This window comes from Dromiciops gliroides, chromosome 1 (assembly GCF_019393635.1).
Source record: "Dromiciops gliroides isolate mDroGli1 chromosome 1, mDroGli1.pri, whole genome shotgun sequence".
NCBI classification, from domain to species: Eukaryota; Metazoa; Chordata; class Mammalia; order Microbiotheria; family Microbiotheriidae; genus Dromiciops; species Dromiciops gliroides.
This window is the reverse complement of record NC_057861.1, coordinates 436,602,435-436,890,792: the sequence shown is the minus strand read 5'-3', so window position 1 is coordinate 436,890,792 and position 288,358 is coordinate 436,602,435. Positions and strand designations below refer to the sequence as shown.

Here is a 288,358-nt window from a genome sequence, read left to right as displayed (position 1 = left end):
TCACTTCCTGACGCCAAAGAGCCAGATGTCTTGCCCTCAGACACCTTCTCCTCATGGTGAAGCTTTGCTACAGTAAGTCTCCAGCAGGTGGTGTTATTCCAATCATTACACAGGGCAATGAGGATTAAGTGACTTGCCCAGGGTCACACAGCTAGTGTCAAGTGTCTGAGGTTGGATTTGAACTCAGGTTCTCCTGAATCCAGGGCCAGTGCTTTATCCACTGTGCCACCTAGTTGCCCACAAAAATTACAATTTTGATAAACAACATTAGAGACAAGTGGACAAAAATATAAACCTAACTCTTACTTTTAAAAATAAATGGATTGGGGGCAGCTAGGTGGTACAGTGGATAAAGCACTGGCCCTGGATTCAGGAGGATCTGAGTTCAAATCCGTCTTCAGACACTTGACACTTGCTAGCTGTGTGACCCTGGGCAAGTCACTTAACCCCCATTGCCCTGCAAAAAAAAAAACAAAAACAAAAAACAAAAACAAAAACCACAAACAAAAATAAATGGATTAGGGGCAGCTAGGTGGTGCAGTGGATGGAGCACCGACCCTGGAGTCAGGAGGACCTGAGTTCAAATCTGGCCTCAGACACTTGACACTTACTAGCTGTGTGACCCTGAGCAAGTCACTTAACTCCGATTGCCTCACCAAAAAAAAAAAAAAAAAGGATTAAACAATCTAATAAAACAAAAATGAGTGTGAGATTGGGCAAGAAAACAAAACACAACACTTGCTTAGAGCTGAGGTTCAAACACATGGCCAGCAGGCTGCACTATGAACAGCCATACTCCCCAGTGACCAGAACCAGGTTAAACTGTAATTGGGAAATAGTTACAAAATAAATAAAACTATAATAATGGATGTTAATATGTGGTTTTCTTTTCTTTTTTTTTTTTGGTGAGGTAATTGGGGTTAAGTGACTTGCCCAGGGTCACACAGCTAGTGTTAAGTATCTGAGGCCAGATTTGAACTCAGGTCCTCCTGACTCCAGGGCCGATGCTCTATCCACTGCGCCACCTAGCTGCCCCTATATGTGGTTTTCTAAGCCAATATAAGACCAGCAGAGATTCTTATGTTCAGTTTAGTGGCCTCAGTTTCTATTTGAGTTTGACACCCCTGGCTTACAGGAAACACACCTAAAGAGCAAAGACATGCACAAAGATAAACCGAAGGGCTAGAGCAAAATGCCTCACTTGAATCCAAAAAAGCAAGAGTTGTAATCATGCTGTCAAACAAAACAAAAACAAACATTCACAACATAAAAAGAAATAAATAATAAAACTACATTATACTGAAAGGAGCCATAAAAAGTAAATCAATATCCATGTTAAACAAGTATACTCCAAATGCTTTAGCATTTAAATTCATAGGGGAGGGGGCAGCTAGGTGGCGCAGTGGATAGAGCATCAGTTGTTAAGGGCTAAAATTCTAGCTAAACTGTCTAAAATATCTAGTGAGTGGTTGCCAATAAATTATAAGCTTTAGCAAGAGTTAGACTTTTAAGCATTTATTAAGGAGAATAAGAATTTGATAAAGAGAGAAGAAAGGCCTAGATTCCTATCTATTAAAGGGAGACCACATTTCTAGCTGCCTTCTCCACCAGCATCCCCAGGAAAGAGCGCCAGACAGAGCGCTAGTCTCTTCCTTCTTCCTCCCACTACCCAACATCACTTCCTGATGCCAAAGAAAAGACTCCTGGTCTTGCCCTCAAAGACCTTCACTTCATGGGTGGAACTCTTCTACAGTAAGTCTCCAGCAGGTGGCGTCATTCCAATCGTTACACAGTCCTGGAGTCAGGAGGACCTGAGTTCAAATCTGACCTCAGACACTTAACACTCACTAGCTGTGTGACCCTGGGCAAGTTGCTTAACCCCAATTGCCTCACCAAAAAACATACAAACAAACAAAAAAACCAAACAAAAACAAAAGAATGACTTTAAATTCATAGGGGAAAAATTAACTTAACTACACTAAGACACACAGCAAGGCAATACCTGGATACTTCAATATCCTTCTCTCAGTTTCAGACAAGTGTTATGAAAATGAAAAGTACAAACTAAACCTAAAACACTGTGTCTTCTAAATGGATTTGCTAAAGAATATATGAATTCCTCAAAATCACATGGAATTTTTACACAAGTTGAGTATGTATTATTATACAAAGGCATCTGCAAACATATACATTTACAAATGTAAAAAGGCATTAATAGTAATCATCCTTTACAGACCATGATGCAATAAAAAATAGTAACCAATTCAAGGAGCACAAACAAAAAACTAATCCAAATAGAAACTTAACCATGGAAACCTAAATAGTAAACAGGTCAAAGAACAAATAATAGAAGCAATGATCATGTAAAAGAGAATGATATTGGGGGCAGCTAGATGGCGCAGTGGATGGAGCACTGGCCCTGGAGTCAGGAGTACCTGAGTTCAAATCTGACCTCAGACACTTAACACTTACTAGCTGTGTGACCCTGGGCAAGTCACTTAACCCCCATTGCCTCACTTAAAAAAAAAAAAAGTAAATGGTACATTAGAAATATGCTGACTTGGATGACTCTGGTGTTAGTACTCTTCCTAAACAGATGGTGACTATGCCAGAGCCTGAGGCCTCCAGTCCAGACCTTAGAACCCTCCCTTCTCCTTTGGCCCAGTGTGCTCCCACGTTTCCTTATGGGATACCTGGCTTCTGAAGAACTCTGTTTTGTCTGGTTAACCAATGGTTTGATGGTTCTCTCAAAGACGAGAGGCATACACAGCTGGATTTCAACATCCACTCAACTGGTAACTAGAGCTATCCTAGGGAGTAGGGGGATTGGCAAGTCTTTCTAGTTGACTGAGCTCCAGGATATGTGGCTGGCATGTGAGAAGCCTTGGGCAATGGAACAAAGATGATCTTTATACTAGTTCCTGGACAGCAGCCATGTCTAGCTTATTGGTCTGGCTGATCTTGTCATTGTTGTACATCAGGTAGCTCTTTCCTTTGGAGTCAAGGCTAATGGAAGAATTTTGCCAATGCTTTGCATTCCATTTGACTGTGAGGCATGTCTTTAGAGACAAATCCTAAATAACCAAGTTAGAGCTGTTACAAGAACAGCAGAAACTGGGGAGGGGGTCAGGATCAATTTGGACGTTTGGATGGTGATACCAAGTTGTGCTGGGAACAGAACCACATGATGCCTCTCACTAATGAAAATGCAATTATTTCTAACCCAAGTGGTCCTTGGAAAAATGGAACTCTCCTATCTCAGGATAAGAAGATTGCCCCTGTTGATGAACAGTTGCATCATTATGCATCTGACTCTACGTCATATGTCTAACCTGCCAGAAGCCATATCTGTGACAAATTGATGCTTCCCTGAAAAGGGGAAGGGCTCTCTCATCTGGAAATTTCCTGGTTCTAGTCACCAGCAAGTCTTACTTGATAAGGACAATTTATAAAAACATAATTCTGCCTGATCCTCTCCAGGGCTTCACTATTCCTTCCTTATCATAGAAGGACCTTGACCTCAAGGTCCTTGCACCTCAGAGGGTTCCACATGCCCTGGAGAAATAGCTCAGGTCTCTTTCAATTGGTAGACTATTTTTCCTCTGCGATAATTCAAGGTACCCCTTCAGAGAAAGGGCTTGGGAGTTCAAGGGGTAATATTGTTGGAGGGCATTTTGCTTTTATTTTCTTTTTTTTCAAATTCAATTTTATTTTCTGTTCTAAATTCTGTCTCTCCCCCACCCACGGAAATGCATCCCCACAAAATACAAATCCATTACAAATATGTAGTCATGAAAAACAAATTTTCACATTAGCCATGTCCCCCCCCCACCTCCCATCCCTTGTGCTAAAAAAAAAAAAAAAAGGCAAAAAGCAGAAAAATGCTTCAATCCTCACTCTGAGTCATTAGTTCCCTGTGAGAAGATGGATAGCAATTTTCATCATAATTCTCTTGGAATTGTTGTGGATCATTGTATTGAGCTTAGTAGCTAAGTATCACATTTGATCATCATTACTGTGCTGCTGTTACTATGTAAACTGCTCTGGTTCTTCTCACTTCACTTTGTATCAGTTCATATTAGTGTTCTCAGGATTTTCTGAAACAACCCTCATTTATTATATAACACAATAGTGTTCTATAACATTCGTATATCATAACTTGTCCAACCTTTCTTCAATTGGTGTACACCCCCTCAGTTTCTAATTCTTTGCCACCTCAAAAAGATCTGGTATAAGTATTTATGTACATATGTCCTTTTCCTCTGTCTTAGATCTCTTTGGGATAGAGACCTGGTAGCAGTATCTTTGGGTCAAAGGGTATGTACAGTTTTATAGCTTTTGGGAATAGTTCCAAATTGCTTTCCAAAATGGTCTGACTAGTTCACAGATATACCAACAGGCATTAGTGTACCTATTTTTTCACATGCCCTTCAGCATTTGCCATAGTTAATCTGATGAGTGTGATATGTGTGGAAATTTTTAAAAACTGTCCAATCTGGGGGCAGCTAGGTGGTGTAGTGGATAAAGCACCAGCCCTGGATTCAGGTGGACCTGAGTTCAAATCCAGCCTCAGATACTTGATACTAACTGTGTGACCCTGGACAAGTCACTTATCCCTCATTGCCCTTCCCCCCAAAAAAAAAAACCTAATCTGCAAGGAAAAAAAAATCAAGGCAGAACTTTGAGCCAATGGCACTTTATTAAAGGATCCATGACTCCCTCTAATGAAGTGGACCGCAGATCTCCCTCTAGGGCCTTAGTTTTATAGTGCTTCACACCTGGATAATACTGGCGAAGCAAACCAAAAATATAGAATCTCATTGGTTGATAGACTGTGCCCTTGACTTTCTAGGAGGGTCTACACAAAATCCAGAATACCATTGGTTGACAAATGGGCTTGCAAGCAGACCTTAACAAATCTATCTTGATCTTCCAAGAGGTCCTACCAAAATTGAGGAGCAGACTCATGGGGTTGGGCTAATGAGTGGATATCAAAATATCTATATGAGGCAATGGGCCAGCAGAAGGGCAGGATATAGGGTACCACAATCAGGGTCACTCATTGGCTACCTGCTCATTGTCACCTCTCCATGTTGGGCAATAGAGGTATGACAAGGGAAAGAGGGGCAACAAAGATAGCTGGGGAACTTTCCATGTAATTAAGTCACCTCTGTCATGCTGGGCTTGGTTACCATAACGAGGAAAAACAAAGGTGGAGGTCTTCTAGTTAGCTTCCTATGATTAAGCAAGTGAATTTACAATCTGCATTTCACAGCTCTGTGGCCTACTATCAAAACTTAAAATCGCTACCCTTGTGGAATCATACCAAATTGACTAATATTGATTGGAATAAAATAGGGGTCCAATAACTCATCACATATGGTACCTCAGAGTTGTTTTAATTTGCCTTCTTTAATTATTAGTGATTTAAATTTTCACGTGAAAACTGCCTAATCATATCCTTTGATCATTTATCAATTGGGCAGTAGTTCTTATTCTTATAAATTTGGTTCAGTTCTTACATATTTCAGAAGTGAGACCTTTATCAGAGTAACAATGTAAAATTTTTTCATCCCAATGTCCTGCTTTTCTTCTAATTTTAGCTTCATTGATTTTATCTGTGCAAAAATTTGTAAATATTTTTAATCAAAATTATCCACTTTACCTCCTGTGAACATCTCTCTTTTATTTGGTTAGGAACTCTTCCCCTATCTATAAATACGGCAGGTAATTTCTTCCATGCTCCACTAATTTGCTTATTATATCACCTTTTATGTCTAAATCCCGTACCTATTTTGAGCTTATCTTGCTATATGGTATGAGATATTAGTCTATGTCTAAGTTTCTGCCAAACTACTTTCTAGTTTTCCCAAGTTTTTATCACAGTGGCTTCTTCTTCTGATACCTGAGATCACTGAGCTTATCAAACACTTGATTACTATATTTGCTTCTATGTATTATGTACCTAATTTATTTCATTGATCAACCACTTTTTCTGATCCAGTACCACAATGTTCTGATTACAACTTTGTAGTATAGTTTGAGAGCTGATATTACTAGGCCCCCTTCCTTCTTTCCTTTTTTTTGTTTCCCTTTGTCATGGGGTGCAGAGCACCCCAGAATTTCTCTGGGGCACATCAAGGAATCTTCTCCTTGAGAAACTAAACCAGAGGACAGATAATGCCTAGAGAGATAAGCTGAACAAAATTGGACTGAGCTAGCTTCGGATTCCCACCCTTCATTCTGGTCTCCCTTGGGTGTGGCTTTGGCCTTTGTGTCCTGAAGAGAGAGCCACCCCTCACCCAATTCCTCTAGTCATTACCAGTGGGGGATGGTCCTCCACTCCTCACCCAATTCCCCCAGCTACCCCCAGTGGGGGATGGTCCTCCCTCACTAAAGGAACTTTTCACAAGCAGATGGTCCACCCCCATCAGTCCTCTATAAAAGTACCTTCCAGTCTCCTGTTCGAGGAGATGGGTACCTCTGAGCCATGTGCTTTGTGCCTATCTCCCCATGAGAAGTCCAAGGATTTCTGTCATGGTTTCCCTCCCCCCACCCTTCCCTTTCCTTGCTCCTAAATAAACTACCACCTTATTCTAACTACTTTTTGTGTGCAAGAGGGTGTAATTCTTTAAAGAGGAATTCCTAGGGGCAGCTAGGTGGCGCAGTGGATAGAGCACTGACCCTGGATTCAGGAGTACCTGAGTTCAAATCTATTTGACACTTAACACTTACTAGCTGTGTGACCCTGGGCAAGTCACTTAACCCCAATTGCCTCACTTAAAAAAAAAAAAAAGAAGGGGGCAGCTCCTCCACAGAGACCTCTCTTCTTTCTGACTGTAGAGGGGACCACCATCCTGTTAGGCCCCCAGACTCATAACTTAGATGTTATCTTTGACTCACCATATCTCTTATTATTCTTTTTTTTTTTTTTTTGGTGAGGCAATTGGGGTTGTGACTTGCCCAAGATCACACAGCAAGTAAGTGTTGTGTCTGAGGCCGCATTTGAACTCAGGTCCTCCAGACTCCAGGGTCGGTACTCTATCCACTGCGCCACCTAGCTGCCCCTGACTTCCCATATCTCTTACCCCCACCAACTCCCCAAGTCCAATCTATTACAAAGGTCTGTCGATTTAATTTTTGCTACAACTCTGAAATATATTCACTTCTCTCCTCTTTCTCTCCTTTGATACTGTCCCCACCCTGGAGTAGGCCCCCTTACCACCTCACACCTGGACTGCAATAGCTTGCTGACACTGGCCTATTGGCTGTTCCTAGAATAAGACACTCCCATCTCTTGGCTCTGGCTGTCCCTCATGCCTAAAAGCTCTCCCTCCTCTGCTTTGACTACTGACCTCCCTGGCTTAGCAAAAATCCTACCTTCTACAGGAAGCCTTTCCCAGCCCTTCTTAATTCTAGTGCCTTCCCTCTATTAATTATTGCCTATTTTTGCTGTACATAGTTTTTATTGTTTGCTTGTTGTCTCTTCCACTAGACTGTGAGTTCTTTGAGATTAGAGGCTGTTCTTTGTCTTTCTTGTATCCTCAACACTTAGCACAGTAATACCTGGCACAGAGTAGGTGCTTAATCAATGCATATTAACTGACTGATAAAGAGGGCAAAGATTTGGTATCATTCTCCTAATGTAATTCTCATGGAGGGGGACATTTTGGCAAGGGAAAATTATAAGAAAAGCAATGATATTAGCTTAGATCCTGGGGCAGGTTACATGTGAGAGGTCAAGGTTTCTATCTTTCTTTTTTGTCCTTTCTTTTTTTTCCAGTTATATGTAGAGATAGTTTTCAACATTTGTTTTTCTAAGATTTCTAGTTTCAAATTTTTCTCCCTCCCTCCCATCCCTCCCCCCCTTTCCCAAGACAGCAAGCAATCTGATATAGATTATCCTTTTTTTTTGGTGATTGGGGTTAAGTGACTTGCCTAGGGTCACACAGCTAGTAAGTGTAAAGTGTCTGAGGCCGGATTTGAACTCAGGTACTCCTGAATCCAGGGCCAGTGCTCTATCCACTGTGCCACCCAGCTGCCCCCTGATATAGGTTATATATGTACAATAACATTAAACATATTTCTGCGTTAGTCATGTTATAAGAGAAGAATCAGAGCAAAAAGGAAAAGCCTCAAAAAAGAAAATCAACAGCACCAAAAACAAAAGAAATAATGGTTAAATCTGCATCCATATTCCACAGTTGTTTTTTTCTTTCTAGATTTGGAGAACATTTTCCATCATGAGTCCTTTGGAACTATCTTGGACCATTGTATTGCTGAGAAGAATCAAGTCTATCACCAGTTGATCAACACATAATGTTGATGATACTGTGTACAATCTTCTCCTGGTTCTGCTCGTTTCACTCATCATCAGTTCATGTAAGTCCTTCCAGGTTTCTCTGAAATCCACCTGCTCATCATTTCTTACAGCACAATAGAATTTCATTACATTCATATACCACAACTTGTTCAGCCATTCCCCAATTGATGGGCAGCCCTTCAATTTCCAATTCCTTGGCACCACAAAAAGAGCAGCTATAAATATTTTTTGTACGTGGGTCCTTTTCCCTTTTTTATGACCTCTTTGAGAAAAAGACCCAATAGTGGTATTGCTGGGTCAAAGGGTATGCAAAACTTTATAGCCCTTTGGGCATAATTCCAAATTGTTCTCCAGAATGGTTGGATCAGTTCACAGCTCCACCAACAATGCATTAGTGTTCCAATTTTTCCACAGCTTCTCCAACATTTATTATTTTCCATTTTTGTCATTTTAGCCAATCTGATAGGTGTCAGGTGGTACCTCAGAGTTGTTTTAATTTGCATTTCTCTAATCAATAGTGATTTAGAGCATTTTTTCATATGGCAATACATATCTTTGATTTCTTCATCAGAAAACTGCCTGTTCATAGCCTTTGACCATTTCTCAATTGGAGAATGACTTGGATTCTTATAAATTTGATTTAGTTCCCAATATATTTTAGAAATGAGGCCTTTATCAGAAGTACTGGCTATAAAAATTGTTTCCCAGCTTTCTGCCTCCCTTCTAATTTTGGATGCATTGTTTCTATTTGTACAAAACCTTTTTAATTTAATGTGATCAAAATCATCCATTTTGCATTTCATAATATTCTCTATCTCTTGTTTGGTCATAAACTGTTCTCCTTTCCAAAGATCTGAAAGGTAAACTATTTCTTTCTCTCTTTTAATTTACCTATGGTATCACCTTTTATGCCTAAATTATGTACCCATTTCGACCTTATTTTAGTATAAGGTGTAAGATGTTGGTCTATGCCTAATTTCTGCCATACTATCTTCCAGTTTTCCCAACAGTTTTTGTCAAATACTGAGTTCCTATCCCAGAAGCTGGAGTCTTTGGGTTTATCAAACAGTACATTACTAAAGTAATTTACTACTGTGTTTCCTGTGCCTAGCCTATTCCATTGATCCTCTGCTCTATTTCTTAGCCAGTACCAAATAGTTTTGATGACTGCTGCTTTATAGTAGAGCTTTAGATTTGGTGCAGCTAGAGGTCAGGGTTTTTTATCAATTTTACTGCAAATGTCTCTCATAGAGGATGAGGAACTGCCGTGTCAGAAGTGTCCATGCAGAGGTCCTGGCAGTCCGGGAGTTGCTACTGTTCATCATCACCACCTCATATCAGGAGAAGAAACCTGTTACTATTCTAAAAATGTCATCATCTGTGCTGTGGCTCTGATATTTTTAGAGCTGCTTTGGTTCATTTTCACCATTTTGCATAGGGAAACCCATTGTAAACTGTGAAGATGTCTCCTTCTGAAGGGAGAAAGAAAGGTTTAGGGCTTCTGTTTTTTGTGCTCCTCCATATTTTGGGGGGGTTGGTTTGTTTCTGTTCCTCTTTTACCTTTTTTTAGTACTGCCGGTGCTACAAGATCTGTCCCGTAAAAGACTTGAGGCTTAGTCTTTCCAAAAGAGGAAAAAAGACCTAGCATTATCTTTTGTTCTCCTCCACAATTTTGTTTTGTTTTGATTTTTTCTTCTTTCCCCCCTTTTCCATCCCTTAATACACTATCCTTGACAGGAGGACTGAATAGTAAAAATCCTGTAAGCACTTAAATGGTAGAAGGTCTTCTAGGACATCTTACCACCAAAAGGAGGCATGTGATAGGATCAGTGTTTCTGGAAGCAACTTCCTTCAGCCTTAGCTTCCCTGATGCAGCTGCTTGGTTAAGAAGCAAGACCTCATACTAGGTGGGTGTCTGAAACTACCTGAGTCACCATACCCTGATGATCTACTGACCAGATATGGTTCCAGATGGAGATGAGGGGGTACTACATCCAGAGAAGCTAAGGGCCACTGTGTCCTTGTTGCATATGCTTACTGTGATAAGGGCAAAGTGAATTTCCTCTTTTGTTAAATGTTCCTGTTAAAAGCATGTGCTTCATTTCATCTAACATTGAACCTGAACAAAGAGGATACAGTTATTAGTCATACCTTCAACAATAGCTAATAATACATATTAACAAAGTAGAAAAGGATAATATTAAAGAACTGAATGAACATTTTTTTTTGTTTTAAAAAATAGAAAGCCAACAAATAAATGCAAAATAAAAACAAAAGAGATACTAAAAACTATAAGAGAAATAATCTGGAAAGCAAAAAGACTACATAAATGATAAACAAAATTAAAAGCTGATATAACACAAAGTTAACCAAAAAAATTGAAGACCAAATGTACATCTTGTTATGGGGTTGGGGCATATCGAGGAATTTGGGACTATTAAAGTTTAAACTGGCTAGCTAAACTAAAGGACATGGGTCTGGGGTACTCTCCTTGAGAAGTTGAATTATCAGGACAGACACACCTAACAAGTAAGGGAGATAAACCCATTAGTGCTGCCTGATCAGGGACAGAGATAACTCCAGAAGTCAGGACCCCTCACTCAAGCTTTCCCCACCCACAAAGGGAACTTTCCTTTGTCAGGTGGTCACCCCATCTGTCCACCTCATCTACCATCTATAAAAGCTTTTGCCTTTCTTCTGTTTGAGGAGATAGGTATCCCAGAGAATCATGTCTCTGAACCATCTCCCCTTGAGAGAAGTCAAAGACTTCTCTCTTTTAAAAATTTATTTATTTAAAAATTTTTTATAATAAACATTTTTATTTAAAGTTTTGAGTTCCAAATTCTATCCCTCCTTCTCTTCCTCCCCTCCCTCCTCCTTCAAGACAGTAAGCAATCAGATATGAGTTACACATGTACAATTATGTAAAACACTACCATATTAGTCAATTTGTATAAGAAAATTTGAATATAAGACAAAATGAAAGAAAGTAAAAAATAGCATGCTTCAGTCTGTGTTTAATCAATATCATTTCTTTCTTTGGAGGCGGATAGTATGCTTTATCATTAGTCCTTTGGGATTGTCTTGGATCATTGTATTGCTGAGAATAGTCAAGTCATTCACAATTCTTCATTGTGCACAATGTTCTCTTGGTTCTGCTCACTTCACTATACATCAGTTCATATAAATATTTCTAGACCTTTCTGAAAGCGTCCTGCTTACCATTTCTTTTTGTTTGTTTGTTTGTTTTCACAGGATTTTTATTTCCAAATTTTTTTCTCCCATCCTCCCTTCCCTCCCTCCTCCCTAAGACGGAAAGCAGGTTTGATATAGGTTGTATATATATAATCACATTAAACATATTTCTACATTTGACTTCTTTCTTGGTTATTTTCTCTAGCATCTAAATAAAATTGGATTTGTGTGTGAGAGAGTGTAATTCTTTAAAGAGGAATATCTAAGGACCCCCACTACCAATTTCCCGTGACACATCTTAAATAATCTCATCTCAGAAATGTGATGTTTAAAATCTAAATGTGTGGTCACCTTAAATTAGAAGCTTTAGCACCAGTCTTCTGGACATTAAGCATTTATTTATTTGTTTGTTTACTTTTTGGTGGGGCAACGAGGGTTAAGTGACTTGCCCAGGGTCACACAGCTAGTAAGTGTCTGATGTCAGGTCCTCCTGAATCCAGGGCTGGTGCTTTATCCACTTTACCACCTAGCTGTCCTGACATTAAGCATGCATGTATGCATGCATTTATTTATTATTTATCTATCTATCTATCTATCTATTTATTTATTTGTTGGTGAGGCAATCTGGCTTAAGTGACTTGCCCAGGGTCACACAGCTAGTAAGTGTAAAATGTCTGAGGCTGGAACAAAGCATGTGGCTCTGAGGTACCAATCTCCTCGAGTAGGAGACTGGCAGGTACTTTTATAGGGGACTGATGGGGGTGTGACCATTTGCCTGTAGAAAGTTCCTTTAGTGAGAGAGGACCATCCCCCACTGGCGGTGGCTAGAGGAGTTGGGTGAGGGGTGACTGCAGATCTCTCAAGCCATCTTTCTCTTCAGGACACAAAGGCCGAAGCCACACCCAAATTTATCTTCCCTGGGGTAAGGGAGATCAGAATGAAGGGTGGAGTCCGAAGCTAGCTCAGTCCAATTTGGTTCTGCTTATCTCTCTAAGCATATCTGTCCTCAGGTTTAGTTTCTCAAGAAGATTCCTCAATGTGCCCCAGAGAACTTCTGGGGGACTTTGGACCCACAACAAAAGATATGAAAGAATTAAGAGCTTGGAACAAGAGGTACAAAGCCTTACCCAAGAAAATAAATGCCTGAAAATTAGAACTAACCAAATAGAAGCTAATGATTCCATGAGACATCAAAAATTATTTTTAAAAATCAAAAGGCTGGGGGGCTGCTAGATGGCACAGTGGATAGAGCACCAGTCCTGGATTCAGGAGTACCTGAGTTCAAATCTGGCCTCAGACACTTAACACTTACTAGCTGTGTGACCCTGGGCAAGTCACTTAACCCCAATTGCCTCACTAAAAAAAAAAAAAATCAAAAGGCCGGGGGCAGCTAGGTGGCACAGTGGATAGAGCACCGGCCCTGGAGTCAGGAAGACCGGAGTTCAAATAGGGCCTCAGACACTTGACACTTACTAGCTGTGTGACTTTAGGCAAGTCACTTAACCCCAACTGCCTCACCAAAAAAAAAAAAAAAATCAAAATCAAAAGGCAAAAAAAAAAAAGAGGAGAAAATGTGAGGTTTATCATAGCAAAAATAGAGCTGGAAAACATATTGAAGAGAGATAATTTAAGAATCATTAGACTAGGGGCAGCTAGGTGGTGCAGTGGATAGAGCACTGGCCTTGGATTCGGGAGGACCTGAGTTCGGATTTGGCGTCAGACACTTAACACTTACTAGCTGTGTGACCCTGGGCAGGTCACTTGGCCCCAGTTGCCTCACTAAAAAAAAAAAAAAAAAAAAGAATCATTAGACTACCTGAAAGGACTAAACACTATATGAAGAAATATAAAAGAAACTGCCCAGATCTCTTTGAACCAGAGAGAGGGCAAGGTGGAAATAGAAAAAATCCACCTACTAAATGAAAATTCCCAGGAACTTCCCAGCCAAAATCCAAAGCTTCCAAAATAAAGAAAAAAAAATACAGCAAGCATCCAGAAAGAAAGAATTCAAGTACTGAGAAAGAACAGTCAGGATCACATATGATTTAGCAGTCACCACTACAAAGTAGTGGAGAGCCAGAAATGTAATATTCCAGAAAGGTAAAAGATAGAGGCTTACAATCAAATAACTTACCCAGAAAAACTGAATACTACTACAGTAAAAGCCAAAAAACAAACCAATAAGTGGATCTTTAAAGAAATAGATTTCTAAGCATTCCTGATGAAAAGTTAAGAGTTATGTAGAAACCTTGAAATACAAACACAGGAGGAGGATACAAATAAAGGATGAAAAGACTTCACTACTCTGATCATGACAATGATCCAAGACAATTCCAAAGGACTCATAATGGTTTTTTTTTTTGTGAGGCAATTGGGGTTAAGTGACTTGCCCAGGGTCATACAGCTAGTAAGTGTTGCGCCATCTAGCTGCCCACAAAGGGTTCATAATGAAAAATGCCATCTACTTCCAGAGAGAACTGGTGAACTCTGAATGTAAATTGAAGCATACTCTTTTTACTTTACCAACTTTTCCTGTTTTCTTTTGCAAATGGCTAATATGGAAATGTGGTTTGCATGACTTTCTTTATATAATCAATATCAAACTGCTTGCCTTTTCTTTTTCTTTTTCTTTTTTAATTTAGTGAGGCAATTGGGGTTAAGTGACTTGCCCAGGGTCACACAGCTAGTAAATGTTAAGTGTCTGAGGTCGGATTTGAACTCCTGACTCCAGGGCGGGTGCTCTATCTACTGAGCCACCTAGCTGACCCCTGCTTGCCTTTTCAAGGAGGAGGGAGAATTGGAAGGGGAAGGAGAGAATTTGGAAGTCAAACTTTTTAAAAATGAATGCTAAAATACTTTAAAAATGTAATTTGGGGGGGGCAGCTAGATGGTGCAGTTGATAAGGCACCACCCCTGGATTCAGGAGTACCTGAGTTCAAATCCAGCCTCCAACACTTAACACTTACTAGTTGTGTGACCCTGGGCAAGTCACTTAACCCCAACTGCCTCACCAAAAAGAAAAAAAAAAAAGAAAAATGTAATTGGGAAATATCTAGTGAAATAAAAATAATATTAAAAAAAACCTTTAAAAAAGGTAAACATGAATGAGTAGTAATGGTTTAAACAAGGTTAAACTGTTTATATTTATAATGGAAGATGATACACAGTTCTCCTTTTTATATAAATTCACATTATGCAGATTCGACTTTATCTAAAGAATTCTGAAAGAAATCTGCATACCCAAAAAACCTACCTGTGTTAGTTAATTTTATTGTAGAGTACTGCTCTCTGTGGAAATGCTCCTGCTCCTCAGCTTGAGGTTCAAAGCCTCCCAACTCCCTATCAAACAACTACAGCACCACCACTAAAACACAGTTCTACAAGGAAAAGCAGAAGGATCTGGCAGCACAGTCTTCCTGGGGTGTGGCTTAAGACCTCTGGAGCTGAGGAAGAATTTTGCCCCAAACCTTTGCCCCGAAGGCAGGTCAACCCACTTGTCTGTCTTTTGTCCCTAGGCTTTCTAGGCCCTCAGTCTAATTAGATTTCCTCTAAAATTCCAGGTGAAAATAAAATTGAGGGGTTACATCTATCATCTTCCCATTTAAGAATGGAAACGGTTTAACCTTGTTTAGTCCCTTATGATTTCTCCCTCATGTTTACCTTTTTATGTTTTTCTTGAGTTCTGTGTTTTAATGCCAAATTTTCTATTCATCTCTGGTCTATTTATCAGAAATGTTCAAAAGTTTATTTCATTAAAGATCCAACCCTCCTCCCCTCCTCCCCCCCCAAGAAATATTATACTCAGTTTTCTTGGGTAGATTATTTTAGGTTGTAATCATAGATATTTTGCCATTTTAGAATATCATTTCAAGCCCTGTTACTGGTGGCAGCTAAATGCTGTTTGATCCTGACTTGTGGCTCTGAGGTTCTTGAATTCTTTCTTTCTGACTGCTTCAAGTATTTTCTCCTTGACCTAGAAACTCTGGATTTTGGATATAATGTTCCTGGGAGTTTTCATTTTGGGGTTTCTTTCAAGGAGGCAACTGTTGAAATTTTAAAATTTCTACTTTACCCTCTGGGTCTGATGTGGGAAGCAAAAAAGGGTTAATAGAGAAACCCAAGACCCAAGCTCTAATTCAGATATTAGCTCCAAAAGGGAGTTAGATCCCAGTTAATGGATAACTTACAAATCAAAATGCTAGGTTCTTGTACCCACAGTGATCAGTATCCATGGCGGGAAGAGAGGGGGAGAGGCCATGATGACCTTAGACAAAATGACAAGGCTATAGAAATTCTAAAGAAAAATGATTATATTTTGAAACTAGTCATGGGAATCAGAAAGAGACGTGCAGAAAAGGCCAAATTTGTCCCCAGATTCACCTTATGACGTGTAAACCCCCAAAACACATCTCCACTGAAAAGGGTACCCACCTCGGGGGTTGGCTTAGGACCCCAGGAACTCTAAATTAGGATAAGCTCTCCCCTTGTGGAAGTTTATTTTGATTTGGGGACCCTGCCTTTGGGCTGAGATTAAAAAACCTTAGGCCCTCAGGGTTTTTTTCTGTGTAAGAGGGGCTAGTGCCCCTCCCCCTCCACTTCAGCTGAGCCAAAAAGCCCTGTGGGCTTTACAGGATGCCAGGTCAGGGGGAAAAAAGCCCCAGCTTCCTATGCCCTGAGGGGAACTGCCCCGGAGATCCCAGGTTTGTCCTGCCAGGCCCTAACACAGCCTGTGCGGAGGTCCCAGGCATGCAGCAGGGGGCACAGCCCTTTGAGCGCCCCTGGCCGCAGCCCTAGTGCAGCTGGCGGATTAGCTTGGCGTGTGTGGGGACGCAGGGGGCCCAAGGTTTGAGGGGAGAGAAGGAACATGTATACAGGGGAGAAGACAGTGAAGGGGAGGCTGGAAGATTGAGAGAACAGAAGGGATGCTGGAGGATAGAGAAAGGGAGAGAAGGCAAGAGACACTGAGAGGTCCGTGAGAGAGAGAAAGCTAAAGAAGGTAGAGACAGATGCTGAGGGGGGTGGACAGACAGAGGAAGGAGCCTTACGGACTAAGAGGCTTTTCAGGGTTCAGTGGCGGCAGCAGAGAAACACGCTGGAAAGCACTCAGGTTGTACATTTTATTTCCCTGTATTTTTATGTTTAAATTGTATCTCTTAAATAAACTCTGCTTTGATTACTTAGTTAAGAGTCTTCTTAATTGTTTGCTTATCAATTTGGGAGGAGGAAGTGTGGAGAAAATTTTAAATGACCCATACTAAGTTAATAGCCAGTCAAAAGTCCCCAGATTAGTCCTCCAGATAGATTAGGCCCTGCAATTAGATTAGTCCCCCCAAATTAGGCCGGCTAGTTAGCTAAAATATTTTTACATTTGAATGGCGACCTCGGCAGGACTCACAGCCCAATTATAATTTTTCTAAAGTTATAATTTTTCATATACTTATAATTCTTATAAGCACAGTTATATAATTTTTCAGGTTAGACTAGATTATAGTTAATAATTTTTTTTATACCCTGAAACACCCCTAGGTGGAGAATATTATAATGAGGACAGGTCCTCCCCTGTACCTCCCCAAGGTGGAGATTATTATAATGAGACTGATAATCAATTTATCCATACTATAAATATGACTGTCTTTCCTTTCCTTATTTGAGAGATACCTTTCCAATATTCTGGTTTTCTCCTTGTGGTCACCCACAGTGTTGCAATAAAACTTGGGAAACTGAGTCACTAAGTCTTGTAATTCTTTTGGGACGACTAATAATCAATTTGACCCCAAATTTCAAATTTCCATCCCACATCATTTGGTGACCCCAACGTGATTTCAAGTCTCAGAGTCAGTGGGGTGAGATCTCATTAAGGTAAGTTTGGGATCTGCCTTTAACTCCTGCACCCAGGTTTTTGACTCATTTGGGAGTCTAGCTGGCTCATCAAAGCGAGTGGGGGTATTTCTCATTGGGCTGGGATCAAGTGATTTACCCTGAAGGGTTTCCTTTTTTTTTTCCTGAAAAGGGAAAGAGGGAATTGCCCTGTTGGTAGGACCCAACAGTCTGGGGGACACCCTGGATTGGGATCTTTGCTGTTTTAATGGACACCCACATGGACACAGGTGCAGTGTTGGTAACCTCTGGGAGGTTATGGATGGGCCAGGAAATTTTGATAAATTGGGAAAAGGGAGTGTAACGATTGGAATAACGCCACCTGCTGGAGACTTACTGTAGAAGAGTTCCGCCCATGAAGCGAAGGTCTTTGAGGGCAAGACCAGGAATCTTTTCTTTGGCGTCAGGAAGTGACGCGGGCTAGTGGGAGGAGGAAGGAAGACACTGGCTCTCGCTCTCAGGTTCTTTCCTCGGGACTCTGGTGGAGAAGGGAGCTAGAAATGTGCTCTCCCTTTAATAGATAGGAATCTAGGCCTTTCTCTCTCTCTTTACCAAATTCTTATTCTCCTTAATAAATGCTTAAAAGTCTAACTCTTGCTAAAGCTTATAATTTATTGGCGACCACTCATTAGATATTTTAGACAGACTAGCTAGAATTTTAGCCCTTAACAGGAGTAAGGAGAAAATTGGATGTAGCCAAAAAGAAACAAATGACTTTAAGAGAAGGGAGAATTCTGATAGCACTGACCTGGAAAAGAAAATGGGTGGTGTTTTGTTGCAATACTGTCTGGCCACAGCAACCCCCTCATTCGGCTCTTGGGTTCACAGGGATGGAGTATGCATTGTGTTTTTCCCCTCTGTGGCCTCAGAAACTTTGGTTACATTGTATGGGCCCCCAAGGTCTGAGGTAGGATTTTTCACAGGTGCGGTAATAGCCCAACCCATCTTAATGGGACAGGGAGAGAAAACATTCAGCATAACCCCTAAGGTGTATTCCTTACAAATTTGGAAAAAGGGAATTGGACATGGATGAAAAGAAACAAATGACTTATTTGAAGGAGAAAGATTTAAGGTATGGCTGTTTGTTTGCTTGTCTGTGTGAGGCTGCTAGTATGCTTGTTGTCTTGTGCATTTATGTCTGTCAAATGTAATTGTGTTGAACAATCTGTGGGGAATTTTTGGTTGTACCCCTGTAGCCTTTCAGAGTGATGGCCAAGCTTTGAAAATAGAAGGGAAGTCTCTGACTTCTGGATATTTTTACAGGTGTGTGTCTACTTAAGAGTTTTGAATTTGGAATTGGGATGTAACTTCTTTGCTAGGCATTAATAGCCTTAGATGAACATTGTAAAAACTGGTTTAAAAAAACGCTGCTACTTTGAAATCTTTTGCAGTGGAATGGTTAAAGATCAGGAACTATTTGTAACGTGTAAAAGTTTCAAGGCTAGTGAAGCATGACTGCGCTGCTGCAATCTTCCCTGCCCCCCCTACCCCGCCCCTTCTGGTGCTGGCTGGCTGCACAGCACCAGATTGGAGTGGTGGGTAAGAGGGAGAATGTTTAGAAAATCTTAAGAAACTGTCCAGAGTATTTTAAATTATTGGTAAAAAGCAAATAGAAAGAAAACGGTGCCATTTTATACGGACTGTTCAAAGAATTTGGAATCTTGGGGGGAAAAAAGGGGAGTATATTTAAGGTGCACTGCCACTTTAGGTGTTCACCTGCCATTTCAAGGTTTGTGAATTCTGGAAGAAACCAAAGAGTACTGTTAAAGTTTTAAAGTTTTTTTTTTTTCTTGGCGGGGCAATGGGGGTTAAGTGACTTGCCCAGGGTCACACAGCTAGTAAGTGTCAAATGTCTGAGGCTGGATTTAAACCCAGGTACTCCTGAATCCAGGGCCTGTTCTTTATCCACTGTGCCACCTAGTCGCCCCCTAAAGTTATTTTTAAATTGATGTGTATGTGTTAAAATTGTGTTAAATTTGTAATTGTGTTAAAATTGGAAAAGCAATTGATGGTTTTAACAAAAATAGGTATAGTTGTTGTGTCCTCTAAGACACAGAGGAAAGCATTGGAAGCTGGTAAGTCATTACACAGAAAAAGGCCTTCTAGACTTTTAAAAAATTTGTAAACTTGCTAGAAAAGAGCTTGTTAACAAGGAATGGTTTTGCTGAGGACTTATAAGGTTGCTTATTGTATAGAAGTAATTTCTAATGATTGATCTTTACACCAGGATAAAGTTTAAACCTGAGAAGGAAAAAAAAACAAACAAGCAACATGTGTGTGTGTCCTGGTAAATCTTTTTTGTTCATTGCAATTTCATGAGAGTAGAGGTTTGCTATTTAAGATAAAATATTTTGGGACAGTAATTTATATTGTTTTGAGTTTTGAATTCGGGTATAATTGTTTGGATGGTTAAGCCAGTAATCCAAGCACTGGAGAGAATGCCACAAATCAATGCCACAAGAGGGAACATGCTGCTTACAGGTGGAGATATTTGGGGAAAAGCCAAGGACAATTTTGGACTCAATCCGAGGTAGGCTCCTTTTGGCTCATTGTGTTCCTATTGAATAGGAAAGTTTTCCCACCTGGCTATCCCTGAATTTGGCTATTACTGTATGACTGGGGGGTCACTTGTAACTTTTACCTGAAATCAAACAGAGCTAAGCATGTTTTGTCCTGGCCTTATAATCATGTCCCTTCTTTTTCTTTTATCATAAATCTGCCCAGTCAGATCTCTGTTATGTACTGCCAAGGGCACCAAGCTACCAATCCATAGGGCAGGGGAATGATAGAGCAGACCTTGCTGCTGGATCAGCTGCTGGGTCCATTCACTGGTCCACCCCAGCTCTGGTCCCCTTGCCCCAAAGGTATTTCCCCTTCCTATAACAAGGAGATTATAAATCCTTAGTGTTAACTGCCAACTGCTTAAACCAATATATTATTTTGGGCTATTTGGATTATAGAATAAAAATGCTACTGCCTCTTCTCATATTAAAGTCAGAGGAGGAACCTGGGATAATTTTCTTTGGTGGGTCTGGAAAACTGCTGCCCTTATTATTACTTTTGTGGGGTAACTTGAACATGAAGCTATGCTTACAAATTTTAACACTGGTAATGGGATAAGTTTCTAATTCTACTGCCTTAGGGTTACAAGAATTGGAAGAGTGCTTTAACTTTCTGGCAAATGTGGTCCTGGACTGAGGCGGAGTCTATATGGTTCAGAACACCTCCTGAAATTTGAGCTGCTGTGCAGAGATTACCTGGATTGCTGAAACAATTGCTTGCTTCGTCCAGGTTTTCATGGAACTCTTAGATTTGTTCTGTATTAGGGTCCCTGTTGCTCCTTGGTCTGTTTGTAAATCATTTGTGTTTTGTGTTGTGGTTCCTGTATTTGTGACACTAGTTCCTACATCTCCCTCAATTCATGGACCCCCTGTGGGCCCCTACTTTGCCCCCACTCAGCAGGAAGCAGTAACAGAAGAGATGATGACTCGGGGTGTATGAAAAAGGGGGAATGATGTGGGAAGCAAAAAAGGGTTAATAGAGAAACCCAAGACCCAAGCTATAATTCAGATATTAGCTCCAAAAGGGAGTTAGATCCCAGTTAATGGATAACATACAAGTCAAAATGCTAGGTTCTTGTACCCACAGTGATCAGTATTGTGAGATTTAAAATTGGATACTAGAGCATTAATCTCCCTTTTAAACTTTTCCCTTATTTATCTCCCAGACTAGTAAATGGAAGAAGCCTCTGGTTTCTAGTTAGAGCTTTTATTGTTTGGAAATTACAGGGTGATGTTGATTAGACGGATAGGAAAGTAGAAATACAAAACAAATAGTCTTAAGTCTAAGTTTAGTCTATATTCTGTATAAAACTCACCAAAAGCCCAAGGCCACCTTTGGGGGGAGAGCCGCACGTCAAGCATGTGCTGTTATGGTGAGCCAGGCTGAGTCCAACCTCCGTCAGCATCTGTCTGTGCAGCGCAGCCAGCGAACAAGGAGAGCTGAAAAGAGATCTCACTTCTGTTCTCTCCTTGCCTTTTAAGCTCACACCCCAGAAGTGGAGTGCTTAGCAGCTGGACTGGCGTGTGTAGCCCATGCACGGGCCATCGGTCTCCTCCCCGAAAGGGTGGTCCTTTAAAAACTGGCATCTTTCCGTATTCACTAACGGACTGTTAAAAACTTTTTACCACAGTATCCATGGCGGGAAGAGAGGGAGAGAGGCCATGATGACCTTAGACAAAATGACAAGGCTATAGAAATTCTTTTTTTAAAGTTTTCAGCACTTGTTTATATAAGATTTTCATTTTCAAATTTTTCTCCCTCTCCCCTTCCCCTCCCCCTCCCCCCTCCTCCCTCCCTGCCTCTCCTAGACAGCAGGCAATCCAATATAGGTTATATATATGGCTATAGAAATTCTAAAGAAAAATGATTATATTTTGAAACTAGCCATGGGAATCAGAAAGAGACATGAACAGAAAAGGCCAAGTTTGTCCCCAGATTCACCTTATGACAAGTAAACCCCCAAAACACACCTCCACTGAAAAAGGTACCCGCCTCAGGGTTTGGCTTAGGACCCCAGGAACTCCAAATTAGGATAAGGGTTCCCCTGAAACATCCCTAGGTGGAGAATATTATAATGAGAAGGACAGGCCCTCCCCTGTACCTCCTCAAGGTAGAGATGATTATAATGAGACTGATAATCAATTTATCCATACTATAAATATAACTGTCATTCCTTTCCTTATTTGAGAGATACCTTTCCAATATTCTGGTTCTCTCCTTGTGGTCACCCACAGTGTTGCAATAAAACTTGGGAAACTGAGTCACTGAGTCTTGTAATTCTTTTGGGATGACTCACAATCAATTTGACCCCAAATTTCCATCCCACATCATGTCTAAGTTCTTTGGGTAGTTTTCTTTTTTGGGGAGGTGGGCTGAGCAATGACTTGCCCAAGGTCACACAGCTAGTACATGTCACATGTCTGAGGCTTGATTTGAACTCAGGTCCTCCTAAATCCAGGGCTGGTGCTTTATCCACTGTGCCACCTAGCCGCCCCCAGGGTAGTTTTCTTTATAAATTCTTGAAATATATCTAGGACTGTTTTTTTGGCTTATGGCTTTCAATTAGTCCAGTGAATCTCAAATTATTTCTCTTCAAGCTATTTTTCTGATCAGTTGTTTTTGCTAGAATATATTTCACATTTTCTTCTATTTTTTCAGAGTTTTTTTTTGTTATATCATTTTATTATTTTTTTATGTCTCATGGAGTCACAACTTCCATTTGGTGAATTCTAATTTTTAAGGAATTATTTACTTCAGTGATATTTTGTACCTCTTTCACCAAGCTATTAATTCTCTTTTCATAATTTTCTTGCATAGTTTTCAATTCTTTCCCCATTTACCCCTTAATGCTCTTATTTGTTTTTAAAAAACAATGATATTAAACATCATTGTTTAGCTCTATTAAATAATCTTTAACTCTTCTAGGGATTCTTGTTGGGCTTGTTCCCAACCAGTCTTTTTCTTTGAGTCTTTGCTTATAAATGTTTTCAAACCATTGCCTTCTGTGCTTGTGCCTTGGGCTGTCACCCTAGTAGCTCTTTATGGTCAGATTTTTTTGGGGGTGCAGGGGGTTCATTCTTTTAACCTATGTCTTACCTTTGAACTTTATGACAGTGTTGGGCTATGCTCACTTCTGGGTTGGGGGATTTCTAACCTGAACTTCTGTCCTTTTATGTCCTTCAGCTCTTTTCACAGCTTATTTTGGGAGCTTGCAAGTTTTTAGTGCTCCCAAAGTGGTGTGATCTGGGGAGAAGTCTGTTCACTGATTTTCTGGTTTGAGCTCTGAAAGTACAAGACCTAGGCTGAACTCTGTTGTCTTGTGTGGGGTTGAGTTTCAGTAGATTACTGTGGGACTCAGTCAGTGATAACCCATTGGGAGATTCTGCAGGTTCAGAGCAACTGAATTCCTGACTCCCCTTAGTCTTGGTCTCCTGCCCTGATTTTTCTACTACATGCTTATGTCTTGAGTTTAAAGGCCCAGTTCTGTTCCTGAGCTCAGAAGCACACAAATATGTTTCTGGAACTTGTTCATTGTTTAGTATCCAGCAAGGCCCCATGCTTGCTATTGACTGTTCCTCTCTTCCTCAGATCTGTGACCCCAAACTGGTTTATGGGCACCAGTGCTGCTATATGTCATTTGTTCGTGCTCTTACAGCTAGTTCAAAGTCCCCTAGGATGTTTTTCTACCTGTCTCAGCTCCCTTTCCATCCCTGGGCACTGGAATACTCCTTGTCCCTCCTGCCACTGCTCTCACCATGATGTACTCTATTTCAGTCTCTATTTCAGTGTCCAAAGACATCATATTTACAATTTTTAAATGGCACTTTATATTCCTTATAAGGAATATAAAGCCTTTTGTGAGACTACTGAACAGACATTTCATATTCTCCCTGGACCTTCACTGAGCAGTTCTGCACTGACCATGGAGAGTTGGGAAGGCAGAATTTCCTGTTGAGCCCAGGTATAACTTTAGTTCTCTAGCTATAGGATCTTAATGTTGGAGGGTTGTTTTTTCTCCTTCAAAAGCCTGCTCTTGAGGCAATTTTCTTCATTTGGGTAGCAGGTGCTTGCTTCACTTTGGAACTCAGGAACTCTTAACATTCACTAGGTAAAACCCATGGCTACAAACTTCCAGTTCTCAGGACATAAGTCAGTGATCTATGCTGATAAAAGGAAATATCGGATGAAGGACACCAAGAATAAGGAAGTTTAGGGACTTCAGTTTCAGGCTTGCTTGTGTGAGCACATCTCCCAGTGCTACCTGCAGATGATGCAAGATGCTATTATTGACTTGGGAGCAAAGAGGGAAGAAATCTCTCTACCTTTTGCTGGAACACTTGAAACTAGGGAGAAAGGTCCAAAGGAGGTGGAACCAGTTCCATAGCTGACTCTTATAGGCCACAGGGGGTCTCCAACAAGTTTTTTCCTTCCACAACACCTCCTTCTCAATCACCAATCACCTTCAGTGCAGTCTTACTCACTGAGGACCAACACAAAGTTCCCTGGTGTCATCCCATCAAGTTCTGTTGATCGTGCCTGCTATACAATGATAAAGTAAATACAAAATAATTTTGGAACATTGAGAAGAAAGTACTTTGCAGTCTATTTGAAGGGGTCCTGTTCTTGCTTTCATTGGCATAGGGAACTCCCAAATCTGGAAACCTTTCTCCATCAGTGCAATTTGTCATTGTTGCAATGGATAGAGTGCTGGGCCTGGAGTCAGAAGACTTAATTTCAAATCTAGCTCTTAGCCATTTATTAGCTGTGTGACCCCAGCAAGTCACTCTGTCTCCCTCAGTCTTCTAAACTGTAAAATGGTGACAATAATAGTACCTACTTCATAGGATCAAAAGAGATACTATTTTATAATATGCCGTAAGGGCCAAATTTAGTTTGGGGAGAGTTAATTGGGTGGCTCGCCGTAATATTGGAATAAGAAAGGAGATTAATAGCTTCTTTTAAAAAAAAACAAAACAGGTTTTATTAATGGGAACAAATTTAAAACACAAGTGAGGTTAATAGAGCTAGGGACAATGAGAAAGGGAATAGGGGAAAGAAAAAGTATGACCTGATTCCCAGATGATTAGAGTCTAAATCTCTGGGGTAAAAAGACCCCAGGCACCCCGAATCTGCCTCTAGCCCAGCTAGCTCCAAAGAGCTAACCTCGCCTCAACAACACAAACACACCACCACCCAGAATCCAATGAGAACCAGCGTTCCTGGCCAGGTCCAAAGGTCCACCACACCAGTATCTCTCTCCCTCCCTCCTCCCCGGCTTCTTCCCAAAAATCTTCATGAAACCAGAAAACAGGGCCGATCACACACACAGCCCCAAGCTAATTGGCTGGCAACTTTGATTGACAAAACTAACAGGCAGCTCTACAGCTGCAAGCCAGCCAGCTTCCGGATGCTAAAGTCACCTGGCTGCCCCCATTATAATTTGGCCAGGCCCATGTAGGTGTGCAGGTGTCTGGCATGAGGTCAGTGTGCACATGCCAGGATTTCTAATTTTAGCCAAAGATGGGGTCATAGAAGCCCCAAATCACAATTAATTCCTTACATAACACAGTGCTGAGTTGTGAAGATCAAATGAGATATATGTAAAGTGCTGAGAATGGTGCTTGGCAAATAGTAGGTGCTAAATGAATGCTTGTTCCTTTTCTCCTCTCTCCTTCTGTAACTTAATGTCTCTATGCACGGGGCATGTGAAGTAAAGCAGTTTGCTCACGGTGATACAATATGTGTCAGAGTCAAGACATAAACCCAGGTATTCCTGATTTTAAAGTAGTATTGATAGATCCAAGAGTATGCAGAGTTTAGTAATTTTGGGGGTTCCATATTGCTTTCCAGAAAGGTGGGCATAGCTCAACCAATAATATATCATTGTGCCTGTTTTCCCAAAGCCTCTCCAACATATCCTTTTCTCGATATGTCATCTTTACCAATCTAATGGGTGTGAGATGTAACGATTGGAATAACGCCACCTGCTGGATACTTACTGTAGAAGAGTTCTGCCCATGAAGGGAAGGTCTTTGAGGGCAAGACCAGGAGTCAGGAAGTGACGCAGACTAGTGGGAGGAGGAAGGAAGAGACTGGCGCTCAGTCTCGCGCTTTTTCCTGAGGACGCTGGTGGAGAAGGGAGCTAGAAATGTGCTCTCCCTTTAATAGATAGGAGTCTAGGCCTTTCTCTCTCTCTTTACCAAATTCTTATTCTCCTTAATAAATGCTTAAAAGTCTAACTCTTGCTAAAGCTTATAATTTATTGGCGACCACTCATTAAATAGTTTAGACAGTTTAGCTAGAATTTTAGCCCTTAACAGATGGCTGACCACGAAGAGGAAAGCTAACCCTCAGTCTTCTTCTGATCTTCTGGTTGGGTAAGAAATTTCCCCTCCCTCTCCCTTTAACTGCTAAGTACTGGCATACTGGCTGTGTTTTCCTTCAAATTTTTTCGAATGGACCTTTTAGACTCCCTAATTATCCTATTTTTGATTTTAGTCTGTTTAACCAGACAAATGGGAGATAAGATCATGTTAATGCTTTGTTTTTGTGGATTTTCTATTTTTCTTTTTATTTTTGTTAGAAGAGCCAGCAACATACTCACACAAGGAAATATCTCCCACTCTCCCAACCATGCTTTTTCAGAGAAACCTGAAGAGATTCCTGCAGCTTTTCCCAGTTCTAACACTAATTGTTGCTCTAATTTTGCATGCCTGGAGGCAATGACCCACCCTCTAGAAGCTTTTAATCCCCTAGCACCTGGAGGCAAAGTGGGGGAAGAGGAATCCAGGCCTGAGTTCAAAATCAAGTCTGATTCAAATTGCTCTGGTCCCTCCCCTCCTCTCCAGACCCCACCCTCTACTCCTCCTATGGCCAAGCCCATAGCTTCCCCTGCCTGGGAAGTCCAGAGATCTGATGCGCATGCTCACCTTTTTCTAACTACATTTGCAGCTTCAGGCTCAGCCCTTCCCCGGCCTGGCTGTGCTTCTGAGACAACCTTAGAAAACCCTTTAAATTCCAGATATACTCGTTTTGTTCATAATTTTGCTAACCTGCTTTTGTCTTTAATTAGTAATCTTATAAAGCATTTGTATGGTGAAAAGCCCGACAGACAATATAGAGGGGTTAAAGAAGAAAAACTTAAGCTGAATGAGAATGACAATCATCACCATAGTTCAAGACTCCGCTTCTTTTGCCATGGAAGTATATATATTTTACAGAAATGTAGAAGTAAACAGCAAGGTATTGATATGAGTATTGGGGATTTTAGATATCGGAATCAAAAGTGTTCTGAATTCACTCAGAGTAATAGTATCAGTTCAGAGGTTACATAGGATTTCTGTGCTATTATATATACATTTTGAAATTAATGATATGGGTTTATTTTCATAGAGATTTTCATGCTTTTGAGATTGTGTCTTATACTTAGTTTCTAAAACAAGGAGAATATTTGTAAAAGCTTTTTATAGTCATGTGATCAAGTTTATATTTTATAATACTCTTATTGATATTAAGTTCATATTCATTAGATTTCCTTAGTTTGAATTTCACTGTATTTTATTGTTCCATGTGTATTTTCTTCTATTCATTTGTCTACCTAATTTTGAAACATTGCAAGATGGTTTTGATTTTATTATACAATGTTAATTCTAGGAGTATTGTGCTCCCATATTCTGAGTTGTTTGTTTTTGTTATTTTTTCTCAACTGATTATTTGATCAAACTCTTTAAAGCATTTCCCTGGCAAATTGTTTGCCATGGCAAGTGTAAATTGATTCTAGAAGTATTATTTTTGATAAGCATATTCCAAAAAAAAAAAAAAAAGAGGGGAACATTTGTAAAAGTTTTCTTTTTTCAAAAAAAAAGTTTTCTTTGAGATTCTGTTATGCTTTAACTTGTATTTAAATATGTTCTGATTTTTCACAAAAGTAATTGTATACTAAGTAAAAAAAAAGGGTATTATTTGAAATTGTTGCATAATTATATATTATATTTTGAGTCAAGATGTATTCACATTTTTTGCAATCATTTATTATCCTCAATTTTAAATCCATATGAGACTTGGATTATGGGAACTTATCATTTAAGACATTAATTGCCTTTATTCTGAGTTATCAGATGCCAGTTGGCCAAGATGCCATCCAATCATAAGAGGAATACATGCAAGAGCAGACACTGAACTGTCACATGAGGGGAGACATGCATGAAGTCAAGGTATGGCTGAGGGAACGGCTTTTGACAAATGTTGAGGTTGGATTCTCTTGGTTTAATATTTTATTTTATTTTTTCCCCACAATATTGTACGGATGGCTGGAAGTATTGATCCCACCCATCTCACTTCTACACCTGGCTTCTATGCTCCCTCCTATATGCCTGATGCCATGGACATCTCAATCCCATGCATCTGATTAAGTCTGACTCAGTTTCCTCCAATATGTTCAGTGGCATGGACATATATTCCATCCACCTATTTTAAGCCTGACATACTGCATGGGCAGTACATATTGCTCAAGTGTGGGAATGCTCATATCCCATCATTTCTCTGTTCTTTTATGGTAACCCCCATAATTATCTCAGGTGTCATGATAAATACAGTGTTGAATTTGGCCTTGACACCTGTTACCAATTATATTAGATTTTTAAATTTCTCATAATGGCATGAGGATAATTAGGCAGATGATGCAAAAAATGATGAAACAAAGATAAAAATTATTTTAAAAAATTAATATCGCAGCAATTGTCTTCTCAATTACCCTCCATAAAGGGGGACTATAATAATAATAATATAATTTTAAAGAATGGTTCGATTTTTGTTTTATTATATGTTTCATGTGTAACAACTAAGATTATGAATTCCCTTAGACATGTTTTTGAGAACTTTCATTGTTTGATTTGATTATTGACAAAGCTATTTTAAAGTTGTGTTAAGCTCAATTTTGTAGGAAATTTCCTGGCTGATTACCAGCATCCACACATCAACCCCTGAAAAGACTTCCATTCCACGACTACACCTAGAGGACATCTGAGAAAAGACTTTCAGAGACTTTAAATGAACAGTTTTGATTTGTTGTTTTTGTTGTTTTTTTCTCTTTCTGTTATAATATACACCATCTGTAACATGTATTCTCTGCAGAGGCCCTCCCTTTGCAAGACTAATGTCAAAGCGTCGGTTCATGAGGACAAAAAAAAAATCGCCCCTCTGGACAAAACTTTCCTCTCTTCCTTTTCTATATTGTTGTTCACATATTATTAGTTAGCAATAGTTATTATATTCTTTTTACTGTTCTGTCAAGGAAACATTTTGTTTCTTGAGGAACAACAGGGGGGACTGTAACGATTGGAATAACGCCACCTGCTGGATACTTACTGTAGAAGAGTTCTGCCCATGAAGGGAAGGTCTTTGAGGGCAAGACCAGGAGTCAGGAAGTGATGCAGACTAGTGGGAGGAGGAAGGAAGAGACTGGCGCTCAGTCTCGCGCTTTTTCCTGAGGACGTTGGTGGAGAGCGGAGCTAGAAATGTGCTCTCCCTTTAATAGATAGGAGTCTAGGCCTTTCTCTCTCTCTTTACCAAATTCTTATTCTCCTTAATAAATGCTTAAAAGTCTAACTCTTGCTAAAGCTTATAATTTATTGGCGACCACTCATTAAATAGTTTAGACAGTTTAGCTAGAATTTTAGCCCTTAACAGAGATAATGCCTCAGATTTGCTTTGTTTACATTTCTTTAATTATTAGTGATCTGGAACATTTTTATATAACTATTGATAGCTTCTCTTAGTAATTGCTTGTTCATCTCCTTTGACTATTTGCCAACTGAGGAATGGCATTTATTCTTATAAAATGGAATCAATTTCTTTTACATTTCAGAAATGAGACTTAAAGAAATTTGCTGCAAAGATTTTTTTTTTGTTCACTGCTTCCCTTCTAATCCAATTTACAATGATTTGTTTGTGCAAAACCTTTTAAATTTTATATCATAAAAATTGCATGTTTTATCTTTTGTGATCCTATCCCCTATCCATGGATCTGAAAGTAAATTTCTTCCTTGTTCCTGTGGTAAAAAATGAAAGTTTTTAACTAAAATTTAAGAGTTGGCTAACAATAACTGAAGGACAGCCAGTTTTTGAAGGACTGCCCTTTCGGGGAGGAGACCGTGAAGAACAGCCGTGTGCCTGCTGATGCTCGGGAGAGAGTGACCAAGCACTCCACTTCGGGGTACGAGCTTAAAAATGAGGATAGAAGGGAAGTGGTCTCTCTTGCTCTCGACACACACACACACTGGCTCAGGTTTTATGGCGTGTTCAGGTGATCAGCCCTGGTCCTCGGTGGCAGCATGTGCTTGACGCTGTTCTCAGCCTGAGAGGTAGCTTTGGGATTCAGTGTTTTATAAAAGAATATAGACTTAGACCTAAGACTATTTATTTGTGTTTCAACTTTCCTATTTCTCTAGTCAGTATCACCTGTTTGTTGGCTAATTAATTCCCAAACAATAAAAGCTAAGTAATCTACCTCTAATTAAAGCTCAGAGGTTTCTTTCTCTTACTGGCCTGGGAGATATATAAGGGAAAGGTTAAAGGGGAGTTTAATGCTCTTATATCCAATTTTAAATCTCACATTCCTCTAATTCATCAATAATGGGAACTTTTATACCTGTCACATTTCAATTTGGAGCTAATCTTGGTATATGATGTGATATTAAAGCTTTAAACCTAATTTTTGCCAAACTGCTTTCCAGTTTTCCTGGTGGCTTTTGTTGAATCACCAAGTCCTTACTGTAGCAGCTGGGGTTCTGGAGTTTATCAAACATCAGGCTTTGAAGCTGGTTTATTTCTATATATTGTGTACCTAATCTGTTTACCTCAGTGCATATCGGGTATGGGGGGATCCTTCTGATTGGAGGACAAAGGGGAAATCTCCTTTCAGAAGCTCCATTTAAAGAGAGGATGCATGTCAGCCATCTCTTCATCTCCCACCCTGCTTTTCAGCTTCCTTTGTGTACTGTCTCCCCCATTAGATTTTAAGCTCCTTGAGGACAATGACTATCTTTCTTTTCCTCTTTGTATCTCTGGTCATTAGCACAGTATCTGGCATATAACAGGCATTTTTTTTAAAATTTGTTTATTTATTTATTTTTTTTGCTGGGCAATGGGGGTTAAGTGACTTGCCCAGGGTCACACAGCTAGTAAGTCAAGTGTCTGAGGCTGGATTTGAACTCAGGTACTCCTGAATCCAAGGCCAGTGCTTTATCCACTGCGCCACCTAGCCACCCCGATATAACAGGCATTTAATAAATATTTAATGAAGGGCAGCTAGGTGGTACAGTGGATAAAGCACTGGTCCTGGATTCAGGAGGACCTGAGTTCAAATTTGGCTTCAGACACTTGACAGTTACTAGCTGTGTGACCCTGGGCAAGTCACTTAATCCTAATTGCTTCAGACATGCGGTGCCATCTCTAGTCCTCCTGAAGTATATCTTGTCACTGGACCCAAATGGCTCTGCAGGAGAAAGTGAGGGTGGTGACTTTGCACAGCCCTCCCTTACTTAAATCCAATTCCCTCAGCCTGAAGTCATGGTCCTTTTTGAGAACAAAGGACAAACAACAAAAGGAAGAAATGTTTATTGACAGACTGTTCCTGTAATCAACTTTTCTAATTTTTAACCAGTACCGAATCATATTGACTTCTTTCTAGTGTAGTTTAAATCCTGGAACTCAAAGGCCTCATTCATTCTCATTTTCTAATGATACTCTCCTTGATCTGTTTTCCTGGTCAGTTGTTTTTGATATTCTATTTTTTCAGTCTTTGGATTTTATTTTTTAAAGTATTTCATGATGTCTCATGGAGTTATTAAATTCTATACAGTCCATTTAATTTTCAAGAACTCTGTTATTTGGATGAGGTTTTATACCTTTTTAATAAGCTGTTAATTCTCCTTTCAATCTTTCTTCCAAAGTTCATGATTCTTTTCCAACTTTTCTCTCTAGTGTTCTCATTTCACTAATAATATCATTTAAAAAAACCTTTTTCTTGATTCTTGTTTTTGCTCCCTGCAAGGTATATAGAATCAGGCCTAGTCCCTCTTAGATCTATGACCACTGCTTGTCCTAGAAAACAGCCCCAGGTTGGCCCATATCTTGCTACAAGTGCCCTGTATCTATAGCTCAGCTTTGAGGTCAAAAAGACTTAGAAGTTGGCTGGCTCGTATTCCTGCTCTCTAGGCTAGAAAAGTGACTGATTTTTTTGTTGTATTTTCTGATTAATATTTGGTCTAATGTTCTTCTTAGATCTCTGTTGGGTAGTTTTGGGGGAGTGCTGGGATGTATTGATTCCTCCTACTCCATCTTGGTTGGTTCTCTGCATGTGGTATCATCCTAGCAGAAGGTAAGTTGTTTCATTTTTTTTTTGAAGGGCTTTGTGACATGCCCAGGGTCACACAGCTAGTAAGTATCTGAGGCCATATTTGAATTCAGGTCCTCCTGACTGCAGAGCTGGTGCTCTATCCACTGTGCCACCTAGATGCACCTCCCCACCCCATGTAAGTTTTTGATGGCATTTGTATCCCTGGAACTTAACACAATGCCTTGCATATAATAGTTGCTAATAAATGATAAATAAATTTAAAAAGCTTTTTAAATCAATAAAAAAGGTTATAAATGAGTATTCATTCTTTCATGAAAAGTCATACAGTTAAATCAACTAAGGGAGCCTTGGAGTCAGGAAGAATGCAGTTCATACCTTGCATTTGACTCGTACTAGGTATGTGAGCATGGGAAGTCACTCAACTTCTGAGTGTCCTAGGCAACTCTCTAAAAAGAATAAGTTATAGGTGGGGAGAGTTTCCACACAGGAAATTCATTACTAGATGAAATCAAATGTCTGGAGCAAAAATAAAAGCTTTCATTGAGGTTTGCTTAGAAACAAAACCAATGCTTTTATGTCAGAAAGTTTGTTGTTCTAGGAATGTTACTAAAGTGGGGAAGGCCCTAACCAGTCTGTATGGCTATACATATAATGTATGCATACACATGTACGGATGAACTAATGCTTTTTTTTTTTTTGGTGGGGCAATGGGGGTTTAAGTGACTTGCCCAGGGTCACACAGCTAGTAAGTGTCAAGTATCTGAGGCCGGATTTGAACTCAGGTGCTCCTGAATCCAGGGCTGGTGCTTTATCCACTAAGCCACCTAGCCACCCCCTGGACTAATGCATTTTTTTTTTTTTGTGAGGCAATTGGGGTTAAGTGACTTGCCCAGAGTCACACAGCTAGTAAGTGTCAAGGGTCTGAGGCCGGATTTGAACTCAGGTACTCCTGATTCCAGGGCTGGTGCTCTACCCACTACGCCACCTAGCTGCCCCGACTAATGCATTTTTAAAAATAAATATGGAACTTTGTGGAAAAGCTGAGAGTGAGGTGACAGAAATTTAGACTGATTAGAATGGATTACTGATGAATGGAAAGGCAGGAGTGGTAGGACCAAGAGATGAAAGTAAGAAAGGAAGTTCCTAATTTGTAGTTTCAACCCAATTTGAAGAACTTTGAAGAAAGAAATAGTCAAAATCCTATTGAGTAAATCATCAATGCTGACATTGAAATGTGAAGGAAGCAACATCAGAGAAAAGAAGTTAATGTTATTATTACAAAAGAAAATTGGCAGGCAGAATGGTTCAGGATCCTGGATGGATAGAAGCATGCATGCCAAGATAAAGGTTGTGACAGAGAATAAAGAGAGGGGATAGAGAAAGATAAATATAGAAGTGAGATATTAGAGAGGGAAGTAGAAGGGTTTGGCAACTTTTTGAAGAGGAAGTTATAGTTGATAGTTCTGAATAAAGGAAGGAAGTAGCCTTTGCTGATAAATGGGAAGTAGGAAGAGAAAAATAGCATGCAATTTCTGGATCTAGTTGAAAGCAAGAACTCAGCAGAACTACTCTGCCCCTGAAGTTATGCAGTTAAGAAGTATCTCAAGGCAGAGGTATTCCAGTGGCATTTCAGAGAAAGGAACACAAAAGGTTGTTTTGTGATCATTTGCTCAGAGGAGTACTATTTTGTACAATTAACAGCGACACACATACTTTGCTTTAGCCAAAGTGGGTAGACAACTGACAGTCTATTCACTTCCCCTGCACTACTGTTTGGCCTATTGAACCCTACTTCATCCCCTTAGTCAATAAAGATCCTTATGCTCTTCACCCCCAACCTCTGGACCACAAATGGCACTTGGTTTGCACCACTTATGCACTTAGCTCTTAGTATTACATAATTTTTTTGGTGTTTGTGTCATATTCCCTTCATGAAGACTGGGACACTCTTATTTAATCATTGTATTGCTTGTTTTTAACTTCCCTTTTTTCTGAGGGCATCACCACCTCCCAGTGTGATAAAATAATGGGGATTTAGCAGATACTCAAAGACCTACCTAGAGATTAATCTAAACTGATTGAATCAAGTGAGAGTGATTGACTGCTGATTGGCCTACTTCAAAGTTAACTAGATTGTAATCACACCTGGCTAGCCCTTAATGGATTTGGAGGATACCAACCAATCAGCTTGAAACAGTGTGTAAGGACACCCCCCCCCCCACACACACACACACCTTCCAAACCTATAAAAAGCTTCCACAATCAGTTTGCTAGAGAGTTTGTGATTGAAGCAGGCTCATGGCAGAGGACTTGAGGAAGAACCCAACCAGGCTGGAACTCAAGGCTAGACAGGCCTTTTCTTAACTTTCTGAATTTCATGTGAACACCTGTATGCTTTAATAAATGTTTAATGCCCAAAGACTGGTATAAAGCTTCTAATTTAAGTCAACCACAATTTAGATTTTAAACATCACAGTTTGGTGACCATGAGGGGACTGCTGAACCCTTCAACCTTCCGATCTTCACATTGGGTAAGAAATTTTATGTTTGTAAGAATGTTAATGCTTCATTTTGTGGATTTTCTATTTTGATTTATCTTTATCTGCTTTTGCCTTTAACTAATAACTTTATAAAGTATTGGTCTTATGAAAGGACCAACAGAGAAAATAAAGGGGTTGAAGAAAAACAAGAGAAACTTTATCATCATCATATTTCAAGAATCTGCTTCTATTGTCATAAACTGGGACATAATTTTGCCGAAATGCAGAAGGAGACAGCAAGATATTAATATGCAATGTGGAGATTTTAGATATCGAAATAAAAAATTCTCTAAATTCACTCAGAGAAATAATGTCAGTTCAAATGTTACATAAATGTTTCCTTTTTATGCCATTGTATCTACATTTTGAAATTAATAGTATAAATTTGTTTTCATAGAGATTTTCATTCTCTTAAGATTGTGTTTTGTTTTTCCAACTGATTATTTGATCAAATTATATAAAGTATTTCCTTGGTAAATTGATTACTATGACAAGTGTAAATTAATTCTAGAAATACTATTTTTACAAAAAATATTATTTGGAATTATTGTACATTGTAACTTATATTCTGAGTCAAAGCAAATTCACATCTTTTGCAATCGTTATTATCCTCAAATTTTAAAATCCATATGAGACTTGGATTATGGGAATTTACCATTTAAGACATTAATTGCCTTCACTCATGAGAGGAATACATACAAGAACAGGCACTGAACTCTCACAGAAGGGGAGACACGTATGAAGTCCAGGTACTGCACTGACTTGGGAAAGACTGAAAGAATGGCTATTGGCAAGAGCTGAGGTTGGTTTCTTTTGGCTCCATTTCCCCACAATATTGTACCTAGGGACCTACAGGTTCCTGGGGGTGTCTCAGATGAGACAATGTAGAAAGCTTAGAAGTTTTCATCCCACCCATCTCATTCTACACCTGGCTTCTATTCTCCTTCCAATATGCCTGATGCCACGGAAGTCTCAATCCCATGCATCTGATTAAGCCTGACTCAGTTTCCTCCAATATGTTCGGTGGCATGGACATATATCCCATCCACATATTTTAAGCCTGGCATACTACATGGGCTGTATATATTGCTCAAGTGTGGGAATGCTCACATCCCATCAATTCTCTATTCTTTTGTGGTAATCCCATAATTATCTCAGATGTCATGATAAATACAATGTTGGATTTGGCCTTGACATCTGTTACCCATTACATTAGATTTAAAAATTTCTCATAATGGCATGAGGATAATTAGGCAGATGATACAAAAAGTAATGAAATCTTGTCTTCTCAATTCATGTTTTTAAGAACTTTCATTGTTTGATTTGATTACTGGCAAAGCTGTTTAAAGTTGTGTTAAGCTCAATTTTGTAGGAAACTTTTCCTAGATGATTACCAGCATCTACACATTTGAAACACCTGAAAAGACTTCCATTCCACGACTATATCATCTGAGAAGACTTTCAAAGACTTAATTATTTTTTTACTGATTCATCAAGGAACATCTATTCCTAGGAAAAACAAAAGGGGAATGTGATAAAATAATGGGGATTTAGCAAATACTCAAAGACCCACCTGGAGATTAATTTTAACTGATTGAATCAAGTGAGAGTGATGTAACGATTGGAATAACGCCACCTGCTGGATACTTACTGTAGAAGAGTTCTGCCTGTGGTAAAATATGAAAGTTTTTAACAGTCGGTTAGGATAACTGAAAGACGCCAGTTTTTCAAGGACCACCCTTTTGGGGAGGAGATGAACAGTCCGCCTGCTGCGCATGTCAGACTGCCTGCCGGGTACAGTCCGCCTGCTGCACATGTCAGACTGCCTGCCGGGTACAGTCCGCCTGCTGCGCATGTCAGACTGCCTGCCGGGGTTTTTTTGACTTCCGGGGTGGAGAGAAGGGGAGTAGCCTTTTTTGCCGGCTTGGCGGGACTCCTGGCGGCGCGGGACAGACGGTCTGACTCACTCCAAAGGTGGCCTAAATCGGTTTGGTGAGTTTTTATAAGGAATATAGACTAAGCCTAGATTTAAGACGATTTGTACTGTATTTCTATTTTCCTATCCTTCTAATCAACAACACCTTATATACAATAAAGGCTCTATCTAGAAAACCAGAAGCTTCTTCCATTTACTAGTCTGGGAGATAAATTAAGGGAAGGGTTAAGTAGGGGAGATTTATGATCTAATATCCAATTTTAAATCTCACAGTTTGGCGACCACGAAGGGACCTTAAGGACCCTCCCACCCTCCCTAGTTTGGCCATAAGCCGGCTAATTCGGTGGATTTTCCAAATACCCCCCCCCCCACCCGCGGACTTTCCCTTTGTCTAATCTCCCTTAAAGACTTTAAGCCTCTAAAAGTCTCGCTTTAAACAGAAAAGCCAGCCCAGTTTAAAGGGCAAGATGCTTGAATATTCTACCATCCCTTTGATTTTTCTCATCGGAATGTATTGGGACAGCATAACATCCCGACTTAGAGGAATAGTTTACTCAATGGTCCTTCATAACATTATTGGTTTTTTCCTCATTCAGGCAGCAAAAAGTTTTTTGTATAATAGTATACGTGAGAATCTTTGGGAAAATACGTTTAATATAAGTAGAAATTTTATGCCTGCAATTGAAATACCTTTTAATACCACATCCATAGTTCATACGACTAAGGATTTTATTTTTTTTTGTTGTTTTTTTTTTGTTTTTGTTATTATCATTGTTTTTGTTATTATCATTGTTATGATGTGGGGGAAACTCTCACATATGGAGAGAGACCTCAAAATGGCTGTTTCTACTAGAGATGATCCAAGTTCAGAATCAGATCAGCAGAAACTACTCCCTCTGCAGGAAGCTATAGAACATAGTAAGAAGGGAGTGCCAATTCAAGTCAGAAAATATAGCCCCTTTAGACCAAGTGACTTGAGCGCATGGAAATCAATCAGTCCTAGTTTTGAGAAAAATCCAAACACTGTAATTTCACAGTTAAGGACTATATTTAATGCATATCAACCCAGTTGGGCTGATGTTACTTGCCTTTTGGAAACTTTACTGTCCCCAACTGAGATTACAGATATTATCTCAGCAGGAAATGCCCTTGTTGCGAAAGGTAAGGCCGATGTGGAATGGCCTCTAAAGGATCCAGAGTGGAATTATAATGATGATAGGGATTTCCAAAGATTAAAAGATGCTAGAGAAACACTTCTGAAGGGAATGGAATCTTGCTCTAGAAAACCGGAAAACTGGCAGAAATTTTTAAGCCTACCTCAGGAGGCTAATGAAAGACCAAACAGATTTTATGATAGACTTTGTGAGGCCGCTAGACAGTACACCAGATTGGATCCAGTAGATTTAAGAGATTCCTGTATCATTCTCAACACATTTGTTTATAATTCACTGCCAGAAATACGCAGATACTTTCTGAAACAATGTCCAGACTGGAGAAATCTCTCAGTAGATAGAATTAAGGAACTTGCAAATTATGTCTTTGACTCACGTGAGGAAGATCCAGATCACCCTAAACAGAGCATTCTGGCACCAGCGATTCCTAGTCAGCCATGTGGACACTGGAACAAGGACACTAAGGTGTGTTGTTACTGTCGTAAGGAGGGGCATGAATTGAGAGAATGTAGGACTTGGAGAAGAAATTCTAATTCTAATTACAGGCGAAATCAAAATAGAAATAGATCTTTTTGGAGGAATACAGAAAGGCAGTACCAGAATAATGGTAACCAAGACCCCCCTCAGAAGAGGACACAGGAATGATGGTGTCTTGGGGAGGAATGGAACATAGATAATGAAAGCCATATATTCCCAGATCCGGATTTTTTGAATGCACTTGTGCCAGTCCATTCACCTCCCCAGAGTAATGAACCACATGTCACCTTAAAAGTGGGGGAGACTTATTATGATTGTCTGCTAGACACAGGAGCCTCTAAATCAGTATTAGTAAGCAAACCAGATGCTGGGTGTAGACCTGTAGGATTTTTGAATGTAGTGGGAGTCTCAGGAAAGAGCCAGAGAGTGGCAAAATTGAATCCTCGCATGGTATCTATGGGGCCCTTAACAGTGGAACATTCATTTTTACTCATGCCTGATGCCCCTGTAAATTTATTAGGTCGTGATCTCCTTTGCAAGCTTAGAGCAACCATATCTTGTGCTCCAGATGGGGCTGTCTCCTTACAACTGCCAGAGGATACTGTTCATTTATTACCAATTTTACTTACAGAAGCTCAAGGAACAGCAGGGGAGGTATCCAAAATCCCCTCTGACATTCCTGAGTCTTTATGGGCCTCATCCCCTAATGAGGTGGGGCTCCTTAAGTCTGCCATGCCTGTTACCTTTAAAGTTAAGGGGGGACCACCCCCCTCCATTCCACAGTATCCATTGTCTAGGGAAGCAATAGAAGGGATCACCCCTATAATTGAGGCTTTGAAAAGCCAGGGTATTATTATTCCATGTCATCACTCTCCATGCAATACTCCCATTTTGCCAGTTAAAAAACCCAAGCCTGGGCCAGATGGTAAACCTGTTTATCGTTTTGTGCAAGATCTTAGAGCGATTAATAATTATGTTATTCCTAGACATTCCATAGTTCCAAACCCGGCTACGATAATTTCCTCGATTCCCTATGAATCTACATGTTTCACAGTGGTAGACCTTTGCTCTGCCTTTTTCTCCATACCAGTACATGAGGACTTCCAATATTTATTTGCTTTTACCTGGAAAAATAGACAGTGGACCTGGACTAGACTCCCACAGGGATTTGTAGACAGTCCCACATTATTTTCCCAAATTTTACAGCAGGATCTGGCCTCTATTACCTTTAAGGGCTCCATACTAGTACAATATGTAGATGACTTACTTTTGGCCTCTCCTAATGCTGAAATTTGTCAGGAAGATAGCCGTCACTTACTGCTGGAGCTGCACAAGAGAGGACACAAGGTTTCCAAGACAAAGGTACAATGGTGTTTGCCCCAGGTAGAATATTTAGGATTTATTTGGGCTGCTGGAACTCGCTCTGTCTCTTCTAAGAGAGTCCAGGCCATTCAACAACTCTCTGCCCCCACTACTAAGAGGCAGTTGAGAGCCATTCTGGGAGCAGCTGGGTACTGTAGACAATGGATACCCTCTTTTGGTGAAATTACTAAACCCCTCATAGCTCTTACAAAAAGTTCTGTTCCAGACAGTTTACAGTTGGATCCCCAGCATCTCTCAGCCATAAAAGAATTAAAATGGGCCTTGTTATCAGCACCTGCCCTAGGACTGCCAGATTATAGTAAGCCTTTCACTCTCTTTGTGCATGAACAAAGGGGGGTGGCTTCTGGAGTCCTGACTCAGTCACTGGGGCCTAACCAACGTCCTATAGCCTACTATTCAATTCAGCTGGACCCTGTAGCGGCTGGAGCGCCACCTTGCCTTAGAGCAGTGGCGGCCACAGCGCTTTTGGTAGAAAAAGCCTCTGATTTGGTCCTAGGTAACCCTCTAACTGTGCAATGCCCTCACGAAGTGGAGGCTCTCTTACTACGTCACAGGACACAAGCCTTTTCAGATCAAAGGCTGGCTAAGTATGAAATAACCCTGTTAGGTAATGAGAATATCACTTTAAAACGCTGCACAGTTCTTAATCCAGCAACACTACTCCCTAACTTACCATTCTCAGGGGAACCGTTGCATGACTGTGCTTCTTTAGTTGATATGGCTGAAAAACCCCGTGACGATCTTTTTGATACACCTTTAGAAAATCCTGATCTTGTCCTCTATACAGATGGTTCCTCATTTATGAGAGAGGGAACCCGTTTTACTGGAGCTGCTGTAGTTTCTGATTATGACACCCTCTGGGCAGCTTCTCTGCCTTCCCATTTTAGTGCACAGGCTGCTGAACTTGTGGCTCTTACACAGGCCTGTAATATAGCTAAAGATAAGAGTGCCACCATTTTTACTGACTCGAAATATGGCTTTGGCATATGCCACTTTATTGGTATGATTTGGCGTCAACGAGGCTTTCTAACATCCTCGGGCAAGGCTATTGCCAATGGGGACCTTATCAAGGACCTCTTAGATGCCCTAAAACTGCCTTCTTCCCTAGCCGTTGTACATTGCCCTGCCCACACAGGGAATAGTGATCCTGTTTCAAAGGGAAATGCACGAGCCGATTCTGCAGCCAAGCTTGCTGCATTAGAAGCTCCTGAACATGTATTTAACCTTTCACCTTCTGAGGATATTCCTTCCAACCTAACCTATGACGATTCTGAAGTAGAAAAGTGGAAAAAGAAATTTAAGGCGAAACAGATCAATGGCATCTGGGTGTCTCCGGAAGGTAAGCCATTTCTTCCCCGGAAATTCTACCACCAGGTATGCCTCTCTGTTCACAGAAAAGGCCATTTTGGTACACAAGGCATTGTAGACTCTATTAAGAGAACCTGGATAGCACCAGGTGTGACTAATACAGCATCTCGAATCTGCTCGGGCTGCTCCACATGTCAGTCTTATAATCAGTATGCTTTTAAGGCCAAAGCTTATGGAGGGCGTCCTCTAGCATATACACCTTTTGAGCACTTACAAATTGATTATATTACTATGCCAAAAGCAGGACATTATAAATTTTGCCTTGTTATAGTTGATCAGCTCACTCGGTGGGTGGAGGCCTTTCCCAGCCCCCGAGCCACAGCTGCCTTTGTTGCCAAAATTCTTCTTAAAGAGATAGTACCTCGTTTTGGCCCACCAGCCCGCATCGATTCTGACAAAGGCACACATTTCACTGATTCGATTTTATCCCAAATCTACTCTTTCTTGGGAGTGACTCCAAAATTCCACACGCCCTACCATCCACAAAGTTCAGGCCAAGTCGAACGTATGAATAAAGAGCTTAAGAGTATGATTGGCAAATTATGTACTGAAACCCATTTGAAATGGCCTGATGTTCTACCATTGGCATTATTCTATCTACGAAGTAGACCAAGAGGAGAACTTCATATATCTCCTTATGAAATGCTTTTTGGTCACCCTCCTATCCAAGCTAAAACTTTTTCCCCAGTTTATACATCACTGGTGGGAGGTGATACTTCTGTTGCTTCCTATATACAGGAATTACAGACCAGGCTACGTGAACTCCATGAGGCAGGAGCTGTGGTCCAGGCAGGACCATTAGACTTTTCATTGCATAAGTTCAACCCAGGAGATAAAATATATGTAAAGAATTTTCAGAAAACCAGTGGAACTCAACCTGCCTGGGAAGGACCTTTTCAGGTATTATTGACAACTCCTACTGCCATTAAAATTGGTGAAAAAGACTCATGGATTCATTGCTCTCATATAAAGCCTGCACCATTCATAGGTGAAGAGATTTCAGATAGACCTGAGGTAGACGCTAAAGAGGTAAAAACCCTAAAGATAGCAACTGTTAAAGAGCAAAGAGAGTTCAGAGGAAAAAGGCAGTTCCCATTTAATAATCCCACTGATCAGTTAAATGCTTTGGGACTCAGTCTTCGTAAAGTATCAGGAGACGGAAATTGCCTTTTTAGGGCTTTAGCAGACCAGCTAGAAGGTCACTGTAGAAATCATCTCAGACACAGACAAGAAGCTGCTTCTTATATGATTAACCATAGACAAGAGTTTGAGTCTTTTATAGTAAATGACTCCCCTTTTGAAGAATATGTTGATGAATTAAAGAAATTTGGAAAGTGGGGAGGAAATGATACAATTGTAGCATTTGCTAAGCAGCATCAGCTGAATGTTGTGGTTCATCAATTAAATCAGCCTTTATTGAAAATCAGTGGCACAGACAAAACTGATGCTAGAGAACTCCACATTTTCTACCATAAAGAACATTATGACAGCATTAGAAAGATCAATGACAATTCAGAAACCCCTGCCACTTTGGCATGCAGAGAATTGGGGAACCAGTTAAAACAATGTGGCATACCCCAAACTCTAGCAGCTTAAATACCTTAAAATTTAACAAGCATTTCCTTCCACAGGCAAAAGCACTGAAGCACATGGCCTAGTTTTCTGGCCCACCTCAATTTCTCCCACCCTTTTCCCTACCCTATACCTATTTTTTTTTTTTAATCCTTTTTGCTTTTTGTTTTGTTTTGACTTTTGAAAGGCACTGAAAAGACCTGGAATTCACCACACCTTTAAATTCTTTAAGAGCACAAAAGGGTGCTTAGCGAATCTTTTGCCTTTTATTTTTGGTTTTTGGTTTTGCTTTGTTTTTTTTTTTTTTTACTTTTGTTTCTTTTGCTTTTCTTTAAAAACCCGATTTTGTGAACTAAGTGACTTTTCAAAGGCATTTTAAGTATATGCTATTGAATATTGAATCTTGCTTATTGAAGTCTTATTTCTTTTTGATGAATTAATCACCACTTTAAGTATCTGCTACTGTTATACTAGAGAATTCATGTATAAGATGATGTGGTCTACTTGCTAAAAGAAGATTATGTAATAATGTCTAAAAGAAGATTATGTAACAATGTCTAATATAATCAGCTATTTACATTCGTTTATTATTTATATGTCATTATACTCTGGGTATGGTTTGGAATTATTGTATATATCACTAATATATTCTCAGTTATGCAGCATAGCACACATTTTTACCATCATATTGTCTTTGGTGAAATTAATGAGATTTCAGAAATATGGAAACTTATCATTTCAGAGACTAACTTGCTGTAAACTCTGATGCAGGCCCTGGAGAGAATATATGTGCAACAAAAGGAGAGACAGGTATACATAAGTCCATGGTTTGCTTATGATGGTGACTATGTAGAGCACAATTACTAGGCACAGTCCAGTATTCATCCTCTCTCCCTCCTAATTTAACCTAATTTAACTGAACTTACTTATCTTTTTATCTCACTCAGTTGAATTCACCTGTGGCCTAGCACAATCACTGGCTGTCTCGGAACCATGAGATATGGTATGATAACCTTTCCATAACATTTTCAGGTGTCATGAACACATACTAAATTTGACTTTGATCCAGACACATGGTGGTAAAAAGTGTTACTGATTGCAAAATGCTACGCTAAGGTTTAGTAAAAAAAAAAAAAATACAGCAATTCAAACAGTTAAAGAAGAAATCCAGCTTTCCAGACCAGAGTCCAGAGTCCAGAATCCAGTTTTCCAGACCAGAATCCAGTTTCCTCCTGATGACATCTTACCACTTCAAGAAGACAAGAGAACTCAGAGACTTTATATGAACTGTTTTGCTTTATTAGCTTTTACTATCTCCTTTCTGTTATATACTATCTGTAACATGTACTCTCTGCAGAGGCTCTCCCTTTGCAAGACTAATGTCAAAGCGTTGGTTCATGAGGAAAGAAAAAAAATCGCCCCTCTGGACAAAACTTTCCTCTCTTCCTTTTCTGTATTGTTGTTCGCATATTATTAGTCAGCAGAAGTTATTATATTCTTTTTACTGTTCCATCAAGGAAACATTCCATTTCTTGAGGAAGCAAAGGGGGGAAATGTGGTAAAATATGAAAGTTTTTAACAGTCGGTTAGGATAACTGAAAGACGCCAGTTTTTCAAGGACCACCCTTTTGGGGAGGAGATGAACAGTCCGCCTGCTGCGCATGTCAGACTGCCTGCCGGGTACAGTCCGCCTGCTGCGCATGTCAGACTGCCTGCCGGGTACAGTCCGCCTGCTGCGCATGTCAGACTGCCTGCCGGGGTTTTTTTGACTTCCGGGGTGGAGAGAAGGGGAGTAGCCTTTTTTGCCGGCTTGGCGGGACTCCTGGCGGCGCGGGACAGACGGTCTGACTCACTCCAAAGGTGGCCTAAATCGGTTTGGTGAGTTTTTATAAGGAATATAGACTAAGCCTAGATTTAAGACGATTTGTACTGTATTTCTATTTTCCTATCCTTCTAATCAACAACACCTTATATACAATAAAGGCTCTATCTAGAAAACCAGAAGCTTCTTCCATTTACTAGTCTGGGAGATAAATTAAGGGAAGGGTTAAGTAGGGGAGATTTATGATCTAATATCCAATTTTAAATCTCACATGCCCATGAAGGGAAGGTCTTTGAGGGCAAGACCAGGAGTCAGGAAGTGACGCGGGCTAGTGGGAGGAGGAAGGAAGAGACTGGCGCTCAGTCTCGCGCCTCTTTCCTTTGGACTCTGGCGGAGAGCGGAGCTAGAAATGTGCTCTCCCTTTAATAGATAGGAATCTAGGCCTTTTCTTCTCTCTTTATCAAATTCTTATTCTCCTTAATAAACGCTTAAAAGTCTAACTCTTGCTAAAGCTTATAATTTATTGGCGACCACTCATTAAATATTTTAGACAGACTAGCTAGAATTTTAGCCCTTAACAGTGATTAACTGCTGATTAGCCTACTTCAAATTAACTGGATTGTAATCACACCTGGCTATCCCTTAAAGGATTTGGAGGATGCCAACCAATCAGCTTGAAGCAGTGTGTAAGGACTGCCTCTATTCCAGACCTATAAAAAGCTTCCACAATCAGTTTGCTAGAGAGTTTGTGATTGAAGCAGGCTTATGGCAGGACTTGAGGAAGAACCCAACCAGGCTGGAACTCGAGGCTAGACAGGCCTTTTCTTAACTTTCTGAATTTCATGTGAATACCTGTATGCTTTAATAAATGTTTAATGCCCAAAGACAGGTGCTAAAGCTTCTAATTTAAGTCGACCACAATTTAGATTTTAAACATCACACTAGCCATACAAGTTCAGAGTCACCCTCCGTTCTTTCTTTTTCAAACCTCTCTCTAATCACTTGACAAATTTTATTAATTCTTCTATTGATCTCTTATAACCATCCTATTCTCTCTATTCCTTTAAGCCCCCACCCTAACTGAAGCACTCATCACCTCTTGCCTGAACTACTGCAACAGTCTCCTAATTAGCCTTTCTGCCTACAGGCACTCCCTTCTCCAATCCATCCTCCATATAGGTGCCAGTGATATTCCTATAAGAATCTCTTAATTCCTAACCCCTTTACTAGCTTGTTCCCAAAGCTCCCCTGGTTTCCCATTGCCACTAGGATAAAATACAAAGCTCTGAGACATGCAAAGCCCTTCACAATCTAACTCAAGTCTACATTTCCATGTATAGTATTATACATTGTTTTTTATAATGTCTAATTTCCAGCCCAAATCACCTACTTGCTGTTCTTCACACATTACATTCAATCACTCATATTCCTGCTTCTACACAGGCTGAACCCCATGCCTGAAAGGAACTCCCTCCTCAACCCCATCTTTCAAAATTCCTAGATCCCTTCAAAGCTCTGCCTAAGTGCTGTCTCCTACAAGAACCCTTTCCTGACTCACCTTTCCAGCAAACAGCAACCGTTTCTAAATTGCTTTGTGTCTACTGTGCATATATTTTGTGTTGGAGAGAGAGTGTGGTTGGAAGGCTGCTCTCAGAACCAGGAAGACCTTGGCACAAATCCTGTCTCTGACTTGTGGCTATGTGACCCTGGGCAAGTTATCTCATCTCTTGGTGCCCTAGACCCTAGCTTCTTTTTTTTTTGGTGAGGCAATTGGGGTTAAGCGACTTGTCCAGGGTCACACAGCCAGTAAGTGTCAAGTGTCTGAGGCCAGATCTGAACTCAGGTCTTTCTGACTCCAGGGCTGGTGCTCTATCCACTGTGCCACCTAGCTGCCTCTAGACCCTAGCTTCTTAAACTGGGGGTCGAAACCCCAAATGGGGTTTCATACCTGAATGTGGGGGGGAGTCGCAAAAGTCTGGCAACAGTAAAAGGTCATGTATATCTATTTTATATACCTACGTTCTGGGGCTGTATGAAAATTCTCTCGTGATCTCTAGTGGAAAAAGTTTAAGAAGCCCTGCCCTAGACAACCCTTTAAGGCTATACTTTTTAGAAAAAGTAACAACCTGCATTGGAAGAGGGTGTGTCTTCACCTATGAGTTCCTTGTATCAATGAAATCACTGGTCCAGTTCCTATTCCTATGTTTTGTAATTACTTTTATGTATATATGTTGTTTCTCCAGATAAAATGTAAACATGTTCAGGGTGAAGAGTTTTCCTTTTGTCTTCCTATCTCCACTGCCAGGCACACAATAGGCTCTTAAAAATTCTTGCCCCTGGTGCTTTGTAGAGCACTCTGTATATACAATAGTGCTCTGGACACTGCTGCTTAATGAATGTTCAGTAAAGTAAAATAGTTAATAAAGAACACAGTTACTTGTTCCCTTAAGTGTATACCTGCAGCTTTAAGAACATTATAGTTGAGAACATTATAATAACACAAGCTAACTCTGTCTACTTTGCTTCTCAGTATAAATAGACATTTGTCTTTAGCTAAGTGACCAAATGTATTATTCTGTGGGACAGCTCTGCTTTTTGATTCTTAAGACAGCCTTTTGGGGCAGCTAGGTGGCACAGTGGATAAAATACTGGCCCTGGATTCAGGAGGACTTGAGTTCAAATCTAGCCTCAAACCCTTGACACTTACTAGCTGTGTGACCATGGGCAAGTCACTTAACCCTAATTGCTTCACCAAAAAAAAAAAAAAAGACAGCCTTTTAAAAATAGACCTATAAAAGGGGCCATTTCACAATACTTGGGATGCTTAATCATTTTAAGGGCTCTTCCTTATCTACTGTATTTCTTCCTTCCAAATACTAAGGCAAATTATTAAATTGTTTCTTCTATCAATACTACTTTCAATTCTTCATTTTCTTTTCTAATGGTTGGAAGAGTTGCCTCTTTCCATCCTAAGTCCTAGACATCAAGGTATACCTATCAACAATATGGTGAGTAGGGATTTATTTCCTAGGGATGAAATAAGGATGAGAAAGTTTTAAGACTCTACAAGCAATTCAGCAGAAAGCTACACCCCATGCTAAAGAGAAACTTGATGAGTATCTGAAGAAAAAAAAGACAATCTTCTTACTAATTCATACCAATTATTAATAATCACTACACTAGTAGGGGCCCATAAGCTACACATTAGAAAACCATCCCTAATACTTCAGGGTTACCCCTAGAATGGTGAGGGGATATGGGAGACCAACATGCCAATGTGAATGAGGATTGGCAGGGTGGGTACAGCCCATGTACTACAGTGAGACAAAGGAAATCTCAGAGAAATCTAAGATCTACCACCTCTTATTACGAGGGTACAAGGTGTAACGATTGGAATAACGCCACCTGCTGGATACTTACTGTAGAAGAGTTCTGCCCATGAAAGGAAGGTCTTTGAGGGCCAGACCAGGAGTCTTTTCTTCAGGAGTCAGGAAGTGACGCGGACTAGTGGGAGGAGGAAGGAAGAGACTGGCGCTCAGTCTCGCTCTCTTTCCTCTGGACTCTGGTGGAGAGCGGAGCTAGAAATGTGCTCTCCCTTTAATAGATAGGAATCTAGGCCTTTTTCTCTCTCTTTACCAAATTCTTATTCTCCTTAATAAATGCTTAAAAGTCTAACTCTTGCTAAAGTTTATAATTTATTGGCGACCACTCATTAGATATTTTAGACAGACAAGCTAGAATTTTAGCCCTTAACAGATGGCTGACCAGGAAGAGGAAAGCTAACCCTTAGTCTTCTTCTGATCTTCTGGTTGGGTAAGAAATTTCCCCTCCCTCTCCCTTTAACTGCTAAGTACTGGTGTACTGGCTGTGTTTTCCTTTAAATTTTTTCAAATGGACCTTTTAAACTCCCTAATTATCCTATTTTTGATTTTAGTCTGTTTAACCAGACAAATGGGAGATAAGATCATGTTAATGCTTTGTTTTTGTGGATTTTCTATTTTTCTTTTTATTTTTGTTAAAAGAGCCAGCAACTTACTCACACAAGGAAATATCTCTCCCTCTCCCAACCATGCTTTTTCAGAGAAACCTGAAGAGATTCCCGCAGCTTTTCCCAGTTCTAACAGTAATTGTTGCTTTAATTTTGCATGCCTGGAGGCAATGACCCACCCTCTAGAAGCTTTTAATCCCCTAGCACCTGGAGGCAAAGTGGGGGAAGAGGAATCCAGGCCTGAGTTCAAAATCAAGTCGGATTCAAATTGTGCTGGTCCCTCCCCTCCTCCCCAGACCCCACCCTCTACTCCTCCCATGGCCAAGCCCATTGCTTCCCTGGCCTGGGAAGTCCAGAGAACTGATGCGCATGCTCAACTTTCTCTAACTACATTTGCAGCTTCAGGCTCAGCCCTTTCCCAGCCTGGCTGTGCTTCTGAGACAACCTTAGAAAGCCCTTTAAATTCCAGATATGCTTGTTTTGTTCATAATTTTGCTAACCTGCTTTTGTCTTTAATTAGTAATCTTATAAAGCATTTGTATGGTGAAAACACTGACAGACAATATAGAGGGGTTAAAGAAGAAAACCTTAAGCTGAATGAGAATGACAATCATCACCATAGTTCAAGACTCCGCTTCTTTTGCCATGGAAGTATATATATTTTACGGAAATGTAGAAGTAAACAGCAAGGTATTGATATGAGTATTGGGGATTTTAGATATCGGAATCAAAAGTGTTCTGAATTCACTCAGAGTAATAGTATCAGTTCAGAGGTTACATAGGATTTCTGTGCTATTATATATACATTTTGAAATTAATGGTATGGGTTTATTTTCATAGAGATTTTCATGCTTTTGAGATTGTGTCATACTTAGTTTTTAAAACAAGGAGAATATTTGTAAAAGCTTTTTATAGTCATGTGATCAAGTTTATATTTTATAATACTCTTATTAATATTAAATTCATGCTCATTTAGATTTCCTTAGTTTGAATTTCACTGTTTTTTTATTGTTCCATGTGTATTTTCTTCTATTCATTTATCTAATTAAAAAAAAATTGAGAGATGGTTTTGATTTCATAATACAATGTTAATTCTAGGAGTATTGTGCTCCCATATTCTGAGTTGTTTGTTTTTGTTATTTTTTCTCAACTGATTATTTGATCAAACTCTTTAAAGCATTTCCCTAGCAAATTGTTTGCCATGGCAAGTGTAAATTGATTCTAGAAGTATTATTTTTGATAAGCATATTCCAAAAAAAAAAAAAAAAAGAGGGGAACATTTGTAAAAGTTGTCTTTGAGATTGTGTTGTGCTTTAACTTGTATTTAAATATGTTCAGATTTTTCACAAAAGTAATTGTATACTAAGTAAAAAAAAGGGTATTATTTGAAATTGTTGCATAATTATATATTATATTTTGAGTCAAGATGTATTCACATTTTTTGCAATCATTTATTATCCTCAATTTTAAATCCATATGAGACTTGGATTATGGGAACTTATCATTCAAGACATTAATTGCCTTTATTCTGAGTTATCAGATGCCAGTTGGCCAAGGTGCCATCCAATCACAAGAGGAATACATGCAAGAGCAGACACTGAACTGTCACATGAGGGGAGACATGCATGAAGTCAAGGTATAGCTGAGAGAACGGCTTTTGACAAATGTTGAGGTTGGATTCTCTTGGTTTAATATTTTATTTTATTTTTCCCCACAATATTGTACAGATGGCTGGAAGTATTCATCCCACCCATCTCACTTCTACACCTGGCTTCTATGCTCCCTCCTATATGCCTGATGCCATGGACATCTTAATCCCATGGATCTGATTAAGTCTGACTCAGTTTCTTCCAATATGTTCGGTGGCATGGACATATATTCCATCCACCTATTTTAAGCCTGGCATACTGTATGGGCAGTACATATTGCTCAAGTGTGGGAATGCTCATATCCCATCATTTCTCTGTTCTTTTATGGTAACCCCCATAATTATCTCAGGTGTCATGATAAATACAGTGTTGAATTTGGCCTTGACACCTGTTACCAATTATATTAGATTTTTAAAATTTCTCATAATGGCATGAGGATGATTAGGCAGATGATGCAAAAAGTGATAAAACAAAGATAAAAATTATTTTTATTAATTAATATTGCAGCAATTGTCTTCTCAATTACCCTCCATAAGGGGGGGACTATAGTAATATTATAATTTTAAAGAATTTTTCAATTTTTGTTTTATTATATGTTTCATGTGTAACAACTAAGATTCTGAATTCCCTTAGACATGTTTTTGAGAACTTTCATTGTTTGATTTGATTATTGACAAAGCTATTTTAAAGGTGTGTTAAGCTCAATTTTGTAGGAAATTTTCCTGGCTGATTACCAGCATCCACACATCAACCCCTGAAAAGACTTCCATTCCACGACTACACCTAGAGGACATCTGAGAAAAGACTTTCAGAGACTTTAAATGAACAGTTTTGATTTGTTGTTTTTGTTGTTTTTTTTTCTCTTTCTGTTATAATATACACCATCTGTAACATGTATTCTCTGCAGAGGCTCTCCCTTTGCAAGACTAATGTCAAAGCGTCGGTTCATGAGGACAAAAAAAAAAAAATCGCCCCTCTGAACAAAACTTTCCTCTCTTCCTTTTCTATATTGTTGTTCACATATTATTAGTTAGCAATAGTTATTATATTGTTTTTACTGTTCCGTCAAGGAAACATTTTGTTTCTTGAGGAACAACAGGGGGGACTGTAACGATTGGAATAACGCCACCTGCTGGATACTTACTGTAGAAGAGTTCTGCCCATGAAAGGAAGGTCTTTGAGGGCAAGACCAGGAGTCTTTTCTTCAGGAGTCAGGAAGTGACGCGGACTAGTGGGAGGAGGAAGGAAGAGACTGGCGCTCAGTCTCGCTCTCTTTCCTCTGGACTCTGGTGGAGAGCGGAGCTAGAAATGTGCTCTCCCTTTAATAGATAGGAATCTAGGCCTTTTTCTCTCTCTTTACCAAATTCTTATTCTCCTTAATAAATGCTTAAAAGTCTAACTCTTGCTAAAGTTTATAATTTATTGGCGACCACTCATTAGATATTTTAGACAGACAAGCTAGAATTTTAGCCCTTAACAAAGGAAAAAATAGAGAAGAAATTGGGGCCTCTTTGTGTTTGATCTTTAGGTTCCCATTCAGTTTTTTTTTTTAATTAATTAATTTATTTATTGAGGGTCAAGGAGGGTTAAGTGACTTGCCCAGGGTCACACAGCTAGTGTCAAGTGTCTGAAGCCGGATTTGAATTCAGGTCCTCCTGACTCCAGGGCTGGTGCTCTATCCATTGCACCACCTAGCTACCCTGAGTTCCCTCTTCTAACTAATTTCTATATTATTGCCTTAATAGATCTTACCTCATCATCCATTTCACTCTTCTTTCTTTCTTAGACTTTAAGTTCCTTGGGAGCAGGGAATTCATTTTATTTTTTTTTGCCTTTCTTGGCATCCCTAGTGTTCAGCACAGTTTCTAGCACACAATAGGCACTTAATTAATGCTTGATGACTTGACTTGCTGGTTTTCTACTGTGCCTTACAGTTAAAGGAGTATCAATAGATTAGGGAAGCAATGTTGGACAGAAATTGTCACGTAGTAAAAATTACTCTGTGTCCTAAATTGTATGGCTCAGCCTTACCCTCATCCATGACATGACCAATTTCCTTCCTAAAGGTCATGGCATTTCATCTCTGGAGCAATGTCATTCCCCTTCCCACCTTCCACCCCCATTCTGGGTACCAGCCTCCCCTTAGGAGCTTTACACATCCCTGCTCCTGGACCAGGATGCCACTCACAGAGGTACAATGCCTTCTCAGAAAAGGTGGTCTCCCAATGCACTCAATTTTCCTCAGACTAAATCTATTACTAGGTATCTAGTTCACGTTGCAGGCATATAGCTACTCTCCTCCCCCATGGTAATGCTCTTCAAGGGATCTCTTATAAGTTGGGGTGATATACCTACTTAAAAAAAAAAACATAATCTTACTCATTTTTTGTTTTTATGTTGTCCAGATTTTCCCCTGTATCTCTCTCCTTACAGAGTGCTCTTTTATTTATTTATTTATTCTTAAAATTTTCTTATTTTTTTGCAGAGCAATGAGGGTTAAGTGACTTGCCCAGGGTCACACAGCTAGTAAGTGTCAAGTGGCTGAGGCAGAATTTGAACTCAGGTCCTCCTGAACGCCGGGCCAGTGCTTTACCCACTGTGCCATCTAGCTGCCCCTTCCCCCAATTTAGTTCTAATATTTTTCTAAGCCCAGGCTTCTTTGTAATTGTTCAAATAAACGTGAAGCACGTGCATGTGTGTGTATGTTATACATATGTGTGTGCATATATACAGGTAATTTTTTTTGGAGGGGGAAGAGGCACGAGTTGGCATCAGTTTCTTATTATAGCTCTTCATATACAAGTGGTGCTGCTTCAATGTCCTGACCAATCTACTAGTGTTTGTTAACCATTTGTCTTACATACCGATGACCCAATATTCTTTTTTGAAATTTGGTGACTTTAATTATTTAAACAGTAGCACGACATTATTTGGACCCTGGTTGCTTTTCCAACTAATCTATAGAATGAATGGAATAACCTCTTCTCAGCGCTGAGAATTTAAGGCCAAGGGGAACTGCAGGGTGGTCCATTTGACTTCCTTATTTTAGCCAGGCTGTTAGATTATGGTGTGCCTGGAGGCCATCTCTAAGTTTGACTGTACCTGGAATTAGGTGTGGCCTTTTCAGTCTGTTAATATTTTACTATTTAGAAATGTTTTCAGAAGCATGTAGGCAATTAGGACACTTGTTAAAAAAAAAAAGGCGGGTGGAGGGGTGGGGAGCTTTTCCTCCAAAGATTAAAAAGTAGAATTCCACAACCCTACATTAGAGGCTGCGTGAACAACACTAGGGACGGGAAGTGGCCTTTAACCGTGACTCAAGCTCGGGAACTGTGAATTTTGAACACTGACTGGGTTTCCACTTCCTTTTCCTGCTGGAAATGTTGGGGTAGATGGGGAATTTGGGGACCCCGTCCTAAAGCGGTGCACATAGAAATTCATTTTGCCTTTGGAACACAAGGGGGGGGGCGGATTTCTTTACCCTCTTGGGCCAAGGCACATTCAAACTTGCTGTTTTCTCCACGGCTTCGCAAGCTGCCCGGGGTGGGGAGATCAAGCCGGCAACCTGGGCCGGGACTGAGTTGAGAGGACCACGGTTCCGGGGGCCGGGCCACGCTGAGCCCCGGCGTTGGCCCGAGCCGGCCGCGGTGGTCTGTTCCGCTCCCGCCGCTTCCTCTTCGTTAGGGCGGAGCCGGGGAAGCAGGAAGGCCACTGAGGGAGGGGGGCGGGGGTGGAGCGCAGGGTGGACTATGGCGCGAGGCCGGGCCGAGAGGCACCTCCACCCCCCCCCCCTTACCCCCGTGCGCAGGGAGCTAGAAACTCCTTCCCCCTCACGCCCTCTACCTCTCTCCCTTCCTCACTTAGATCCCTAGAGCGAAGGCCGTGGGCGAGCGCGTTCCCCAAGGAAGGGAAGGGGGGAACGCGGGAGGAGGACACAACCAAGACTATCACGCGCGCCAGGAGAAAGAGGCGAGAGCGGCCGCTAGCAGTCGGAGAACTGGACTGCGCGGGGGGAGGGGTGGCGCGTGCGCGGAGCCGAGTAGGCGGGGTGAGCTGCCTTGCAGAGGCCGCGATGGCCGCTAGGTGGCGCATGCGCCTTGAAGGCGTCCGGGCAGGCCTCGGGAACAGAGGCGGCGGCAGCGGCGGCGGCTGAAAAGGAGGAGGGTGGGGGGTGCCGCTGGGGGCCGGGCCCGTGTTTACACAGCGGAGGCGAGCGGGGGTGGCCGGGAAGGGACACTGAAGCCCGAGTGGCGGCGGCGGCAGCAGCGGCACGATGGTTATGGCGCATTTCGTCGAGAGTTTCTGGGTAGGAGAAGGAGCTGGCGGCGTCCGGGGAGGGAAGGAGGGGAGAGGAGCCGGTCGGTCGGGTTCGGCGTCGACGTTTCGAGGCGGGAGCCGCGGCGATGGGAAGCGCCCGGAGCCCGGGCTCGGCGGGGAGCGGGAGCCCGGCTCGGGCAACGCCGGCGGAGGGAGGAAGGAACCTCGGGCTCTCCAGTCCTTTCCGGCCCGGGAGGGCCGGCGGCTGTCACCCGGCAAGGCTGCGCCCCGGGCTGGGGGGGACAAAGCGCCGGAGGGCGGGCGGGGGGTGGGGGGTGGGGAGGCGCCCCCCCTCCCAGGCACAGACTGACCCCTAGGGAGCAGCACCGAGGGCGCGTGCCCATCACCCACCGCCCCCCACCCAAGGAGAGAAGGAGATTCCCCCCCCCCCGACCACCTCCAGGCCAGCCCCCTGCTTACACCTCCCCCCATCCCTGCCCACTACGCTCTCTTCTCAGCTCGGTCCACTATGTTGACCACTACGTTGCCCTCTGGGCCTATTCACCCCCCCCCCCCAAGCTTCTAAAAACTTGGAACGTTAATATCTCAGCTTCAGTGCAACGAGACCCCCCCCCCTTTTCTTCACCCAGATCTCATTTTGTCTTCTTCATTCCTGTCGTGCCCCTCCTCCGAGCCCTTAGTATTAGACAGAGAGATTGTTCTTTGAAAAAAAAAATCACTTCTCTGTCTCCAGTTTCTGAGTCCCTGTGTGTGTTTTCCTGCAGTTATTGTTTGCAGGATTGGGAAGTACAGTTCAGCCATATACAGGAAAGCAGCATGTTTACCAAAGTAACTGAGATGGATCTCACTTTTTACATCCCTCTGCCAGCTATGGATAGAAATTCCATTTTCATTAAAACTTTGAAGTACTGCAAATATTGAATAAACTATACATAGCAGAAAAGGTAGTGCTGTGGTTCGGTTGCTAAGCTCAAAATCTTCATTCTTTAGTGTTTCTTTAACTTGGACTGTACCTTTCAGAATGCGATTAGTTTCTAGAACTTTGAACAACTGTTGCTGTTCTTAAATTTTTCTTCCCCCCAAAGTATTGTAAAACCTAGCTGTTAGGTTGTGAAAAGGCAATTTATAAGCTATTATTCTCTTCCCAAAAGACCAAATCTTAGGTGAAAATTTAAGTTGTTATAAACATATTATCTAGGTATTCTTGAAATTTTCTGAATTTTTCAAAGAAAAGTGCTAACTTTTAGCAGTCATTGATTATGGTAATGGAGGAACAAGAATATTTTGGATAGTTCGAATCCACAGAATTCCCAAGTTTCATTTTATAAAAAAGCTTCGGACTTCTTTTCCACCCATGGTTTTTTCTAATAGACCCCAAAGTGGTTCTGATAGCAAAATGAAATTGATTAATTTTTACTTCCTTCCCAGGTGTCTGCACAGACATCACTGAAAATATTATTGCCTGTGATCTAATGGATAGAAGTCTAAGCCCTGTCCACTCAACAATACCCAAGTCCAAGTCCCACATTTAATACATAGTGGTTGTGTGATCTTGGACTCTCAGTGTCCCAGTAAACTCTATAAGCCTATAACTTTCTGAGCAGTTGCTGATTTGCATTGGTAGAATCTTTCATTGGGAATTCTTTATATCATTGAAATCAGAGGTCTTCCATTCCACACATTCCCTTCCCCCAAGAAAGAATTAAAACTCTATAGGATTGAAGTTTGAGAGTTGGCATAGCTGGGCCAAACCCCTCATTTGAATGTGGAAGTTTAGGCCTAGTGAGATAAAATAATTGGACCAAGGTCATTCAGGAGATAGTAGGGATTTGAACTCGGGTTCTCTGACTTTAATTTCAGCATATTTTCCACTGTTAACAAGTTACCTCCCATTTAACCATTTAAATCTTACATAGTGTATTAGTATAGAATCTTGTTCATGCTTGAAAGGATAATTTTGAAATGAAATAAATTTGTTGAGGTGAGAATGCAACAAAACTTTAGGCCTAAACAATACTATTAGTTTTGTTTCCTTTTTAACATGTATATGAATTGGATATGTCTTTTTACTGTAGCATTTTTGGACATTTGTAAGAGGAAACACATCATTCTTGGTTTTAAAGAAGTCTTTTTCTTTTAAAGTATCATTCTTGACCAAAATGATATAGTAAAATGATTAATACCTTCATTTAGCATTCTATTCTGAAGTGAACATGTATTTCAAAACTTCCTTTAGAACAGGTGTTTTATTGCTGATAAGTAAGTTTTTGCTACATAGTATGGTAACATTGATATTCAAACTGAAACTGTTTTTCCTTTCAACCAAATTAGTCAGCTAAAATCACTTTGAAAGCAAGAATCTTTGTCTTCCATGTAGGAAAACATTTGTTAAAAAAAACAGTAAACAGTAGAGTAGGGTATTTTTAAAAGAGATTTTTATTTGTATTAAAAAAATTTTTTTGAGGATGTCTGCTTGTAGAAGTCTAAGGTGAATGTATATTGCGTGAACTGCTTTCTTTGGTTATAGTTTCTGCACATGTATATTTGGAATAGGGTGAGGTAGTAAGTAGAAAGTACACTAGACTTGGAGTCAGAAAACCTGGGTTGGGGGGTCTCTGCTGTAACTCTCATTAGCTATATGTATGACCTTGGTAAGTCATTTAAATTCTTAAGATTTTTTTTTAACCTTGTCTATGAAATGGGAATAATACTTATGCTACCTAATTCATGGGGTGGTTCTAAGGAAAACTCTGTAAATTGGAAAGTGCTTAAATGAATGTGCCTATCCCTATTTAAATTTATGCTATACTTGAGGTTATCTATAAGCAGTATTACAAGCTACCCCATATTGAATTCTATTATTATGTCTGTACAGATAATTCTCAAAGCTGTCTATCTAGCCTTGGCTTCTTTCCTGACATCCAGTCTTCCTTTCCCACCTGTCTATTGGGCATCATGAACTGGATGTTCTATAGGCATCTTAAACTTAACATGCCCCAAACTGAACTCATTATCCCCTCAAACCTGCCCTTCTCCCTAACTTCCCTATTACATTTGGATGGCATCACTATCCTCCCAGTCACCCAAACTGGGAAATTAGGTGATACTGACCTTCTTACTGACTTGAACAAGACACTTCATCCCTCCTGACTTTGTGTGTTTTCACTGGCTGTCCTCCAGGTCTGGAATTCTCTCTCTCCTCATCTCCACCTCCTAGCTTGCCTAACTTCCTTTATGTCTCAGCTAAAATCCCACCTTCTGCAAAGAAGTCTTTCTGGTCCTTAATGCTAGTGCCCTTTCTCTGATATCTCTAATTTATTCTGCCTGACTCTTGTCTACACATAGTCATTTCTTCCCTTTTTTACCCTGAAGTTTTCTCTTTCCTATTTATTCATTACCTATAGAGAGGTTCAAATTGCTATTGTTTGTTTTTTTTAGTGACTCCAACTACATGCAGGTAATTCTTTTTAGAAGATATAATTGTTTTATACACACATATATAAATCAGAAAATTTTGTAGTATCATAGGACAGATGGGGCATTTTAAGACCATCAAGAAATTCTTGAATTACTAATAGTAATAGAAAGCAGGGAATCACAGAATTTCAGATGTGGGACCTCAGAGGCCATACAGTCCACTTCATATATCTTCAGGAAACTCCTACAATATCTAGCCTTTGTTTGGAAACCTCTAATGAGGAGAAACCTATTTCCCAAGGCAACACATTATACTTTTGGGTAGCTCTAACTGTCCTGCAAGATTTTCCTCATATCAGAATCTAATTCTGCTTCTAACACTTATCCATTTCTCTTAAATTCGACAGAACTTCTGGAGACAAGCAAAACAAGTAAAATCCCTTGTCTACATGACAATCCTTCACATACTTGAAGGCACAGCTATCATGTGTGTCCTCCCCACTCACTCCCCTTCTCTTTTTCCAGCTACATGTACATCTCTAGGACCACACTACTTTATGGTGCTCAGAACCAAATGAGATCACTAGGGCAGAATGTAGCAGGACTCTTAACACTCCTTGTTTTGGGTGCTTCTCTTAATTCATTCAGTATAAAATTGCATTAGCTTTTTTGACTGCTGGGTTATATTGTTGATTGACATTAAGCTTGCAGAACACTAAAACCTTTAGAAATATTATTATTATTATTATTATTATTTGAGGGGGAGCAGGGCAATGAAGGTTAGGTGAGTTGCCCAGGGGCACCCAGCTAGTAAATGCCAAGTGTATGAGTTCATATTTGAACTCAGGTCCTTGTGAATCCAGGGCTTTATCCACTGTGCCACCTGGCTGCCCCCTAGAATTATTTTTGTGTGATTTTTTTTTTTTTTTGGTGAGGCAATTGGGGTTAAGTGACTTGCCCAGGGTCACACAGCTATGAAGTGTCAAGTGTCTGAGGTCAGATTTGAACTCGGGTCCTCCTGAACAATCCAGGGCTGGTGCTCTATCCACTGCGCCACTTAGCTGCCCTATTTTTGTGTGATTTTAATGAAGTGGCAAATATATTTACTTAAGTAGGTAAAGACAAAGGGAACTAGGTATACTTTATATGATATTGTGAACATAATTTATCATTGATATAGTTGGATGTCTGCTGAAAATGTCCTTTGTGAATTAAAAGAAGCAGCCTAATTAAGTCAGAATTTATTAAGAATCCTAATGTATGCAGAATAATAAATACTATGAGGATATACAAAGTCAAGGATATAGCATCTATATGAAAAAATCTGTTATACAAAAAGAAAATCTGTTGGAGGAGGGAGGGAATTTTTAGAATTTTAAAGCTAGTCAAAATTTATTTAATGCCTACTCTATGTTAGACACTGAGCTAAGTGCTGGGAATACAAAGTTAAAAGACACCCCCTGTGACTGAGGTGCTCACAATCCAATGGAGGAAGGTAGAAGGAAGGTTTAAAAGCATTTTTATATATAGTAACTACTATGTGCTGACACTTTATAAATATTCTCATTTGGTTCTAAAATAACCGTGCAAGGTAGGTGATGTTATTATCCCCATTTTACAGTTGAGGAAACTGAGGCAGACAGGTTAAATGACTTGCCCAGGGTAGTATAGTTAGCATCTGGGCTGAATTTGAACTTAGGTTCTGATCCCTGGCCCAGCACTCTATCCACTGTGCCACCTAGCTGCCTTCGTGGGGAAAGCAATATGCAAACAACTATGTACAAACAAGCTATTAACATAAATTAGATATCATCACTCTCTAGAGGAAAGGCTCTAGAATTAAGAGAGATCGGGAAAGGATTCCTGTAGGAGGTAGAATGTTAGTTGGGACTTAAAGGAAGCCAGGGTAATTGAGGGGCAGAAAAGAGGAGGGAGAACATTCCAGGCATGTAAAAATTCCTGGAGTTTGGAGATGGAGCTAACAGGGATCAGAGGGAGTATCTGGTTTATTTCCCACTTTTATAGGGAGCTGAGGCCTTGTGGGGTCAGGAGCTAAACATTTTTATAACCAGTTTCAATATTTAACTGGTTTGTAACTGGTTTTTACTTGTTCTGTTTTGGGAAATGTTGCTGATGTATTCAGAGCTAATTGAGATTAATCTGGAATTTATTCAAGAAAGTAATTCTTGAACAGTATTTTGAAGGAGGGGAAAAATAATTTGGAACGATAGCAGAAAATTACTCATGGAGGAGGATGTGCATAAAAGTCATGGAAGGGAAGGCATGTATGTTTACTTAGCTTGAAAGGTTAGTGAGGAAGATAAGGCAAGGTGAGTGCTAATTGTTGAATATCTTTGAAGATCAGATTAAGAGTTTTAAGTTTATTGAAGGTCGTGAAAAGGCTGTGGAAGTCTTTGAGAAGAGGGGAAAGGCAGTTATAGGAACAAAATGACAATTGAGGAACTATAGCTCTATCAGTTTTGTGTACAGGATAGATTGAAAGGAGGAAGCTGTAGTTGACAAGTACTTATTAAATATATATTATCTATCATGTCTTGATTAATCAGGAATGTTTCATGTAGTTTACCTATTTAAGGGAGATGCATAAGGCTGTGGAAGAGACAGTAGGTAGGCTTAAAGAGAGGAGACATTTACTTGGAGAGTAGAAGAGGTTGACTTAAATAGGACATAAAATATATGATATTTAGCTAGTGGTTTATTTCTTAAATGATATACAATATTAGGTAGTATGTACACATTGTGGAGGAGAAATGATGTGTTCTACACCCTTTTTTATTTGGTAAGTTTTGTTTTTTTCAGAGTGTACACACAACAAACCACCAACAATCTTTTTTTCTATGAGAAGCACCACTGTTAACTATATTTTAAATGTCACACTTTTGTAATTTATGCTTTGTTAAAAGAAAGACTCTATGCCTTAAGTTTCCTTTATCCCTTCTCCCAGTTTATATTGATTTTTTTTGTTTTGTTTTGTTTTGTTGGTGGGGCAATGAGAGTTAAGTGACTTGTTTAGGGTCACACAGCTGGTAAGTATCAAGTGTCCGAGGCTGGATTTGAACTCGGGTCCTCCTGAATCCAGGGCCAGTGCTCCATCCACTGTGCTACCTAGCTGCTCCCAGTTTATATTGATTATTAAGAGAAAGGAATAATGTGCTCTTTAACTTTGAGAATATCATACTGCTGTATTTAACCAGAGTAATTTTTGTCTCTTAATGGTGACTTTATTTACGTTGTTGGAGTCATCATACCTATTGTTCTTTTGCCAATATATTTAATCTGTCACTTAACATGAGTCTTCCCAGGACCATGTTTCTCTGAATTCATTTTATTATATTCCATCCTATTAATATACTATAGTTGTTCAGCCTTTCCTTAGTTGTTAGCCACATATTTTATTTTCAGTCATTACAGTTAATCCTGCTGTGATTTTGGTACATATTGGTCTTTTCTTACTGTCAGTAATCTCCTTAGACTATAGGACCAGTAGTAAAATCTCTGGGTCAGAGAATTGAAACAGTTTAGTAACTTTTCTGGCATAGTTTCACATTTTCCAGAGTTGTTGAGTCACTCAGTTAATTGCATTTGTGTTTTATTTTTTAATTGTTAAAATATAACCTTTTGTTTTTACATTAATCCAAATATCTCCCTCACCAACCCCAGGAGCCTCCCTTCATAACAAAGATGAAAAAAGAAAAGGGAAAATACCTGATTGTATATATAGTATTTCCTATCCCTCATCTCTGAGCTCTGCAGTGAAGGGAGGGAGCTGATTCCCAGCTATAAATATCTTATAAACTAGTTTTTCCTAAGTTCTAGTCCCATGTTACCAACTGTACATTGGGTACTTTGAACTGGACATTCCATAGTTATCTCAAAATCAAGTTCTCGAGAATAGAACTCTTCTTTACCCCTAAATTGAACCTTTTTCCAATATTCCCTGTAGTCACCCAGGAATATAGCTTTGGAGTTGTCCTTGATTTCTCAGTCTTCTCCATCCCATCACAGAGTTATAGATTTGGAGCTGGGAGCAACTTTAGAGGCCATATAGTCCACTCCTCACTTTACAGTTGAGGAAATGGAGACCTAGAGAAGTTAAATGAAGTTATACATCTAAGTGACAGACTTGGGTTTTGAACCCAGGTCCTCTGACTTAAAATCCAGCATATTTTCTACTCTACCATGATGCCATACAGTTACCAAATCTTGTTGATTCCAGCTCCCTCACATGGTTTGCATCCTACTCTCAGGCCTCATCATATCTTGCTAGGGCTATTTCAGTAATCTAATAGAATTGGTCGTTTTTGTCTTCCAATTCTCCTCTCTCCATATCATTCTGTCATTGCCAAAGTGATAATCTTAAAGAACAGGTCTGTCCATGTATCACTTTCCTGTTCAATAAACTTCAGTTACTCTGTGTTATTTGTAGGATAAGATACAGTTTCCTATGTTATTTAAAGCCCTCACCTTGGTTCCAACCCACATTTCTACCCATATACATTATTCACCTTCACATACAATTTTAACCAAATTGTTGTTCTTGCTGTTCCTCAAACAAGACACCCCTTCCTGTCTCCTGTTTCTGTGCCTTGCAACAGCCTGTTCCCCAAGTCTGGAATTTATTTCCTTTTTAACACTACCCTTTAAAATCTTTAGTTTTCTTGGCTAAAATGTAAACCCCTGCATTAAACCTTTCTTGATTCTCTCAGCTCTTAGTACTTCCCCACCCTGCAGATTTTCTTTTTCATTTCTTTTGTATATGTTTTTAACATCCTTATATTTTTCCGTGTCAACTCTCCCATAGCATGTCATCTTCTTGAGGACAGGGACTTTCATTTTGTCTTTGTATCCCCAGTGCTTAGACTATTTCTTGGGACATAGATGTTTAATTAATGCTTATTGATTATTTAAGGTACATTTCTTAACTCCTGGACCCTTATATTTATCAGCGTATTCTTTTATCTTTCCATTTTTCAACATGTATTTTGTTATTCTGGTTCTGCTTGTTTCAGTCAATAAAGCCTTCTGTTGTGTCTCTGAATTCTTCGTATTCATCGTATCCTGTTACATTTAAAAAAAAATCTCCCTAGTTGTTCCCCAGTTTATGGACACCTATTTCACATATAATACTTTGCTACCACAAAAAGTATTCTGAGCTTTAACTTTGAACAAGTTATTGTGATCATTGTCCATTGTATTTGACCTGAGTTTTGTTGTCTTTTAATGTGATTTTATATATATATATAATTCTTTGCCTTATATATATACATATACATACATATACATACATACATATACATACATATACATACACACACACACACACACACATATATATATATATATATATATATATATAATTCTTTGCCTCTTTCTTTATTCTGCATCACGTTTTCTCCTATTTCTTTTGTCTTTATAATTTGTTGAATATTATGGTACCACGCCATTCCATAAAAATCATATACCACAATTTGTAGTCATTCCCCAATTGCTGGGCTCATAGTTTGTCTTAGTTGTTATAAACAGTGGTGCTATAAATGTGTTTTGTTTTGTTTTTTTTGGTGGGGCAATGAAGGTTAAGTGACTTGCCCAGGGTCACACAGCTAGTAAGTGTGTCAAGTGTCTGAAACTGGATTTGCACTCAGGTCCTCCTGAATCCAGGGCCAGTGCTCTATCCACTGAACCACCTAGCTTCCCCACTATAAATGTTTTTGTTGTCCTTGTCTATAACTTCATGTTATAAACCTAGCCCTGGAGTCACTGGGTCAGAGTGCTCATCTATAAAAAGATGGACACCATAGTCTATTCTAGGAACACTTTACAATTGACTTGTTAGTAGAGTTTTAGTATTAATAGGATCATTTATTTGGGGGCAGAAAGGGACCTTAGAGGCCATGTAGTTCAACTCCTTCATTTTACACACGAGGAAACTGAGGCACAGAGAGGTTCAGTGACTTGATTAAAGTTACATAGGTAGTATTAATCTAAAAATATCAAATGTACAGATAGCTGATGAGAGAGTGATTCTAACTTCTGCAAGTTGTAGATGAAAGGTTTTGTTTGGTTTTGGGTTTTTTGGGGTTTTTTTTAAATAGCTTTAACAGTTGTAATTGAATTCAATAGTTTTGTATGGTATTTCTTGCTAGTTTAGGAAAAGGTTTTTGCCAAGTGGTTCTACACTTTCTAGCAGACTCCAAAACCAAAAATGGCAGCAGGGGTCCATCATTATCAAATTTATATTCAATGCTAGTAAATATTATAATACTTCTGAAGTTAATCAAAGAAAAACTTTTCCTTTTATGGAATTGCTATTTAAAACAGACACAAAATTTTATGCGTTTTATGAGCACTGTTGGAGGAGGTAAGGTAAGAAGATGGATAGATATAAAAGAATACAAAGATAGTAAAGAAAATAATGGAAAATATGGAGATAGAAGGAAAGAACCAGTGGGTCCTTTTGGAGCCATTGGGAATAAAGTTAGGGGTTGATGAGAGAGACATCTCCCTTATTTTTAGAGGAAGGAAAAGATGAAGGAACAAAGTACAATCAATTCTTAGTTATTTATCAGTTGCTTATACTATTTGTATCCACGAATCTCCCTGTTTCTTGCATTTTGGACATTTACCAGTCATTTGATTTTGTTTTTTTTGTTTGTTTTTGTTTTTTAATGGCAGGGCAATGAGGGTTAAGTGACTTGCCCAAGGTCACACAGCTAGTATCAAGTGTCTGAAGCTGGATTTGAACTCAGGTCCTCCTGAATCCAGGGCCAGTGCTTTATCCACTGCGCCACCTAGCTGCCCCCTACCAGTCATTTAAGATGATCAGTTGATCTTGTTATTTTGTTGAAACCTTTGAAAGTTTTAGTGCATGTAGAGGGCAGAATACTTTGCTAAATAAAGTTTGTGGGTAGCATTTTGTCTTTGCTCTCCTATCCTATGATCCTTGATACTAGCAGTAGGCAACTCTGTCATAGATGAAATATGCATTCATCATCATTGTTACTCTTGTATAGGTATATTTTTTCCTCTCAAAACAGAAATACAGTAGTGCTTGTTTAATGGTTATGTTTGAATTTACAATTATACTTAAAATTTTTGAGAAAATATCTTTGAGTTTCCAAAGTCATCCGTAATAATGGAATTAAGATGCATTCCATTAGAAACTTCAAAAGATTCCAGTTTATTCAATTTCTTTCTGGATAAGATAAAAATTGTGAGAGTCTGTGGCTTTGAGGTTTAATTTCTTAGTTAAATTTCAACTAAGTTAAGTTTTTTAAAAATTGGTGTTAAAATTTTGTTTTTTCATATATTTTGGAAAATAAAATTTTATTCAGAATTTAAAAAATATAATGATAAAAAATAAAAAGAAAGGTAAAAAAAAAAAGAAACAAATTTCAACTAAGTTGACAGAGTGACAATTTGAATAGAATAGTGGTTATCTACCACCCCCCCAATCAAATATGATAGTATAGTTTGTAACCATAAAGAATTAATATACATGCTAATTATTCATTATTATTGTTGCTAGAGAAGGCAACAGATGCTGGAAGGCTTGTGTTCTCTTAAGGAACTTTGTGACTCCAGACCAGTCACATGGAGTCTCTTAAAGGAGGGATAAGACTTTGTAATGATTTGTAATATATATATAAGTTATGTGAAAAATTTTAACTCTCTAATTATAGTAAAATATAGAGAAGGATTTAATATATACCATCACATATTAAATATGTGTGGGATTTAATAATAGTTAACATTTATATAGTGCCTACTATGTGCCAGGCACTGTGCTAAGCATTTTACAAAGATTATCTCATTTGAGCTACACAACAACCCTGGGAGATAGGTGCTATTATTATCCCCACTTTACAGTTGAACCTGAGGCTAGCAGAGGGTAAGTGACTTGTCCAAGGTCAGATAGCTAGTAAATGGATCTGGATTTCCTGACTTCCTGATTCTAGTCCTGGTACTCTAACTATTGGAAAATCCAAGATTTTGTGAAGTACGTTAGCATACATGTTATCTAGTGTCAGTACACACCAAAATTATTGTCCTCCTGTATTGTTGTCTATTTACTAGTAGTAGTATTTTTTTGGGGGGTGGGGGGATGACTTGTCCAGGACCACAAGAGCTAGTAAGTGTCAAGTGTCTGAGGCCGGGTTTGAACTCAGGTCCTCCTGAATCCAGAGCTGCCCACCTAGCTGCCCCTACTAGTAGTATTTTAATACATGTTTTTGTTAGTTAAGGAAAATTTCATTAAAAGAATAGGTCCAGGAGAATATGCTGTTCTTTTCTAACCATAACTGCTTCAGGCAACAAAAGCTTGTTAAACACTTAATGCAGAAACCCTGGAGGGTAAGTGCACAAAAATGTTATTTGCCTGGCTCTTAAGTATCAATTAAACTAATGAATAATCCAGCTGTAAATAAACTTGCCACCACTGAGTAAGAATGTCATTTAATTCCAGACTTAAAAACTTCCAACTTGTGAGCAGGGTTTTATGTTGACAATTATAGCATACCAAAAGCATTTAAAAAATACTTATGATTATAGCTATTTTCAAGGTGATGCATAGTAATATAAATAGCTTCCCTCCCTGAGGGAAAAATACTTTTCTGAGAGAAACAACTCTTCTACTTTTTACCTTGGTAAATTTCCATTACAAAAATGTGATATAGATTCATGAGTAGGAAGGGTTTCTAAATTCACTATTAAAAAAATAATTTTTTGCCATATAAATATTTTATTATTTCCAGTTGCATTTAGAAGGTGGCTTTCAACATTTGTTTTTATAAGATTTCTAGTTTCAATTTTTTCTCCCTCCCCCCTCCCCAAGACAGCAGGCAATCTGATATAGGTTATATATGTACAATCACATTAAACATATTTCTGCATTAGTCGTGTTATGAGAGAAGAATCTGAACAAAAAGGAAAAACCTCAAAAAAGAAAAACAACAGAAACAATAGGAATAATATGGTTCAATTTGCATCCAGATTCAACAGTTCTTCTCCCCCCCCCCCCCATTTGTAGAGCATTTTCCATCATGAGTCCTTTGGACCTATCTTGGACCATTGTATTGCTGAGAAGAATCAAGTTTATCACAGTTGATCAACACATAATATTCTTGTGCTATCCTGACTGGGGCTCCACAGTACTTGAATTCTTTCTTTTTGCCAGTTTGCAATATTTTCTCCTTGACCTGAGAGCTCTGGAATTTGGCTATAATATTCCTAGGAGTTTTCCTTTTGGGATCTCTTTCTGGAGGTGATCGGTAGATTCTTTCAATTTCTATTTTAGCTGCTGCTTCTAGAATTTCAGGGCAATTTTCCCTGAGAATATCTTGGAAGATGATGTCTAAACGCTTTCCTTGATCATGGTTTTCAGGTAGACCAATAATTTTCAAATGATCTCTCCTGGACCTATTTTCCAGGTCAGCAGTTTTTCCCAGAAGATATTTCACATTGCCCTCTATTTTTTTTATTCATTTGGATTTGCTTTATTGTGTCTTGGTTTCTCATAAAGTCACTGGCTTCCATTTGTTCAATCCTCATTCTTAGGCAATTATTTTCATCAGAGAGCTTTTGTACCTCCTTTTCCATTTGGCCAATTTGACTTTTCAAGCTGTTGACTTTTTTCTCATGTCTTCCCTGCATCCCCCTCATTTCTCTTTCCATTTTTTCCTCTACCTCTCTAACTTTATCTTCGAAGTCCTTTTTGAGCACCTCTATGGCCTGAGACCAATTCGTATTTTTCTTGGAAGCTTTAGATATAGGGGCCCTGATGTTGACATCTTCTTCTGAGGGTGTACCTCGATCTTCCTTGTTACTGAAGAAACTTTCTCTGTCTGCTCATCTTGCCTTTCTTGCCTTTTAGCTCCTTAAAGAGGGGCACTGTTTCCAGGCTGCAGTATCCCAAGCTTAAGAAGTCCCAGGTGGTATGTATGATTTAAGGAAGATTAGGTTTTTCACTTGCCTGGCCTGTTCCCTTGTCCGTAGATGACCCTCAGACCAACTTGCTCATCTCACTCATCATCAGTTCATACAAGTCCTTCCAGGTTTCCTCTGAAATCCTCCTGCTCATTGTTTCTTATAGCACAATAGTATTCCATTCCATTCATATACTACAACTTGTTCAGCCATTCCCCAGTTGATGGGCAAAGCCTTAATTTCCAATTCCTTGCCACCACAAAAAGAGCAGCTATAAATATTTTTGTACATGTGGGTCCTTTTCCCTTTTTTCTGATCTCTTTGGGGAAAAGCCCTAATAGTGGTATTGCTGGGTCAAAGGGTATGCAAAGCTTTATAGCCCTTTGGGCATAGTTCTAAACTGCTCTCCAGAGTGGTTGGATCAGTTCATAGCTCCACCAACAATGCATTAGTGTTCCAATTTTTTTTTTTTTTTAGTGAGGCAGTTGGGGTTAAGTCACTTGCCCCAGGGTCACACAGCTAGTAAGTATTAAGTGTCTGAGGTCGGATTTGAACTCAGGTACTCCTGATTTCAGGGCCGGTGCTCTATCCACTGCGCCACCTAGCTGCCCTAGTGTTCCAATTTTTCCACAGCTTCTCCAACATTTATTATTTTCCTTTTTTTTTGTCATATTAGCCAATCTGATAGGTGTCAGGTGGTACCTCAGAGTTGTTTTAATTTGCATCTCTCTAATCAATAGTGATTTAGAGCATTTTTTCATATGGCAATACATAACTTTGATTTCTTCATCAGAAAACTGCCTCTTCATATACTTTGACCATAAATTCAGTATTCTTGCAGAAACAGTTTAGGTGTCCCAGTGGATAGAGCACTGGGCCTGGAGTGAGAAAGACATGTATTCAGATCTAGTCTCAGACACATGCTAGCAGTGTGATCCTAGTAAATTATTTAACCTTTTGCCACAGTTTCCCCAATTGTAAAATGGGAATAATAATAAGAGCACCTACTTCACAAGGTTATTTTGAGACTCAGATAGGATAAATCTTTGTAAAAATGCTTAGCACATATTAGGCACTTAATACATGCTTATTTCCTACCTGTCTTCCAAGAATATCTGACAATTTTAGTTAAAACAAGCTATGTACTGGAATCAGGAGGACCTGAGTTCAAATCTGGCCTCAGACACTTAACACTAGCTGTGTGACCCTGGGCAAGTCACTTAACCCCAATTGCCTCACTAAAAAAAAACAAACAAAAAACCAAAAACAAGCTATGTAAAGGATAAATTGGAAATAATTAACATAGAGAAGGCACTGGAATTAAGAGGGTTTGGGGAAGGTTTCTGTAGATGGTGGGATTTTAGTTGGGACTTAAAGACTTCAGTAGTCAGAGCAGAAGAAGGAGAGTGTTCCAGACATAAGAGAACAGTCAGAGAACTACCCAGCTGAGAGGTGGAATGTCTTGTTCATGGAACAGCCACAAGGCTGACTATAACAGAAATATAGTTTCTCAAGACCTATTTTGTTAGACATTAATATGGAGTTAGTATCTTTCAAAGCTTTTTCTATTTGTCTTTGTAACAAGTGCTTCTTCTTTTTTTTTTTTAAGTGAGGCAATTGGGGTTAAGTGACTTACTTGCTCAGGGTCACACAACTAGTAAGTGTTAAGTGTCTGAGGCGGGATTTGAACTCTGGTACTCCTGATTCCAGGGCTGGTGCTCTATCCACTGTGCCACCTAGCTGCCCCTGTAACAAGTGCTTCTTAAAGGTTAGGTGTAATTTAAAAATAAGATTAAAAAACAAAATGCTTAAAAATAAAGTTACAGAACCCCAGTGAGGGGATGGTGGTGGCTTCAGATAAGACAAAAAAGTTGTTGAAAAACAGTTGATAAATCCAGGAATTGTGGCAAAACCACAGATATATCAACAGGGCTCAGAAATAGGCTTTTTGGGGGCAGCTAGGTGTCGCGGTGGATAAGGCACCGGCCCTGAATTCAGGAGGACCTGAGTTCAAATCTGGCCTCAGACACTTGACATTTACTAGCTGTGTGACCTTGGACAAGTCACTTAACCCTCATTGCCTGACAAAAAGAAAAAAGATGTTAATGTCAATCTTTCAACTCAAAGAAACCATAAGAATTCTCTAATTGAACCCCTTACTTTCCAGATGATGAAACTGGGCCCCGAAAGTTTTAGGGACTTAGCCCAATGTTAGCTGGAGACCTAGGACTTTGAGAGTTGGAAGGGACCTTTCTACAGGTATCAGGTTGAGAGATTGTACCTTTCCTGAGCAGCTGCTGTGCCAAGGTGCCAGATTCTAGGTACTGAAGATACAAGAATTAAAGTGAAAACAGTTGCTTCCCTCAAGGATCTTACAGAGGAGACAATATGTGTGTGTAAGGTATATACAGAATAAATAGAACTTGATTGTGGTGAGAAGAATTAGCCACTACAGGTTGGGGGGAAGTGGAGATCAGGAAAGTGGTGCTTTTGCCCAGCCTTGAAGGAAACTCATGATTCTGAGAAGTGGAGGGGAGGAAGAAGTAGATTGCAGTCATGGAGGACAGCCAGTGCAAAGACATGGAGATGGAAGCTATGGTGTAGGATAATGAGTAAGGTCAGTTTGACTGGACCACAGGGTTTGTGGATGGAGGTAGTATGCTCTAAATCTGGAAAGGTGGGTTAGGGCTCAGTTGTGTGAAAGGGCTTTCAGTGCTGAAGAGAGATGTTTATGTTTGATCCTGAGGGTCATAGGGAGTTACTAAAATTTACTGCATCAGGGAGAACACGATCTGATTTGCATTTTAGGAAAATCAGTTTGGTAATTGTGTGAAGGATCAATAAAGGGGATATTTGAGGTATGGAGACCAATTAGGAAGATGTTGGAATAGTTCAGATGAGAGGTGCTACTGGCCTGAACTAGGTTGATAACTATGTGAGGAGAGGGAAGGAGATAGATGTGGAGATGTGGAGGACATATACATATTAAGTAGAAGAGTGGGGATTTAATCCCCATTTAACTCCAGATTTAGTGCCTGCCCCACACCACATACTGTCTTCTGTGTCTTCTGACTGGGTGTGCTAGTCTATTTTGTATTTGAGCTCTTAGTACTGACTTTTGAGTTTTTGATTAATTTCTTATTTTTAGTGTTTATTTTGATAGGTTGGACTCCATAACACTGTCCAATTCTGAGATTCTGTGATATAGAAAAATGGGCGTTTCTTTTTTAAACTTAAGTTAAACTCGGGCTTCTCTTAATTATAACTCTAATCAACTACTATGCCAATTAAGTGTAATATATGTCATTTAGCTCTAAACTCCTGCTGTAGGACCTGGCTTCTTCACTTCTATCTACCACCTGTCCCTTCCCTTCACCTTCTCTCTTTTTCCTTGGAAACTGTAATCAAATCAGCATACCCATTGCTTTTGGAGTGTGTCACTTAACTGTCCTTTGGTTTCGCTTTGTATCCCTGTGACTTCCCAGACCAAAAAACTTCCCTGTCTACCCCATATATGTTGTTTTCACCTATTAACATGTAAGCTTCTTGAAAGGAGGGAGTATTTCACATCTGTGTGTGTGTGTGTGTGTGTGTGTGTGTGTGTGTGTGTGTGTGTGTGTGTATATCCTTAGGATTTAGCTTAGTCCCTGGCACATAATCTACACTTATTAAATACTTTTTCATTCATTCATCCAACTTTCATTTGACAAACATTTATTATATCCATGTGCAGAACATAGTTTATAATCTAATGGGATAGGGAGAGGATGAGGTGTACTTCGGTGTATTCATGAACTCATTAATGTGAGTACTCCCTCCATTGGTATGAATCCTATCCTCCACACTTTCTTTTTTTTGTTTTGTTTTTGTTTTTGTTTTTGCAAGCAACGGGGGTTACATAACTTGCCCAGGGTCACACAGCTAGTAAGTGTCAAGTGTCTGAGGCTGGATTTGAACTCAGGTCCTCCTGAATCCAGGACCGGTGCTTTATCCACTGCGCCACCTAGCTGCCCCGAAATAGTTTCTTTTCTTTTCTCTCTTTTTTTTTTTGGTGGGGCAATTGGGGTTAAGTGACTTTCCCAGGGTCACACAGCTTATAAGTGTCAAGTGTCTGAGGCAGGATTTGAACTCAGAACCTCCTGAAATCTAGGGCCAGTTCTCTATCCACTGCACCACCTAGCTGCCCCCACACTTTTTTGTCTTAAGTTCCTATCTATGTCTTCCCATAAATCCTTCATAGGACATCTGGAACTCTTCCTCTAGATCTTTTGGCATTCTGTGGGTACCAAAGCCACATCAGGATTGTAAGTCTATTGCTTATTACTATTCTGTTTACATGAAGACCCATCTCTTTTTCTAATTGGATATTTACTGGATATCTCAGTTATCTTTTTTGTGTGTGTGTGAGGCAGTTGAGGTTAAGTGACTTGCCTAGGGTCACACACCTAGTAAGTTTCAAGTGTCTAAAATCATATTTGAACTCAGGTCCTCCTGAATCCAGGGTCGGTGCTTTATCCACTCTGCCACCTAGTGGCCCCAGTTATCTTTGATATCATACTATAGTCTGTTGATATCTTCTATACATATTTCTTTTGCTTCCCCATCACTCTCATTTGTCTCCAGATTGCGTTCCAGATTTTCTCCATTATGAGAAACCTCTTCATCCTAGAAAATCACATTGGAAGTACCATCCAATCCCTGCAGCCTCTCCCTCTGATTGGATGATTCCTCCTAGAACTTCCATTTAAGGAGGACACCCAGGGTAGCCATGTCTCATTCCTGTCCAGGCTGCACTCTGAACTTTTTCTGTCATGTTCTAGCCCCTCCAAACCCATTCCCTTTTCAGTTTCCTTTTATGTATTGTCTTCCCCCATTAGAATGCAAAGTTCTTGAGGGCAGACACTGTGTTTCTGCTTCTTTTTGTATTCACAGCACTGGGCACATAGTAAGCCCTTATTAAAATGCTTGTTGGCAGACTGACCTGTAGTTCTGCTTCTTCAATTGAGTTTCACCCATATAGCATCACTGGGGAAACATTGGTGTTAAGAATAAGTAAATGAGTTTTTGTTTCTGTGAGCAACTTGGGATCACTGAAATTACCACACAGTTTCTGAAATGCAAGTCAGATTTGTTCCCTTCTTTTTATTGAATTCTAACCTCTCAGCTCATTGTCCTTTTGCTATTTGTTAAAAATATAGATTCATGTTCAGTTGCATGTCTAATCCATAGATTCTTAACCTTTTTTGAGTCATGGATCCTCTTTGACAGTCTGGTGAAACCTATGGACCCCTTCTCAGAATAGCGGCTTTAAATAATTGAAAGAATTGCTAAATTTTAGTTCGAGGTAAGTGAAAAAGAAAGGTGTAATTCATTGTTGCCATCCAAGGTCACAGTCTCCTAGTCTGTGCACCCCAAGTTAAGAACTCTTGGTATAAACAGGATTTTCTTCATCTATTAGTTTTTTTTCTCTTGTGGATTGTTAGAAATATTTTTTGAGTAGCTGTGAATCTTTTTTGTAGGGCTATATGATCCACAAGATGAACAGGCAGCCCTAACTCTTCTCCTCTCCCTCTGGAAAGTCATTTTAATTTGAAAGAAAGCTTGGTTATATTGAATTGTCTTGTATCAACATATTTCAAAAGAGCAGATTGTGTAGGGACTTTACCATGTATCTCTGGTCATTATTCATTAAATATTCAAATACAGTCACATCTTATTTATCCAGAAGTGTTGGGGAATTCATTCAGCCAACATTTATTAAGTGCTTACTATTTATAGGGGACCTTATTAGAATACTAGGGATGCAGAGACAAGAATGAAACAGTTCCTGCCTTTGAGTAGCTTTGCTGGAGATCAAATAAATGTACATAGGTAAGTAATATACAGTAATTTGACAAGAGAGAGGCTAACACTTTCAGGCACCAGGAAAAGCTTTGTCAAAGAAGTAGCACTTCTTTCTGAGCCTTGAAGAAAGCTAAGGATTCTGAAAGGCAGGGGAGGAGGAGAGTATTCTCAGTATATGCAAAGGCGTATAGATGGGAGACAGAGTTCTGAGTTTGGGGAATAGCTAGTTAGCCAATTTTCCTGAGACTTAAGAGTTCATGAAGGGAGAGTAAAATGAACTGTCTGAAAAGGAAAGAAAGGAAACTGCTGTCGGGTCACTAATGGCAACCTAACAAAGTAATCCCGTAGTCTTTGTTCGGTCTTCATCCTTCTTGACCTTTCTGCAGCTTTTGGCAATGTTAATCACCCCCTTCTTAGGATACTTTTTCCTTATATACACCAGAGTCTTCTGGTTTTCCTTCTGCATCTTCAATCACTCCTTTTTGGATTCCTTTCCTGGTTCCTGCATTTTCTCCTTGCCCCTCTAATGTAGGTATTCCAAGAATCTGGTAGACTTAGTCACCCCCAAAGTTTTAACACAATGCAGATATCGAGTATGTATTTGGGCGACTCTTTTGAGCTCTAGAGCCACATCTTCAGCTCTCTATAAGATAACTGTAACTGAAACTTACTGATAAAAGTGGAAATAAAAAGTTGGGATTTGAAGTAGGAAGACTTGTTCAAATTCTGGCTCTGCCATTCAGTTAGCTCTCTGAGTTTGGGGGAATCATGCATATCGCTGATCCTCAGTTTCCTTATCAGTAAAATGGAGGCAATAACTTATTTATCTACTTCATTGGGTTGTTGTAAGTTTTGAGTGAGATAATGTTTATAAAACTACTTTGTAAACTATAAAACACCATGTAAATGTAATCTATTATGATGTCTCAAGAGTTCATGTTTTCCCTTCTACCTGCTTTGTGACCTTACTGACCCCACTATTTCTGGTTATGGTAACATCAACATTTCCCCATTTCCCCATTTCCCCATTTCCCCATGGTCATAACTTTGGGGATTATCTTTGACTTTGACTTTCCTATTTGTGTTACATTTTCTACCAGCCATCTAGTTTTGTCACCATCTCACCAACCACATCCAATTGATTGCCAAATTTTGTCCATTCCATCTCTTCACATTTTTCAGATCAGTTCCCCTCTTTTTACTCATGCTTAAATCACCCGCGTTAAAGTCTTCATTACCTCCTGACTGGGACTTTGCAATAGTCTCCTAATTATCCTTCCTGGATCCAGTCTCTCTGATCTCTTGTCTGTCTTCCACACAGCTAAAACTCAGGTTGGACCACATCACTTCCCTCCTTAAGATTCTTCAGTGCCTATCCATTGCCTTCAGGATCCTCTGTTATTATTATTATTATTATTTTTAGTGAGGCAATTGGGGTTAAGTAACTTGCCCAGGGTCACACAGCTAGTAAGTGTTAAGTGTCTGAGGCCAGATTTGAACTCAGGTACTCCTGACTCCAGGGTCGGTGCTCTATCCACTGCGCCACCTAGCTGCCCCAATCCTCTGTTATTTTAATCCTTTCATAACTTGGCTCCAGCCCATCTTTCTGAGTCCATTTGCAAATTATTTTCATTCATGCCTTCTACATGCTAGCCAAACTTGTTGTTCCTGCACATGTTTGTGTTCCAGTCTGTCTGCTGCCTTTTGCACAGGCTCTCTGCTGTGCTTTACTTCTGCTTCTGGGAACTCGTGGCTTCCTTCAGGGCTCAGCTTGAGTCAGCTGCTAGAAACCTTTCCTGGTTGGCTCCAACAGGGCAGTACCCTCCACCCTTATCTCCTGTTACTGCATAGTTTATGCATATACTGTATTTTCTCATTTGAATGGTGGTTGTGTCTCTCTAGGAGGGTCATACGCTCTTTGAGGGTAGAGACTTTCTCACTTTTTGTACCTGTGTTTTTATGTGCTGCCCTCGTTTGGTGCCTGGCAATTAGGCACTTAAATACTTATTAATTCCCTCCTCCATCTCTCTGAATCCTGTTGATTCTCTCTCCATAACTTTCCTCTCATATATTCCCATTAACTCCTACTGTAGTATAAGTCCTTCATTAAAACCCACCTGGACTATTAGGATAACCTCCTTTCAGGTCTTCCTCTTGCTGCTCTTTCACCTTCCAGTTCTTCATTCTGCTGCTGTCTGTTCAAAAAATCTTAGGTAGCTCACTATCTGTGAAGCAGAATTCGAACTCTCTTGTCATTCAAAGCCTTCCACAATTTGGGTACCAGCTTCCCTTATTGCCTATTCCTCCCTTCCCTGTGGTATTGGTATATGGTATAGTACTAGACTAGCTCTGCCCCTTCAGCATCCCCCACATTCTCCTGTCAGGTCTCTCTCCCTGTCTTTTGTCATTCCTACTCATCCTCTAAACCCAAACTCAAATGTTATCTCCTGCTGGATGCCTCCTAATCCCACTTTAGTGACAGCCTTGTTTTATAGCTGCTAATGAATGCTTTGATGAAATATCTTATGTTTTCAGTATTTATGTTGTCTTACTTTCTATTACATATAATAAATTACATGAAGTCAAAGTCCCTGTTTTATCTAAATTTTCTAACTTCCCCAGGGCTGAGCAGAGAACTTTGATAGTAGACACTTGAGAAATGGTAGTGGTAGGTCCTAAAACACCTTTTGTTTTTCACGTATTTATCAATATCGAGTATATAATGATTCTAATTTTTGCCTTCTTCACAATATTTTGTATTTCTTTACACATATTTTTTCATTATTATGATGTAGTCTGCCAGTTTGTCCAATCTTTCCTCAATTGCTGGGCATGTAGATTATTTTTTGTTATAGATAAAACTCTCAAGAATTTTTATATACCCTATTTTCTATTGTTTCCTCCTCAAAAGTCTATATTTGGGAGAATTAGAAAGTAAGACAAAATATAGAATTGGGAACTACAATTAGTTTATGAGAAGGGAAGCAAGTGGGCCATGAACTCATGATTCTCATGAGTTGCAAAGTCTCTAAATCCACAGTTGCTTCTAATTCCTTTTCTGGCTTCAACTGTCTTATCATTTCTACCATGCTACTCACATTCTTATTGACTCAGATGTGTAAGTATGGCCTTAAAACTTAAAAGCATGCACTTTTTGGATGTCAGTATGGTGGAAAGAGCACAGGACTTGCCATCAGGAAGACTGGAGTTTGAATTGTGTGTTAGACACTTAATACCTGTATGACCTGGGAAAGTCACTTAGCCTCCCTCAGCCTCAGTTTCCTCATCTGTAAAATGGAGGTAGTAGAACTGTGAGGATCAAAAGACATATCTGTGAAGTACTTTTCAACCTTTATTAACTAGCTATTCCTCCCTTCTCATTTGGTGCTTTTAATATATTGGGGATTTGGAGACCAGATACATGTTTGACAAGTGTAAAATCAGAATAAATGGGCTCTGAATGAGGAACCAAAATGGTTCTGATATGAACAAAATGTACCAACTTTAGGTGCCTCTCAACTTTTGTGGCATCTGTTTTGGCAGCATAGCTGCCTATGGGGGATATTTGAGAGGAGCCCTCAAAATGAGGAAAACTTGGCTCTGAGTCCTTTCTCTGCCACCTACTGATAGTGTAAGCCTAGACTAGTTAATCATTTAACCTCTTAGGCCCTTTGGCAACTCTGTGTTGCAGGCCTGTCAACACACATATTGAGTGCCTACCTATTAAGTGCCAAGCATTGTGCTAAGGACAGCAAAGGTACCTCTGAACTATGTAGAGGCGGCCAGGTGGTACAGTGGATGTAGGACTGTACCAGGAGTCAGGAAGACCCGAGTTCAAATGCAGACTTAGACACCTAATAGCTGTGTGAACCTGGGGAAGATGTTGAACTGTCTGCCACTGTTTCTTCATCTATAAGATGGAGATAACAATAGCACCTTCCTCCCAGGGTTAATTATGAGGACCAAATGAAATAATATTTGTAAAGTGCTTTGCAAACCTTAAAGCTATATCAGTGATAGTTGTTATCAGAATAATTATTATATTGGCCTTGTTATTACTTTTAAAGCTCGTTGTACCAATGAAATCACAAGTTTGGTTAAAAAAATGGGCTCCTAAGATCTATTTGCTATTGTTTTGGATTCTTGGCAGTGTTTGGAATGGCTGGATTTTGAATAGATGTGGTGTCACGGGCTGTATGTGAGTAATAGAATCAGAAGGGATCCAAAGACTCTTGGCTGCTTACTGTGATCCATGAGTTTATACAACCTATCTTGACCTAAACTGCTGGTAGTCATTTTACCTTAGGTTATGTTCATCTATTGGGGAAAAAATGATCTTTTGAGAAGGGATAGTGACAGAATCTTCTGATATTATTAGTATTAGCAGCTCTTGGTGAGAAACTTCTCTCAATGCAGGTCACATTGTCTCTCTATAGATTTACAGCTTCCTAGAGCTCTCAGAGATTAAGTGACTGGCCCACGGTCACAGAGCTAGTAGGTGTTAGAAACTGGACTGGAGCCCAGGTCTTCCTGACTGCCAACACTATCTACTATGCCAGGCTGCCTCTATATTGTTTGGATGACACAGGCTAATTCAGAAGGCAAAAGCTAGTTACTAAATAGGTTTATATCTTTTAATTTGGAAATTAAAAATCCAGACACTTTCTAAATTGAAATATTTGTTCAGAAAAGACCTTAGACTAAAAAAAAGACATTTGGAGAGGAATGCTTAAAATTCTAGAGAATATTTTTAGTGCTGAAGCATAAATATAAGATTGTAATTTGCTATATGTGTAGTAGAATGTATACTCTCCATACCATTTGTTGAGGTTATTATAGACCACTTCAGCATAACTGGAAGTTCCTGTAATCTGTTTCCTGTTTTCTATGAGTTGTGGAAAAAGCTGGGTTTCAGATTGCATAACATTTGCTTATAGGATTGCTTTCATTTATAACAAATGTACTTCAGCATTAGTTTTTTTTTCACTGTTACAGGGAAACCAAACTGAACAGCCTAACTTGCATATTTGATGGAAAGGAATTGTCAAGTCTAAGTTAAAATCTTAAGATACTCAGTATTCAAGAACTATTTAGATTTTGCCGTTTCCTTGCATTGAACTTTAATATTAAGAAATAAAGTTAATGATTTAAAAACAAAACATTGCTGTTTAAATGAATTCTGGTAACCATGTGCACTTGTTAAGTTTGTTATGAGCCATCTGTGTGTTTTGTTTATAAAATGGACATTTAAAGTAATTTCTTTTCACCTTGAATTACCGGTGTTTTGTTTTTTAAATTTTAAGCAACTTTGTTACTTGTAGGGTGTTAAGCACTAAACTTTTTAAAGATGGTATAGTATGCCCAGAAACATTAATTGCCCTTCCTGGTGATTAAGCTAAGATTTCTAATCAAGACCAATTCTAAACAAATAAGATATTACTTTCTTATTGAAACCTGTTATTCCCACGTTTCTTCCCTCACAAATTCACCGAAAGATAAAACTAGACCACAGGTTAGTTTAAAAAGTATTACGATAACCATTTAAAAAAAAACATCCTGAGTTAAAGATAGTGAGAACCATTTAACATCTGTTAAAAGAATCAGCCTTGGGGCAGCTAGGCGGCGCAGTGGATGGAGCACCGGCCCTGGATTCAGGAGTACCTGAGTTCAAATCCGGCCTCAGACACTTAACACTTACTAGCTGTGTGACCCTGGGCAAGTCACTTAATCCCAATTGCCTTACTAAAAAAAAAAAGAAAGAATCAGCCTTTCTGAGATCTAGTAATATTTTTTAAAAATGAAAAGGACTTCACAGTTATTTTAAAACTAATATATTTTGAATTTCTTCCTTTCTTAACTGAAAGCTAGATTGATCTTTTAAAAGCTATAAGGTAATCACAATGATTTCATCTGGAATGAGGAGTTTAAAACTTGAAATGTTATGAAAACAATTTAAAACAACATTTTGAATAGAATTATTAATAGGTAGTGGGAAGGCAAGTGAACTAATCATCACTTTGAGTAAGTGTTAATGTTTATTACAGTGTCCTAAAGATATGGTGATCTATTTTTTTGTTTGTTTGTTTGTTTAACTAAAAATCTTTGTAACCTTTAGGGGGAAAGAAATAGTGGCTTTGATGTACTCTACCATAACATGAAACATGGACAGATATCAACAAAAGAACTTGCAGATTTTGTAAGAGAAAGGTATGCGTTTTTTATATAATATTTCATTTTAACTTTTTAAGAGGAAATTGTTAAAGTGACTGTCATTTTTTGTTATGTTTGTATAGAAGTAACCAGGTATACTTTGAAACTATACAATAATTATAAAGTGTCAGCCCTGTATTTTTCTTTTTTAAAAAAATAAAAGTATTTTATTATTTTCAAGTTACATGTAGAAATAGTTTTCAACATTTGTTTATATAAGATTTCCAATGTCAATTTTTTCTCCTTCTCTCTCCCATCTTTCCCCTCCCCTAGACAGCAGGTAATCTGATATAAGTTATATGTACATAATAACATTAAACATATTTCTGCATTAGTCATGTTATAAGAGAAGAATCAGAGCAAAGAGGAAAAACCTCCAAACAGAAAACCAACAGCACCAAAAACAAAAGACATAGCATGGTCCAATCAGCATCCATATTCCACAGTTCCTTTTTTTCCCCCTGGATTTGGAGAGCCTTTTCCATCATGATAGCCCTGTATTTTTCAATGTATATGATAGTAAGATGATACAATAAAAATTTTATATGAATTTTTTTGTAGATCACAAGTTAAGAAATGCTATTTCTTTGCCAAAAAGAATTGCTGTTTCTATAATAGGAACAAGCTAAATTATCTGAACTTATATAAGTCACTAAATATTTAACTGATAGATTTTACTTTACAATTCCATCTCGATGTATTAACAGGAACTATAGGGCCTCTTTTAGAATGTCACTGCTAATTTTAGGGCTATTCAAATCAATAAATTTTGGTTATTAATGGAATTCTGCTTTTGTTGTACTGTTTACAAGTCAATTTGTGACTATAAACGCCTAACAGCGGTCTTATTAATTTGAGCTCTTCCCCATTCTTCCCCCCCAATTCTTTTTTTGTTTGTTTTTATTTTTTTGGCGGGGCAATGAGGGTTAAGTGACTTGCCCAGGGTCACACAGGTAGTTAGTGTCATGTGTCTGAGGCAGAATTTGAACTCAGGTCCTCCTCAATCCAGGACCCATGCTTTATCCACTGCAACACCTAGCTGGCCCTGGATACTTTAATCAGATTGGTATTTAGCTGAGAAATGAAGTAAGAAAGAAAAAAGAAGTGAAATAGGATGGATTGTCCCTCACAAGACCCTCCATTCTTTGGGTCACTTCTTCTGTCTTTATTTTTTATGATTGCCACTCATAAATTTCCCTGTTTTCAAGGCGGGGTTCTTAACCTTATTTTTTCATGAAGACCCCTTTGGCAGCTTGGTGAAGCCAATAGACCCATTTTCAGAATAATGTTTTTAAATTCATAAAATTCATAGGATTATGAAGGAAACAAATTATATCTAAATATACTTACTAGGATATTTTAAAAACAAGTTCATGGACCCCAGGTAAAGATTCCACCCCCCCAGACTTTACCTTCTCTAGGAATGTTATGGACTTCTTATACATGAACCTTGCCATGGGAAAACAACAACAATAATAATGATGAACAACAATAACAACTCACATTTATATCCTGCTTTTTTTATGATTTACAAAGTGCTTTCCTCAAGACAATGCTCTGGGGTAGGTAGTGTGATTATTTTTTTTTTAACAGTGTATTTTACGTATGAGAAAACTGAAGTCTAGAGATTTACTTGCCTGTGATCACGCAGTTATAGTGGTATAGTTGGGGCTTGAATTCAGATTTCCCAACTGTAGGTTTAACAGTCTTTCCACTATACTATGCCACTTTCTCTTAACATCCAAATTGGGAAGCTAAGAATATCTCACATCAAATACAGGACCTTAGGTACCCAAATATTTGATGTAGACAAATGTTGAGGGGCACGAAAGAGGTTAAAAAATATGTTGGCTGAATGTTGGCTTAATGGAAGAAATGGGACTTGAGCTAATCTAGGAATGATGGATAGAAATGGAAAGCATGGAGAGAATGTAGCCCAGTTATACCAGAGCAGTATACATAAATTCAGGGAAAAGTGATGGGGATGAGTAATTTTAGGGAATGGTGAAACATCTGGCTAGAGTTGATGATTCTTATATAGGGGCAGCTAGGTGGTAAAGTGGTTAGAGCATTGAGCCTTGATTCAGGAAGATCTGAGTTCAAATGTGACCTCAGACACTTAGTAGCTATGTGACACTGGGCAAGCCACATAACCCTCTGTTTGCTTTCCTTATTTGTAATAAAAGCACATGCCTCCCAGGGTTGTTGTGAGGGTAGAATGAGATAATAATTGTAAACTGCCTAGCACAGTGCCTGGCACATGGTGCTATATAAGTGTTATGATGAAATATGATGAAAGAATTCTTATCCTTTTTTTGTGTAATGGAGTCATTTGGGGAGTCTGAAGCCTATGGACTCATTCTCAGAATAATGTTTTTACTTTTTGGGGTGGGGGGCAGGGCAATGAGGGTTAAGTGACTTACCCAGGGTCACACAGCTATTAAGTGTGAAGTGTCTGAGTTCAGATTTGAACTCCAGTCCTCCTGAATCCAGGGCCAGTGCTTTATCCACTGCTCCACCTAGTTTCCCAGAATAATAATGCATAAAACAAAACACCTAGAATTACAAACCAATTATATTGAAATACAGTTTTCAGAATATTTTTTTAAAAACCACCTTTCTCTACATTAGGACTTTTTAAACTTTCCATTCATGACTCCTTTTCACCCAAGAAATTTTTACACAATCCTGGGTATATAGGTTTATAAAATAAGTATACAAATCAAGCATTTACTGCCAAGTTTTTTGCGTCCCCTGCATTCAGTTACACAACCCCATATGGGGTCATGACCCACAGTTTAGGAAGCTTTGCTCTATATGAGAATAAAGGAAAAAGTCTGGACTTGTGATATCATTAATGTAGGCAAGAATTCCAGGTGATGAAGCTCCCTCCACCAGTGCATATTAGCAACTGTTTTGCAATTTAAAATTTAGAGAGTTCCCTGGAACACTGAGAGATTTAAGTGACTTTCCCAGAGTCATATAACTAGTATGTGTCAGAAGTATCAAAGATGAGATTTGGCTGGCTCTCTCTTTCCAAGTATCTTTCTATTACCCTCACTCTTGATGCACATAGATAAATAGTAGGGGATAAAAGGAAGGAAAGACACATTTATTAAGAGCATACTGTGTGCCTGGCACCATCCTTTACAAATATTTAATCTTTACAACTTTGTGAAGTAGGTGCTATTACTATCCCCATTTTACAGTTGAGGAAACTGTGGCAAAGATTAAACCATTTAACCCAGGTTTTTCTGACTCCAGGTGCAGAGCTTTATCTTTCTTCACTGTGCTACCTAACTGAAAAAATAGTAGGAAATCAGATCATACAGGGCAGGAGTTCTTAATCTGGGGCTCCAGGACCCTTGAAATATGAACAGGAAAGAAAAATTATATCTTTATTTTAACTAACTTCTAACTGAAATTTAGCATTTTCTTTAATTATTTAAAAACATTAGTCCTGGGGCAGCTAGGTGGCGCAGTGGATAAAGCCCCGGCCCTGGATTCAGGAGTACCTGAGTTCAAATACGGCCTCAGACACTTGACACTTACTAGCTGTGTGACCCTGGGCAAGTCACTTACCCCCCATTGCCCCACAAAACCAAAACCAAAACCAAAACCAAAACCAAAAAATAAAAACATTAGTTCTAGAGGGGATCTGTAGACTCCACCAGACTACCAAAGGTGCCTATGACACAAAAAAAGGTTAAGAATCCCTAATACAGGCCATGGAATGTCAATCAACAAATACTCCTTGAAGAGTAAGGATTGTTATATTCTTTGTATTGGTTATCTCTAGCCCCTAGCACAATGCCTGACCCATGGTATGCACTTAATAAATGTTTGTTGATTGACTACCACTATCTTACCTGAGAATTTTGCCTCTTTACTGAATATATATAAAGATTACTCTTTACCCCAAGTAGATATGGGAAGTAGTTATTTCTTCAAGATATACCCTTAAGGTAGTACTTTGAAATATTACTTTGAAAGCCTTTGAAGGTGATGACTTCACTGCTGATTTGCTAAATACCAGTAAAACTGCTTTATACATAGGGCTAGGCTGGGAGCTGTCCCCTTATTTGCATCTCTATTCCCAGCCATCAGCTCACCTGGGCACATAGGTAGTCAGTTACTGATTCAACCGTACTATTAAAAACCATGGGCCCTAAAATTCCCAGGTGGGCTTTCTGAATGAGAAAAGATGTGTGAGCCACATTTAAATCTGATTTAGTATCTCACAAAATTACATACTCAGCCACTTCTTCAAGCATTAATTAGTTTTTTCTATATTGGGGAAAACTTCACATGGTATGACTCAAGACTTTTCCCAAAAGAGCAAATGAGGCCAAATAATTTAAATGTAAATGTAAAAGATTCAACATTTTGTTTTTATTATGAAAAAAAGATGTAGCTTAGACCTGTATCATTTGGTATTTTCTTGTCTTCTTCCAGTTCATTGTGCTCTTACATCTTCTCTTAATGGCCAGCCTTCTCTGAGACCCACAGACATGCCTCAGTACAGTCCTCTTTGTGGTCTCAGCTTTCGTGGAAAATTGGCTTTGTTTGACCGTCACCTGCCTGTGGTCATAGCCCCTGTTCCCATGAGTGTAGAGACTCTGCCCTTTTTTTTTTTTTTTTTTTGCTGGGTACTTGGGGTTAAGTGACTTGCCCAGGGTCATACAGCTAGTAAGTGTTAAGTGTCTGAAGACAGATTTGAACTCAGGTCCTCCTGAATCCAGGGCCAGTGCTCTATCCACTGTGCCACCTAGCTGCCCTGAGACTCTGCCCTTCTTGTGCTATGTCACTTTGTTAGATGTCTTTGCTGACCTTGAAATGAGTTCTGTAGATTTGAGAAATGTTCAACATATCAGCAGCAGTATTGTTAGCTTTAAGAGAGCTCTGCCCCATTCTTAAAATTTTTTTTTAAAATTACTGAACCCTACCATTCCCTTCAAGGTATCATCCTATAGCTCTCCTCCCTTTATAGCTAAACTCCTTGATAAAATTGTCCACTCTTGCTACCTCTACTTCTTTGCTTTCTGTTTCCTCAACTCCTTTCAGTTTGGCTTCTAACCTTATTACTTGATTAAAATTGCCCTTTCCAAAATTACCAGTGATCTCCGTTTAAAAATCTGCCCAGCTTCATTTTATTTATGTGACTTTTATTTCATTTTTCTTTTTTTTTCTGTTTAAAATTTTATTTTCCAAGATATATGTAAAAACAAATTTTGATATCAATTTTTAAAAACTTTGTGTTCCAGGGCAGCTAGGTAACCCAGTGGATAGAGCTCTGGCCTGGAGTCAGGAGGACCTGAATTCAAATCCGTCCTCAGACACTTGACACTTACTAGCTGTGTGATCCTGGGCAAGTCACTTATCCCCAGTTGCTTCTCTCTCACACACACACACACACACACACACAAACCTTTGTGTTCCAACTTTTCTTCCTCCCTCCCTTCCCACTCCCCACTCCCTAGAACTCAAGCAATTCAATATAAGTTATACACGAGTAGTCATGGAAAACATCCCCATATTAGCTAGGTTGTGAGAGAAAACAGGTAAAAAACAAAATTTCAGATTAAGGAATTGTCAAAAAAAAAATGTGTTTCAATCTGTTTTCAGATACCATCAGTTCTTTCTCTGTAGATGAATTGCAATTTTCATAAGTCCTTCAGGGTTATATTGGATCATTGCCTTGCTGAAAATAACCACGTGCTTCCCAGCAGATCATTTTACACTATTGCTGTTATTTTGTATACAGTACATTTCTCTCTGCTTCAGTTCCTGTAGGTCTTTCCAGGTTTTTCTGATAGTATCCTGTTCATCATAACTTTTATTTGTTTTGGGGGATTTTTTTGCTTTTTTTGTGTGTGTGTGTGAGGCAATTGGGGTTAAGTGACTTGCCCAGGGTCACACAGCTAGTAAGTGTCAAGTGTCTGAGGCTGGATTTGAACTCAGGTCCTCCTGACTCCACGGCTGGTGCTCTATCCACTGTACCACCTAGCTGCCCCATAACTTTTATATAGTACCTTAAACTTGACAAAGACTTTTCTTCACAATAGCCCAGCAAAGTAGGTACCATACATTTTGCCATTATAGTCAATCATCATTCCCTCCATCCTATTCCCTTCCCATGATATTTACTCTATTTTCTATCTTCTTTTATGCTATTCCTCCTCAAAAATGTTTTACTTCTGACTGCCCCCTCCCCTGCTTTGCCCTCCCTTCTTTCACTCTTCCTTCCTTACCCTCTTCCCCTCCTACTTTCCTGTAGGGTTAGATTACTCCTCCCAATTGGGTGTGAATGTTATTCCTTCCTTGAGATTTTACCTATTTTTAATGGAGAAGTATTTGTTTTCTTTTCCCTTGTCTCTGCCCCTAGTAACAAATATGAACAGACAGACAAAAGATTCCTGCATTGGCCACATCCAAAAATGTATATGATGTGTTTTCCATTACCTCTCCTTTAAGAGTGGGTAGTATGATTCATCATTTGTCCTATGGAATTGACCACTGATTTGTTCATTGCTAAATCTGATGGCTTTTTCTCAGTCCTAAACCCTCTAAACCCCTTTGACACCGTTGACCAGCTTTTCCTCCTGGTTATTCTTTTTTCCTTAAGTTTTCATGGCATTACTCTCTCCTGGGTCACCACCTCTTTAATTGCTTTTATTGGCTCATCATCCTCATGGCCCCTAAACTGTGGGTCTTCTCCAAGGTTCTTTCCTGGGCTTTCTTCCCTTCTGCTAAGACTTTCTCTTTCTTTTGGAACTTCATCATATCCCAGGGATTTAACTGTCATCTTTGAAGATGACTTTCAGAATTAAATAAATGTGTGTATGAATATATACATACATATATACATATGCATGTATATCTATATATATCTGTATCTCCAGCTTAGTCTGTCCTCTGAGCTTCAGTTCTGTATCACCAGTTGCCTTTTGCACATTTCAAACTCGATGTCCCAGAGATACCTTAAACTCAGTATTTCTGAAACCAAAATCATTCTTTCCTCCTAAATTTTCTCCTCTTCCAGACTTCCCTATTTCTTTTAAAGTCATCCCTGCCTTTTCAGTTCTCAAATGTGTAATCATATGATCTTCGAAGATGGTTAGAAGAATGGATGGATTTGCTTTCCAAGAGGGAGTATAAAGAAAAGGAAAACGGGGCCTAGGATTTGATCTTTTTAGAACATCTTTCTATACTTTGGAGTCAGGGAGAGGGAGATCCAGAAAAAAGATTTAAAGGAAATACTGGGATGGTGTAGTGCCACAGAAGCCAAGGCAGTAGAAGATATTTGGAAGTAAGTTGTAGTCTAGGTGTCTTTAGAAAATTACATTCTAATTTTAGTTGGATCAATTCTTTGAAGGTATAGATGATAAAATTTCCCTTCTTTTCACTCTTTTGATCTTTGGGTTATCTCTCTACTTTAAGTTTTTTTATTATGACTAATAACTTTTGTCATTGTAGTTTTAGGAAGTTATGCCTACTTTGTTGTAGTTTAGAAGCGTAAGCTTTAAAAGGGAATTAATCATTTAAATAATATTCAATATTTATTTATTTAAAGTTTTGAGTTCCAAATTCTATCCCTCTCTCATTCCTTCCCTCCCTACCCTCCCCCTCCCCATGGTTGCAAGCAATCAGTATAGCTTATACACGTGCAATTATGTAAAACATTACCATAATTTTGGGGGGGGTGGGGCTAAGTGACTTGTAAAGGATCACATAGCTAATAAGTGTCAAGTATCTGAAGTTGAATTTGAACTCAGGTCCTCCTGCATCTACTTCACCACCTAGCTGTCCCATATCATTTAAAATAAAGCATGTAAATAGATGGAAGGTTCCTAAGTGTTGATAGGGGGCAAATGTTTTTTCTAGCTCATTTTCAGAAATGTATATGTTATAGCCTTTAACTTTGTGGAAAAGACCAGTTTGCCCTGTATCTCTCCTTGATTCTCTTTTTTCATCCTGCAGCAACCCAGAGACTTGAACTTAATAATAAATGTATAAACCACAATTTTCTAGGGCAATAAATTTTGATTTATGAAACTAATAAATAGGCTTCAAAGTAATTAAAATTCAGGAGCTAATGATTCATTATTTAACTTAGGGCAGATCACTGGGCCTTAGTTTCCTGATCTATATAAAATGAATGTAATAATGACCTATGTTGGAGTTGTGAGGACTAATAAAAGTATGTAAAGCATGTTGCAGAATTAAGTGTTATAGCAAGTGATTTAACATGATGAATCAGTAGTAGAGAATGTAAGTATCACTCCTCAGTTTCCTGTTGTAATCACTGAGTACTACTAAATAATAGAGGGAAGACATAACTATATTGTGTTTAATTATAGGTTCCATGAATCCCTTTAGAATAGGTATAAATATTAATTAGCTCCTTATACTCTGATCTGCTTGTAAAAGCATTTTAATCTAGAAAAGAAAATAATGATAAAAATAGTCTTATTTTTAATATAGTAATTTGAAGTATTATCTGGTACTAATATAGATCTTGCTCCTAGCTTAATAGTTTTGAGGCACTAAACTGTAGGTATTGTTATGGGAACTTTGTTTCTTTTTAAACAGGGCTACAATAGAAGAGGCATATTCACGGTCAATGACAAAACTAGCAAAATCAGCAAGCAATTATACACAGCTTGGGTAAGTTAATTATAGTTCCTCTTTTTGCATGATTTTATGTGTGTATATAAAGTTTATCATTTTATGTCTTTATATCAGTAACCCTGCATATAGGCCATATTTCTGAGCTCTCATTAAGGGAAAAAATAGGTATACAATGAAAAATGATTATGGTAAAAACACAGTCCATTTAGGAGAAGCATGTAATTTTTCATTTCTAAAAGCAAATAAGCTTCTGTCCCACAAAAATTTTGTGTAATAGCAAGTTATAAAGGATCTAAGAAAGTGGGAAAATTTTGAATAGCAAACAAACATGAGAAATTGGATATTCCTGGCCAAGGAGAAGGCTAATACAAATGGATTATTCCACAACTTCTTATTCTACACCCAGGGGAGTACCTGAATCATTTGCAGAGCTTGGAAATCCTAATAATCTGCAGAATCTGTTATCCCTTTCTTCCTCCTTTATTACTTTTGTTTGTTTTTTTAGTGAAGCAATTGGGGTTAAGTGACTTGCCCAGGGTCACACAGCTAGTAAATGTTAAGTGTCTGAGGCCGGATTTGAACCCAAGTACTCCCGACTCCAGGGCCTGTGCTCTATCCACTGTGCCACCTAGCTGCCCCCTCCTTTATTACTTTTTCAGTGATAAAGAATTCTATACAGTCTCCTCTGCAAACAGAGGCTAAGCCACAGGACAAAGTGCCTTTTAGGGATACTAACTCCTAAGTGTTCCCTCTCAATAACTCACACGTAGTAGTTCTTTTTTGTCCAGGGCAATAGGAGAAAGAGGTGAGTTGATGAGTTTTTCTGTGAGATTTCTATCTCTAAAGCAGATGTTCTTAATTTGTCTTCCATGAACGTGTTTTGTTTGTTTGTTTGTTTTGTTTTGTTTTTTTGCAGGGCAATGAGGGTTAAGTGACTTGCCCAGGGTCACAGAGCTAGTTAAGTGTCAAGTGTCTGAGGTCAGATTTGAACTCAGGTACTCCTGAATCCAGGGCCGGAGCTCTATCCACTACGCCACCTAGCTGCCCCCCATGAACGTGTTTTTAAAAAATATTTTTTTGACCTTATTTCAATATAAATGATTTTCTTTGCAATCTGCATTTTATTTTATGAATTTAAAAGTATTATTCTGAGAATGGTCCATAGGCTTTTGCAGACTGCCAAAGTGGTATCTATCACAGAAAAGTTAAGAACCTTTGTTTTAAGGGAATGGGAGGAAGGATTCAGGTCATCACTGGGAATGTACAGTGCAAGGGCATCTGCTTCTTTTACCTTATAGCATCAATATCAGGTGTCTGGCATTGAATCCTTTAGCATGTTGCAGCAAGCTGTTGCTGATGTTTTTGCTGCTGTGGGGGAGACCTTTTTCTTCAGCATTTACTTATCATCCTAAATATTTAATTATAGGCTGCCCACAGGTTTTATACAAGCCAGACTGAGGGATGGGTTGGGGAGGGAAGTTTGTATTCTGATCAATAGGCTGGCTATCTATGTCCTAAGGTTTTTATTTTTGAGAGATTGTACAGTTTAAGTAGAAAACTCATTTAAAACCATCTAATAAATTTGAAATGAACAAGACACTTGATATTTCCTACTTTTATTAAACAATTTGTACACATAATTTTTTAGCAATATGTTTTTATGGGTATATGGAATGATCTTTAGGTTTCCCTAAATAGACTTAAATTGTTCTCCCATAATTAAAAAAAAATTGGTTAAAACTTTCTCTTTAGTTTGACTAAAATGCAATATTATTTTTTATTTTAACAGTATATATCTAATAGTTCTTTAAAAAAAATAATAAATATTTTTATTTAAAGTTTTAAGTTCCAAATTCTATCCCTCCTTTCTTCCTTCCCCTTCCCTTCCCCCTCCCTGAAGTGGTAAGCAATCAGATATAGGTTATACAAGTACACTTATGTAAAACATTACATATTAGTCACTTTGTACAAGAAAACTTGAATAAAAGAAAAAAAAATGAAAGAAAGTGAAAAACAGCATGCTTCAGTCTCTGTTCAATCAATATCAGTTCTTTCTTTGGAGGTGGATAGTATCCTTAGTCCTTTAGGATTGTCTTGTATCATTGTATACAATATTCTTTTTAAGAAAATTATTTTTATTTTCATTTCTAATTTCACTCCCCCTCTCCTCTACCCCGCCCATTGAGAAGGCAAGACATTCCAATTTTACATGTATTCTTTCTATTGTACCCTGCTGTCCCTTTAAAAATAGGCCATCTAGAACAAATTACTGGAGATGCCATTTAGTTAGGTAGAGTACATGTATCTCCTTTCTTGCTCTGGACACCTTTTCTGTTTCTCTTAATATAATCTAAAAGGGCATTAGCTTTTTTTGCTGCTACAGACATCACTTGACTAATTGCCTTTTTATTCCCTAGAAGCTCTAATTTTTTTCCCATTAAATGTATTTTGGTCAAGTATTACTACATCCTATATATATATATATATTTTTTTTTTTTAGTGAGGCAACTGGGGTTAAGTGACTTGCCCAGGGTCACACAGCTAGTAAGTGTTAAGTGTCTGAGGCCGGATTTGAACTCAGGTACTCCTGACTCCAGGGTTGGTGCTCTATCCACTGTGCCACCTAGCTGCCCCCATCCTATATTTTTATAATTGGTTTTTTTCTAAACCTAAGTGCAAGGATTTTACACTTATGTGTATTTAACTTCTTTCATTTCCTCAAATTGGTCTACAATTTGACATGCACTCTCACTACAAAACCACTTTTTTTCCTTCTTTGGTTTTCACTCAGATGTTTTCTATAATGCTTCTCTTCTCAGGTTCATGATTTTCTACACAGGTGAATTTTTATGTTGCTACTCTGTTTCTCCTATTTAATTTTTTTTTCCACAAAATTTTCTGCCTTCCATTCCTGTGGACTATCATGAATCATCGGGTCATAGCTTTAGAGTTGGCAAGAACATTAGAGGTCCCTCTCATTTTAAAGATGAGAAAACTCAAGCTTAGGGAGGTTAAGGCACTTGCTCATGGTCAAGAGCTACTAAGTAGTAGCTGACTTCAAATCCAGTGCTTTTTCCAGCGTACCATCAGATTTTCCAGCACTTCTCAGAGATACCTATGAGGCCTCAAGTAGCTTCTCTTTTGGAGCTCTCTAGCTTGATTTGTTTGTGATATGGACATGAGGATCATTTGAGGAGGGGTGGTGGAAGAGAGAATGGAGAGACAGGAGCAGAACTGGGAGAGAAATGAGCGCGAGCACTTGTTCACATCTAGATTGTGGGCAGGAGGAACTTACCATTTGGTGTACACAGCTATGAGGATGGAAGCATCTCCAGGGTGAGAAGGCAGGTGGGATAGAGATGGAGAAGTTCAGAGTCAGGAGTGGATCTGGGAGAGAAGAAAATAATTAATGATCAGGTAACTTGGATTAGTCTTTAGAATGTCTTCATGCTTATTTTGAATTAATAGTTGCTAAAATTGAGAAAAAATAGCAGTATAAAATTAAGATATAAGTTTAGACCTAACTATGTCAGTGATTACTTATGGGTTTTCTTCCCCAGAACATTTGCACCTGTGTGGGATGTATTTAAGTCATCAACAGAAAAATTAGCAAGCTGCCACTTGGAGCTTGTTAGAAAGTTACAAGAACTAATAAAGGAAGTACAGAAGTATGGAGAAGAGCAAGTAAAATCTCACAAAAAGGTATCTCTTTTTTCTTGCCAAAGAATATATTGTTAAATATTGTTTTCTTATTGTTATATCATTTTAATGAAATGCTTGTTGTTTAACAGACTAAGGAAGAAGTTGCAGGAACTCTAGAAGCCGTACAAAATATTCAGAGTATAACTCAGGCCCTCCAAAAATCCAAGGAAAATTACAATGCCAAGTGTCTAGAACAAGAACGTTTGAAAAAAGAAGGAGCTACACAGAGAGAAATAGAAAAGGTAATTAAAATAAGCAGGTTTCAAATTTTGTTGATTCTTTGGTACTTCAAGGGATTTGTGATCTCATCATTGTGGCTCACAACCTCTCCCATTCCTGTTCTATGTGATTCTTATACACATCTCTTTTATATTTTTATTATGAACTTAACCAAATTCAACATTTCAGCAAACAATATAGAAGATTGTATCTGAAATTTTGAACTTTTTTATGTATCATTTAAAAAGTATATGTTAAATATAAGTTTAAAAATATGAACCTGACCATCATCAATAAATATGAATATTTCCATATGTAATTAAGAATGGGATTGTACAGGATACTGAATCTCTTTTATGTATGACTTTTTAAAAGTATATATTACATTTATTATGGTAGTTCCATTTCTGCCCTGTTTTCTGTCCCTTTTTGAACTCTCCTTTCTGTGATTTTTTTGGGGGGGTTTCACTATCACTTAAAGGCTTGTTTTTTTTGGTGGTTGTTGTTTTACAGTTAACATCCCTTAATTCCTCCTCATAAGTCCCCCCCCCCCAAAAAAAAGCTCTCACAACAAATGAGAATAATCAAGCATTGACCATGTCTGAAAATTTAGACCTCTTTCTTTACCTCTCTGCCAGGAAGCACAATTCATCATTAGACCTCTGCAGTTGTTTTTGGTCATTGTATCTATCATAGTTCTCAATTCTCCCTCAGTTTTTTTCATTTATGGCATATTCATAATATAAATTGTTCTCTTGCTTCTGATAACCTTACTCCCCATTAATTCATATGAGTACTCCCAGGTTTCTTTGAGTCTTTGTCCCTGTTTTTTACGGCACAATATGTTATTCTATCACATTTTCATAGGCCACAATTTGTTCAGTCATACCTCAATTGATAGGCACTCATTTTTGTTTCTAGCTCTTTGCTACAACAACAAATTCTAATTTATTCTTTTCAATTAAATTACATTTTTTTCAATAAGCAAAAGTGTACCTTTTCTCCCCCTGCTCCCCAAGAATGAATGGGAAACAAAATCCCTCTTATAAACATAAACATTAAAAGTCTGGAGAGACAGGAACAGAGCTGGGAGAGAAATGAACATGAGCACTTACTCCTATGTAAATGGTAGATTGGAACCTGCCATTGGGAGGATAGAGCTACAGGAATGGAAGCATCTTTAGGGTGAGAAGGCATGTAGGGTAGAAGTGGAGAAATCCAGAGGAAAGAATGGATTTGAAAGAGAAGAAAAAAATATTCAAGCAAAACAACTTTCCACATTGGCCATTTCCAAACAAACACACACAGTGCATGCATGCATGCATATATGTGTATGTATCTTGCTTAGGATTCTGAATCTTTCACCTAAGTCAAAACTTTTTCTTTAAAATATTTTTGTCATTTTATAAATTATTCTGCTGTTCACTTCACAAGTCTTCCCAGGAAGCCATCCTCTTCAATTTTTTTTTATAGCATAGTTGTATTCCTTCACAATTATATGCCATAACTTGTTCAGCCATTTCCCCGTTGATGGACATCTAGTCACTCCCATAATCTACGCTTCTTCCCCTTCTCCCCATTTTTTCTCTATTTCCCACTTGAGTGAAATGGACCTAATTCGTGTGTGTGTGTGTGTGTGTGTGTGTGTGTGTGTGTGTGTGTGTGTATGCTCATGCGCATGTGGAATGAGAGTGAGGCACCCATCCCTTCCTCCTTGTTTGTATAGACTTCTACTTACTTTTTTTCTTAGTATTTTATTTTTTTCCAGTTACATGTAAAGATAGTTTTCAACATTTGTTTTTATAAGATTTTAAGCTATAAAGTCCCCCCCCCCCCCCCGCCTTTCCCTTCCCTCTTCCCAAGCACCAAGCAATCTGATACAGGCTATATATGTACAGTCACATTAAACATATTTCTACATTAATCATGTTATGAAAGAAGAATCAGAACAAAAGGGAAAAACCTCAAGAAAGAAAAAAACAAAACAAAAAAGGTAAAATAAGTATTGTTCAATTAGCATTCAGATTCCACAGTTCTTTTTCTGGATGTGGAGAACATTTTCCATCATGAGTCCTTTGGAATTTAGACTTCTACTTATGAACCTGGACTATGTGAAGTAAATTTTTCATCCTTGCCCTTCCCTGACATTGCTTTCTTTTACCTTCCCTTTCTGTTCATCTCTTAAGATCATTATGGCATTGTTATGCCATACTATACCTAGGCCTTCTGTGTAATTAAATTGCCTCTGTGATCCTTGAGAAGGGAACATATGTATCCTCTCTCCATATTAGAATGTACACCGTTTATCCTTGTTTAGTCCCTAATAATTTTTCTTTTGTATTTGTTTGCTTTTTAATTTTTGTTTTAACTCTTGTGTTTGCGCTTGAGAATTTCTTTCAGCTCTGGTCTTTTGATCAGGAATGTTTGAAAGTCCTCTATTTAATAATGTTTCTGATGATAATATCTAGCATTTTTATACTTGCTATATGCCAAACACTGTGCTAAGCACTTTGCAACTGTTATCTCATTTGATCCTCACAATGACTCTGGGAGGTAAGTGCTATTATTATCTCTATTTTACACATGAGGAAACTAAGGCAAACAGATTAGGTGACTTGTTCAGGATTATACAACTAGTAAATATCTTAGACCAAATTTGAACTCAAGCCTTCCTGACTCCATGCCTGTAACTCTATCTGCCCAGTGCCACCTAGCTGCCAGTTTCACTTTAAAAGTTTATTTCCCTCTTTAAGATTATACTCAGTTTTGCTGGTTTTAAGTTTTAATCATATGCTTTCTTGGAATTCGAAACTCTCTTCTCCTTTATAGTGGCCGCTTAATCATGTGTAATCCTGACTGTAGTTAAATCATTTGTAGTTCAATTCTTTCTTTCTGGCTGCTTGCAGTGTTTTTTCTTTGATGTGGAAGCTCTGAAATTTGACAGTAGGAGTTTTTTTGGGGGGGAGGGGTTTCAGGAGATGATGGGTAGATTCTTTCTATTTCCACTTTGCCCTCTGGTTCTAAGAGTTGTGGACAGTTTGATTTCTTATTATATGATATTTATTTTTATTTTTGTTTGTGTTTTTTTTTTGGAAGGCTTTCATGTAGTTCAGTGATTGTTATTTTTTTTCTTGTCAGTCTGATTTTTCTTCGTTCTATTCTGATTTTCAGGAATTTTGTTGTGTGGGCAAAGATTTGTGCCTCTTGTTGTTCCATGTTCTTTTCTTAATTTCTTTGTTCCTTAGCTTTCATGATCCAAAGACAATTCCAAAAGACTCATGATGCAAAATGCTATCCACCTGCAGAGAGAACTGATGAACTCTGAATGCAGATTGAAGCATTACTTTTCTAGTTTGTTCCTCCAGCCCTCTCATTTCCTTTATAAAAACATTATTTTTTAAACTTTTGCTTCATTTCTTCCAGGAATTCTAGTTGAATTTTTGCGTAAACTTGAGTTTTTCTTTGAGGCTTTTCTTGTAGAGGATTCATGTCTTTTTTATTGTTGGGTGTTTTTTTTTTTTGCTGGGCAATGGGGGTTAAGTGACTTGCCCAGGGTCACACAGCTAGTAAGTGTCAAGTGTCTGAGGCCAGATTTGAACTCAGGTACTCCTGACTCCAGAGCCGGTACATTATCCACTGCGCCACCTAGCTGCCCCCTCATGTCTTTTAAAAAAATTCTTTTCATTTATTTTGTTAAATATTTCCAAATTACATGTAATTTTTAAAAACAATCATTTAAAATTTTTTTTGAGTTCCAAATTCATTCTTTCCATCTCCCCTGCTCCTCTCCCCTTCTTGAGAATGTAAGAAATTTTATTTTGGTTATTCATGTGAGGTTATGCAAAACATTTTCAAATTATTCGTGTTGCAAAAGAAAAGAAAACAAAATTAAAGTTTAAAAATTATGCTTCAATCTGCATTCAGAGTTCATCAGTTCTCTCTCTGGAGGTGGACAGCATTTTTGGCGGGGAGGGTGGGGCAACAAGGGTTAAGTGACTTGCCCAGGGTCACACAGCTAGTAAGTGTCAAGTGTCTAAGGCTGGATTTGAACTCAGGTCCTCCTGAATCCAAGGCCAGTGCTTTATCCATTGTGACATCTAGCTGCCTGGTGGATAGCATTTTGCATCATGAGTCCTTTGGAATTGTCTTTGGATCATTGTCTTGATCAGAGTAGCTAAGTCTTTCTTAGGATCATTAAAATGTTGCTGCTGTTTGTATACAATGTTCTCCTGGTTCTGCTCACTTCACTTCCCAGGTTTTTCTGAGAGTATCCTGCTTGTCATTTCTTACAGTACAAACATTTACCACAACTTGTTCAGCCATTCTCTGGTTGATGGGCATCCCCTCAATTTTCAGCTCTTTGCCACTACAAAAAGAACTGCTATAAATATTTTTGTACAATTAGGTCCTTTTCCCTTTTCTTTTATCTTTTCGAAATACAGACCTAGTAGTGGTATTGCTGGACCAAAGGGTATGCACAGTTTTGTAGCCCTTTGGACATAGTTCCAAATTGTTTTCTAGAATGGTTGGACTAGTTCACAACTCTAACAGTGCATTTGTGTCCCAGTTTTTCTATATTCTCTCTAGCATTTTTCTTTTTCCTTTTCTGTCATGTTAACCAATTTTATGGGTGTGAGTAGTATTTCAGAGTTGTTCTAATTTGCATTTCTCTAATCAGCAGTGATTTAGAGGATTTTGGCATGTGATTATGGATAGCTTTGATTTCTTCTGAAAACTGCATGGTCATATCTAGGTTTGTGTGCCTTGAGTTTACCTGTCACTGTAACCGCTTTTTATGGTGGAGTTATTTTTTGTTTGTTCATTCTTCCAGCCTGCTTCCTGACTTTAGACTTTGTGTTAGGGCTTGGTTTTGCTTACTTCTGGAGGGAATACATGGACTGAACCTTTTGCTACTTTCTTTGGCTCTTGAGTATTATGTTATTCAGAGGCCTCTCAGGCAGTACAGGTTGGGGACCTGCAAACCTTCAGGGCTTTTAAAGTTGTCTGACCTAGGGATACAGTCTATCACACCCTGGTCTAAGCTTTGTAAGTTTCTGACCTGGGTTTGAGTCTCAGCAACACTCAGTGCTTATGAACTCAACCACTGTCAGTCAGCTGGAAAGCTCTGCTATTTCAGAGTGACAGAATTGTAGGCTTGCCTGCCCTAGTAATAAATATCTGTGCTTCAAACTGGGATAGAGAATGGAAAAATACCTCACTCTGCTCCTGGGATCTGAGTCACATAGCTGCTTTTGAACTTGCTCTCTGCTCAGTAGATAACCTAGAGCCCATGACCACTTCTCACCAGGACTGCCCCTGCCAGATGCAGGTCCCCTCCTCATTCTGTCCTAGATGTGTGACCCAGAACTGAGGGAGTGAATTAACAACCAGTTGACATCAGTCTGTGTACCCTTCACAAGATCAGGTCCCTCTCTGCTGGATTTAGAACCTCTTTTTGCCCTAGTGTATAGCCTCCACCTGCACATGAATGCCCTATATCAAGTCATTCTTGGCTAGACCCCATCCCTGATGTCCACAGACCTCTGTTGCCTTCCTATGCCAATCTTTGCTAGAAAGATGTCTTACCGTGATTAATTAGGTCTGGGAATTTTTACATTTGTTCGGAGGAGTTTCGAGGGGTAACTCAATCTAGTTCTTACTGCTACTCCACCTCCCCACAAGTGCTTAAAGATTTTTGTTCATATGGGTACTTTCCCTCTTTGAGGTTTAAGTCAATAGTAGAGGTATCATTGGGTCAAAGATATGTCAAGTTTAGTGACATTTTGGACATGGTTCCAAATTGCTTTCCATAGAGGTTTAGTCAATTCATAGCCCTGCCAGCAATGTATTAATGTGCCTGTTCTCCCACAGAGTCTTTCCAACAATTGTTAGTTTTCTTTGTTCTTTTTGTCATTTTTACTAGTCTGGTTGGTGGGAAGTAGAACTTCAGAATTGTTTTAATTTGAATTCCTCTTGTATGATTTGAAATTTCTTTTTTTGCATGGTTGCTGATTGTTAGTATTTTTTCTTTTGAGAACTTCCTTTTTCTACCCTTTGACCTGGTACTTATTGGGGAATGGCTCTTGTCCTTGTATATTTGAATCAATTGCTTATAGATCATAGATATCAGCTCTTTATCAGAGAAATTTGCTGCAAAGGTTTTTTCAGTTTAATAGATTTCCTTTTAATTCTATTTTATTTGTGGAGAAGTTTTTCAGTTTTATATAATTAAAATTATGTTATGATTCTCTCATATACCTTTTAAACTTTTGACTAAGAACTCATTTATCTATAAATGTAAATAGTATCTCCTTCCCTGATTCCCCAATGTGTTTATGAAGCAGCTAGGTTGTGTAGTGGATAGAGTGCTGGGTCTGGAGTCAGGAAGACCTAAGTTTAAATTTGGTCTCAGAACTTCCCTAGCTGCGTGACCTTGGGCAAGTCATTTAATCTCTGTTTCAGTTTTCTGAATTGTAAAATGCATGTAATAACAGCACCTACCTCACTGGGTGGTTGTGAAGAGTAAATAATATAATATTTGTCCTTAGCACAGTGCTTGGCACATAGTAGGCACTATAGAAATGCTTATTCCCTCCTTTCCTCCTACTTAAGTCATGGTTTTCAGGATATCGGATGATTTTTAAACTTTTTGTTTTCCAGATCAGCTTTTTTTTTTTTTTTTTTGGCAGGCCAATGGGGGTTAAGTGACTTGCCCAGGGTCACACAGCTGGTAAGTGTCAAGTGTCTGAGGCCGAATTTGAACTCAGGTCCTCCTGAATCCAGGGCCAGTGCTTTATCCACTGCGCCACCTAGCTGCCCCCCAGATCAGCTTTTCATAGTAGATACCTTTACCTTTGTTATTCTTTTTTCCCCAGTGAAATGACTTGTCATTTGAATTCAACTTTAGTCAAATGACTTTAGTCATTTGAATATTTCTTGTTGTCTCATCATTGAGATCTGATTTTTCCATACCGATTACTTGGGCAACAATTTCTATCTTTTGTTCTAAATCATTTATTCTCCAATATTTTTCTTCAGAGTTTTTATTTCAATTTTGATATTTTGTATTTTTTTTTTATTTCTTTGAGTTGTTCTTATGGTTCTTTTGGTTAAGCTTTTTTCCTCCTATGGTTCTACTACTATTTGTTGTGGATTTACTCTTTGTTTGGATTCACCTGTTGAGTTTCCCCTTAATCCACAATATTTATTCATTGTTCCAAATTCTATCCATCCCTCCCTAAGACCAATCAGATGTTATCCATATGCAATTATGTAAAACATTTCCATCTTAGCCATTTTGTACAAGTAGATTCAGTATTCCATTTTTTAAATGTTTATCCATCTTTTCCCCAATGCAGCCCCAAGCCTGCAGCCTTCAGTCCCTTTACTGAAATTTGGGTTGGCTTCCTGGTGCAACCTTTCTCCTAGGCACTGCTTGCTTCATGCTGATTTTTTTCTGGAGTGAATGCATGCTATTCTGGTTTTTGGGTTTTTTGAGGAGGGCTGGTGGGGAATGCTTTATTGTTTTTCATTTGAGATCCCCTTCAGATTTTTGCTCGGGTGTGCCATTGGGCTATATCTGTTCACATTGTCAAATTAATAAGAGTCATACAATCAATTCTGTCTGTATCACACAAAGCAGCTTTTGAAAAATAAAAGCCAGGGTGTTGGGCTGTAAACTGTTTTTCTGGGTCGAGGGGAATGTGTGTGTGGGGGACAGATGTGAAAAAAGAAGAGAGAATGTTGGATCTTGCTTCTCTGGCCATTGGGGTGGGGAAATGGTGCACAGCCCTAGCCTCCTGTGGCTCCTAAAGATCTCTATTAAATCTTTTTTTTTTTTTTTTTGGTGAGGCAGTTGGGGTTAAGTGACTTGCCCAGGGTCACACAGCTAGTAAGTGTTAAGTGTCTGAGCCCAGAATTGAACTCAGGTACTCCTGAATCCAGGGCTAGTGCTTTATCCACTGTGCCATCTAGCTGCCCCCTTTATTAAATCTTTTTAAAAATAGTATTAAAATTTTTTTCCCCTTTGTTTAGAATTTTATTTTCTAAATTACATGTAAAAACAAATGTTGACATCAGTTTTTTAAAAAACTTTGTGTTCCAACTTCTCTCCCCCCCCCCCCAAGAACTCAAGTAATTCATTATAAGTTATACATGAATAGTCATGGAAAACATCTCCACATTAGCTAGGTTGTGAGAGAAAACAGAAAAAACCAAAACTTCAGATTAAGGAATTGTCAAAAAAAATGTGTTTCAATCTGTTATTTTGTATATAGTACATTTCACTCTGCTTCAGTTCATGTAGGTCTTTCTAGGTTTTTCTGATAGCATCCTATTCATCATAACTTTTATATGGTACCTTAAACTTGATGAAGAATTTTCTTCACAATAGCCCAGAAAAGTAGGTACCATACGTTTTGCCATTGTAGTCAATCATCATAACTATTTCCCTTCATCCTATTCCCTTCCCATGATATTTATTCTGTTTTCTGTCTTCTTTTACCCTATTCCTCCTCAAAAGTATTTTACTTCTGACTGTCCCCTCCCCTGCTCTGCCCTCCCTTCTTTCACCCTTCCCTCCTCAACTTCTTCCCCTCCTACTTTCTTGAATGGTTAAATAGATTATTCCTCCCAATTGGGTGCGTATGTTATTCCCGCCTTGAGCCCACTCTGATGAGGTCTTTGAGCTAATTCTGTGTTCTAAATTTTTCTTCCTCCCTTCTCAACTCTTCCTATGAAATCAAGCAATTCAATATAAGTCATACATGTGCAGTTATGCAGAACATTTTCACCTTCCTCAAAAGTGTTTTGCTTATTACCGCTCCCTCCCCCAATCTGCCCTTCCTTCCTTCCCCTCTTGTCCACACCTTCCCCATCTCCTTCCCCTCTCACTTTCCTCAGGGCAAAAATATATTACTATAACCACTTGAGTATGCATGTTATTCCCTCTTTGAGCCAATTCTGTTGATAGTAAGGTTCACTCAATCCCCCACTCCTTCCCCCTCTTCCCCTTCCCTCCCCTCCATGAGCTTTTTTTTTTGTTTTCTTCATGTGAGCTACCTTTCCGTAGTCCACCTCTCCCCTTCCTCTTCCCCCTCCCCCAGTGCATTCCTCCTACCCCTCAACTCTATTTTAAAGATATCATCATGGGTTAGCCAGGTGGCTCAGTGGACAAAGCACCAGCCCTGGACCCAGGAGGTCCCAAGCCCAAATCCTGCCCCAGACATAAGCTACTCCACCCTGCCTGCCCCACAAAGAACAAGGATAAACAAAAAGTAAATGCTTTACAGATAACATCCCTCATATTCAGTTCAGACCTGTGTCCTCTAAGTGTATTCCTTTCAACTACCCTGATACTGAGATAGTTCTTATGAGTTAGAAGTCTTATCTTCCCATGTAGGAATGTAAACAGTTTAATCTTTTAATATCCTTAATGATTTATTTTTCCCATTTACCTTTTTATGCTTTTCTAGGGTCTTATATTTGAAAGTCAGATTTTCCATTTAGTTCAGGACTTTTCATCACAAAGGCCTGAAAGTCCTCTTTTTTTATTGAAGTCCCATTTTTTTCCCCTGAAAGATTATATTCAGTTTTTCTGGGTATGTGATTTTAGGTTGTAGTCCCAGTTATTTTGCCCTCTGGAATATCATATTCCATGTCCTGTGGTCCTTTAATGTAGAAGCTGCTAGATCTTGTGTTATCCTGACTGTGGCTTCATAGTATTTGAATTCCTTTTTTCTATCTGCTTGCAATATTTTCTCCTTGATCTGGGATCCCTGGAATTTGGCTATAATATTCCTGGAAGTTTTCCTTTTGGGTTGTCTTTCAGGAGGTGATTGGTAGATTCTTTCAATGTCTATTTTACCTTCTGCTTCTAGAATATCAGGGCAATTTTCCTTGACAATCTCTTGGAAGATGGTGTCTAAGCTCTTATGTTGGTCATGGTTTTAACATAGTCCAATGATTTTCAAATTATCTGTCCAGGATCTATTTTCCAGGTCAGCTGTTTTTCCAAGGAGATATTTTATATTGCCTTCTTTTTTTATTCATTTGGGTTTGCTTTACTGTGTCTTGGTTTCTCATAAAGCTAGTGCTTCCATTTGTTCATTCCTAACTCTTAGGCAATTATTTCCTTCAGAGAGCTTTTGTATCTCCTTTTCCATTTGGCTTTTCAAACTGTTGACTTTTTTCTCATGACTCTCCTGCATTGCTCTTATTTCTCTTTCCATTCTTTCCTCCGCCTCTCTAAATCTTTCTTCTGTCTTTGGGGACCAGTTTTTAATTGGGGAGTGTTAGCTAAGCGGCTTGCTGCAATATTGGGGCAAGGAAGGAGACCGGCAGCCTCTCTCAAAACAGAACAGGATTTATTTTAACAAGAATGAACTTAAAAAAAAAACAAAAACACAAACAGGATCAGTAGGATCAAGGGAAAGGAAATAAAATGGGGAAAGGGAAATTATACAACCTGAAAAATACCACTGCTCAGGAATCAGCAGAGCTCCTGTTGCCTTCCAGCTTCCAGCTAGAATGGCAAATTCTCCTCACCAATCCCAGAAAACCCCACACAGCCCTCAGCCAATTGGATGGCCACTCTGACAGTCACATGACTGCCCTCACTAGGCTTCCAGTCATTATAATTTTGCTAGGCCCATGTGGTGAGTGGTGATGACGTGAGGTGCCAGCACCATGGCAATGGCTACAACCAGTGGGTGGAGGGAGCACTGTGCAGTTTGTGGAGCCCCAGCCAGTGCACGCCGAGGCATAAAAACCTCAAATAACAATTAATTCTTTACATTCCCCCCTTTGTTTCGTCAAGAAACATGGGGTGTTTCCTTGATGGAACAATAAATAAACAATAAACAATAAATAAGTTTTAAAAAATAACAGAATATCATAACCGATGTTAACAAACAATATACTAATAACAATATAGGAAAGGGAAAATACATATTACAGATGATGTATATAGTAACAGAAGGAAAAACAAAAATGTCCCTTTAAAGTCCTTAAAATCTTGTCTTCAGAGGAGGGTTGAGATGTCATCAGGGGAACTGGACTCTGGTCTGGATTCTGGCTGTCTCTGGAACTGCTGGATTTTCATTAATCTTTAGCATAGCATTGTCCAAAAATGTCCAAATTAAACAATGAAAGTTCTTCAAAATATACAAAACAAGTTTAAACTTGATATATATACAGCATATTGGAGTCCCCCCGTTGGAGGATACTCATATCCATATGCAATACAACATTGAGACAGTTATGACATTTACTAACACTTTTTACCACTATATGTCTGGATCAAGGCCAAATTTAGTTATGTGTCCATGCTGACACCTGAAAATGTTATGGAAAGGTTACCATACCACTTCTTGTGGTACATAGACATCTAATAATTGTGCTAGGCCTCAGGTGGATGGATTCTGACCATGTCACCAGATAGAGTGAAGAAGCCAAGTCAAGTTAAACCAGCTGCATGCATTAGGGCTAACATGACACCGGAACATTTTTGGAGTGAGAGAAGAAGAAACTGGACTATGTCCAGCAATTGTACTCTACATATATCCTACTTTCTCTTCAAAGTCCCTTTTGAGTGCTTCCATGGCCTGAGACCAATTCATATTTTTCTTGGAAGCTTTGGATGTAGGGGCCCTGAGGTTGTTATCCTCTTCTGAGGGTGCACCTTAATCTCCCTTGTCCCTAAAGAAACTTTCTATAATTCTCAACTTTCTTTGCTTGTTCATCTTGCCATCTTTTACTTGACTTTTAACTCCCTCTTACAATGGGGCCCTACTTCCACGCTACACTGTCCCAAGCTTCAGAGGGTCCTAGGTGTTTTAGTTTGAGGGAGGGCAGGTTTTTCTCTTGCCTGGCCTGTTCTCTAGTCTGAAGATAACCTCAAGCCAACTTGCTAGTTAACCAGCCAGCAGAACTTTGTGTGCTGTGGTTCTTAGCTTCGACGAGCCTGTACCACTTCCCCCTCTGTGCCTCCCACTGCTTATGATTTCTTCCTGGTTCCCTGCTGGGGTGGGATAGCCGAATTCCTCCCTAGGTCCCTCAGACACCCCTTCACTTCCCTCCCACCCCATGTCAGCAGTTCAGCCCTCTCACCTGACCATAAGCTCAGTTCCAGAAGATGCAGTTCCAGTGCTGCAGCTGATTGGGAGGCTCAGGGGTAAGATCCTCTGGCACAGTGTGCCTGGGGTCTGTTGGCATTATCGTGGGGTTGGACTCTGCTCTCAGCCCAGCACAGCCCCCTCTAATCTGTCTTTGGCTGGATAATAATCTCAGCCCGTCTTTTTGTGGGGTTTTCTGCTCCAGGGGTTGTTTTATTGCTGTTGGTGGGGTAATTTGATCTCTCTTAAATCTAACATGACAGTAAAAACTACCTTTGTAATGTCCTTTTTATATCCTCTTTTGAACTGACTTCTCAGTGTATTCTAAAGAATGTTACATTAATGCTCTCATCTTCTTTTTTGCATCAGTACTTCTCCCTCCCTACCAATTATATCTCCCACCATTCCCTTCTCTGAATAGAAGCCTTCTTTTGTAACAAATAAATATAATCAAGCAAAATAAATCAGCGTGTTGGCTGAGATTGAAGAAGTGTCTTGTTCTGCATTTCTGATCCATCACTTCTCTGTCAACGGTTGGGAAGCATTCTTTACCATTAGTCTTTGTCCATATCTTTTCATACTGTTTTCCCATAGAGGATTTACCCAATGTTTGGAGATCTTCCTCTGCTGCTTGAAATATTTTTATTGGTGTCAATGTAGCACTCAGGCTTTCCATCTATTAACTTACTCTATCTTCTTGATCAATCCATTTCCCTCTTTCAGTCAGACCTAATGTCTTTTACAATGCCTTTTGTGTATGAGCTTACAGTTTGAGATATATTTATAATCTACAATTCACTTATTCTATTTTAAAATATTGATAGCTTTTGTTTTTATGTCACCTTTATTTTCAAATATATTCCTCTCACCCAAAGAGTCATCCCTTATAACAGAGAATAAAAAAGGAGGAAAAAATATTCATCAGAACTAACCAACTATAACATTCTCTTCAGTGTTTCAAACCGATACATGCCCTTAACTGCAAAGGGGAGGAGGCCCACTCACTCTTATTTTTCTTTGTGGCCAACCCTGGTCATTATAATTACACAATGTTCAGTTTCTTTGTGTTGTTATTGTTGTTTATTGCATTTATATTGATTATTGTGGTCCTTTTGAACACAGACATTTTAAAAATAATGTTTCTTTTACTAATCAAAAATGTTTGTTGGGCTTTCTTCAGTAAAACAGTTGAGCTGGGCACTGTTTGGTTCGAGGTATAGGAATGGGCTGTTTTTGTTTTCTTTTAAAGCAAAGCTGTGGGTATATTCGAAAGCACTTCTATTTGAAAATAAGCACTAATGATTGCTTGAGTGCTGCTTTTATTTGCTATTTATGCACTATGGTTTTGTGGTAAACCACAAGCTCCCCCAAATTTCAATTGGAAAAAGAGTTTTAAAGAAAGGTTTACCCAACTCTTCACTTGTTTGATGTTGTACACTTCATTTAGAAAGTAAGCCACATAGTACTATTAATAGAAACTGTAACCGCAATTCAGTAAGCAGCTGAGTGCAGGTTTCCGGATCACTTATGCAAATATCGTATTTCCATAGACCATCTGAACTAACTGAATAATTTTGTTAACCAAAGGAAGCTATTGGTTTGTTGCTATCTTTTCTTCTTTACATCGTTATGTAGTGCCATGAACACAGATCCTTAATTATTAACTGGTTACTTGTGAGAATTTAAATTTAAAGAAATTAATATTATTATTTTTAAGAAAATATAAATGTTATGTTTTTATTTTGTGGTAATAAGAGATTTTCTTGAAGTTCCCCATTTGATGTATTCTAATCTTGTTCCCTGTGGATAATTTATATTTGCTTTTTAAAAATGTTTTTATTGATCCTTTTTTTACATCACCATAATTTCTCCCAATATTCTTCCCCCTTCCAGAGAACTATTTCATATAACATGTATTATTTTTTTAAGAGACAAAAAAGGGGCAGCTAGGTGGCGCAGTGGATAAAGCACTGGCCCTGGATTCAGGAGGACCTGAGTTCAAATCCAGCCTCAGACACTTGACACTTACTGGCTGTGTGACCCTGGACAAGTCACTTAACCCTCATTGTTCCTCCCCTCCAAAAAAAGAGATAAAAAAAAAATTAAAAAGAAGAGGAAAAAAATCAGTATAATTAATCAGTATATCAGAAATGTCTGAAAATAAGTGCAATGAACAGCACTTGGCTTCCACCATCTGCAAAGGGATGAGGTGGGGAATGTCTTCTTTTTTCTTTTCTCTAGCCTTGCTTGTTCTTTGTAATTTTGCTACATTTACTTTTGATTTGTGTGTGTGCATCTGTGTTTCTTTCTATTTACATTGTTGTAGTCGTATACATTTTTAAGAGTTTATATTAAAATATGTTTTTTATAGCTTTGGGTTTTTTTACATGTTAATTTTCCTCAATATCCCTCCCTTTCCCAGATAACCATCTTATGTAACAAATAGTATTTCTTTTTTTTTCTTTTCTTTTTTTTTTTTTTGCAGGGCAATGAGGGTTAAGTGACTTGCCCAGGGTCACACAGCTAGTTAAGTGTCAAGTGTCTGAGGCCGGATTTGAACTCAGGGAGTCCTAAATCCAGGGCCGGTGCTTTATCCACTGCGCCACCTAGCTGCCCCTTATTATTTCTTTTTGTGGGGCTGGGGCAATGAGGGTTAAGTGACTTGCCCAGGGTCACACAGCTGGTAAGTGTCAAGTGTCTGAGGCCAGATTTGAACTCAGGTCCTCCTGAATCCAGAACTGGTGCTTTATCCATTGCACCACCTAGCTGCCCCTAGTATTTTTTTAAGGACAAAAAAGAGGAAAAATTTATCATAATTGTTTCATACTTCAATAAAAGGCCTGAAAATATATGCAGTATAAAATATTTCTAGTATATCTGCCTGGAAGTGGGATAGGAGAGTCTTCTCATTCCTTCTTTTGAGCTATGATTGTATGATTTTGCAATATTTACTCATGAATTTTGTTCTTTCCACTTACATTGTTGTAATCATTGTATACAGTATATTTTCTTGACTCTGCTTACTTTTCTCTGCACCAATTCATGTAGATCTTTCCATGATTCTCTGTATTCATCACATAAATCACTTTTTTACAGCACAGTAATATTTCATTTTATTCACATACTACAACAGTTTGTTTAGCCATCCCTGATCAACAGACGCATACTTTGTTTCCAATTTTTTAGTTTCACAAAAAGTACTGCTATAAATATTTTGATGTTTATGGGAACTGTTTTCTTATCAGTGGCCTCTTTGGGATATAAACCTAGTAACAGAATCTCTGAAAAGGTATGAACATCTTAGTTACTTTATTTTTATAATTTCAAATTGGTTATGCTGATTCATAGATCCACAGACATTGCACTTGTCTGCTTATCTTCCACAACCTTGCCAACATGGTTTTTTTTTTTTGGTTTGTTTGTATTTTTGGTTATCTTTATCAATTTTGTGGGCGTGCAGTGATAGATATTGTATATAACTTAGATACCAAAACTTTATCAGAGAAATTTTGTTCAAAACCTTTTTTTTCATTTGACCACTTCCCATCTAATCCTAGGTACATTAATTTTGTTTGTGCAGAAGCTTTTCAGTTTCATATGATCAAATTTATCTATTTTATCTCCTCCCTTATTTGGTTAAGAAGGTATTTCCTGTCCATAACTGAAAGGTATAATATGATCAGCTTCTCCTAATTTTTAAAATATTATGATCTTTATTATTAATATCACAGATCCATATAGATGAGACAATTAGGTAGACAGAATGCTGGGCAGGGAGTCAGGAAAATTTATCTTCCTGAATTCAAATATAGCCATAGACAATTACTAGCTGAGTAATACTGGGCAAGCCACTTAACCCTGTTTGTCTCAGTTTCCTCATCTGGAAAATGAGTTTGAGAAGGAAATCGCAAAACATTTCAATATCTGTCAAGAAAACCTCAAATGGGGTCATGAAAACATGACTGAAATGACTGAACAACAACAGTAACAATCCATATAGAATGTATTGTGGACTATGGGGTAAGGTACTGATCTAAACCCAATTTCTGCCAGATTGTTTAGTACTTTTTAATAATATAGGGAATTCTTTCCTAAGCTATTTATGTTTATTGAACATGGTGTCATTGAATTCTGTTTTTCAGATTCTCCATTGTTTAGTCTCTTTCATTGATCTGCTTCTCTGTTTTTTAAATCAATACCAGATGGTTTTGATAACTGCTGCTTTATAATATAGTTTAAGGTCTGTTTGTGCTATACTCTTCATCTCTACCTCTTTTCATTATTTTCTTCCATAGTCTGGATCTTTTCTTTTTTTGAAATGAAGTTTTTTCCTATTTTATCTGGTCTTGTAAAGTATCCCTTAGATCGTTTAATTGGTATAGCATCAAAACTGTGAATTAAAATTGGTAATATTGTCATTTTTATTAAATTAGCATGGTCTAATGGTGAGCAGTGAATATTCCTCTAGCAATTTAAGTTGCTCTTTATATGCTTAGGGAGTGCCTTGTAATTAAATTTATGCAGGTATTTTGTTTGCTTTGGTGAATTGATCCTCAGATATTTTATGCATTTTATGATTGTTTGGAAGGATTTCTCTTTCTATTATTGTATCTATCATTTGGCAACTTCTTTAGTTCTAGGCCAGTTCTTCATCAATACATGGAGTTGATCCTGGGTTTTGCCCAGGTTTTGCCTGGAGTACAAACCCTGGCAGGTTTTAACAAGCAGGTCTCAGGATAGACTGAATTTGTTCTCTGAGGACCAATCTAGTTAAGTATAGAGAGACCTTTCATGGCCCTCAGTCTCATGTGAACCCTCTTTCTGCTTTCACAATGACAGTGGCAGAAAAGGGGACTGAAGTGTTAATCCCTGTTTTTAGACCATCTGTAAACATTGGTACTAGGCATGATGACATATACTTGTAATCTCTGTTACAATTTGGGTTTTGCAGGGGAAGAAGCTGAGGTTCATGGGTTGCTTGAGCTTGGGTATTTTGAATTCCAGCCAATCAGGTGTCTGTGCTATGTCCAGAACCAATATGGTGAATCACCTACCCCAGCAGAGAGCCACCAGGCTGCCCACAGAAGGGTGAGCTGGCCAGGTCGTAGTGGGAAGGGGCCCATTATAGGCTTTATACTTCCTGCCTGGCTAAGATAGGGAAACTCACCATGAGAAAAAACCAAAACCAAACCAAACCAAAAAACAACATTAATATTTTTGTTCTAACCAACTTTAGTGTAACTCTTGTATTGGTGAGAGTTTAAAAGATTATCATGTTTTGCTGTAACTAAAACCAAAAGGGCTAAGGACTTTAGAACCAAAAGGAGAGATGGTTCATAGGCCCTCTTTGTAGCAAATAAAGCAAGTAGTGGATTTGGTCTCATTGTATGCCCAAAACAATAAGAAAAATCAGCAATGAGACAGTTGATCATCATGGGTATAAACAAAAAGGCCGCCATGAAGATGATTTTGGGTTAACACAGCATCTCTTGCAGAGGGGGTAGAGAAATGTTCTGAAGAATTTGACAGGGCCTTCCTGAACAACTCAAGGGCTATTGACGTGTATATGTCCTCAACTCACTGACTTCATTGTGAAACTAGAGACATAGGGGAAGATGGTAAAAGAGTTTCTATTAGAAAATTTAGTTCTGTATTAAGAAATGTGAGAGTCCAAAGACTTTGTAGACTATTCAGAAACCTTACATATAGTACGAATAACTTTTTTTTATTTTGAGAAAAGATCACTACATCCATCCATTTATTTATCTATTTATTTATTTGTTTATTTATTTATTAGATCACTATATTTAAAAGTTTTATTCCTTTTTACTTCATAGCTTTCCTTACTATTTAATACTTTTCTTAAGAATAGAGTTGGAAGACAAGAGATAGGAAAAGTCTGATTCCTAGTGTGGGAGTCAGCTATGTGAATTCAGACCTTTGACTAACTAATTAGTTACAACAAAGGTCAAAATTGAGAGTGCTGGTTTGGGAGTCAGAGAACCTGCTGTGATATAATCCCTTGCTTTAGATACCTAGTATGTTAGTTGTTTAATGCCTTCCCAATCATATCACCTTAAGTATATGTCTACATTCTGAACTTAAGACACCCCCAAAATGTACATTTCCATAAACAAAACAACACAAAACAAGGTTTTATATGAAACTATTAATCTCCATTTTTTGCTGCTTTTTAAAAAAGCTTGCGGTAAAGTTCAAATATTATTTTTACAACTCTTGTATGCTTTGTCCAATTTCACGGCTTTTCATAACTTTGTTCTCTTTAGTGCCCCTTTTGAGAACATCTGGAACTGTGATGTTTGGATACCAGTATTATAGGCACACTTTCTTTGATAGAGAAAATGGTCTGTCAAAATGTTTTTTTACAAATTTTCCCCATTTTTCTTCTGTGTGTAGTCTTTTCATTTTTATTTTTGAATTTCCTTGTAATAACTTTGATTAGTTGGATATCTTTCTAGACTTTCTTTAAACTAATTTTAACTTCCATTACTTTTCTCCATCCTATGAAACAGTATTACTCATAATCATCAACTTTATTTGTAAAATTTTACAAATTATATTATATTCTAACCCGGTGAGGACAGCTCTCTTTCTCCATTTGACTAGTAAGTCAGGTGTTTGTTTGACTAGAATGCCTTTTTGGACTCTTGGTTCTGTTATTGCGGTATTTAATTCATATTGATTAAACTTCTTGATAAACTTGTTATAGAATTTGTTGATGTCATTTGTATTGTCCATTTCCTATTTTTGACTCTCAATTACTTGTTCTAATTTTTTAGGGTTAATTTGTTTCAATTGTATGCTATATTTTTTATTAATTATTGTATTTTTTTTTGTCTTTTATTAATTCTGATCTTAGCTTTGACAATTTGGTCTGACTGTGGTCTGAAAACTGACTTGGAAAGAAGCCTTAGTCTAATAACATCTTTTCTTATCTTTTAAAATACAATCTCTTATATTCTTTTTGGTGTTTGTTTGTTATTTGGAGCTTTCCCTGCCATACATCTATCTCCTTGCCCCCTCTTAAATTTTTTTGAGGGATTTTTCCACCCCTCATCTTCTCACCCCCCCCACCCCCCCCAGCTTATGTGGCCTATCCATTGGAGGATAATGAAATGGAATAAATTAAGTGAGAAATAAAGGATTCCATGAAGCAGTGAGGGCCTGGTTGAAATTAAATGCCTTCACTTTATTATAGACCTATTTAAGCATGTTTGTATTGTTTGTTTTTAAAAACTTAGTAGTAGATTTTTTAGGGGTGGGGCAGGGCAGTGAGGTCACACAGCTAGTGTGAGTGTCTAGTCAAGTGTCTGAGGCTGGATTTGAACTCAGGTCCTCTTGAATCCAGGGCCATTGCTTTATCCACTGCACCACCTAGCTGCCCCCCCCCCATCATAGATTCTTGTTTTTGTTTTGTTTTTTTTTTTTGCGGGGCAATGGGGGTTAAGTGACTTGCCCAGGGTCACACAGCTAGTAAGTGTCAAGTGTCTGAGGTCGGATTTGAACTCAGGTACTCCTGAATCCAGGGCCGGTGCTTTTATCCACTATATCACCTAGCTAGGTGATGACCCCCCCCCCCCCCCCCCCATCATAGATTCTTAAAGATGTGATTGGTCATTGTTTTGGTCAGCGTTCTTAAGACTTTAAAAGTTGTGTTTCTTTATAGTACTGTCGTCCTTACATAAATTGTTCTCCCAGTTCTTCTCATTTTATTTCTGTGTCAGTTTATATCTCCCAGGGTTTTTGCAATCACCTCTTTAATAATTTCTTGTAACATAGTAATATTCCATAATATTCATATACCATGATTTATTCATCCATTCCACAATTGATGAGGGTGTCTTCTTAGATTCTAGTATGTTTCCTGCCCTGCACTTCAGAATAAGAAATTTTTGTTTTTATTTTGACCTTTTTTTCCTCTGGTATTATCCTCCCTCTTAATTCAACTCCCCACTCTGTCCCAGTTTGTTTCTCTGTTGTGTTTGGTATATTTCCTCACATACAAAATGTATGTTGTACGTGTTCATTTTTATGCAGGTCAGAAAAAAACAAGGTTTGTCTGTTGCTTGAATCCCCCCACCATTCCATTTGTATATATTCTTCATCTTACCCCAGTTATGAGAAATAGCAAGTTTTCTCCTCTTCTTCCTAGAAAAGAATAGGCTTTTGCTTCCTTTCTTTTGATTTTTTCCCCCCTTCTAAACCCTAAGAACAGGTCTAAATCCTCCCATATCCTCTGTTTTTCTAAGTAAACTCCTTTAATATGTTGTGAAGATGCTGAGGTTCTGAAGTTACATAGGTTTCCTCTTCCCATTAGAACATTAACATTATTTCATCATACAGCCTCTTCTATTTGCTCAGATAATTCTAGGTTTCTCTTCCCTCTTGTTTGTATTTCAGTATGCCTACTAACTTCTGGTCTTCTCACCAGCAGTGGTGAAAAGTGCTCTCTTCCATTAAAAATTTATTTACCCTGTAGTAGAATTACACTCAGTTCTGATAGGTAAGTAATTCTTGATTGTAAACCTGTATTTTTGCCTTTTGAAATATCTCATTACAATATCTCCCCTCATTTATAGTAGAAGTGGACTGATTTGTCTGATCTTGACTACTGTTCCTTGGTATCGAACTGCTTCTTTATGGAGGGGCAGTTAGGTGGTACAGTGGATAGACTACTGGCCCAGAAGTTGGGAGGGTCTGAGTTCAAATGTGACCTCAGATACTTATTAGCTGTGTGCCTCTGGGCAAGTCACTTAGCCCCAATTGCCTTAAACATCCAGGGCCATCTCCAGTTGTCCTAATCTCTGTCTTGCCACTGGACCCAGATGGCTGTGGAGCACAGCCCTCCCTCACTTAAAATCCAATTCACTGCAAGTCATGACATTACCCTGATGTCATGGTCCTCTTTAAGAATGAAGGACAAACAGCAGCAGCTATTTATGGATGCTTATAGCATTTTTATTTTGATACGGGACTTTTGGCTTTTGAGTACTACTTTCCTGGTATTCTTCCTCCCTTCCCTCCCTGAACCAAGAGGTGATTGGTAGGTTATTATTATCTTTTTTTTGTCCTCTTGTACAGATTATTAGTCTGGATGTGTGTGTGTGTTTTGTTGTGTTGACATGTCTTTTTTTTGTGTGTGTGTGAAGCAATTGGGGTTAAGTGACTTGTCCAGGGTCACACAGCCAGTAAGTGTCAAGTGTCTGAGGCTGAATTTGAACTCAGGTCCTCCTGAATCCAGAGCTGGTGCTTTATCCACTGTGCTGATTTCTTGAAATACAGTGTCCAAGCTTTTTAAAAGTTTTCTTTGACTTGTAAATTATCTTTATTTGCCCTGGTTTTTTTAATCATAAAAATGTTTTATTCTTTTCTAGTTACGTGTAAAGTTAGTTTTCAACATATTTTTCATAAGGTTTTTCATTCCAAATTTTTCTCCCTCTCTCCCTTCCCTCCCTCCTCCTCCCCAAGACAGAAAGCAATCTGATAGAAGTTATATGTGTACAATCACATTAAACATATTTATGCATTTGTCATGTTGTGAAAGAAGAATCAGAACACAAGGAAAAAACGTCAAAAAAGAAATTAAAAAAACAACAAAAAAGTAGAAACAATATGGTTCAATCTGCATTCAGAATCTACAGTTTTTTTTTCTGGATATGGAGAACAGTTTCTATCATGAGTTCTTTCGAATTGTACTGGATCATTGGACTGCTGAGAAGAGCCAAGTCTATTACAATTGAACATCACACAATGTTGCTATTAGGGTATACAATGTTTTCCTGGTTCTGCTCACTTCACTCAGCATCAGTCCGCTTAAGTCTTTCTAGGTTTTTCTGAAATCTGCCTGCTCATCATTTCTTTCTTTTTTTTTTCTTTTGGCAACAAACATTTATTTTATTTTTTCCAGTTACATGTAAGGGTAGTTTTCAACATTCATTTTCATAAGATTTAGAGTTCCAAATTTTTCTCCCTCCCTCCCTTTCCTCCCCCCTCCACAAGATCACAACCAGGTTATATATGTATAATCCACAAGTGTTCTTTTTATCAGTTCTTTCTATGGGAGTGCATAGTAAGTTTCCTCATTAGTTCCTTGGGATTGTCTTAGATCATTGCCTTGCTGAGAGTAGTTAAGTCATTCACAATTGCTCATTGAACAATACTGCTGTCACTGTACCTTCCAGCTCTGCTCACTTCACTATACATGGATGGTCACTAGTCTTTCCAGGTTTTTCGGGGATCATCCTCTTTGTCATTTCCTGTAGCACAAGACCATCCCACTACAATCATATAGCACATCTTCTTGCATCATTCCTCAATTGGTGGACATTCCCTTGATTCTCAATTCTTAGCCTCCACCAAGAGTTGCTATAAATATTTTTTGTATAATTTTCCCCCCTTTTCTCTTTTTCATGATTATTATTGTTAACTTCCATCCTATTCCCTTCCCCATGATATTTATTCTATTATCCATCTTCTTTCATCCTATCACTCTTCAAAAGGGATTTGCTTCTGTCTGTCCCCTCTCCCACTCTGCCCTTCCTTCTTTTGCCCCTCTCTCTTTATCCCCTTCCCCATCTATTTTCCTGCAGGGTTAGAGAGATTACTCCACCCAATTGAGTGTGTACATTATTCCCTCCTTGAGCCAATTCTAATGAGATTGAGGTCTTTGAGCTAATTCGGATGAGTGTTAGACTCATTTACTGCCCAGATTAAATAGATTACTCCACCCAGTTGGGTGTGTGTATTAGTCCCTCCTTGAGGTAGCTCTGATGAGTTTAAGGTCTTTGAGCCTTTTCTGATGAGTGTAAAATTCATTTACTACCCTGTTCTCCCATCTCTTCCCCTACTCGATAAGCCTTTTCCTGTTTCTTTCATGTAGAATTTTACCTCTGCCCTTCCCCCTCCCCCAGTGCATTCCCTTCATTCCTCAATTTAATCCTAAAGATGTCATCACCTAGCTAGGTGATAGATAAAGCATCACCCCTGGACCCAGGGGGATCCTAGCCAAAACCCGGCCTCAGACACAAGACAGTCACCCACTGTACGACCCCAGGCATGTCCCCCAGCTCCAATTTTTTATGGTTCTCTAGGGTCTTGTATTTGGAAGTCAAATTTGCCATTCAGTTCAGGTCTTTTCATCACAAGTATCTGAAAGTCTTCTTTTTCATTAAAGTCCCATTTTTTCCTCTGAAAGATTATGCTGAGTTTTGCCTCGCAGGTGATTCTTGGTTGTAATACCAATTCCTTTGCCCTCTGGAATATCATATTCCATGCCCTCCAGTCCTTTAATGTAGAAGCTGCTAGCTCTTGTGACTGGGGCTCCACAGTACTTGAATTCTTTCTTTTTGCCAGCTTGCAATATTTTCTCCTTGACCTGAGAGCTCTGGAATTTGGCTATAATATTCCTAGGAGTTTTCCTTTTGGGATCTCTTTCTGGAGGTGATCAGTGGATTCTTTCAATTTCTATTTTAGCTGCTGCTTCTAGAATTTCAGGGCAATTTTCCCTGAGAATATCTTGGAAGATGATGTCTAAGCTCTTTCCTTGATCATGGTTTTCAGGTAGACCAATAATTTTCAAATGATCTCTCCTGGACCTATTTTCCAGGTAAGCAGTTTTTCCCAGAAGATATTTCACATTGCCCTCTATTTTTTTTATTCATTTGGATTTGCTTTATTGTGTCTTGGTTTCTCATAAAGTCACTGGCTTCCATTTGTTCAATCCTCATTCTTTCTTTTTTTTTTTGGTGGGGCAGTGGGGGTTAAGTGACTTGCCCAGGGTCACACAGCTAGTAAGTGTCAAGTGTCTGAGCCTGGATTTGAACTCAGGTAGTCCTGAATCCAGGGCCCATGCTTTATCCACGGTGCCACCTAGCCGCCCCCTCAATCCTCATTCTTAGGCAATTATTTTCATCAGAGAGCTTTTGTACCTCCTTTTCCATTTGGCCAATTTGACTTTTCAAGCTGTTGCCTTTTTTTCATGTCTTTCCTGCATCCCCCTCATTTTTCTTTCCATTTTTTCCTCTACCTCTCTAACTTTATCTTCAAAGTCCTTTTTGAGCACCTCTATGGCCTGAAACCAATTCATATTTTTCTTGGAAGCTTTAGATATAGGGGCCCTGATATTGACATCTTCCTCTGAGGGTGCACCTCGATCTTCCTTGTTACTGAAGAAACTTTCTATGGTCCTCACCTTTCTGCGTCTGCTCATCTTGCCTTTCTTTTACTTGACTTTTAGCTCCTTAAGGAGGGGCACTGTTTCCAGGCTGCAGTATCCCAAGCTTAAGAAGTCCCAGGTGGGGGCAGCTAGGTGACGCAGTGGATAGAGCACCAGCCCTGGAGTCAGGAGTACCTGAGTTCAAATCCAGCCTCAGACACTTAACACTTACTAGCTGTTTGACCCTGGGCAAGTCACTTAACCCAATTGCCTGGGGGGTGCACGCGGGGAAGAAGTGCCAGGTGGTACGATTTAAGGAGAATCAGGTTCTTCACTGGCCTGGTCTGTTCCCTGATCCTTAGATGATCCCCAGACTAACTTGCTAATCAACCAGCTTTGTGCGTTGTGGTTATTAGCTCTGATATGCCTGTGCCCTTCCCCCTACCTGGGAGGTACTACTCAAGCCTACCTCCTGGTTTTCTCAGCAGGGGTGTAAAATCCAAGTTCTGCCTCAGTACCAGCACAGACCCCTGTAGTCTCCCCCCTTCCCAGGGCTCAGCCCTCTCACCAGACTGTGAGCTTAGTTCCAGATGACACTGGCGCTTCAGCTGATTCAGAGGCTCTGGGGGTCTATTTTTCTGGTGAGGCCTTCCTGGGACTGGATCTGTGTCAGGGTGACTGGGGTTGGGCTCGACTCCTGTATCAGCACAGCAGCTCCCTACTTCTGACCTTCCAAGCCCTTCTTGGTTAGAAGATGATTTCAGTACATTCTTCTGTGAGGTTTGCTGCTCTGGGAATTTTCCTATGGCATTATTTGGATGTTTTTTGGAGCGATTGTGTCATGGGTTTGAGATCTCACTGCCTTTCCCCTGCCATCTTGGCTCTACCCTGGAAGTCCCGGAATGGCTCATCATTTCTTACAGCACAATAGCATTCCATTACATTAATATACAACAACTTGTTCAGCCATTCCCCAATTGATGGGTATTCCCTCGACTTCTAATTCTTTGCCACCACAAAGATAACTGCTATAAATATTTTTTTACATGTGGGTCCTTTTCCCTTTTATATGATCTCTTTGGGATTGTGGAAATTTATTTTGATTTGGGGACCCTACCTGTGGGTTAAGATTAGAAAACCTTAGGCCCTCAGGGTCTCTTCTGTGTGGGAGGTGCTGGTGCCCCTCCCCCTCTGCTTCAGCTGAGCCAAAAAGCCCCATGGGCTGTACAAGATGCCAGGTCAGACAGCTGGGGGAAAAAGCCCCCAGCTCCCTCCACCCTGAGTGGAGGTATCTGAGAGATGCTGGGCTCTGGCGTAGCCTGTGCTGAAGCACGTGATGCTTGAGCGTGCCCGAAGCCCCAGCTACAGCCCTGGCTAGCGGATTAGCTTGGTGTGTGGGTGCAAGAAGCCCCAAAATTTGAGTGGAGAGAAGAAAAAGTATATATAGACCTGGGGGTTAGACTGGGGGCGGGGCGCAGAGAAGAGGTCAAGAGGCGGCTGATGAGACAGCAAAGGGGCTACAAGGACAGAGGAGAAGGCTAAAGAATTAGGCAGACAGGAGGACTGGAGTGGCAGACTAGAGATGGGGCTACAAGGACACAGGAGAAGGATAAAGGAGCAGAGAAAAGAGAGGCCAAAGGGCCAACTGATGGAGCAGACAGACAGAAGGTCGGTGAGAGAGAAACACAGGGGTTCAGTGATGGCAGTAAGGAGAGGAAAGTTAGAAGCTGGGGGATTTACAAAGTGAAAGGGGCTGGGAGTTAGAATAAAGGATCTGAGTGCCCTAAGGCAAGAGGTGGCTAAGGCCCTTATTGTATTCAAGAAGGTCCAGGCACAGCAGGTGGGAAAGAGACACACCGCAGTGCAGTCAGGTTGTACATTGTATTTCCCTGTTTTCTTAATTTTAAATAGTATCTCATAAATAAACTCTGCTTGGATTATTTAGTTAAGAGTCTTTTTAATCTTTTGCTTATCAATTTGGGAGTGGAGCAGTGTGATGGAACTTTATAAACGGCCCACGTTAAATTAACAGCAGTCAAATAGCCAAACAGTCAAAAGTCCCCAGATTAAGTACCCCAGTCAGATTAGCCCCCAAATTAGGCCTAGTTAATAAAATATTTTTACAGGATACAGACCTAGTAGTGGTATTTCTGGGTCAAAGGGTATGCACGATGTTTGACCTATTTTCTAGGTTCATTGTTTTGATAGTAGATATCTTACATTTTCTTCTTCTGTTTACTTTTTTCCCTAATACCTCTGTCTCATTGAGTCAATGATTTATGTTTGGTCTCTTCTATTTGTCAAGTACTCTGTTATTTGGGTAAGGTTTATTACAACCTCTGTTTTAAGCTAGTCTCAAAATTTAAAAATAAGGTTTTTTAAAAAATCTCACCTTATTTCTTCTAGGTAGTCATGTAGTCCTTGTGGAAAGCCCATTTTTTCCTTTCATTTCTGCTCGTAGGTGTTATTTTCTCCTTTAAGGGGACTTTTAGATCAATAATAATTTTTTCATACTGGTCAGTATTTTAAGTTTATTCCTGAATTGGTGCTTTGTGCTAGGGCTAGGCTTGATCCCCTCCTCTCTTTTGGGGTAGAATGGTTAGCCCTGCTCTGTATCTTCCTGAGTCCCCTGATTTTCTGTGCTGGACCTCTACCCTCCTGAGTCAGGCTTCCCTGAGTCTTTGATGTTCAGGGTTCTGGCTCTTTAAACAGTGTGAGGGGAGTTCTTGTTTGTGGGGTGTCATGGTTTGGTAAGTACTGCACTGGGCTGGTTACTGCATCTTCACAAGGCTTCCGAGGACTTCACCCTCAGCCTTTGTGACCACCCTGGTCAACTTTCTTAGAGGAGCTGACTTTTACTAGTCCCAGTCAGAGAGCCACAAGCCATACTTGTCTCTGCTCATGTTGGGAAGCTATGAGGCTTGTTTGCCTGTACCTGTACTGGGTTTGCTGTGAGCCCTCTTTCCTTTTGCTTATTGTCAGATTTTGGCTGAGGTCATTTTAGTCTGGTGGGAGTTTTGAATTTTTGCTAAAGTAGGTATGTAGCAGCTGGGCAATTGGCCTGGCCTGCTGCCTTCAGGCAGCCAACCACTGGAAGTTGGACCCATTCAGTTCTGCCAATAGTGTTGTACTATGCCTTGCTTTCTGTATCTTCCTCCAACCTTTACAGCTTTTTTCTTTTGTTATCTTTGCCTACCTGATGGGTATGAGGTAAAACCTGAAAATTTAGATTTGCAGTTCTATTAATTATTTTGAGTATTCTTTCTAATGGTGATTTGTAATTCATGTTCCTTCTTTTGAAAATTGCCTGCCACATATTTTGATCCATTTTTCTGCTGATTATTGAGAGCTCACTATAGATAGTTGTATCTAGCCACCTCACCTCCTTTTTATCATGGTTCTCGGGCCTACTACTTATGCCAGTACATCCTCCCACCCGAACCTCTAGGGATCATACTAATTCATGAGAGCTTGCTACATGTGTCTAGTCTCAGATACCTGCCCTCAAGTGCTTCATGTCATGTTATGGCTCATATTCCACCACTCTCCCCTTCATATTCTGGGAGTAGCAATAAAATTGATTGTTATCTTTGCTTCTTGAAATGGAAAGTCATATGATTGCCTTGTGGATCCACTCACAATACCTATAAATTCGCCCTTCCCTGGATATCATTTTCCCCTTGTGTATTGTACCCCTATTAGACTTTAAGCTCTTTGAGGGCAAGCATTGTCTCACTTTTGTTGTTGCATCACTGCTCAGCACAGTGCTTTTGTCATATAATAAGTGCTTTTTCATTCATTCATTCATTCATTCATTCATTCATTCATTCACTCTTTAGAAACTTCTTGTTCTCAGATGTTTGTATCATTCCTCTCATAGCTATCATCTGGGGAAGTGGTTCCTGTGAAGAAGGGTCCATTTCTACCAACTTCCAACAGGCAGGCAAGCCAGCCTAGCTGAAGTAGTAAAGCCCCTTAAGAGAGAGACAAGAGGCAGCATAAGCCAGCAAGTCAAATCACCCACACTTTCATCACTATCTTTCCTGACAGAAATAGTCCAGGACCCTGAGCCCAAGAGTCTTGGGAACCTAAACCACCAGAACTATTTCCAGCCCAGCCATCATTATGGGCAGAACTCATCGTGGAGAAGGGCACCTTCCTGGTCATCAACAGCTAACCAGTTGTCCCCACAGTCAGATAAACACAGGAGCCCTGGAAGCAGCAGAACCCACCAGCCCATTGTTCCTGCTCATAGACCAGTCCTCACTGCCATCATGTGGAGAAGGGGTCAGCTATATCAAACTCTTGTGTCTCAAACCAGCTTAGGTGAAGTGGCAAAGCTCCTGGGGAGCGAGTCAGGAGGTAGTATGTGCCAGAAAGGTCAGATCTCTCCCACTCCACTGCCTTGGCCACCATCTCCCTGTAGACCCAGATGGAGACAGCCCAGGACCCTAAACCCAAGAAAATGCCTTGGGAGTGACAGTACCCTAGCCATCATCCTGAGAAGGTGCATCATCCCTGTGGAGATGCCCCCTGGAGACTGTTCTTGCAGGCCCTGTAGCCATGGCTCCTGAAGACCCAGGAAAGAAAGTTCTTATCACCAAAGTCTTTGGCACTGGCACATGACTCAACATCAGAAACTGACATGATTTTGTCAGTGGATAGGACATTAATGAAGAGGTATTAACTTCTCTTCTGCTGGTGCACTCAAAGTATCATGGGACCTTTACATCTGACATGTAGCCAAAAGCTTCACATCTATTATCTTCCTCTGGTAGAACGTGAGCTCCTTGAAGACAGGGGCTATTTTGCTTTTCTCTTTGTGTCCCAGAGTATAGCACAGTGCTTGGCCCATTGTAAGCACTTAATAAATGCTTCATTCATTCATTCATTTATTCATCAATTCCTTATATATTTTGTACATCAGACTTTTAATAGAGATACTTGCAGTGAAGATACTTATTTCCAATAAATACTCTCGTTATTCTATTGATTTTGCTTATGCAAAGTTTTTAAGTTTTGTGAATAGAACTGTAGAATTGTCTGTTTTATCTTTGATGATCACCTTTATGAGGGCCACTTCACAGGAGAGCAAAGGAGAATAGAGATGACATAGAGGGTTTTTCAGATGTGGATAATACAAAAGTGTTATTTCTTACTAATGGTTTCAGTTTTCTTAGAGTTCTCAATCTTTTGCCAGGATGGAGATTTCTAGTTAATGATATAAAATAAACACCATGGAAATATAAAGTAGTGGAATTTTTTGATTATGTGAATTTAGGAAGAGAACACATAATCAGATATTTCTTTTTTTAAAAAAAAATTAAGGGGCAGCTAGATGGCGCAGTGGATAAAGCACCGGCCCTGGATTCAGGAATACCTGAGTTCAAATCCGGCCTCAGACACTTGACACTTACTAGCTGTGTGACCCTGGGCAAGTCACTTAAACCCCATTGCCCCGCAAAAAAAACCCCAAAAATTAAAATTTAAAAAAAATTTTCTTTTTTCTTTTTTTTTCAGATATTTCTTTAGTGCTTTCATAAAGGCTCATGATATTGCAAAAATTACTATAGAAGTAGGTCATAACCGACTGAATATAGTGGAAGGCAGAAAAGAAAAAATTGATAGTTCAGTATTATTATTTTTTTTATTATTTTTATTTTTTTAGTGAGGCAATTGGGGTTAAATGACTTGCCCAAGGTCACACAGCTAGTAAGTGTTAAGTGTCTGAGGCCGGACTTGAACTCACGTACTCCTGACTCCAGGGCCAGTGCTCTATTCACTGCACCACCTAGCTGCCCCAAATGAGATAATGCCTTTAATTTTTTGTTTATTTTTGCTGGGCAGTGAGGGTTAAGTGACTTACCTAGGGTCACACAGCTAGTAAGTGTCAAGTGTCTGAGGTCAAATTTGAACTCAGGTCCTCCTGAATCCAGGGACGGTGCTTTATCCACTGCACCATCTAGCTGCCCCAGTATTGTTTTTTTCTTATTGTTTGCAGAATTTCTTTCCATCTCTGGTTTCCTACTGTAACTCTGTTTGGAGTATAGAGGGAGAATGATTTTGGAATTAGTTCAGCAAACATTAAGTACCTATTACTGTAGCAAAAGCTGTGGAGATTAAAAGTAATGTGGAATAGCATCTGCCTTCAAGAAGCTTACCAGCTCCAAAAGGAAAAGGAAAACTTTCTGGCATTTAGGAAGTAGAAAATAGAGGAAGATAAAGTGATGTTGGAGGGAGTTTTCTTGAAGTATGTGAAATGAATAGATACATTAACAATTGAGATGGTCAAAATGATTATTTCAGGCCTTCAGACTTTTTGGCTTTGAGTTCATGTTTTAAATATAAATTATCCAAGTGTGTGTGTGTGTGTGGGGGGGTCTTGACTTTTTAGTGATTTCCTTAAGTGTATGGAATGCTAGTAGAGAATTTAAATAACCTGCAGTGCACTCCCATATTCTTGGACAGCAAAGCTTATTTTATTATCATAAAATGATGCCATTAGTTACTCAGAAAAATTAAATAATACTATATTTAACTTTCAAAGTATTTTCCATTCTTTAAAGTAGACTCGACTAATTAAAAGAGAATGCTTTAACTTTAGATTAAATGACATTCACAAAAAGGAAGAAAATATACATTTTAAAGCAGTTTTGATAAAGCATTGCTACAGGGGCAGCTAGGTGACGAAGTGGATAGAGCACCGGCCCTGGAGTCAGGAGTACCTGAGTTCAAATCCAGCCTCAGACACTTAACACGTACTAGCTGTGTGACCCTGGGCAAGTCACTTAACCCCAATTGCCTCACTTAAAAAAAAAAAAAGATAAAGCATTGCTTACAGTATTTAAATTTAGCATATATGACAATCATTACTATAGTACACTCTCACCTCTTCAAAAATCTTGCATTTATCAATGGTACAGAAGAGTCCCAGGGAACTCATGATAGAAGAGGATCTCCAAATCCAAGGGAAAAAAAAAAAGGACTGTGGAGTATAGATGCTGAATGAACCATACTATTTCTTTTATTTTTGGTGCTGTTGTTTTTTTTTTTTCTATTTTGAGGTTTTTCATCATTGCTCTGATTTTTTCTCTTATAACAGGACTAATGCAGAAATAGGATTAATGTAATTATGTGTATAGATATATATATGTATATAGATATATAGATATAACCTATATCAGATTACCTGCTGTCTAGGGGAGGGGGGAGGGAGGGGAGAGAGGGAGAAAAATCTGAAATTGTAAAGCTTGTATAAACAAAAGTTGAGAACTATCTTTACATGTAACGGGAAAAATAAAATACCTTATATGTAAAATTTTTAAAAAGAGAAAAAAAATCTTGCATTTATTTTATTTTATAGGAATACATATAAAAACAATAAATGGTGATTTTGTGTGTATGTTTTTGTTGTTGTTGTTACAGGCAGCTATTAAATCTAAGAAAGCTACAGATACCTATAAGCTGTATGTGGAAAAGTATGCAACTGCCAAATCTGATTTTGAACAGAAAATGACAGAAACGGCACAGGTTGGTGATTATGAAATAAGGACATATTTTACTTACAAAAACAACAACCCCCAGAATCTTCTTTAAGCAGAGAGAGGGGAGCTTTGTTAGCTTATTGAAAACCTGACTTAGGGCCAGTTTTTCTAAACATAAAACTGATAGGAAAAGAATTTGAGTCTTCAGACTATGACGTTGAAATTATGTTTTCATAGTTGAACTTAGGGTCACACTAGTTCTTGCTAGAAAAAAAATCCCTAAGTATAAAAATTCTTTTGTTCAACATCAGTTTCTCAGCCTCAGATTTAATTGGTTTAGTGAGCTCTCAATGAAGAAATTTCCTCTGCCAGTGTAAATTAAATTGTCCCCTGATTTCTAACTTAAAGTCTTAAAAAGGTTCTGGAGGAGGGAGGAAGGAAGGAAGGAAAAAAGCATTTATTAAGTGCCTGTGTTTGTCAGGCACATATTTAATTGGTATTCAGAGAACTCCCAGTGAAGAAACTACCTCTACCAGTACAAATGAGCAACGACTTTGTAACTTAACAGCATTTGAGAGGTCCCTGGAAGTAAACATTTTTAAAGCACCTATATAGTGTGTCAGGCACTGTGCTAACATTTTACCAGTATTATCCTATTTGGTGTTCACAACTACCCTGGGAGGTAGGTGCTATTATTAACCCTATTTTACAGTTGAGGAGACTGAGGCAAACAGAGGTTGTGAGTTGCCAAAGGTCACATAGCAACAACTGCTCACCAACTGCTGTCAAGTCAGACAAACACAGGAGCCCTCCGGGAGGCAGAACCACCAGACCATTGTTGCTGATTCTAAACCAGTCCTCACTGCCGTCCAGAGAAAGAAATGTCAGAAGTCGAATTTGAGCTCAGGTCTTCCTGACTAGCGGCCCAGTACTCCATTCACTGTGCTGCCCAGCTGCTGCTAGAACAGCTGCCTCGTGGGATAATGAGAGGTTGAGTAACTTGTCCAGTCACCAAGCCAGTATATGTCAGAGGAAGACCTAGAACCCAGGACTTCTGATTCTGAGGCCAGCTCTTTATCCTTTATACCACAAAGATAAAAATATCACATCCTCCTTTATCATTCTGAATGTTTTATACAAGCATCTGTAGTACTGTGTAGTAAATTGAGTTTTTACTGTTGAAGTCTTTTGAAAGCCATTCTTTTAAAAGAATAGAAATATTTCAAAGTGGATTTAGGGAAAATGTTTGTCCTCTTAGCATCTGACATGATAGATAATAGACAAGGTGAAAAGTATTATTTGCAAATATATTTGAACTTAGCTTAAACAAAGAAATGAACAACTGCTTCCTCTTGAATTTCATGCAGTCAGTGGTGGAGACACTATTAGAATCGGTGCTCTACGTGACCCTATACTAGCCTATGTTTTTGCCTCCTTGACTAGTTCAGCTAGTTTAAACATTGCTAATCTCCAAGTAACTCAGGGAAATTCTTATAAGTGTATTAAAAAGCTTATATATCTCTAGCAAGTTAACACAGATCTTTTTCATATGAATTTTTATTAAGTTTGTATTTGTGCATTTAATTAAAAAAATTTGTTGTTGTTGTTTTTTGGGGGTTTTTTGAGAGGCAATGGGGGTTAAGTGACTTGCCCAGGGTCACACAGCTAGTTAAGTGTTAAGTGGCTGAGGCCAGCTTTGAACTCGAGTCCTCCTGAATCCAGGACTGGTGCTTTATCCACTGCGCCACCTAGCTGCCCCCTGTGCATTTAATTTTTAAAAATCTAAATATATTTATCTGTGTTAAATTTCAATTTAGTCAATTCTTGTAGCCTATTCAATTTTGATTCTGTCACCCAAAGTATTTAGTCATGCCTCCTAGATTTATGTCATCTTCAAATAAAGACACTACCAGTGTCTTTATCATGGTTACTGATTTTAAAAATTAGAAAAGATAGGATAAACTTTAGTATACTTCCACCAATCTCCCCTCAAATTAATTTCTGATAATTAATTAGCAGTGTTGGTGCACAAATTTTGAGTTAGTTATTAATCACCCTAACATACTGTAACTTAGCCATCATTTCTCTGTATTGTCCGTAAAGATGCCACGAGAGATTTTGTCATTCTTTGTCGACAGATTAAAATTCATGCCTTTATTAAGTTTCTACAGTGTGCAAAACAGCACTTTCCTGGTGGCTGGGAGGGATACAAAGTTTAGATAAGATGTGATCCTTGATTTTATGGAACATAAACTTTTGTAGGGAATAAAATACCAATACAAAGTATAATATAGAATATTACTGTTAATGACAAGCAAAGTCCAGAGAGAATGGTTGTTACTGATTAGGGGCATCACTCAAGGAAGTATTTACATAGAAGATGACATTTTAATAAGATCAGCACACACCAAGCAGATGAAGATGGGAGGAGAGGACATTCCAGCTTTTAAGTAACATCATGAGCCATGGAAAGCATGGGACATATTCAGAAAATAGAGTGGTTTATTTGGTTAGAACTTAGAGTAAATGGAAGAGAATAGTACAAAATAAGACAGGAAAGATATGTGGACATAAGAATGTGGAAGGCCTGAAACTGGCTTTAGGACAGATGAGTTTGAATTTTAACTAGCATAGACAATAGAGAGCTGCTCAAGATTTGATATCTCTGAAGGGGAGTGATAAATGGCCAAATATATGCTTAAAATACTCTATGTCAGAGATATTCTCTTTTTCAGGCTTCCTAGTAAACCCTAAGGAAATATCTTCTGTGTGGTCTAATTCTTAGTGAACTCACACCAGCCCCTAGTGATTGCTGTTTTCTTTTTAAGGTCTTTTCAAGTAATCTGTTTATTATCTGTCCTAGAATTTTGCTGGGAAATTAATGTCAAATTTGCCACGTGGTAGTTTCCATATTCTGCCTCTTTTTACTTTAATGAAAATTGAAAAGAAACGCTTTCCTATCTCTAGTTGTCTGGTACTACTCTAATTTTTGATGACTTCATAAAGATTACTGATTATAGATGTGTAATCACATCAATCTGTTATTTTCAGTGACTTGTGTAATTCATCTTGATTTAGAGATTTGAACTCATGATACTATTTTTCATTAAGATAGAAAAAATATTTTTAATGAAAACGTTGGCTAGCTGAATTTGAACACAGCTATATATCTAAGAATTCTTGGCACTATTAGCTGGCTTTGTTACTTTGCATAGTCCACTTTCATAAAATTATGTCTATTCTAATGAGTTTTTTCAAATACATTTTCAAATTATAGAGCATCTACAAGCATTTACCCTATAACCAACCAGCAAGGATTTATTAAATATCTACTCTTTGTAAAAATCCATTTGCCTATAAGCATCTTGGCAGTAGCTTTATTATTTATTGATTTTTAAATATTTATAAAGTAGATGTATCAAGTTAGACTTACATTGAAATAATTTTGAAAATTTATTACTGCCAATACTATAATATATTTTTTATATTTGTACAGAAATTTCAAGATATTGAAGAGACTCATCTCATTCATATAAAAGAGATGATAGAATCTTTGTCAAAGGCTATACAGGAAATTCATTTACAGATAGGCCAGGTAAGTTTATTTTGTGTTAAACTTGTTTTTTTAAAGGTGATGGGTTTAACTTTATTATTGTCATGTTCCAGGATAGGTGGAGATACAATATCCCCTTCTGTGACTGAAGCCATTACGTATCATAGATGAACTGTATCATTCAACTGTTTCTTTAGCTCTTACTGTTTTTAATAACTTTTTAATAGAATTAATGCTTTGAGGTCATGATCACTCACTGCTAATAAATCATCACATATATTAAATCCCACTCATATAGACCTATGAATATAGGCAGTAGGAGCACTACTCTGTTCCCCATATTCCTCTGTCTTTGTTTAGAAAAGAATACTTTTAGTAATGTTGCTGTTAAATTAGCAAATAAAATCTCCTATTAAAGTGACAGGGAAGTGATCTGTTCAAAGAATTACACTGACTACAGGTATTTTGCAGATCAGCATTGTTTGGTCTAAATACCTGACAGTCAATCACAATGTATAAAGAGTCCCAGTGTGTGCTTGAGGATGTCTGTCACTAGTAAAAATGATCTTCTTATCCCCACATTAAACTTGTGCTTTAACAGCTGGAATTGGCCATTCCAGACAAAATTGTTTTGTGTCACAAGTGAATGAGATAAAAAAATACAGACTATATTGACTTGACTGCAGAACAGTAATATACTCAAGAAAAAAGTTGAGAAAAGGTGCAGAAAAATTCTTGTGACAGCCAGTTATTCTTAAGAATATGCCAAAAAATGAAATTGCCCAAGAAAACATAAAAAGGGTAGATTGCTGGCAAAATTTCAGAAAGCAAATTGAGCTGCTTATAATGAGGATGTAGTCCTGTGTCAAAACTGAGCTTAGAAATTCTGTGGGCAGACCAGTTAAGTGTGGTTGTAGATGATCAATAATGAATAAAGAAAGGAAAGGGAAGTACAGAAAAATCAGCTGCCTTTTATTCTGATTTTCTCTTGCTTGTAGGACAGCATATTAAACTCGTCATCAGTACTGATAAAAGTAAAAAGGTAATAATAGATTCATTTATGATACTGTAGTAAATATTTTAACACTCCCTTTATCATTAGTTTCTGGAGTCTATAAGAACTGGCACAGAATGTCTGCTCATAAGGATCATAGAGAAAAACAGCCAGGTAGAACAGGGCTTCTTAAACTTTTTCCACTAGTGATCCCTTTTCACCTGAGACATTTTTATGGGACCCCAGGTATATAGATATATTAAATAGGTATACGTAACCATTTACTGTTGCCAAATTTTTCAGAACTCCCACATTCAGTTATGCAACTGTGGAGTCACGACCCACAGTTTAAGAAGCTTTGATCTAGAACAGTCCCTTCATTTTATAGAAGAGGAAACTGAGGTCACGAAGGTTCAGTGACTTGCCCAGTGTCAATGTAGGTAATGAGCCTCCAAGGAAGGATTCAAACCCACCTTCTGACTTGAGCCAGTGTTCCTCCCACTGCGCCACATTGCCTCTTTCACAACAACATTCTAACAAAGGCTGTTAGATGAAAAAGAACAAGTGTCTATAGGTACATAGGTTAAATATACAGCTCATAGGTTTAGTGATATAATTAGCAGTAAAGATGATTCAGATTTATTTTTCACAGTGAATATGCGCAACTGTCATACATGTAGAATGGGTTAAAGCTAAAGTTAGTTGTTAGTTGCTATGGAAACAGGCTTCTGCACTAGCACATTTTAACCATATTGTTTTGAAATTTCCATAGACTTCAAGAGACTGTTAGTTTCTCTATTTATTGGGGGGAAGGGGAGAAACAGATATAATGATGGTCAATAGCAACTATATTCTAGCACTGGATTACACTGTGGTAAGACAGGGAAGCCATTTTTGTTTTTAAAAATCCCAAATGGTTTGACTATGTTAGTATTGTCTGTTGTGGAGTACATCTGCCCTGGAACAATTGGCATGATGTCAAAAAGTTGGAAAGGAGCTGTCTTTAATTTTCAGGATTATAGATGATTGTGGTGTTGTTCCCCCCCCCCCCCCCCCAGGGCTTTTCTTTTAGTTGGTCTTGACCCAGGCTGTATAAATGGAGGGGAAAGACTGGATTCAAAAAAATCACATGTTAGTGCTAACTTCTCTTTATGGCAGTTGCTTCTAAATTGGAGTAGAAATTTTTGTAGAAAAAGAAAATAGTCTTTAATTGTACTTTTCTTTAGATCCATGAAGAATTTATAAACAACATGGCAAACACCACAGTTGAAGGTTTGATACAGAAATTTGCTGAGTCAAAAGGCACTGGGAAGGAAAGACCTGGTAAGATTAAAAACTATTTAGGAGAACATTTTTTTTAACCTTTTAATAAAGACTTTTAGTCCTGTGGAGGCATAGCTGCTCCTAAATTCTCATGTGCTTCTCTTTATTATAGCTATAAATGTGACAAGCTTTTATCTAAATAATATTTGTGGTATTATAAAAAGCTCTCTGATATAGGTATAAAATATCTGTAAGATCTTTTTTTTTTTAATTTTCCTTCTATTTTTTCCTTCTATCCTTTTGAGCTCTTAAACTAAAAACATTTCTTTAGGAAGTAAGAATTTGGTACAATTTAAAATGAATATAACAACAAAATAACTTGGCAGTAGTTGCACTTTAGTTATGGTGAGAGGGCTGCTACAGCAACAGAAAGCTATTTTAATGAATTAAAGATCAAAAGATCATTTCTAACAGTAAAGTATTGAGTTTTAGTTTAGATCTTTTCTTCTAATTGAGTAGTTTTTTCCTTTGCAGTTGACCTTTTAATCTTATTTTCATACGATTTATTTAATTATTTATTTAGTTAGATAAGACACACTCTTCCCACAGTAAAGAATATGATAAACATATAAAGGAAGGGTTTTCAGGACTTTTCTTTAGCACCTATTGTTTACTTAGAAGACACCCAATGTGACTCCACATCCAGGAACTATTGTAAATGTTCATCTGAACAAGATGAAGGGATGAATATTTTTCTCATAGTTATTCATAAGGAAGGGTAGGTAAAAATGAAGATTGGAAAAGAATAAAATGACAGTTGGTAAGTTCCCAATGGGCATTTTCACAAAAGAAGAGAACACTTTTTGTTAAATGCTGATATATTTAATTCGGTTCAGCCAATATTTAGTATTGGCCAGTAAATGCAGAGTGGGGGGAGGGCATTGGGAAAGGCAGCTGAGGTATATTGTAAAGATGAGAGGGGAGTGCTTTCCTCACATGGGAGACCTGTGTAAAGTGTAGAGTGGAAAATAAAATGTGGTATGTAGAGCAGGCCAATTTGACAGGAATGGAGAGTGTGAAAGAGAATATGAAATGAGACTGTAAAGCTAAATGCATCTAGACTGTGAAGGACTTTATATATATATATATATATATATATATATATATATATATATACACACACACACACATATATATATACACATATGTATATATATTCTTTTTGGTGGCAATGACTAACCCAGGGTCACACAGCCAGTAAGTGTCAAGTGTCTGAGGCTGGATTTGAACTCAGGTCCTCCTGACTCCAGGGCTGGTGCTCTATCCACTGCGCCACTTAGCTGCCCCCTGGGAAGGGCTTTAAATGTAGGCTGAAGAGTTTGTATTTTATCCTAGGGAAAGTTGGGAACCATCAAAGATTTCTGAGGAGGGGAAGTGAAATGTTCATATCTGCATTTTAGGAAAGTCAGTTTGACAACTGAATGGAAGATAGATTGAGAGGGGAGAAATCTTTTATGTAGTCAGCTGTTGTGTATGTAATGTTCCAGGGGAGAGGTGACAAGGATCTGACCCAGGCTGTATAAATGCAAGGGAAAGACTAGATTCAAAAGAGTTTGTGGGAGTAGGATTGACGAGACTGATTTGTTATGGAGGTAAAGAGGAAGGAATTTCAGATGACTCTTTCTTAGTTTGGGAGCCTGTGTGATGGGGAAGACAGTGCAGTCAGAAGCAGTAGGGAGATTTGGATCAGGAAAAGGCTGTAGAAGACTAGAGGGAGAATGAGTGGGGTGTGCTGTACACAGGTAGAGTGGCACAGACCCTTGTAGCTCATAAAGACAGCCACATTTGTGGGAAGATGGATATGAACAACACCTTAGAGGATAACTTTCACAGCGAGACTTAAGAGTTTGAATGCATCAAGGTACCCAGCACCCCTAAGAAATCTGTTCTTATCTTTTCCTCCTTTACCCCAGAGCTCATGATCTCTTGTTCTAATTACTTTGTGTTTTTATATCTGCATATCTATTAAGCTTCCCTCTCACCCTCCCACACCGGGGAAATGTTGGATCTTGTTTTGTGTGTCTCCTGCACTAGCAGACTGCTTTGTACATAATAAATGTGGACTAAATTTTTTTTTTTAATTGAACTAATAGGGTAAAGTAGAGAGGTACAGATGACTGTGAGTGATGCCTTAGAATTAGGAACTTGAACTGATCAGTAGAAAACACAATGAACCATATTAGTTTGCTGAACCCTAAACTGAACTGATCTTAGGTGTCATTACTTTGTTAAACTATTATCTCAACCCATTTTTTTGTGTGTTTTTTTAACCCATTTTTTAAAAGAACAACAAAAGAATCTTAATAAAGCAATTTAAACTAAAATGGAACTTATGTTTTTCCTAAATTATTGAACAAGAACAATTGTTATTGACATATTAGAATAGTTTCTGAATCAAGCTTATATTTCAGAATAGAATTAGACAATCCATGGCAATTCTGTTTGGTGTCCCTTTACCATGTCACACCCTGGGTATTCTTTCTTTTCACTGCCATGTTATTTCCCCCTCCCTCTTTCTTATTTTTCCTGCCTCTGCCTTAAGCTTTTTTTAGCTGAAGATATTGTAGGCCTATTAGAGGGCTTAAGCATGAGGAATCCTAGGGCAGGGCAATTCTATGATGTTTGTTTTTTATCATACTTCATATATCAGTGGCTAATTAACACATAGTCAGAAACAACAGTTCTAGTTAGATTTCATAATTTTGTTTCTTTTGAAAATTCAAAGAAAAACAAAGATGCGTATAATTACAAAAGAAAGCCTGAAGTAATTTATAATTTGTTAATATTACTAGAGATATGATAAATACATGGGAAACAAGCTAATAAAATAATTTAAGCTAACAAACCATAAAAATTATTTTAGTTTATTTAGCTTGATGGATTTTTAAAAAGTTATAGGTTAGGGGCAGCTAGGTGGCGCAGTGGATAGAGCACTGGCCTTGGAGTCAGGAGTACCTGAGTTCAAATCTGGCCTCAGACACTTAACACTTACTAGCTGTGTGACCCTGGGCAAGTCACTTAACCCCCAATTGCCTCACTTAAAAAAAAAAAGTATAGGTTAACAAATATTTTACCAGTTCTGAACTTTGCAGCTACTTTTCAGAAACTTAAAAGGACACCATCTACTCCCTATTCCTGTTAACATTTTACCTGTGTTAATATTCAGCCAAACCTATTGAGAATCATATCATAGTTTCTTTGAAAGATCTAACAGAGTAGATAATAGCAAGGAGAGATAGAGGGTTTTAAAACAAATATCCAGTTAGATCCTATATATTTAGGTGGTGTTCATTTATTTGTCTATTTTACATTAGAATACTTTTCTGTGGTTTGTCATGATATCTAAAGACTCATTTTGTTGGAGTACTGTGGGAATATTTAACCATGTTTTGGTCACATGCTTGGAATTAAGAGCTAACCATTACTATTGTCTCCTGCTCTCCTTTGGCAGTCTCAAATATAATTGTTATTGCGTGTTACTCATCATGTGTTCCCATAGTCAAGAGAGAAAAATTGAGACACTTTAGCCTCCCCAACCCCCATCCATTTTTTGCAGATAATTATAACTTTATTCATGGGGAAGAGTCGGGGCACAGAATTAACAACAAGTTCTCTTATAGGAAGTATTTTACCCATGGGTTCAGCTTGTTCTTAAATTAGCATTTGAGTCCGCTTTGTAAGAGTGCCCTCTAGTGGATAATCCCTTCCCAAATGATTTCATATAATCCTTGTCAATATACAGGTTTGGGGATTAGAAAATGTTAAATGTGGGTTTGTAAAAATTAACCTGCCTTTCTTTGTTTTGAAATATAACTCCTTACTTTTTAAAAAGAAATTTACTCTTTAATATAGAAAACACTGATTGTGAAGCAATTTGGGAGGATTAAAAGTTCATTTTTTCTGTCCTTAAAATCTGTTTATTTGTACTCAGTGACTTTTTTTAAAAATTTATTTTAATTTATTTAATTAATTTTTTTTTTTAGCAGGGCAATGGGGGTTAAGTGACTTGCCCAGGGTCACACAGCTAGTAAGTGTCAAGTGTCTGAGGCCGGATTTGAACTCAGGTACTCCTGAATCCAGGGCTGGTGCTTTATCCACTGCTCCACCTAGCTGCCCCTGTGACTTTCTTACAGTTAACTTTTAAGTAAAATATCTCCCTACTTGGTTTTTGTTGGTTTTTTGGGGGGAGGGGGCAGTGACTTGTCCAGAGCACATAGAGTCACACAGCTAGTAAGTGTCAAGTGTCTGAGTCCGGATTTGAGCTCAGGTCCTCCAGAATCCAGGACCAGTGCTTTATCCACTATACCATCTAGCTGCCCCCTCCCTACTTGTTTTTAACACTGGTCATTATAAAATAGGGCAATGTTTTTTTACTTAAAACATTTGCTAAGAAATTCTGTCATGTCTAAACAGATGAATTATAGTTCTGGTATGATTTTGGAAAACTCATGGTTTTGGTCATGATAGATTTTGTTTTTATATTAAATTTTTTTATTTTGAATTAAGTACAAAAAAGCATTTGCATGCACATAGCAGAACACCAAAAGCGGATTTAATCTGAAAACCACTTGCTCTTTAAAGAAAAAAGAACATAGTAAGTTTTACATGTTTCTTTCAAAATTGTCCTGTTTGTCCTTTCTTCTGAGTTTCATTCTGTTTTGTGCATTTTAAAAAATGTTACAATGACCCTATTTTGGGGTCATCATTACTGCTAATATTCCATTTTCCCTGACTCCCTACCGAATAAAACCAAGAAAAAGTAACAGAGAAGGAAACCTTTGTAGCAATAAATGTAATCAAGCAAAAGAGAATTCACATAGTGGCAATTTTTAAAAGTGTATGTTTTTCTGCACCTTGTACCTGTCATCTCTCTGTCAAGATGTGCTTTATCGTAGGTCTTCTGGTGACTAGGTGGGTTATTGCATTGATTAGAATTCTTAAGTCTTTCAAAGTTGTTATCCTGTTTAGTTTATTCTTGTTTTGGGGGAGTCCGTATTTGGGTAGGGTTTACTTCTTTTTCTAAGTTACTTTTTATCCTCTTGATTCTTTCCTCTCGAGCTTTTGTTTAATCTTTCTTTTGTTTCATTTCTTCTTGATATTCTTATAATCCTTGTGGAATACCTGTTGTCATTATGAAGTTATTCAGGAAGACTTGACCACTACTCTGAGGCACTTCTACAGCCTCCTGTGGCTTTCTTAGGGCATCTTTCTACTCTTGCTGCTTCCAGACAGAAGACTTAGGGCTAACAGGTAACTGGAGATACAGTAAGTAGAGTGTTGCCTGGTAGTGGCCTGGAGTCAAGAAGACCTGAGTCCAAATCTGGCCTCACATACTTTCTACCCATGTGACCCTGGGAAAGTGATTTAACCTCCATTGGCCTCAGTTTCCTCAGCTTTTAAATGGGGGATAATAATAGTACCTACCTCCCAGGGTTGTTATGAGGATCAAATGAAGTAATATTTGTAAAAAGTGCTTAGCACAGTGCCTGGCACATAGTAGGTGCTATTTAAATGTTTATTCCCTCCCTTATCCTTCCCATAAGGGTCCCTGGCACATCTAGTCACCACTACTAGGCCACCCTGGGGTGGCACTGGCTTTGCTAGTAGCCTCCTCTCCTGTTGTTTCTACATGATGGCTTCTACATGACCTTTTGTGGAGTCCTGGAGTAGAAGAAATTGTTTATTGAGTTTTCTTATTGGATTTCTTGATCACTATTTGGTTTGGTGCAAATTTACAAGATTTTAGTGGCATAAAGTATATGGAAGCTTGGTGGTCAGCGTCCTATTGTAAGGGCCAAATTTAGTATGGGGGGAGTTAAGTAGTGTTTCCCTAGCATCTTTTAATTCTTGGAATTGCTGTGGATTATTATAGTTCCAATTCGGTTCTGGAGAGGCTATTCTGTTATAGCTTGGCCTGAGGCTACTAAGGAATTTCCTGCTGTGACAATATCCAAAATCTCACTTGGGGATAGTATAGTTTCCATAAGTCAAGTAACATCGGCCCAGGTGGGTTGATATGTATTAAATATAGACCTTAACCGTGAAATTACTGACTTCAGGTTTTGATCAAATCTAGGGATCATTTTCTTCCATGCACTCAAATCCTTTGGGCTAAAAGGAGTGTATTTTCTAAGCTGCACTGCTGGTCCTCTGCAGGTATGTTCTATAACATCCTGTAGGGGGAGCAGTTTCTGCAGATCTGATTCTAAGGATGGGTCTTGATCTGTTTCTGAACTCAGGTCATCTCCAGTTGAGGGAGCTGTCTTAATTTCTCTCTGAACATGTGGCCTACTATGGTCACACTCTATTCTCTCTTTCCAGAAATTTTATTAGAAAATGCCACATTACAATAGTGATAATAGAGAGGATAAACTTTATAGTCACTAGAGCTATGATTATACTACTGTAGTGTGAGAAAATAATGGGATTTGACAGATACTCAAAGGCCCACCTGGAGATTAATCTAAACTGATTGAATTAAGTGAGAGTGATTGATTTTGCTGATTAGCCTACTTCAAGTTAATTAGATTGTAACTACACCTGGCTGGCCTTTAAGGAGGTATTGTTCTCAGAAGTTAAGGACTTTGAACTCAACATAAGACCACCTTCAAGTCCAGTGAACCAGTAGATTTGGATGACACCTACCAATCAACTTGAAGCAGTGTGTAAGGACCGCCTCTGCTCCATATAAAACGCTTCCTATAAAAAACTCTGACCTATAAAAAGCTTCCACACTCAGTTTGAGAGTAGTTCATAGTTGAAGCAGGCTCTTGGCAGAGGACATGAGGAAGAACCAAACCAGGCTGTAACTTTAGGCTAGATAGGCCTTTTCTTAACTCCACATGTTCTCTTTTTTCTAATACCTAGTATGCTTTAATAAATGCTTAATGCCCAAAGACTGGTGCTAAAGCTTCTAATTTAAGGCGACCACACATTTAGATTTTAAACATCACAGTAGTAAGGTTCAATTTTAGTTATAATGTTTCTAGTAACATTAATCACGTGCTCAGTGAGGGGGACAGGCTCTTCCACTCCATTATTCCAAAGGTTTCATACCATATAGATGAGGAGAAAACCCATAAGGCTATGAAGAAATATGGAGTAGGTCATCTGTTTGAACCAGGACATTATGCAGTCCCAAAATACTCCAATGAAAAAAGGCAAGAGATAAGAAAAATATTCAATTATGGTGCAGTTTAAAATGGACTAGCTTTTTTTTTTCCAGGGCAATGGGGGTTAAGTGACTTGCCCAGGGTCACACAGCTAGTAAGCGTCAAGTGTCTGAGGCCGCATTTGAACTCAGGTACTCCTGAATCCAGGGCCGGTGCTTTGTCCACTGTGCCACCTAGCCGCCCCCTGGACTAGCTTTTAGAGACTTTTTTTTTTTTTAGTGAGGCAATTGGGGTTAAGTGACTTGCCCAGGGTCACACAGCTAGTAGGTGTCAAGTGTCTGAGGCTGGATTTGAACTCAGGTCCTCCTGAATCCAGGGCCAGTGCTCTATCCACTATGCCACCTAGCTGCCCCGAGACTTTTAAAAGTAAGGGAGATTGGCTAAATAAGGGAGGTAGTTGGGGAGGGGGTTAAAGAGATCCACCAGGTTCCTTAGGTCCTACCTGGCTTGCCAACTGTAAGGGCCAAATTTAGTATGGGGAGAGTTAATTGGGCGGCTTGCCATAATATTGGGGTTCAGAAAATAATGAGAGACCTCTAGGTCCAGAGTTTCCCCTTCTTTAAACTGCCTCTTTTTCAGTTATGTCTCCCAGACTGATAAGAAAGGAGATTAACAGCCTCTTTTTTACAAACAAATCAGGTTTTATTAATGGGAACAAATTTTACAACACAAGTGAAGTTAATAAAGCCAGGAACAGTGAGAAAAGGGGATAGAGAAAGGGAAAAATGTGACCTTCTTCCCAGATGGTTAGAATCTAAATCTCTAGGGTAAAAAGGCCCCCAGGTACCTCGAATAAGCTCTGCGTCCTCAGCTACTCAGAACAGTTTGGGTCTGGCAAAAACTAACTTAAACCCAAAACTTGTTTCCAGCTCAGCTGCCCTAATGAGCCAGCCTCGCTTCAGCAACAGAAACTCACCACCACCTGGAATCTGTAGTTCTAAGGAGAATCAGCTTTGCAGTGTCTCCTGGTTAGCTCTGAATATCAAAACACCACTAGCTCCTCTCCCCCTCTACCCCGCTCCCGCTCCCTCGCTCCTCCCTTCCTTCCTTCTCTTTCCCTCTCTGAGTTCTCTCTCCTTTCCTGCCTCTCATAGGAAGGGTGGTTCTATAGCCAGGCTGAGTCTCCAGTTGGTTTAACATACCCCCTGGGCTGTCCCCATTATAATTTGGCCAGGCCTTTGTGGGCATGGGGGAACTCCTAGGTGGGGATTAGGTACTTAGTTTGATACTTTGACTCAATAAATGTTCTTTGTGTTGTTCTATAGTCTCTTAAAGTACATACCCATCTTCTCTTAGGCTTTTTTTTTTTTTTTTTTGCTGGGCAATGGGGGTTAAGTGACTTGCCCAGGGTCACACAGCTAGTAAGTGTCAAGTGTCTGAGGCCAGATTTGAACTCAGGTACTCCTGAATCCAGGGCTGGTGCTTTATCTACTGTGCCACCAGCTGCCCCCTAAGAGTTTACTTCTTATATGTGAAAATGTTATCAGAACTGTTACTACTGCCATCATTATTTGGGTAACTTGAAAGAAGGCCTTGGGTTGAGTTGCCTGTGATAGGGTGATTCTAAATACAACTTTGTAGGGAGAAATAAAAATGAATAATTATCTCATACAAATGAGGTATGAAAGGAAGAATTGATACAAAAGAAGCAAGGGTGGGGGTGTTGGAGGGCTGGTAATGCTAGATAGAACCTTACTCTCATTGGAAATTGGTTAAAGAATAGAATAAGGGAAGGACTCTTAGAGGGGTGGGTGGATTAAGGGCAAGGTAGCCTGTAGAAGTAAATTAGACTAATGAGTAGGGATTAGATAAATAGGGTGAGAAGGATAATGAAGAAAAATAGGATGGAGGGAAAATATACAAGTAATTATAACCTAAAATGTGATAAATTTACCCATAAATTAAAAATGGGTAGCAGAATGGATTAAAAATCTGAATTTAATATGTCATTTTCAGAAATCACAATAAAAATGAGATACACACAGAGATAAAGAGCTAGAGTAGAATTTATTATGTAAAAAAAGCAGGGGCAGTAGTTATGATCTCAGATAGAGTTAAAGCCAAAATAGATTTAATTAAAAGAGAAAAAGAGGGAAACTACACTGTGTGCCCCAATATTATTCAGCATTGTTTTAGACCATTGAAAATAACTAGCCAATACAAAATGTTATACCCTAATTGATGAATGGTCAAAGGATATGAAGAGATGGTTTTTCGATGAAGAAATCAAGACTGTATATAATCATTTGAGAAAATGCTCTAAATCATTATTGATTAGAGAAATATAAATTAAAATAACTTTGAATTATCTTGTACCTATCAGGTTGGCTAAAATAATAGATGCTCTTCAATTGAAGAATGACAAAACAAGCTGTGGTATATGATTGTGATGGAATTGTGATATAAGAAATAATGAGCTGGTTAATTTTTTGGGGGGGGAGTTTGGCAGGGCAATGAGGGTTAAGTGGCTTGCCCAGCACCACACAGCTAGTAAGTGTCAAGTGTCTGAGGTTGGATTTGAACTCAGGTCCTCCTGAATCCAGGACTGGTGCCTTATCCACTGCGCCGCCTAGCTGCCCCCTGAGCTAGTTAATTTTTTAAAAAACATGGAAAGACTTGAATTTATGAAGGAAGATGATGTTTACCTCCAAAGAAAGAACTGACAAATAGAAATATACATAGTGGCTCTTATATATGTGTGTGTGTGTGTGTGTGTGTGTGTGTGTGTAAACATGTGTGTGTTTATATGTCTATATATTTGTATTTAGCTGTAGCCCTAGAGGGCAGGAGGAGAGGGAGAAAAAAGAAAAGAAAAGAAGAAGTATGGGGCAGCTAGATGGCACCGGCCCTGGATTCAGGAGTACCTGAGTTCAAATCCAGACTCGGACACTTGACACTTACTAGCTGTGTGGCCCTGGGCAAGTCACTTAACCCTCATTGCCCTGCTGCCCCCCCCCCCCCAAAAGTACACAGCAGAGAAAAAAGAAAACCTAGAAGGAAACACAGAAAAGCTGGGTTGCTTTGAAAATAACGTGTAAGATTTATTACATAGGTTTTCATAAAATAGAAATTTATTGTTTTATATTGAACTCTCTCTTATGTTCTCCTTTGTACATGGAAATGTTTTTTTTTCCTTTTCTCACTTTGTATTTATTTAAAATTTTCAAAAAACAGAGGGAGAAAGAGAAGAGCAGGTACCTTTTCTTCCATTCATGTCCTGTCCTGATGACTCATTATGATGTGAAGGTAACCTTAGGATCTCAGAGTTCATGCCGGAATAGGACATGTTTCTCACAGGTCATATCAAGGTAGAAAGACTTGTAGGGGTCTAGTGAGCTACATCATCATCTGACTCACCTAAACAGAACAAGACTTAGCATTGAATGTTTGGCCACCAGATGATGGATTTTTTTTTTTAGCCACAGCAACTAATAAAAATGAAGGCAACGAGAAAGGTAGCCCTCTAATTTCATGTAGGTGGTAACTATACTAATAAAAAATCTATCTTTTGAAATGTGGAAGTAAGGTTTATTTCATTCTTTTGGAATACATGGAGTGGTGAGTTGCAAGGGTAAGAGTTTTCTTAATAATTTCAAACTTTTAAAAGTAGAGTGTCATCAACTCTTATTAGGCGTTTCAGGTAAAAACAAAGTTTCATATAATTCTTGGTCAGTCAGAAGTGAATCACACATTGTTGACCACATTTATCTTTTTTTAAAAATTCAGTTTAATTTTGTTTTGTTTTTAGTCCATATTTTCTCCCTTCTCCACCAATTAAGAAGGGAAGACAAATAAAAATCATTATTGTGGGGAGTGTTAGCTAATCATAATTGGGGAGTGTTAGCTAAGCGGCTCACCGCAATATTGGAGCAAGGAAGGAGACCAGCAGCCTCCCTCAAAACAGAACAGGATTTATTTTAACAAGAACGAACTTAAAAAACAAAACAAAACACTAACAGGATCAGTAGAATCAAGGGAAAGGAAATAAGATGGGGAAAGGGAAATTATACAACCTGAAAAAATACTACTGCCTAGAAATCAGCTGAGAATACACAGCAGAGCTCCTGTTAGCTTCCAGCTAGAATGGCGAATTCTCCTCCCCAATCCCAGAAAACCCCACACAGCCCCCAGCCAATTGGATGGCCGCTCTGACAGTCACATACCGCCCTCACTAGGCTTCCAATCATTATAATTTTGCCAGGCCCATGTAGGTGTTGGCTAGTGGTGCCAGTGCCATGGCAATGGCTACAACCAGTGGGTAGAGCAGCATGCAGTTTGTGGAGCCCCAGGCCAGTGTGCACCGAGGCATAAAAACCTCAAATAACAATTAATTCTTTACATTATGATATGTATAGACATACAAAACAAATTCTTGAATTAGCTGTGTACCCCTCAAAAGAAAGAAAGAAAAAAATACTTCAGTCTATACTCGAGTCCATCAGTTCTCTTTCTGGAGGTGCATTGCATGTTTCATCATAAGTTCGGAATTGTGGTCAGTCATCATGTACTAGGAATCATGAAGTTGGCAAGCAAACCTTGGAGATGTAGAGTATAGTTCAGAGCTCTTCAATTCATGGAATCATAAGACTATAAAGAACCCCATAGGCCACCTGCTTCCCCCTCTCATTTTACAGATATGGAAACTGAGGCTCAAGGAGGTTAAATGATTTGCTTCAGTCCACACAGGTAGTAAGCTTAAGAGCACATGATTTGAATTGGTACTCTTATTGCAGTGCCAGTAGACTTTCCACTGTCTGTCCTGTGCTATCTCTGGGATATTGGCTAATGAATAACTGGACCCATAGCCCACTGCTTAACCGGAAGTTCCAATCTAATGAGTTGGTGCCAGATTATCAAGCTACCACTTATTACAGTTTTTGAATCTTTCAAGCCTTTAGTAGCCTCTCATTCCCAGGTAAATATGTATCACTAATGTATCAATAGGTACCACATGACAGATACTTTCTAAGGGCATGCTTACCCTTAGGATTTAACAAGGATCCTTTTGATTAAATTAACAGTTGTCAGTTCCTTTTAAAATGTGTATTATCTTCAGAATCAGGTCTTTGAGCAAGTTGTATGACAGTATACTTTAAGAACAAAATGCCATGAGTGATTCCTGGCTCTTTTGCTCACTGTATTCTTTGTTATCAGTGTCCTGTATGGAACCTTCAGTAGTAGATTTGCTATTCTTTAAGACAAATAGTGTCTTCAGCCTGTAGTTGAAAGACAAATTGCTGTATTTGGTAGTTTACGATTGTGACTTTAGTCTTTGAGAAGTTCTAGAATTGTCCTATATAATATTGACATTTTCTTTTTTTTTTTTTTTAAGTGAGGCAATTGGGGTTAAGTGACTTGCCCAGGGTCACACAGCTAGTACGTGTTAAGTGTCTGAGGCCGGATTTGAACTCAAGTACTCCTGACTCCAGGGCCGGTGCTCTATCCACTGCGCCACCTAGCTGCCCCCCTATATAATAAAAACTTGCTGCTTAATAGTTGAAGTATTTGGGCAGATTTCACTCTAGGAAGGAATGGAGTTCTGTTTATTAATTATATTTCAAGATTTATAGTTCATAAAACTATCAGTATCTCCCTGGTTCCTCCTTCTCATGCTTTGTTCCTTGAACCGGGTTTACCTGTTTCCCTCAGGCAATAGATAACCTTCTAGATGATCTCTCCTGCCCACATTGCTAAGTCCAGTTCTTTTCCTGGGAAACAAGGATAGACTTTCTGCCTCAGAAGGTGATTGGATCAGTATAAATATATGCTCCTTGAGGGGAGAGATTCTTCCATTTTTGTCCTTACATTTCCAGCATCAGACATAATATCTTGTAAATTTTGTACTTATGCTGAATGGTATGCAATCGTACTATTAAAATATTTTGCCTAAAGCCTAACTACTTTAACTTGATTTTTAAAATCCTTATTACCCATATCATCTGGGTCCCTGATCTTTTGTTTCCCTGGTTTCCTAGGCAAGATTCCTTATTTCTGCTTTAGGTGGTCACGTGTATTTAATACCCTATCTACCTGAATTGTCTTCACAGGCCCCAAACCCATCATTTTACCAGATGAAGAAACCAAGGCCCAGCGAGTTGAAATGATTTCCTCAAGCTCCTGGAATAAGATTGTTTTCAATACTCATTAACACATTAGTATCAATATGTTGGGACTTGGGACAAGTATATTTTGATGGGAGGCAGTCCAGAGAATGGCTAAATTTTGAACACATAGTTCTGCCCTAAAGACAGTCGAAATTGGGCTACTGCAGTTCAGATTTTAGAGTAGTATAAGGACACTGACCAGTGATGATTGCCCAAAGAGGGCAGTGGAACACAAAAAAAGGGTGATAGGACAGGAGAATATGAACTTCATAATTATCTACTTCAAAATTTTTACCATTTAAGCAGTGTAGAGCTCTACATTGTATATGCAGTGGCTTAAAAAAATGTTCTTTTAGCTAGCAAACTGATCATGATAACTTTTCATTTAGTTATTCATGAGTTTCCCCCTTCCCCCAGGATTGAGGTTTGACTACACTTTAATTTCCTCCCTTCCTCATCAGCACTTGAAATTTTCTGAGTGGATGACGTTGGTGGCAAAAGTAGATTCTAGAATCTAAATTTTCTTTTCTATTCCTGGTTTCTAGAATATTCTGACTCTCTTTTGGAGCTTAATCTGCTACCTGTGCATATGATCATTTATTAATATAGATACTTCTCAATCTTTCCAACTGATTTGATGATTGGTAGGGAACCTGAAGCCTAATGATTTTTTGGTTTTGTTTACTGAGATGTGGGCCAGTCTTCTCCTGCAGTCTCAGGGCCATGGAATGGATTCCATAAGTTGATCTGCTTTCAAATGTAGTCACTTCTGTTGACTTGACAACTCTCAGAATGAGCTCTTTATAATGTGTTATTATCATCCCTTTTGTTCCCTTAGGATGAATCCAATTTATTAACCTTTAATCCAGTGGATCAAAGGTTCTCTAGTCAAATTTGAGTACATGAGGATACATAATATATGGTTTTTGTGGTATAGATCTAATATTGGGGTGTTGACATAGTCTTAAATAATGAAGGGTAGTTTGCCTTCATGTGCCTTGTGCTTAGGGAATTTGATTCAGTAGTGATAGTTTTAACTAAGAGCCCTTTTTTCTTCCTCTAATACTCCTTTTGTGATCAACTCTTTTAAAAAAAATATTCTTCTTGTTTTATTTTATTAGAAGGATATTGATGTTTGTTTGTTTGTTTTTGCATTGGGAATCCTCTCTTATGTTCTCCTTTGTACATGGAAATGGTTTTTTTTTTCTTTTTTTGCTTTGTTGCTTTTCTTAGGTTTGTCCTTCCACCATTATCTTTAAATTTTGACATATTCTTCTTTAGAAGATAAGCTTGAAACAGCATCTGATGTTAGGAACAAAGCTTGTTTGCTTGTTTACATGTTAAATTGACCTTTGTGATTCAGCCTAACATCTAAGCCCTTAGAGCAGTCATTTGTTTTGACAGAAGGATTAATTGAGGCTAAAACAGTTGAAATTCCACTTGTATCAAACTATTCATTAGGAATTGCTTTTTGGCTTTAGTACTGTCAGAAAAATAACCTGTCTTCCTTTGATTAAATAGCAGAATGATAGTCGGTCCACTGATTTTGAGAGAGAGGTTGAATAAACTTTCTACTTCGGAAACAATTCAGAAGTGACACACTGTAAGGGAGGTCATAATGTGCATTGATGTCCAGCTGAGCTGCTGACTGGCTCTGAGCCAGGCACGCCAACCTCACCACTTGAAGCAGCATGTGAAGCATATACATTTTTAAAAATCCTTTTACACACAGTTTAATGTCAAAACGAGTATTTTTAAACTTTCAAAATCAGAAACCAGAAATGTCTATAATTATTTATCCCCATAACATAAATCTTCATAGGTGCAGATAATGAATATATGCAGTTTTTAAATTGTTTTGTTCACATATTAGGTTTTCCTGTCATACTCAGTTGTGTTGGTGGAAAAGCTTTTATATTTGTTTTAAAAGTGATGCCTGTTTTGAAAAAAATGATTTTGTAGCATGTTTAATGATATTTTCTTTATATATAAAGCTTTAAAAGTATGCTAGATTTGATAAAAAGCAGAATAAAGCCAAATGATGAGGCTGGCAAATGGATTTTAGAGGAAAGCTTAAAGATTCACTAAAAAGATGACTAAAAGGATAGGGGTGGGGTGATTTAAAAACTGTTTAAAATGCATATAAATATTTATTCAAAAAAGAATGGACAAGAGAAAAGGAGCTTAAAATGTATTTGGGAAGTTTGTTTAAATTTAAGGAAGCACTTCTTGACCATAAGAGCCAAAAAATACCCCAGGCTTTTAGGAGAGGTTGTAGAATCCATCCTCAGTAACTAATTAAGGGCTGAATTCCATGACTATATTCAGTGCTGCTAGAATTATTTATGGATAATATGACTGTTACCGTCATTAGAAATGGTACAAAAATAACTTGGGTGTGTATTAAAGTCATGTAGATTAATTTTATATTTTGTTGTGGACCAAGTGCCAGCAAAGCACAGTAGCTTTTTACTCAAAGTTTAGTTCATATTCTTTCAATCATTCAAATTGAAATTCCTGATCGCATTCAAACTGTGCTCTTGTAACAGATATAGGGAGAATTTTTGACTGATAACAGTTGTGATGGTCTGTCTTTTACTTTAGGCTCATTTGACAAAATAGGTTTAGTATTAATCATATCATTAAGTGGAAACATGATACTGTGAAGTTGCTAGGATGTGGCAAAGAAGGGCAAATTTTGCCTACATTAATAACCCTAGAGAAGCAGCATTTCAGTGGGTTATCTGCTCTGTGATACTCATCCCGCCCGTGATGCTTATCCTGTCTCCCATACATGCCTTCTCTACTGGAGATGTTCTTAGACCATTTTTCTTCATGACAATTTCCTCTAGGTCTGTACCAAATAAACTATACAAATATAAAGTTTTCCACTGTCAAATAATCTAACTTTGGATATTTTTATAACAAGTTAACTTAATGGATTTGTCAACATATCAGTGCCTCTCACAGACATAGCTTTCTAACCTGAAAGGCATCATCTAGGACTTTAATCATTGTTGGTCTCTAATTGTCTCATAATTCCTAATATTGGAAATTGTAGCATAGACATCAAAATAGATTCTTTGAATTTCTTTTTCATAGCACTATTTTCTGTACTAATTTTTTGCTTTTTGTATTATTATAGAATATAAACATTTTTTCCTTTTAAAAATTAAGTAGTAGTTATTAGGATCATGGATTTAGAGCTAGAAGGGACTTTAGGGCCATCTAATTCAACCCCCTTATTTAACTGTAGAACAACAGAGACTCAGAGATTAAGTGACAGTTTACTAATTAGGATCTTGCTTGTCAAGTGGATTATTTAAATTAAATTCTTTTGTTCATTTCAGTTATTAGTACTAATCACCGAATGATCCTCTGAATTTTAATAGTATTCTAATTTTATATATATGCATTTATCAGGTAGGAAAGAGATTTTAGTCAGTGTTGTCACATCCCTGTAGTCAGTCTTTTCATAGCAGCTATATATATATTTTTGTACATGTTGGTCCTTTTCCCTTTTTTATGATCTCTTTGGGAAATAGACCTAATAGTGGTATTGCTGGGTCAAAGGGTATGCACAGCTTTATAGCCCTTTGGGCATGGTTCCAAACTGGTCTCCAGAATGGTTGGATCAGTTCACAGCTCCACCAACAATGCATTAGTGTTCCAATTTTTCCACAGCTTCTCCAACATTTATTATTTTCTTTTTTTGTTATAAGCTAATGGATATTTTTTATAATGAACCCATGGAAACATATGGTAAGGAATTCCATGGAAACATATGGTAAGGAATTTGCAAATGATTCTTTATGTGATAACTTAGAGAACCATTATCAAATTCATTCATTATCCTCTGTTTACATTTTAAGTATGCTAATTTCTCATTTTCCTGTCTCAATAGATTATTCTACCAATCACTTTAAAATGAAAATATGTTCATTTTTCCCCCACAGATTTGTTTGAATTTCATGAGTTTTCTGTTTCATACAAAATAGACAATCATTGTCAATCTTTTCATGTGGAACCATATTTTGAAAATTTAATGTTCATTTTTGAATATTCCTCACAGCGAACCTTTCTTTATAAAAATGTTATTAATAAAAACCATAACATGTTTTATAATTGTTCATAGCCACAACATTAATGTTTGTATGTGTACTTACAGAGTAGTATATAAATGGTTTGGAATTGAGATTTGATTGAAATGAAGGAGATTGGTTTAGAGACAATTACAATAGCTCAGACAAAAGTGTTTTGTGGTTGGGTTTTTTGTTTGTTTAAAAAAAGAAAAAAAAAAACCCTCTGTAAAATCAATCAACTCACTGGCTCTCTCTGATAGCATATGCAGAATTCCACATCCATAGCCCCTTATCTCTGCCAGAAGAGGGGAAGATTCTTTTTTTTCAATGCTTTTCCCTGATTAAATTTGATCATTTTAATTACAGAATATTCAGTTTCACTTGATTGTTCTATTCCTTTAAATTGTTGCAGTCATTGTATATGTTGTTTTTTGTTCCTGTTTACTGCACTCTTCATCAGTTCTTGTAAGTTTTGCTGTGTTTCCCTACATTCTTCATATATAGCACAATAACGTTCTATTACATTCATGTACCACAATTAGTATAAATACTTAATTTCCAGTTCTTCTTGTTGAGTTTTCAGTGGTGTCCGACTCTGTGACCCCATTTTGGGTTTCCTTGGCAGAGATGCTGGAGTGATTTGCTGTTTCCAGCTCATTTTACACATGAGGAAACTGAGGCAAGCAAGGTTAAGTGGCTTGCTCACAGTCATAGAGCTAGTAAGTGTTTGAGGCCAGATTTGAACTTGGGAAGACAAGTCTTCCTGACTCCAGGCCCAATACTCTATCCACTGTGCCACTTAGTTGTCCTTGTAGTTCTTTGCCAGGACAGAAAATGCTTCTGTGAATTTTTTTTGGTATATATCGCTTTCTTACTTTCGACTTCTTGGGTTTGTACCTAGCAGTGAGATTGGTTAGAAGGTATGGACTGTTGAGTTATTTTTTTAAGTATAATTCCAAATTGCTTTCTAGAATGATTAGACCAATTCACTAATCCACCAGCAATGTATGTGTATGCCTATCTTCCTATAGCCCTTACAATTGACTATTTTTATCTTATTTTTGCCAGTATGTTAGACTTAAGGCAAAACCTCAGAGTTGTCTTAATTTTTATTTCCTTTATAATGGTGATTTGAATCAATCTTTGATATAGTTTTTGATAGTTTGGCATTTTTCTTTTGTAGTTTGTATTCATTGGGGAAATGGTTCTTGGTCTCATATATATCTTAGATGTCAGACCTTTATTAGAGATATTTGGCACAAAGATTCCTCCCTGCTTCTCCCACCAGCAGCATTGATTTTGGAAAAAGGTTTTAAATTTCATGTAATCAAAATTTTCTGTTTTCTTTTTTGTGATCTCCTTTATCTCTGATTTGGTTAAAAATTTCTCCCCTAGCAGTAATTGTGGAAAGAAATCTCCATTAATTCCCCACCATATTTGACCTTTTATATTTAAATCAAGTCTCCATTGGAGATATTATTGTGCAATATGACATAAGATGCTGGTCTAAACTTATTGTTGTTGTTATTTTGCCAAATTACTTATCAGTGGGACCCTCTTCCTTATCAAGATTTGTCTTTATAATGCCTACAGTCTTTGGAAATTGACCTATAAATAGGAAAATTAATGATCTTGTTACTTTACTTCCCAGATGTGTGTGTGTGTGTGTGTGTGTGTGTGTGTGTGTAGCATTTAATATTTAGTTGAACTGTACCCTGTCCTATTTATTTGTTATATGTAATGGCCATTCTAGGCAATTTTTTTCTGATGTTTAGGTTATCGCAAATGTTTCTTTAACCAGTTTCCTCACTTCATTTTCTTCTGTCTTCTAAGTCATCTTAGACTGCTTTACAGGTATTATTCTTTTGCTTAAAAGTACTTGATAGGGGCAGCTAGATGGCGCAGTGGATAGAGCACTGGCCCTGGAGTCAGGAGTACCTGAGTTCAAATCCGGCCTCAGACACTTAACACTTACTAGCTGTGTGACTCTGGGCAAGTCACTTAACCCCAGTTGCCTCACTTAAAAAAAAAAAAGTACTTGATAACTTTTGACTTTTTATAAAATTAAAGTATAAACAATATCCTGGTACACAAGGCCCTCCACAATCTGGGTCCGACATTCCCCTCTCACCTTCTCTCTTATTCCTTTACACAAATCACCATCCTCTGTAGCTAAACTGACCTTATTATCTGCAAGCAAGCTATATGCTTTCCTGCACAATTGACTCACAGTTTTTCTCTTTAACCAGAATTCTTCTTTCCTTTCTATGTTGCTTTATTATTTATTCAAGGTTCAGCTAAAGTTCCTTTCCTTAGTTAAGCCCCTTAACTTTCATGAATCCACAATTCCCTCTGATGTTCTGTAACACCCATAGTTTGTTCATCATTATTATATTCTACTGTTTTATCTTTTTTGTACTATATTTGTCCTTTTTCTGCAGCTAAGTTATAAGCTCCTTGAAGGCAGACACCAGGTCTTTTAACACCTCTTTTAGAAAACAAACATGTATTAAGCAACTATTAGTGCAGAGTACAATATACTAGACTCTTGGAGAGATTAAAAAATAAGACAAGGTCACTGACCTTGTGCAGTTTAAAATTTATTTCTCTTTCAGAGTAGTGTTTTACATGTATAAAGTGCTAATAAGACAACATTAGTATAATTTCATTTCTTTGAAGATTAACTAGTTAATATTAGAAAAACTGGGAAAATATTAGAAAAGTTTTTTTTTAAATAGCATTTTGATCTGCTGTGATTTGATTATTATTTTCCACTAAGCTACTAAATTTGTTCTTTTTTTTCCCCTCTAGGCCTTATTGAATTTGAAGAATGTGATGCTGCTAGTGTAGTTGAAGGTAAGTTATAAGTAATGAATTATGTTATAGCAGTAAGATTTAACTAGTTAGGGGGGCAGCTAAGTGGCGCAGTAGATAAAGCACCAGTCCTGGATTCAGGAGGACCTGAGTTCAAATCCTGCCTCAGACACTTGACACTTACTAGCTATGTGACTATGTGACCTTGGGCAAGCCACTTAAACCTCACTGCCCTGCAACACCCCCCCCCCCCCCGAGATTTAGCTAGTTAATATCCCCTAAATATTAGCAACCTGATGGTCTTCTTGTCGAACAGATAAATGTTAGGGATCATTAGAACATCAAAAGGATAATTGGATAACAGTCCTGGCAAGGGGGCATATTTATAGGGAAAAAAGAGTATTTCACCCATATAGTTTATTAACATGCTGTGAAAATCAGTAGCACCTTAACTTTATTTACTTATAAGTAGATTTTTGGTTTGCCAAAAGAAACTATTGTTGCCCAAATACAGAGTTTTTTGTTTGTTTGTTTGTTTGTTTGTTTTTAACAGTTTATTTTATAGAAAGATGTGTTCTGTATAGTTGCTTAGAGAACTGAACTTGGAGTCAGAAAGAAGGACTGGATTTATATTCTATCTCCAATATTTGTCAAGTCACTTAACCACTCTGGACCCGATTTCCTACATCTGTAAATTGTGGGTAATAAGGGTTGTTGTGGGGCTCAAATGAGAGGACATTTGTAAAGCACTTCGCAAACCTTTTACTGCTATATAAATGGCAGGAATTAATACTGTTTTTAAATGTATGCTATGTTTTCCTTCCCTCCATTGTAGCAAAAGTAATGTTTTAGAATTACATGTATATTGAAGTTATAAAATAACTAGTTCATATAAAATGTTTACTGTTTTATATTTTAGTGGTAATATAGAATTGTGCAGTTTTAAGGAAGCACTGAGTAGCAATCAGGAGACTTCGGTTCTAGTCTAGGTTTATAGATAATGGAATGGGAAAATCATCCAACCCAATTCCCACATCAATCATGGTGGCTTTCTGCATCATTTCCAGAGAAAGGTCATTCAGACTTTAAAGATTTCCAAGAAGTGCACTTTCTAAAACGACCCATTTCATTTTTTGATAGCTTGTATTGTTAGCAAGTAACTTAAGCTTTCAGTTCCCCATTTTCTTATCTGCAAAATGAGAATAATAAATATTACTAACTTTACTTATATCTGAGGGATGTGATGAAGATAAAACGATAAACATATATGAAAAGACTTTGAAAACTATAAGTTACTACACAAATGTAAGGTCTAAAGTTTTAAAATATCATCTAGGTAACATTACATAAGTAACAAAACCTTTTCTCCTAAAGACCATAAGTCCTAGATCCTAGATTATGCTGATATAATAGAGTCTAAAAAATATTCAATTTGATGTGTAATAAAAAAGACAAAGACTCAGTTGATTAAGAAAAATAATGTTGATATTCACTGCTGAGTTGCAATTTATGATGATGATATTAAAGAACAAGGGTAATACCAGTATTATCCTTTCTGTTATAATGATTACATACAACAGCTGGTTGAAGCACAGTGTTCTCACCAGTATAGTAGGTTCATTCAGCATGTGGGTCATATAATAGTGCTTTCTGCCACTGACCATGAACCCTGGTCAGGCATTCTTCAAGTGCGTGTGGTCGGAAAAGAAGGGGCAGGACGTGAGTGTAAAATGTAAAATGATCAGCACAGATCTATTAGAGGCAACCACAGAGTGCCTGTCCTACTGGTTATTGGTCAGTGTGGTCACCTTGATATATGAAAGAAAGAAGAGTATTATGTAGTCATGTATACACAGGACATGATTTGAACGTAATTTGAACATGATTTTCTTAGAAAAGTGATACTTAGAAAAATGTTCTTATATCAGTATCAAACACTTTAAATATAAAGTATGTGCTAAGATTCACAAAATACTCAAATAATGTCTCTGATCAAGCATCCAATGAATAATTCTTCATTGTTCATAAACATTCATTTTAAAGGGATAAAGCCAAGAAAAAGAAAGACTTTTGCTTTGTCAGGAATAATTAAGAAGGAGAAGGATGCAGAGTCAGTGTAAGTATATTAAATATAATTTCTTTTCCTGTGTTTTTTGTTGATTTTGCTCCTCTCAAATTTGAACATGTGTCCTTTTTCCTTCCCTAGTTTGTAACACTTGGTGAGATTGAACTGAACTAGTGTTATAGTATTAAAGTCTCTGTAATCACCCTCACCCTAGCTCATGGAGGTGGTGAGGCTCCCTATTTATATCGATTGTGAGAGTTTCGTTGCTGCTTCCTAACCCCACATGCCATGGAATTTAGCTTTCTCCTAAAGTTGCTGCTAGAGCTAGGAGAATCACCCACTCCTACTCTTTTCCTGGTGCCTTGGGTTGGGACTTGTATATTTTATTATAGAAAAGAGATTATTGTTTGTGGTTAGCTTTAATGAAGTAGTGTTAGGTTTAGAGGTATATTATGATTTAAATAGGCCTTGGTGGACTGTCCTGGGAACACAAGGGTCAGTCAAAAACCATTTGTGTTTACTATGTGCCAGGTACTGTGTAAGCACTGGGAAAACAAAGGCAAAAAAGCAATTACTGCCCTTGAAGAACTCACATTCTAATGGAGGATACAACATGTAAATACATGTATATACAGTATATATACAGTGTGTAAATCTAAAGGGTTTTAGTAACAGAGGTAACAGAGGTCCACTGGAGCTCATTGGGGGGGGTGTTGGAGAATGGGATTGGAAGGGCAGGAAAGAGAAGGCACATGGACAGTTCTTTGGTTGAGAAAAATCACTCTGGCAGCTGAAGGATAGATTATATGGGGAAACTAATTAGAAAGTTATTGCTGTGGTATAGATAGGTGTAAGGTGATGAGGGCATCACCTAGAGTGCTAGTTGTATAAGTGGAAAGTAGGGAACATATAAGATGTTGTGAAAGTACATGTAGATTCCAAAATTTGGCACATTCATATTGTATATATGCAGAATGAAGACTTAAGGAAGACGTTGAACCCAGTTTGTTGATGGCATTGTATTGTGCTCAATAATAATAAGGAATGTCAGTATGGGGCAGGGGGGAAGAACAGGGAAAGGTTGTAGAGTTTTCTTTTGGACATGTTGAGGTTGAGATACCTATGGCAATAAACTCATGGGAGTTGATGAGATCACCATGTGAAATGATATAAAGGGAAAAGAAAAGAGGGTCTAGGATTTAACCTTGAGGGACAACCTAGAAAGAATGGTCAGTGTCCAGAGAACCTAGAGAGGAACGAATTTTCAGGAGCAGAAGGTGCTCACTGTGTCAAATGTTTGAGTCAAGTCAGCAGGCATTTAGCTAAGTCTTGAAGGAAGCTGGAGAAACTGGGAGGTGGAGATGTCGAGGAAGAGCATTCTGGGCATGGGAGGCAGCCAGGGAGAATAGAGAGATAGAGTGTCTTGTGCGAGGAAAAGCAAGGAAGACAGTGTCATTAGATCGAAGAATATGTGGACGGAAGTGAGGTATAAAAAGATGGGAAAAGGTAGGAAAAGGCCAGGCCATGAAGGACTTTACGTGTCAAATAAAGGACAACACAGCCACTAGAATCTTAAGTGGATGATAAAGATGAATTAAATGAACCTTAAAAGAGGAGAAGATTACTGACTGATGGTGGTAGGGAAGAATGGCATTAAGAAGCAAGGAGAGTGTTCAACTCTCCAACCTCTACCAGTGAGTGATATGGGAATATAAGTAAAAGTGCCACCAAAGTTGGTTATTATTGGAATATGATGTCTCTCCATACACACTCTCTGTAATGCTGGGCAAAGGGCATGTGTAGAAGCTCTGGTATTTGAAATGCTAGAGGCAGCCAGCAGGCTCTCCTTCCTGTATGCCAAAGGAGAGGGGAGTAGCCAGCGGCCACTCTCAGCCACCTCCTCTTTGTAGGCTTCCTGATTCTGTGGCCCTGCCCACATCATCTTGTATTTACTTTTCTGTGTATTCCATAGTAAAAGAAAAGTTCTTTAAAGACAAGAACTCTTTTTGTTTGTTTGTTTGTTTATCTTTGGTGCCTAAAATCATGTCTTACCCATAGAAGTTGCTTAATAGAAGCTTGTCAAATATATTTTCTCCTATAGAACATTCATTATGTAAAATTATGGTTGCAAATAACATCTTTGGGAAAATTGGTTTTCATTTATAATGATTCTAAGTTGAGGAGGTACATTAAATGAATAAGCTTGTTTAAAACCTATTTAACATTTACTCTAAGACTATTAACTTCCTTAATAGTATCTATATGAGTATATTCATAGAATAAAAATTTTTCTTAATGGTATTTGTTTTGTTTTGGTAAAGCAGGACAAATTTTGTTTATGGATTTCTAACAGATTTATAGCTCAAATGAACAAATGTATATAAAATGCCTTTTATATTTAAAGTGCTACATGAATACTGTTACTTCATTTATACCGATTTGAATATTAGAGAATTAATTTTTAACTGATTAAATCATATCTGAATTAGTATTTTCTGAAGGTTAAATTGTCTTTTTAATCTCTAGCCTAACAGTTTCCCCATTAATACATTAGAATATGTTTATAATTAGTGTTTAAAAAGTTTTTGGTATGTCAATTACTACAAGGAATTGAGTTGAATAAAAAAGTTATATTTAATCTTTAAAAAGAAGCTGAGATTAATTTTGGTATGTGAAAATGCCTAAGAAGATTTTTTTCTTTTTTCTTTTTAAACAGGGAATGTCCAGATGCAGATTCAGTTGTAAGTAGATTTCTTCATAGTGCAAATGATGTAAATTAACTCCTTTCATGAGAAAAGACAAAATTACTAATTATGATGTTAATTTTAATATTGGCCGAGTGTCACGTGTAATGATTTTGTGGTAATTATTTTGATTAGCACAAGACTCTCTTCAGCTCATTCTCATTAAATAGAAAGTATGTTGAGATGTTAGTTATTTTGAACATCAGAGAGCTGCTGTTATATTGCTTTTTTTTTTCCCTTGAAGAACATGACAGATTCCCCTATCTGCTTGGTATAATGGTTCTATTATTAATTTGTTTTGAGTTGTCTCATCAGGTCATACCTTTTTTCTATAAATTAATTTGAGAGTATAATTTTTTAAAAAACGTGGTCGATACTTTTCTGGTTTAATAACATTTGGAAGTTTTTTCAACCTCTTTATATAATGGAGCTCCCCATGGCTACAGTGGGGAGAATAGGTTTACCAAAAACTGTAAATAATCTATAGATACATTTTTAAACCATTGTAGATATTGGTGATGTTAACAATAAGGGCCCTCATTGCTTATTTTTTTGCTTCTTGTCAATAACTGCTACTTTAGCTTTCATTTATTTATTTACTTTAGCTTTTAGGCTAAAAAATTTGTCCTTCTAGTTTTTTTATAGCAAACTTAAGATATAAATTTCTAACAGACTTTTACTTAATTTTGCATCTAAAGCTTACCTAATTGAATTGCAACTGGTTTTGTTTCATACTTTCTGTATTGCTGAAAGAACAAGAAAAGATTATTTGGGTGGTAAATTCAACATGGGTGGAAAAAGACATGGTCCTTGTAATAGTCTTTAATGAAATAATGTTCTTTGACAGTTGTAGGGTTAAAAATCACTGGACTGAATTATAATTAGGTTTGACTCACAACGTTAACTTATGATTTATTTCAGTATCCATTCCCCTGGCTTAATAATTAAGGAAATATTTAGCTAAATACATCTAACATTTCTTTTAGACATTGTAGTTACCAAACTTTTTATACATTAGTAAAAGGCAGAAAGCATTTTATAAAATGAGTTTTTATCATTTTTATCAAAATAATAATGTTTCCTTTTTAATAGTCTAAATTTTTATTTTCTAAGACTTTTAGTATGGACCAATGTAACCCAGTTTAGACTTTGTTATTGATGTTTATAATTCAACAACTACAGGTCACAGTGGCTTAATTTTTGTGGAAATGTTTAGTGATTTCTAGAAAAATCATGAGTGTGTGTGTGAATTCATTCAGCTTTTTTTTTTTTTTTTTTTTGGTGAGGCAATTGGGATTAACTGACTTGCCCAGGGTCACAGCCAGTAAGTGTCAAGTGTCTGAGGCCAGATTTGAACTCAGATCTTCCTGAATTCAGGGCCAGTGCTCCATCCACTGTACCATCTAGCTGCCCCCAGCATTTTTCTAAGTCATTTTGGGGACATGTTTTATGTTTGTCGTGTTTCTGGAATGGTACTTTTTATACATTTCACTTCTAATTTGATGAAACCTCTGATGGTTCATTTTTTGTATTAACTATCTACCAGTTGTTAAAATTTCTGGTCTTAACAATTCTCAAGTTATTTACAAACATGCAGCCTTCTGGTGCACACACCTAAACTGGTAGGATCCATTAATTAATGGCTGGTTTACAAATACAATTGTTTGTGGATATTAGATGGATAGAGGGGCAAGGCTTATTATTTTCATTGGTAGAGAGAACTCCCAGATGAGGAAACTCCCTCTACCAGTGCAATTTGGAACTTTCTCTGCATCTCACCGTTTTATAGAGTTGCCTAGTGCATTTAGAGGCTATGATGGGCCCAGGGTCACACAGCTAGTAAGTAGTGTTAAGAGTCACAGAGTGACAGAGGCAGGGCCTGAGCTTGGGACTTAGTTCTGGGTCCATGACTTAGAGGATAAAATGCTAGACATTTAGAGTCAGGAAAACCTTAGTTTGAATCCTGCTGCAGTCACTTACTAGCTGTATGACCCTGAGTAGGTCTTTTAAGCTCTTAGATCCAATTTCTTCATCAATAGAGCATGAGGGTAATGATAGCACTTACCTGACAGAGTTGTTTTCAGAACAAAATCAAATGAGATAATATGTATTTGTAAATCTTCAAGCATTATATTAAAATGCTTATAGACTTTGAAAATGATTTTTCTCATACCTATCATTTTCACATCCCACTTCTCATACAACTGTATAGAAGCCTATTTAAATTACAAGTTGCATTATATATTAAATTTCTGATCCACCTACTGTATATTGGGTTATATGCTTATTATAGTATTTACCAGGATCGTTATTTAATATATAGACTCCATATTTTGAAACTGAATCACATATTCCCTTTAATGTTGTGTTTAAGGTATTCATTTTAGTTGCTAACCAGTAATAAATTCTATAGATTTTTTTATTAAAATTTTTTTCCCCCTTTTTGTGTGTGTGTGTGTGTGTGTGTGGGGGCAGTTGGGGTTAAGTGACTTGCCCAGGGTCACACAGCTAGTAAGTGTTAAGTGTCTGAGGCCAGATTTGAATTCAGGTACTCCTGAATCCAGGGCCGGTGCTCTATCCACTGTGCCATCTAGCTGCCCCTATTAAAATTAACTCACTGACTCCTGTAGTGTCATTACATTTATTAATCTAACATTTTACTTGATTTACTTCCTTATTTTAAGGATAGATTCTAGGTTTTTGTTTTATTCTCTGATGGCGTGTCTCTTCTCTCCCCCCCCCCCCCCAACTTCTACATTGGAGCTTTTCATGTGAACACACTTTGACTTTTTTCCTGTTGGCCTTTTATTAGTAAGAACAGAGAGAGAGAGAGAATATCACTAAAAGAGGGTAAGGTTTCCAGTGTTATCTACTTCAGTAGCTCCTCACAGCAAGAAATGCATATACTGAAAAATTTATTTACTGTAATGCTTTCAGCCTTCATTATTTCAGATATGTTAGGTGGAGAGGATCAATCATCTTTGGATATATATTTGAAAGATGATGTTAGACTATTTCATTGTTCTTGACAGTGTTATCTGTTTTCATCTAATGGAAAAATAAAAAAGTAAACACTATTTAATTTACACAAAAGTTTTTTTAAAGCAAATTTTACTAATTTCTCTAATGTCCATACCAGCTTCTAGGAATGTTAGTGAAAGATGGAATTGTCATGTTCATCAAAGGATTCATAATAGTTTTATTTTAGTGTAAGCAGGCCTCAGTTTTCACTCTGTGTTCCTAGAAAGTATAGTATATTTTTCAGAAGAAATGACTGCCTAATGATTGGGTGATGAATTTCTTATGAAAGACTCAAAATCAAATAGATGAAGAAATGTCAGTCAGAAGCCACATATTAAGCACTGCTGTGTACGAGGAACTGTGCCAAGTGCTGGGGATACAAAGGAAGGTTGAGATGGTCCATTGTCTATGTACATTGTCTAACATACTGACGGTAACATATTAACTGAGAAATTTATCTTCTTTAACCTAGAATGTCTTTTATTGGGAACATCACTTTTTTTTTTTGGCAAGGCAATTGGGGTTAAGTGACTTGCCCAGGGTCACACAGCTAGTAAGTGTTAAGTGTCTGAGGCCAGATTTGGACTCAGGTACTCCTGGCTCCAGGGCCAGTGTTTTATCTACTGTACCACCTAGCTGCCCCGGGAGCACCACTTTTTAAAAATTATACAAGAAAGTTTGAATGGATGGCTTCTTTTTCTCTTTATACATTTCTCTGAGCTGGCATTGGTCATCAGGATCATGACACTGATTTTGGAGTTATGCTGAAAGTTTGGCACATTCTTTGAAAAATCTGTAAAATAGGACTTCACCTTTATAGTTGTCATGAAGATCAAATGAAATCATGTTTGTAAAATACAGTGCAAATCTTAAAGTACCACATAAATACTAGTAGCAGCAGCAGTAGTAGAAATGACAATCCAAAAGGTAGATACTTGAAGGCCTCATAAGGACATTAGTTGTGAGGATTTGCCTCTTGAATCTGAGCTTTCTTTTTCCTTTGCTGATTTTTGTTCTTCCCTTCCAACCCCTCAATTAACTCCAAACAAATCAGAAAACCAGTATCAAAGATAACAGGGAAGGGAGAGAGAAAGTATGTCACAACAAAGGAATTCTCATTATGTGGTGGGTGTTGTGAAGGAGGAATGAAGAGCCAGTAACACCCCTTCACCTTCCTTCATTTAGTGGGGAGTATTTGTGAATTCATTTGTGTAGATACGAGCCTCTAGGATTAAAAACCAAAAACCTAACTATTTCCATAAGTCATTCTTTAACCTCATTGATGTAGATTTTCTTGCAAAAATCATATCGAGTGAACAGAACCATATTGAAAAATGGGAACTGCCTGGATTTATTTAATTTTTTAGCCTTTGATCAAAATTTTTGATTTTGACTACATAAATGCTTCAGTTTTTTTATCTAACAAAAATGAAATTAACTAGTGATGCAAATAAAAAAGAAGTGCATATCAGATAAAGATATATGAACTTCTTGCTCAACACTCTTAGCCCACAACTTTACCTGCAGTTTCTCACTGCAGAACTTTCTTTTGATCTTTATTAACATCTCCAGCCATTCAGTATTTCAATTGCATGCAGTGCCTTAGTTTTCTTTGCTGTACTAGACTTGCTGTCTTGAAATTTATAGTCATATACTGGATTCAGAAGATCTGGGTTCAAATTTTTATTCTGGCACTTAATGAGCTATAGGACCTTGAGCTTAACCTCCCTCAGTCTTAGTTTCTCTATCTGTAAATGAGAATAATAATACTTGTACTGTTTACCTCTTTTTTTTTTTTTAAAGTGAGGCAATTGGGGTTAAGTGACTTGCCCAGGGTCACACAGCTAGTAAGTGTTAAGTATCTGAGGCCAGATTTAAACTCAGGTACTCCTGAATCCAGGGCTGGTGCTCTATCCACTGCGCCACCTAGCTGCCCCTACTGTTTACGTCTTAGGGCTATTTTGAGGTTTAAGTGAGATAAACAGTGTAAAGTGATATATAAAGACCAGCTATCATTATTATTATTATAGTAGTAGTTAGTAGTTGTAATAATAAACAATAATATCACCACCTCCTTGTGGTGCCTGGAAGAAACATTAGAAGTTACACCTGGGTTCAGACGCTGACTCTGTCACTTAATACCTGTGTGACCTTGGGAAAGGCTCTTCAATTCTCTAGGCTGTGGTTTTTTCATCTTTAAAAAAGGAATTGCACTAAATAACCTCCCTTCGGCTTCTAAGTCTATTTTCTGGTCACGAGTCTTGACCTTTAGTTTTCTTTGCTTATCAATTTAAAACTCTGAGTCTTCTTTTACTACTCCATTTTCTATGGTGCAGAACTGATGAAAGAGCCAGCCTGAAGTTTTGGGGTGCTGTATTAATTTTGTTTAACTTCATCTGACTTTTGCCACAGTCTGATGATCCTTTTATGTTATTCATTTCTTTTTAACTTTCTGGAAAACTCCCCATGTCTGTTCTAATGTCCTTTCTCCTTAAGTCTTTAATTCCTTCCTTAGTCTGAGCTGATGTTTCATTTCTTTTCATATGCCTGTTTATCACTACCTCAAGACTATTTTTCTTCAAGCCATACTTGTCCTTTCTTCCTTCTCTCCAGTTTGAAACCCTTTTCATCTCTGAATATTATACTTTTATTACATAGTCATACTTCCCTGCTTCTGTCAATGGCATTATCATTTTGCCAGACAGCTATTAATCTTTAACTCCTGCTTCTCCTTTATCTCCATTATCTAGTCAGACAATCTTGATTATTTTTTACCTTCAAACTCTTGATTCCTGTTGTTGGCACAGTGGTTTAGGTCCTTATCTCCTTCCTGGATTGCTTGTCCCTGACTGTAGGCTGTTCCCTCTTTACCTCTACCTCCCTTCCCCTAGCTTTCTGTCACATAGAAAAGTCGATTATTCACAAGGCCAAATTAACCTTTCTTAAACATCAGTTTCATCTTATCATACCCTCATTTGCTTAAAAAAAAATGGTACCCTACTTCTTGTGGCATCAAATTTAAACTCTTCTACCTGATTTTCAAGGCCTTCTGTGATATTCCCATCCAATCTATACAACCTTATTTCCCCCTACTCATCACACTCACTGTTGGTTTTTTTGGTCAGGCTAATCTTTTCACTGACCCAACAACACACCATGCTTATTCTTTTCTCTATGCCTTTGTTCTTGTTCTCCCCTAGACAGCCATTTCTACCTAACTTCCACCCCTTTAGGCATTACCCAGTCTTCAGAACCCACCTGAAGTCTTACCCTTTCCCCTGCATAGTCTTACCCTTTCCCTATGCATAGTCCCCTAACTACCATGGCCTTCCCCCTTCTCTGTGGTATTCACCTCTATCACCTGATTTAGCAGTTATTTACCTACTACATAATGGTATGAAAAGGCTGTTTGGACTAACCTCTAAGATAGGAAGATCTGGCTCTAAGTTCTACCCACTGACACTTATTAGCTGTTATTTTGTTAGGATTATTGGAATCATCTAAAACTATAAATTATAGTTAAGGTGTTGACCTACTTTTTTAGAGGGAATTTCCTCACGTGGGAGTTCTTAGACCACTGAAATCGCAGGCCCAGCTCCTGTCTCTATAATGCCAGCATAATGTTAAATACAGAATAATGTCAAAGTGATTGCTTTTCTTACATTTATTTTGTGAACTCTGTTGATAGGAATCATATACAATAACTTATTTTACATTCCTCATTTTTCCAGCATTATGGTTGTGGATATATTTCTTACTTAGTAAATGGATATGGTAATTTGCAAAAGACTCTAAATCTGCTTTTCATACCTGATTTCAGTAGAAAAATAAAACATCAAGTACTAAGCACAAATCCGTGTCTGGAGCCAGATTTGTCATTGAAAAGTAATATATATCATTGTCTTGTCACTTAATGCCTTTTCCTTGAAATAATGTAGTTGTCATTTTCATTCTCCATTAATCTAATCTATTAGACTCCTGAAGCAAAATTATAATTTTAAATTATCTAAAAGTTGAGATAAATAATTTATATACATTTAATCTGATGCTAGAACTTGACCTATGACTGATCATGTGTAATATTTTAAAATAAAACTAAATTGCTGAATCTACATAAATTACAGCTGTCTTTGCAATAAAAATCTTATTTTTCTTTCAGAACATTCCTGATGTAGACGAGGAAGGCTATAGTATTAAACCGGAACCAAATCAGAATGATATCTTTTCATCTATATATTTGACAGATTTGCTATGTGTTGTATATGTGTCATAAAAAGATAAGTAAACATTGTTTGTTTCAATGGTTGAGTCTTTCATCCAGTCATTACTTAGGATGTAATTTTTTAAGTGTCTCCATTTCAGTTTGCATCTTTTGTTTGTAGGATTTTTAGTAAATACTCTTTATTGTGTTGTCTTAAAAAGAAGCACCTAGGAGATTAGTACCTCAGAGCCACTTGCTTTGTGTCTTTCTCCCCAAGAGAAGTCCAAGGATTTCTCTTGGTTTCCCTCCCCTCCCCTCCCCTTCCCCTCCCCTTCCCTTCCCCCCCCTTCCCCCCCCCTTCCCCCTAAATAAACCACCAAAAAAAGAAGCACCTAGGTGTAGTAAATAGAGTATGGGCTTCAAGAATCAGGAAGATCTGGGTTCAGATTCCACCTCTGACAGAGATTGGCTGTGTGCTGGGCATGGTATCTAATCTCTCAGTACCCCAGGCAATTCTGGAAGTTTCTAAATCACTGAGTTGGTGTTGATCACTTTCATTGGAGTACTCATTTGAAGTACCCTATTCCAATGAAATAACAAGGCTGATTCTCCTCTCTTCTTATGTTTCTCCCTTCTCCTTTTCCCTTTCCTACCTGCCAAAATCTGTAGCATAGTTAAGATTTCAGTCTTTCTGCATTTGAGTCCTTTTTGTCCTACAGCATAATCAGTTTGGGTTTTTTTGGTGAGGCAGTTGGGGTTAAGTGACTTGCCCAGGGTCACACGGCTAGTAAGTGTCAAGTGTCTGAGGCTGCATTTGAACTCAGGTCCTCCCGAATCCAGGGCCAGTGCTTTATCCACTGCGCCACCTAGCTCTGCCCCATAGCATAATCAATTATAAAATACCTGGTTGAGGATCTCCAAGTTCTCATTCAGTATTTTTTATAATCTATCATAGTAAGCCTTTAATAAATTCTGTCTTATCTTTCTAACAATCTGTGGGTTGTCCTTATAATTTTTATATATATATATATATATATATAATTACATACATCATTATATAATATATAATTAAATAATTCCCTTATTTATCTTTATCACTTCATCAGTTCTTAATTTTAAAGTAGAGCGTTCTTAACTTGGGATCCATGAAACTTTCTAAAAGTATTTTGACAACTTTTAATTTAATTACTTTACTTTGTAGTCCCATGTATTTTATTTTATGCATGTAAAACATTATTTTCATGAGAGGGCCATAAATTCCACCAGACTGCTAAAAGGGTTCATGGCACACAAAAGGTTAAAAACCTCTGCTTTCAAAACTCTGTTGGGGGGCAGCTAGGTGGCACAGTGGATTAAAGCACCGACCCTGGATTCAGGAGTACCTGAGTTCAAATCCGGCCTCAGACACTTGACACTTACTAGCTGTGTGACCCTGGGCAAGGCACTTAATCCCTGTTTCCCTGCCCCCCCCCCCCCCCCCCCCAAAAAAAGCTGTAAAAAACTCTGTTGCTTTGTTAAGGTTGTACTTTGTAATCTGTTTGCGAGTCAAAAGCCCTACCCAACTTTACATCTCATGAAGTGCATGCTTAGTGTTGTTGGACAAGCGATTTAGTTCCCTCTGTCAGTGTGATGCATTTCACAGTCTTTCATTTCTTGTCCCTGTTAAATAATCCAATATGATTTTGGTATGCGATGTGCAACTTCCTTTTTGCCTGTAAGAGTCTCTCTTTGTTGCTAAAGGACTGGAGTTTTTCTATATTTCTGGATGTTTGGGTTTCTTGTTCAACAAATTCTCTTGATCTGTACTTTGCCCTTTTTTCAGACAGTTATCTTTTATGATTGCTTGGAATAGTATATTCAGTTGCTGTTGCTTATTTTTCAGAAAGACCAAACAGTCCAGCTTTGTTGTTTCAAATTGTAGAAATCTTAAGACTTCTTCCAGTTGTACTGTTTTGCTGTGTTTCTCCGCCCCCCCCATATTTGCATTTTTTTCCCCAGTTAAGATTGGCCACTGAATATCACAAAATGTTGAATCTTGTTTCTCTTTTTCTTTGTTGTTATATTCAGTTTTCTAGGCACATCATGCCTTATTCCTCTTAATGAGGAAAACAACTCAGAAGATTTTGTAAGATTCATTTTTTTTCACTGATTGTGTCTATAGGTATGTTTTTTTTCAGGACTTGGGGGAGGAAACGGTTAGTTGGTTCTTTCTGGAGAATTTAGACTTACTTTATTTTACTCCATCTTTATTCTTTGTAAGCAGAATTTAAAGTCCTTGGGGTCAGGTGACCCAAATTTTGATTTTATAAAATTCCTAGTGCCCATCACAGAGTACCTCACATTTCAAAAATATTATTTTTGCCTGGACCCAGAATTTCATTGGTTTAGGGAATTCCCCTTTTGGAAAGTTCTGTACTGATGTTAATGGACAGCAGTTCTGCAGTGTATCAACTTACAGAGCTGCCTGGGGTACTGAGAGATTAAGCAATTTGCTTAGAGTCACCCAATTCTGTATGCACTGAGCCAAGCAGCTCTTCTCCTGATATATAGTAGGTATTTAAGAAATTCATATTAAATTGAATTGGGGTCTTTTTTGCTTACTCATTTCTTCAGACTATTGGATCTTCTGTGAGGTTTTCCCTTCAGAAAAGGATTCTTTCCTTTTCTTGCCTTTTGATGATGGTTCTTCTTTTTAAGTTAGTGATTTATTTCTATTTTTTTTTCGGTAAATAATATTTTTTTCCAATTACATGTAAAAATAGTTATCAACATTCATTTCCTTTTTGTTTTCTTTTGTGGGGCAATTGGGGTTAAGTGACTTGCCCAGGGTCACACAGCTAGTAAGTGTTAAGTGTCTGAGGCCAGATTTGAACTCAGGTCCTCCTGAATCCAGGGCCAATGCTCTATCCACTACGCCACCTAGCTGCCCCCTCAACATTCATTTTTTATAAGATTTTGAGTTCCAAATTTTTTTTCCTCCCTCCTCCTTCCCATCCCCTCCCCAAGATACCAAGCAATCTGATCTAGGTCATACATGTGCAGTCATGTTAAACATATTTCCACATTAGTCATGTTGTGAAAGAAGAATCAGAACAAAAGGAAAACCATGAGAAAGAGGAAACAAAATGAAAAACAAGTGAAAATAGTGTGCTTCGATCTTCATTCAAACTTCATAGTTCTTTCTCTGGATATGGATAACATTTTCTGTCATTTGTCTTTTGGAATTGTCTTGGATCATTGTATTTCTGAGAAGAACTAAGTCAATCATAGTTAATCATCACACAATGTTGCTGTTACTTCTCACTTCACTCAGCATCAGTTCATATAACTCCAGGTTTTTTTGAAATCTGCCTGCTCATCATTTTTTTTTCTTCTCATCATTTTTTTATAGCACATTAGTATTCTGTTACCTTCATATACTTTGGTGGTGGTTCTTAAGTATATAGTGGTGTATTTTTTGATGTGATGTGATGATAAAAAGGGAATTGGGTTCTTTATCTGACAGGTTTTTATTAATAAAGCTAGTGTGTGTTTTCATTTTATTGAGGCTTATCTCAGAGTCAATGACAGTCACAGATTAGAAATGGTTCTGTATTTCCTCTTGGTTTTTGTTCTCAGTCACAGGTCAGGACCTGCTCTCCCAGATTTTCAGCTTGTTAGAACTTGCCTTCATGAACCTAAAATATTATACCCAGTCTCCACTGTAAAAGTAGTTTTTCATTGAGAACATTTTAAAGATACTTTTCCTCAACTGACCCAAACATACCAAAGAGAACCATTTCTACTCATCCAGTGATTCTGACTCTGAAGACGAAGAGCCAAAGAAGTACCGCATAGAAATCAAGCCTATGCACCCCAACAACTCTCATCACACAATGGCCTCTTTGGATGAATTGAAAGTATCCATTGGAAACATAAGTCTTTCACCTGCAGTATCAGTAAGTAATATGAGGTGATTTAATTTACTGTTTTGTTGTAACACAAAATAGGAATACAAGTGACATTTAATGTTTGGCATCAGGGATGACAAAATAAGGAACATTTTACAAATAAGAGGAGATTCTGGGGTTTTAAATGTGCACTTTTCGTATTACCTAAATAATAAAAGGCTAGCTAGATAATTCTTTGCCTTTGAATATCCACACAAAGATTATTGGGTCCTAATTTTGAAGCCAGAAGGAAACTCAGATGTAATTTAGTTTAACTCCCAGAATCTTTACCTAAAAGAAACTGAGGCCCAGCCAGGTAAAGTGACTTGTTCCATGTCACACAGATAAATAATAGAGCTGGAATTCAGCACTTATCTGTAACTCTCTAAGACAATACTTAATTTGGTAATTTTACATGGTGGGGATGGGGGACAAAATATTGTTAAATTCATGTTTATAACCATTTGTTGATCATCGTTGATTTGTCTAATTTTTGCAGACTTTAGAGATTATTTTTATGTATAAATTTAATGGTGAAAATGTAAGCTATTTACGGAAATCTGATATTTCATCATAACCTAAAAGATCTTTCAAACCTTTAAAAAAATAAGCACTAATACCATCTTACACCATTTTGTACCCTTTACCTATGACGTTTACGAAGTTGTCAGTTTAGCCTTTGTGTTAACTAACCTCAGGCAACTTTACTTATTAAGTCATGAGGGCTGATCTCTTTATTCTTGAAATATTAGAATTTCCCCATATCCATGTAAACAAAAAGGTCAACAGAAAAATACTGTCCTTAAAATTTTAAACCTAATATTCACTTCTTTCTTTTTTATTTTTCCTTTCATGTGATATTAGAGACACAGTCCAGTAAGTATAATTTTAAACCTAAGCTATTGATACTAATCATTATATGTTATCTTATGTCAAGTTGATATCAAAACTTAAGTAAATACTTATTGGGTCTACTATATCTAGAGTACTATCTAGGTGCTAATGGAGATACAGAATTATAGAGCAGATATGATTACTGTCATCTTGGACTTTATAGTTAGTCTTTGAAAGGGTATCATGGTGGTGTTTGTGGGAGGCCTTCAATACCAAAGAAAGAAGTTTGAACTTTACACAGTAGACATTAGGAAAGGTACTGAAGCATGTTGAGCAGATGAGTAGTATGACCACATTGATGCATAAGACAGGATTTGGAAGGATGGGAAGAGGGCACAGATAAAAAGAGGCTAGAAGGAGGTTCCCAGATATCTCAGTGGGTGCTAATGAAAATCCATACTAGAGCATTGGCAATGGAGCTAGAGAGGAGGGTACAGATAGGAAAGATACTGCAGAAGTAGGATCAATGATTGCTCACTGATTGGATAGCAAAAAGCAGCATGGCATTGGGGGCAGAAAGATGGTCTTTTAAATCAGAAAGTCCCAGTTTCAGTCCCACCTCTGACATCTACTTGCTATTCTACCCAGAGGAACTCACATCATTTTGAGATGTTTAAGTTGCAAAAGAATTGCTGATATTCATAACTTAAGGTGTTAATTCACTAGAGGATCCCTATACCATAGAAATCACAGGTCTGAACCAAAAAATAAACCACCTAAAAACTTAAAAGAGCCTTATTGGATATGAAAGGACAAGAAAAGGAAAGAGTAAAAGATAATAGGGTTTCTTTTTTTAAAAAAATTAATTTTAATTTTTCTCAGTTACACGTAAAGATATTTTTTGAGTTCCAAATTTTTTTTCCACCATTCCTTCCCTCCCCACTCCCAAAGCCAGTGAGCAATTTGATACAGGTTATATATCACAATCATGTTAAACATGGTGATAGAGTTTCAGTGAAGCATATGGAACAGCACATTGTAGTAGTATCTTACAAATGATTTTTGTTAATCAATTTAACATTCTACTGGAATAAATGTTTGTTTATTTAGGCCTGGTTACAGTCTCATTAAAAACAAATGGTCTTGAATTTGTTTTGAATTCACAAATTTTAGAAGCTCTACTTGCTGTATGCAAAAGTACTTGATAGTTTAGCATCTTGAAATGCAATTAAATAATTTGACCCAGAGTGTCAATGTAACATTTGTAGTTTATTCATACATCATTAAAAGAAACAATTTGTTATTGTTCTCATTTAGTTTTGCATTTCTGTTTCAGGTACAAATGAACAGGAATTCGTCTAGTAAGTGTAAAATTTTAATTGAAGGATATTTTGTGTCTTGCTACTACATTTTATCATGCAGATTGTTTAATTGTTTGTCCTGTGTAGCAGTAGTAACAAAAGGACTTTTTTCATCATTTGACTTGAGGGCAGAACAGAGGGCTATTCTCATTTCTTATAAACTATCAGAATTTTCAGCTTCAGCTGAGACCAGGACAAAGAAAAGTTTTTAAATAGCATGTGAGTTAAAGTGAAATTCTTTTATAGATTGCTTATTAGCTATAAAATAGGAGAACTATAAAACTTTAGTTTCCACAGTTTGAGCCTAAATTTTACTTCATAGTCTTACCTTATTGTTTTGTGAAGTTAAAATGGTAGACTTCATATATTTTTAAAAAATCCATTCAAAAAGACATCTTTAAGTGCTTGCCATTTTTCAGAGTTCTTTATTTTATAGTAAATGCTTCAGTTGAAGTATTTCCCTGTAATCCTGTTTCCATTTAATGAGAAAGAACTTTAAATAAGTAAAGTGCTCCATAATAGGTGTGTTGACACTGACTGTAATAATATAGTAAAGATATACTGTACAACTAGAAGGCCAAAGTACTTTAATAAATGTGAGAATAATTTTAGATAATAGAATAATCTTATTAATACCAAAATTATCAACTTGTATGATTGGCGAAAAAAATAAAGATAGAAATTCAAAACACAAAGGTAGATAGAGAGATGTGATGATCTGGAGCTGCAAATGTATGCAGTCATTGTAATTTCTTTGGCTATTTCTACTACAGACCAAAAGCCTTGCAAAGCAAAAAGAGATACTTATTTATACTAAGTTTAAAGAGCCTTGTTGGAAGATTAGAAGAAAGAAATACAGATAAGAGAACATATTTATTAAAAAGATAAGATTGACATCCCCTTGTTCTTTTTTTTTTTTTTGGTGGGGCAGTGGGGGTTAAGTGACTTGCCCAAGGTCACACAGCTAGTAAGTGTCAAGTGTCTGAGGCTGGATTTGAACTCAGGTCCTCCCAAATCCAAGGCCAGTGCTTTATCCACTGCACCACCTAGCTGCCCCCCATCCCCTTGTTTTTAATGGTAAAAATTAAAATTCACAAACTTTTAATTAGGAAATAACTATGACATAATCTATCCTAGATTTGCTTTTTTCATTCATTTTGTTTTATATTTAGCATCAAATTGCCTTTCTTTTTTTAAAAGACTATATTTTTATTGATGCCTTTTTGGATCACATTAATTTCTAAATGTGTATATCTTTTGCTCTAAACCCAGTGAGCCTTTTGTTTTAACAAAGATTTTAAAGAAAAAAGGAAGAAGCCAATTGAAACATCAAACACATGTAACACTTCTTAGAGCATATGAAATATCCTATAGGTGGATCATTTTTTTTTTTATTTTTTTGGTGGGACAATGAGGGTTAAGTGATGTGCCCAGAGTCACACAGCTAGTGTGAAAGTGAAAACTGTCTGAGGCCAGATTTGAACTCAGGTCCTCCTGAATTCAGGGCTGGGTGCTTTATCTACTGTGTCACCTAAAGTGGATCATTTTAAAAGATTTCATAACATCCTAATTCCTGTATCTCATTTCTGTTAAATATAGGTATGATTATGCTATCACTTATCTTCTGTGTGTGTGTATATCTAAGAGAGAGACTTCCCTCTGGTCCCTCTGGTCCTCCAACACTACCACCACTACTCACAGACCCTCCCCCCCAATCAACTGACTTCTCTGTCTCTTATTTCAATGATTCCCTAAAACATGGATGAGGGAAGAATCACATTTTAAAGTTTACTGAAGGCAATATGTTTTATTCACCATGATTTCAGAAACTAGTTAAGGAATTATGAATTTATATACATGACAATTTTGAGACCTTTTGATGATACATATGAAAATCATTGCCTAAATGGATTCCTTTAGTAAAAACAAGGTTGGTTTAAAAAACATTTTATTTTATAAAAGTATTTTATTATTTTCCAGTTACATGTAAGGATAGTTTTCAACATTTGTTTTCATAGGATTTTTAGTTTCAAAATTTTCTCCCACCCTCCCTTCCCTTTCCCCTCCCCAGGACAGAAAGCAATCTGATATAGGTTATATATGTACAATCACATTAAACATATTTCTGCATTAGTCATATTGTGAAAGAAGAATCAGAGCACAAGGGAAAAACCTCAAAAAAGAAGGAAAAAAACCAGCCCCAAAGTAGAAACAGTATGGTTCAATCTGCATTCAGAATGCACAGTGTAAAAACAAGTTTTTAAAAGATGAATTGTTATTTTCACAATATCTCAGAAAATTAATATAAGCATTGATAGGTAGAATTTGTACCAATTAAGGCTATTAGGTGATTTTTGCATACATTTTTTCATTAGTAGAATATATGTTTTTGAGGGAGGTTTAAAAATTTGTTTTGAAAAGTTTCTTGAATAGGAATATTACAATAATAGTTTGTATAAGGAATACTCAGTCTAGTCGATATTTGAAAGGTTGTTATAGCTTTTTGTCCCTCTTACTATAGAGTAGTCACAGTTGGACCAAACATTTCTTTATAAAGAATATTTTTATTATTACCTTTCATGTTTTATTTCCCAATATGTTGCCTGTGCCTTCCCTTCCCAGGAAGCCATCCCTGGTAACAAAGAGAAGAAAGTTCAGCAAGACCAATCTTTCCTAGTTTTTCTTACCAACTAGACAAAATGGTGGAGAATGTCAGGCTTGGGGTTTTGTTATGGTTGTTAAAGTTCTATTTTATTTATTATTATTAATTTGGTACTTTTTGATTTTTATATATTGTCATTTCCTACCTTCCTACTTCCTATTTTACCATTGAACCCTCCCTTGTAACCATAAGAAGAGAGTTCAGAGAAATCATCCAAGACAGCAACTCTCCTACTGCTCCTGTACTGAGAGGGGGAAGGAGTATAATGCATCAGTGGTTCCCTGGGATTGAAACTGGTCATTGCCATTTATTATTTTTTTAAATTACTGATCATATAAGGTATTTCCCTCAATCAGATGAATTCTCTCCAAGGCCTTTTAAAACAAATTCCTAATATATAGATTGGGGGAGAGGGAAGAAATTACATTTTAAAGTCTGTTAGCCTATATTTAGGTGTGGTGATTTTTCTGAATGTATTCATAGTTTATTATTGTATAATAATATTTTCTATATTCATATCATCATGGTTTGTTCAGCAATTCTTCAATCAGTTGATATCCACTTTTTTCAAGGTTTTTTTTTCCTGATATATAAAAATGTCTTCATTCTAGTATGCATACAGGACTTTCTACCTTTTTTACCTCTTTGCTAAAGAAGCTCAGAATGGATTGATGACTGTAAGGATATGAACAGTTTAGTGACTTTCCTTGAATAATTTACAGTTGTTTTCCAGAAAGGTTGGATGAAATCACAACTCCAATAACAGGATATTAATTATACCTGTATTCCCAAAGGCCTTCCAACAGAGTTGTTTTAATTTGCATCTTTTAATTATTAGTAATTTGGAACAATCTTTCATATAGTTGCTGCTATTTTAGAGTCTTTTTTGTTTTGGTTTGTTTTTTAACATATCTAGACTGTTGAGCAGGTCTTTTATCCCTAAAGTGACTCTTTATCCTGATGTGACAGTATCTGAAATTCATTCCTTTAACCTGAGGTTAGCCCTTTCAACATGCAAAGCTTTGTGGGAGAAGGTTAAGCATTACACAGTTATACATGACTAGCACCATGGTATTAATATTCCTGGCCCACCCTCTTTTGCAGGTGTGGCAGAATGAGGGCATGGCGTTGTTCTGAGTTGGGTGTGGGAGGGCCAGAAATTAAAAGGTGTGTTTAAAATATCATTTCATTTGTAAGTGAATTTTTAAAATGTAATGTAATGCAAAATATAATGTAATATATATTTTTAAAGTTCTGTTTTGAGACCAACCTGGATTCTTTTCATAGGCTAGTTTTTAAAGTCTTCGTGATCTTTCTCATGTCACCTCCTATATAGCATTAACTAATTTTTCAGTTCTTTCCCATTTTTATTAATACCTTTTATTGTTAAATCATATTCATTTGTGAATATACCCCCTGGTTTCCCTAGCAAGCCCTTTCTTATAACAAAGAATAAAAAAGAAAAAGGAAAATATTTCAGCAAAACCAACCAACCTCAGTCCCATCTGATAGGAAATACAGTATTGCCCATGCAGGATCCTCTGCTTCTACAGTGAAAGGAGGAAGATGCATTTTCTCAGTTCTTCACTCGAGGCCAAGTTTGGTTATCACACTTACACAGCATTTTGGCTTTTTGTTCTTGAAATTTATATTGTCGTAGGTATTGTACATATTGTCTTATTTCACTTTGCATCAGTTCATGTCTTCCCATGTTCCTCTTAATTCTTCCTGTTCCTCGTTTCTTTTACCACACCAACATTCCATTACATTTATGTCATTAACTGTTAAAATAGCATGGTTTTTAATCTAAGATGTAGTTAATGACTGTAGCCAACATCCCTGGCTATTGAACTTAAGGTATATATTGCTATATATTGTTATGATATTTTAGCATAGTGAAAAAAATAGACTGAATTTTGATTCAGAAGACCTTGATTCCAATCCCGACTCTGCTATTTACTATCTATGTTATCTTGGGGAAGTACGGCCTGGGTCTCATCTATAGAACAGGGAAAAGACTAGATGACTTTTAATGCCTCTTTCACTTCTCACAATGTCCTATTATTCCTTTTAAGAAGACTATATAATTTAAAGCTTTATTAATTAAGGGATATCTTTTCTGGCAAGAAAATATTGAGTAAAATCTGAGCCTGTTCCAAATGTTAACCCTAACCCTAACTCTAATTCTCTGTAACTCTAAAATCTCCCCACAGCTATAGCAGAAATTAAGTACTTACAAAATGTTTTGTATTAACTAGAATACAATTTTATATTTATGGTAGAGATAAAAGACATTGGTGTCTTGTGTGGCTTCAAGTATGTCAAATATATTTAGCATATTTTAGCTTAATAAATTTTAGCTGTAATAGTTATGACATACCATAAACATTTTCTAAGTCACTCTTAAAAGCATTTGTGTTAAATTTTTGTATAAATAACCATTTATAGTAGAATTATTTCTCCTTTCTAAAACTCAATAAGGGACCATCTAGGATACAAAGAATATAACACTCTCTGATTAAGAAAAAGATTTTTATTCATCATTTCTTCCTGTTATCTCATAGATTAGGAACAAGCAAGTTTATATTTTTGTATTTTTTTTTACAAACTTTAAGAAGTGAATCTTATTAAAAGAAGTCAGTATTCATTTTAGTTATTGGCTTTTAACAGCTTTATATTTGGAAGATTCCACTAGAGGGCACAGGAATGCTCTGTGATCTCACTTTCTGTTAGGTACCTGTTACTCTGATGGTAAATCCAAGGAAGATTTTTGTGAACATGGTAACAAATACTGAGACAATTCAGCTGGAATTCCTTCTCCTTTCCCCCAAACTTACCAGATACTACTAGAAATGTGGTAGTTGATACATAGCTCTTTCTTGGTGCCAACATAAACTGTTCCCCTCCTCAGAATGGTTAGGTGCATGTAATGTCATTTTTATCTGCATGTGTGTATTTTGTGTTTTTGTTCTCATGGCATTGACTGATTTTGTTACTCAAATTATATGATTTTTATTTGTCATAACATTTTAATTTTTTAATTAGGTGAAGAGTTAACAAAATCAAAGCTTTCTGCTCCATCCAATGAGTAAGTTCATTATTTAAAATTATATTTTACATTTTGTATCACTTTTTTTATATTATGTTCTTTTTGGTAGAAAGTTACTTTTGAAAATAGTTACCTTTGACTATCCAGTTGTGCTTTTATTTCTAATTATTGGCTATCAGTCATCCTTTCTCTCTTAATTTTGTAAGAAAAAACCCTGAGTTGGAGTTTTTGCGTTGCCATGGTTTTGTTACTGTTTCTGACTATTTAAAATTATTTCACATTTTAAGAGATAAGTGATTACTTCAGCCCAGCTGGAGTTTTGGCTACTTCCACATAAATAATATTACCAGAAGACCACAAATGTCTACATTTCATTTGGCTTCATTCATACATATTAATTTCTTTTATCAGCTTTGGTAGTTACCTTGTACAATGGACCTTGTAATTCATGAATTGTCAAAACCAGGAAGGAATATCACTTCCCTGCCTTTTGAAGTGAGGGCACAGTGTGAATTTCAACTTAGCATACATATTGGTCAGCATGCATACTGAAAATCAGTGTTATTTACCACTTAAGCCATAATTACACATTGTATCTTGAACTCCTTTTCCTTATCCATCGTTAAATGTATAATTTCTTTGCTTGCATTTCTTCCAACTGCAAAGGGAAATTTTAGAGACATTAACGGATTGATTTTTTTTTTAATGTATTAGCATCCTCAGAGGTAGAAACTACACAGCATGGTGTTAATTCATGTTATATTTTACAAACTGTTCATTGTTTTAAAATAAAGACTTTAATTTGAAGAACTATTTACAGAATCTTAATGTGTTTAGTCAAATTAGAAAGTATGTTACTTGTCAAAGTTGTAACTAAAGTATACTTCTGCAAACTTCAATGTAAGTTTGCATTCAAGGGACTACTGACTTTAAATAGTTGTTATATTTAAAGAGATCAATAGTACCTAAGTACTGATTCATAGCATTCACAGATTCATTCACAGCAGAAATCATGGTGCTTTAGCTTTTGATCCATATCAGTTAACTGCTACCCCTGTTTCCCATTCATCACCTCCCCCAAGAACTCCATCTTGTAACTTCACATTTGTGAACAAGGATAACCTCTTAAAAGCCCCCATGTTTTGATTTCAGGTAAATTTTTTTTAATTCCAGTTTTATTGAGTCCCCCAGCTCCCAGGTGACTTGCAAACATTAAGTAGCTTTTTCTTTGGCAACATCCTTTTTGAGTGGTCCCATAAAAGATTTCTATTCCTTCACAGTTTGGACATGGCTAAGTTTGGAGGGAGTATTGATAAATTTCAAGTTATTCTTCTCTGAGGTGCAACATTTAGTCTGTACCAGCAAGGACTTTCTTTTGTTTTAAAATAATAAACATTTTTATTTATAGTTTTGAGTTCCAAATTTTATCCCTCCTCCCTTCCTTCCTCTCTTCCTTCCCTGAGGTGGTAAGCAATCAGATATGGGCTATACTGTGCAATTAAACAAGCATTACCATGTTAGTCATTTTGTACAAGAAAACTTGACTAAACGAAAAAAATGAAAGAGTGAAAAATAGCATGCTTCAGTCTGTGTTCAATCAATATCAGTTCTTTCTTTGAAGGTGGATAGTATTTTTCATCATTAGTCCTTTAGGGTTGTCTTGGCTCATTGTATTGCTGAGAATAGTTAAGTCACTCACAGTTCTTCATCAGACAATATTGTTGTATCTCTGCACAATGTTCTCTTGGTTTTACTCACTTCATGATACATCAGTTCATAATAAGTCTTTCCAGGCCTTTCTGAAATCATCCTGTTTGTCATTTCTTATAGCACAATAATATTCCATCACCATCATATGCCACAGCTTATTTAGCCACTCTGCTCTATTTTTTAGCCACCACAAAAAGAGCTGCTATAAATATTTTTGTACAAATAAGTCTTTTTCTCTTTTTGGGGATGTCTTTGGGATATAAACCTAGCAGTGATATTGCTGGATCAAAGGGTATGCACAGTTCTGTAGCCCTTTGGGCATAGTTCTAGATTGCTCTCCAGAATGGTTGGACCTTATCACAACTCCACTAACAGTGGATTAGCATCCCAGTTTTCCCACATCCCCTCCAACATCCAATATTTTCCTTTTTTGTTATATTCCAGCAAGGACTTCTATAGAGTGAGGACATGTTTCTTGTTTCCAAAAACACCATCTTTCATTATGATAAAGTCACTGGTTACTTCATCTTCACCCAGAGGGTAAACACTTTTGTAAGAAAGGTCATTTCATAATTAGTAGATGCACTGTTTTTGATCAGTTTATTGTCTTTGCTTGATCTGGTAGCCCTGGACAACTTTGTAGCTATTCTTTGTTGATCTCAGTAGTGATAGCTCTTCTGATTACCCCGGACAACAGAGAATGTCACATGTTCAGAATGCCAAGCTCCAATGCAGACCACTTTGTACAGGCCTTGGTGGATTTTATGGGACAGTTTCTTTGCCTGCCAGTTGGTGATTCCTTTGTAACTTTTGCCCTTGATCACTCCATTGACATCAGTCACCCCATTCGGCCCATACACAATGGATATAAGCATCTGCTACTTCAGCTTTTTCTGGACCTAGTCCAGTTTCTTAGCCACATTGCTATCATTGCTATCAGGTGAGACTTTTCTACTTCAGAGGAATCAGACACATATGGGTATAGTCAGTGACCCATATAACTTGGCAATATTTCTTCATGCTGTTGAACTCTTTGTCTAGCTGATTCTTGCCTTCATCATCCTACCTTCCTGTATCTTTCTTGCAGTACTTGATAAAGGCCTCTTCTTGGATATGTGCCATTTTTTTTTATTGAAGCACCTCTTAAGCTTATTACTGATATGCTGGGCCAAGATAGTTTCGAACCATCCTTTTTGAGGAGTTTGTATGTATCCCACAATGTTTATAGTGACCACAGGAAGCATCTCCACAGTGATGACTGCATTGACTAATTCTTTCATGTTCACCTTTGAACCAGGCTTATCTTACTTAGCCTGACCTACTAACCTTACAAGAGTGCTATAAAGATAAGTGAGATAACAAATTAGCTCTTGGAGGAGAGTAAATGGTACTGAAAAAAAATATATAGTTAATAGTTTTTAAATATGTTGTTTTTATTTGATTTTTAAAATATGCTTTCCCATTGTCAAATCCTTAGCCCCTTTTCTTTTTCAGGGTAAGGACTGCTAATTCTTTGGAATACTATAGTACATGTTTCTGTTGGAATTGTTTTAGGATATTACAGTTTGCCTGGATGGTAAAAATTCCAGTTTGATTTTCGAGTAGTACCTTTACATGGGTGGGGCAGACATACCAATGCTAACTACAACTTTCTTTGCCTAATGTAGTGGCAGCTTCTTTTATTTTGTTGTGTTTTTAAGGTGATGTTTTGCATCCTTCCAGAAATAAACATTTTCACCCAGAATCAACTTTCCTTGAGAGAAGGTATCACTGGTTTTCATCTGTATCTGATCCCTATCCCCAAAAGAAAACTCACTTTGCAAAGTAAATTTCTTACTTGCTGCAAGGGGAGAAGACAATATGAATATTTTTTAAAATGCAGAATGAATTATTTATACTCTGCATTTAAGTGTTGTTTAGTTAGTTTTTAGGGCATTGGAAGTTTACAACACTGTTTAAAAATAGTAACCTATTTTAAACATAACAGTTATGTAACATAAGGTTTTGTTTTAATTAGATAGGAATCCTAGCATGAATCAAATACAAGTGATTTAGTTTTATGCTGTTAAAGCATATTGGGTGTTTAATTTTTTTTTGTTTTTGGAATGTTAGGAAGGGGAACAGTGACTTACTTGCATGGGACCCATTGTTTGGACCATCTCTTGATTCATCTAACTCAACACAATTGACATCAGGTAAAAAACATCATTTTTTAAATAAGAAATTGCATTAAATTGTTCACTAGCATTTATAAGTTTGTACATGCTATTTACCATTTCATTTAATTTCAGTTTAGTAATAACGATGATATTGATACTTGGATACTATGGGGTAGTGTTTAGTGTTAAAAGTTTGTATGAGGGGGCAGCGAAGTGGCGCAGTGGATAGAGCATCGGCCCTGGATTCAGGAAGACCTGAGTTCAAATCCGGCCTCAGACACTTGACACTTACTAGTTGTGTGACCCTGGGCAAGTCACTTAACCCTCATTGCCCTGCCCCCCCCCCAAGTTTGTATGAGTCCAAAAGTCTTAAATTTTTGGCAAATAGAAACCTAATTGAATATATAAATTGGATTGTTTTCTGATGTGATTGTACAAAAATGTTGGAAAAGAAAAGTACAAGAATAACAAAGGCTTATTTTCAGTCTTGCTTTTTCTTTTTTTTTTTTTTTGTAGTTAAAATTTTTAAGTGGGGTTGATTTTTGAATGGAGAGATTTCTAAATGTGTTTTTTTTTTCCTAGTGTGGCTTTGGTATCTTTTTTATTAGCTGTTCACCTAGAAATCACAAAAGAAAAATTTTTAATTAGTATTCCAGAGAAACTTTTTTTTGAAGTTTGTTTTGTTTCATGCTGCTTTCTTTTTAGTTTGATCTGTGCCTTTCTTCCCTACCTCAAAGTCTTTTTTTCATTTTCTTGCCTCCTACTTAAAGAATATTTCACCTTTACCTCAGGTAATACTTTTTCATCTAGTAATCATTTGGTAATCATTTCTTATTTGAAATATTTATCAAAGCCATTATTTAAGTTTTTTCTAATTTGTTCAAGGTTCTTCATTAGGCATGAAAGAAACCAGTCTTCCACTACTGTCTGCATAATAGCATCAGAATATATCTTTTGCTAAGAAATATTAAGATGACTTAACGAATTAATCTGTTATTCTGTTAAGCTATCATTTGAATTAGAAATAAATCACTCATCAAATTCTGTTACATTATCCAAGACTGTATTGAATGGTTTCTATCACACAGCTTAAAAAAGCAGGCAGAGTTTGCATTGTTTCTTTCTATTTCCTTTTTCTACTCAGTATTTACTCCTTCCCCCAAACTTAGTACCTCATGCTGCCTGCTGTGGTATCCCATCGAGACCTTCCCTCATTGCAATGTCTCATACCCTTTCATTATCTCCTTTGCCCATCAGACCCCATTTATTGGTCTAACCTTAGCTGTCAGGAAGTAAAACAGTGTAAATCACCCTAAATTACTTGAGACTATTAATTTCTCTAAAACCCCAAAGGAATCTTATGGTATATGGGGCACTGTTGAGATAATAGGTTTGGAGATTTTAGATCTAGAAGGGACCTTAGAGTCTTAAATTATTAAACTTAAATTAATCCCCAATTTTACAAGTGAGAAAACTGAGGCCCCTTAGATGTGAAGTGATTTGCCCAGGTCTGGGTAGGGAAGACATTTCTGGGCAGGGCTTTTCCACTTTACCTGCCCTGCCTAAGGAGGCCTGCCCTGGTGTCATATAAAATCATCTTGTAGAAATTTTGGTCATTTTTAAATAATTTCCATTGAGGTATATTTAAAACTCAAAAGAATATGATTTCCTTATAAAGATATTCATAACATTATTGCAGGGCAGATGAGCCCAATACTATCTCTTGACTTTGTTGGATTTGGTCTGCTCTGTGGTAGTTAGTTGCATTAAACTTGGGGGGAGGGGGAAGAAAATATTTTAGCTAGTTATGTTTCTTAAAGGAATCCTCTTTATACATGTATACATTTTAAAATGTGCTTGCACATTCTCTATTTTCCAAACTTAATGTATGTTTACCAAGTTATGTACAATGTATAATTGTTGGCAGCTTCAGGTCATATAAGAGCACTAGAAACTGTATAGCTGTATATTATGTAGATGTAAAATACAAGTTTTAGAATTTACTTGTTGCTTTTAGTTTTCAATCTTTTTCTTCTCCTTCAGCTGTCCTTAAAGAGCAGAATAGGAATTCCTCTTCCTTCCCATTGGTTTGCCTGGGTGTATAATAGCTGAATCTTTACTTGGAAGTGAGTCAGATTCTGAGGCCAGAGCCCATCACCAGACTTTTCTGTAACTCACTGTGCCACCCTGATGTAGCAGCCTCATCAGAAAGCACAGATGTCTTATCTTTTGCATCATGGTCACAAAGTCAGTGGATTTCCTTTACTGATGAACTTGTTACAATTAAACACACAAATGCAGACCAGAAGGCTTTCCAAAGATTGCATTGTAAAACTGAAAATCTCTTCAAGTTCCCCGATGCTTTGCCTGGGAGATCTTCCAACAACTATGCCTCTGAAGATCAAAGTAACCGTGGCTATAATGTTGTGTGTCCTGAAATATCACTGACTGAAGAGACTGAGAGTGCTGTTGAAAAGTCTTCTACGTCATCTTCAATACCGATGGACTCTAGTGTAGTCTCTACCTTTGCTCAGATATATGATGGTATGGCAAGCATGCATTGTACATTACTCTTAGCTAACAGCTAGAGTCAGAGGACTGGTTTAGGCTGACATTACTATATCTCCTATTATTGTTCATTACGGATCACTTTTTAAAAACTACTGCTACTCCCTTCTCTGGAACCCTGGCACCCCCCCCCCAACTAATCAACATTTAAAAAAACAGTAAAACAAGGGCTGTCTTATGGAGACTAATGCAAGTTCCTCACTGCAGTGATCTGTTCAAGAAACCCCCTGTTTTCAGTGGGGTCCTTTTAGGAGCAATGGTACATGGGCATTAAAAATATATATACTGGGGCAGCTAGTGGCGCAGTGGCTAGAGCACCGGCCTGGAGTCAGAGTACCTGAGTTCAATACGGCCCTCAGACACTTAACACTTACTAGCGTGTGACCCTGGGGCAAGTCACTTAACCCCAATTGCCTCACTAAAAAATATATATACTAATTATCTTGATGCATAAACAATCCCCTCTTTAAATCCCCCCAGTAAAGAAACCTGGGGAGCTTACAGGAGCAGAGATTGGCATTACCATTATGAGTTACTGAATTCTTACCATTACCTCTGAGTTACATTCAGAGTCTAATTTATAAATTAAAATTACATTTTTTTTTAATAAAAAAGGAGGGAGAGGTAGTCAGTGGCTCCAGATACGTGACTGGACTATTCTAAGTTGTCTCTCAAGTTTTAAAATAACCAAGAGCTTCACAGATCTAATGGTGGTTTGGGAGAACAAGGTGCTGTATCAGGCTTTAAAATGGTCATGTTAGGTTCACAACTAGGTCCTCCTGATTAGTACTCACTGATATAGTGAGAACAAGTAATCCCATGAAGTGGTTATAATATTATTTGAATTCACACTGTTCAACATTATAATTACATGTAAAGTATGCAGTGAGAATTTGAATAATGTGACCACTTTTCTGCATTACAGGCTAACTGTAACCAGGCTGTGTGCAGTTCTGTAGGTATAGATCTCAACTTGTGCTCCCTTATCTTTTGACTTGTAAGTTAAAGTTCACAAGTTACAAGTGACAACAGGAGAATTATGGATATAATGAAAACCAAAGAGTAATAGTAGGATTTGGACTGGCTTAGGCTGTATCTCCTAAGCTCTCATTTCTTCTAATTCTGGAAACCATCTCACCCTGCATTGCTTTCTCACTGTCTCCTCTTTTCTTTTACATCCTTTTGTGTGATTTTATTGAGCTGGCCTTGGTCACAGCAGATTCCATTTTGTGAATTTAACACATTCCTTACTACCCAGAATAAGAGAGAGGCATTGTGTTGAGTAGACAGCCGACCTCAGAGTCAGGAGTATGTGGATTCAGGTTCTGCCTTTGTGCATACTATATGACTCTGGACAAGTCACTTAACCTCTCAGTGTTCTAGGCAATTCTCTAAGACTGTAGGTTGGATTAGTAGAAGTTCCTCACCAGGAAATCTCTATCCAGTGAACTCACGTCTGGTTTAAAAACAGCACCACAAAAAGCAATGCCCTAATCTCCTATTTCCTCTTTCTTTTTTTTTTTCCCCCCATTTCCTCTTTCTACGGAAGCTCTCTCCCTTATGTTTGTTTTCTCTACCCATCAAGTGTTGTCTTAACATTTTAAAGTATCTAGTTAAGTACTCAAGTAATCTTTAGTTTCTAGTTTCGTTTTTCCAATTCACCAACCAGTATTCCCCCGACCCCAATCCCCCAAATTCTCTTTTGTGGCTGTCTATCCTGTGCCCTTTGTTCTATGTCTTTTTTTTTTTTTGGTGGTCTAAGCTGCTTGCTAAATTTCATGTCTTTTTACATATTTATTCATATTCACATCTGTTTTATACATTGTGTATATGCTAAACATACTTCCCCCTTTATTTAAGAATATTTCTACACACATGAACACATACACATATCTCTAGATATAGAAATATATCAACAGAGGGAAGAAGGGAGGAAGGGGGAGGAAGAGAATGAGAAGCAGAGGCTATATACTAAGTAGATGTGTGAGAAAAAATTTAGGGTGTCCCATGAGTCTTAGTGCAGCTTACATTACACTAAGACTTTTAGGACTCCTGGTCTATGAGAGAAAACTTTTAAGTTGTCAAATAATTCCTTTATTGTTATTATGAGTTCATGCATTTCTGCTCCCACACTTCATCCTTTCATTCTCCAAATAATTTTTACACTAGTTAATTTATTTTTTTTTCATGATGATGTACCTGAATATCACCCAGTAATTCCCTTCTGTGGGAAAGTATCAATCCATGGTTCAAATGGAAACAATTTAATATATTCTTAGAGAAAATATTCAGGTCTATCAGTTCTTTTTTAATTGGAAGAAAAAACCTAAACAATTAGGAGTCAACAATAGCTCAGAAAAAATGTAAACATTTTATTGTTTTTATTTAACCTTGTATTAACTTGGAAGATTTTTAGTAAGCTAATATAGAGTTGTAATGCTTTTTATCTGCATGTGAGTTAAATTACTATTTGGTTCAGGTAACTATTGTGCTTGTAGTTCAAGTTGCCAGGTCTAAGGTATTGTATTTAAACCTAAAGGCTTTTTTTAAATCCTCCAATAACTCCATGCAAAACAAATGCAGAGGGGGGAAATTGAAGGCTGATTTTTGAGTGCTATATTTATTTTTATCTAGTTTCATAAGTTTAATGCTAATAATAATAATAATAGAAATATCATTTCAATCATGTTTTGGGTATTAATTTCCCCAATAATAGTGATGTTTTAAAAACCACATCTGATAGATTTTTGAGTCATAGGGACAATCAAAATATAAATTTATTTTGTAAAATATTTGGAAAATAGAACTCACAAAAGCTATTATAATTTTATTTGTTTACTTTTCCATTATAATAGGATAAGCTCAGATTTTTCTAATTACTAATTATTTCCTTCAAATTCTCTTTTTTTCCTCACTAGCCAGGCCTACAACTCCTCTTTCTGCAGGCACCATTGTCCCTCCTCCAAGACCTACTTCCAGACCAAAGCTTACTTCGGGCAAGCTCAGTGGGATTAATGAAATAGTATGTATTTCATTTTTTAAAAATTCTAGCATGGTTTTTATTTAAGACATGATTTTTCTTTGTCCACATGTAGCTGAACAACTCTAAGATTGTGTATTATAGGTTGACATATGTACCTGAATTAGCAGTATTATGGTTGAAGTGAAAAGATCATTGAACTGTGACTGTAGAGACCTGATCCCTGCTCTGTCACTTATTAGCTGGTTAATTAGTTGGACAAATCATTTTATGTAACTTGAAAAGAATTGAACTATAGGATGGTTAAGGTCCCTTTTAAATATAACATTTTATTCTGGAAGCTAAATCACTGTCATCTGAGGATTGCCCACTTATTTAACTTGAGTGTTTGGGAAGGGGCAGCTAGGTGGCGCAGTGGATAGAGCACTGGCTCTGGATTCAGGAGATGCTGAGTTCAAATTCGGCTTCAGAAACTTGACACTTCCCAGCTGGGTGACCCTGGGCAAGTCATTTCACCCTCATTTCCCAGCCCCTCCCAAAAAATGTTTGGCATTCTCTTTTTAGGAATTTGGGAAGTCTGAGGACAATAAAACTCTTACAAATAAGAACTATGAAAAAACTTTTCTTTAGGATTTAGATCCCCACAGAAGCTGTTATAGATTGCCCTTGAGATGAGGATATGTTGTGTGTTGTTTGGAAATTTGAGATCTCATTTCCAGATATACAAGTAGATATTTTTCATTAACTAAGAAGGAAAAATCCCCACAGCTTCATGTTGAGAATCTCAACAAACTGCATGATCCTTACAAGATAGCATAAAGCAGCATTTTACAAGTTAATTTGGGCTTAGAATATACAGGTGGGACTCAAAAATTCTTAGCTGAGGGATATAGAATGCTACTGAGATAACAGAAGGGTGGGGGGATTTTAGAGCAAATTTCAAGAAGTTAAGTATACAGTATTTATATTTAATATTTCTTAGGAAGAAATTGCTGGGATTGAAGTTTTTCCACAGAACCACTGTTCCCATTGAACAAAACAACCAGTGTTCCATGAAACACACTTTGACTGGTAGAGAGTATTTTCCAGGCAGGAAAATGAGTCGACATTTTTTTGTTCCATAATCCCTGTCTTTCACAGGAGCACTCCAGCCCTCAAAAGGGCTCATTTAGAAAACTAACGAGAGGAGAAGAGCAAAGCAAAAAGTACAGTTGTGAAGGATTATCTATCACTCATATCCATCATGAAGAAAATACTCATCGGTGCCTACAGTCAGTATGGGGATAGGGAACAGTTGCATAAAGATACAAAACTTGACTTCTTAAGTCTTATTACAATCATGGAAAAATCATAAATGAATGCAAGATTATGTATAATCAATTGCTAAGTTGTGTGGTTCCATAGATAGAGGAATGGATGGATGGATCTATCTCCCTGACTCCAAGGGCAGCACTATAGAGCACTGCATACGAATTTTACATGTATGTACTTTGCATGAATGAAAAAAACTGTATATATTGCTGAAGTTCTCTAGTGCTGGCCTTAGAGTCAGAAGAAGCTGCATTCAGCTCCCACTTCTGATACCTACCAGCTGGACAGGCGTGACGCTGGACAAGTCAGTCAGTCAGTCAATGTTTCAGACCTCAGTCTCTAAGACTAAGTTACAAAGAGATGTACATTGTGTCAGTGAAGCTCCTTGATGATCTTCTCTGACTTTCAGACAAGAAAATGCCGCACATCTATAGCCATAGAGAAAATAGAGTAATTGTGAAACTGGAAAGGGAGAGATGTAAGAGCTCTTCATTTTACCTTAGTTTCATCCTTAACTCTCACTCAACCTTCATATCCAATCAGTTGCCAAACTTTTCATTAATACCTTTGAAACATCTCTCATTTGCATCCCCTTTTCTCTATTCGTGTAACCACTACCCTACTTCAAATCTTCATCATCTCTTGCTAGACTATTACAGTGAACTTCTAACTAATCTCCTTGTCTCAAATCTATCCTCATTGCTGCCCATCTTCCACTCAGCTGCCAAGTTGATTTTTCTAAAGCATTAGGTCTGAAATCCTTTTGCTCAATGAGCTCCTCATTGCTTCCAGAATCAAATAAAAAGTTCTCTTTTTGGTATTTAAAGTTCCAAACCTGGCCCCTTCTTACATTTGTGGTCTTCTTACACTTTACTCTTCCTCCATGCTTTAGTCCTAATGGCCTTCTTGGTATTCTTCCAATTCATATCCTGCTGTCCTCCATGTCTGAAATGCTCTGTCTTCTCACCCACTTCTTAGTTTCCCTAGATTCTTCTAAGAGCTTAAACCTCATCGCTGCAAGAGGTCTTTATCAATCCTCCCAAGTACTACAGCCTTCTTTCTTGTCTAAGATTGTCTTCAGTACGTGACCTCAGATACAGACTCCTCTTGTCTGGGTGAAAACCTATGAAGGATTGACTCCCATAATTGTGGTTCCCATAACCCAAGGATGATATATGGTCAATGATATTATTGTTATCTCAGATGGACACTCTTCTCAGCTCAGATACTAGTAAATATCTTGAAAATGACTGTGACAAAAGATTGTTATGTTTTAATTGGGGAGAGGAAGGCAAACTTTTTCTAGAAATGGCAATAAAGGGGGAAAAACTTTTTTAGCAAACAAATTAGTTGGAGCAACAAGTGGATGTGCTTCAAAGGAAACTATTAACATGCAAACAAAAAGGATTACTATAAACCATACTTTTTTTTTTTTAGTGAGGCAATTGGGGTTAAGTGACTTGCCCAGGGTCGCACAGCTAGTAAGTGTTAAGTGTCTGAGGTCAGATTTGAATTCAGGTCCTCGTGACTTCAGGAGCCAGTGCTCTATCCACTGCACCACCCAGCTGCCCCCCTACAAACCATACTTAATGAGAGTTTATTCTATTATAGGAAAGAAGTCTTCAAAATGAGGATTGTACTTGCAGTTACCAAAGACAATAAATCATAATAACAATAACAGTAATAATAATTGATGTTTGATCCATCATTTCATCTCATTTTTACAGATAGAAATTTGTCAGTATCACCTTGTAAAATAAAGCATTGAGGGTAGGGGTGGGGAACCAAGTTTAAAGAAAGCTTGACAAGAGATCTCAAGCAGAATCATTTGAAGGCCTTTTAAATGAAACTAGAAAGTGCATAACAAACGGTCAGTTATAGTGGGGCCACTAAATCTAAACTCTGAAAGAGAAAATGAAAAGAGCATTAGAAGAAAACAAAAAACTGGGGAAAGCAGCTGATCTAGATGAGTACACACAGGGAGTCCATGCTGGACGCAGCACAATTTTAAGAGTACCAGGGTTGATTCTAGAGTGTTTTGTTGTTGTTGTCCAGACTCTTTTCAACCCCATTTGGGATTTTCTTGGCAAAGATTCAGGGGTGGTTTGCCATTTCCATCTCAAGCTTATTTTACAGATGAGGAACTGAGAAGCAAATAGGGTTATGTGACTTGCCCAGGGTCACACAGCTAGTAAGTGTCTGAAGCCGGATTTTAATTCAGGAAGATGTGTCTTCCCCACTTCAGGCCTGGTACTCTATCCGCTGTATCACCTACCTGCCCATCTTGTAATTACCTTTGTAATTTTGTAAAAACCTTTGCAACCCCACCCATTACCCACTTTCTAGAAAAACTTGATTAACCTAAAAGACCAAACGTCATCGATTTAAACTATTATAGTAACCCCTATCACCTGAAGACTGCTCCTATCACTTGAGAGGCTTATTCTTGTGACTATGACTTGAATCCTGTTTAGGCTGTGGTTAAGGGGGTTTCAGAAGGTGAGGTCCAATTGATGTTATCTCAATTCTGTGTCATTGATAGCCAATCAGAAGAAGAAATATCTGTGTTGCTCAAGATTTTGCTGTTGTTTTTACTCATTGTCATAAAAGACTCTGTTAGCCCTCACTCAAAGTCTTTGGTGATCAAGAAAGGCCATTGACTCAGTTTATTGGTTAATGCTAGTCTAATTGAAAAATTGATTGTGCTTGGCTGCAAGATGTCCACATGCATCCTAATTTTCTGGTAGTTTCTTAGATGGAATGTAAAGTATCGTCTGCAGCTAGTTAGGTGTAGTGCATTAGGTAAGTTAGCAGTTCCCTACCAATTGGGACAGGGCTGAGATCCATAAAGGAGTGGATGAACTTCCTTAGAGCATGAGGTCATGCCCTCTGGAAGTCAGGTCCAAAGAATGCCTATTTTAGGTGGGGAGAAAAATAGGGCACTGGAAGGGTAGATGACAAGATGCCTATGTAGGCCCTGACTTCTAGGATTGCTGGATGGATTAAAGCTTGTTGTCCAGACTAAAAAAAGGGATGTATGCATGCACACATGCATGTGTGTGAATGTGTGTGTATATATTGCAAATAGTGAGCTGGACCCAGAATTGAAGAGGAAGAAAGCAGGCTGGATTTCCTTCAGGAAATTACATGGTCCTTTTATTGACCCCAGGCTTCACAAAGACTAATCTTTTTAAACACCATTGTTTTTCCACTGATATTTGGTTTTGAGTGTTGAAAGAGTAAATTTTCTGAAGAATTGGAGGACCACCAAAGAACAATGGAGAGATGCATGGTGGCTGATAAATGGAGGGGAAAAAAAGGATGAACCAGTCACATCGAGTTGAAGGCCACCCAGTGGACAGCCCACATACTCCACTGATATTGATGCAGTGTCTAGAGAATGCAAGGAAGGCACCTAGCACATTGGATGGACTCCTGTGGTGAATTTATGGGAGAATGTAGATGAAACTTTCCAGAATGGGAAGGCGAGGTTTGAGTAGTTGTCTGCATTGTTGGAATATGAAATATATCCCATGTTGATGAGGTCATAGGGTCATTGTATTATTGGAGTATTATAGAAAAAGACCATTTTATTACCAAGAAAATGAAATAAAATAAAAGCACCTATAACTGAAACCTTTCTACATTGCTCTCCTACATTGTTGGGAGAGTTGAAGAGAGCTACCTTTTAGATTAATCAGACTGTTTCAGAATGTGTGGTTGGATAGAGCAGGGTTTCTTAAACCTTTTCCACTCACGACCTGACCTCTTTTTGCCCGAGAAATTTTTATGCAACCCCAGTATATATAGGTATATAAAATAGGTATTCAAGTAAAACATTTACTGATAATAAATCATGAAGAAATTTATTTTAAAACAATTCTTTGGTATACATATAATTTTGCCATTTATTAATGATGAAAGCAAATTTGCATACTAATGAGATGAATGTACTTGTTTATTTTTACATAAAGAATTAAATCTTGGTGGAATATTTGATACTCCAGGACATAGAACATCTTCAGTGTTTTTCAGAGTTTGATATTTTGATTTTATAATCATCAATTCTGAGAAGGCCACTTTGCATAAATATGTAGTACAAAATGGTAGAAGTATATTTAGGGCCATTTCAGAAATTGTTGCAAATTCTGCTCCAATCCCAAGCCAAAATTCATTTAATGATTTTTTAGAGGACTGAAGTTTTAAATATGTGTCTCTTGATAACTTGGCAAATCCTTCTTGAACTTTTAATGGCAGATGACTGAAGTTTTTTATTTCATTTGAGTATAGTTTATGAACCCAACTTAATTTTTTAGAATCAAAATTTGAAGGGTAGTATTTCTGAAACTGTGTCTCCAGGCACTTCAGATAATTATAGCTCTTACAATTAAATATTTGGGAAAGTTGTTTTCAATTATAAAATCATCTGTAGCTGTAAATATTTCTCTTTTTTTTTTTTTTTTTTTTGGTGAGGCAATTGGGGTTAAGTGACTTGCCCAGGGTCACACAGCTAGTAAATGGTAAGTGTCTGAGGCCAGATTTGAACTCAGGTACTCCTGAATCCAGGGCCAGTGCTCTATCCACTGCGCCATCTAGCTGCCCCTATAGCTGTAAATATTTCTAAAGAATCATTTTCCACTCTAGTCTTCCATTAACTTTTAAGTAAAACTTGCAATATTATCTTTTTTTGGGGGGGCAGTGGGGGTTAAGTGACTTGCCCAGCGTCACACAGCTAGTAAGTGTCAAGTGTCTCAGGCTGGATTTGAACTCAGGTCCTCCTGAATTCAGGGCCAGTGCTCTATCCACTGAGCCACCTAGCTGCCCCCAATTTTATCATTTAACATAAATATGTTACAATTTAAGCAACATGTTTAAATCATTGAGTTTCTTGAAAATATGCAACAAATTACAGTTTTGAAAGCCATAAGTCATTATGAAAAAAACAAAGTCAGATTTCTGCCTAGTCAAAAATATAACAACTTCATCTTTCAGTTTCAATAATCTGGTTAAACTTCACCTTCTTGAGAGCTACCTTATCTCTAGATGTAGTAATAAGCTTTTGTAATTGGAGTCCATGTCTTTGCAAAGGTTTGAAAACAAGCAGTTGTTAAGGGTATAGCTTTGAATGAAGTTCATGATTTTGGTAATTCAGCAAAGCACAATACCCAAATCTGGTAATATTTTTTGGAATGCTTCCTGATTGATTATGCAGTGAGTACAGTGATATGTTCATTGCACCAGCTTTAACTTTTGCTACAAATCCAACATTCTTGCCCATCATTGCAAACTCCAACTGAATTTTTCCACTGTAAATGTTCATATGTGAAAAATTAATCAACTTTTAGGTATGTATATATCTTCCCCTCTTGTGTGCCCTTCCAAAGGGTGACAAAACACTAATTTCTCCTTTATGCTTCCTTCGGAAACATATATTACATAAAGATAAATGTGCCATGTTAGAATTACCAGTTGTTTCATCTAACTGAATCACAAATTTTGGGCTGCCCTTAAGCCAGGTAATAAGCTGCTAGAATTGGTCATTACTCATTTCAGAAATTACTTTGGAAACAGTATCATTCTGTAGAGGAATTTAATCTCCATACTTTTTCCCATGAACTGTTTCTGACATTTTAATAGCAGCCAGTAAGTAACACAAGATCTCATAGGGCTTTTTAGTTTTTGCAATTAAATAAGTTTCATTAAGATGCAAGTAAATACTTTTCACTGACAGTGACAAATTTCTCAAAACTTTGTTTTTATTTGAAGATTTTAGAAGTTGTTCAGAATATTCCTGGTGTATTGCAGTACACTGCATGCTTGGTATTAAGATACTGTCTTAGTTTGGCTGGTTTCATGCTCTCTGCAGCCAAAATTTCATCACAAAATAATCAAAGAGGTTTTCCTACCCCATCATCATTTTTGGGGGGAGGGGGTAAGGCAATTGGGGTTGTGACTTGCCCAGGGTCACACCGCTAGTAAGTGTTAGGTGTCTGAGGCCAGATTTGAACTCAGGTTCTCCTGACTCCAGGGCCAGTGCTCTATCCATTGCACCACCTAGCTGCCCCGCCCCGCCCCCGTCATTATTAGAAGTAAATCCATATTGCAAAAATGATTCAACATATTTTCTTTTTCTTATCAGTTTAGGTGTACTACAACCTTGTAACAAAAACTCTGCTACATTGTCCATCAGTATTTTTATCTCTTCTGTCTAAATTTAGCCATTTATCCATAATCAAAATAATATTTTTGTCCTAAAATAATAAATATCACTAATAATTTCTCAAATACTAGCTTTAGTTTATGAAATTACATTTGTTTGTGACTAATTTTAAAAATTGATGTTCACACATACATATACAACAGTGATGGTGGAGACATATATTATTAAAAGGCTTTTTGTCTTTACTTGCTGCAATTAAACACTTATGTTTCTGTAAAAGAAGGAGGTAACAGTTTTTAAAATCAAACATTCTAATACAATACAATACAATCCTAAGATATACTAATTTGAAACATGCTAAGGAATGGTGGTAGGAAAATATTATCTTTATTGTCTGTTCTTAGAGATACATAATAATTTGATTACAGAAAACTTTGTGTGTACAGTAAAAAACACTGCAGTTCATAACATACAATAGTCTCGAATCTGACCCGAGGTGTTTCTGGAAGCATTCATTGGTGTTGCATGGTATGACAGCATGCACGGTGCAGAGTAAGCATGTTATATGTTCAGAGCCAAGGCTGTAGTGAAGTCATGCAGTGTAACACAGGCAAACGCTGCCAGAAACACCTCGGGTTCATTACGTGTTTGATTAATTTTTGGTTGTTATGCATTCAGAAACCTTTGTTGCCAAATTTTTCACGACCCCCACATTCAGTTACTCGACCCACAATTTAAGAAGCTTTGGTATTGGGGCAGCTAGGTGGCGCAGTGGATAGAGTACTGGCCCTGGATTCAGGAGGACCTGAGTTCAAATATGACCTCAGACACTTAACACGTACTAGCTGTGTGACCCTGGGCAAGTCACTTAACTTCAATTGCCCCGCAAAAAAAAAAAAAAAGAAGAAGAAGCAACTTTGGTATCCTGGGCAAGTCACTTAACCCACATTGCCCCACAAAAAATTAAAAAATAAATAAAAATAAAAGCAGCTTTGGTATAGAGGGAATGTAGTTGGCTCCATGGTTTAACTGAATCAGTGTAATAAATCATGTTACAATGGAATTCCTTTTTATTTAAACAAAAATAAAAGGAAAAAAAATCTGTTCTCACCATAGGAGAGTTGTTAAACAGGTCCAATAATACAGTCTTTCATATTACTTTAATAGTTTGTAACGTTTAAACATAGAGGTTTTAGTGTTTTGACATATGATGTTTTGTTTTAAAGCCCAGGCCATTTAGTCCACCAGTGACTTCTAATACCAGTCCGCCTCCTGCAGCCCCTTTAGCACGGGCAGAAAGCACCTCTTCCATATCCTCATCTGCTTCGCTGAGTGCAGCAAATACACCAACAATAGGTAAGTAACTCAAAAATTGAAGCAAGCGATTTGTTGTATCTTCTCTTACTTAGAAAAATGTAAACTTTAAAATCTTTTAAATAGTTTCACATCTAAGTCTGAAATTTTAGTACCTAAAATGTATCTAAGATTTAATTCGTTGAAATTCAGGTGGTTTGAAGTGCAAGTTTTTATCCAAAATTTTTGCTTTTCAGTGTTAATCCATCATCCTATCTGATAGATCTGCTTGGCTAGACTTTTATTTAAATGTGAGTGTTTAGGGGAAAAATTATATTCATATCATTCAATAGTAAATGGATGTAAAATATTGAAATTTCATGTTCAGCCTGAGAAAATAAAGTACAGACAAAAATTAAAAATTGTTTGCTAAAAGTGTATAGTTCTATATCTATAGGAAGTATGTCAACAATCTTCCTAAAATTTGGCATGTATAAAAAAGTTTTATACATTTGTGTCTTAATATAGACAAGTAGGGTAAACAATTTTTAAAAGATAACTTTTTCTCATTTAAAAATATAGGTTTTGGGGGCAGCTAGGTGGCGCAGTGGATAGAGCACCGGCCCTGGAGTCAGGAGTACCTGAGTTCAAATCCGGCCTCAGACACTTAACACTTACTAGCTGTGTAACCCTGGGCAAGTCACTTAACCCCAATTGCCTCACTTAAAAAAAAAAAAAAAATATATATATATATATATATATATATATATATATATATGTTTTTACAGAATTAATATTTTCATGTCTATAACAATTTAGGTTGGGCTCAACAGAAGTCAGATGAGCTGGAAAAAATGACTTTACTTCTTTTCCATTATATTTTAATTAGTTTTTTTTTCATGGAAATAGAAGTATGTGGTGAAAATCTGCAAGCAGTTGCTTTTGTAAATAATTGGGGAAAAGGCAAGCAGTAGAAGGTGGGTGAAGGTAGGCAGTTTTATGTGTATTTTTTTGAGTCAAAGATTCTTGTTAAGTTTAAACAGTGTAACCTCTTGCTGAATAATTTTTCCTGCATAGATTTAAAATTTTGATTCCTTTTGCCCTTGAAATTGTTTTGCTTTCTTGCAATGTTTTGTTTTATTTAAATATGGTAGAAGATGATAATTTCATTGGAATTCTGTCTGAAATTGAAAAGCAGTCTGAGACATCATCAGGTATTGTACCAGAAAAAAAAATTTACATGTTAACTAATTATCCTAAAGTATACTTAAAATACTTGCACTTTGTGGCCTAACCATTCCTTTTCCAGCAATGCGTGGTGTCATAGAAATAATGTATAATTCAGAAGTTTAATAACCTCAATTTTGTATTAATAATGTTATGTTGATGTTCCAGGATCCATTGAAATTCAACATCTAAATTAACAAAAAGTTTTGACTTAACTGTATTATTACTTAAGTGCAAGCTCTTTCCTTTCCCCTAAAATTATGAAGAACATTTGACATATTGATAATATTGCATTTTAACAATTTCACCAGAATTTCTAATTCAACACTTTTGTTTTAATGGAATTTATTAAAAAACACTGGGAGAAAAAATAAGTACATTGTTATAAATCACACAGGACCTAAAGATAAAATATAACCTCTCTCCAATCCCCTTTTTGATTAGTTAACAAGTAAAAAGAAATAAAGACTGGAGGAAGGGAAGTATCATGTACATATCTTTGATGCCCTTTTCCTACTATCTAAGATCTTAGATCATATTTTGTGTATTATTTTATTTGAAAGTTCAGGTAGAGAGTGGCTAGGTGTAAATAGTGCAATTACTTTAAGCTCAGTTTTCATTTATAATGCAAACAATAGACAGTCAAGTTATTTTGTTAGAAAGAACAAAGAGAACCTGATATTGGTCAGATTTTTTCCCACTGAGCATGAAATATCTTGGTTGTATTCAGCTCTTCTTTGTAATATAGTCATCATAGTGGGATTTTTACCTGTGTCATGTTTACTGCTTTCTTTCAAATCAAGATTCTCTAGCTCCACTAAAAATGTAGATTATACCAGGCTAAAAGTAAAATGAACTAAGAGTAGCTCTTACAGACAATGGGATGGATTGAAATCAAAGAACCAGACCTAAAATATTGAAGTCCTTGGCCCTGCCTTCTGAGGGTGCATTTATAGTAGGGGATCTCTTTGTTTGCTACAGGCTTAGAACCTGGAGCTTTCAACACAGGGTATATTCAGAATTTTTAGGAGAAACATCAGTGTCAGCAATAAATGTCTCACTGAGTTGTGTAATTTTTACAGTGTTTCTTTTGAACAAAATAATATGTAATCATAAGGGTAAGACTTCCTATTATAAAAATGAAAAAGGCCTATTACTTGGGCAAAAGTAATTGAAGAGAGAGAACAATTTTGTAAGTTTCTTTTGATCCTGGATATGTCAAAGCAGAAATAAATGTTATCCTTTCATACTTGTAAGTTGTCATTTTCGAGGGGGGATTTAATAAATAGCATAGCATAGCACTTCTTAATATTGGATTATATACTTGGTGTGGGAGTAGAAATCAGTAGTGTGGTTCTCCTGTTTCCTCCAAAGTGAGCAGCCCTTAATTACTGCCCCTTCACAAGCTTATTAGGACAAGAATTGACCAGGATATTTCATGCCAGCTGCACATGGAGCTCATGGGGGATCTGTTCTCTTTTTCCTTGAGATTGGTTCCCCTTATGCCTTGTTGTTTTCACGTTAATTTAAAATCACCTATAATTTTTGGGCACCTAAAATCAGAGGAGAAAAAATATTCAGCATTTCCCCCCCAAATGGATTGATTGTAGTAAGTACAAAATGCATGTTTTTGAGCCATTGAGTGAAGAATTTGACTTCATTTTCTTCTCTTTTCAAAACCTGTGTCAATCAAAGCTTTAAAGTTTAATTGTTATCTTCATTTTTCATTCCCTTCCAACTTTGTCCCTCTATTATGATTGTAGATTTTGACAGAAAGCAATATTTATGAATTGTTAGGGTTTTTACATTTAGAAGAGACTTAAGCAGCTATTTTTATCCTTGTATTTTCTAAACATTGAGTTCTTTTTTTCTGTGAACTTGATGTCAGTGTTAACTTTTTGTTCAAAGTTTAGACCATCCCCACTTTGTAAAAAACCTTTACTCTTCATAGCATCATTGCAACTTTTTTCACACCTTAACAAAGTGGCAGAAAAGGCTGATAGAAGAAGTTGTTACCAAAATTAACATCCTGAGTTTCTCAAAGGTAATTTTGGTTCTGCAATATAGATAATCGGGCTGGTTTTTAACAAGAGTTGTTTTATAAACAATACTCTTTCTAAAGGTCTTACCTGTATGACCTTCTAGGTATATTGGGGTTGAGTTTGTTTACTTTATAAAGTGGCTTACAAGAGTAAACCTTATAGTCATTTGACCTGGAATATAAGCATTATGTTATGAATCCTTTAACAGAAGAAATGTTATTTAGTCATTTTTAGAGGCAAGATGTATTGAAAGTCCAGTAAAAAGCCTTGCACCTCACAAAGTTTACCATCTGGTTGGGGAAACAAAGTATATGTACTGTGAACAAGACAGGGTATGAGCTATCCAAATGTTAGTTCAATTTTTAACCCTTTCCTCTGGAAAAGAGAAGATAGTAGAATAGAAGGCAAAAGGATTTTCAAAAGACTGATAAGGTTTATGGTAGTGGCATAGCAGTAACAGATTCTGTAAGTCTTCTTTCTATTGTACTAATGGTCTTTGTGTGACCACTAAATATTATGTGATGAAAGGAAGTTATTTGTTGCTAAAAATGGGTAAAATGTGATACCAATAGGAACAAAATAAGTAGAGCCCTTAGTGTTATATTTTTTACTTTTTCATAATTTAACTAGCTTCTTAAACTGGATATATTTATAATCCCAATCACCTCACTTAGAGACACCTTGAAATATGAAAATTTAACTTGTTCATTTTCTGCCTATTGGTATTTAGAGAGATTTAGTTTCTGTTTTCTTTAAATTGTGTTGGTTTTAATAAAACTTTCATCTCTTTTTAAATGGTCTTTTTAACTCTGATTTATTATTTTTCCCCTTTGTGTCTTTCTGGCCTTTCATATTAAAAAGAAAAATCAGAGTGTCAGATTACTTGGTTTTGTCTTTTCTAATTTGTGTTTTTGTTGATGAGTATTTTTCATACTCCAGATTAATGCTTTGGACTTCACTGAAGCTTAACTATAGAGATAATTTGTGGCAACTTAATAAGATGAATTAAACATGTAGTTTATGTATATTTTAGGTGTTTCACGTGGTCCCAGCCCTGTCAGCCTTGGAAATCAGGACACCTTACCTGTTGCAGTAGCCCTTACTGAGTCTGTTAATGCCTACTTCAAAGGAGCAGATCCTACCAAGTTAGTCAATTCTTTTTTACTTTGGAAATTGTATTTTGAATATAGTTTGAGTCTTTGTATTTTTGTTATTGTTGTTTAACTTTTTAAAAACTAGATTTATAAACTAGGTTTTTAACTAGCTATTTCATTGGTATGAAGAACTCCCAGTGAGGAGTTCCCTCTACCAATGCAGATGGTTTTGGTCACATGTTTTGTAACTTATGCAGTCTTGGAGACTTGCCTGGGGGCACTAAGAGGTTATTAAATGACTTGGCTATGGTCCCATAGCATGGGTCAAAGACAGGTTTTGGACCCTAGATTTCCTTACTCCGAGGCCACTATATCACATTGCCTCTCATTTTATCATTTTAATTGTAATAAACTATTTCATGTTCAAAAATGCCAGTGAAATCAATAATGGATCTCAGTCCTCCCTTTGCCTAACATCACATATTTATAGGCCGTCAGTGTTATAGGTACAGTACAGCTCAGGAGGAGAGTCAGCCTAGCTGGCTCACTGCATGGGAATATAAATTATGATTTATTACTGGTAAAACTGTCACCTTTCTAGCAGGGATATGATATACTTACTTGCTTAATGTAAAGAGTCCTATCATGCCAGCTCTGTCTTTTCCTTAGGAATATGCTCCCGTGTTTTGATGAAGTGGTTCTCGTTAGTATTATTTCCAGTTTTATTTTTATTGTCATTAATGTTTGTGGCTTTATCTCAAAAAATGACAGATGAAAGAGCAGGGTCATTTCCCTCAGACTGTAAAGCTCTCACTTGGAATCACTTTTATGATTCAAATTGACAAGATATTCAGCCATAAATATTAGGAAAATATTTTTTATACATGAGCCTTTATTTATCAGGTTTACTTTAGATAGAACTGCCTTTTAAAAAAATTCTCTTTTAAATTGTTTTTCAGGTGTATTGTAAAGATTACTGGTGACATGACAGTGTCATTTCCAAGTGGAATTATTAAAGTGTTCACTAGCAACCCCTCTCCAGCTGTACTTTGCTTCAGGGTTAAAAATACAAGCAAACTAGAACAGATTCTTCCAAACGCACAACTCATATTCAGGTTTTGTATACTTTACTTCTCAAAAAAAAAGATTTAAAGTGTGATTTCCTTATTTTTCAAGCAAATTCCTCTTTTAGGCTTTGACATAGTTAGCTTAGATGTGAAACATCCTATATATTTAAGGAGAAATAAAATCCGCTATTGTACATCCTTTGCCTTTATTCTGCTTTGTGACTGCCTCTTCTCTCTGATACTCTTTCCAGACTCTATAGGCTTCTCCCCACACCCTTAAAGATTATCCTTTTTGTGTAACCCCTTCCTAGCAAATTTTACTGTTATCACAAGTTCCCTCCTTCCCTGATACTTTTCAATCTCACTTCATGGTTCTTTTTCCAGTGTGCTTTCTCTTTACTTACAGATTAATTATGTAATTACTGTCAAATGACATAACTCTTTGTTTTCCTTATATCTTAATGACTGCATATAGTGATCCATCACAGTGCGATTCCAGTGCAAAAGATTTTTGGATGAATATGCAAGCTGTCACTGTCTACCTCAAAAAGCTAGCTGAGCAAAATCCATCAGCTTCCTATTATAATGTGGATGTGTTAAAATATCAGGTAATTGTATTTCCTTTTCCATTTTATAGGACAATTTAAAGAATTTTGCACCCAGGTTAAACTGACTGAAATATTTTGATAAATAATGTTGTCATAAGAACAATTGAGATAATTTTGCATCTGCATTATTAAATTAGCTAGCAGAATAAAATGTTATGATAAGTATTGGTGTATCATGTCTTCCCCTTTTATCTAAATAAGTTTTAGCATATTTTCTTGACTCTCTCACAACCCTTCTGGGCTTGTGTTTATTTGTACACATTGTTGCTTTATTAAAAGATATCTTCTGTAAATCCTTGTTCCGGAAAAAATGGCTCCAGAATTATCAAAATGCCTTTTCTCAGGCCATCAAATTCGGTTAACTTTGATATTGAGTTATTATAACATTGGCTACAATGGCAGTACATTCTAATGTGCTGACTGTTGAGTCAGTATTTGTTCTATTGTTATAGATCAGTAAAGTGAAGGGTTGAGGATAAGAAATAAAAATCATAACATTGAGTTTTGCTGTGTTCCTGGATAACTCTGCCATGACCTAGTTTTTTTGGTTTTCTTTATGTGCCTTTTAAATTCATAAAAAAAAAAAAAGACTTTTAGGGTTAGAAAGAACCTTAGAAAATGAATACTCTCCATAAAAAAGAATCTGCTTTACTTTACTTTTCTAGTGAATTGCTTTATTGATTTTTATCAGTATTAATTGCTGATTAATTATAGTGATGAATTACCAATTTTTATAACTTGTTTCCCTTTAAAAGGTATCATCCAATGGTATCCAGTCAACTCCTTTGAACCTTGCGACTTACTGGAAATGTAATGCCAGTACTACAGATGTGAGAGTGGATTATAAGTATAACCCAGAGGCTATGATTGCACCAAGTGTGCTTTCCAACATACAAGTGGTAGTACCAGTAGATGGAGGTGTCACAAACATGCAGTCACTTCCCCCTGCAGTATGGTAAATGAAATGTCTACTTGTGCCAAATTTTTATTGTAATACTGGCAGAGCCCAATTTACAAAGGACTTGAGTCCCGAAAATTCATTTACAAAGAAGACCCCCCATTTTCATAGCAACTTCAGCAGACCTCCATTAAGTGCTTGTTTTGGAGTTGAACATAAAGGCTGCTTATGTTCCTAAGTTATCCCACAAAAGCTTCTTTAACTAGATCTGTTCTATTTAGTGTAAAATCATAGGGAGAAGGGGCAGCTAGGTGGCACAGTGGATAAAGCACCAGCCCTGAATTCAGGAGGACCTGAGTTCAAATCCAGCCTCAGACACTTGATACTTACTAGCTGTGTGACCCTGGGAAAGTCACTTAACCCCTCATTGACTTGCAAAAAAAAATCATAGGGAGAACACTTACGGTTTCTAATGGAAGGACTTTGTGACAATTAAAGGTAACTGAAAATGTAGTAGGTTGCCTCCTTGGGTGTTGCTGCAGGTGTTTTGAGACCCATGCTAGATACCTATTTTCCCTCATTGCAGTTCAGTTCCATTCAGTTCTTTTCCTTTCTGGGTGTTCCCATTCCAGATGGGCTCCTGCTTATTATAGGAAGAAGGGATGGCTTCCTTGGCACTGGTGGCTTCCAAGGGATTAGTACAGATAGGAGATGGAGGCCCTACCCCCATAACTTCTATACCCACTGAGGCTTCAAAAGGGTCAACTAGGGCTCTGATGGCTAGAGGGGCCATGGAGGGTAGTGTGCATTCTTTCAGAAGCAGTGATCACCAAAGGACCAGTGACTTCAGCTAGTGAAGAGGTGAAGGGGGAAGGCAACAACACATAATAATCTTCCTTGAGTTGAGTTCTTTAGGTAGGGGATTCCATATACTTAATCTATTTAGCTGGTAAAAGGAATTGAATACTTCGTGTAGAATGATACTACTGATCAGAAGAATGTGACTTCTAAGTTATTTTCCAGTAGTGATCATAGGATCATAGATTTAGAGCCGAAAGGGACCTGAGAGACCGTCTAGTCCAGCGCACTCATTTACAGATGAGTAACTGAAGCCCAGAGAGGTTAAGTGCAATTGTGTGCTCAGGGTCATGAAAGTAAATGGTGGTAAAATGGAATAGTAAATGGAAAAGTCGGGATGGATTGCAGTCCAGGTCCTTTGACTTCAAATCCAACATGCTTTGCACTGTGGTACACTGCCTCAAACTGATGATAGATTTGTGTTTTTTTCTGAACCCCCTAATCTTTGTAACCAGTATTACAACATTAGTTCAGGATGTAGTTTTTTGTTTTTTGTTTTTGTTTTTGTTTTTGTTTTTGGCTAGGCAGTCAGGAATTTAGTGACTATTCCTGACTCGAGGGCTGGTGCTCTATCAACAGCCCTTTTTTTAGCCTTACAATATGTTACCAGGTTTTACCAGTTTTTATACACATTTCCCCTCTATAATAGTAAACTTGTTTACCATTATAATTATTTAACTTACAGTATTTTAAAAATAGTCTTCTTGTATTCTAATACTATAGGAATGCAGAGCAAATGAAAGCTTATTGGAAGTTGTCAGGCATTTCAGAAAAATCAGAAAATGGAGGTAAGTAAACATATAGTTGTATTTTTAAATATAGTGTGAAGTCATTGGAATAGGTTGGATTTGCAAGGGTCCCTCGAGGCTGATGGTTTCTTCCTGAATCTTTGTGCCTCCAATTCACTTGGCTTCTACCTGATGGGTGGCAGGCTTTCAGAGAGGTGCAGGCCCTCATCCAAGCATGTCTGTCCAACCAGGAAGGAAAGCTGACAAGGACTCGCTCACTTAATGGCCATGAAATGCAGAAGGCTCTCAGGGGTTAAGTAACTAACCTACACTTCTATAGCTAATCAGTAGCAAAGCCAGGACTTAAAACCAGGGATTCTGATTCCCAGTCCAGTGTTCTTTCCATTACTCCACACCTCTTCGCAGTATGATTCTGCTTTTGGAGGGGTTTTTTCTGTAAGACTTTAATCAGTATTGTTATTCTTAAATACTATTTACTTGTGTAATATTAGGAGAAAATGTTAATCTGCCACAAAAGTTAAAGAAGTAGGACTTCTGGATACAAGTAAATTCTCTCCCTATGCCTAAATTAAACTGGTTTTAGTCCTTGACTAACTCCATTCACTTTTGTTCTCTCAAAGTCATGGGAATTCACATCAAATTTTCCTCTGGGCCTAAAAAGCTTTTCCATGTTACTGGGCAAGTTTCTTTAATGCTGGGCCACTTTTTTTTTTTTAATTGCAGCCCTCACCTCTTTGCCCATTGCCATGTATGCTTCTTTTTGGATCCAGAATGAAAGGGAGGATGCTCTGCTGGGGGTTAGCCCCTCTTCCACAGCTTCCCCTATTCATCTTTAACTTTCAGTGCAATATGTAGTTGGTTATTGAGATAATTTGGTAACCTCATCTGCTTTTTTTTTTGCCACATGAACCAGGTGGAATTGATAGCCTTTCTAATTCAATTAAACAAATACTTATTATTGAATTGAATTTCTAATGAATATGAAGTTAACACACATACTAACCTTATTTCTTCTGTTAAAGTAGCCATGTTAAATTGGGTAAGTAGTTTTCTAGTTGCTATAGCCTTTTATAATTAATTTTTTAAAATTTAAATATAATGTTACCAGAACACAGCAGACTAGAACCAGAGTTTCCCTACATTTTTCTGGTCTAGAGCTCTGATTTCATTGTTGTGGGAAGTGCCTCTTGTAGCCAGATGCTAAGAGTCATAATTCTCTGTCTCAGGGAGTTGTTTGGAGTACCAAGGAGCCAGTATGTGGTACATGATGGTAAAATCATAGATTTATTTAAAGCTAGAAGGAACCAATTTAATCCAGTAATCCCTGTGTAATTCAACTAATTCTGTTAAACAAATATTGCCTGCTTTCAGGGTGAAAAGCACTGTGGGTCCTATATAGATCTGCCTTAGTATCCTTTCCTCCCTTCTCCCAAGTGCTCACAATCAAGTAGGAGGGAAACATTTTCCTATATACCTGAAATACACTATTATATATTCTTAGATAGCTGTTACAAAGGAAAGAAAATCTGTGGCTGAATTTTTCTTTAACCTAGAGACCTTCAGAATTTCCTTTTCTTAAATATCAGAGGATATATGTCAGGAAATGAAAAATTGTCTAGTTAAGATTCACTAGTAGCTTTAGTTAAGTTTTTTGTTTGGTTTTTTGGTGGGGCAGTGAGGGTTAAGTGACTTGCCCAAGGTCACACAGCTAATAAGTGTCGTGTCTGAGGCTGGATTTGAACTCAGGTCCTCCTGAATCCAAGGCCAGTGCTTTATCCACTGCGCCACCTAGCTGCCCCTTTAGTTAAGTTTTTAAAGTAACTCCAGACCAGATTGCAAAGAAACAGAGCTGCTGTCCAGGAGCTTAGAACATACAGTGATACGGAGTGGTGCTAGTTAGGAGCATTTGGTATTTTGGACTGGACGTCAGCTCTTCATGTCTCGGCCTCTGCCGGTGATAGCACATAACTGGGTTGCATGGCCAGAATACTATTTGGTCATTTTAAGGAGCCTCTGGGTATTGATTGAAAAGACAACTATAAACTAAAGTGCTATCTGCCCTTCCTTCCCCCTTCCTGATAGACTACTCATCTGGAGAGAGTGGGCCAGTTAGACTCAGCCAGTGAGGGAGAGGTCGAGGTTTCTAGCTCTGTGGGCCTCTTCTGATATTCTCCATCAAGGACTGCTGTCCTCTGGGCCTGGACCTGGGTGGACTTTATTAAGTGCTGCTTATGTACAAGGTGCTGTGCTAGACTCTGGGGATACAAAAAGAAACAGTTCTTGCCCTCAAGGAGTTTATGTTCTGGCAGGGAGAGAGTAAAAGACACAGTAGTACACTCACAGAAAAGTATAGACAGTACTTTCAGAAGAGAGGGAGCACTGAGAACTGGTGGGACCTGGAGAACTTCTGTCAGAAGTGGCCCCTAAGCCGAACCTTGAAGGAAACCAGGGGTTGAGTCTAAGACACAGAGGGGGCCAAGTGAGTATGTTCCAGGCAAACTAGCCTAGACCAGATTTGCTGGAATGTAGCGTGTGTGAAGAAAGTAGATAGGACTGAAATCACGCAGGGCTTTAAAGGAAAGGAATTGTGAAAAATCTACCACCATCAGGGCATTCATCAAAATCACAAAGGCTTGGCTTGGCTTGGCTCCTCCAGCAGTGCTAAATGATTATACTTATCATTTTGTTTTTATTTTTAAAATTTCATCCTATTTTAATGAATATAGTTGGCTTCTATATCACATTCATTTTTGAGAAATCTCCCTTCCCTTTTCCCCATCCCAGTGAGCCATCCTATGTAATAAAGGTTAGAAGAGAAAAAAAGCAGTTCAGAAAAGCTAACCAACATATCCACTGTAGTGTTCCATGCCTATGAACCACCCCCTCTGCAATGAAGAAGGAGGGGGTGGTGCATTTTCTTAACTCTTCAGTGGAGCCAAGCTTGGTCATGATAATTGCATGACATTCTGTTTCTCTTTATTGTTCCTTCCATTTACATTGTTGTGGTCATTAAGCATGTTGTTTTCTGGCTCTGCTCAGTTTGTGTAATTCTTCAGGGTGGAGTCTGGACTTAGGATTTGTTGGTGTAGGGAATTCCTATGTAGGAAACACATTCAACCAGTGCAGTTCAGCACCTGCTCTGCATTTGTGGTTTTATAAAGTTTCACTAACAAGTTAAATTTCTTGCTCCATGATCACAAAGTCAGTATGTGTTAGATGTGGGATTTGGCCCTGTCTTTCTGATTCTGAGACCAGCTCTCTGCCCACAATGTCATGCCTGCTTCTCTACAGAATAGAATGTCGTCTTTGGCTCTGGAAACATTTCAGGATTCTGTAGTGCCCCAGAATTAACATAACAAATCTCAGTTAGCTATAGCTGCACAAGAGTCCCTCTAAGAAATTTCTGGCTAAAAGAGCATTAGAACAGCTTTCGTTTATTGATTGAACTATGTATTAGAAAGAAGTTAATGGAAGATTAGTGTTGACACAACACTTCCAAATTCCTAGTAAAGACTTATTACTAACCATCCTATTTAATAACTAACAGCCATTGCCCCCTTTTGACTTCTCCTGGCCACCTCACTCCTGTAGGCTTCCTCCAACACTTACTACAAGACAGGCAGGCAGGCTGTTGTCTGGAGATGCTGTGTGAGTGAGGCTCTCCTAGAACTTAGGGTAGCACAAGAGTACTGCTTGGTTATTTTATGAAAATAATTTGGATGCATTTTGGCTCAACAGACTATGTTTTGGAAATGGCACAGCCAGTTGTTTATTGTTCATGTTCTGTGTGTTTCATTACAGGTTCTGGATCTCTCAGAGCAAAGTTTGATCTTTCAGAAGGACCCAGTAAACCTACAACACTTGCAGTACAATTCATAAGTGAGGGAAGCACCCTATCAGGTGCTGACATTGAGCTTGTAGGCACTGGCTACAGACTTTCCTTAATAAAGAAACGATTTGCTACTGGTAAGTTGGGGAAATTTTGATCCTTTTAATTCACTGAGTAAATATTTGCATGCTTTCTAGCCATTTTAAAACACCCTTCATACAAATTGAAATCAGAAGGCAAAAAATGTCACTTTTAAATTGTTTAATGTGTCAGCTCACCATTGGTATGAGATTGGAATGTTTCCGAGGCAGCAGATAGAATTGCATGTGAAAATGATGCTTCATGCTTGGTAACCTGCGTTCAGTTTAGGCTAAACTTTCTTCTGATGTCTGCATTGCAAACAGACATGACCTTGAACTCTGGATCCATAATGACACAGAAATTTCCTTCTTTGAGGTGTGATGCCACACTGCTGTGGGAATCATGATAGCAAATTGTTGTTTGTACTTTCAGGGCGATACCTGGCAGATTGCTGATGTCCTGGTAAAAGTTGTTGGATCGAGGGAGTACAAACCTGCTCTTCTGCATTAACTGTACCTTCCAAACACTATCTTAACATGTATTCAATATATTTTTATCTTTGACCTACTTTGGAGCTGACTACAGAACCTAAAAATGCACTTTTAAAGTAAGTCATTTGAAAGGAATAGCACTGAAGTAATCTTCAACACTGTAAATGATCAATATTCAGGAAATGACATTTATTCAAATACTTAGTGAAATGAAATTTATATAGGCTGAAAGTCAAAATAACCAGTTGCTGTATTAGGAAAAAATAGGTTATAGCATAAGCATCCAACTGAAAAATTAAAGGAGAGCAAGCACAAAATGTTTTTAGCTTTCCATAAATTTTAAATTCCAAGGTAGTTTTGCAGGTTCATCTGTTTGATGTTGGATGCAAGCAGAACAAGAATGCAAAGTTTGGGATATTGTCAACTTAACCCACTCAGTCACATCGTGTCCATGTGCCATCAAAGAATCGGCTCACAGTTAGAGTATGCAAAAAAGGATGATTTGATTCCCACATAACATATATTAATAAAGTGTAAATGGTGTTTTATATAAGATTTTTTAAAAAATCCTCAAGTGCAATGTGTTTAAAAATAAGCTTGCAAAGGACAGCAGAGAAACTTACTTCTGCAGTTAGTTAACTTTATGGAAGTTGTGATTGTTTTGATGAATTAATGCTGTAGATTTAATTTATTTTTATATGAATTGCATAATGTGTGCCTTTTAAAAAACAGAACAGAACTGTGCCTGTCCACTTTGTGTTTATTAATGTGCCTCGCTTCCTTTCTCAAAGTCTGGATCTTCCATACAGAAACTTTAGGATGGTTAAAGTTCTTTATATAAAATACATACAGTTTATAGTCCCTTTGGGATACAGAAGGGAAATTAGGATAACTGGAGGATGCTCTTTAGTTGCATTTTAAAATACTGGATTACTTCTTTGTGGGGTAATTGCAATAAATGTAGCTACTGTAAAGGGAAATACCTGATGCAGAATTTTTAATATGCTCACAGAAAAAAAAATTACCTTAAAATATTTAATTCTAACCTCACCAAAGATGTGAATTTTAAAACATTCTTGGAAAAAAAAAAACATGATGATAACCTTGGAACTGATTTTAAAACTGTAAGTTTAGCATTTCCCTTTACTTTTTGTTCATTATTCAAGTTTTAGGTCTTCATTGACTGTGTGTTGTGAGCATAAATGTACTATTTGTGAGGAATAGCATTTTAGAAAGGCTTATCTCTGGCAGCAGATGGAAAAGTACTGCCATTTGTGTTCACTTTAAACAAGTGGAAAAAATTGCTCAAATTAGTATATTGTTAATTGCCACACAGTAAAAATAGGGTTTGGGGTGATGCATTTGCTTAACATTTCTTAAAATAAGCTACTAACTTTGATAGCACAAAACCTAGGAGATTTACAAACAATGCCTGATCAAATGTAAATGTAAATGAAATTATATAGAATGCTGAAAACCAACATCCTTCATTTTACATAGTAGAAGCAATAATATATTGTGTTGTATACAATTTTTATAAAACCACTAATTGGTCAGTTATGCTTTATGGAAATGAAGATCCATATTATATCAGACATTTATGTAAATTCTTGTTATACACTAAGTACAGCAAAAATGAAACACCTCACAGTTAAATAATATGTGTGCTTTTTTCTGTGCATTCATTATTAGAACAATTTTGAAATAGGTTTGACTGAAGCAATACACAGCCATCATTTGCTAAAATGTTAATCTTAGCTCAATGGTGAGCATAAGTAACATAGACTTTTTAACTCCTCTTGTGCTACTTTAAAATGCCAATTACATTCTCTTACTGGAATCTGCCTTGCTGTCAAACTGCTTACTTGGGCAGTTAACGTTTTTTTAGTGGAATCCAGACATTATTTTACTTGCCATATTTGTTTTAATCAAGTATTGCTTAAAAGTTCTAAATTAGTGGAATGGTCAAGTTTCATTGCATTTAAACTACCAGAGTCTTCATCCCATGTGTTGACACACAAATTTGTATTGGGTGCAGGTTATAATTTTGAAGCCATACGAGTTTATATTGATTTTTCACCATTAAAAGCCCATTAATGGTGTCAAAATGCCAGTAGATATTCATTGAGAAGTGTATTTAGCAAGCTGGTCCTTGCTCTTATATACAGTGCTATATACTTTGTAGCTGCGTCTTAACCAAGAATTTGTAAACACAGAACTCTTAATGAAACTGAGTTTTTATGGATTGTTACTACTTTGGGTTGTAATTAGAACAATACAAATTTATCTTACAAAAATTTGTAAATATTTTTGATTTTTTTTCATATAATGTAAATTTTACATAAAAGTTGCACCCTTAATAAACATGTAATATATAATTTATCACCTGGTATATTATTGTTTGCACTTTGATTTAAGAAGACTCTTAAGTGATCACAACAGTTATACCACATATCTAAAGATATGTTGAAGAAAAAACAAAAGGATGAATCACTACTTGTGTAATTTATATAATCAAGTCATATATCGAAGAAATTAAGATGCTCTGTTTAGGTTTTTTTTAAAAAAAAAATCATTGATATACAGTTATCCCTTCTACACGCAACTTTTCCCATGGTTTTGATATGTCACAAATTGGCATAAGAAATTAAATTGGAATTCGGGGGTAGTTTTGCTATAGCTTCAGACAACACATGAAGGCCAGCAGATGACACAGAGCCTTTGAGCAGATATTTAACCCTAATTCTACAATAAGGTATTGTAAACACCCCATAAAAGAAAAAGTTCAGACTTATTCTCTAGTATGGAGGACCAAAAAATTTTGTGCAGATTTTACAGATCACAGGGGCACTGGACTCTAACCTCCATGATGTGGAAGGGGTAACTGTATCTTATTTTTAAATCACTTCCATTTTTCAATACATCTTCCTACCCCAAGATCCCATATTTAGTTTTTTTGTTTTGTTTTGTTTTGTTTTTGTGAGGCAATTGGGGTTAAGTGACTTGCCCAGGGTCACACAGCTAGTAAGTGTTAAGTGTCTGAGGTCGTATTTGAACTCAGGTCCTCCTGAATCCAGGGCCAGTGCTCTATCCACTGCACCACCTAGCTGCCCCCCATATTTAGGGTTTTTTTGTTTTTTGTTTTTTGTTTTTTTGGCGGGGCAATTGGGGTTAAGTGACTTGCCCAGGGTCACACAGCTAGTAAGTGTTAAGTGTCTAAGGCCAGATTTGAACTCAGGTACTCCTGACTCCAGGGCCGGTGCTCTATCCACTGCACCACCTAGCTGCCCCCCATATTTAGTTTTAATTGGCCAAATAGTGAATCTTCAATTTGGAATATTACGTTAGTATATAAACATTTTAGCCACAGGTTAGGTTTGGGTTTGGGTTTTTTTTTGTTTTGGTTTGGGTTTTTTTGCAGGGCATTGAGGGTTAAGTGACTTGTGCAGAGTCACACAGCTAGCAAGTGTCAGTTGTCTGAGAAGTGAAATTTGGAAGTGTGGGTAATTGAAATTAAGGAGTGTTCCTATTTTAAATGTACCAAAGTAACACTAATATGGAGATAAATCTAAGTAGATAAAATATCACAAATAAAAATATAATTTCAGTATGCTTTTCATTTTCAAATGTTTCTTTAAAAAATTTAGGACGTAATAGTTTTATCAAGTTTTATTAGGATTTTTGCCTGTACACTTGATTTTTTCACCCATGATTTTTTTTTAGTGAGTCAGTTGGGGTTAAGTGACTTGCCCAGGGTCACACAGCTAGTAAGTGTTAACTGTCTGATGTCGGATTTGAACTCAGGTACTCCTGACTCCAGGGCCAGTGCTCTATCCACTGTACCACCTAGTTGCCCCTCACCCATGATTTTTTAAAGATAATCACACTGTTACTTAGCAGATAGAGGGCCAGTCTTTGAGTCAAATGGATTGAAGGCCCTCTGATTGTGTGACCCTCAGCAAGTCATTAAACATTTCAATGCTCCCAAGCAACTCTGAGATTATAAATTACAGAATATTTACCCTTCTTCATTATTGAAGGGTGGTTCCTTATTGCAAGTTCTCTGTATCAATGAAATCATAGGTCTGAATCACCCTCTAGATCCCCCAGAATTAAGTATATGAAAGACAGTGTGACCCTAGGCAAGTCACTTAACCCCAATTGCCTCACTAAAAAAAAAAAAAAAAAAGACAGTGACTCTATTTGACCAGCAAGTTTTTATTGTGTTTTGTTTTCCACTACCTGGGAAACCCTTTTGAATCTTCGGAGAATATGGGTGAGAAATGTTAGGGGATGCACGCAGAAAAAGAAACAAATGCTGTACCAGATGTTAAAGTCACGCAGACCCTTTCAGGGAAAGGAAGTAAAGAAGACTGTTATTGAGGAAGTACTTTATCCAGTAGAAATGACTTTCTTTTTCTTTTTCTTTTTCTTTTTCTTTTTCCTCTTCTCTTCTCTTCTCTTCTCTTCTCTTCTCTTCTCTTCTCTTCTCTTCTCTTCTCTTCTCTTCTCTTCTCTTCTCTTCTCTTCTCTTCTCTTCTCTTCTCTTCTCTTCTCTTCTCTTCTCTTCTCTTCTCTTCTCTTCTCTTCTCTTCTCTTCTCTTCTCTTCTCTTCTCTTCTCTTCTCTTCTCTTCTCTTCTCTTCTCTTCTCTTCTCTTCTCTTCTCTTCTCTTCTCTTCTCTTCTCTTCTCTTCTCTTCTCTTCTCTTTCTTGAGGCAATTGGGGTTAACTGGTTTGCCCAGGGTCACACAGCTAGCAAGTGTCAAGTGTCTGAGGTCTCTTCCTCCCTATTCTCCCCTTAAGAACTTAAGCAATTCAATATGTTACACATGTACAGTCATGCAAAACATAGCAGACAAAAAAACTTTAGAAAAAGGAACTAACAACAACAAAATATGCTTCCATCTGTATTCAGGTACCATCAGTTCTTTCTCTGTAGATGGACTGCATTTTTCATAAGTCCTTCAGAGTTGTCCTAGATCATTGCATTGCTGAAAATAACTAAGTAGATCATCTTACAATATTGCTGTTATTTTGTATACAGTACATTTCACTTTGCATCAGCTCATGTAAGTCTTTCCAGGTTTAGAAAAAAAAAACTTTTGGGATAGCTAGGTGGCACAGTGGATAAAGCACCAGCCCTGGATTCAGGAGGACCTGAGTTCAAATCCAGCCTCAGACACTTGACACTTACTAGCTGTGTGACCCTGGAAAAGTCACTTAACTCCAATTGTCTCACCAAAAAAAAAGAAGAAAAAAGAAATGACTTTCAGTTCAGTCTTGTGGTCACCATGTGATACCTAGAAAGGTATGATTGCTGCTCCTTTTGTATTTATACCCAAATTATTTGGCTTTTAAAGGAAATGTTCAAACTTCTAAAGACTCATTCCCATTCTACAAGAGAAAAGGACTGAATGAACTAGAATATGCATTTTTTAAAGTATCTCTATCTTCATACTCTAGGGACAGAATAGGGGAGGTTGATATCCATGAACCTCAAAGGTAACACATGCCTTCATAAACTCACTATGTGTAATTTAAGAACTCCATCTCTTTAAAAAGCAGAAGCTTTCAAAATCAAGCATGAATAAGCATCTTTCCACATGACCGACAAATTAATATCACACTATATGAGCTAGGATTTCTTTTAAAGCTTTTTGTGAAAAGGGGCAGATTGGAGAGGAAGCAGTTTAATAACTAAGACCTAATGATGACTCACATCTGCTAAAAGTTTAATGTTTAGTTAAACATTATTAGCAAATGGGTGCTAAGACATTTGAAATTGGGGGCAATGAATAGTTTAGGTCTGTGGAGAGGGGTTGTAAATAAAATTAACTTTCAGTAATTAGAAGAAGTAGGTTATCTCATCAAATATTCTAAATGTTATACATTAAGGCTTTTCTAGATACTTATCTGTATTGCTGTGGACATCCTAGAAATGTTCAACAATGGTTGGATTTTCCTAGAATGACTGAGATTTAAATTAGCATCACCTCCTTGTACTTTAGTGCAGTCAAGAGGGGAAGAAAGTCTAGATGCGTTATTTTAGTAGTGCCTCCAAAGTCAGCCCCCAAAATAGAAGCAAGGCTGGCTGTTTTAGTCCAATGTTTGACAACCAGCAGCACTTGGAAATCCAATCAAGTTCTGTGGGTGCTTTTGAAGTACTAGGGTGTTGTGGATGATAGGCACCACAGACATGTTCCAGAAACAGAGTTTTAGTTGGAAAATGTCGTTACTGAATAGAAACTATTACAAAAGCCTACCCTGCTTCCTTAGGAAAAGTAGTAAAATGGGTTTCAGTGGTGAGTTGACAGAAAACCTAACGCTTACCTTAGTTCCTTTGGACTGAAAAAAATGGCCCCTGAGGTGTCTAGGAGATAAAATAACCCAGAATTAATAGCCAGCCTTTATGTGGTGCTTTAGGGTTTGCAAAGTGCTCTATCTCATTTTATCCTCACAACACCCCTGGGAAGTATGCACTATGACTATACCCATTTTACAGATGGGGAAACTGAGGCAGGTAGCGGTTAAGTGACTGGTCCAGGGTCACAGCTAGTAGGTGTCTGAGGGTGAATTTGAATTCCAGTCTTCCCAACTCCAGGTCCAGAGCTCTACCTACTGTACCACCTAGCTGCCTGTATAACATACTCTTATACCTTAATGAAACAAGGGCATCATGATGGAACCAAAAGCAGACTTGGGAGTCAGACACCTGAGTTCAAATCCAGATTTGTGCCTCACTTTTCTCATCAGTTGAGAAGAAGACACCTTGCAAATCTAAAAGTGGGAGGTATTAAATTTCACCCATGTGGGTGCCCCCTCAACTCTTCAACAAGCATGAAGTACCTGCTAAGTGTCAAGGGCTGTGCTAGGCACTGGAAGTACAAAGACACAAAGGAAACAGCCCTACCCTCAAGGAACTTGCCTTTGCAGAGAGGGGAGGGGGAAGAAACAACATGTGCCCAGGTAAGTGAATACAAATCACGAGACTAAATATGAAAGTAATTTTGGGGGAGAGGGAAGTATACTAGCAATTGGGGGGATTGGGGGCAATTGCAGAGCATAACCCACCTCTTCTTCCATGTAGTTGTCCATGTTTTCCCATAAGGCCTCCATGGAGGATCTATCCAGCAAGCCAGGATGGTTTCTCAATTAACCTCCTGACTCCAGGGCCGGTGCTTTATCCACTGTGCCACCTAGCTGCCCCTTCATCATTTCTTACTGAGTAGTAAAATCTTATTACATTCATGTGACACAAGGTAACCAAGCATTTTCCAATTGAGGGTCACCCCCTTATATTCTGGTTCTTTGCTTCCCCACCCTTCTTTTGCTCCCCCCTTGCCTCCCCCCCCCCAACCACTCCTTTAATTTTCCCTTCAGAATCAGGAAGTTTGTTTTGTTTGAAACTATCTCCTTTCTAGTAATATCCTGTCTTTTCCCTTTTTGAGTTTGATGCATTCTATCCCAAATTCTAGTATTCATCGAATAGATGGGGTGGCAAAGTCAGACCTGTGCTTTAGGAAGATCACTTTGATAACTGAGTCATGGATTGACAGGAGTAAGGAGAGACTTGAGGCAGGGAGACCAACCAGAAGGCCATTGCAATGACATTGGCATGAATGATGAGAGCCTGTATTAGGGAGTAATGTCAGGGAATATTTGCCAGCAGTGTCAGAGGAGAAAAGGAAGCCTATCTGAGAGGTGTTAAGAAGGTAGAATGATTAGGGCTTGGCAATCAATTGGATATGGGAGAGTGAGAGAATGAGGAGTTGAGGATGTCGTCTTGAGAACCTGGGTAATTGGGAGTATAGTGGCGCCCTCAGTAGTAATAGGAAATTTCAGAAACAAGGATTTGGGAAAAAAGATAATGAATTTTGTTTGGGACATGTTGAGTTTAAGATGTCTTGTAGACATTCAATTTAAGATGCCATTTGGTAGGCTGAAATGTGGGAATGGAGGTCAGGAGAAAGATTAGGGCTAGATAAATGGATATGGAAATCATCTGCATAGAGCTGATCATTGAATTCTTGGGAGCTGATGAGATCACCAGGTAAACAGTATAAAAGATGCAGAAAAAAGAGGACATGACTGAGCACTGGGGAACACCCATACTTAACAAGAACTTGATGAAGATTCACCAAAAGGGATTGAGAAGAAGTGGTCAGAATGGTAGGAAGAGAACCAGGAGAGACCAGTGTCACAAAAACCTAGAAAAAAGAGAGTGATTGACAGTATCAAAGGCCATAGAGAGGTCAAAAAGGATGATTGAGAACAGACTCAGCAATTAAGAGATTATTGGCAACTGGAAAATGCTATTTGAGTTAAAAAATGAGGTTAAAAGCCAAACCATAGAGAGTTCAGAGAGTGAATGAAAAGGAAGTTGAGATATTGGTTGTAGATGGCATTCTCAAAGAATGTACCCACAAAAGGAAGGAGAGATAAGATAATAGCTAACAGGAATGGATGGATCAAGTGAGGTTTTTTTCTTTTTTTTTTGGATGCAGTGTGAGAAATAATTCATTTGAGCTCCTCAATTCCAATCAGTATTAATCATTTTGATATTCTACATAAATCATATAGGGATAGATAAGTTCTTACAGAGGGCCTCAAACTTTCATGTAATATTCACTATTTGTTTACCAAGTTATGAGGCTCATTTGCACAACTACAAGAAAATTGACAAAGATATCTCCGTTCTGTTCTGCTCAAATTCCATGTCAAAACCCAGTATGGGTGGGAAGCCTTGATGTTTTGGAAAGTCCTCAACTTATTTTTGTACCTCTGGACCTCTCTTGGTCATGACCAAATGACCATCTTATGACCACTTAGTGGAGATGCCCTACGCTTTACCCAATTTGTGACCCACCTGCTGATATGTCATTTTTGGCCCTCAAAAGCAAGGTCTATCAACCAATGAGATTCTGTATTACACCATGCCTCTTTTTTATATTTGAGTATCAAACCCTATAAAAAACAAAGTCTTGGAAGAAGGAGGTATCTTGTTTTGTTTTGTTTTGTTTTTGCAGGGCAGTGAGGGTTAAGTGACTTGCCCAGAATCACACAGCTTGTAAGTGTTAAGTGTCTGAGGCCGGATTTGAACTCGGGTCCTCCTGAATCCAGGGCTGGTGCTCTATCCACTGTACCACTTAGCTGCCCCCAAAGGAGGTATCTTGGATCATGAGGAGGATCTGAGGTCCACTTCATTAGAGGGGACTATGAACCCTTTAATAAAGTGACATTGGCTCAGAACTCTGCCTCAGTGTCTTTTATTGTAGATTAGAGAATTTTAATCCCCATAATGGGAGACATGGGTGTTTTCTTGGGCAGCAGGGAAGCAGCCAGGAGACAAAAAGAGATTAAGATTAGTAAGAGGGGGGCAGCTAGGTGATGCTGTACCGGCCCTGGATTCAGGAGGACTTGAGTTCAAATCTAGCATCAGACACTTGACACTTACCAGCTGTGTGACCCTGGGCAAGTCACTTAACCCTCACTGCCTTGCAAAAAAACCCCCAAACAAACAAAAAAAAGATTAGTAAGAGAGTAAGGATTATAAGAGGAGAAATCTATGGGAGAAGACTGGATGGAATAACATGTGCATGGAAGAGGGCCTTGGCAAGGAGATGGAACATCTCTTCATGTGAGATAAGAGTGAAGGAGGAGATAGTGGCAGGAGAAATCTGGGTGATATGAGATGAGGAAGGGAAGAAAGGAGAAAGCTCTTGGTGATGATTTCAATTTTTAACATGAAAGGGACAGGGGCATGAGGGGTTTGAGGGAAGGATGCAAAGATTTAGAAAAGCCAGTGTGGTAAATAGGACAGTATAATTTATTAGGAAAGTTTAAAATGATTGACTTTGTAGGGAGGGTGTGGTTGATATTATGTAACATAATTTGTAGTGGACTCAGGCATTATTTTGTGTTTTTTCTCCAGCTTTGTTCAGCAGCACATTAGCAGAAGCAGCAACAGCAGATGGTAAAAGTAATCCAAGACTAAGGCTTATCAGGGCAAGATTTGCTATAGGATATAGGGGCAAGAGACTTAAGAGAAGAGGACAATGTACTGCCCAGTGAACTGATTCAGCAAGGGATCAAGATGGGAAAGAGAGGAGAATATTAAAAGTCAGTTTTTCCTGGTAAATTATTCTTGTAAGCCTATCTTTTTGTCCATGGATTATGGTATCCCATTATACTCTCTCTTAATAGAAGTAGTTGCCAGGTCTTATGTGATCTTGACAGTGTTTCCTTGATATTTGAAATCCATATTTCTGATTGCAGTATTTTTTCTGCTTTTTATATATGGTATTCTTGGGTCTTTTCCTTTTTGGGTTTCCTTTCAGGAAGCTGTAAATGGATTCATCTCTCTATTTACTTTGACCTCCAGTTTTAATAGATCTGATCAGTTTTAATTTATAATTTATAATGTAGTTTAAGATCTGGTACTGCTAAACCTCCTTCTTTTACACTTTTTATTAATTCCTTTGATATTGTTGCCCTTTTCTTCCAAATGAATTTTATCATTATTTTTTCTAGTTCATTAAAATATTTTAATTAATAATATATTATATGTATAATATATTATTAATAATAAAATAATTTAATTGGGATGACATTGAATAAGCAGGTTAGTTTAGGTAGAATTGTCTTTTTTATTATATTGGCTCTGCCCACCCATGAACAAATTATTTACATCTGACTTTATTTGTATAAAAAGTATTTATAATTATGTTCATGTAGTTCTTGGGTTTGTCTTGGCATGTATACTTCCAGGTATTTTATACAATCTACAGTTATTTTAAAAGAGGGTATCTCTTACTATCTTGGTGATATATAGAAATGCTGATGATTTATGTGGGTATATTTTATATCCTGCTAGTTTGCTAAAATTCAACAATTTTAAAATTATCTCTCTTTGATCTGTTTTCAAGGTCAATTGTCTTTGATGTCAGGTATCTTACATTTTCTTCTATTTTTTTCTTCTTTTGGTTTTGTCATGGAGTTATTGTTTTCTATTTCATCTATTCTAGCTTGCAAGGAGTCTGTTACTTTCTCTTCTAAGCTTTTTATTCTCCTGACAGTTCCTCTAGAGGTTTCTTTTAAAAAAATTTTTGCTTAATTTCTTGTTGAAAAATCCACTTGCTTTTTTTTTTTTTAATTTTTTTAGTGAGGCAATTGGGGTTGTGACTTGCCCAGGGTCACACAGCTAGTAAGTGTTAAGTGTCTGAGGCCGGATTTGAACTCAGGTACTCCTGACTCCAGGGCCGGTGCTCTATCCACTACGCCACCTAGCTGCCCCGGTTTTTTTTTTAATCTCTACTTATAGTTGTTAGGCAGTTACTCTCTAAACTGGATTGTTGAGGATCTATTTCTTTTTTTTTAATCATGAAAGTATTTTATTATTTTCCAGTTATTTCATGAGATTTTTAGTTCCAAATTTTTATCCCTCCCTGTTCCCTCCTCAAGACAAAAAGCAATCCAATGTAGGCTATATATGTAAAATCACATCAAACATTTCTGCATTGGTCATGTTGTGAAAGAAGAATCAGAACAAAAGGGAAAAACCTAAAAAAACAAAACAAAAACAAACAAACAAAAAAAGGTAGAAACAGCATGGTTCAATCTGCATTCAGAACCCACAGTTCTTTTTTCTGGGTGTGGAAAACATTTTCCATCATGAGTTCTTTGGAATTGTCTTGGATCATTGCACTGCTGAGGAGAGCTAAGTTTATCACAGTTGATCATCACACAGTGTTGCTGTTACTATGTACAATATTCTCCTGGTTCTGCTTGCTTCACTCAGCATCAGTCCACTTAATTCTTTCCAGGTTTTTCTGAAATCTGCCTGCTCATCATTTCTTTTTTTTTTCTTTTCTTTTCTTTTTTTTTGCGGGGCAATGGGGGTTAAGTGACTTGCCCCGGGTCACACAGCTAGTAAGTGTCAAGTGTCTGAGGCCGGATTTGAACTCAGGTACTCCTGAATCCAGGGCCGGTGCTTTATCCACTGTGCCACCTAGCCGCCCCCCTCATCATTTCTTACAGCACAGTAGTATTCCATTACATTCATATGCCACAACTTGTTCAGCCATTCCCCAATTGATGGGTATTCCCTCAATTTCCAATTCTTTGCCACCAAAAAGAGAACTGCTATAAATATTTTTGTACATATGGGTCTTTTTCTCTCTTCTATGATCTCTTTGGAATACATACCTAATAGTGGTATTACTGGGTCAAAGGGTATGCACAGTCCCCTAGCCCTTTTGGCATAGTTCCAAATTGCTCTCCAGAATGGTGAGCATCTATTTCTAAAATAATATTTAGTATTGATTAGTGTCTTCTTTGGTTTACTCATCTCTCCAACTTTTGTTCTTTGGGGCTTTGTCCCATGGCCAGGCTCTTCTACCTGCTGTGCTTTTGGTTGGTCCTGGGTCCTGTGAGTTCCTGCACTTACCTCTTTGAGATTCAGAACACTAATTCTTTGGGGCCCCCATGGCATCTCAGGACAAAGTACTGGGAACTCCAGGAGCTCCTGGCCTGTCCCAGTCTTCAGCACCACAATAGTCACTATTGCTCTCTGTTGCTCCCAAGATTCTCCCCTCTTCCCCAACTCAGGCTTTCTGACCATGCTTGGGGCATTCTTGTGGAAGCCCTCTCCAAGCATAGTCTTTGCAAGTTTTAATTGTCTCTAGTCCATCTTGATCATGCTGAGGTACACTGGCTCTGGTTTTGCTTGTGTCCCCTTTTCTATTGCCTGTAGGCTTGTGGCAAAATTTGGGGGGGGGCAGTTCTGGAATGTATGAAGTTACCATCAGTCAGTCAGTAAGCATTTATTAATTGCTACTCTGTGTCAGGCACTGTGCTAAGTGCAGGGGATAAAAAGAAAGGCAAAAGACAGTCCCTGTCCTCAAAGAGCTCACACTCTTATCGGCAGAGACAACAAGTGAAGAAATGTGTACAAACAAGCTATATGCAAGATAAAAACAGAGGGAAGGCACTAGAATTAAGAGGAATTAGGAGACTTCCAGTTGAAGGTGGTATTTTAGCGGAGACCGAAAGGAAGCCAAGGGAACCAGTAGGCAGAGAGAGCATTCCAGCCCTGTGGGAGAGCCAGATAAAATGCCTGAAGCTGAGAGATGCTGTATCTTATGGAAGTCAGGAGGCCAGTGTCACTGAATCCAAGAGTACATGGAAGGGAGTAAGGTGTAAGGAGACTAGAAAGGTGGGGAGGGGGACTAGATGATGAAGTGCTTTGAATGCCAGCAGAGGATTTTATATTTGATCCTAGAGGTGATAGAAAAGTGGAATATAATGAATGAGGAGGTGACTTACTGTAATTTCTCATATTTCTTGAGCATTATTCAGTCTGGTGTATATTTCAGGGTTTTGCTATAGTGGGTATGTAAGAGCTGGCCTGTCTGTCCCCCCTTCAGGCAGTCATCTTGACTAGAAGTTGATTATAGTTTTTGTTCATGTGATTCTTTACTCCAGTGGTGTCAAACTCAAATAGAAATGGATTCATATTGACTTAGAACACCAAAAAGTAACATTTCTTTGTTGTATTGTATTTTAAAATTTATTTTGTTAAACATTTCTCATTTACATTTTAATCAGTTCTGGAGGTTTCCCTAGGTAATTCAAGTGGTGAATGTGACACCTCTGCTTAACATTTATATTGTTTGAGCTTCATAACCAAAAGAGCCCTGGATTTGGAGTCAGCAGCCTTGAATTCGAATCTCAGCAGTTCCACTTGTTACCTGCACAAGTTGGGCAGTTTCACTTCCTCTCTATGCATCTATTTCCCTGTTTGTGAAAGGTAAAGGATGATTTGTAAGAACCTTTACAGCTTTAAATCTGTACAACTCAGAGAGGTTTAGTGATTTGCTCAATGTTACACAGTTAATAATTGGTCGAACCAGACGCCAAACCTAGATCTTTCCAAAATCCAATTCACTTTCTACAATATTAGAGTGAAGGATGTAAGGAGAAGGAACGTTTTGTGGCTATTACTATCAACCCCATTTGCATTTCATGTTGGCTTTGCGTGAAGGCTGGACTAGTGCCCATATGGGAGCTTCAGAGTACTTTTGTAGTAACTTCTGGTATCTCTTCCTGCTACTCACAGCCTCCTCAAGGTGGCCTCCTGATCCCCTGGAGGAGAGAGAGAAGGAGGAAGCTTCAAGTTCAAGGCAATTTGCCATTGGCACAGGTCCAATTGGATGGAAGCTGACAATCAGAGGTTACAGGGGAGAGATAGAATTACAAGGCAGAATGGAACCTACCATTATGATCAGGATACACGGTGGGTGGTAGAGGACGGGGTCCAGAAACTTCTTGGCTTACCCTAAGTGCAGATGGATATAAGGAATTTTCTCATTCATCTATAGACAGGAGCACCTATCCACAGGGTAGCAGGCTCCTCCAGATACTGCCCTTGATCTCCTCTATGACTCTAGCAGATATCTCTGGTGAGCATAGATCTTGGATGTCTTGCCTTAGACAAATCAATTGCAGTGGGTTTAGATAATTATATATTAATCATAATAATTATTATATATAGTAATATTATATACGGGTACCTGAGGGTTCAGTGGATAGAGTGCCAGGCCTGGAGTTAGGAAAACCTGAGTTCAAATTTGACCTTAGACACTTAGTAGCTGGGTGACCCGGTGCAAGTCACTAAACCCTATTTGTCCAAGTTTCCTCATCTATAAAATGAACTGGAGAAGGAAACCACTCCAGGACTTCTGCCAAGATAACCCCTAAAGGGGGCACAAAGAGTCAGACGCGACTGAAAATGACTGAACAACAACAACTATAATATTATGTATAAAATAATATAATAACCTTAATTATATGTACCAGGTACTGTGCTAAGTGCATTTTACAAATATTATCTCATTTTATCCCCCACAACAACACTGGGAGGTAGGTACTATTATCCCCATTTTACAGATGAAGAAACTGAAGCAAACAGAGGTTAAGTGACTTACCCAAGGTCACACACCTAATAAGGGTCTGAGGCTGGATTTAAAGTCAGGTCTTTTGGACTCCAGACTCAGTGCTTTGTCCACCGTGCCATCAGAAACAGTCATATCTCACTGTAACCCCTAATTCCTCAGCAGCCACAGCGACTGAAGATCAGAAAAAGAAAGCTCTTAACTTTATCAAATAGATCAATGTCAAAACACCAATACTGGTATACTAATGACATTAATGAAAAAACATCACTACCTGCTTTGCTGCTGCTCCCTAAGGACCATGGGGTGACCTTTCCATGTAATTTGTAGCTGAAATCTCCTCTTTCTTATCTCTCCTTTTAGAATGTGAGGTCCTTGAAGGCAGACACTGTCTCAGCTTTTCTCTTTTTATCCTCAATGCTTAATGCAGTGTTTGATACACAGTGAGGGCTTTAATAAATGCTTTTGCATTCATTCATTCTATTCATTCCCTCTTAATGAGAAAAAAAGTGGGATGTAAAGAAGGAAATTGTTGATCAAAAGACTGTCTTAGAAGGCAAGACCATTAAAAGGTGACTGGATAGTTTCCTCAGGCCTTTGTGAAAGAGAGTAAGATCACAGTAGCCTGTATTTATTTAGCTCTAAGGTTTGTAAGGTGCTTTACAAATATTATCTTATTTTATCCTCAATAGTCCTGGGAGATAGGTACTGTTAACTAAAATTTATGTAGCACTTACTATGTGCCAGGTACTATAAAATAGCAAGAAAACTCACCATCTCCACCTTCCCCACTCCTTCCAAGTTCCCCAAGTTACTTTTCTTCAGTAGCCACTCAAAATCTTGTACCTCTCTGCCTGTACCTGTCTCTAGTGCACTTCAGACCATAGATGTAGAACTAGAATGGGGGGCAGCTAGATGGCGAAGTGGATAAAGCACCAGCCCTGGATTCAGGAGTACCTCAGTTCAAATCTGGCCTCAGACACTTGACACTTACTAGCTGTGTGACCCTGGGCAAGTCACTTAACCCCCATTGCCCCACAAAAACAAACAAACAAACAAAAAGAACTAGAATGGATGATAGATGCCATATAATACAACCCCTTCATTTTATAGATGAGAAACTGAGGCCTTTAGAGGAGCTTGTTCAACATTACCTAGTAAATCAAAGAGTATGGATTTGAACCCCAGACTTCTGCTCCAAACCCAACAGACTTTCCACTTGACTATTCTGCCTCTCTTAGAGTTCAGCTAGTCTAATCCCCTCATTTTTTTTTTTTTTTGGTGGGGCAATGAGTGTTAAGTGATTTGCCCAGGGTCACACAGCTAGTAAATGTCAAGTGTCTGAGGCCGGATTTGAACTCAGGTCCTCCTGACTCCAGGGCCAGTGCTTTATCCACTGCGCTGCCTAGCTGCGCCCTGACCCAAACCCCTCATTTTATTGACACTATTCTTTCTTGGTTCTCCTCTGACCCATCTGACCACTCATTCTGTCTCATCCATATGATGCCCCATAACTGTGGGTGCTTTCCAAGGTTCTACCCTGGAACCTCTTTTTTTCTCCTCCTCCATTCTCTCTTTTGGTAACCTTATCAGATTTCATGGGTTAAACTATCATCTCTAGGCATGAGATATATGTGTATATATGTCTGTATGTACACACACACACACACACATATATATATATTCTACATGCATATGTGTATGTATATGTGTGTGTGTATACATACAACCCCAGTTTCTCCTCTGAGGTTCAATTCTATATCACTAATTGTCAGTAGATCTTCCAAACTGGTTGGCCTGGAAATGTTTTAAATTCAGCATTTCCAAGACTGAATCAATTTATATTTCCCCTCAAGCCTTCCTTTCTTCAAAATGCCCTAATTTCTGTCAAAGGTACCCCCATCCTTCCAGTCTCCCAGGCTCATAAACTTGGCATCATCGCCAATTTTTCATGCTTCCTCACCCCACTTATCCAGACAGTTGCCAAATATTCACAGTTACTACTTTAGTTCAGGCCCTCATTACCTCTTGGTGAGGTTATTGAAACAGTCTCCTAATTGGTTGGCCTGCCTCAAATCTCCAACCTCTCTAGTTGATCCTATCCAAAGGAATCAAACTCTAGGTACCCCAGGCTCCCAGTTTAAAATGTAACTGGGAAATGTCTAACCAAACAAATAAAAGTACAATAAAGCATAGATAATGTTAATTTGTGGTTTTCTAAGCCAATATGCAGCCAGAAGGCATGTAGAAATCCATTTCCTTTTGAGTTTGATACCACTGCTGTACACTGCTGCCAAAGTAATTTTCCTAAAATGCAGATCTTGCTATGTGACTCCCCTATTCAGCCAACTCCAGTGGCTTCTTAGTGCCTCTGGGACACAGGTTCTGATCCTTTTGTGTGTCATGAACCTCTTTGGAAGTCTGGGGAAGCCTATGGACCCCTTCTTAGAATAACGTTTTTAAGTGCCAGAGCTCGACACAGTACCTGGCTCATAGTAGGCACTTAATAAGGTTTTTGGACAACTCACCACATAAAATAAAATAAAATACATAAGTTGGTTGTTTTTTTTGTTTTTGTTTTTTTTTGTGGGGCAATGGGGGTTGACTTGCCCAGGGTCACACAGCTAGTAAGTGTCAAGTGTCTGAGGCCGGATTTGAACTCAGGTACTCCTGAATCCAGGGCTGATGCTTTATCCACTGTGCCACCTAGCTGCCCCAAAATACATAAGATTTTAAAGGAAACCAAAGGTCAGTAGAAATATATAACTTTTTTCCCCATCCATGTTCATATACCCCCTAGACCCTATCCATGGACCCGATGGCTGAGAACCTGCTCTAGGATAAAATAAAAAGTCTTCTGGTTTTTAAAACCCTCCACAACTTGACCCCTTTACACATTCTGCAATCCAGACAAATTGGCCCTCTCTCTGTTCATCACTCAATCTTTCCTCTCCCACCTCCATGCTTTTGGCCTGGCTGGCCTCCTAAGCCTTGAATCAACTTCTTCCTTACTTCTACCTCACAGAATCTATCTAGCTGAAGCAGTATCTTCAAAATGAAGCCTTTCTTGATCTCCCTAACTGCCAGTGGCCTCCCCCACAAAATACCTTGTATTTACCCATTGCATGTACACACATTCAGCCACACACACACACTTTATATTCATGGTATATATATTTTCATTTCTAGGGGGTTAGTAATATGTAGCTGCTAGAGCCAAGCACATAAATGTCTCTAGTATTCTCAAAAATAAATTTACACTTCCCTTTATGGTTACTCTTTCTACTCCCCTAGCCTTTCACTTCCATGCAGATCACTCTGGGGACAGAATTGTATTTTTTCTTCTGCAGTTGAGTAGATCCTGCTTTGGCTGCTTTCCTCAGAGGATGCTTCATAGCAGTTTCTTGTGCCTATGCTACAGTGACTTCATTTGCAAAATGAGAACATTGAACCCAGTAATCTCCAAAGTCTCTTCCAACTCACATGTTCTCTGTATGATTTTGCAACCAGTGCAGCTGCACCGACCCCAGTGCCTCATCACATTTGGACCCTAAACCATGGGCTGAGATCTTTTGCTTTCCTGCCTCAATTCTCCCCTAGAAACAATTGTACTATATAGCCAAGAAGAATTGTATAGATAATGCATAATTTATATAGTTAATTATTTCTGGGTACCTAAGGATATGGGAATTGTTAGAAAATTAGGAATAGAGAAGTTGGATGGTGAGGTACTATGTCTCAGATGCTTCCTGTCTCCTCCCCTGTGACCCCTTTTTCTCACTGGTGAGTTCTTCTAGGAGCCTCCATTTTGGGAAAAGGCCATCCCTCATTCTCAAGATTTAGCCATCATGTCCTCCTTTCCTCTCCCCCAACTTTTCAGCTCTCCTTTTATGTCTTATCTGAAGATAACCTCAAGCCAACTTGCTAGTTAACCAGCCAGCAGAGTGCTGTGGTGGTTCTTAGCTTCAATGAGCCTGGGCCTCCCACCACTCAGGATTTCTACCTGGTTCCCTGCTGGGGTGGGATAGCCAAATTCCTCCTTAGGTCCCTCAGATACCCCTGCAATCCCATCCCCACCCCCACCCCCATCATCGGTTCAGCCCTCTCACCTGACCTTAATAAGCTTAGTTCCAGAAGATGCCAGTGCTGCAGCTGATTGGGAAGCTTGGGGGTTAAGTTCCTCTTTCCCAGTGTGTCTGGAGTCTGTGTTGACCAGATCGCGGGGTTGGACTCAGCTTGCTGCCTAGTATGGCCCTCTTTATTCTGGAAAATAATTTCAGCCTGTCATTTTGTGGGTTTTGCTGCTCCAGGGCCTGTTTCATTGCTGTTTTGGGGATAATTGTGTCAGGAGCTCAGTGCATTTAATATCTTTCTTCTTCCATCTTGGCTCTGCCCCCCCCCCTCAATAAATGCTTATTGACTGAATGACTGAAGGTAACACAGGTTTGGAGTCTGGCAGGAGAACACAAACACAAGAAATTAAAGGTAGATTAATGTGTATAATTGAACTGGTTCATTTAAAAGTGAAGATCTTGGATTTATCACCTCTTACTTGGACTGTTGCAATAACCTCCCAACTAGTATCCCTGACTCCAGTTTCTCTTCTCACACCAATTCATCTACAACCCTGCCAGATTAACCTTATTAAAGCAAAGTTCTGATCACAATTTGTAAAAAAACAAAACAAAAAACCTCCAATGGCTACCAATCGCTTATCAATGAAGCTTAGATTCCTAAATTTGACATTCACAGCCTTTTGCATTTGACCTCAGCTCATCCAAATGAGCCTGCTTGATCTTTCCCCATGCAAACTTGGTACTTTCCTGCTTTCTTGACATCCATGCTGAACACTCCATCCAAAATGCTTTCTCCCACTTGTTCTACCTGTCCAATATCTACCCATCCTTCAAGGCATATCTCAGATGCTTCCTTCTCCATGATGCTGTGCCTACTCTCATTAGCAGTACCTTCTCTGAACTCCTATAGTATCTTTTATGTGTTACTTTGTGTTATATGTCTCATCTGCCCCATGAGGCTTTAAATTCCTTGTGGTTGGGGTTGAAGTCAGCCTCTTTTGCATTCATGTGCATTCATGTGCATTTTGTGCTCTTGTGCTCTTGCACAAAGCCATGGAGCCCTCAGCGTGTATTTGTTGAATGAATCAACAACAAAGATTTTTTTTTAATACTCTACAATATTTAGTTATCCACATCACAGGTTCCTCAAATTCAATTTTTCCTTTTGTTTATTCATTTGTAACTTTTCACATTCTTAGGTTTCTCTGTTGACACTGGCTTACTTTCAACTGTTTTACCCTTATTTTTTGTGTGCATTTCTTTAATTCCTTTAAACTCATTCTTTCCTTTCTATTTTGCTTTTTTTTTTTCTGTCTCTTCCCCATATAGGGTTCTATTCTTCACTATTTTTATTTTGGAGGCAATCAGGGTTAAGTGACTTGCCAGGGTCACACAGCTAACAGGTGTCTGAGGCTAGATTTAAACTCAGATCTTCCTGACTCCAAGCCCAGTGCTCTATCCACTGCACCACCTAGCTAGCTGCTCCAGGTTCTGTTCTACTCTGTTGTTCTTCTTTTTTATGGGTTTCTTATCCTCCTTATCTTATCCTTTCTCCTTCCTAAATTTCCTTGGATAATCTCACCAATGTGCCCCCTTCTCCAGAACAAAGCTACTTTCATGCTGTTCCTGTGAACCCCAATAACCTTACATGTTTTCTTTCTCCTTATACCCACTGAAATAAGCATGTCTATATTTCATATACATATGAAACACATTTGCATAAATTATACATATTTATACATTAAACATGTGTGCATATGTTACATATATCTATGAAATATATATATCTACTTCATATATTATTATTACATATATATCTTACTTTTTAAAAATTGCTAAAGATAGTAAGGTATCATAGGACTCTTCTGTCACTTATTTGCTGGTTCTCAGTCTCCTCCTTTATCAAATGAAAATGTTGGACAAGATGATCTCCTCATTTTCTTCCCAAAGCCCTTAGTTCCTGATGTAACAACACAGCTTGTGCTCAAGCCTAAGGTGTTTTCACATGCTGCTGCATGTGCACAGGGAGACAGGCTCTTGACTGCCCAAGGGGATGGTCAATAGAATGTTGTATGCCTGTGTAAGGGACTTACTATTGCTTGTTCCAGAGCCTCTTGGGAGAGATGCATAGAGAGAGGTCCTTCTGGGAGGTGGTAGAGAAAGACTTTGAGTGACAGCTCTTTCAGCCCCAGACATTTTCTTGACCTCCAAGGCTTGTAATTCTAGAGAATGCTGAGAGATGACCTCCCCTGTGTGAAATGAGAGGCAGCTTAGGTGGCTCAGTGGCTAGAGTACTAGTCCTGGAGTCAGGAGGACTTGAGTTTAAATCTTGCCTCAGACTCTTACTAGCTGTGTGACCTTGGGCAAGTCATTTAACCCTTGTCTGCCTCAGTTTCCTAAAATGTAAAATCGTGATCATAACAGCACCTACCTCCCAAGCTTATTGCATTGATCAAGTGAGAGAATATTTGTAAAATACTTGGCACTAAGTATTTGTAAAATACTTGGCACTAAGTATTTGTAAAATACTTAGAGAATATTTATAAAATATTTAGTCTGTCAGTGCCATACCAATCAGACTGCCTAAAAATTATTTTATAGAGTTAGAAAAAATAATAACAAAATTCATCTGGAAGAACAAAAGGTCAAGAAAATCAAGGGAACTAATGGAAAAAAATGCCACAAGAAAGTGGGTTAACTGTACCAAATCTGAAGCTCTACTATAAAGCACCAGTCATCAAAACTATTTGGTACTAGTTAAGAAATAGAGTGGTGGATCAAAGGAATAGGTTAGGCACAGGAGACAGAATGACTATAGTAATCTACTGTTTGATAAACCCCAAAACTCCAGCTTCTGGGATAGGAACTCAGTATTTGACAAAAACTGCTGGGAAAACTGGAAGATAGTATGGCAGAAACTAGGCATAGACCAACATCTTATACCATATACCAAAATAAGGCCAAAATGGGTACATGACAATACCATAGGAGAGAAAGGAGTAGTTTACCTCTCAGATCTATGGAGAGGAAAAAATTTATGTCCAAACAAGAGATAGAGGATATTATGAAATTAAAAATGGATGATTTGGGGGCAGCTGGGTGGCGCAGTGGATAGAGCACCGGCCCTGGAGTCGGGGGTACCTGAGTTCAAGTCCGGCCTCAGACACTTAACACTTACTGGCTGTGTGACCCTGGGCAAGTCACTTGGCCCCAATTGCCTCACTAAAAAAAAAAAAAGAGGGTGATTTTGAGTACATTTAATTATAAGGTTTTTGGACAAATAGAAGCAATGCAGCCAAAATTAGAAGGGAGGCAGAAAGCTGGGAAACAATTTTTACAGCCAGTCTTTCTGATAAAGGCCTCATTTCTAAGATATATAGGGAACTAAATAAAATTTATAAGAATGTAAGTCATTTCCTAATTGAGAAATGGTCAAAGGATATGAACAGGCAGTTTTCAGATGAAGAAATCAAAGCTATCTATTGCCATATGAAAAAATGCTCTAAATCATTATTGATTAGAGAAATGCAAATTAAAACAACTCTGAGGTACCACCTTATACCTATCATATTGGATAATATGACAAAAAAGGAAAATAACAAATGTTGGAGAAACTGTGGAAAAATTGGAACACTAATGCATTGTTGGTGGAGCTGTGAACTGATCCAACTATTCTGGGGAGCAATTTGGAACTATACCCAAAGGGCTATGGGACTGTGCATACCCTTTGACCCAGTAATACCACTACTAGGTCTATATCCCAAAGAGGTCATAGAAGAGGGAAAAGGACCCACATGTATAAAAATATTTATAGCTGCTCTCTTTGTGGTAGCAAAGAATTGGAAATTGAAGGAATGCCCATCAATTTGGGAATGGCTAAACATATGAATGTAATGCAGTACTATTCTGTAAGAAATAATGAGCAGGAGGATTTCAGAGAAATCTGGAAGGACTTACATGAACTGATCCTGAGTGAGATGAGCAGAACCAGGAGAATACTGTACACAGTAACAGCAACATTGTATGATGATAAACTGTGATAGACTTGGCTCTTCTCAGCAGTCCAATGATTCAAAATAATTCTAAATAACTCACGATAGAAAATGTTTTCCACATTCAGAAAAAAGAACTGTGGAATCTGGATGCAGATTGAACCATACTGATTCTACTTTTGGGCTATTTTTTTTTGAGGTTTTTCCCTTTTGTTCTAACTCTTCTTTCATAACATGACTAATGCAGAAATATTTTTAATGGGATTGCACATATATAACCTATATCAGATTGCTTTCCATCTTGGGGGAGGGAGGAAGGAAGGGAGGGTAGGAGAAAAATTTGGAACTAAAAATCCTGTGAAAACAAATGTTGAAAACTATCTTTACATGTAACTGGAAAATAATAAAATACTTTTATGATTAAAAATTTTTTTAAATGAATTATCAACTTAAAAATACTTAGCCTGGCACATAGTAAGTACTTAATAGATGATAGTTTCTTTCCTCCTGGTTTGAGCTAAGTTCTTCTCTTCCCACCAGCTGAAGAGCTTATTTATTTTTGTGTATTTCCTTCCATATCTTAATTTATTGAACTTTCTCAATTTCTTTGCTGTTTTGCATGGATAAATTGATTTACTCCCTTGTTACTTGAAATGGTATTTTATGCTGTCGGTGAGGGACTAGACTGGTGAGTATAAACTATGGGCTTCTCTTAAGAGCAAGTAGGGAAATGCCTTTCCTGATGACCCCAGATTCATATAATTAAACAGAGATATTTGAGAGGTGAATCCAGATATATTTCTAGTTCATTATCCTTCTTGGAAACTGGAGGAGATATTGCCCAGCCTTGGCTGTCAGGGGCCTTGCCTCACCTTCCCTTCCTTTTTTTTTTTTTTTTTTTTTAGTGAGGCAATTGGGGTTAAGTGACTTGCCCAGGGTCATACAGCTAGTAAGTGTTAAGTGTCTGAGGTCGGATTTGAACTCAGGTACTCCTGACTCCAGGGCCAGTGCTCTATCCACTGCGCCACCTAGCTGCCCCTCTCTTTTTTTCCTTTTTCTTTTTTTTTAGTGAGTCACCTTCCCTTCAGCTATCATACTAACAGTAAAATCCAGGCCCTTCTCTTACTCTGTTAATATAATACAATAAACATTTCTTAAGTGTTTGCTCTGTGCCAGGCATTGTGCTAAGCAATGGGAATGCAAATAAGAAAAAGAAAGGCAGTCCTTGCCCTCAAAAAGCTTACAATCTAATGGGAAAAATAACACACAAAAAAGGAAGCTGGAAAGGGGGAGGCACCCGGGTACTCCTGAGGAAGCATCTTTTTCCCTGCAGTTGAAGCCAGGTGGAGCAACAGATGGAAAGGGTGGGCCAGACCTCAGCTCATGTCAGAGGTCCGCCACACCACCTGTGAGCTATGTCTATTTATTTAGACCACCCACACACGCACATAGCTTCTGCCAACTTCCCTCTCTCTTATAACCCCAGATGGGTTTCCTACCTTATCTGGGCAAATTCCACTATCACCAGATCAGCTGCTTCAAAGGATCATAAAGACTTTGAACTATAAGGGATCTTGGTGATCATTTAATTAGTTCCCTTTTTACAAATGAGGAAGCAGAAAGAGAAATGATAAACTTCAGATAATACAGCGAATTAGTAACAGTGGCAGGGCAATGCCTCATCCAGGTATTTTTATGGTGTGCTCACACTCTCTTCTGCCTTCTGGGCATCCCGGGGACCCTGAGCAAGTAGTTCTTGGCCATTCTCACCATCGTCCTCACCAACCAGGGTCCCTGTAGCTCTATCAGGTGGGGCAGTCTTCTCTTCATTTGATAGATGAGGTTAAGTGTCTTCTTCAAGGTCATACAACAAGTTAGTGACAGAACCAAGAGCCCAGGTCTCATGACTCCAATTCATGCTTTTCCCACTGGTATATGCCAGAAGAAGACTTCTATAATAACATGTCCTCAAAACACTCTTGTCAAAATAAAAAGTATCTATGTGGCCAGTGGAATCAAGAAGACTTGAGTTTACATACTGCCTGAAATACTTATAAGCTGGGTGACCCTGGGAAAGTACTTAATCTCTGTGAGCCTTAGTTACCTTATCTGTAAAATGGGGTTAGTAATAGTACCTACTTCTAAGGCTGGTACAGTGGATAGAGTGCTGGACCTGGAGTCAGAAAGACTCATCTTCCTGAGTTCCAATCTGGCCTCAGACTCTTACTAGCTGTGTGGCCCTGGGCAAGTCACTTCACCCTGTTTGCCTCAGTTTCCTCAACTGTCACATGAGCTGGAGAAGGAAATGGCAAAGCACTCCAGTGTCTTTGTCAAGAAAACCCCAAATGGGGCAATAAGGAGTCAGACACGACTGGGAAAAAAAAATGACTGAACAATAGCAACCTCTCAGGGTTGTTGTGAAGACCAAAGGAAATTATATATTTAAAAGAGTTTGGCAAACATTAAAGCACTATATAAATGCTAGATATTCTTGTTCTTGTTCTAATTCAAAGTCACTCACACCACTGGATAATTACATAGGACTATTTCCATACCAACAGTAAGAACATGGGCAGAAAAAACCCCCCACCTTTCTTCAGTTCTAGAAATAGGATACCTTATATGATTAAAACTTTGGACAACTTGATGGCTTATTTTGACAAGCCTAGCTAGAACATCCAAGCAGGGATCCCACAGGAAATTAAACTATGATTTTAAATGGAAAAAGAAAAAGATCTTGGTGAGCTGAAGCTGCCCAGGAGATCCATTTGTAAATGTAATCAAGCAGCTGAAGAGGACAGGCCCCAGCTGGAGCTGTCCATCTGTTCGTCTGGGCTGGAATGATAATGACAGAAAATGAAATTTTTTTCTCTGCCTCTCAGGAAAAGGGGAGGTGGAGTGGCTCCATTCTGGGGCGCTGGCAGAGAGAAGAGATTTTCAAGTTTCACCGGGTGCAGTGAATGTGGGCTTTTTGCTGTATGTGGTCTGAATGCCACTGCCTTTCACTCGGCTCCACTTTCCCTTTTAATGGATCGACTCAGTTGGGTAGGACACGTGTCAGATTTTGCCGTCATGGGAAGTCTGAGAAAGCTGAGCGTGTCATTATGGAATCTGAGGACTGGAGGATCATGGAGGCCTAAACCTTTCTTGACAGCTGAAAATCTCCCTCATTTTTAAAAGCCTCCAGGGAGAGGAGATTCTAAGGCCTCCCTCAGCGATTCATTCTCATGCTTAATAACCTTTTCTGTCAGGAAATCACTACGGTGAAGTGAAAAAAGCATTGAAGACCTGGGTTTGGCTCCCACCTCCAACACTGGGCAGCTATGTGCTTTGGACAAACCTTTGAACCTTAATTAGTTACAATAATTTTGGGACCATCTACTTTACAATGTCCTGGGGAAACAATGATAATAGTTAATACTTCTTTTTCTAGATAAATTCCATATTTTTTCCACCATAGCCCCTAACTGCCTCAGAAGGAAGTTATAGACTTTATAAATTGTCAGTCACTATGCAAATGGAAGTTATTAATATATATATGGATGTGTGTGTATGAATTATTTGGCAAAGCCAAGGTCATCCACTCCATCACCAGTCTCTTGACTTTTGTCTTGTTGTTGAACTTCAATGACTCTGGAGAGACTGAGACCGAGACCGACAACTTTGTGGAATTCTGCCTTATTTAAATCCAATAAATGCTCAAGTCAAGACATCACCCTCATGATGTCATTGGTCTTCTTCAAGAACGAAGGATGAACAATAACGACAATATGAGTATACACATGCCATACCCCTATGTATGTAAATATGCATACATTCTCTCTCCACATATATATATATATGAATTTTAATTTGAACTCGAACATGTACAAATTGGTTAGGTCCCCAAAAAGCAGCTTCACTTCCAGGTTTGAGTCCCCAATGGATCCAACTCATAAAAATTATAGCTCACAACCTCCCAATACTGTGCTTCACTTTAACAACCACACCAGTAGACAATTAGCTCTAATCAAAGGCATTTACTCAAATAGTATAGTCAGAACAATAGCTATGAAATATCTTCCCCCTCCTCCCCTATCTGGAGTGCTACCTCTCACTAATATATACAGTCTGTGAAAAGTTGGAGTACAGTGAAAGTGCAGCACATATGGAAGGAGTACAAATGGTCAAAGCTACACACTCTTCCTCCCCTTCTGGGTTTTGATGACCTTTCTCTCCTTTGGAGTTCTTACAAAGCTATCCTCTGGATGCAATGTCTCATCTAGAAGTGTGACTCAGCTAGATTCTTCTAGATTGTTCTTCACAGGATTCAGTGATTGAATCTCTTGGGTCTATAACGGCCTCTCTTCTGCTCTCCTTATAGTTGCCCCCAGCCTGGAGTGACTAGAAATGTGTTTCTCTTTTCCCTTACATGTGCCTCCTACTCTCTCAAATTTATATGTCAACTGCTGAATGGGGTGTTTCCTTCTGGGTAGAGAGCTTTGTTGTTAAATGCCATGGCTTAGGATAAAGAGGGAGGAGCTGAAATTGTCCCTGAGAGCCAGTTCCTGCCCTCAGTAGCATTTATAGGGCTTAGCTATTTAGGGCTCTATAAAAATATGGCCCATTTTTTTGTTTGCACAATGAAATTTCTGACTCAATCAGAGGTGTTCATGCTTTGTAAAGGGAAAATATGGTGTTAACAACTTGTTAACACCTGAAAACCTCATTATCTGTGAGTCCATCCTTACTACATCAATTAAACTGGGGGATGGGGTCCATCTGACACATACTGGCTACTGACCCTGGGTTGATCACTTACCCTTTCATTGTCCCCAGGCAATTCTTTACAATTATAAGTTGCAGAGGAGGTATTAGTCTGCTTTGGTAGAGGGAATTTTCTTGGGGATCTTCTGCACCATTGAAATCACAGTTCTTATTCAAAACTTTGACAGTGCAACAGTGCCCAGAAAGTGTATTTCCTCTGGTTGTTTCCCCTGCCCAAATGTTCTCCCTTCTGAACGGTGCCTACTGACCTCCCTGGCTTCCTTTAAGTACTGACTAAAATGCCATCTTTTATTGAAAACATCTTAATTCTAAGGCTTTCCTTCTGTTAATTATTTCTAACTTATCCTGTATATTGTTTATTTGTACATAGTTGTTTGCATGTTCTTTCCCCCATTAGAGTGTAAACTTCTTGAGGGCAGGGACTGCCTTTTGCTTCTTTTTGTCTCCCCTGCACTTAGCACAGTGTCTGGCATGTAATAAGTGCTTAATAAATGTTTATTGATTAATTGAGGGAGTAGCATAGTGATCTGGCCTTAGAGTCAAAAAGACCTGAGTTCAAGTCCCATCTCTGACACATAGGAAACTAAATGGAAGGGAAGTTTTCAGCTTTTCCTCATAAAAGTGAATTAGAGAATTCATCATAGAGTTGGGAGTAAGCATTGGTGTTTACGTAGGCCAACCTGTCATTTTATTTTTTTAATTATTTTTAAAAATTTAATTAAAAAAATTTTTTTTTGCAGGGCAATGAGGGTTAAGTGATTTGCCCATGGTCACATGGCTAGCAAGTGTCAAGTGTCTGAGGCTGGATTTGAACTCAGGTCCTCTTGAATCCAGGGCTGGTGCTTTATCCACTGCACCACCTAGCTGCCCCCCTGTCATTTTAAAGGTGAGGAAACTGAGGGCCAGAGAGGTTGAATAATTTGCCTAAGGTCACATGGGTAGCAGGTGACAAAGGCAGTGTTTGAACTCAGGTCTTCTGACTCCAAATCTAGTGTGCTTTTCACCGTACCATACGTTTAGAAGAAATGCAATTTTAGACAAATACAACAATTAATTTTAGTCCCACATTATCCAAGTTAAACACACATCCCTCCTTTCTATTGTTGTTCAGTCATGTCTGACTCTTTGTGACCCTATTTGGGGATTTCTTGGCAAAGATACTGGAGCAGTTTCCCATTTCCTTCTCCAGCTCATTTGACAGATGAGGAAACTGAGGCAAACAGAGTTAAGTGATTTACCCAGGGTGACACAGCTAGTAGGTGTCTGAACTCAGGAAGATCAGTCTTCCTGACTTCAGACACAGAACTCTACCCACTGTGCCACCTAGCTGCCTCCTTTCAACAAATCATTTTTCTGGGAATATACTTTGTAAGGGATCTTAGTTTGAGTGTTTGCTGGGAACCTCTGGCAATGACAAAATATAATGTATCAGTACATTTAATATTTTTTAAAAGGAATTGGTAGAGTTGGTTTCATCATGCATCAAAGGCAACAAGGAATATCATTTCACGGGATGGTTGGTCATCTCATCTTGCATCACTCAAGAAAAACATAAACCAAATAATCTCTGTGAAGAAGGGAAGGAGGGAATAAGCATCTCTTTAGTGCCTACTGTGTGCAAGGAACTGTAGCAAATGCTTTAAAAATACTATTTAATATGTGCTAACATTCACTGACAAGGATAAAGTAGAAAAATGCTAGGAAAAATTTAACAAGATCCTTCTAAGTCGTCATATACGTCAAAACTCAGTTACCGGGGGCAGCTAGGTGGCGCAGTGGATAAAACACCGGCCCTGGATTCAGGAGTACCTGGGTTCAAATCCGGCCTCAGACACTTGACACTTACTAGCTGTGTGACCCTGGGCAAGTCACTTAACCCCCATTGCCCCGCAAAAAAACAAACAAACAAAAAAACAAAAAAACTCAGTTACCACAGGGGGCAGCTAGGTGGTGCAGTGGATAAAGCACCAGCCCTGAATTCAGGAGGACCTGAGTTCAAATCTGGACTCAGACATTTGAGACTTATTAGCTGTGTGACCCTGGCCAAGTCACTTTAACCCTCATTGCTCCACAAAAAAACAAAAAAAACCCCTCAGTTATCTCAATGTGAAAGATGGAGATGGAGAGCAAAAATAATGTTGGAAAATATGGGTTAGGACTACAAAATGAAAGTGGCCAAAGGCTTGTAGACTGCTCACAGTTTTATAATTGTATTTCATTAATATTTCCTTTGTTAAGGGTTAAAATTCTAGCTAGTCTGTCTAAAATATCTAATGAGTGGTCGCCAATAAATTATAAGCTTTAGCAAGAGTTAGGTTTTTAAGCATTTATTAAGGAGAATAAGAATTTGGTAAAGAGAGAGAGAAAGGCCTAGATTCCTATCTATTAAAGGGAGAGCACATTTCTAGCTCCCTTCTCCGCCAGCGTCCTCAGGAAAAAGCGCCAGAGTCAGCGCCAGTCTCTTCCTTCCTCCTCCCACTAGTCCGTGTCACTTCCTCCCGCCAAAGAAAAGGCTCCTGGTCTTGCCCTCAAAGACCTTCGCTTCATGGGCAGAACTCTTCTACAGTAAGTATCCAGCAGGTGGCATCATTCCAATCGTTACACCTTAGAGAAGGGAGTCAGAAGGTTCTACAATAGCAGACACTCAATGACATCATAAAAATTGAAGTTGACTTTACAGATTCAAAAATGCTTCATTGTCTTCTTGTACACAATGACTAATATGGTAATGTTTTACATAATTGCACATGTATAACCTATATCTGATTGCTTACCGCCTCAGGGAAGGGGAGGGCAGGGGCAGAAGGAGGGAGGGAGGGGTTGAATTTGGAACTCAAAACTTTAAGAAAAATGTTTTTTAAAAATTATTTGTTGGATTGGTACCTCAGAGCCCCATGCTTTGTTCCATACCTATCTCCCCATGAGAAGTCCAAGGATTTCTTTCATGGTTTCCCTTCTTGCCCCCCCCCCCTTCCCTTCCCTTGCCCCTAAATAAACCACCATCTTATTCTAAAAAAAAAAAATTATTCATTGCTAAAGCAGCACCTGTGGTTTGTATAGGAAGCTACTGAATCAGGATTCTCCTTCTACTGGTGCAGGTCAGCCCCTTCTCTTCAAGACTGAGTCTTCATGACTTACTAGCATAGAGAAGTTAAGTGCCTTCTTCAGGGTCCCACAGCCCTGTGTCCTAGACAGGACTTGAATTGAGATCTTCCCGGCTTCAAAGCCAGCTTTTTACCCATCACACCATAGTACTTCTTTACCAATGTGAGAATCATCTCAAAATCAACTGTCTTTACCACTAAATCATCAACTTATTAGAGCAAAGGTCAAAATCAATGCCAAATTATAAGTTGCTAAATATGAAAAGAAGATATTTCCTGTGATTGTAACAGCTCTTACTCAACCTGTTTAAACAAGATGTCCCCTCTGGGATGTAGAAAATTAACCAAAGCAGAAAAAATTTGCTCCCATAATTATTTTTAATTTTAAATTAATTGGGGTTTTTTTTTACTCCCATAATTCTTTTCTTAGAAAAGATAACTAACATACTGGAGTTACCTGATTAACCTAATGGGGGTATGATCCTATGGGGTTCTTATTGTATTGCCACATAAAGTACGGCTATGTCCATTTGCACTTATTCATACATCAATAAAAAGGAATGATTGTCTCCATTATTGGACCTGTAAAATGAGATCAATCTCAGTCAAATCTTTACACACTTTTTTTCTCCTTTTTCATATTTTGCCCTTTAAACTGGACTGGCTTTGATTAGGCAAAGAGAAAGTCCAGGGGAGGGGGGGGTATTTGGAAAATCCACCAAATTAGCTGGTTTGTGGCCAAACTAGGGAGGGTTGGAGGGTCCTTAAGGTCCCTTCGTGGTCGCCAAACTGTGATATTTAAAATCTTAATTGTGGTTGCCAAAAATTAAAAAGCTTCAGTACCAGTCTTTGGGCATTAAACATTTATTAAAGCATACAGATATTTACAAAGAGTTCAGAAGGTTATGAAAAAGAAGTCCTACCTAGCCTAGAGTTCCAGCCTGGTTGGGTTCTTCCTGAAGAAAATGGTGGAATTTAAAATGGATGTGGGGGGCAGTTAGGTGGTGCAGTGGATAAAGCACCAGCCCTGGATTCAGGAGGACCTGAGTTCAGACCCAGCCTCAGACACTTGACACTTACTAACTGTGTGACCCTGGGCAAGTCACTTAACCGTCATTGCCCTGCCCCCCCCCCAAATGTATCTGATACAGCATCACACCTCTCCCACAGTGCTGGATGGGGACCAAGCATGGATGGATTCAATATCTGTGAGATACCCTCCCTCCACCCCAGTGCCTGGCCTTCTGAGCTTCCCTCCCTGAGGAGTTCAGCCCCAGAGTGCTAGTCAATTGCTGGAGGAGGATCAGGACCCTCTTTGGAAGTAATTCCTGTTTGAGGAGAACAAGATCTCTCATTTTCCCCACCTCAGCCTGTATAATGAGCACCTCTAACATATTCTATCAGTAGCCTTCTCCATGGGGACTCCATTCTCACCTATGATCAGTCCCTTGGAAGACTCTTTTAACTCAGCTAGGGAAGCTGGTGTCCTCTGCCCTAGCCTCTTGCTGGTTCTGAGAACCTACTCAAAGATACTCCTGTGCCAATATTTGTGAAGTCTAATCTGAGAGACCCTTTGGCTTTTGGGAATTAAGGGCTTCCTTATATACTAAATTCACAATCCCCATTCTGTCAAGACACTGCAGCAGTGAACCTTAAGGAATCGCCACTGTTCCCCAGGGCTAGAGTCTCTCAAAGAATACTCTTTCAACCCCAATCACATGAATTGAGAATGGGCAGGACCTTGCTTTCTCCAGAAACTGAAGATTCAAAGGCCAAAGATGTGGAAGTGGTCTGGAACCCATGCTTTGTGTGTGTGTGTGTGTGTGTGTGTGTGTGTGTGTGTGTGAGGCAATGGGGGTTAAGTGACTTGCCCAGGGTCACACAGCTAGTAAGTGTCAAGGGTCTGAGGCCGGATTTGAACTCAGGTCCTCCTGAATCCAAGGCTGGTGCTCTTCCACTGCACCACCTAGCGGCCCCTTGCATTTTACATAGGAATAGAGGAGTATAACACCCTCAAAAACAGATGATTTAGGGGCGGCTAGGTTGCGCAGTGGATAGAGCACCAGCCCTGGAGTCAAGAGTACCTGTAGTACTAGCTGTGTGACCCTGGGCAAGTCACTTAACCCCAATTGCCTCATTAAAAAAAAAAGATGATTTATTCATTCTCCCAGAGAGATGGAAGGGGAAATGGGACCATAGACCATGAAGAATGACAAATGGAAAATCAAGAACGTCTTTGGGGATGGGGTAGGTCCCATATCAAGAGGTCCTTGTGAAAGTAGGATAAGCAACAAAGTGGGCTGGGTCTTGGCATGTAAGTTGAGGGTGGGTTAGCATCCACCAAAAGCTTCTAATGACTGCCTTAGGACAAAGACATATGCTTTCACCCATATTTCTCCAGAGGAAAGGTTCTAGATGCTGAGTCCTTAAACCATCAGCTTTCTGGATAAAGAAGGGGAGATTTTTCTGTTCAATATAGAGGTGCTGGACAGCTCCAGAATCTGTCCTTCTAGAGAGAGAAGAGGGAGCTCTTGCATAGGGCCAGCCTTTTGGAGAGATAAGTATGGTTCACATAACCCCTATAACTGAAGTTTCGCAAAGAACTGAAGCCATGATTTGAATCAGTAAAAGACAAGGATTTTGCTTTCCATTATTGCTATGAGTTATTTGGACTGTGACGGTCTGATGAGGAGGAGATTTTCTTTCTACCATGCCCAAGTTAGTTTTCAGTCCAGGGGAAGCCCATGTCCTCAAAAGACTGAAGATATCTATGGGGAGAAAGTGGAACTCATCAAAAATATCAAGAAGTTTTCTTTCTAGCAACTCCAAATTATCAATTATGTGGATTGTTGTGTGTTCTGTATGTTTTCTACATTTTCTGTGGGGTGCTATAAAGGCTGTTCTGTTCATATGAGAATGTCATCTTGAGTACTCAGGGGAGCTGGGTACCATTTTACCTACATCTGTGGCTACCTTGAGTCAAGCTATATTTTGGGGTTTCCCTCAGGAAACTCACTGGGAACAAAAGAAAGCAAAGGGTATAACTTTTGGGGGCCACTCCCAGAATTAAACCCGGTTCATGTGTATCAATCCTGTGGGATGCGTGGGATGCAAAATGTGAACAAATACCTTTCAGTCAGGAGCAAACACACCAAACCTTCTCACATTCCTCTGCCCTAAGAATGGGGTTTTAACCACAGGTCACATATGCAAACGAATTGCTGTGACAAAAAGACCAAAAGAACCCAGAAAATGACTGAGAGAGAAGACACATCATTTCCCGGTCAAATAGATTTAGCAACCAAGGACAATGGCTTAAAATAGAAGTTCATTCACAAAACATTGTGAAGGAATAAGACAGAGGACCATGGGCAATATTGCTTTATGACATGGAAAAAAAAGCTTAAAGTGAAATCAAGCCTGCAAAGATCCAGGTAGACTAGATCATGCCGAGAATATTTGTAGAAGAAATCAAAAGTAGGTCAGCAAACACAGTAATTACAACAGATCCATCATTGTTTTAATGGGATAAATAACAGACCAGATCTTTACAGTCATGTAACTGACTAAAAATATAGAGAATAACAAGAATCCACTGTGTTTATTATTGCTGTTCAGTCATTTTTCAATTGTGTCTGACTCTTCATGATCCCGTTTGGGGTTTTCTTGGCAAAGATATGGGGGTGGTTTGCCATTTCCTTCTCCAGCTCATTTTGACAGACGAGGAACTGAGTCAGAGTTAAGTGATTTGCCCAGGGTCACAAAGTTGGCACATATCTGAGGTCAGATTTGAACTCAGGAATATCTCCTGACTCCAGGCCTGGCATTCTATTCACTGGGCCACCTACCTGTCTTCCATGCTTATCATTAATGGACTATAAAGAAATCATTTGATTTAGTAGAGCACAGCTCTGCCTTTTCTCCAACAAGATGTATCCCATGCATATGTCAAAATCATGTGAGAACCTTTGGAGGCTGTAAAAATAGAGAGAACTTTGTTCAGTGACCCTTTGACTATTAATATCAAACAGGTCATAAAATAGAAAGACACATATTCACTAAATAGGCTTGGCACCATTGTGGAGAGTCTCCAGAGCAATGTCCAAATAAGAGAGTGATTCCCTCCATGGTGAGATCCTCCAGTTGCTTCCGTTTGGTGATGACATTGCACAAAATGCACTGAACCTCCAAAGTTTGTAGAGCCTCCTAAATGAGGATCATGATTACTCAAAAGAATTTTATCTAACTATTCCATTCATTGAGCAGCCAGACAGTATAGTAAATAGAGTGCCAGGCCTGGAGTGAGAAAGAGTTGAGTTCAGATCTAACCTCAGACACTCACTCACTGTGTGACCCTGGGCAAGTCACTTAACCCTGATTGCCTTAGTTTCCTTATCTCGAAAATGAACTGGAGAAGGAAATGGCAAACCACTCCAGGATCTCTGCCAAAACAAAACAAAACAAAAACCAAAACCCCAACGACCCAAATGGAGGTCGTGAAGAGTTGGATATAATTGAAAAATGACTGACCAACAACATTCTATCCATGATCATTTCTCTTCTGGCACTGGTCCTGACTCTACAGCCTCTTCCACTGCTGTGACAATAGCCTTCTTTGCCCCTGTTGCCCCTTATCTCATTGGTAAGTTACTTCCCAGGACCACTATTTTATGAAGAGCCTAGTAAGTAAGTTATGCTTCTCTATCAGTTCTGTACCTGATCCATCAAACTTTCCCACATTATGCTAGCTTGTATTTGTTTTCCCAGCACTTAGCATAGTGTCTGGCATATACTAAATACTTAATAAATGCTCTATCAATCTGCCTATCTACCTAGTGTTCTATTGATCAATTGATCTATCTGTCTAGAAAGGAAGGAGGAAATGGATGACAAATTTTATTGTGATGACTATAATATACAGTTGAATAGACAACACATAAAGCTGACCCATTAGCACATATGTCTAGGGCAGATGCTGCAAATGGGCAATGAGCTTGGGCCAGAATTGAGCAGCAAGAAGATGATAGGCTGGGTTACCTGTGGGAAACTGTGCAGGGCTTTTAAGAACTCAAACCATGGCTTAACAATAATAGTCTTCTGGTGATGTTGTATGTTTGTGAGTCATGGAATACCACAGTCCTAAATTTGAGAGGCAGCTTGGTAGTGCCTGGAGTTCAGCACTGGACCTTCAGTCAGTAGCCTGAGGTCAAATGTGACCATAGACATTTACTATTTTTTTTTACCCTGTGTAAGTCATTTAAGCTTTATTTCCCTCAGTTTCTTCATCTGTAAAGTGGTGATAATAATTGGACTTACCTTCCAGAATTATTGTGAAGATCAAATTAGATAATATTTGTAAACTGCTTTGCAAATCTTTGAGGCAGCTAGGTGACTCAACGGATATAGTGCTAAGCCTGGTATCAAGAAGACCCAAGTTCAAATCCTATCTCTGACACTCACTAGTTATTTGACTCTGGGCAAGCCACTTAACCTCAATCTGCCTCAGTTTCCTCAACTGTAAAATGGTGATCATAATAGCATCTAACTCATGGGGTTGCTGTGAGGATTAAATGAAATAACAGAAACCTGGCAAAAAGTAAGTATTTAATAAAGCACTTATTCCCATACCCTCTTCTTCCCCAACAAATTGAAGTTGAGGATAACCACAAAAGGCAACAGAGAGGTGTATGGTGGGCATGAATAGGCCACTACCACATTATCAAACAAGATCTTCATGGAAGCATAAAGGATGCCATTAAAGGAAGAATGTCCAGGAAAAAAAACCATTGCTGATCATCTATTGTAAGTGGGGGAAATCCAAGCACCACCTTGACATCTATGCATTTCCATGCCCTGTGGAGGAAGGCTCCCAGCACATTGGGTGACACCCTGTGGAGGATCTACAGGAAGATACGTACAGTAGTAGCACAGGATGACCTGGAATGGATAGGTTATGACCTAGATATTAGAGAGAGCCCTTGTCTTGATCCATTGAAAGATCAAAGTATTTTTATTGGCGATAGTGGAACAACCACATTTGAATTTCACCACCTAGGACAGGGTGTACTACCTAGGAAGGTGGTGATGACATTTAAAAAGCTGAAGCTGAGAAAGTTGGTCAAACCTGACCAAGTATGTACAAAGCAAATCTGAGCTATTGGCCACACACTTTGAAAGGCATACAGGGACTGCTGTTTCAAAATATCTCAAAGAAAGGAAAATTCCAAAAGGATGGAAAAAAAAAAAGAGTTTTAACCATCAATAAATCAGCCAATCAACTAGCATTTATCAAGCACTTACTATGTGCCAGACGCTATGCTAGGCAACGGAGGTGCAAATACGAAAGTAACACAGCCCCTGCCCTCAGGGAGCTTGTGTTCTATGGGGTGTGGTGGAGCTCAACATATTGACAGATACATAAATATAAGATATATCCCAAATAAATGCAAAGTGATTACCAGGGAGCTTGGGGGGGGCGGGGTGGAGTTTACTACAAACATCCATCAATAACTACTAGCCTATACGCCTGTTTTATCATCTCTATAATATATTTTTGGGGGGCAGGGCAATGAGGGTTAAGTGATTTGCCCAGGGTCACATAGCTAGTAAGTGTCAAGTGTGTGAGACTGGATTTGAACTCAGGTCCTCCTGAATTCAGGGCTGGTGCTTTATCTACTGTACCACCTAGCTACCCTCAATCTCTATATTTTTTTCTCTTTTTTTGGGGGGGGGGACAGGGCAATGAGGGTTAAGCGACTTGCCCAGGGTCACACAGCTAGTAAGTATCAAGTGTCTGAGGCCAGATTTGAACTTAGTTCAGGGCTAGTGCTTTATCCACTGCACTACCTAGTTGTCCCCAATGTCTATAATATTTTTATGAGAAAAGCCTATCCATATGCTAAAGCTATCCTTGATGAAAACTTGGGGAAAGAACATACAGAGTTTAAAAGTTTTATTCCAACAAAATAAATAATACAAATGAATATAAATAAATAAATAAATTTTAAAAATTAAAAGAAAAATAGCATTTCTATATACATAATAGAACAGAAAAGTATGATTATATATAAATAGTTATCTCTATCATATTGCATTTTTAAAAGATTGTTGATATAGATCGAGATCTAGATATAGGTATAGATATATGTATGAATGTATGTATTGGGCAGCTAGGAGGCACAGTGGATAGAGGGCCAGACCTGGAGTCAGGAAGAATCTTCTTCCTGAGTTAAAATTCAACTTTAGACATTTACTGGCTCTAAATGGGCAAGTCACTTAACCTTGTTTTCCTCATTTATAAAATGAGCTGGAAAAGGAAATGGCAAACCACTCCAGTTTCTTGGCCAAATGGGGCCATGACTGAGGAACAACATCTTTGTTTGAATAACATTTCTTCTTCCAGACATAGTTGTGAAAGATACCTGTATCCATGTTTCTCCAGTTTGTTAATAACTTCTCAGTTCCCTTTTGATTGTAAGTCTGTGAGCCTGTGAACAGTAACAAAGCCAAAATTTGGTGTTTCTTGTACAAATAGAGCAAAACCTCACCAAAGACTCTACTAATTGAAATGGGAATGATCAGATGGAGGATAGGCTGATGTTTACCTTGCTTTCTCTCGATGAAGAAAATTTGGCAAGCAATTGATTAATGTAAATAAGATTCCTGGTTGCATGGAAACAATTTCATTTACTCTAACAGATCATTTTTGAGGATTGTTAACACCTTGGTTATGTGCCACAAATGACAGTCATTCATGGAAATGCCTTCTAGCTTACACTTTGTTATTCTGAAAGCAATATGACTATATTTCTTTTTAAATAGTCTCTAGTTCAAGGGGCAGCTAGATGGCGGAGTGGTTAAAACTCTGGCCCTGGATTCAGGAGTACCTGAGTTCAAATCCAGCCTCAGACACTTAACACTTACTAGCTGTGTGACCCTGGGCAAGTCACTTAACCCCCATTGCCCCATAAATAAATAAACAAACAAACAAATAAATAAATAGTCTCTAGTTCAGACTTCTCAGCAATTCAGATATGCCTTCCTCCAAATCAAAGTTGTTGTTTTTTTTACTGCATTTTGTTAACTCAGATCACAAGTATTTGGAATCTTCTCAGAAAACTACTGTTTGGTATGCTGTGCTGAAAGCATAATTAAAAAAGAATAAGCCAATTTCCCTCTAGGAATTTACATGTGGACTATACACCAATTTCTCTAATGTTGTGGCTTAAAATAGTAGATTTCTTATTGAATTTTAAGTAGGCACTTTCTTTCTGTTTATTTGGCAGATTTCCTAGAGTCGACATGCAGAGAGATAGATCCTATAAAAAGGTCTTTGGGCAAACTTGTTTGGGAGAGGGGATCATTTCAGGGTTGTTTGTTATTTGTAACAGTCAAAGATGGAATAAAAATAAAACTCCCACTAGAACTCTGGGGAAGTTAGTTTCATTAATGACCTGTGAAGCTGTACAATTATTTATGAAATATTATTTTACATGGTGAATTTCTCCTGGCTGGAATCAGAAGTTGCTTGGTTGGTTAGTTGGTTTTGTTTTTCTATCAGTCCACCAGTGAGATATTCTGGATACATAGCTATCTGACATTTCTATCAGTAGGCCACGTTCTTAAGCAAAGTAATTATATTTTCTACCTGGTCAGATACTATAGCTGAGCTAGCAGAATAGCTGACCTGGTGGGCCTGCCCAGAGGGGAGACCCAAGGCAAGCTGAGAGCCTGCATTCACAACCCAGCTTCATTTAAAGGGACCATGGGCTCTCAAAATAGATGGAAGTGGAGGCCGGGGAGCCAGACACTGGAGAAGATGTGGAGTTGCAAATAGGAGAGATTCTGATTTATGGTGACACATTCCCAGAAACCTCTTGGGCTGCACAAGGGGTGGGGTGGGGATGCCAAAGTTCTTCATCGTGCTACACCCCCTATCTTCATTTTAAGTTCTCCTCAAGTTCTCCAGTCTTCCGAAAGCCTACAGACTATGGGTTTGAATAAGAATGTATACCTTGACCGAGTAGTATTACCAGCCGGCCTTATGCATAGAGTTTTTTTAAAAATTCACTTTTATTTGTATTCAATGAATGCATTTCAGTGTCCTTAGAAGAGAGTAGAGATCCAAATGTGACCTGGGAAAATAAAATTATACCACTATTTCTTTTGGGGGGTGTGTGTGAGGCAATTGGGGTTAAGTGACTTGTCCAGGGTCACATAGCTAGTAAGTGTTAAGTGTCTGAGGCCGGATTTGAACTCAGGTCCTCCTGACTCCAGGGTTGGTGCTTTATCCACTGTGCCACCTAGCTGCCCCCAAATTATACTGCCATTAAGTGCAGAAGTGACTTTATCAGGTTGGCTAGTCTTTAAAAGTAATTTAATTTCTTTTCTTTGTTAAAAGGAAGAGCTCGGGGCAGCTAGGTGGTGGCGCAGTGGATAGAGTACCAGCCCTGGAGTCAGGAGGACCTGAGTTCAAATCCGGCCTCCGACACTTAACACTTACTAGCTGTGTGACCCTGGGCAAGTCACTTAACCCCAATTGCCTCACAAAAAAAAAAAAAGGAAGAGCTCAATGCTAAAGATCAGAAGGGGATGAAGGAATGAAGAATCGTTTATGAAACACTTATGATGTGCCAGCTATTGTGCTAAGCACTGGGGTTACAAATAGAGAAGTATGTTCTTAAGAAGTTCACATTCTAATTAGGAGAGACAACATATACAGGAGGGGGCAGGTGTAGAATGGAAGGCAAGGCCCACAGGACCTTTGGGTGCATTGGAAAGCCAAATAACAATGCCCATGAGGTGTAGAGGGGGTAGTCTAGGCTCAGTAGAAGGCCCAATAGTCCTCCATCTGACCAGAATGATTTTAGTTGAGTTATATCCTACTCAAATAATGTGAGCAGCCATGTTTCCTGATGAGAGCAGAGCTGGAGGGGTCTGGACTACCACCATTCAGAAGGAGGGAGCAGGCCTGAGGAGAAGGATGAAATTATTGCTAAACTAAGTGAAGAGAGTATTAGCTGAGTACTTTGCTTTGGAGAGGCAGACAGACAAATACAGAGAGAGGTCCAGCAGATGTCTAAGTAATTGAAGTCGCTCATTGACTACAATGGCAGCTGGGGCAGTAGACAGAATCCTAGACCTGGAGTCAGGAAGTCTCATTTTCCTGAATTCAAATCTGACCTCAGATACTTCCTAGCTGTGTGACCTTAGGCAAGTCACTTAGCCTGGTTTGCCTCAGTTTCCTCACCTGTAACCTGAGTTGGAGAAGGAAATGGCAAACTACTCCAGTATCTTTACCAAGAAAAACCCAAATGGGGTAATATGAAAATGACTGAACAACAACAACATGAATATAATATCAGGCTATGGTCCCAGACTTGTCATCTGTTTCTCAGACTTATCCACATTTCCTTTCTGCTTTCCAGGTAGAAAACTGGCAGCTAGGTAATACAGTAGCTAGAGCACTGGGCCCAAAATCAGGAAGACCCGAATTCAAATCCAGCCTCTGATACTTACTGTGTGACCCTGTGCTAGTCCCTTAACCACTGCTTGTCTCAGTTTCCTCAACTGTAAAATGGGGATAATAATAGCACCTCCCTCCCAGGGTTGTTGTGATAATCAAATGAGATTATATTTGTAAAGTGCTTAGCACAGTACCTGGAAGTGCTTTAAAAAACTGCTTATTGGGGGCAGCTAGGTGGCCCAGAGGATAAGGCACTGGCCTTGGATTCAGGAGGACCTGAGTTCAAATCCAGCCTCAGACACTTGACACTTACTAGCTGTGTGACCCTGGGCAAGTCCCTTAACCCCCATTGCCCCACAAAAAAACCCTGCTTATTCCCTATTCCCAGGTGATCTGTAGTATGCTCTAATGACAATATATTTTCTATACAGCTTGTTTGTTTCCATAGATCAATTGGCCTTCACCCCAATGCTGTCTGCCACCCTTCTTCCTTTGGTTCCTGAATTTTCTCTCAAGAATCTTTCTTTTTAATATATGATCCTGGTCTACTTTTCCATTCCCCACTCCCTACTTTTTTTTTTAGCCAATCCTGTTTCTTTTAAACTAGTTATATACTTGGGGGGGGGGGCAATGAGGGTTAAGTGACTTGCCCAGGGTCACACAGCTAGTAAGTGTCAAGTGTCTGAGGCCATATTTGAACTTAGTTCAGGGCTAGTGCTCTATCCACTGTGCCACCTAGCTGCCCCCATAGTTATATACTTCTTGAGTTATATTCTAGTCATGGGGCTTAGCCCAACAGGTCTAAATGATACTTATGAAGTTAAATTTGCTTCCTTGTGTAGAATTTCTAAATAATTGCCTATATTTTAGTATTTGTGTGTGAGTATCTGAGGCACTGGGTTTTGTTATTAGTTCCTTTCTTGGATTTTTGTTTCCTGTAAACTTCTGTGTATCTCTACTGCTATTCTTTTTCCTATATTATGGAGATTTTCTTTATGGTCTCTACACAGTCAGCCAAAGGCCACCATATCCCTCCACTTTCTTATTTATTTTAATATCCTTTGGTTTAGTTTTGCGAAATTCCAGGCAAAGCAAATGCATTTTTTTTTTTTTTGGTGAGGCAATTGGGGTTAAGTGACTTGCCCAGGGTCACACAGCTAGTAAGTGTCAAGTGTCTGAGGCTGGATTTGAACTCATGTCCTCCTGAATCCAGGGTCGGTGCTTTATCCACTGCGCCACCTAGCTGCCCCCGCAAATGCATTTTTACCAGTTTTTGTTAGATATACTCTATCCCTGACCAGGAACCTGTCATTCCTAAATTTTAAGTAGTGGTCCAGAAATTCAAATCCAATTCACACATGCCACCTTTTTAGCCAGCGATTCATTGTCCACATCTACTTTTCTCATCTGTTCTCCCTTCCCTTCAATGTGCAGCAGTGATTAAAAACAAAACAAACAAAAAGCCACCTGTGTCCCAGAGTTTCTTGTCTGAGACTTCATAATCTTTGTCAACGCTTGCTTGGTTCCTTTGAAGAGTACCATTTTTGCCCATTTGAATAAGAAGATGGGAGTAGAAGTAGTCCTCCAGTTTGACAAGTGTTAGAAGGTTCTTTGTGTGCTCTTGAATCCAAGCCCCAAAATACAGCACTCCTCTCTACTGTTGATATCAGGACCTTGAAGGGTCCATCTATAGATCTTCTGACTCTAAACTGTGGCCAACATGGATTACAGGTGATGTCATAATCAACAGGAAAGCATTAGCAAGCAATCCAGGCCCATACCAGGCATGCACATTTGGTCATACTTATAAAGATATTCAGATAAGTAGGTGAAAAGTTAAGCCAGAGTCATCCTGACCTTTCTTATTTGGGATCCTTGGCATTGAGAAATGTAACAGACATCACAACTTTTTTCTCTTTCTTTCTTTCTTTTTTTTTTGGGGCAATTGGGGTTAAGTGACTTGCCCAGGGTCACACAGCTAGTAAGTGTTAAGTGTCTGAGGCCAGATTTGAACTCAGGTCCTCCTGAATCCAGGGCCGGTGCTCTATCCACTGCACCACCTAGCTTCCCTGACATCACAACTTTTGTTGCTGCATTGGGCAGATATTCTGGGTCCCTGCCTTCTTTTTTTTGCTCTTGGCAGAGTAGGTTAGAAGGACCAAGTCGATGGTCTCCTGAACACTTCATTTTGGGGAAACCTGTTTTATAATGCCATCATTTCTCAACAGCTGATGAGATTTCATGGTTTCTGAGTCAAAGGGAATAGGAAGATGAGTTTTCTTGACTCCAGGCCTGGTGCTCTGTCCGCTGCACCACCTGGCTACTTATTTCCTTCCTTCCCTCCATATTACATAGTACATGGCTAGAAAGCTGTAAAAGAACAAATGTCTTGGATTAAAAAGTTGGGAGATAAAAGCCATCATGTCATCAATCCTACCAGATGTGAGTAGTAGTCATCTAGGCTGCTAAGGGTTGGGAGGTTCTTTGTCATATCTTGGAAAGGATTTGGCACAGGATGGAGACACAGACCACTGTCATTCATAGCATATCATACTAAGGGGGTATGCTGGACCTACCTTGCATGAGCTTGGGAGATCAGAATGTTAAATTTTCAGTGTGACCATTTATACCTCAGAAATCAGCCATCATTACAAATCAGGGCTCAATTTATTGTTTTGTTGCTTGTCTAGACTTAAGAAAGTGATCGAAATCTAATCTGCTAATGCAGATTAAAAGTATGCTATATGTTTTTTTCTTTCTTTTTCTTTTTTTGAGAACTAGTTGTTAAATATTTAGCAGCACACCATTAATTACACCACTGTTACAAATTCCTTTTCTATCTCCTTCCTAACCTTTGAATTTGATGAATCCCATGAAGTCTGGCTTGACCAGCCTGGGATTCTCTTTTACTCTCTCACATTATGTGGTGAACCATGCCCTCTTTTGTCAGAAAAGTCCTTTCTCACAGGCCTTATTTTGTGTGTGTGTGTGTGTGGGACAATAAGGGTTAAGTGACTTGTCCAGGGTCACACAGCTAGTAAGTGTCAAGTGTCTGAGGTTGGATTTGAACTCAGGTCCTCCTGAATCCAGGGCTGGTACTTTATCCACTGACCCACCTAGCTGCCCCATGGGCCTTATTAATTGGCCTAATCACTACCTCAAAGTAGTGGCCTTTGTGTATGGAGGGGATGGAGTGAGGTGTACTACCTGGGATGTTCTTTTAAGTCTGAAGAACTACATAAGTCTCTAGGAAAGGTGGAGGCTCTGTTTATGGGCTCAGGTTCAAGTGCTTTGCACTTTTTATTGGGTTAAATTAAGGCAGTTCTATATTTGCTACTTTGTGTGCCTGAGTGTTTGAATGGTGGTTAAGACACAGGAAGTGGGAATTATCTGGGTAGGGACAAAATAAATCAATGGCTAATGTTTCCTGGGGAAAACTTGGGGAGAAGCGTGATCAGATAGGAACTGCTGAGGAGCCTTGAAGATTGAACATGGTCTGTTCAGACCTTGGGTAAGTGGGTCAAAGGTCATATCATCATAGAATATTAGAGCTAGAGAAATTTGAGTAATAATCTATGTTGACTGACCCACTTATTTTAAAGAGAAGGAAACTGTGTGAAGTCATACCAAAGCTGGCTTGCTTTACTTTTTTTTTTTTTTTTAGTGAGGCAATTGGGGTTAAGTGACTTGCCCAGAGTCACACAGCTAGTAAGTGTTAAGTGTCAGAGGCCGGATTTGAACTCAGGTACTCCTGACTCCAGGGCTGGTGCTCTATCCACTGCGCCATCTAGCTGCCCCGGCTTGCTTTACTTTTTAGTGAGGCTTTACCTACATTATAAATTAATTTAATTTAATTTTACTCAACCAATAATTATTAAGTGTACCCCCATGTGTAAGGAAATGTTAAGTATAATGAAGGCTACAGAGGTAAATAAATTATAATCTAATAGAGATAATAAAACATGGACACATAACCACAGAATTATAAGGAATTGGGTTAGTGACACAGGAGAGGTAAGGTAAATATAAGGTGTTACGAAACCACAGTGGGCAAGTCACCAAAGACATCATTTGTTGACTAAAGAAACAAGAAGGGTTACATGAGGGAGGTGGCATTTGAACTGGGTCTCAAGGTTTTCAAAACCTGGGTGATGGTTCTGGGGAAGAGAGGAAAGGCATTCAAAGGAAAGGGTGTAGAGTGAACAAAGGGAAGCAGGAGAAGTGAAGTGCATATTGGGGGACCCCATTAAAGTCTTTCTCTAAGGTCTCCCACTAGCTGGAAGTTACCCAAAGAGTTCTTGAAACCTATGTTCCAAACCAAGAGCTCTGATAGGTCCTGCCCAGAAGGAAGGTCTTTGAGCATGGGCCAGGTGACATGTCATTCAAGGACCAATCTAAGTTCAGAGAGGCTTATGACCAAGTTGTCCACAATGTGTTGGATTTTGGGGCCACGGCACTTCTCAAACGTAATCTACCTCATTGTGGCTGTGCTTTGGGGGATGGAGCCCCACACCAATAAGAACACAGTTCTTTCATGTGTTGAAATATATTAGGAGAATAACAGGCAGCCTGATTTGGTGGAGTATGGGGTGCATTAAGGGAATTGTGGGACACCACGCTGGTAAGGAAAACTGAGACCAAATCATAAAAAGCCTTGAATGATGGCTATCTGGTCAATCCTTGTGAAGATGTAGAAGAAGTGAGTTGAGTAGAGTAGAATAGAATGTGTGTGCATGTTGGGTGGAGGAATACAGGGGTCACGTAATGGGTGAGAGGGATACATAATTGGAGAAGATAAAAAGGAACTGGAGAAGAAGTAATGGAATCAGCGGGTGGGTGGGTGGGCAGAAAAGAAAATGAATGGTCAAAGCAAGCATAAAATAACAAGAAAGTACTGAATCTGCCCCACTCCATCTTCCCTTTCAATCCATTCTTCTCCTTACCTGTACTCCATGCCTTCTGTACCTGTTTCTATATTTACAGGAAGGAAGGAAGGGAGGAAGGAAGAAAAAAGGGAGGAAGAAAAAAGGGAGGAAGGGAGGGAGGTAGGTAAGAAGGAAGGAAAGATGAAAGGAAAGAGGGAAGGAGGGAGTGAGGGTATCTTGGGTTCTCTCAGAAGTAGACCTTGATCTCCTTTTTCAAATATTTAGAGAATTGAGCCAAAATTTTTAAAGGGAAGAAAGAAGGAAGGAAGCAATTAGGGAGACAAGGAGGGAAGAAGAGGAGGATGAATGAAAAAGACATTTATTGAGTGTTTAAGTGTAAAGCACTGTGCCAAGTATTGGGAACACAAATTGAGAAGCAGAGACCTCAAGGAACTCACATTCTAATATGGAAGACAACACTTAAGGAATGTTTTATTTGCAAGTCAGTTGGACAATCCCATGATCTTGAACAAATAGTAATGCCTTTTCATTTAAGTCGTCTCCACTGGCAAAACCATATCCATTTCTGATGCTAAACCATTTGACAATACCAATGATTTTGGTGGCAAGAACTTTCTTTTCTGCAGTCTTCAGTAGCTTTTGTTGCTGAGCAAGCAAGGACTGTAGCATTTGTCTATTGGGTGCAATTGGAAGTGGTGGCCATGATTTGACCTGCATAACACATGCTGCTTTCTGTCTCCTTGGTAACTGCTTTTGCTAGACTGGCTTGTCTGCCTCATGGTAACAGTTGGCAGGGATAACTGGCCCCTTCTTCAAAGTAATTGCTTACCTGGATGCTGGCTTAGACACTGGGTCAGAAGTAGGACCATGAGGGGAGGATGCTACTATTCCTGGGAATCTTGGGCTTTCCATGTCTATTGGGGGCAGTCAGCAGTTGATGGTAGTAGTGGTAGTGTCAAAGATGGTGGGCTCTTTTTCCACATCATGATACCTTTTTCACTTGTGTTTTTCCCAGCATGTTGCCTTTACCTTGCCACAGGTATCAATCCTCACCATGCCCTTGCAGCATTATAGATTACAGTCTGCATGAAATTAACAACCTCAGACAATAAGAGGCCTGCAAAAGGTTGGTCTTTGTCCTTGGGTTAGCAAAGAGGCCACATTTAAATGAACATGTCCCATGGGATGAAAGGTAACATCAGTCTCCACCTTGAGGTATTTTCTTGTTTAGCACCCTGCTCTTCCTGTCATTCAAAGGTAATTGGTACCATGTGTCTGTATCTGTGAAAGGGAAAGAAGTTCTTAGTACATCCTCAGGTCAACAAGTAAATATGCCTTACCCACATCAATTCTCCATCTTCTGTTAGTATTGGTCTAGACCAGGAGAGAAGTTAGGGGGATCAGATCTGGTTTGAGAAAGAAGGTGTCAAGAAGTCATTAGAAAATCAGGTAATTTCGTGGCATTCCCAAAGGTTGAAGGTGATCCTAGGTAGAGCACCTTGGGCCTGGATCTCATTTTTCAAATATATAGAGAACTGAGCCAAATTTTTAAAAATAAGAACCATTCCCCAGTTGGTAAATAGTCAAAGGATATGAACAGGCAGTTTTTGGTAGAAGAAATAAAGTCTTTCCATAGTCATATAAAACATTCTAAATTACTAATAATTAGAAAAATGCAGATGCAAATAACTCATACCCATAGAATTGGATAAGATGACAGAAAAGGTAAATGACAAATGCTGGAGGGGATATTGGTTTGTTTGTTTGTTTTTGTTTTTTAGGGGAATGAGGGTTAAGTGACTTGCCCAGGATCACACAGCTAGTAAGTGTTAAGGATCTGAGGCCGGGTTTGAACTCAGGTACTCTTGAATCCAGGGCCAGAGCTTTAACCACTCCGCCATCTAGCTGCCCCCGAGGGAATATTGGAAAACAGGTACACTGATGCAATTAGAAAATTAGAGAAAGGGTCTAGCATTCTGGAGAAAAATTTGGAACTATATCCAAAGGACTATAACATTTTACATACCCTTTGACCCAGCAATACCACCGCTAGGTCTACTCCCCAAGAATATCAAAGAAGAAGGAAAAGGACTCATATATTAAAAATATTTATAGGGGGCAGCTAGGTGGCAAAGTGGATGGAGTACCAGCCCTGGAGTCAGGACCTGAGATCAGATCTGGTCTCAGACACTTAACATTTACTAGCTGTGTGACCCTGTTCAAGTCACTTGGCCCCAATTGCCTCACCTATATATATATTTATAGCTGCTCTTTTTGTGGTAGCAAAGAACTGGAAACTGAGGGGATGCCCATCAATTGGAAATGGCTGAACAAATTATGATATATGATTGTGATGGAATACTATTGTGCTATAAGAAATGATGAAGGGTATGGTTTCAGAAAAACCTGGGAAGACATGTATGAACTTATGCAAAATGAAATGAGCAGAACTAGGAGAACAATATATATAATAGCATCGATATTGGAAAGATAAACAGCTGTGAAAGACCTAGCTGCTCTCAACACAATGATCTACCATATCTCCAAAGAACTCATGATGAAAAATGCTATCTACCTCCAGACAGAGAACTGTTGGATGGACTCAGAATGTAGATTGAAGCACAGCTTTTCTCTTCATTATTTTTATTGCTTCCCCCGCCCCACCCCAATCATATGGCTAATGCAGAAATATGTTTTGCATGACTTCTTATGTATAACTCAATGGGTGGGGGAAGAGGTGAAAAGGAGAGTATTTTTAACTGAAAATAAAAAGTAAAATAAAAAAGAAGTAGACCTGGAGTCCTGCATTGGCTGTGAACCTCACCTTTTTTTTTTTAATTTTTTTTTTATTACCAGAATCTATTATATCATGAACTAGGCTGAAGTAAAATTTCAGGAGCTTAGAGAGGGTGAAGTCATTGACTATCATTCAGTCACAGGCACTGAAAGACCAAGACAATTAGAAATGGATTTCGAAAGGGTTTGAACAGGATATAGGGATGTCCTTTCCTCTTCTGATCTGAAAACTCCTGTGAAATGCTAGTGTTGAATTGGGCAGCACAAGTTCTACTGGTCTGCCCCATGTTTTGGCTCTTTGTGTCATTTCAGAAGCAGTGGTTTCCTGATATGGTAGCTCTGATACTGGTATGTCACAGCCTCACTTCCTTGTCTCCATCTTGTGGAAGAGCGGCAGTACCAATACTGGATAGGCAGGACCCCACCACCCACCCATTTCTCACCCTGTGCACGAGGATTCTTTGACCCCTGTGTCTTTTGTATTCTGTATCACATTCATTTTGTAATAATTTCACAAGTTTCTCTTTTCAGTTGTTCTTAAGTATATAATACACATTCCAAAAATGCTTGTTTAATGCAACATTTCATGAGTATATCATTCCCATCCAACTAGATTTCTATTAGATTTTCTCTCCTTTATTTTGCCCCTAAATAATGGCTTCTGTTGAGAGAGAGACAGACAGACAGACAGACAGACAGAGAGACAAAGACAGAGAGACAGAGACACAGAGACACAGAGAGAGAGAGAGACAGAGATAGACAGAGACAGAGACAGACAGAGACCCAGAGAGACAGAGAGGAATGGAGAGAGAAAAAAAGTCAGAGAGAGACACTGAAAAAGAGAGAGAGGAAGAGAGCATTTATTAAGGACTTACTATGTGCTGGCCACAGTACTAATTGCTGGGGACATGTTTACAAGCCAATAAGACAGTCTCTACTTTAAAGTTTACATTCATATGGGAGAAGATGACACCTAAAGTATAGACAGAAGTTTAATACTTTAGAACTATTTTTAGGGTCTGTCTAAAGCAGAATATGCTATGCCCTGGGTGAACTCCAAAAAGCGGTGATAGTAACCACGTTCTCCAACATGGAAGAGCAAAAATAGACATGAGCAAAAGAGGTAAGCAGGGAAGCCATATCACACTCAAAGACACCAGCCAATTAAACAATATCAGCCTAACTGAGTGACATAACATAGCATCCCCAAACTCACAGATAAAGCATTTATTAAGCACTTACTATATACCAGGCACTAGGCTAAGTACTGAGGATGGCATGTACCCACAAGCAAGACAATCCCTGCCCTCAAGGAACCAACATTAAACTGGGGGAAGGCACTAGAAGTGGGGTATTCACATGAGCATGATTCAGAAATGCCTGGGAAGCATATGGTTGCATGGTTTCAGACAAGATAAAGCCAAAGCAAATCTATCAGCCCAGCAGACAAAGGGCAGAGTCTGCATTTCTGGTAGGGCAGACCTGAGAATCAGAGCTGGCCCTCCGGGTGGGATTAACCAAAGTACATGGAGAAACACGGCAGAACTGGAACAGTCGGAGATCTTGATGTAGCCATTTTAGACCAGAGCTGGGGCTCTCTGGATGGCAGGGGCTGCTCCTTCCTGCTTCATGTTTCCCTCTAGGGTCCTCCCAAAGCCTCTGCAATCTGAGCATGAGATCAGTCAGAGGGTGAGGCCGTAGGAAAGCCTATTTTAGAATGAACAAAATGCTCACCCAACAACAAAGCTATGAAGTCAAAACTAAAAGTCCCTGTTGTCCAAATTTTACGGTAGAAGAGACTGTTGCTGAGAGACATCAAAGGGCTAATCCGTGATTATGTGGCCAGTAAGGGTGGATCCAGGCCTTGTACAACACTTCTTCTCATCCATGTCCACTATTTTCACTACAGAGGCAGAGAGGTGATGCAGTGGATAGAGCACCTGGCCTTGAGTCAGGAAGACCTGAGTTCGAATTTGACCTCACATAGTTATAAGCTGTGTGAGCCTGGGTCAGTCACTTAGCTTCTGTCTGCCTCAATTTCCCCAACTATAAAATGTGGATCATCATAGCATCCACCTCCCAAGGTTTTTGCGAGGATCAAATGGTGGGTTAATATTTGTAAAGCACTTATCTTGGTACCTGGTACATAGAAAGTGCTTAACAAATGCTGGTCTCCATCCCTCCCCACCTTTCCCCACCCTTTTCCCCACAGAGGCAGCATGCACAGTGTACTGGAAAAGGCCTGGCATGGCTAGCATGTTCTCCCTCCTCATTTCTGCCTTCTGGCTTCCCCAAATTCCTTCAAGTCCCAGCTAAACATCCCCCCTTCTACATAAAGTCTCTCCCAATCTCTCTCTCTCTCTCTCTCTCTCTTTGAGGCAATTGGGGTTAAGTGATTTGCCCAGGGTCATATAGCTAGTAAGTGTCAAATGTCTGAGGCTGGATTTAAACTCAAGTCCTCCAGAATCCAGGGCGGGTGCTCTATCCACTTCGACACCTAGCTGCCCCTGTCTCCCAATCTCTCTTAATTCTAGTACCTTCCCTCTATTAATTATTTCCTGTTTATCCTGTATATTGCTTATTTGTATATATTTGTTTGCCTGTCGTCTCCTCTACCGGACTATGGGCTCCTTGAGGGCAGAACTGTCTTTTGACTTTCTTTTTATCCCTTGCTCTTAGCACAATGCCTGCCACATTGTAGTAACCTAACAAATGTTTATTACCAATATGTATTTGTTGTGTGATCTTGGGCAAGTCATTCGACTCCTTTCAGCCTTAGTTTCCTCATCTGTAAAATGGGGATGATAGTACTTGTAACATCTATCTCACAAGCTTGTTGTAAATAATGTACTTTGAAAACTAGGAAATTATGAAGCTGAGAGTTATTCCCACCCCCATCCCCTCCCCTTAAATAGAACACTCTGTTTCCTTTACACTATTCCTGGCCTTGCTTCTTCACCTCTAGTCCCTGAGACCAATCTTTGCCTTAGTCTGGCACTATTTTTCTAAGTAACTAAGTATAATCACCCTTTCTAGTGCAGTGGAAAGATGTCTTCATAATAGAGATTATAAAGTCAATGCATGAACGTTTCTCAAGAATGGGTCTGTTAGTTACTTAGGTCAGAAGACCACCTTCATTCAGCTTTCTGCCCTAGTTTCTTTCTTTTACTTTCTACTTAACTAGTGACAAATCTCTAAGTGGTTTCATTTCTCCAGATAGTGCTCCAAACCACAAACAATTCAAACTACAAATCATCCAAGTGGCAGCTAATATGACTGTCTCTTAGTGTTCTGCCAGCCAGAATGTTCATGGGTACAAGACCTTTAGTCATTTGGTGACCACTAAGGCAAGAGTAAGTGTCCTCAAGGGTCTGTTAGTCTTGGAGAGGATTTCTCTTTCTCTCTCTCTCCATATATATATATATATAAATATAATTTTCATAAATTTTCCTAATTACATTTTAAAATTTTAACATTCATTTAAAAAATGAGTTTCAAATTCTCTCCCTCCCTCCAGTCCTTCCTGCACCCCTTGAGAAGGCAATATGAAATCGATTGTACATAGGTTGTCATGCAAAACATATTTCCATATTAGCCATGCTACAAAAGAAAAAGCACACACAAAAAGACCAAAGTAAAACAATTAGGCTTCATTCTTTCCCCAGGGTTCATCAGATGTCTCTCTGGAGATGGAAAGCATTTTTCTTCATGAGTCCTTCATGATTCTCTTGGATCTTTGTCTTGATCAGAGTGACTAAGTCTTTCACAGTTGACCATCCTTACAATATTGCTGTTACTGTGTACTGTACAATGATCTCCTGGTTTTGCTCATTTCACTTTGCATCAGTTCATATAAGGCTGCCTTAGATAGGATTTCCAAGTATGTAGCTTACTTTCTGGAGAAGGAATGAATGAATGAATAGAGGAAGAAAGGAGACCCTTTGTGAAGAATTTCTGTTTAGCAAAACTACATATTGGGGAAGCACAGAACCATTTGATCTAGGTTGCTTTGCCACTTCAAAGAGAAACTTTTTGAAAGGGAGACAGCCCTCCTTAATTTTGCATTCAGTACCCATTGTATCATGGAGTCCTCAGGAATCTCTAGGTTAGATGCACATGCTTTGGGGTTATTTTAGAAGCTGACATTTCTTGACATTTGCCTTTATGACCAGGAGATTTCTCTCCCCGGAAATAGATGACTGTAATCTACTCAGCCAACAAGATCTAAATTGTTACAGGAATTGATACCAAGGACATCTGACTTTAATAAATAAAATAATAACAATGCTTAATTTTTACCTAATTTACTCCATTTTAAAAGCTACATCCTTTTCAGTAGTGTGTTCCTGGAATGTTGAGCCTCCTGGTGGAAGTCATTCACTGGCCAAGGGTCAGAAGGTCTGGGTTCTGGGTCCCTTTGTGAAATAGGTGAAGATTGTTTTCATAGACTTTCCCCTTCCTTCTTTTGCTCCCAGACCCCTGGTGCTCTCACTCTGTCTAGAGCACCAACCTACCTAGGCTAGCAATCCTTGGATGTTGTGCCAGGCTCCACAATTACCCTCCTCTTCCTATCCTTCTTCTTCTTCTTTTTTTTTTTTAGTTTAGTTTAGTTTAGTTTTTGCAGGGCAATGAGGGTTAAGTGACTTGCCCAGAGTCACACAGCTAGTTAAGTGTCAAGTGTCTGAGGCTGGATTTGAACTCAGGTCCTCCTGAATCCAAGGCCAGTGCTTTATCCACTGTACCATCTAGCTGCCCCCTCCTATCCTTCTTTATCAGAACTCCTATTCCCTTGGTACCCTTTCACAGAAGAATGAGATGTGACAAACAAATGCATAGCTTACCCTAAGATCTAAAGGGCTAAAAACAGAATTATATCTCCCAGATTTGCCTCCCCCCCCTCTCTTCCTTCCCCTCTCTCCCTCCCCTTCCTTCCTTCACCTCCCTTTCTTCCCCCCTCCCTTCCAGCCTCCCTCCCTCCTGCTCTTCCTTCCTTCCTTCCTTCCTTCCTTCCTTCCTTCCTTCCTTCCTTCCTTCCTTCCTTCCTTCCTTCCTTCCTTCCTTCCTTCCTTCCTTCCTTCCTTCCTTCCTTCCTTCCTTCCTTCCTTCCTTTCCCTCCCTCCCCCTTCCTTCCCTTCTCTCCTGCCCATTTATCCAAATCATAGCAAAAAAGCAGAAATCAAAGAAGCTATACATTAGACTAAATATATAACAGACAATACAGAGTGAAGGAGCTCTCCCATTGGGAATAAGGTAACTCAGCTCACCCAAGGGGAAAAATCACTAAAGTCTCTAGAGTAGCAAGCTGGGAATACAGATATGATGGAGATTGCCAACTCCTTTCATGTCTTTTACCTCAATAACCTGAAGTAGGGTTGGCCTTGACTGTATTTTTGAAGGTTCAATGGAAAAAGGGTCCTGACCTTACAGCACTGAACTTAGAGTCATGGGACTTGAGTTTGAATCCTGGTTACGTTCCTTGCTATCTGTGTATCCTTGGTTAAATCATGTAACTTCTCTGGGCCTCAGTTTCCTCCTCTGTAAAATGAGGGGTTGGATTAAATGACCTCTGAGGTCCTTTTCAGTTTAGCTGGCACCATATTCAGTTTCATTCCTACTATTTACATTGCTGTCATTGTTGTGTATAATGTTTTCTCCCTTCTGCTTAGTTGTGCCATTTTCAGATGAAAAGCCCTCAAGTACTTTTGATTCCTAGAACAATGAAGAAATTTTAAAAGCTTTGTAATATTGATTGTTTTCCCCTAATCTAGCACCAATTAGGTATCACACACTAACTCTACACATGAAGTGAGGTCACAGGGAGCTGAATCAACTGTTTTTAATTTTTTTTTTAAGTCCATGAAACGTCTGTACAGATACTAGATTTACAAAGTTTACACAGTACTACACAAGGAACTTTTTTCTGCTCTCTTGTCCCCTAGGAATATCCGATTCAGCTGAGGGTCAAGAATCTGAGAGGGTGGGGGCAGCTAGGTTTTGCAGTGGATAAAGCACCAGCCCTGGATTCAGGAGGACCTGAGTTCAAATCTGGGCTCAGACACTTGACACTTACTAGCTGTGTGACCCTGGGCAAGTCACTTAACCCTCAATGCCCCACCCAAAAAAAAAAAGAAAAGAAAAAAATTATTAAGAATCTGAGAGGGTGACAAAATGGAATCAATCAGTAGCACTTTGTGTCAGGCACTATCTATGATTTTGTACAGCTGGTACAAGTCACCCAACCTCTCTGGATCTCAGTTTCCCTCAGGTGTTTTCCAAGACTAAAATTCTAGGATTCAATGAATAACGCAATAATGAGTTATGTATAGTTTAAATGATTATTGCCCACACTTAGGCCAGTAATCCAGGGATAGCTAGGCTGTGGCAGAATTTGCACTTAACATTAGTGATAGGGGCAGCTAGGTGGCGCAGTGGATAAAGCACGGGCCTTGGATTCAGGAGTAACTGGGTTCAAATCTGGCCTCAGACACTTGACACTTACTAGCTGTGTGACCCTGGGTAAGTCACTTAACCCCCATTGCCCCACAAAAAAAGTAAATAAATAAAATTAAAAAAAAAACATTAGTGATAGAAAAATATTGTAAAATACATGAAGTTTACATTGTGAACCTTCCAAATTCCCTTCTGTATTCCTAGCCCCTGAGTGCCCCCTCTCTCACTTACCTTCCTACCCAGGTCTGGAATTATTGGGGGCCTCAAATGAAGTAATATTTGTAAGCACATTGCACAGTGCCTGACATAGAATAGGTGCTTAATAAATGCTTATTCTTCTCCCTTCCCCTTGGGTCACATTCCAAAATTACTACCCCCTCCTTATCCCCCCCCCCTTCAAAAGTCTCATTCCTTGGTACCCTGATCTCTGTTAGTTTCCACAGAAGAAAAAGATGTGATTAATTCACACCTCACTCTAAGATATACATGACTTAAATGACTGAAAACAGGATTAGCTATCTCAGCCATGCCTGTATTTTTATTTTTATATGGGGCAATTAGGGTTAAGTGACTTGCCCTAGGTCACACAGCTAGTGTTAAATATCTGAGGCTGTATTTGAACTCAGGTCCTCCAGAATCCGGGCCGGTGCTTTATCCACTTGGCCACCTAGCTGCTCCATCATGACTGTATTTTTAAAAGGTGTTTAAACTAAAGGACTATATCTCTAATGATACAATTGTAAATATTTTGTTCAGTGACTGGAGCCTGGGGGAAGAATTCCCGCACCCCCCCCCCCCCCTACACACACACAAGGGCACCTTCATGGGTGCATCTGCTCTGCCCAGGCCGGCCCTGTTTGTCATACCTTCCACAAAGCCTTGATTTCTGTTTTGAAAACACGAATAGATTTCCATTTCTACAGAACAAGTTTCTGGTAGAACTAGGATTAAAAGTCTCTATCTCCCAGTTCTAGTTCAAGTGCAGGGCATGTCTCAGGAGGAGAATCACAGATTAATTCTCGGCCTAACAGCGGTGTATGTATTAAACGGTGTTTCAACGACTGAAATAAAGAGAGAAGTTGAAACACTGTAGGGGGTGGATTGAAGCATCACCCTTCCTGTTTAAAAAAAACTAATCCTAAATAATAAGGGCATGAAACCTTTCCATAAATACAAATAAAAACTCTGTTTCCAAGGAAGGGGGAATTTAATCTAGCCTGCAGGCCAGAACAAAAGGTCCAGAGCCAGGAGTCATGATTTCTACGCTTTAATTCTAAATTTGTTGCTAGTTGATTAGCTGGGGGAGGGGGTGCGGTGGTGAGGGAAGGGGCGGGGAGGTTGGAGGCTGAAGGTATCACTCTCCACTGTCCACTTTATTGTCCTCCTTTCCTTCTGCAAATTTATGCTGCCACTTGGAAAGCAGCCTGCTCCACTGCCCCCACCTGGTGTTCTTAGGTGAACCCTAAACCGGTTTGGGGAGGACTAAATAACCTAAAGGGTAGGCGGCTGCGGAGACAACCTGTTCCTAAAGCCACTGGATCAAGAAGCGCGGCGGCCACATCTCCAAACCAGCCAAAGGGGAACGCGCGCTGGTGAAATCTAGGAAGTAAAAGCAGAGCAAGGGTCGGGAGGAGGCTCTTATTCCGGGCCGCAGGGCGAAGCCTGGATTTGAGGAATCTGGGCTCAGACTGGCCCTGAGAAAGCTCACTTTGTTCTCAGTTCCTGCCTCCCCTCTCCCGCCCCATCGGATGATTGAGGCTGGGGCGGGGGGAGATCTGGGAGAGAGGAGAAGAGGATCAAAGCTTGCAGCGCTCCCAGCCCGGTAGCCGGGATCTTCCGAACCGACTGGAGTTGGAGGAAGCCGATAGAAGGCCGCTCGAGGATGGGGCTCTGCGGCGGAGTTTACGGTCAGCTCCCGCCTTCAGGATCATTCAAGGTCACTGGGTTCTAAGCCCTGCCTTAGAAATGACTCTTGGGGGGAAGCTAGGTGGCACAGTGGATAAAGCACCGGCTCTGGATTCAGGAGGACCTGAGTTCAAATCCGGCTTCAGACACTTGACACTTACTAGCTGTGTGACTTTGGGCAAGTCATTGCCCCGCAAAAACAAACAAACAAACAAACAAACAAACAAACAAAAAACTCAGTTAGGGTTCTGGATTACATACAGCGAGAGCACCCTTCTTCCTGCTCCTTACTTAGTTTCTCGGGTCCCTTTGGACCAGCTCGTAGGCTCCCAGGCAGAGAAAGGAGGCGTAGGCTCTCCGGAGACATGTTTGCTCCCGGGCACCACCCGGCGGTGGCTAGTTCGAGCTCGCCCCGCCTCTCACCTGCCTATCGCAGCCTTCCAAACCTCTTCCTCCTCCTCCCTCGCCATAAAAGCATCAGTTACGGACCTCTTGCTGTTTCTCTCTCCAGCCTGCTCAGGTGAGCGGTGCTTTGGACGCATTGGCACGGGGGAAGAAGACTGGGGTGCTAAAGGGGCGGGGAAGAAGGCTGAGTAAATATAGACACGCTGTGCCGCTGTGCCCTGTCCGAAAGCGAAGTGCTGGACGGATCAGCGAGGAGGAAGCAGCCGAAGACTTTTGCCGTGCTAAAAGTGACCCTCCGGATCGCCGGTTGCTCCCTGGGCTGCAGCCTCGGGTGCTCCCAGTCTTCTGAGCACCCCCGGGTGGAGCAGTCCGGCCCCAGGCTCAGTGTGCTCAGGTAAGGGACTCACTCTGTCCGGAGGTCTAGCAGCCAGGCAAGCCTCCCCTGGGAGTGTCGCCTGAGCCAGCCAGAATTCACTCGCTCCTGTAACTCGTCTCACTGCCGCAAAGTTTTGGAATAAAAAGTGGCTCCGAGCTATTGGCATCGTGGGTGCTGGTCGACTGAAGATGTCAATCACAAGGGCGTTTGCTCTAGGGCTGCAAATCTATAAATCAGTTTCCTGCAGGATAAAGGATCACATTTTAGGACCAATTACTGCATATCGGTTATCTACATATCTTGCATTTACTTAGCTTTGGATGCGAACATTTAAGCTCTTTGAAGGCAGCGGATGTACATGTGTGAGGCTGTTAGGTGCCACATTGGTTAGAGCACTGAGTCTAGGGTCAAGAAGATCGCAGTTTAAATTCACACTCAGACACTTACTAGCTGTGTGGCCTTAGGCAAGTCACTCAGTTTCTCCGACTGTAAAATGGAAAGATCAAATGAGAGAATATTGGTAAAGTGCTTAGCACAGTGCCGGACGCTTAGTAGGTGCTTATTAAACGCTTATTAACTAAGCTTTGGCAAGCTTCATCTCAAGCCTTTTGGCCTTGGCTAGATGTTGATCTGGAGAGGCCCCTAGAGGATAATGGGGTTGGGGGGGGGAGAGGTGAGGTACAGGAAAGAGATTAGCTTTTGGCCTTCAAGGAATTCATCTTTTATATTCTGCCCTCAAGTTCTATCATTGTAAAAGTGAAGGTTAGCAAAATAAGAAATTGTGTGGCAGCTTCAGTCAATCATTCAATAAATATTTAGTAAGCCTCTAGCAGGAGGCAGGCTGCTATGCTAAACACTAAGGGCAAAAGGCAGCTTGGGCTCTGGAGGGGCTCACAATACAATGGGGGAGATAGCATGCAAAGAGCACTGTACAAACAGGCTATAATACAGAATAAATAGGAAATGATCAACAGAGGGGAGGCCCTGGGTTAAAGAGGAATTGGAAGAGGCTGCCTGTAGATGGAGAGACTTTAGTTTGAACATGAAGGAAGCTAGGGAAACTGGCTGCAAGGAAACCTTGTGGGGGAATTAGTAGAAAAGCCAGTTGCTATGTCATGGAGTCCAGTGGGAGATTTCTCTTCCCCTTCTTTTTCCTTCCTTAACTCTCTGCCTAGGTCTCTGTCTCTCTATATGTGCTTCTCTCCTTTTCTGTCTCTCTGACTCTCTATTTCTTCTACAATCTCTGTCTTTCTCTCTGTCTCTATCTCTCTTCCCCACCCTCATTCCTTCCTTTCCAAGATTGCAGTGAGCATCCAAGTGGGAAGTATATCCAGAATAACATAATTACTTCTTAGGATTTTTTAGTAGAGAATTTGGCCCCTCCTCTCCCCATAAACCCCAAACAGAAGGTTTTATTCTTCTCTGGGTAGTTCTGAAGGAATGAAGAAAGTGTGCAGTCTTTTAAAACACGTGTACCTCATTTGAATTGCATGACCATGTAGTATGGGACAGAACTTTCTTTTTTATCCTTTGAGATCAGAATTTCTTTCTTTCTTTTTTTGGGGGTGGGGGTGGGGCAATGAGGGTTAAGTGACTTGCCCAGGGTCACACAGCTAGTAAGTGTCAAGTGTCTGAGGTGGGATTTGAACTCAGGTCCTCCTGAATCCAGGGCCAGTGCTTTATCCACTGTGCCACCTAGCTGCCCTAACTTTTTTTTTAATATTCTGAATAACTATTTTTAGAATTCTAGACACTTGGAAGTAGAAGAGACTTTCCGGATTATCTTGTGAAATCCCCATTTTACAGATGAGGAAACGAGTTCCAGGGAAGGAAAATAACTTGCGTTAGGTCATACAAATAGTCAGTTGAAAGACCTGGACTAGAACCTAGGCTTCTTGACTCTGAAGCCAGTGTTCTCCCCCCTTTCATAGTATCCAATACAGGTTGTCCCAAAACTCTTAGTGCATTTTAAAAGCTTTAATTCAGTTTCAAATGCACTAAGATTTTTGGGACACCTCTATCTAGAGTTGGAAAGGTTCATAAAGATTTTCGAATCCAACCTTTTAATTTTACAGATGGGCAGGTCATTTAACCTCTCAAAGCCTCAGCTACCTCATCTGTAAAATAGGATTACAATGCTCATATCACCTGTTGTGTAGGGTCATAGTGAGAAAAGCAATGCACAAACTATTAAATGCCATGTAGATGAATGTGAGTTTTTATTGCTACAGGTGAGGCCCACTGATTTACTTAAGGTCAGAGAAGGAATAAATAACAGCCGAGTTTAGCATGAAATGACCTCCAGCATTAAATCCAGGGTGCTTTCCACTACCCTCTGCCTCTTCCCCCACCCCAGTTTCTATTATCCTTCCTAGTTGGTATCATCTCTGCTTCTTCCTGGAAAAGTACTGCCCAATATGCAATGGCCTCTTTGTTTTCCTTTCCCAAGCTGACCTTCCATTAATTTCCAATACTGTGATTCCAGTGTCAGTCTGACTTGGGTTTTAATGCTTGCTTCCTTCCTTACCTCATGGCATCACAGATCCTGAGTGGGTCAAAGCTTTAGAAAACATCTTCCTGGGGGCAGCGAGGTGGTGTAGTAGATAAAGCACCGGCCCTGGATTCAGGAGAACCTGAGTTCAAATCTGCCCTCAGACACTTGACATTTACTAGCTGTGTGAACTTGGGCAAATCACTTAACCCTCATTGCGCCACCAAAAAAAAGAAAAAAGAAAACATCTTTCCTCCTTTGAGGAAGTTTGAAACATTTCAACTTACGATGTCTGAAAATTGGAATCCGATAGAATATTATATATTTTCTTTTTCTTTTTCTTTTTTTTTTTTGGTGAGGCAATTGGGGTTAAGTGACTTGCCTAGGGTCACACAGCTAGTTAAGTGTTAAGTGTCCGAGGAGGCTGGCTTTGAACTCAGGTCCTCCTGAATCCAGGGCCAGTGCTCTATCCACTGCGCCACCTAGCTGCCCCAGAATATTATATATTTTATGACAAAGAATGAAAGTCATCTGGAAGAGGTCTCAGGAGGCAGCTAGGTGGCACAGTGGATAAAGCACTGGCCTTGGATTCAGGAGGACCTGAGTGCAAATCCAGCCTCAGACACTTGACACTTATTAGCTGTGTGACCTAAGGCAAGTCACTTAACTCTCATTGCCCTGCAAAAAAAAAAAATTACCCAGTAAAATTATCTATAAATAATCTTGCAATCTAAAAATAGCTTCTTTAAAAAAAAGTAGAAGTAGACTAATAGTAATGGCAGGTATTTATGCAGCACTTTATAGTTTACAAAGCCTTGCAAATATCTCATTCGTTCCTCACAACAACCCTGGGAGGGAGGTGCTATTATTATCCTCATTTTACAGATAGGGAAACTGAGGCAGACAAAGGCTAAATGACCTGTCCAGGGTCATATAGCTAGTGAGTACCTGAGAGTGAATTTAAACTCAGGTCTTCACAACCCCGGGTTCATCACTCAATCCATTGTGCCACTTAGTTGCTGGAAACAATTTGTGAATGTGAAAAGTTGCAATAATGCATTGTAAACCTTAAAAATGCTATATCAATGCTAGCTAGTAATAGCTGGTATTATTATTATTACAAAAATAACCCAAATCAAATAAGATAACATGTAAAGTGCTTTTTCAAATTTAAAAGAACAATATAATTGCTGACTATTATTATCACAAAAATACTCATCCTCTATATTAATAAAGATGTTGGTTTGGGTGCCTTTGGGGAGCAACATTTTTTCCCAGTAGATTTTACTTGCATTTTTTTCCTCCTATTCATGATCTTGTTGTACTGAGTAGTACCTTTAACTCGTGATTGTTGCTATCAGTTGTTCATTTTAAAACGAATCTCAGTTACTTTTTGCTGAAGCAGGGCCAGCTTGGCTCAAAAATGTGAGCGCAGAGGCTCCATTCTGTCTAAAGCAAGCTGGTTCTGATTCACCTACCTGTCCTTGAGTTTCCCTGCTCATGCCAGAAAGCTGGTGCCTGTTTCCACAAATAGAGAAGCTATATGGGTCCAAGATGACAAATATGTCATTTCAGGCCATGCCCACACAACTGGATCAGGACCACCATTTTGGCTGATTTCAATTCCATTTGAATTTAAGGAGCACTGATTATTACTGAGTAAAATTTGCTAAATTAAAAAAAAAAAAGGCAACCCAACTATTTGGAGAAGTTGACCAGGGGCCCTAAGAGATGGACGTGATTTTAAAGATCTTCTGGTCCCACTCAAATAGAAATGACCCTCTATATTGAATTAGAAAACCTCAAATTAACACTGTATTTTATTGTATTTTTATTTATTTTGTTAGATATTTCCCTATTACATTTGGAGGGGCATGGCAATGAGCATTAAGTGACTTGCCCAAGGTCACACAGCTAGTAAGTGTCAAATGTCTGAGGTTGGATTTGAACTCAGGTCCTCCTGAATCCAGGGCCAGTGTTTTATCCACTGCGCCACCTAGCTGACCCTCCCCCCATTATATTTTTTGTTTGTTTTTTTGGTGAGGCACTTGGGGGTTAAGTGACTTGCCGAGGATCACACAGCTACTAAGTATTAAGTGTCTGAGGCCGAATTTGAATTCAGGTCCTCCTGACTCCAGGGCCAGTGCTCTATCCACTGTACCACCTAGCTGCCCCCCCCCCCCATTACATTTTAATCTGGGCCAAGCTGTATGTACTTGGGAGTTTTGCTGGCCAGGAGTTTGATACTTTTGGTATAGTCTAACCTCCTGCCCATTGTAGGAATTCACTTGAAACTGCTAAACCATCAATGAGTATGGTTATACCTTCAATAAAAACAAATATGATGGAAATTAGTAATATAAGTAAATTTATACACTTAATTTGGGGTTGTAATGGGGGAGGGTGACATTTATAGATTGAGAATATTCTTTGTATCTCTATGAAAGTTAAATATGGGAAATAAGCTTATAAACCTGGAGCCAGTGGAAAGAGCCTTCAATTTGGAATCAAAGAATCATACCTCTAGGACAGCTAGGTGGTGCAGTGGATAGAGCACCAGGCTTTGAATCAGGAAGACTCATCTACCTGAGTTCAAATCTGGCCTCAGATGCTTTACTAGCTGTGTGACTTTGGGCAAGTCATTTAACCTTATTTGCTCCAGTTTCCTCATCCCTAAAATGAGTTGGAGAAGGAAATGAAAAAACCACTCCAGTATTTTTGCTAAGAACAACAACAGAGTTGGGAGGCTCCTCAGAAGCCTTCTTGTTCAACTCTTTCATTTTATACATGAGGAAACTAAGTCTTATGGAGGTGAACTGAGTTGCCCAAGGTCACACAGGTGATGGGTGCCAAAGTTAAGACTTGAACTCTGGTCCTCTGTTTAGAACTTGGGCTCTTTCCACTGCACCATGCACCTTCTTAGGACATCGCTTTGGATCCTCTCTCTCTCCAACTTATGGCCTGGGTAACCTTGGACTTCTCTTGAGTGTCAGTTTCCTCAACTATAAAACAAAGGGGCTGGATCTGATGGTCCCTAAAATCTCTTCCAGCTCTAAATCTCTGATCCTCTGGTGTGAAAAATCCCACCCAGATTTTGGAAGGAAGGATAGAAAGATACCAAGAAAGCCTCTGTTGCTTACTGCTGAAATTCCACTTCCTCTCTTTTTGAGCATCTGCATAAAAATCTGCCACTCGGGAATTTCTGAGTGTTGGGTTTTCTGACTCATATGCCAAGTCATTGTTCGAAAATTCCTTCAGATGTTGTTCACTTGTGTGAAGTCCCAAAGTAAAAAAGAGTAAGGGTTTCCGTTCTGAAAGGACCGGAGACCTTCTGGCAAGAGGGAAAAATACAGTAGGGAAGGACAGACACGTGCACTTCTTGAAGTCTGTTATTTCTTTCCAGGTCTCCCAAGGGCTGGCGGCATTCGGGACTACAGTGGCAGAGTTCCCTTTCCCCCGGTGAGAAGGGGACACCTCTGTGATGCCCCCCGCTACTGCTCCCGAGCCCGGTGGGGATGTGAGTAGAAGGCGTATCAGCAAAATCATCTTTTTCCTTTTTGTGTTTGGAGTCATCTTGCTCTGTGCCGGAGTCTTGCTTTCCATCTTTGGTTTTCAGACGTGCCACTATGAAACCCTTATTGACTGCAGTGCAGTACTGAAAATCGTGGGGCCTTCCTGCGCCGTGGTTGGCCTCGGAGCAATCATATTGGCCCGATCCAGGGCAAAGCTTCAACTCAGAGAGAGGCAGCGGCAAGGCAACCAGGTTGACCCGGACAGCTTCTTTATTTGTGGAGAGAGTCGCCAGTTCGCCCAGTTCCTCATCTTTGGGTTCTTGTTTTTAACCAGTGGGATGCTGATCAGTGTGCTGGGCATCTGGGTCCCTGGATGTAACTCAGGATGGCCCCAGCAATCATTTAATGACACGGAGACTTCCAGTGCAGAGTCACAGGCATGTGGCTTTCTTTCTCTCCAGATAATGGGCCCATTGATAGTGCTCATTGGATTATGTTTCTTTGTGGTGGCACACATTAAGAAAAGACACAACTTGAGTTCTAGCCAAGACTCCTCGGAAAGCGAAGAAAGGCGCTCACAGAACGAGCCTGTACAAGTCACCGTAGGTGGGTGAATCACAGCAGTGGGCTAAGATTGCTGTTAGAGGCTGTGATGCTACAAGTTTACACTATAGCTTATGGTTTTCAAACCCAGTGAGAAGAGGTTAAAAAAAATTCCTTAGGAATAATTTTATTTATATTTATAGTACTACTGAAAACAGGTCAGTATTATTATTTTATTTTACCTATGAGGATCATGGATCCCATGCAGTGTTGTAGGGCTTGATGCAAACAATGCAATCTCATCCACAAACACAAGTACCTATTGGACCTCAGCATCCATAGGAAATCCTGACATTTGGCTACTGCGTTGGATCTCCCCCATGATTCCTTTGGGAGTGTCTGTGTGTGTATTTTCTTGTTTTATGCCTCATCTGATATTAATGATCAGAGGGTCATTAAACAAATTATTTCTGTTAAATCTTTTAAGGAATCTTATGTAGTTTGGGGATACATCTTGTTGGAGGAGAACTTTTAGTTTTGTTTTTTTTTAATAGTCTAGGGCAGCTAGGTGGCGCTGTGGATAAAAGGGCTGGCCCTGGATTCAGGAGGACCTGAGTTCAAATCCAACCTCAGACACTTGACACTTACTAGCTGTGTGACCCTGGGCAAGTCACTTAACCCTCATTGCCCTGCAAAAAAAAAAAGTCAACAAATAATACTTTTAAAAAATAATCAACCAACAATAAGAACAAAGACATTTTATTTTCTCAATCATGTGATGGTAAAGATATGGTCTACTATAGAATATCATTTACAAGAGATTATTTATTCCTTTATCCTACCTTCATCAACCATGTCTTCAATGTATGTGCAGGTTATTCTCAAAAATTATAAGCAATGAAAAAATGGGATGCAGGTTGGTATTTATTGATGTTTTCTCTGTGCTCTTCTTCATATCATCTTTTTTTTTTTTTGGTGGGGCAATGAGGGTTAAGTGACTTGTCCAGGGTCACACAGCTAGTAAGTGTCAAGTGTTTGAGATGGGATTTGAACTCAGGTCCTCCTGAATTCAGGGCCAGTGCTTTACCACTATGCCATCTAGCTGCCCCTCAGTGTTCTTCTTGGTAGGGGTAATAATAAGATTTGAAGGTGTGTTTTTTTTCCATGCCTTTTTCATACTCCCTCCTATTTATACAGGAAAAAGCAACTAGATGGATAACGACTATTGTCTAAACCATCAATGTCTCAAAGTGTTTGCATCCATGGCAGTCCACAAGGTCAAATAATAATTTTTCATAATACTAAAATATTCTAATTTCTAATATAGTTAAATATTGATAGATAGAAGGCCCCCTCCAAGAACTCTTTGGGATGCTCAATAATGTTTGAGTGTAAAGGGGTATTGAGATAAAAAAGTTTGAAAACTGCTGGTCTAGACTATGATATGCCATTGAATAGATAAACTATAAAAGTGGTCTATTCATATGTATATCTTGAATAGACACTATGGATAGAAAATGAGGTGGGCCCATGATTGAAGAGACAGAGGGTGAGCTGGATTGCTTTTGGGACACTGTGCAGTGCTTTAATTGACCCCAAACTTCTCCTTGAACTAAAGGCCCATTTATTCTTTGAAGTATGGCATATGGCCATGAGTCATGGAATCTTAGTTTCAGAAGAATTGAAGGAAGGAAGGGAGGGGAAGACATATTTGTTAAGCACCTACTATGTGTCAGGCACTCTACAAAGCATGGTAAGGATCAAATGTCATTTGATCCTTACAATAACCCTGTAAGGTAGGTGCTGTTATGATTCCCATTTTACATATTAGGAAACTGAGGCAGGTAGAGGTAAATTGCTTTGCCCAGGGGCATGAAGCTAGTAGGGGGCCCGAGACTGGATTTGAACTCTGGGCTTTCTGACTCCAGGCACAGTACTCTATGCACTTTGTCACCTAGCTCTCACTCAAAGGGGCCATAGGAAGGGGGTATTGGAGGTATGTGTAGGTGACAAATACACAAGGGAAGTAGTGTAAGGATAGCATCAGATGAATGACTGGAAAAGAGTCATGCATCAAGAGCCAGAGAATGAAAGATATATAGCCTCCCCTGAATCACTGGTCACAGCAAAAGGTTAGGAAACATAGAGGAAAATTCCCAGCATGATCTTTGTGGAAGGAGGTTGACAAGAATTGCAAAGGATCAGAAACCCAGGATGGGTTGGGGCTTGAGCCACTGGAGGGAATGCTCACATCAGTGAGACCATGGAACCATCAAAGGTGTACATATCTGAAGGACCTCTGAAGGTGCAGAGTTGAGTGATTTTCCCTTAAGATTCCCAGCAAACTTCGAGCAAAGCAAGGGTTTAATTATTTTATTTATTTATTTATTTATTGGCGAGGCAATTGGGGTTAAGTGACTTGCCCAGGGTCACACAGCTAGTAAGTGTTAAGTGTCTGAGGCCAGACTTGAACTTAGGTCCTCCTGAATCCAGGGCCGGTGCTCTATCCACTGTGCCACCTAGCTGCCCCACAAAGCAAGAGTTTAGAAGAATATGCTGGAGGAATTGGAGAGAGAATCTGGAACAAATAGTTACCATTTATATAGTGCTTATTAAGTGGCAGTGACTGTCTACGTCTACTAAGGGCTCTACAATTATGATCTCATTTGATCCTCACAATGACTCTGGGAGGTAAGGGTTACCATTATTCCCATTTTACAGATGAGGAAACTGAGGAAAATAGAGATTAAGCAGAAAGAACACAGTACTTGGAGTCGAGATCTGGGTTCAAAGAATCTGAGTCAGGAAGCATGTCAGAGGCCATTGAGGCCAACTTGTAGCTGAAAAGGAATCCTTTCTCCACCCTCCCTGGCTAGTGCTCTCAAGCTTCCCTTTGAAAAGCTCCAGTGGGGAGAGCTTCCCTCCCAAGGTGACTCATTCAACTTTTGGGTAGCTCTTGTTGTTTGTTGTTGTTGTTATTGTTGTTGTTGAGTCGTGTCTGACTCTTCCTGACCCCATTTGAGGTTTTCTTGACAGAGATACTGGAGTGCTTTGCCATTTCCTTCTCCAGCTCATTTTACAGATGAGGAAACTGGGGCAAATAGGGTTTAGTGACTTTCCCAGGGTCTCCCAGGTAGGAAGTATCAGAGGTTAGGTTTGAACTTGTAACGATTAGAATGATGCCACCTTCTGGAGACTTACTGTAGAAGAGTTCCGCCCATGAAGCGAAGGTCTTTGAGGGCAAGACCAGGAGTCTTTTCTTTGGCGTCAGAAAGTGACGCGGGCTAGTGGGAGGAGGAAGGAAGAGACTGGCGCTAACTCTGACTCTCTGGCCTTTGGACTCTGGTGGAGAGTGGAGCTAGAAATGTGCTCTCCCTTTAATAGATAGGAATCTAGGCCTTTCTCTCTCTTTACCAAATTCTTATTCTCCTTAATAAATGCTTAAAAGTCTAACTCTTGCTAAAGCTTATAATTTATTGGGGACCACTCATTAGATATTTTAGACAGTTTAGCTAGAATTTTAGCCCTTAACAAACTCATGAAGATGAGTCTTCCTGACTCCAGGCGCAGTACTCTACCCACTGCGCCACATGCTTGGTGTAATGTTTAGAATGATGCCACCTACTGGAGACTTGCTGTGGGAAAGCTCCGCCATGAGGAAAATGCCTCAGAGGCATTGTGGCTTTTCCTTGGCGTCAGGAAGTGACGTTTGCTCATGGGTGCTGTCTATCAAGGCTCCCAGCCAATCAACTTGAGGAGCCTCCTATTTTCTGGGAGGAGACAGGAAGGAGGAAAGCGGGCCTGCGTGGAGAGCTCTCGCGCTTTTGGGTTCCTGACTTGATGGTGGTGGTGGCAGCAGAGGACTTCACAGGAAATTTGAGGAAAGATAGGAATGCCAAGCTGTTGGAATTCTGTCCTCAATCTTTTTCTTTCTATTTTTCAATAAACCTTTAAAAACCTAAACTCGTTTTATCAGTGATTTTAGTCAGTTTTCCCCAAAACTGGGGGAACAGATTAGAATCCACAATTTAGAATCTTAAATTACACATTGGATAGCTCTATAGCTAGACATCTACCTCTTCAATTTGAGAGGCAGCTTGTTATGGTGGATAGAGGAATGGGCTTGGAATCAGAACAGTTTACAAATCCTGCCCCAGGTATGGACTAGCTGTGTGACCTTGGGTAAGTCATTTAATCTTTCTGCATTTTCAAAAGCTCCCCAAGTGTAAAATAAGGGAGTTAGCTCTCTGAGGTCTCTCCTAGCTCTACATTTATGATCCTAGGCATTTCTTTTCTTTCTTTTTTTTTTTTTTGGGGGGGGGGATGAGGGTTAAGTGACTTGCCCAGGGTCACACAGCTAGTAAGTGTCAAGTATCTGAGGCCAGATTTGAACTCAGGTCCTCCTGAATCCAGGGCTGGTGCTTTATCTACTTCGCCACCTAGCTGCCCCCTGATCCTAGGCACTTCTAACCATCACTCCCACTTTTTCTTGCTTTCTGGGGCCATCCCCTTTCAGGAATCGGCTCTTCAAGAACTTGATGATAATAATGTGGCCTGTCTTCTCAACATCCTGGGCACCCTTCTGTGGACTTGCTCCAGTCCATTTATGTCCTTCCAAAAATAGGGTGCCCAGAATATCCTTTCACTTTGTGGGAATTTATTTAATGGGATTCTCAGGCTAATCAGTTGGAGGTACAAACAATAGTCAACCTGACAGGTGACAGTGATTAGACTGAAGGGCTCTGGGCTCAGGCAAACAGTTGATAAATAGGATACACTGGCTTAAAACTTGGTTCTAACATTAACTACATGTCTGACTCAGGGTTAGTCACTTAACCCTTTTTGCCTCAGTTTCCAACTTACTATGAGAAAAGCATTTTGTTAGCCTTAAAGTGCTTTGGATTTTGATTATTATCATTAAGACACCCTTTTAACAAGAAAATAAGGAATAATAATAACTCCCATTTCTGTGTCACTTTTATATTCACAAAGTGCTTTCCTCATGACAACTCCATGAGGATTTTAGGAGAGTGCCAGGCCTGGAGTCAAGAAGATCTGAGTTCAAATTTAGCCTCAGACACTTACTAGCTGTGTGATCCTGGGCAAGCTACTTAATCTCGGTTTGCCTCAGTTTCCTCATCTGTAAAAAAGGGGATAATCATAGCAACTACTTCCCAGGGCTATTGTGAGGATCAAAAGATATAATAATTGCAAAGCTCTTAGCACAGGGCCTGGCATGTAGTAAGCTATATAGATATTAGCTGCTATTATTATTGTTGTTGTTGTTGGTAATATTATAATCCCCACTTTACCAATGAGGAACTGATACTGTGAGAGATTTAAGTCATTGCTCTTCATTATGCAGCCAGTGTATGTCAGAGGCAGGATTAAATCCAGGCCTCATGTCTCAAAGTTAGAACTCTATTGATCAATCCAGTTAAAGCTCTATAACATGGGATTGGAAAACCACAGACTTGGTTTATTAAATTGTTCTTTCCATAGATTCCAGGGTTCCCCAAATCAGGACCAGTTGTTTTTCTCTTGCTGCTTAAAGCAAAACAAAAGAAAACATGTAACCACACATTTTGCACCTTTTCAGGATCATTAGTTACTTTGGTCACCTGGATTTAGTTGGTAAACTATATTTAGCTTTGGCTTGTGAAAAATTAGCCAAAGGTGATTACAAAGGGCAAACAACTCCAGAGGCCCACTCTCTCGGTGAAAAGGATGAAGAGCAATTGATGATCCTCAGAGCTCTTCTTGTTTGAGACTGACTGAGACAAACACTCAGGGGCAGGAGGTCACTTGTGTTTTTCCCTTTAGCTGGTTGATTTAATTGCCACAGAGTCAACGCATTAACTAAGCTTCTTGCTTTGTGTAGGGTTGACATTGAGGAGGGGCAGGAGACTCAGTATTTATAAATATTCAATAGGGTGATCCCAGTTGATGCCCTCTGTTTATTTACTTGGGTGTGATTGCATGAAAGAACACCTTCCTCTACGCACAGTCCTTCAAGTCTGGACTCCATGTTCTCTAATTGCAGGCTCGGAATTATGGGTATTTGCATCATGACAATAGACTTGACTAGACAGCCTTCCATTTGGTTGGAAAGGTCACAGAGTAGGCTATTTGGATTCACTAAAGATAAAGGAAGCTAGGTGGCACAGTGGATAGAGCACTGGGCCTGGAATCAGGAAGACTCATCTTCCTTAGTTCAAATCTGGCCTCAGATACTTACTAGATGTGTGACCCCGGGCAAGTCACTTCACCTCGTTTGCCTCAGTTTCCTCATCTGTTAAATGAGCTGGAGAAGGAAATGGTAAACCACTCCAGTGTCTTTGCCTAGAAAGAGTCAGATGTGATTAAAAAATACTACTAAACAATAACAAAAGGAGTAAAGTTGTAGGTCTTTTGCATCAAACCATGAAGATAGGCTCATTTGAAATAAGAAGTTAGTACACTTGATTCTTGCCGTGGAGTTTCTCTGATGGGCTCACAGGCTTGTGAGATTTATAACTGGAAAAATTCTATTATGTAACCTAACCCCTTCATTTTACACATGAGGAAACTAAAGTCTAGACAGGTTAATTGACTTGCCCCAGATCACACAGGTATTAATGAACAAAGTTTGAGTTCAAACCCAAGTCCTCTGATAAATCCAATGCTCTTTCAACTATATCTCCCGTCCTAACAAGGAGGCTCAGTTCTGTTTCCATTTTAAGAGGCAGAATGGCAAACAAGGAAGAGCATTGACCTTGGATTCAGTAGTTATCCAAGCTCTACTACTAATTAGCTGTAAGTACATATATAAATACACACATATACATGCATACATATATATGCATGCATACATACATACTAATTTCTGATTGTCAAAATATAGCCACATTTATTTTTCACTGTTCTGGATAAAATTGGAATGTTACTCCTGAATGCTGATTTTCTCTGTTTGAAACTGTGGTTTTCTCTTGGGGACTTTAGAAAACAAGTATAGCATCGGTTCCTCTCAAATTTAGACCCCTTGAAAGTAATGCCAGGATCAAGTAAAGCTTTGATTTTTCATCTATACAAAAGCATAGCTCATGAGCCCCCATTGTTGTTTTCTCTTACTAAACCAAGCAGAGGACACTTTTGTTTAAAGCGTAAAACATTTACTTAAACAACATAGCAACATAAAAGACAAGGAAAATCCCACCCCACTCTCCTACAAATGGGGTTATACTAGACTACAAATTGGTGGGAGAGGGAACAATGGTCAGAAAAAAAAATCACATTTGTAAGTCTATATCCTGGGGCAGCTAGGTGGCACAGTGGATAGAGCACTGGCCCTGGAGTCAGGAGTCCCTGAGTTCAAATCCGGCCTCAGACACTTAACACTTACTAGCTGTGTGACTCTGGGCAAGTCACTTAACTCCAATTGCCTCACTTAAAAAAAAGAAAAGAAAAGAAAGAAAGAAAGGAAAAAAGAAAGAAAGTCTATATCCAAGCTGGATCTCTATTCCCAACACTGCCAATTTTTTGTTCCCTTGATGTACTGCCATCTTCTGCCTCTCTGATCATGTGTGTTTTTTTTTCTGTTGAATTTGTCTCCATTGCTGCTCTCTGCTGGTCTTCTGCTCTGCTGCTCTCTTTGGTCCTTTGCTGATTTCCACACTCTCCATCTCCTGATCTTCCTCTGAATTGAAATTTCTATGTAGCCTCTTCCCTCAAGAGGATGAGCCTCAGCTTCTTTTAGCCCACAGTTCCTACTGCTATTTTCAGCTCTTTTGTGAATCAGATCTATGGCCATATAGGGTCAAGCCCTCAGCTTTGGTTAAGTCTATTTTTTTGTACTGCTTTATTTCATCCTCAACTCAGTCTACAATTGTAGTTGGGCTGGTGATATTGATTTTGATTTCTATCATGCTTTTGGTCTTTAGTCTGGGTCTATGCAAATCATCTCTAGAGATTTTCTTAGCAAATCTGGAGGTGAAGTATATGATGTTTTGTCCTGCTTTTATGAATGTACCAAAATCACTGTTTACTAAGTCCCAAAGACTGGTCCCAGTATTGTTGTTCGGTCATTTCAGGAATGTCCAATACTTTTTGACTCTCTTTGAGATTTTCTTGGCAAAGATACTAAAGGAATTTGCCATTTCCTTTGACAGATAAAGAAACTGAGGCAAACATGGTTAAGTGTTCTTGCCCAGGGTTCCACAGCTAGTATCTGAGGGCAAATTCAAACTCATGAAGATTAGACTTCCTAACTCCAGGCCTGGCATGATATCCACTGCACCATCTAGATGCCCCTTGATGGGCCCAGGATTATATTTCACCAAACAGCCTTATCATGGAGATCAGTTGGATCAACAGAATGAATAAGCCTCTTTTTTTTTGGGGGGGGGGGCAGTACTTTTTTTTTGGTGAGGCAATTGGGGTTAAGTGACTTGCCCAGGGTCACACAGCTACTAAGTGTTAAGTGTCTAAGCCTGGATTTGAACTCAGGTCCTCCTGACTCCAGGGCCAGTGCTCTATCCACTGCACCACCTAGCTGCCCCTTTTTGGGCAGTACATTGAGGATTAAGTGACTTGCCCAGGGTCATACAGCTAGTAAGTGTCAAGTATCTGGAATCAGATTTGAACTGAGGTCCTCCTGAATCCAAGGCCAGTGCCTTATCCACTGCACAACCTAGCTGCCCCAAAATTACTTAAAAATTTTTTTTTTGGTGAGGCAATTGGGGTTAAATGACTTGCCCAGGGTCACACAGCTAGTAAATATTGAGTGTCTGAGGCTGGATTTGAACTCAGGTCCTCCTGAATCCAGGGCCGGTGCTCTATGCTGTATATACTTAAAAAAAAAAAAGAGATAGAACTCTACATATTTTATTCCACTCTTTTGGATCAATAGTATATGTAGAGGGCCAGCTAGGTGGCACAGTGGACAAAGCCCTGGCCCTGGATTCAGGGGACCTGAGTTAAAATCTGCTCTCAGACACTTGATACTTACTAGCTGTGTGACTCTGGGCAAGTCACTTAACCCTCTTTGTTCTGCAAAAAAACCCCAAAACCCCAAATAGTATATATAGAAATACTGATCTTATTTTATGTTTGTTAAGTTCAGAATTTTTTTAAGTGGGAAAAAAACACACATGTTCCAGACTTCAGCCAGAAAGTGACTTAGGCCTGCATGGTGCATAGTAGGTCAAACTGAGAGACAATTGCTAAGACACTGGATTTAGATTCAGGAAGAGACTTGAGTTCATATGCAGCTTCCAACACTTACTGGCTATGTGACTCTGGGCAAGTCATTTAATCTTTCTCAGCCTCAGCTTTCCTCATGTGTAAAATAACATTTACTCCAGGCTGTTGCTATTAGAATCAAAGGAGATAATTTAACTACTACTACTACTACTACTACTACTACTACTACTACTACTACTACTACTACTACTGAACTGGGAGACAGGGTGGCATAGTAGATAAAGAGCTGGCTTGTTTGTTAGGAAGACCTTCTTTCAGCCTGTGTGACCCTGAGCAAATCACTTCTTAGGCTGTAGGGAATTTGTTAGTATTATAGATTGCTGAAAAGATGAAAGCCTACAATGGTAGTGGGAGTGTTCTTATTGGGAAGTTTCCTTCATCGATGAAATCACAGATCTGATCTAATGTAGAAAAATATTTGTGTACTAACCTCACTGGCTGTCTATGAGGGAAGTGCTTTGAAAACAAGAAACAACTATGTATAAATGTGAATTGTTATTCTTTTCTTCATTTGTGAAGCATTGAAACAAATACTCAGGGAAAGAGGTTGTGAAAACATTGAAATGTAGTAGAATAAATGTGTGTATTCATACACATATAGATACACACATATACTTATACATACACATACCCCCCACATATACAAAAAATCTTATATAGAACTATTTTTTTTCCCTCAGCATTTTCCTCCCCATCTAATTGTTAGTTTTGAGAAAAGTGAAATAAATTCATTTAAATTTGAACTTCTAGTTCTTGGTTGAACTTCTAGGCATGTAAAGTTTAAAAAAATAATAGATTGTTTAAGAAAGTTTAAATGTTATATCAGTAAATCATTCAGTTAACAGGCTTTTCTTAAGTGCTTATTATGTGTCAGGCATTGACTGGGTTACCAAGATAAAAGTGAAACAATTCCTGCTCTTAAGAAACTAACATTCTCTTGTGGGAGACCCCATGTATGGAAATTGTTTTTGTCGATATTTAGTCTTGTCTTACTCTTCGTGATCCCATTTGGGGTCTTCTTGGCAAAGATACGGGGTAGCTTGCCATTTCCTTCTCTAGCTCCTTTTAAAGATGAGGAAACTGAGGCAAACAAATGACTTGCCCAGGGTCACACTACTAGGAAGTTTCTGAGACCAGATTTGAACTCGGGTCTTCCTGATTCAAGGTCTAGTCCTCTATCCAATGCATAACCTGGCTGTTCTATGTACATAAATAAGCTCTCACTTGTGGCTCCAAGAAACTGTAGCATGCATAGCAGCTACACCCCAGAAAAACCCTGTTGATAGATGGGCTAACCCAGGTAGAGGACAACCAGTGGGCCTGAAGCCCATTGGTGAGTTAGGGGGATGTCTACGCCAAGCATGTGAAAACTTTCCCTGGCAGAATGGGTAGATGTGAACATTTTGTTTCAGTGGGTCATGAAGGTGGTGGAAGTTTAGTTAGATCACCAAAGGCACTAAGATCATCCACTGCATTCCAGGCCATCACCAATAGTCCTGAATTTTGACTTGCCACTGGACTTCCATGACTTTGGAAGAGAGAAAGAGGCTGATGACTTTGTGCAACTCTGCCTCACTTAAATCCACTTCATGCGTGAGTCAAGACATCACCTGTGATGTCATTGATCCTCTTTGAAAATGAAGGATGAGAGGGCAGTTAGGTGGCACTGTGGATAAAGCATCGGCCCTGGATTCAGGAAGACCTGAGTTCAAATTTGACCTCAGACACTTGACACTTACTAGCTATGTGACTCTGGGCAAGTCACTTAACCCTCATTGCCCTGCCAAAAAAAGAAAGAAAGAAAGAAAGAAAGAAAGAAAGAAAGAAAGAAAGAAAGAAAGAAAGAAAGAAAGAAAGAAAGAAAGAAAGAAAGAAAGAAAGAAAGAAAGAAAGAAAGAAAATGAAGAATGAACAAGAACTACAATATAAATAGGCATAGACAATACATATAAAATAAATATATGGGAATTTTGAGAGAGAGGGCATTTGGATGCTGAGCACATCAGAAAAGACCAGGTAGAAGAATTTCAAATATCGAACTGAACTTCAGAGAGCACTATATAGCTGAATTTTAGGTTGGACTCTGCTGACTTGTCTATGCTTTTTATCCTGAAAGCTACACCTCTGTAATGGAAAATGTGGTGGACTTGAAGCTAGGCAAGTTGTGGATTAAAGTGCTCCTCTTGACATAACCATGTAACTTGGGTCAAGTCTTTGAATCTCAGTTCTTTCATTTTTTAAAAAATGAGAATAATAAATGAAATAATGTGTGTCATATGTTATATAAAAGGAATTTATTATTATGACCTGGATTTTTTATTATGCCTTACATGAATGGGAATTCTTAAAGAGTCATTCTTTTTCCTTCTTGCTATTAATTCTGCCTTTGTTTCCTTAGGTGATTCTGTGATAATCTTTCCACCCCCACCTCCACCTTATTTTTCGGATGTTTCAACATCTACGGTGGCAACACATAACTCTGCATCTAACAGTTTGCCTCTGAGTGAGAACCCACCATCATATTACAGTATTTTTAATTATAGGTAAGATTTTCCATGCTAATTTGTGAGAATGAAATGCTTAACTTACAATTCCATAGCCTGCAGGATAATTTAAAATTATTCAATTCACTTTGTTATGTTTCTATTCTTGCCAATTATATACGATGTTCCAAAAGTCTTAGGGCAGTTTTAAGGCATTGTATACAGGGCAGCCGGGTGGCACAGTGGATAAGTGCCAGGGCTGAAGTCATAAAATCTCATCTCCCTGAGTCCAAATCTAGCCTCAGATACTTACTAGCTATGTGATCCTGGACAAATCACTTTACCTTGTTTGCCTCAGTGTCATCATTTGTAAAATGAGCTGGAGAAGGAAATGGCAAACCACTCCAGCATCTTTGCCAAGAAAACCCCAAATGGAGTCACAAAGAATCATACATGATAGACTAAAGAACAACAAAAGGCATTACAACTTAAAGAGCTTAAGCCAGGGGTGTCAAACTCAAATAAAAAAAATGGATTGCTGGGGGCAGCTAGGTGGCGCAGTGGATAAAGTACTGGCCCTGGATTCAGGAGGACCTGAGTTCAAATGTGACCTCAGACACTTGACACTTACTAGCTGTGTGACCCTGGACAAGTCACTTAACCCTCATTGCCCTGCCCCCCCCCCCCCCCGCCAAAAATGGATTGCTGTTAATTGCATATTAACTTTGACAATTAACATTATTTATATGGTATTATATTTTTATTTATTTAAATAATATTTTCCAATTACATTTTAATCTGGTTCAGGTCTATAGCTGCATTAGGATATAGCACATGTCAAAGATGTGGCTGAGGACCAGAGCCAGACTAAAATGTAATTGGGAAATATGTGTGTATATGTATATGTATGTTTAGCTTGTATTTGTAATGTATTATATATAATAAATATTACATATATAAAATGTATAGATAACACATATGCAATATTTTATACATACCTACATATATACATATACATACATTTTTATATATGTATGTAGCTTTAATAGCATAAAACTGCATTAAGACTTTTGGGATACCCCATATAAAAATTTAGGGATCAAACTGATTAAATTTCTTATGCTATACATATATATACATACATATTTTATATATATTCTTTTGTTTATTTATTTTGACTTGCCTAGGGTTACGCAGTTATTAAGTATCTAAGACCAAATTTGAACGCAGGTCCTCCTGTCTCCAAGGGCCTGTGCTCTATATCTACTGTAACACCTAGCAGCTCTGATACATCTTCCTCCTCCTCTTCTTCCTCCTCTTCCTCCTCCTTTGGATAAAGAATGTTTATTGGTCAAACTTATGCAGTTGAATGGGTAACTGTGAGTTAATCCATTAATGAATCCATTATCAATAGACACTGCAGGTGGACAATAAGTCCAAATTGAAGGAAGAGAGTAGACTGGGTTGTATTTGGGAATTGGTATAGCACTTTCAATCACACATCCATGCTTTGTCCACCACAAATCTAACCTCAACTGGGCTTTGTCTGCTGTCTGCCAAGCCTTTCATTCTTTCCTGATGGACCCTAGTACACTTGCTATAGCATCTGTTTCAGAGTTTGCTTCCTCTTCAGACTACTACTCACTCTGCCCCTTCCCCCTCTTAAGTAGACCTAACCGTCTCTTCTTAAGCTACATCTTGAATTTAGAAAAATTTGTCTATGCCACCTTTCCTCCTCTAAAATGAATGCAATCCTCTTCCTTGTACAATATTGCTCTTACTTGAGAAATTCAGTCTTTTTCTAAGTGTTACTAGCTCAGTCCTCATTCCTGTGAATCAGGTACAATATCACTTATGGGAAACAGAGACACAGAAACTTGCCCAACTTGATTGTGGTCACACAACAAAGGGAAGAATAGCAAAGGTAGGAGGGGAGACTGAGTATCTTGCCTAGGCTAGTGGTCTCTGCACTAACCCAGCTTCCTGATTCCATTAGGCTTCTGTCAGTAAAGGAAACAGGAGCTGAGGCAGCCTAGTGCTAAAGCATTTGGTCAGTTCAGCCTGAATCACTGCTCCATCAATCCACCCCCTGTGGGCCCAGCCTCACCAAGGAGAAGGTGGTCAGAGCCATGGCTCACCTGCTCAGGGAGCCACACAGGCTTATGTGGGTCTTCAATATGAAAACATCTATTGAGACATTTTCTTGGTGGCTCTAACAACTGCATGTTTGTGGTGAGCCTTGTGTTAGCCAGCTGAAAAAAAGAAGTGGGCACCTGGCTAGTCCCTTTCACAAGCACATATATTTGGTGAAATTCTGCTTTATCTGTGGGTCTTGATTTCACTTTTTAGAGGTTTTTCATTTAAAAATCCCACTTTTTTGTGGAGGGAATGGGATTGGACAGGGTATTGAAAGATGAATATTCAGATTGCTTGCTATCTTAGGGAGGGGGAGAGGAGGGAAAAAATTTGGAACTTAAAATCTTATAAAAACGAATGTTGGGGGGCTATTAGGTGGTGCAGTGGATAAAGCACGGCCCTGGATTCAGGAGGACCTGAGTTCAAATTCGGCCTCAGACACTTGACACTTACTAGCTGTGTGACCCTGGGCAAGTCACTTAACCCTCATTGCCCTGCAAAAAATGCCCCAACAAACAAACAAACAAAAATGAATGTTAAAGGTGGCAGTACATAAAGCACTGGCCCTGGATTCAGGAGGACCTGAGTTCAAATTTGGCCTCAAACACTTGACACTTACTAGCTGTGTGACCCTGGGCAAGTCACTTAACCTTCATTGCCCTGCAAAAAAAAATGAATGTTGAAAACTATCTTTACATGTAATTGGAAAAATACTATTAAGTAAAAATAAAGATGAATATTAATTGCATTTGGCTGGGCATGTTCACCTGTGAACAGAAATACCTCGAATTAAATCATTAATGAGCTGGTACATGTTTCTAACTTGTCACCTAAGTGTCCAACGTTATAAGCCTGTATATTATTAGGTCTTTAAAAAAAGTTTTTATATACCACCTGATGAGACTCTGCGGTCTGAATAGATTTGTTTGTTTTCATTGCTTCCAAGTCTTATGACTTTGTATTATAGAAGTCACTTTCCCAAGAATAACATAAGATTAGAACAAATTGTTTTCCAAATTACTGTGGGAGGCTAATTAAGAAGACTTCTACTACTTCCTCTCCTATGGATGATCTCACTTCTTTTGTTCTTTTTCATACTCAGGCCATCCTTTTCCCTGCACTGGTCAAGGTCACCTTCAGTCTATTTGACCCAATCCTGTTGGAGACTTCCCCAGAGTAGCTATGGTTTACCAAAGGATCACTCTCCCTTCCCAAAGCTCCCATCATTGCTTTGCCTTCTCTAAACTTTCTTTGGATCACACAATCACAGGACTTAGAGTTGGAAGGAATCTTAGACATCATCTAGTTCAATGCCCTCTTTTCATTGATTTAATCTCAGGTTAAATGACTTGCTCAGGGTCTCATGGATAAAAAGCCTCAAAGTCACCCATGCCCTTGATGACAAATCCAGAATTGTTTCCATTATATTCTTTTTGGACTGAGAAACAGTGTGGCATAATGGTTAATTAATAATGGCTTTGCCTTTAGGAAAATCTGGTTTCTAGTCTAGTGTCTGACATCTACTGGCTGTATAACGTCATGTTCATTATTTAGCTTCTCAGTGCTTCAGGTGAGAGGTATCAAAAACACAGTCTCAGGCCACTCGTGGCCTACAACACTCCCTCTCTAAGACTACAGATTGCGAAAAAAGGTTCATATATGCCTCAAAAGAGGGATTTTCCTCACTTGAGAGTTCCTTATAAATATAAGGTCACAGCTCCAGTGCCCATCCCTATTCTTGCACTGATCCGTGCAATTTGCCTTAAGAAATCATGATGTGAATCACCCAGTACTCTTTTCTGTAAACAATCTAATTTTATAAATATTTATAACTAATTACTATGTGCAGGATACAGTGTTTAGTACTGGGAGTACAAAAGTGGAAAAAATATTATAGTCCTGCCCTATTATATTTGCCCGATGACCTGTAAACACTCTTCTCCAGGGAGAACAAATCATGAGCTTTTGTTGCTGTTTAGTCATTTTCAGTCATCTCTGACTCTTTGTGACCCAATTTGGGGTTTTCTTGGCGAAGATATCAGAGCAGTTTCCAGCTCATTTTACAGGTGAGGGTATTGAGGCAACAGTGAAGTTACTTGCCCAGGGTCACTCAGCTAGGAAGTATCCGAGACCAGATTTGAACTCAGGAAGATGAGTCTTCCTGACTCCAGGCCTAGCACTCTATCCACTGTGCTGCCTAGCTGGAATAAGCTTAGTTGGTATGATTCAGAGAGGCAGCTCTTTGATGGATGGCCACATTTTTTGATCATTGGTAATTCCTCTGAATCTAGCAAACACTGTGCATGGACTTGGAACACAGGTGTACGTAGGGCATGGGTACACTGGGCCTATTCTACATATACCCCTCTGACTCAGAAGCTACCTGATCCTCCACTTATGATGGAAAGAGGCCTGGATCTGGAGTCACACGACCTGGGTTTGAATTCTAGCTCTGCTTACTTACTATGTGATCTTGCACAAGTTATTCAGTCTCTCTCAGCCTCAGTTTCCTCATTTAAGAAAGGTTGGATTAGACAATATCTAAGGACCTTTCTAACTTTAAATCCTTTGTTGTCATTCCAAACTAAAATAGTCACCAGGGAACACTCAATGATGTAATAAGGGGAGGAGACCCAAGACCAGATAAAGGGATACAATGCCTATGTCTTCCAGCCTTACCTGGCCTCCTCCTGGTACACATTCCATTCATTCTTTCCATAATGCTAACATTTTCTTACCTCCCTCTCTCAGTATGGGGGTGGTGTAGGTGGTATTTTATTGTTTGGGCCCTGAAGGTTATGTGTGTACAGATGGTTCTGTGGCTCACAGGGAGGCAAGAATAGATTTTGTCAGTTTTATTGGCATATAATTTATAAAAATAACTCCTAATAATTTCTTTAATTTTATCTTCATTGGTGGTGCATTCACCCTTTTAATTTTTGAGACTGGTAATTTGATTTTCATCTATTTAAAAAAATAAAATTGACCAATGTTTTATCTATTTTATTGGTTTTATTTTATAAAAACAGCTCCTACTTTTATTTATCAGTTCAATGCTGTTTTCTTTTTTTACTTTCAATTTTATTAATTCCTCCTTTGATTGTCAGGATTTCTATTTTGTTGTTTAATTGGGGCTTAAAATTTTTTCCTAGTTTTTTTTTTTACTTGCATGCTTCATCCAATGATCTGTTCTTTTGATTTTTTGTGAGCTTTTAGAGATATAACTTTTCCCCCTAAGTACTGCTTTGACTGAATCACACAAATTTTGGTACGTTGTCTCATGATCATCATTATCTTTAATGAAATTATTGATTATTTCTATGTTTTATTCTTTTGTCCACTCATTCTTTAGGATTAGATTATTTAATTTCCAATTAATCTCTTTTTTTTTCCTGAGGCAATTGGGGTTAAGTGACTTGCCCAGGGTCACACAGCTAGTAAGCGTTAAGTGTCTGAGGCCAGATTTGAACTCAGGTCCTCCTGAATCCAGGGTTGGTGCTTTATCCACTGCACCACCTAGCTGCCCTTCCAATTAATCTTGAATCTCTGCTTCCAAGGTGCTTTATTGAATGCAACTTTTATTGCATTATGGTCCTAAAAGGGTATATTTAATATTTCTGCTTGTCTGCATTTGTTTGTGAGTTTTTATGCCCTAATTCATGGTCAATTTTTTTCTTTTTTAAATAATAAACATTTTTATTTATAGTTTTGAGTTCCAAATTTTATCCCTCCTTCACTCCTCTCCTCCCTACTCCCAGTAAGCATCAGATATGGGTTATACATGTGCAGTTATGTAAAATATTTCATGATCAATTTTTGTGAAGGTGCCATGTACATCTGAGAAAAAGGTATACTCCTTGTTATTCCCATTCAGTTTTCTTTAGAGGTCTATCATATCTAATTCTTCTAAAATTCTATTCATCTCCTTAACTAAAAGAGAAGAGTTTTAAGAAGGAGGAGGTGTTTGCAGTCAAATACTGCAGAGAAGTTTAGTCTTATTGAGTACAATTCCATTTGACATCTCCTACCTACACTTCTGTGAAACCAGGCCATTCATTATTCCCCCCAAAAGTCCCAAGTCTTTGTGCTTTTGCTTAGGCCTGTGCAATACACTCTGCTTGGCACTGACAGAGTATTAAGATGAGTAATCAAAAGGCCCTTGTGCTCAAGAAGCTTATACTCTAGTAGAGGGAGGGATAAGGTGAACCCACATATATATTTGACAATCCTTAGGGTAGGTTCATGGAATTAGACTTGGACCTAGGTCTAACCTAGAGGTCATTGAGTCTAATGCCTTCATTTTCTGAACAAGGAAAATGAAGTACAGAGAGTAAGGTGAATAGTCCAAGGTCATTCATTTAACCAGTCACAAAGTTGGGGTCTGAGCCCATGTCTTCTAGTGTTCTCTCCAATGTGCCAGTCCTAGAGCACATAGCTGAAGCTGTGAGACTGATCAATTCACGTGTAGAAAGAGCAGAGGGAGAAAAAGAGCACAGATCTTTTCCTAAC

At 38.6% G+C, this 288,358-nt stretch overlaps 2 protein-coding genes across 3 annotated transcripts in view; both read left to right on the top strand.

Moving 5' to 3' along the window:
* Positions 1–54,402: 54,402 nt before the first annotated feature.
* On the top strand, positions 54,403–206,341 carry FCHO2 (FCH and mu domain containing endocytic adaptor 2). 2 transcript variants are annotated; one of them, XM_043973075.1, is made up of 27 exons: positions 54,403–54,528; positions 79,819–79,910; positions 88,506–88,580; positions 92,105–92,246; positions 92,336–92,488; positions 124,179–124,283; positions 127,734–127,832; positions 130,011–130,107; positions 150,277–150,321; positions 152,323–152,395; positions 155,061–155,085; positions 162,269–162,326; positions 166,073–166,248; positions 167,104–167,115; positions 168,410–168,434; positions 174,142–174,184; positions 177,968–178,050; positions 183,501–183,604; positions 192,260–192,389; positions 193,481–193,540; positions 196,629–196,740; positions 197,649–197,804; positions 198,232–198,364; positions 199,120–199,319; positions 200,844–200,908; positions 204,671–204,835; positions 205,212–206,341. In XM_043973075.1, the coding sequence occupies exons 1-27, from the start codon at positions 54,496–54,498 to the stop codon at positions 205,232–205,234; spliced, it is 2,484 nt and encodes an 827-aa protein (XP_043829010.1). In that variant the 5' UTR covers positions 54,403–54,495; the 3' UTR covers positions 205,235–206,341. The 2 variants fall into 2 exon arrangements, with proteins under 2 accessions (XP_043829010.1, XP_043829018.1); XM_043973083.1 differs by lacking the exon at positions 193,481–193,540.
* Positions 206,342–269,382: 63,041 nt separating this feature from the next.
* The window catches only part of TMEM171 (transmembrane protein 171), a 23,196-nt gene continuing 4,220 nt past the window's right edge, over positions 269,383–288,358 (top strand). Inside the window, exons 1-2 of the mRNA XM_043978633.1 lie at positions 269,383–270,053; positions 281,629–281,773. Of these exons, the coding sequence (XP_043834568.1) occupies positions 269,417–270,053; positions 281,629–281,773 (782 nt within the window). The 5' untranslated portion in view covers positions 269,383–269,416. The remainder of the gene's footprint in view (positions 270,054–281,628; positions 281,774–288,358) is intronic.

Coding starts and splice junctions, on each gene's coding strand:
- FCHO2 (XM_043973075.1), top strand. CDS start 54,496: ATGGTTATGGCGCATTTCGTCGAGAGTTTCTGG. Junction 193,541..196,628: donor GCAGTCTGAGACATCATCAG/GTATTGTACCAG, acceptor TGTATATTTTAG/GTGTTTCACGTGGTCCCAGC. Junction 200,909..204,670: donor AGAAAAATCAGAAAATGGAG/GTAAGTAAACAT, acceptor GTTTCATTACAG/GTTCTGGATCTCTCAGAGCA.